This window comes from Amphiura filiformis, chromosome 7 (genome assembly GCF_039555335.1).
Source record: "Amphiura filiformis chromosome 7, Afil_fr2py, whole genome shotgun sequence".
NCBI classification, from domain to species: domain Eukaryota; kingdom Metazoa; phylum Echinodermata; class Ophiuroidea; order Amphilepidida; family Amphiuridae; genus Amphiura; species Amphiura filiformis.
The window spans coordinates 57953640-58214494 of record NC_092634.1 but is presented as its reverse complement, the minus strand read 5'-3'; the positions used below and the strand labels follow the sequence as shown (position 1 = coordinate 58214494).

Here is a 260855-nt window from a genome sequence, read left to right as displayed (position 1 = left end):
TCATGCATTGAATTGTTTTGAATGAGGAATACTACGGGAACCAGCACCTTTTGTTAGAAGTCACACATGAGCATGATGAGTGAAGTGGATAACCTCTATTGTTGTGAATGAGTTAATGACCTTCAATGACACTTAAGATTTTGTTTGCACACACCTACTAATTGGTGATATTAAACCCAATAACATTGAAATTTTTGGTTGTGAAAAAAAAAGTTCACCTGGACTTAGTGCAATTTAGATTTTGTGCCATATCGGCCATCTTGGATGATTTTTGGCAAATATTCTCTAAATGCATGATTTCAATGCCTCGGTTTGAAAAAATAATTTATGCCATTGACTAGTAAAGTGCCATTTCATAAGAAACCCCTTTGATACTTTCACAATATGCTTGTTTCATGTTTGCATATATGTTAAAATAAAGAAATATATAAAGGTAAATATATGCTTATGCCAATTTTGCTCCCAATTGCTATTTTTGGACCTTGTCATTTTATTTTGTTCCAATGACCGGTCAGAATGGGAAACTTTGAAAATTCATAATTCGAAAAGTTTTTGACCGATTTTGACCATTTAACCACCAAAATACTTCTATTGATGAGGTCTATCCAGAAAACAATCTTTTGTAGCAATAGGGGCACCATGAAATTTTGATGGTTATCCCTACTACATGTCATAGTTTTGTCAGAATTTCGGTTTTGATTGCACCATTCCGACTACCAATTTTGTCAAAATCAACTCGCGAATGTACCCATGGATGGATGGATGGATGATTTTACAAGCCAGAATAGAAATATCGATTATTTCTGCTGGTTATATTAGAAATGAAGCACTGGTTGGACTGGTGACTCAAAAATTTCGCACGCATTCTTTAAATTATTATCAAAATGTGTACACAATCTTTAGTTACATGCAAAATTTTTGGACGCTCTGCACGTTCTTTATACTTTCTGTATGCTCACAATCAAGTTTTTGTGGGCTCCGCGCCTTAGTTCCAGCAATGAATAATGTGTCTTGAGTCTGTGTAGGTATGGTGCTGCTCAAATTCCTATTCCGAGTAATGGGCTAATTGGTTTCCTGCTTTACACAGGATTGAATAAGGATTATCATAGTTCAACTGTCAATTATTGATTAAATAAACCTGTTTTTAAGTACCTTCAAGAATTTGAAAGTCCACATAGTCTGAAGGTCACATACCATGAAATTAAGAATTCCAAAATTTGATTTTTTTTTATGGGAATGTCATCTTTTAAGGCCTATAACTCAAAAACATGCCTGGCGGCTTGTTCCGGGTTTTGTTGCAGCTGGTCACATATAGGTACCATGTCATTGCCATAGGCGGAGATCCAGAGGGGGGGGGATAAATCCCCCAATATTTTGCCAGGGGGATGGTCCATACAATCATCCCCAATGTTGACGCCTGAATATGGGTTTCTGACCAAGTTAACCTCATACTTGGCTATTTTAGCCCCAAAAGTGCGAATTTTCGCGTGCATTTATTCCACTTTTGTACCATATTTCATCAATTTAGCTTCAAAAACTTATTCTGTTGCCAAAAGGTGCTGGATTCACTATACTTCAACAATTTTTTCCCAACCCCATCCCCCCAAAGTCTTGTTCCAGGTTTTGTTGCAGCTGGTCACATATAGGTACCATGTCATTGCCATAGGCGGAGATCCGGGGAATCCCCCCAATATTTTGCCAGGGGGGATGGTCCATACAATCATCCCCAATGTTGACGCCTGAATATGGGTTTCTGACCAAGTTAACCTCATATTTGGCCATTTTAGCCCCAAAAGTGCACATTTTCGCGCGCATTTATTCCACTTTTGTACCATATTTCATCAATTTAGCTTCAAAAACTTATTATGTTGCCAAAAGGTGCTGGATTCACTATACTTCAACAATTTTTTCCCAACCCCATCCCCCCAATGTCAAAAAGAAATCTACGCCACTGGTCACTGCGTTCAGTCAGTGGTTCAATATGCATAAAAAAAGAATGTTTTAAAAGTTGCATCTGAGCCCATAGCAGTCAACTCTCAAAACCATACAGAAGGCCAGGTCTATTCATGTGTTTGTTAAGAAAACCTGACTGCTATATGGACTCAAAAGCAACTTTTAAAATGGCCTCTTTTTTTTTACATAATGAACCATTGTGACTGAAGGCAATGACGTTTGATGCTATAAATTGGTACACATGTGTAAAACAAATTATACCTTTTTACATTTCCTAAAATATTTTTGATTTATTTTAAAAAGTATTATATAAGTTGTGGACCCTATAAAATAAAACACAATTTCAGGATATCATTGTAGTACATAAAATACAACAAAGGGAGGTGGCAATTCATCAATTTATTCAAACGCTTTTTAATTAATATATGGTTAGTCAAAGAAAACAAATTACACATTGTTCCATTAGTCTTGAACATAATATATCATCTCTTCTAATTTATTTGCATTAGTATATCACATAAAAACACTAGTCTAAAAAAAGTTACAGGAACAAACCAAAAGATAGCCCTACAAACATAACTAGCCCATCCCTTCCTGTACATGAAAGTGGTTATCAGTTTATGAAAAACATAATTAGTCCCCTGAGCACTACCTGCCGATCTAACATTGCCTCTAATTGGTCAATTACATGATATCTTCACTTTAATCACCAATCAGAATGGAGCTTTGCAAATAATTTACCCCAATTTTTTTGGCGTGGTGAAATTATTCTAACAATGTTGCTGATTGGGCCAATTGACAATGAAAACTTTTTTTTGGCCAATCGGCAGGTAGTTCTCATGGGGTTAATGATGTAGGGATTAATCCATCTTTTGGTTTGTTCCCTAATAGAAACTCATTTTCTAATTCATAATTTCCCTTATATTTGTAAAAAATAAGCACTAACTTTAAATGTTATTCTTTCTTTTTTTACATCATGAACTAATTTAAGTTTTCTTACATGTTTACAATCTTACAATCTGAAAATACAATTACACACTTTTATTAAAACTATGGTACACTAAAAAGATATAACAACACATAATTAGGATTCAATTGCACATTTTTCTTTTTTAATTATACATAAATAATGTAAAATAAACATGAAACATCTACTTGGCATTTCAAAGTGATAATATAGAAGTTTGCAGCTGTTAGCCAGTGGTGTATCCAGGGGGCAAAGGGGCAGCCCCATGAGAAGTCTTGCACCCCCCCCCCACTCTAAAAAGGTTCTGGCTACACCACTGATAGCTCCACATGAGGAGAGGAAGAGGCAGGGTGCCAATGTACTTCTCATATATCCGGCAAGACATATAGACCATTTGATATCATTGCAAAGGACTGGTCTATCGATATGCTTGAACGAAGCGCTACACTGTTCAATGGCTTTTTTGTACTATATAAAAAGGGTGGGCGATTTAAAATGCACATACCCTGAGCAAACTACAATGCGTATGCACACTGCAGGGCAAAGAATGGAAATTGCCATAATTCGCACGCACACTGCCGGGCAATGACGTCACATGTCAAGTGGTTTATAGAGTGACCCCTTTTCCTGTAATGAGCTATTCCAGTTGAAATCCATACACCCCTTATGGAAGACATGACCTTAATCTTTCACACAGGGAATGTGCATTTCAAATGGGGTTACTTGAATGGGTGACGTAACTCAATTTGAAATCTACACCCTCTGTGGGAGATGGATTTCAATTGGACTAGCCCAATACAACTCCTGGCAAGTCTGCTTTCATGTTCAACACAGGAACAAACCAAACGTTCTAATGACATCCTATGAACCAAGTCCTTTCATTGGGAGTCGAGAAGTCTTTTGACATCAGTCAAAGTTGATCTTTCTGGTTAGAATTTTAACATTTGTGATGTGATCAAGCAAAAAAAGTCGGACATTTTCAAGTTTCTAAGTTATAGGATTGTAAACATTTGCAAAGCTGCATTTTGCAGAAAACCCCATTGAATTTGGACAACCACTTCAGCTGGTCGAGTTTCCAAAACAATAGGAAACAAAAGGAAATGCTTCCTTTGTTTGGCTATATCTCAAAATCAATATTTCTGACTGAATGTATTGGAGTTGAGAATTGTGCCCTGATAGATGAGCATGTTGTGGATCCAAGTGATACTTTTCCTTCAATGATACCAAATGCATTTTACTCAGGCAATCAACACAGACTGATGGCTCACTTTTAATCACTTAAGAATCCCATTTGGTGACCATGCAAATCCAATAAATTATTGTCACAGGCAGTCTTTCCCAAAGGAAGGTCTCACTACGATAAAACAGATTGCATGTTTCATAATATTATAACTATTCTTATCAGGTACCAGTGCCCTATTACAGCAACATGCTTTATTCCAGAGAGAAGGGCAGGAAAAAGGGTTTAAGCAGAAAACACAGCGACTAAGGTAGAGAAAAAGGGTTTAAAGTAGAAAACACTTTCTCATAATGGGAACACACAGCCTGCAATTAAAGTAAATGTATTGATACACTCATTTAATATCAAGGACTTATTTAGAACCAGGAGGTCCAGGACTGAACTGGATATATGCCCCGGTATATGCCTTTTAAAAATTGTTGGTCATAACCAGTTCTTGGCCAACTTCACAAAGACTTGTGATCTTACGATTGACTTAATAGGGGCTTATGTGTGGTAAATCAATCGTAAAGCTTTGTGAAATGGGGCCCTGGTCCCCGAGGGAGGGGGCACTGACATGAAAAGGTAGTAACGGTACGGATATGTGCAGTGGTCAAGGGTCCCATTTTCAGGTTCCCTGGCAATTCCAAAGAAGCTCCATAGCCCTATTTGTGTAAGACTTCATAAATTGCAGCTCTTTAGCCAAAATTTGTGAAAATTTGGGATATTCATAGCTCCACAATCTACATTTTGGCCCAATTTGAGTTCATTAGACCCCAATATATGTTGAAGTAACTGAGACTTCAGCTCTTATTTTGTCAGAAAATCTGTTCTCGGTTCCTAAAATTCCACACCATACATCCGTACCAAAATGAAAGCCAAGTGCCCCTTCTCCCAGGGGGTCTGGTTCTATACCCACAAAATGATGATGGTGCCATGGCGATAGGCATTGATACAATGTGACATGGTTTACATTTAGTTATTGCATAGGTGGCATTGCTATGAGTTGACAACTATGTACTCTATATAATTGTCACCATCTAAAGCTGCAAGTGCAGCACTGGGCTATTTCTGTTGAAATCCATACAAACGTTATGGAAAGACACAAGGAGTGTAGATTTGCACTATATATATATATACAGATATAGAATGTCAACTGGAGTCACTCGTTCAGATAAACCCATTTGAAATTCACACCCCCTGTGTGGAAGATTAAGGCTGTGTCTGTCATAGGGGTGTATGCATTTCAACTGGAACAGCCCATTTGGATTCAATCCATCCCAAATCACACAAAGCACCTTTACAAATCGGACTGAATTAAAAATACTAGTTTGATCTTACGTCACCGTCAATCAAACACAGAAACAATTTGTTGCGATGATTAAAATTTCTGAATGCAGTGGTAAAAACAGAGTGCCCTACGGATAACTTTGCACCTTCAAACAAATATAAAAAGATAAGTATTAGTAATTGGAAACATCCTTCCTCGACGGCACCATATGTCAACAATACCTAGAAAAGTTGCTTTTTGCCTTGTAAAAGTATGGTACCGCCACAGATGAGAGAGATACAGACCGCTTGCAATCAGTCAAAAGTCTCAGCATCACCTGATAATGAGGGCCGATTGTTCCATGAAATGCGACAGGTGAGACTGCTACGCAATTACGGACCGCGTATTTTCATGGTCTATCGCGTAATCATTCTATCATGTATACATGAAGGCACGCAGCGCTGGCATGATTGTTAGACACAGCACGATCAAACAATCGGCCCTCATGAATATGCGAGAACTCACATCATACAATACACAGGGACTTTGACTGGTTGTACGCAGTCTGTATCTCTCTCGTCTGTGGGTACCGCAATTTTTCGCCATTTTCTGTGATTCCTTTTTCCCGATGAAGGCACCAGATGAACAATCAATCACAGGCTGTGGAGAGTTGATCGTCAAACGCAAATTAGTCTTTTTCATTCAGTCTCTTATTATACCAATATCATTTAAAATGTGTGCAGCACTGGCTGAAACACATTTAATCTTGTGTCATGGACACACTACTTAGAAGAAGAATTTCAAACATCAATTGACTAGCCTGAATCGTAGACAAGTAACATTTGATGTGCTCGCACCAAATGACAGTCTTTTCTGTTTATGTATAAAATGGCTGTATGGAAAGTGTAACATCTGCTGCAAATTTGTTGGGTTTGTCGTAGTTCCACAAAATACTTTTAAGTTAATTAAAATTCTATTTGCCTTCATGGAATATGGCACCAGATCCTGCATCATCCTGGATATTTTCCTTAATTTTGTTTACCTTACAGGTGGCAATACAGATGTACCCTGTTGCTTTGAGAGATTCTTACTTTATGACAAAAAATTCACTGTAGGGACACATCACATTGATCAAAATGATCAGCACATTTATAAAATTCCTGTTGACAAGTTACCATAGCAACTTGAACTCTAATCAATAATGAATATGTTTTTCTTTATATCTATTTTGCTCATGCTTATTACATAAAATGAGATTTTATTGCTCATCTGCTCATCACTTCCTAAAAAAATCCCACTTCTCTAACAATATCTACATGTACAGTACCCCACAAACAATTATATCTGTAATACTTCATTATTGACTACACAATATTAAAGCCATAACGTATGATTTTATAATATGAAATTGGTAAATTTTTTTCAAAAAATTACACATGACGGGAAACCCTTACTGGCATTTAATACTAATATTATTTCAGCATCTTAAGAAAAACAAAATTAAAAATTGAAGAAAATCATACATTATGACTTAAACCGGCTGGTCCTTCATGAAATATTATTATTAGTTTACTCAAATTTGGCACAAGATTACTAAACACTTTAACTGATATGTACCATATAACTTGTAATAATTATGATAAAAACATTCCCTTCACATGAATCATGCATTTTCTTTCGGTAACTCATAGCATCAATTATTTTCTCACCCTAGTTTTCAACACTGTTTTTCAGTGGTTTGCCAATTTAGCGCAGTTTATGGTGTATACGTAAGTGGGGTTCTGATTGGCTAATTGTAACATGTCATCATCACATCGGCACCTCATTCGCTGGTCAAACTGTTTAGCATCGCGTGACTTAGTTATTTTTACGCGATAATCAGACAGAGCAGATGGACACCGCTGAAGGAATTTGCTGAATAGTATAAAATGTTCCTGCTCTGTAGTTAGAACTATGCTTGATTAACCTAGCATCATTTGCTCAACCATAACAGGACGAGGTACTACAAAATACTACTTGATATATGCGCTGTTCGCGCATGCATCCCACGTGGTGTGATGACGTAATCGCCCTAAGTGATATACATGTATAGGCATGGTTTCGCTGACCAGGGAAGCCCAATTCCGGTGGCAAAGTGTCGCCGACCCAGTCCTTGGCATGCGAGGGGTCTCGGGTTCCAATCCCACCCAGAGCAAACAATTTTTCTCTTTGTTTCCTCTCTTTCCCTTCCCTTCGCCAAAAAGCCCATAGGCGGTTAGGGTTAGAACATGAAAAGGTCTGATTTTTCACTTCTGCAATAAATTATTAGTTTATCAGTCCACATGAGTTTCATTTTCCATTTAAAATTTCAACTTGATGCGTTGCAGTCAGACACAACTTTACATAAGATTGTACATAAAGATTCTTTACATTTCTTGAGACTCATGTACACCTTTTAATTCTGTGATAGCCACAGAAATTATTAATAGAGCACAAAAATAACAGTGAGAATCAGTCAAGAAGAATAGTCACACATTAACAGTGTGTACGGTTCATTGCTATTTGTGTGCAAAATATTCACACCCATGTCATTTCAGAATTTAACATAAAATTATGTACAATTAAGATATGTAATCCACCACATTACATTTCATAGCACCGTCATTCCAAATGATCCTTAAGAGTGACTAGCTTTAAAAAAAAATCATACAACAACAAAATTTATAATTATTTTTCAGTATTACATATTTCAAGTCCGTATGATTCGGATGATAAAATATTATGAACAAAAGTAAATGGTAAAGTATGTGCAAACTTACAAACTTTACAAACCAAACAAGATACAAAAATAAAAAATAAAATATTGATTTCAATTTGGACAGTGAAGTCAACATCCACAATACTGTCAAAATAATACTTAGTTACCATGGCTACCAGGGGTTAGCTAGCAAATCCACCAATATCTTCCATAGGGGTGTATGGACTGTATCTGGAATAGCCCCATGGGTGATGAATATTTCCCATTTCTCATCATGTTGCAAACTACATTATTTTTCATTTCTTGGATCACATCATAAATGTTATCCACAATAATCCAATATTTGAGATTTAATTGTCACGGTCAAATGTGGAGATTCCTACTCAACCCATGCCCTGTGGCTGCTTTTACTAATGTCCAATAGGGCCATCCGAAAAGCCAACATATCCTGGGCTGACTAATAAGGACTTGATCTTAAAATGTGAGTTATCGACAAGTTTTAACAATAGTTAGGGTTCATTTTCCAGTTAGGGTTGGGATCTGTCAGCATAATTATAAAATATTCTAATATTGATAAAATAATAAACAAACAATACAAACGTACCTGTAGATGTTTCCATCCACAGTGTTCTAACCAAGTGAGAACAATATGATTGTCAAATAATCACACACTCACACTGCACATTGTGTTTACTTCATATAAGTGCAGTGCTCATGGTATATGGCAGGTATTGGTCAACATAGTTCTCAATTAACATTTTGAGGGTTGAGAGCCAAAAAGCCTTAACTCACAAAGGTTTCCTTTATGAATTACGGCTTTCTGGTTCTCAATCCTCGACTTGATTTGGAAAAGGCAAGCAAAAAATCAAATAGATTCGGATCGGGTGGGATTGTTCCAAATTGATTGGGACAGGTTGGTATTATTTGGGGAATGTCAGGATTAGAGTGGAAAAATCTTGCCCTACTGCATATAGTTCCAACAATACTGCATTCTCCTACATCATTTAGTACATGCATTTTATCTACAAATTCTAATACAGGTTTTCAAACCTTACAGACAACATTTGTTTCACCTTTTGAACAACATTTTTTACATTAGTTGTAATTCATGTGGTTGCCCATAGAACAGACACCCATCTTTGTGCATCGTTGGAGGTTGCATAGCTGACCCATGGTATACAATGCTACCCAGTGTTTATAAACTTAATTCAGCCAACAATTGTGATGGAATCTAAGGAAAAATTAACTACAGTGATTGTTTCACCTACCAACTACCATTCTATACACGTCATAAAATAATATTACAGTCCTTTGAGCGTGATGCCTTGAATAGTTGTCAGTGTGTGAGTTTGCTGCACAGCGAGTTGGTGCAGTTGTTCCCTCGCCTTGCACCACTGAGTCCCAGGTTCAAGCCCCAGCCATTCCCAAGACTGTAGAAGCACTTGATTTATCCCGATCCATGCTTGCTTTTGCAGGTTTTCTGCTTTTCTCCAGGATCTCTGATTTCCCCCCGCTTTCCAAATCGGTGATTGGTTATCAAAAACTTCCTTCGCCCAATGGAATTTGGGAAGCTGCACAGATAATTGGTGAATGTTACAATATATCCAAGTACGAATAGGTCTAGGCTTCGGCTGCCACTGGCCTAGTTGGTATGATTGTATTATGATGATGCCCCAAGTGGCAGTGAAAATGCAGCTCTTTGGAAAAATGTGCTATATAAATCCATTTATAGATTCAGTGTCGGACATTGTGTCACTCCATAGTCACTCCAAACTATATAAGAAATTACTCTGCAGCATATTGTCATATACAGGGCTGGATTTACCATAGGGCCAGATGGGCCCGGGCCCAGGGCCCCCAAAATTGCCCTGTGCAATTTGCATCTTCCATTTTAACCAAAAAACGCTATGTTTTGGGCCAAAATAGCCTACACAATTTTGCACGCTTTGCGTGCACTGGCCTGTTATTTAGGCCAAAATAGTCTATAATTGAAATTTTTCGTGTGCAAATGTCCTAGTAAAATCTAAAAACTTGGCCACTTGAGAGCACATGCCTTCCTCACGGTGCGGGCCTCCACATTTTGGCCTGGCCCAGGGCCCCCAAAAAGGTAAATCCGGCCCTGGTCATATATTCAAACAAATGGAATAAATTACTTGATGCATGGCACACGTTAGCTGTCCATTGCAATACCATAGGGCACCCACAGCAAATTGCCTTGGTGTCTTCATTTAATGAAGGAATGAGCTGTGCTGCTATTTATTAAACATAGAATAAAATGTGTACAATTACAATGTACAATTTCTCATTCATTGTGGTCTGTGGGGCCAAGACTCTGCCATATTTTGTGTGCATTCTACAGATCTATATGTTAAGAAAATTAAGAATGCACAGAAACTACTATTATTGGCAACAGATTTGGGTTCCTTGTGTGATACAGGCCAAATAAAGCAAGTTCAACCTTGGTAAATTGACACTTTCGATCACACTTAAAAGGAAGCAAGGTCTGTAGATCAGCTCAATTATCCAGTTCATTGATCCGTGATGTCAGGAAAGAAAGGATCACTGACTCATGTGTACACATCCAGAGTACAATACATGTTACTATATTCAACCCAATTACAGCCCCAGGTGCTTAACCCCTGAGCACTACCTGCCGATCTATAACATTGCCTCTGATTGGTCAATTACATGATATCTTCACTTTAATTACCAATCAGAATGGAGCTTTGCAAATAATTCCCCCCAATTTTTCTGTGTGGTGAAATTATTCTAACAATGTTGCTGATTGGTCCAAATGATAATGAAAACTTCTTTTTGGCCAATCGGCAGGTCTCATGGGGTTAAGTTATTATCAGTGGGCACTTTTAAATCATGAAATGGAAATTTCAATTTAGTTGTACAGGTGAATTGAAAAAGAGACGCTCCTATAGTCTGTATGTCTACCTCAAGTCACCGGCACTAGCTTTTGAATTTCAGCGTGTTCTGCGTTTGCTTAGGGCTACTTGATTCTTGTACCCCCAAGGCGTGTACATACTTTCACACGTGCAATCAACATGCCGCATATGTACACGCAAGATACTACGCTAAGTCAAGGCAGCACACTCTTAAAGCCATAATGTACGATCTTATAATATGAAATTGGTTAATGTTTTTCAAACCTGATTTTTTGGCATATTTGTAATGTTTACACATGTCCCAACTTGCACCTAAATGGAATCGGCCAAATTTGTTGTCTTTGTAGGTCAACAGAGCAAAGTTAGACATATTATCATAATTTAAAAATTATGATATTATGTCCTCCCATAGAACTGTGTGTTAAATGTCCAAAATAACCAGTGGGGTTTCTTTCACTTTACCTTGCTATTTCAGCTCAAAATGAACAGAAACCCTTCTCGTCAGTTATAACTAATAGTTGTCACTGTAATTCTGTAAGGGGGGGGGGCACTTATTAGGTGAAGAGTGCTAATTAAGTTGCCTACATTAATTGTACGGTACATGTATGGGCCTCCTGGTCTTGCATGGCATGTGTCAGAATTAAAACAATTTATCTCACATGTCATAGCCAAGCCAGGTCGCATATTATAATGCATGTAATTAACAACATTATATATACTATGAAATGTGATACAATCAATCATCATTAAGTACAAATGCTAACCCACCCACATGCAGCAGATTATTGGCAATTTATAATGACCTGCGTGTGTGATGTGCTACTTGTATACAATTCTTTTACAGGGAAAAGTGAAAAAAAAAAGTTAAAATTTTTATTTACAAGTTAAATGGAAAAAAAAATATGGTGCAGTTTTATATATATCCAAATAAAAATGTGATGGTGATGAATGAGGTTAATGACTTTGCATTACGGTACTAATAGGTTTTTTTGGTATTGTAAAAAATCAAAACATTTTGCTTTGGAACAATGAATATCTGTGCTTTCAGGATATTCCTTGGTTCCAACTGTTTACGTTTTTTTTACTAAAAATTATAGCCGATATCCTGATTCCAGAAAATATAGAATTCATTTTTTTCGAATTAAAAAAATATCATCTTATTTTGCCATTTGAAACAGCTAAATTGCAATCCTTCAGTTAGCTCTAAAACTTAACTTTTTATATATTTGCAATTTCGAGGGATGGGGCAAAAACATGGAATTTTGCATGTTTTCTTACAGTTGTAGTCACACAAAATGTCCAAGACTTAGCACAGGTCTTAAACATTCAAAATCTTGGTTAAGAGATAACTGGATATGAAAAAGATTTAAAATGTGTTTCCAAAAACAGAATGCATAACTTGAGATTAGTCTTTAGGCTTGATTGGCACAGCATTCGAAAATACCCTAAAAACATCTGTTTTTGACCTTCATTTCTAAAAATTGACGTAACAAATTTTGACTTTAATTGCCAGTTAGAACTAATTGAAGGATTAGGATTGAACTATGTTTCATTTAGCCACACAAGATAATTTTTATAATTTCAAAAATTTTCCAGAATAGGAGTAACCTCTCATCAACCACTGGTTTCTAAAAATCACATAAAATGTTTCACAGACAGACAGTAAGCTTCTAAAATTGTCATCAGAATTCAGAAACCTTTGACATAATTCACCCATATACATGCTACCGGGATAAAATGTTCTGGATTGTCAAACTTTTTGAATTGTAAAGCAGACACTGTAAAGATTGCTTGGTTCAGGAAATTATTACAGGAGCAACAAATTTGTTAGCAAATTTATCATCAAAATTATACCTTTGATTGCTGTCATGCAAAAACAGGTGTCAGCACTAATGATTTTTGACATTAATAATGATATTGTAAGTGGATTCAGATAATACAGATCTATACTACACCAAGCCTAGAGATTTACAGAGCCAATGAGGGCTATGGACTATCCATTGCCCTCAGATTTGGCCTTGGTGCCCTTCAATATCAAAGCATTCTTCAGTACATAGGCACCTTTTGCCCTTTGCTCACCAGCCTTGAAAATGAGTGCCCTTGAAAATGTGACTGTCAAGGCCTGACTTACACATTGCAATGACAAAACTATATGGAAATGAATCAGAATAGTATAAATTACACTGTTAAGGGCTGGGGTATGAACGTTTGGACAGTATTTATTGTGGGACATTAGAGCACATCAGACATATCGAATTGCATTCTGAATACAAAGAATGTCATTCTGATATCAAATAATTTTGATTTTTTGAAATTCGCAATTTAATACACATTTTATGGCAAATCATTAAAATTGATATTTTGATATTTAACAGTACTTGAAGTAAACTTTATAAATCTGATGATTTATACTTTAAAGTGTATGTAGGTGGGATGAAAAGCCGACGATCAATTGAAAATTTTGACCTTTCAGTATTGAAGATATGGATTTTTTTCCCAAAACACCAAAAAAAATTAGGTCTTTTTTGGTTTTAAATCCATATCTTCAATATGAAAGGTCAAAATTTTCAATTGACCGTCGGCTTTTCCTCCCTGCTACATACACTTTAAGAATATGTCATTAGATTTATATAATTTACTTCGAGGACTGTTATATATCAAAAATTTGAAAAATATCAAATTTTTATAATTTGTCATAAAATTTGTATTATATTGTGATTTTCAAAAATGAAAATTATTTGATATCAGAAAGACATGCTTCAGTATTCAGAATGCAATTGATAGGTCTGAGGTGCTCCCATGTCCCACAAAAAATACTGTCGAAACGCAATAAACGCTCATTTTAGATCCCTTAAGTAAGAGTCCGACATGGATATACTGTAAGGCAGGGTTATAATAGCAGCTAGCAGGGTTTGAGTGGTGGTGGGTGACAATTTACAGAATCCGATAAATTTAACAAAATAATTATTATTTTCCCAATATTGGACAAGAACACATGTTCCCCCGAGTTTGAGTGGTGGGCTCCAGCCAGGACTGTAGCAAGCATGGTGGAACAGGGAGGCCATGGCTATCCCCACTTTTGTCATGTTTTTCTAAATAGCTATACCAATTTTGGTGTATTTGACACCACACATTTTTCAACCTAGCCACGGTCCTGGGTACTGAAATTAACCTTAAGTGGCAGGCTCCAGACTCAGAGGTGAATAGTTGTGGGCTCAACTGCCCATTACCACTGCCTGCCCACTGTAGCGACAACCCCTGCCATATGGATGAGTACATGGCTGTATTCAGCCAGTATAGCATGTGATGTCATAGTGCATCTATCCACCTCTTAATCATAAAACTAAACATGATTTTACAGTTCAACCTCTTTATGGACCTTCTTATCAGGTCACTGTTATCTGGCTATAGTAACCTCCATCTATTACCATTTTTATATCACTGGAAACCTCTGGCTCCATAATGTTTATGTACAAAAATTTTCTTGCAGATTAATTTGTTTTGCAAAAATATAGTGAAATTTGAATTACGTTCTGGACTTCTGGTACACCAGAACGAAATTACAACACATTGTGTATCATACGGAACAATGTAATGCACTTAATCATGCAAACGCAAAATTGGATTCAACTGACATTTTGGGAAGCTTTTGTTGTGGATATCTACTGAAAAATGTCATAAAAAGAGGATGCTAGGATCACAAGATAGTTTTAATCGGCCATTGCCGAGTCCCATTTATCATGGCCAGATAACAGAGGTTGGACTGTATGCATATTGTAAAAGTGGAAATTTTCGTGATACATTAATTTCCGCGCTTTTCACGCTCAATGCAGCTATCGCAAATTCCCGAAAATAAAAACATGTGAATATGTTCTTTTTATATAGGTCTATGTAAGAAAACTCAAAATCGCGAAATGTTAAAACAAGTGAAATGGTTAAAAATCGCCAAAGCGCGAAAATTTACACACACGAAAATCACAACTTTTACAGTACCTTGTCTGAACATACCTTCACTGTAAATACTATATAGCTGGAATGTACATGTACACTGTACAAATATAATTTACAACTAATTATAATTCTACTTTACACTGAACAGACTAGACTTTCAGCAACATATCCGCGTTTTTTCCTTTGGTTCTTCTAATTGTAGCGTTACTCTTGGTGTTGAAAACCCGCCTTTGATTCCGTCCCACCCCTCACGAATCTGAAGTTCACCTTCTTGTAACTTGACATAAATTTCTTTCGCCATAACAGAGAATGCCGCCTCCACGTTGACACACATCTTTGCTGAAGTTTCAATGAATCTCATATTATACGCAGCTGCAAATTTCTCTCCTTCTTCGCGGAGGACTTGCCGTTTGTCTTCCTCCAAGTCCGATTTGTGTCCAATTACCATGTATGTAGTAGCATTAGGGTATATAACGTTTTCTTGAGCTTCAAGTAGCCACTCTTGTAAGTTTTCAAAGCTTCTGCGATTGGAGATGTCATACATTAGCATCACTCCAACAGAGTTCCTATAGTATGACGTGGTGATGGACCTAGAGTAGGGAGATGAAACAAAACATAACACCATTATCAATTAGGGTTGGGATTTTGGTAATTTTGTGCCCGGTACCCGTTTATTTTTCAAGGGTACCGGTACCAAATTTAAAAAATTTTTTTTTTTTTTTTTTTTTGAATTTCGGGTATCCGGGCATGGAATTCCTGCCCGGGTACTCGGCTACCCGGGCGGGACTCGAATTCCCGGGACTCAGTCCCTACCTTATTATCAATCGTATATAGTTACATTATACATTTTATCATCAAACTGGTTCATTTAGCTATTAATCCCCCTGGGTCACTCACACACTACAGTGATAGACTATTTAAGTGACCACAAAATATTTGCATCACATAAAAATGAAGGGAACTCTTCAAATCTTAATTCTTTATACCCACACGTATGAATGCAGGGGCGGCCAAAACGAAGGGGCGGGAAAAAGAGGGGCGGCGAAAGAAGAAGGGGCGGCAAAAGGTATTAGTAAAGAAAAAAGGGCGGAAAAAATTTGAAAAAGTATAAAAATTTGTGACTATACATCAAAATTTGTTGCTTTTAGGGCGCTAGCGCCTATAATCCTTTTTTTTTTTTTTTTGCTCTTCACTTTTTCAAACCACCGAAAAAAAAAATTAGGTCAACCTTTTCGGTAAAAAGTTTTTTCAGTTTTGGAGTGTCCCAAGCGTCAATTTGAAGCTTGAACCTACCCACTGTAAGTAAGCCTTAGCATATTACTGACATCGATTTTATGCCGATGATTGTGCTCAACAAAGCTGAAAGTATGACCTCAATCATAGGCATCAAATCGATGTTGATATCAGGACTGTGATTGATGGTTTAAAAAAAATCCTGGCTGGGACTAAAATTGTGAAGCATAGCTCTTGTCCTTCACGGCCGGGAGTCCAGGGGCAGCTTAAGGGCCCCTTGTGGGGTTCAAGGGTAACTGCCCAGTGGGGGTCAATTGGGGAAAGCCCCCTGAAGCCAGAGAGCTTCTGCACATTTGGCACCACAGGAGAGGCCATTTCATGGGGTAAAACGACAGTAAAATGGAGTACAACTTTTGTAAATGTTTCTTTACTTGTGTTAAACACAATCTCAAAAATACGCTGTACATATGCAAGTACCACTGTTGATTATACCCATCCCAAAACTGATTTTTTTTTTTTAAATCATTTTTTAAATTTTTTTTTTTCGGTTTTGGAGTGTCCCTGGTCCTAGATAGCTAAATGCTAGGATCATTCATGGTTGACCTACAAAATGTACCGGTATGCAAAATGATGATTTGTGTTCATCCGATACTCTATTAATGATTTTAAAATGCATTGAATTTGTATCCATTTTGAAATCAGTAGAGTATGACATGAACACGAATTATCACTTTGCATATTAAAAACACAAACAATTTTTTTTGTAGGTCAACCAGGGAAATCACCAGTGTTCTTATTGGTTAATTAACCTCAATCTTACCGGTTAATTAACCAGTTAATTAACCGCATCTTATTTAACCAGTGGTAAAATAGGTTAATTATGAATTTTGAATAATTCTGATGCTTTTTTAAAGTTTTAACATTTTAATATCATTTCAATGTTCACTGGAAATATTAAAAGTATTCTTCTTTTTGTTCTCTAGTCCTAGAGTGTCATGCACCACATCATAGACCATATATATGCAGACTATGGTCTATGAGGTATGAGCACATACGTACAAATCCGTGGGGGTGGTTCTTTGACAAATTTGGTACGGGGAAGTCGGGGATGTGCCATGCAGAATTTTGGATGCTAACTTTCTCTATACCTACTCTTTGCTGTTATCAGTGTACCGTACCAATATTTCACAAAAAGCACCCAAATCTGCTCTAATTGGGCACTTTTAGGGGCATTGGTCTCCACTGAAACCCACCAGCCATAGATAAGCATAGGGAAAATTTGTAATTTTTGAGAGCAAAATATGCGTGCCAGTTTTCAAAATGCGTAATTTGCACTTTTGTTTCCAAAATGCATGAATTTTCTCCCCAAAGAGTTTGGATTTGCAATATTTAATTAAATTTTACTTTTTTTCTTCTTTAATTTATTGCAATTTTTTGTGACGGCCTATTTTCTATATTTTTTCAACATGGATTGTGTTGCAGATCATTATGGATTCTTTGATATTAGTATAGTGAAAACCTCCAAGTTTTTGGAAAATTAGAACTTGAAAAAAGGTTATTTAATGAAAATCTTAAAATTTGCGGTCGGATCTATAATAGTAACGTGAATAGACCTATCATATAAGGCTTGACTACAAAAGATACTCTTATAAATTCATCTACGCATAGTTTCCACCTCGATACACCCGAGCACTCAAATATTTCCAGCACAGCGAGTTTAGCCTACACGGTTATGTGCATAACATCGTAAGAGCTGTGTGAGATCTAGTGGAATTAGGATTCTGTGATTGGTTTTTGTCAAAACCTCAAGTTTTCCCTTCATCCAATCCGAATTTTTTTTTAATATCAAACGAAAGCTAACACTTTCCCTAAAAATACGTTTCCCCATTTGGTCAATAGATAATGCAATTCAATGTTATAGCAAGGCGAATGTGGTAAATCTGTTGAAAACTACCTATCCCAGCACATTTTTTGACCAAGTTTATATGGAAATAATTCTAAAATTTTAAAATTTTAAAGCTTAAGGTGGACAAGCACACTTCTGCTCATGTTAAATACTTGCACAATGTTCTTCAGTATGATGGCATATTGAATTCCGAGCTTGGATTTATATATTTTTCAACCATAATTAACCAATCTTACCGGTTAATTAACGTTAATTAACCGCCGTTTATAATTAACCAGTTAATTAAGAACACTGGAAATCACAGCCCTGACCCAAATGTCAAGGCTTGAGGTAGGTTGGTCCAAGCTTCAAATTGACACTTGCATTACACCATAATATTTTGCAGTAAACCTTTGACGAGCACATACTACCGTGATGTTGCAAAGAGTCAGAGCTAACTTGTGAACATGTACGACGCAAAGTTTATTCATAAATTTCAACTCGGCAACAGCAGATAGCTTCAGCAGCCAATCATAGACATTATACAATGTAGGTATGCTACATGTAGGTGAATTCAAATTTGCCATCAAACTGCATCATTTTATATATCAAATTAAAGCCCTTGAGTAAAGAAAGCCAAACTGAAAACCTTTTTGTCATAGCACTTTCCGTAGCAAAGTTACATCTTGTCAAAGATTGACTTTCATCAAAAAGATGCTGCTAGCAAAATTCCCCAAAACAGCATTTCGGTGGTGTTTCTAGATCTTAGTCTCATGATGATGGCAGCTTTTTTTAATGGAACTGCTATCAAAATCCCTCTAAAATTCCATGTGTGATTGTCTTATCATCATAAAAAATCATATATTTGGGTCAAGTGAAGTATAGAAAACATATTTATGTAGGTTTCCTTGACCAGCCTGTCCAATCTGTTCTTTTAAATCTCTATACTATGTATTGTGTTTGGGCCCGGTCTATGCGAATTTGGCTGACTAGCAAATGTGTTAACTAAGGTTTGCCTGGCATACCTAGACATTAGACTTGTGCATTTCAATGCAGTAAATACACTCTCTTCAGAGGTTTACTGCAAAATATTATAGTAGTACAGTGCCTCTGGATATGGCAATGCTGGGTAGACTCGCTCGCCAGTCCTACGATACATACAGTACCTAAGGACTGGCTCACGCCATTTTGTCTGTCTATGGAAAATACACACTTAACGGTTTGCGCAGGTCAGATATTCGAAAAATTTCTTCAAAATTTCATCAAAGGTATATAAAATTAATACCCAACTTATTGTGCATGCTAATTTAAGACTCGGTTGAAACAAAATTAAGGATCAAATGCATTTTAGTGTCCAAAAACTCGTACTCGTTTTGTTCTTTCAAATTAGTGTCTACTTCATTTAAAAATAAAGGCTCACACAGAATATGCTCTCTCAGCTCATGCTCTCGTAAAATGTTTACAGCAATTTACATTAAATAAAAAGTAAAACGGTTACTGGCAGAGTGCTAGCCGCCCTAGATCTGAGACTGGTGTACGTCATGTACTAGTAGGAATTCCAATTGAATAAACACAGCTTTCAACAGGGTTAGTCCATATGATATCAAGGAGGTCCCCACCTGACCCCCTCAGATTTGCTTTATATTTTAGTCATATGTTGTACCTGTAAAAATATTAAAACCTGCAAATTTGAGGTCTGTAGCTCTTCACGGATTTTCTGTGGTAGCCATTTAAAGTTGGCGTATGGGGGTCTAAATTTGGACTCAAAAGTTGCTCTTTAAATAAATGTCATCTTTGGGAGTCTGTGACTTCTTTACAAAGAGAGAGAGAGGTCTAAAACCTTGTATACACACTAACTGCATGCCCAATTTGTCAAAAAGTTTAAAAAAAAAAAAAATCGGTAATTGCGCGTTGTGTCACGGGGTCATTAAATATGCAAGAAAAAATGTAATGTTTTGTAAACTGGTAAGTTTAGCCCCCCTAAATTCACATTTTTTGTCATATTAATTATTTTATGTTGTCACTGATGCTAAATATAGGTTAAATACAATACATATCCAAAAAATAGAGGTCACAACTCATTTACATTTCGAACAGCGCCCTCACGAAGATGAAATTTATTGCAAATTCAACATTTTCAGGGGGTCCAAAGTCGATGTGGTCCACCTTCAAAATTTATAAAACATTTTTTTTATATGACTACTAGTCTTAAATTACAACTTTGCAAAGTCCCAGTAATTGTCTAGGTTGACTTCATATAAAACGACACGCCCAAAGTTGACCATTTTCTTATGATTGCATGTACTGCAAATGTGCGAATTTGGAAGGCTTAAAAGTCAAATTGGCCACAATATTGAAAATAAATGATTAGATGCGTAGTTATTGGCCCTATTTACTTTTATTTCCATTTTATTTTCAATATACAGATTTTCTGTGGCAGCCATTTAAAGTTGGGAGTAGGGGAATATAACTTTGGACCAAAAAGTTGCCCTTTGAATAAATTTCATCTTTGGGAGCCTGTACCTTCCTAATAAAAATAGAGAGAGGTCTGAAACCGTGTATACACACTAATTGCATGCCCAATTTGTCAAAAAGTAAAAAAAAAAAAAAATGTCTGTAATTTTGCGTTGTGTAACGGGTCATTAAATATGCAAAAAAAAAATGTAATGTTTTGTATACTGGCAAGTTTAGCCCCCCTAAATTTACATTTTTTGTCAGAATAATTGTTTTTTTGTTGTCACTGATGCGATATATAGGACAAATACAATGCATATATAAGACATAGAGGTGACAATTTATTTACATTTCGAACAGCGCCCTCGCAAAGATGAAATTTAAGTTGCAAATTCAACATTTTCAGGGGCCCAAAGTCAATGTGGTCAACCTTCAAAATTCATAAAACATCACTCTTATATGACTACTAGTCTTAAAGTACAACTTTGCTCAATCCCAGTAATTTTATAGGTTGACTTCATATAAAACGACAAGCCCAAAGTTGACCATTTTCTTATGATTGTATGTACTGCAAAGGTGCCGAATTCGGAAGGTTTAAAAGTCAAAATGGCCACAATATTGAAAACAAATGACTAGATGCGTAGTTATTGGCCCTATTTACTTTAATTTCCATTTTATTTTCAATGTTGGGGCCAATTTGACTTTAAGACTTCCAAATTCGCACATTTGCAGTACATGCAATCATAAGAAAATGGTCAACTTTGGGCTTTGTTTTATATGAAGTCAACCTAGACAATTACTGGGACTTTGCAAAGTTGTAATTTAAGACTAGTAGTCATATAAAAAAATGTTTTATAAATTTTGAAGGTGGACCACATCGACTTTGGACCCCCTGAAAATGTTGAATTTGCAATAAATTTCATCTTCGTGAGGGCGCTGTTCGAAATGTAAATGAGTTGTGACCTCAATTTTTGGATATGTATTGTATTTAACCTATATTTAGCATCAGTGACAACAAAAATAATTAATCTGACAAAAATGTGAATTTAGGGGCTAAACTTGCCAGTTTACAAAACATTACATTTTTTCTTGCATATTTAATGACCCCGTGACACAACACGCAATTACCAATTTTTTATTTTTTTTTATTTTTTGACAAATTAGGCATGCAGTTAGTGTGTATACAAGGTTTCAGACCTCTCTCTCTTTTTGTAAAGAAGTCACAGACTCCCAAAGATGACATTTATTTAAAGGGCAACTTTTGAGTCCAAATTTAGACCCCATACGCCAACTTTAGGGAGCGATCGTTATTTATGGCAGGGGGGAATGGGTAAATTTAGGGGGGAACCCGAAATTTTTTGTGGTCTTGAGGGGGAACCTGAAATTTTAGTTGAACCAGGAGGGGGATTGTTAAATTTTAAATGGAGAAAATTGAGAAAACAAGGGGAACGCGAAAATTTTGAGCGGACGCGAGGGGAACGCGAAATTTTTGTCGATATTTTTGCCAAAACACCCATTCCCCCCCCTGCCGTAAATAACGATCGGTCCCTTAAATGGCTACCACAGAAAATCCGAAGAGCTACAGACCTCAAATTTGCAGGTTTTAATATTTTTACAGGTACAACATATGACTAAAATATAAAGCAAATCTGAGGGGGTCAGGTGGGGACCTCCTTGATATCATATGGACTGACCCAACAGCGTATTTCAAATTACAACACGAACACACAACCTTGGATACAATGCTAACCAATTACGCTTGTTTCCTTGGCATGGTGATGATGGTTGGATTCACTTCGGTGTTACTCACGCACAGTCGCACACACTCATGACACTGGCGTATAAGCGCGTACATCGTGCAATGTGTACGCAAAAAAACCCATCACGCTATTGACAGCTGCATTCATTCAATTGGAATTCACTACTATAGTCTCAACACGAGTACTTTAGATTTAGCATGTAGAAAATATAATTTATGAATGATTGGTGATATCAACATTCATTGATAATCAACATGATGATGCCTAGACGTTCGCTTTTCGTATCTCTTTCCTTGTTGGAAAGGTATAACGTTGAGGAGATAGGAACATGTACAGAGGATCCGGGACCTACTCTGCCATGTTTGGCTGAGTAACGGTACATGAACACGGTCTTTTGTGCCTATGTAAATTAGTCATTGTGTAAAGCTGTGTTTATACCCAGACTGAATCATTGTCGCTAACTACACAAGTTATGTGTGCAATTTTAGAGAACGTTGACCGACAGAGGGTGTCAATATAGGCCTACGTGTCGCTTTTGAAAAACAGCGAATCATGCGCATGCTCACCAGGCAAATCGACGGCGATTTAGTACACTGACCATGCGTGCGATTCAGGTTTCTCCAAAAGCGATTGAGTATAAATGCATCTTTAGAAATGACCGGCGATTGTGTGTTCTCAAGTGGCTTTTGTCATGTTAATTAGTGACCTCGATCAAGCATTGAAATGCTGTCATTTTTTGTACTGGATCGTTCAAGCATCTCCAACAAATTTTTCAATGTAAGTGCCTCTGGCCCTAGTAGAAGTAAAAACGGATACTATGCCCAGAGTTCTAGCCTAATCTAGTCGGGATTATGCACTTTCAGTTTCTCGCGCGTTTGAACGGGAATTGGATTGCGTACTTTTTCGATGTCTAGTGAGCAAATTTCTTCAATATTTTGAGAAAATGATGTCAAATTTTCTATTCTATATTGTTTGGTAATAATGTCTTTTGCCAATAGTATGTTTAAAGTTGTAATTTTGTGTTTTTGATCGCAAAGATCGGATATTTTCGTCCCGATTCAATTCTGAACCCTTCGCAAGGGTGCCGATTTCGCAGAACTTTGACGATAATTTTGCCTTTTTTGGACACTAAAATGCATTCGATCCTTAATTTTGTTTCAAGCGTGTCTTAAATTAGCAAGCACAATAAGGTTGGTACCACTTTTATATACATTGATAAAATTTTAAAGATTTTTTTTCAAGTTTCTAACCGGCGCAAATCGTTAAGTGTGTATTTCCCATTGACATCCAAAATGGGAAATACGAGTCTGATGGACATAGGAACGGCGTCCATGAGACTCAGCGAGTCTAGCCTAATCTAGGGCTAATGATGCCTAGTAAAAAGCCCCATTCCATTAATTAACCATGCATGTTAATGTCTTCCATTCATATACCTGAATCGTTCCTGTCCAGCAGTATCCCATAATTGTAATTTCACTCTTCTACCAGGAGCTACTTCAATTAATCGAGCAAAAAAGTCCACACCTACAGTCGGATCAGAGATTTCCACAAATTTACCATCACAAAAACGACGCAATAATGAAGACTTTCCGACGGTTGAGTCGCCTACTAAAATTAACCTAAATTGGTACTCCCAAATTACTTCAGGAGGGAGACCCACGAGTTCCTCATTCCCTAAACTCATGTTTTTATGCTTCTGTAATTTCTATTTCATAATCATAAAAGAAATCTATAGAAAATACCAATACATAACATGTAAACACTTGTCCGTATGTGATGATCGATTGGTAGGTGCAATTATCATGGTGACTGTATACTTCCGGGTTGAATCATGACCTCGGAATCGCGTGATGAGCATACACCCGTCAACTCGACCCTTATCAACTCGACCAGTAAAAACCGGTACATATCGCAGAACCCATCTTCATAAGGAGAGGCTGACATTTTCTTCGGAAAGGAAGGGGGGTCCTAAATATACTGAGAGGGCTATACATTTTTTGAAAGAAAAATAGGGGGGGCGGGGGTGTTTGTTTATATATTTCCACTTCAATCAAATATAAACTGAGATCTGATCTTTGTATTTCAAACTCTAATTTTGAATCTTGTTTTGTAGAAATAGAAAGAGAAAATACACGAAATATGTTAGTAGGTGCTATTTATCGTGCACATACGAAAATTGAGCATTTCATCAAAGATATTGGTCCTATTTTGGATCAAATAACTAAAGAAAATAAGGAATGCTATCTAATGGGGATTTTAATATAGACTTGTTAAAGGATGACTGTCACAAACAAACTCATGAGTATCTTAATCTTGTTTATTCATATTCGTTCATGCCAACAATTTACAAACCAACTAGAATAACTGAACATAGTGCAACCATTATTGATAATATACTTACAAATAATCACAACGATGTAAACTCAGAAATAATAGTTACTGATGTCAGTGATCATCTATTAACTATAGTACTCAAAAATCGGGCAGTAAGAAAAACATCGCCTGATGAAAGAAATTATTTTATAAGAGGAATCATAATACTTGTAATATAAATAATTTGAAGCAAAAACTTTCCAATGTGAATTGGCATGCTGAACTGGATAATGAAGATGTAAATGATAGTTACAATAAGTTTATACGTATTTTCAATAATGTATATGATGAATGTGTGCCTTTGACAAAACACAAGAGTAATAATAAAAGAGAACCAAAATTTCCTTGGATAAGTAGAGGTCTTCTCAAAAGTATAAAAACTAAGAATAAGATGTATAAGAGGTATATACAAAAGCCATGTGATGAAACGCTTGAGTCATTCAAAACATATAGAAATAAGTTAAACACGTTAATACGAAAATCAAAAAGAGAGTATTATAAAAAGAAATTTGAATCTGTTAAACACAATCTACAAAAACATGGAAAACAATAAATAGTATTATTGGACGTAACAACAAAAGAAATATGCAAGCTAAATTCAAAAATGATGAAGGCGAAACGGTGTCAGATCCCCAGACAATTTCAAATGAATTTAATAAATATTTTGTTAACATCGGACCTAAATTAGCTTCCAAGATTACAACAAATGGCAAGAAGTACTATGATTATTTAAAGAGCCCATTAAGCAGTAGCATGTACATGAAATCAATTGTTGATGAAGACGTTATAAAAATAATACATAAATTTAATCAAAACAAGAGTGCTGGTCACGATACTATTGGTAATTACGTGGTAAAAAGGATTGCAAAGGAAATATCGATTCCATTAACTATTATATTCAACCTGTCTATTACTGCTGGTGTAGTACCAAATGAGTTAAAGATCGCAAAGGTAATTCCCATTTATAAGAAAGAAAATCCAGAAGTTTTCTCAAACTATCGTCCAGTTTCTGTTCTGCCATGCTTTTCAAAAATACTTGAAAGGCTTGTGTTTAACAGATGCATACATTACATTGATAAATATGAAATTCTAAATGATAAGCAATTTGGCTTTAGATCTAAACATTCTACCTATATGGCTATCTTGGAATTTATTGACAAAATTGGTAATGCTGTCGAAAACAATGAGACAACTGTTGGGATTTTCTTAGATTTGTCAAAAGCCTTTAATTGACACTATCGACCATAGTATTTTATTACATAAACTGGAACATTGTGGTTTTAGAGGAAACGTTTTAAAATGGTTTAAAGATTACTTACATAATAGAAAACAGTATGTGTATTACAATTCTTGTAAATCTGAACATAAAGATATAATATGTGGAGTACCTCAAGGCTCCATCCTAGGCCCATTATTGTTCATTTTGTATGTTAATGATATCATAAATACTTCCACCATTCTAAAATTTGTCTTGTTTGCCGATGATACTACTATAACTTATTCACATAAGGACATTGTGTCCAAATATATACGATCGTATCAACAATGAATTAAAAGAAGTAAATAATTGGTTTAAGGCTAATAAGCTATCAGTGAATGCAAGCAAGACTAATTATATGGTGCTTGGTACAAATCACAAAACATCACACGTATTGTACAATGTTACTAAAAATATTATATTAGATAATGTAATCCTGGAAAGGTTGAATAAGACCAAATTTCTTGGAGTGACAATTGATGAGAATTTAACTTGGAAATTTCATATTACCAACATCTCAAAGAATATATCTAGAGGTGTTGGTGTAATAAACCAACTGAAACATTTTGTCCCCGAGCGAGTAATGTATTCACTATATTGTACTTTAATACTTCCTTACATAAACTATGGTATCTTAGCATGGGGAAATACTTGTCAAAAATATTTGGAAAAGATTTTCAAACTTCAAAAAAAGCCCTTAGAATGATATCGAATAGTCACTTTTAAGTCACTCAGCCCTATTTTCAAGAATTACAATTTGCTTAATGTTTATGATAGTTATGATCTCGAACTAAGCACTTTTATGTACAAGTATAATACCAATCAGTTACCAAAGGCCTTCAATAGTTATTTTGTTGAGCAGAGGAATCACCTCAGGTATCACACAAGAAACGCTGAAGATTACAAGATCTGTCTTACAAAAACAGAGTTTGCTAACAAAACAATAAGAACCGCCGGGCCAAGAAAATGGCATTCGATTGACAGATGCGCCAAAACGGCTATACATCAGTAAAACTCTTTAGATCCCAAATTAAAACAAACCTTATAGAAATGTACACTTAATACCTCTTAGTTTGGATTTACTTATTTTTATTTTTCTCCTTTTAAAACAAAAAATCGATTAAAATTAACTGATCTCTTAGCATTTATACTATATTCACAAAATGTCAGCTTTCTTGTGCGATATACGTACGTGAGCAAATGTTATGAAATCCTAATTTATATTCTGCATGTTCTTTATTCATCATTTTTTTTCCTGCTTAGTTCGTTCTACATGAATGTATGAAAGAGGGTGGGGGGGTGTTTGTATGTATGTAATTGTATTTTATTAGACAAATTAAGAAACTTAGGCTAAGGTTAAGGGGTGCTTGTTCAGGCCTTTTTGGCCTTCTGAGCATCTCCTCATTCAAATGTGTTGTTTTGCTGTTATTGTATTGTTGTATTTTGAATGAAATAAAGATTGATTGATTGATTGATTGATAAAATTTGTATGACCAAAATTTAGGGAGTCAGGTAGGCCTATTTTAAAAAGACTGATTTCAATTTTTTCCTGTTTAGGGGTAAGGTTACTAAGGTGTATCGGTGGGGGGGGGGGGGTAATATAATTTCTGTTGCTAAAATAGGGGGTAGCAATTTTATTGACACCAACTTTTTTGTAAATTTGGGACCCCCCTTCCAAAGCCTATACCAGCCCCCTAATGAGCCCTGGTGGGAAGGTAAAATTGGGGGCAAAAGGGAGGAAATCAACTTTTGGTAACCCGAGAGAGGGGGGGGGGGGCACGTGATTTTTGACACATTCATAAAACACTCTAAAAAGGCTTTATAGGAAAACAGTACGGAAACGATTAAACATACAAATTTTCCTGCTCGCAACATGTATCCAGACCATTTAAGGTTTGTATATTGGGACCCAGCAAACACAAAACGTTTTCGACATCATTCGCAAAAGGTTATAAAAGGTTGTCAGAAAACGTTTAAATGTCGGGTTATATAGCCTAAAGGGTACATTAATGGTATAAAACGTTTTCATAACATTAAATAACATTTGTTGGTAATTTACTGCACAGCAAACACATTTAAATGTTGGGTTATATAAAGGGTATAAAAACGTTTTAATAACATTCCAAAAACATTTTACAAATCATTCTAAACAGAATGTTATTTTGGGGTTGAAAAAATATTTTGCAAAAAATGTTTGCCCAAAATATTTACAATAACCTTTTAAAAATGTTTTCCCGACATTTAAATGTTATTAAAACGTTTTGTAAAAAACATTTTAAGAACATTTCTGTGTTTGCTGGCAGGGTTTTCTTTAAGCATTTTGCTGAAGGGGTATTTTCAAATTTTTTTGACCCTTTCAATTGTGAATTTTTCCTCTGAAGGAGTCAAAAACATTGCCCAAGGGGTATTTTTATGATATTATTTTTGAAGACATTTTTAACAATATGTGTGTTTTTGGAGCCATAGGCGTACATGTAGATCCGGATTGGGGTGGTGGGGGGGGGGGGGATCTCCCCCAATATTTTGCCAGGCGGGAGGGTCCATACAAGCATCCCCCAATGTTGACGCATGTATGTGGGTTTTTGACCAAATTAACCTCATATTTGGCCATTTTAGCCCCAAAAGTGCACATTTTTGTGCGCTTCTAGCGAATTTATTCCACTTTTGCACCATATTTCAACAGTTAAGCTTCAAAATGGCAAAATTTGTTGTACCATAAACTTATTCTTTCTCCAAAAGGTGCTGGATTCACTATACTTCAAGACACACCCTGTTTGCTGGGTGCAAATATTTTATCATAATGTTATTTAAGTGTTGACAAAGTATTTGGCCAAAAATGTTTGCCAAAATAGTTTACAATGACATTTCGAAAACATTTTAAAAATATTGTTGTGTAGTGTGTTTCCATACAAAAACGATTTCATGACCTTTATATAACCCGACATTTTAATCTTATTAAAACGTTTTTACCTAAACCAAAACCCAAAATATAACTTATTTAAAACGTTTTGTGTTTGCTGGGGATCATTTCCACAAATTTGGCATGTGCAAAGGCGGGGGGCAAAAGAATTTTGGCAGGCCAAGACAGGGGGGGGGCGGATTTTGGCGAGCCGTTTGTGCATGTGATATGTTCGGGGTGGGGCTCATAATTATTGCACAGCCTTATTATCTTCCAGTCGGTTTTAGGGAGTCAAACCGAAGAGTCAACACGTGATATAATAGGTGCCCTATGCACAAAACGTATTTGAAAATTGTACCCCCGGCCCTAACATGTACCGTCAATACCACTATACCAATGAACTATGGGCTAGCATATCATGTGTGACCATTCTGTTCATAATTCACAAGCTTGTATTTTTTTTTGGATGGAATTGCAACCTTTTTCACCTTTTTTGTTGCTGTAAAGGAAAATAAGAATTTTATAATAATATCTACCTAGCAACCAGTTGCCCCCGGCAGTTGCCGCCCACACAGGTTGAACTTTAAAAAAAAATACACAGGCCGAACTTATTTCCAGCCGAGATAGATGTGGGTCGCCTCATCACGATACCAGACCGATAATCGATTCTGTTGATATCAGATATCGATTTATTACTAATAAAAATGGCAGCCCCCACATCCAGATTTTGCACACAGGCTATGAGCCTCAAGCATGTAAGTTAAAGGCCACAAACAGCACGAACTCGTCTTGTTTAGTGCTATATAAAATGAAAAACCATGCAAAAGTCTTTACCTGAATTGAAGTGCAATTTAACAAGAATTTTGATGCGATCACCCGCATTGAATGTAAAAATGTAAGCTTACCTAACCGGGTTGTGCAATAATTCATGAATTATGAGCACGGGGGGGGGGGGAATTTCAAACGGAAACGGGTCGCCAAAAATCGCTTGCCCCTCCCCTCTCGGTCTGCCAAAACTGCCCCCGCACATCACCATCATCCCTATCTTTGTGTCAAAAATTGCTGTGATAGTACCGTACCGCAAATCATATGGAAAAGTTTTCCTACGAAAGTCTCTTTAAATAAATTGTACTCAACTCCAGTGTGTGCAAGCTGTGTGTACAGAGGCGTTCGAGGTCAATGCACAATGCATACATTACCACACCACACACTATAAGCAGGGCTGTATGGAAGAGGGTAATATGGTTTTTCCTACGGTACGTCAGCATTTTGTACCGGGATTTTGTAACCAATTTTATCAGATTCCTTTTTAGAGAGTAGAATCTGGCAAAGTATTTCTAGGAAATCCCGTTTGAGCCAAGTCAATCAGACTGACTATTATCAAGTGAGGGCCGTCTATAGCACGCTACTTTAATGACACGGGTGCATGTCAGTGTATTTTGCCGTAAATCAAGTGAGATTTAAGGAATACCTCGCGGTGTTTAGTGCTCCTGTACGATGAGGTCTTTTATCAGATTTCCTTGAAAATCAGGGACATGAGACAATTAAGAGTGAGCCAAAAAATAATTTTGACTTTCCCTTTATAATAATTGAAGTTGAAAGTGAAAAAAGACAATTTTCTCCCATTGCTTAACTGTGGGACCCCTTTTATTTGAGCAAAAGAGACTACTTTTTCATATGCTCTCGTTTTTCAACAGCTACGCATGGCAATTTTGTTCGAGATTGAGGCCGAGCGACTCAGGCTAAGGCTAAGCATACCATTTACACCATATGACTATCATATGAGATACCACAGAGTTTCTATACATTACGATTTGCGCATGCTCTAGTACCCCATATGATGTTGATTGTTGCTATTACAAGAAAATTCGATTTGTTTTCAGGTAAAACCCAGGTTTTGTTTCCAGTACACTAACTTGAAATGCAATACACTAATTAGCGGCGACTGCTGTTTCTTGTGTATATATTTTACTGCATTTTATCCGTTAAGATTTTTAAATCGCCGTAAAAATTGTGATAAATTTAATTTTGAGAATTACAATTATAGGTTAAAAGGAACAAGTTTAGCCCATTCAGTTAAGATCCAGGTGCTTGTATAGAATATTCAATCATGTGTAAACTTTCTTTATCTGTGTCAATAATAGAATATTGATTTCAATAGAATTGAATACGCTCACCAACGAAGTATGGAGCTGTATGAAAAAAATATTTATAATACAGGGTGTTGACACTGTGCCCTGCCTCTGCCAAAAAATCTTTGCCCCCCCCCTTTCCGCTTTGCACATGTCAAATTTTTGAGATCGCAATTTGCAAACCTTTACCTTCAGAACCTTCAGAATGCTTATCCTGCACGAAAACGCCTGGTGTGGCTATCTAAACATGCAGCGTTGTCATGCATGCAGCTGACTAATTAAAGTGAGCCTTCCTAGAGAGTTCTTGAGGTCAATATTGTCAAATTGAGATCTGAAATACTTCAGGTTTTCTGTTGTATTCACGTCAGCGGGTAAGAGGTTCCATTCCGGAATGGTGTATGGGTAGAGTGCATGTTTATAACAGTCTTTGTTGACATTGATTCTCTTGAGATTATTTGGGTGATTATTTCTGGTTGATCTGCCAATTTGGTCTTTAGGTGTGAACTTGCAGTTGGTAATATTTGATGGTGCCAATGAGTTGAATTCTTTGAAGATGATGGTGAGACGAGCTTTTTGGCGTCTTGTAGCCAGGTTTTCCCATTCTAGTTCACGGAGGAGATGAGTAACCGGGACCTTTAATGGTCTATAATGAAAGACAAAGATAAAGACAATTTATCGCGTCTGATGTCAATCAAACTCGAACACGGTTTGTTTACAAGTGTCGTGATGATGACTTGCTGAACGCAGATTTATAAGCGGGCACCGTATTGTTAATTTTGCACCTTCCAACATGCAAACCATCTCAAAAGTTAGGTCTTTATAGTAGGAAACTTTCTTAACCGAAGGCACCATGTCCACAATGCCTAGAAAAGCTGCTTTTTGCCTTGTAAAAGTAACGTAATTTTTCGCCATTTGCTGCTATTCCTTTTCTCCGATCAGCACCAGATAGATCGGTCTTCCTTTCTGCGCTGATTAACCTCTGTAAACCAATCAAGGATCGTAATTGACAGTGACATCAGACGTGATAAATTGTTTTTATCTCTGTCTTTAAAGGAGTATTTCGTGATCCTAGCATCCTCTTTTTATGACATTTTTCAGTACATATCCACGAAAAAAGCCTATTCCCAAAATTTCAGTTGATTCCGATTTTGCGTTTGCAAGTTATGCATGATTATGTGTATTACACTGCTCCATAGACAATGCGTTGTAATTTCGTTCTGGTGCACCAGAACGAAATTCAAATTTCACGATATCTTTGCAAAACGAATTAATCTGCAAGAAATATTTTGTACATAAACATTATGTAGCCAGAGGTTTCCAGTGATATAAAAATCTCAACTATTTTTGAGAAAAGTGGGGGGATGAGGCTGTGGATCACGAAATGCCCGTTTAATTATAGATATATGTAGCAAGTGCAGCGAGCAAAATTTCCGTACTGTTTTCTGCTTAGAAGCCTTTTTAGAGCGTTTTATTTAAAGTTCCGTAACCGGATCGACAGCTTCATCCCCCCGATATTTGTCATTGTTGATGAGGTTTTGGTATCACATAATAGATACTATTTTTCTCATTACATATTTGTCCTTTTCTTTCCAATAGTTTCTACTTAGACAACAAGTTTTAGCTCTTTATCGTGATATCCAGAGAACTCTACGCAAAGTCCCAGATGCCAAGGACAGAGAAGAGCTTCATCGATGGGCAAGAGATGAATTCAAACGTAATAAACATCACACAGATGAGGTGAGATAAATCACCTATGATGTGCCCTTTTTTCATTGAAGAGATAAATTAGTGGGGAAGGGGTGTGGGCAGAAATTTGATTTCACCAAAAGTTCATTGGGCTAGCAGTAGCATATGAGATGCAATGAGATTAGACTTCAATAAGTATGGATTCAGAATAATGCTGGGTGTAACACTATGATATCAAATAATCCAGAAATTATATTGTCACAATTAGGACCAAAGAAGAGTAGGGGAGACCGGGGCAAGTCCACCCATGTTTCTGATCTTGTGACTGCTGGAAAAGTACAATGATGATATAATTAGCTGGCAAACGTCATAGCTTAAAGTACCCAAAAAAAACAAGACAATCCGACACATCTCGCCACAGAAATTATCATCAAAAAAACATTTCTGAGGCAAGGAAGTTTACTTTTTTAGAATTAGTAATATTGTAATAATCTCAAGACCTTGCAGAGACGGTTTTCATTCTTATATTTATTTGGAAGGTGAACGTTTTGCCCACCATATTATGCAATTAAAAGATCTCTAGGCAAGATTGAAAAAAATAGGGCGGACACGCCCCGGTCTCCCCTACACCAGGCACAAAAAGAAACTTGTCAGATATAGTCATCCTTGCTGTGTTCAACAACCTGATAATTTTGGATTATTCTGAAATATGTTGTTAATAGGACTTCGTTTTCTCAATTGACACCCTGTTTGTGAAATGCGCCTCCAAACCGTCAAACCCCAAAATCAAAAGTTGCAATTTTAACAATTCAATTGTGCCTGTTACATTGTGTGCTTTATAATATTGATTGGCCTGTGGTGCTTGTGTGCAATACAATGATACACATTCCCATTGAAAATCGTTGAAATTGCAACTTTTGATTTTTGGGTTTGACGGTTTGAGGCGCATATCTTGGTCAATTCTTGTTCGATTTTCACAAACAGGGTGTCAAATGAGAAAGCAAAGTCCAATTGACAAAATGTATATTTCAGAATTTATCCAAAATTATCAGGTTGTTGAACAGCAAGGATGACTAACAACAAGTTTCATTATGTGCCTGGTGCACATCTGATAGACAGGAATTTCATGGTGCATATTTTAGATAGTGCACATTTATGTCACAAAAAGTGAACCATTTTGCCCGGCCTGGATATGTGTATAATTTATACTCAAATCAGTATACCAAATTGATTAATTCATATTATACAAAAAATCATTGATGCCAGCACTGTTGGCAGCCATTACAGGGTCTGGAAATTGAAAAGGTGACCTTGACGCTGTTGGTGGTCTTCCTGTACTGTTGAACATGTGAACCAGTAATTGTGACCATTTTTGGACCAAAATGTTGTGTGTTTCTGATTTTGCGACAATGTATTTTTATTTCCGCCTGTAGATTTTCATAACACATGCAAATTTCAGAGTCCCCTTGCACACTAAAAAAGATACCGTAAAGATTCGCCTAATGGCGTACTTGGGCGTCTTTGCCTTAGGGTAAATTTCATGTGCAACTAGAGAGCTCCCTCCTCTGAAATCCCAACAAGAATTAAGGTTCAGTGCCCTTATTTGCTGGTGGGAATTTTACAGGAGGGCATTTTTCAAGGGAAATGGGTAAAGGTTTGGAAGCTTGAGCCGCACATCCCTGTCGAAAAAATAATCCAAGTACCCCAACCCCCCAGGGTCATCTGGCGTCGACGAACCTTTACGGTATATAGGTAAGTTTTATGAAAGAATTAAACAAAATGGCATATTCTTATGTGTGTGTATGGTCCATCACTGTCATCTGCTGGTCTTCTATAGTGTGTCTCGTCTCAAGTTGAGAGTAACGCCATGTTGGATTTCGCAGTGAAAGATTCAAATTGCGCATGATAACCTGATTCCGCGGGGTATATTCGTCTCAGATGTACACACACGTACACGCGATTTGTCTGTACGCCGGCGATGCAACCACGTAAACACACTGATTCAAATCTGCCCCAAGCACACTGCGAAATCCAACATGGCGTTATTCTCAACTAAAACCTGCCTGATGGCGGCGCCTATGGCCAAATTTTGATGACTTCAATTTACTGCCTCTAATTGATATATGATAATCCACTGTTGAAGTCAATTGCGATTACTTTTATAGATGTAGTGTATACAGGGTCTAAGTTACATACATTGTTGTTAACTTTTGCAGATGGCAATCAAGATGATGCTGACACAAGGCAAACAAACTCTAAGAAAACTAGAGGGTACTCTCCAGTTAGCCAGCTGATATGTACGTAGCACTACCATCTGACAGCAAAGAGCTTGGAGGACAAAGCTAACACAAGGAGAACAGTATTCTGTGGGTCAGTGCCACGTCATGTCCAGTTGATGATGGGACTAACGGTCGAGTGAAAAAAAGTCCACGATTCGATTTGTTGTTGATGATTGCTGTCATTGGTGTTGTGTACATTTCGATTGCAAATAGTCAGTGGAATCAAACAAGTTTCTAAGTCTGCAGAGTGGAAGTTACTTACTTGATTTACCGTTAAGTTATACTGACAAACTTAAAATTAAATTCAATGGCAGAGTGTTGGATTTTCCAGAATTGAATTTCACTCCCAATTTGGAGTGAACAACATCGCAATGTAGCCTCCTTCACAGCCAGTTTCTGTATTTCATAACAAACCGTGAGCCACATTCAGTTTGGGCCCGAGACTAGAAATAGCCTGGATGTCAGACCGACAGAATGAGCCACACATTTCACAGTTCGTTGACCTCCATCAACAACCATAGCTCCAAAGGTGACCACATGAGTTTTTGTACCCAAGACATTCGAAGGTCATTCATGAATGTACAAACATGTTGAGATGACAGAACTGTGTCCTGATAGATGAGGTTGTTTTGGATCCTGGTGCTAGTTATCTAGTAAAGTTCATAGATTGGACTATGAGTGTGTTTCTACTGACATCAAAATATGCTGCCACAAAAAATGACATGAAACTTATGTATTCAGCCTATTTTCTATAATGTCACTTTGTTAAGTACAACTATAATACATACGTGTTGAGCACGAGGAACATTAAATAAGAATCTTTGATATGCGACAGTGTTTTGACCATATATCCCCCAAACAATCTTCTGTGGTTTGCAAAAGGAACTTTTTGGGTTGTTAATATCTGGTGATTTGATTTTACAAAAGAAAAGAAAATGTTTTCCAAATAATGCTGGTTTTGCCCCTCCCACTCTGGTATTTGCATGGTTTTAACAACTCAATTTCACTCAGTATGATTTCTCTAGTTTTTATTTTATTTTCAGTGTAATTCAGTTTTATTCATCAAAAGCATAAGAACATGGGAATATTACAATGAATGTATGAAATACAGTGGAACCTTGTTAACACAAAAATTGTAAGAGCCTCGGCTCTTAGTTTTTGTTAACAGGATCTTGTGTTATCAGATCTTTTTTTATGTATAAAATAATAATATTATATGCTTGGGACTTGAAAAGCATTTTGTGTTATCAGGAATTTTGTGTGGACAGATTTTGTGTTTCCACAGTAGGAATAATTACAATGAAATTTATTTATCAAAATGTAATACAAAATTTCATTCTCACACAATTGAGGCTGTCAAATATGGAAACCAAAATTATGAACAAGACCAGTCCACACTGGGTATAGCCATTAACCATAACGTTATAAGTGGTTTTTAGCTATCAGAAAGGAAAGAAGGAACGAAAAAGAGAGAAATTTATTTGGCGCTCTTGAAGGGAACACAAAGCTCTGCGTATGTCGCTCATTAACAGGGTGCTCACGTCAATCTGAGCAAGGGACTGCTGTTCTTCTCTGAAATACAGTGTGGGGTTAACATTTAAAAAAATGTGTTATTTGTAATGTTTTCCATCGTCAGTGGAATTTTTTTCAGTCGGGCAATGGGGGGCAAAGTGATTTTTTTGGGGGGAAAATCAACAAATTTTGCGCATAATTGCCACAAAAAGTGGAAATTTACGTAATTTTGGTTTTTTCCCCCTCGAAAGTGGGTGGGGGGCAATAAAAATATTTGTTTGTTGATCATTTGGTATAGCAGTTAGGCTATTCCAGTTAAAATGCATACACCTCTATGGAAGACATGGCCTTTGTGAATTTCAAATGGGATTACCTGAATGGGTGATTCCATTTGAAATCTACACACCCTGCATGGAAGATTAAGATCATATCTTCCATCAACTGGAATATACCATTCAACCCCTTTCCACCTACCCTTCATTTTCTACCCACATGATTTGTCTTTATCAGATTGCTTTCACATATGCCATAATGCCATTGCAAGGTTTACTAGAATGACAATCTGTATTTTGATTGAATTTTAAGGTGATCTGTTTATCCCTTTATATGGGAAATAACCCACTTCAGAATGGTCTTCATAATTTCAAAACTTGATCAACATGCCACGGTCTAGTGCCATGGAGAGCCTGCATGTCAAGGGATAACAACTAATATCGGCAGAGGTGTACACTGTACAATAACCATGCAAAAATTATAACAATGTGATATAGATAATATTTTACGAGTGCTGTATTCTACCGACTTAACACCCTCCCTATTAAATAAGGGAGGGTGAAATAAAAGTTGCGGGTCCAGAAATTTCACACCATTTATTTGAAAGTTGTAGTGTTATACTGTTAACTGTTCTTTATTAGTTTGTTTGTATTTCAATATATTGTAAGTGTCCGTGGCTTTGTTCAGCTCTCACTGAGTTTAAAATTCTGCCAAAAATGAGAAGTCATTGGTTCAGAGATGCCACTCAGTTTCACTCAAAAAACCTGAAACTGGTGAGAAAAACATGAAAAAGCTCCAAAACTGGCTAAAAATAAATAAAAACACAAAAAACCTGAATTCAGGTTCAAACCTGAAAGTAGCATCTCTGTTGGTTCCCATAGTTTGGATAGAACTTTTCGTTATGAATTCATGTTACACATGGATTATTTTTGAATTGGAGAACACGGGATCAACGTGTTACATAATATAGGGCAGCATATCGATTTTTTAACGGAGATCAGTTGATAACAGCATTTATAAGTAATCAAAAGAGGGCGACATACAGGGTTAGCTAACGGTGCATCGCAGTATGGTCTACAATGATAACCATTAAAAAAATGATATGCTGCCCTCTATAGGTAAAGCATTGATCCCGTGTTCTGTAATTCAAAATAATGCATGCGTAATATGAATTTACCAAAATCTGAATCCGGATTCGGCTGTCTGCTGAATTCATAACGGTTTGTATACTCCCAGTCATACAATGTCCCCATGTTTTGTGCCTGATAAGCAGATCAGCTGACTTCATTTACATTGGACTATTACAGATGATCCATACACCTAGATAGAAGACATGATCTTAATCTCCCACACAGGTGGTGTAGATTTCAAATGGACTCATCCATTCAGGTAAACCCATTTGAAATTCATACTCTCCCTGTATGGAAGATTAACCCTAACCCTCCTGAATACTACAAAATACTACTTGATATATGAGCTGTTCGTGCATGCATCCCACGTGGTGTGATGACGCAATCGCCCTAAGTGATATATAGGCACGGTTTCGCTGGCCAGCGAAGCCCAAGACCCGTGGCAAAGTGTCGCCGACCGAGTGCTTGGCATGCGAGGGGTCTCGGGTTCGAATCCGACCCAGAGCAAACAACTTCTTTCCTTCTTTTCTCTCTTTATTCTTTCCTTTCCTTCCCGTCGCTAAAAAGCCCTTAGGCGGTTAGGGTTAGAGTTACCACTATCGAAACTCAGTATAGGCTTCCTTAACCCTAACCCTCCTGAAAAAAAAAAGGCTGAATACTACAAAATACTACTTGATATATGAGCTGTTCGTGCATGCATCCCACGTGGCGTGATGGCGCAATCGCCCTAAGTGATATATAGGCGCGGTTTCAGCTGGCCAGCGAAGCCCAAGACCGTGGCAAAGTGTCGCCGACCCAGTGCCTGGCATGCGAGAGGTCTCGGGTTCGAATCCGACCCAGAGCAAACAACTTCTTTCCTTCTTTTCTCTCTTTATTCTTTCCTTTCCCTTCCCGTCGCCAAAAAGCCCTTAGGCGGTTAGGGTTAGGTTACCACTATCGAAACTCAGTATAGGCTTCCTTAACCCTAACCCTCCTGAATACTACAAAATACTACTTGATATATGAGCTGTTCGTGCATGCATCCCACGTGGTGTGATGACGCAATCGCCCTAAGCGAGATATAGGCACGGTTTCGCTGGCCAGAGGCCCAAGACCTGTGGCAAAGTGTTGCCGACCCAGTGCTTGGCATGCACAGTGTCTCGGGTTCGAATCCCACCCAGAGCAAACAACTTATTTCCTTCTTTTCTCTCTTTATTCTTTCCCTTCACGTCGCCAAAAAGCCCTTAGGCGGTTAGGGTTAAGGTAATGTCTTCCAAAAGGGGTGGATGGATTTCAACTGGAATAGCGCAATTGAGATAAAGGGAGGAAATAGGGATATATATATATATAAATTGGTAAGAGTCAACTTTGTAACCATGCAAGCTAAGAATGCTAGAGAATAGATGCAAGGCATTCAGCAGAAATGCATTATTTTTCATGCCGATTCCAAATATGTGACACAATCAAGGGGAATGAGACACATGTCGGCAATGTTTTACATCATTTTCTGACAGTTTACAAATGCTACATTTTGATGCAAACCCCACCAAAATCGGACATCTGGTTACCAAGTTATGAGCAATTTACCAATGGCTGAAAACAATATAAAACAAAAGAATTTGAATACTGTTTTTGCCAATATCTCAAAAACAATATTAGCAACATCCGACTCATTCCCCTTGATCATGTCACATATGGTCTTGGAAATGTACAATTCTGACATTTTTATGTCATCTGCAGTCGACACCCACGTGGAGAGAGTTAAAGCAGACAGTAACTACCAAAAATATTTGCTGCAACAATGAAAATAATGTTCTTTAATTCTTGTGATTTTCAGTGCAAAGTTACATAGTGTGTACATCATTTTTGTGACCATTGTTCTCCCGGGGACGACCATTGGCGGGTATCATCTGTGAACCAAAATTTACCTAAAAAGGGTTATTTTCAAGATCAAAGTGTAAATAGGGAATAAACATGAATAGGGTATCTAAAATAGTGCTGCAGAATGGTGAAACCATTGTTAAAGTTTGGTGAAATGTGTGAAATTTGGCTGAGATGTAGTATTCAGTCTGGTGAACAATTCTAGGGGGAGGGCCAAAAATATTTTGTCCAATATGGCTGCCATAGAGGTCATCGAACTTTATACAGGAAAAAATTCAAAGTTGTTCAAATTGAGTTATAAACCATGCCAACATGTTCCCCTGGTCACAAGGATCCAGAAAAAGTATAGTTTGACCTATCTGTGATGTACACAAAAAGGTCAAGGTTTGACCTCTACAGGGGTCAAATTTGAAAACTTGCTCCAATTGTTGTCAAAATGGTCTCAAATTCTTCCGCTCATCATAATAATTCATAATAAGCTAGGTTTCACATATATAGGAAGTTTGCTTCCCAAGGTTACACACAAAAATTGGTCAGTCAATAGGTCTATGTAACATTTGATATGGAGCTTTATTGTCTGGACCTATTTGCCTGTGCAACCTTGGGAAGCAAACTTCCTACATAATTATGTAAAACCTATCCTATTATGGAATAGTATGCTGAGAGGAACAATTTGAGACCGTTTTGATAACAATTGGAGCAATTTTTCAAAATGTCAATGTCAAGTCCCTCCCCCCATTGTTATGTACATGGCAATTATTAACCAACATTTTCAAAGCAAGACACATTTCAGACTTATTTTGAACTTGAATGGTTCCCAATTATTGGGAAAGTATTTATTCTCATTAACACAATTGCGACAAATACTAAAGGAGTCATTTCATTATGGATGAAATCAAAACTCGACCGGCAGTTCCGTCCGATTCCGTCCGGTTGGCATTGTTTAGAACAATAGCAACCGGACGGAACCGGCAGTCAACCGCCGGTCTAGTTCTGATTTCACCCCTTAGTCATAAATCGTATGGGAATATATTGAACATGCACAAAAAAATATTACTTCTTTAACTCCTTATATTTTTAATATTTGGTAACTGATGTAGAAGTACACAGCAAAATATACAAGCATGTTTTCTTTTCTCTCACTCTGATCTTGAATAAACACATCACAAAAAAGGTCACCACTTATTTGAGCTCCTAGGAGTTATACATCACCCATGTAAAAGTAAAAAGAAGTCTTTTTTTCATGGCTGGGCACAATTCGTGAGTATCTCGCTTGAGGTATCAAAAGCAGCAAAGATGGGGAAAAGGTGGTACCTTGATCGCACAGATATTACTCGAAAAGGGTAGCTAAACTCAGCACCAAGATGCAGACAAAAATCAGATGAAATGAAGGAAAAATTCTGGGTGAAATTGTACTTAAAAACTTCACAAAATGTGTGCTTCTTTGTAGGAAGTTCTTCAAGCCTCTTAATTTGTTGCTACCAACGGTTTTAGGTGTGTTTATCAGGACATTTAACAGTAAAAATTCTGCTTAGAGAAGGTATGTGGGTGATTTACAACTTGAAATACAAGCACCCCCCCCCCGTGTTGAGCACCAGCCACAATTTTTGGCCTTGAAACAACCTGCGTTGTGTGCAGTGGCGGCGCAAGGGGGAGCATGCGCAAGGGGCATTTCCCCTCCCTCCCCCCAAATATTTATACTTATGAGCCAAACCCCCAAATTACGTACATTTCCACTTTTTGCGGCAATTTTACCCCCTGAGATTCACGGAGGTAAAGCAAAATCATTAACCCACTCTGCAGCTTCAATTTTACAATAAACTTGGTAGGGTGATAGGGTATGGTGGCCTGATGTGCTGTATCAAAATACAGCTAACAAAATTCTAATTTTATAGTGCTTTTAATTATGACCACTCATAATTAGGACCACTCAAGTTAAGTGGGGACTTTATGTTTGTGATGTATTAATTTGAATTTACATATACCCTGCAGTAATTATTGCAAAGAATCCATAAGATAAATAATAATTCTATTATTGCTTATGTACACAAATTAAAAATTCACAAATATCTACATAGATAGTATTATTCAAATGGACGGAATTGTAAGATATGATGGACGTAATTGTGTTTTGGACGGAATGGTAAAAATAATACAATGGACGGTATTGTAATATGATGGACGGAATTGTGTTTTGGACAGAATGGTAAAAATAATACAATGGACGGTATTGTAATATGATGGACGGAATTGTGTTTTGGACGGAATGGTAAAAAATACAAGCAAGGAGGGACCCCTCACCTTGTGGGGTGCTACTCACATATTACAATGTACATATACATCATTATTAATATTATCTTTTTTTTCCCCAAAATACTCCTCATCAATTTGCTGTTGAGCTAGTATTGCAATACTTCATGTCTGCTTGGCTGGTAGCAATTTTGCTACAACTCCACTATGATGAGCAGGATGATTGGCTACCCGCTACTAGCCCGGGGGGTACAAATGACCTTACAGGGACGTGTCGGGAAAATAGTTTTGCCTCACTGTAGCCAACATTCTGGAAAGGTGTAAACTAAGATAATTTGTGTTAAATTTGGCTGAAAATTTTGACTTCTGGTATATTGATGGGTCCAATTTCTTGAATTATTATGTTTTGAGAATCTTGCATCCTATACTTTTTTACAAAACTTAGCTGTCCAATTAATTCACCACTCGGACAGTACCCACATTTGCATATGAAGGCTATTAATTCTGAAAACATAATAATGATAAAATTGGATGGATTTTTCTCATGATATATAAATCGATCGGTCTTGCAATATCACGCTCGATTTCGTCTCACATGATATTTGATAACCCTAGCTTCACCGATAAATTCAATTTCATATCAAAATTGATATATTGACAGCCCACTTTCATTTTCTTAGCGGCACAAAGCTACCGTAACCCAACTTGAGTACCCCCCAGCCCAGGGGCTACTAGTACACCCCTGATTTCACCTCTCAGTAAGGACGTATTGTGGCTGCTAGTCCACGTAAAGCAAACTTAGTAGCTGATACATTGTCGTGTTTCACGTCCATCATAAATATTGGTTCCTGTGCGTTAACCCTGGTTGGGTACACGGGACACATGAAGAGTTCCGCCTGTCTCTGACCTTCTACAAATGGATACTTCTCGCTGTACGGCATGCAGATAACATGCACGATGGGGAGGGGTGTAGGGCCGTGTCGCGGAGGAATATCTTGGAGTTCACCAGTAGTTTTCTCCCATGTACATCCCCAGATGTAGATGCCATAGATGAACATGCCTTCTTGAGGTGGGTCACGTACCTGTACATGTCATAATGGAAAGAATACGATACTTTATTATTAAACATTCAGGACACAAATCTGCACTATAGACATTTTGAAAAGTAAGAAAAGACTGCTAAATACAGGATTTTTGAACAGTCAAGGGAATCGAGACTCATCTCCCCCAAAAATTTCTTGCAGATTAATTTGTTTAGCAAAAATATCGTCAAATTTGAATTTCGTTCTGGTGCACCAGAACGAAATTACAACAGTAGCCTATGGAGCAGTGTAATACACATAATCATGCATAACTAGCAAACGCAAAATAGGAATCAACTCAATTTTTGGGAAAAAGCTTTTTTGTGGATATCTACTGAAAAATGTTATAAAAAGAGGATGCTAGGATCACAAAATCCTCCTTTAAATGTCAGGTAATATAAGGGTATAAAACATTTTCAAAACATTTAAAAACGTTTCTTGAAAACTTACTGCAAAATATTTTACAAAAATTTTTAAAATGCTGTTATCGTGTGTATCATACAAAACATTTAAAACATGTTTTCATGACCTGTATAGAACCCAACATTTAATGTTATTTAAGGGGGTACTACACCCCTGGTCAATTTTGTGCAAATTTTTGCATTTTTCTCAAAAAATATGCGCACTGGTGACAGGTAAGGTATGTATATTATAGGGGCAAAGACTACAACTACTGCACTGAAAATTCAGCAACTCAAGGCAAGAAGTTATTGATTTATTGATCAAATATTGGTTTTCCCTCATTTTTGACTGTAACTCCACAACTGTTGTCTGTGCTGAAATAAAATTTCCAGTGCAGTAGTTGTAGTCCATGCCCCTATAATATACATATCTTACTTGTCACCAATGCACTATAATTTTTGAGAAAAATGCCAAAATAGGCACAAAATTGGGCAGAGGTGTAGTACCCCTTAAACGTTTTTACCAAACCCAAAATATAACTATGTTGATATCTGCAATGTCCACAGTTCAGACAACCTTAGTTATTCCATCTACTAGCAGCCTTTCGTGGTTCGTTAATGAATGCAATTATTTGCAAATACATCACCACCCGCCAAGATTTTATTGCAAACAATTTTGCTAAGATTGAAATAAATGAGGTGAATAATTAAAGCAATGTAACTTTGGTGTATTATTAGCATGGCAAGAATGCAATTTGCGAAAGCATTACTACCCTTTCGAGTTTTTATCACAAAAAGTTTTCCAACTCCGCAATTTATTCGCTGTCGTAGTGCACGTTAGTAACCATTGGTTACTGCTCCAAGCCTGCGCTCATACACCTGTTCCGAATTTTGATATGCCATAGGCTTTGTGTTGTGATCATTTCGATCAGTGGTGAAAGCGTGATCCAGTTGAACTAGCAACGGTCATATTCTAATGTGCACTATGACAGCGAATTGTAGTTGATAACACTTACATGGTCCTTATCCCTGGCTGTAATCTCTGTCTGGAAGGTCATGGGTTCGACTTGATTACTGCTTTGTCCATGAGCTCTAATCATGTCTTGTCTCAGCAGGGCAAGTAAGCTTCGTGGATGGAAGAATGCACCTAACCAGTAGGCTGGGAAGCGATCTTTACCCTACAATCAACAATTCATACAAAAAGGTAGTGAGCTCATAATAAGTTAATATTAATACACAAGCTAGCTAGTAAACAACTTACTGCTATTGTTCAGTGGTATCAAACTAGGGGCGCTGATCCTGGCTGTGTTGGTACAATAACCTGTAGTATGTCTAGAGTGTGTGTGCTTAGGGGCTGTGCAATAATTATGAGCCACAGTGGGATAAAATTTCCAAACATTGTGCCAATAATTGCTTCCCCCCTCCTGGCTTGCCAAACAATCTTTGCCTCCTCCCCCCTTTGCACATGCCAAATGTTTTGGGTTTCCCAATTTCCAAACATTTAAGGTGGCTGTGTACTCTCAGACATGCATGTAGTAAAAGTGCAATAACTTTGTAATTATTCAGCATAAAACATATACAAGTATACATTTTATATGAAGGCAAGACATCAATAAATCTTAATATAAATACAGATTTGGGGTAAAAACAACAATTATGAAGAAAATCACAAAAAAGTGAGTTTTTGGCAATATTTGTTAGGTACATCATAACAAAAAAACACTCTTTCTAAAATATTTTATTTTGTTTTTAGCTCAATCTTAAGGCTCCATTCCAAAAGCGGTTTTTTATTTTTTGATATTGGCCTTATTTTTGAGATATTGACCATATAAGGCATCAAAATGAACTTTTAAAAATTCAAAACGCCTATTTGCACAAAATGATGCCCAAAATCGGAAATAGACCAACATATAAAAAATGAGAAAACCGTTTCTTGAGTCGATCATGCTTTTTACGATGATCATATTTGCTTACCTATAGATGCTGTATTTATTGAGTTTATCGTGTACCTAAATCGTCATTTTACCGAGAAAATGAACATTGAAATAATGGCCGTTGAAGTTTAAAGTGGTCACATTTTGCACTTTCATCGAATCTCACAGGAGAATGCGACAGTTTTCGCTTTTTGTAACTTATATTACGTGAACATTGGGTAAATCCACAGCCCCTTGAGAAGTTTGAGCGAAATCCATTCATAACTTGATATTTAAATCGGGGAAAGAACTTGAAAAACCCACATTTTATCAGCTAAAACGGAGCCATTTGACCGCTAGGTTTTTGTGAAATCCGTGCTTCCGTGCTGTTTCCATAAGATGCGCCGCGCATGCAGATAAGCGTCGCGTATTTGTGCGTTAACAAATTGCGCGATACGCAACGCGATGAGTTGTTGCGCGCTTGTGTACCTTGCTGGTACAACAAAGATTTTCTTTCCTTTTCAATTTCAAACACGAGTGGAATAGTGAAATAAAATCCTTAAAATATTGCAGTTGGAGTTTACAAATCTGGATTTTCATTCCTTGTATTTATAAAAAACATAACAAGGTACAAACATATCATAAAAACTCAATTTTGAGAAAGAAACAATGGCTAGAGTACACAGCCGCGTTAAATTATCTACATAAATCATGCGAGCAGGAAATTTTGCATATTTGACCGTTTCTGTACTGTTTTCCTAGGCCATTTTAGAGTGTAATTGAAAAGGAAAACAATTGCAGATAGAATTTTAATTTGCAGAGATGAATTTGAAGCAAACAAGCTTATTAACTATCTAATATACTAAACAGACTGTCAAATGTTTTATTTGCTGCCAAAGTTACAAAACATTTACATGTTAAACCCACCAACACTATCAGAAGCATGCTGGTAGCTCCGAAGGACAAACCCAAGAAATGCGACTGTTCTTGTGTAATCTACGGCATCTTTTGTAACAACTGTTCCTCCCAGTATGTGGGTGAAACCGAAAGACCCTTGCGAAAGCGACTCACAGAACACAAAAGGCCATCTTCCCCTGTGGGGGCACACTTGAACTCAGAGGGGCATGAATTCAGTTCGGATAATGTCAAAGTTTTGGACTCAGACTCGCGATGGCTTCAAAGAGGCATCAAGGAAGCCTACTATATAGCCCCCTTGGACCCCGATCTCAACCAGGACAAAGGGAGACATGTGCTACCCAGCGCCTACAAGCCGATCATCACGTCATGTGACCCCGGGTTACCCCGTGGGTCACATGTGTTTACCGCTCCTACTCACTTCTGATGAAATCCCACGGATGTGGGATGAAATATCAAGTAAGTCACAATATTTGTTGAGAGAACTGTTTAAAATCTCTGTTTATCAAAACATTTACCTGTATGATGATTCTCTCAAGATGTTGACACCGTAATGACAAATCAGTGAGCCATTGACCAAGTTGCCAGTTGATTGGTGGTGCCGAGTCTCCTGCAAGCTCACACCAGTATTCTGGGATACGATGATGGTACAAGTCATCAGCCACTGATATCAACTTTTCTGACATTTGGTCACCAAAGACTTCTGTGGGTTTCTCTGTCAGTGACTTGAGTTTCTGCAAATGAAGCATGTAACATGAAGGAATGGGAGGATGAGGATATCATATCACCTAAAACTTACAAAGCAGCCATATTGACTGACCCTTCATGTAATTCTACAAAGAGTTAGCCAAGTGTCAAAACTTCACCGAGATATTATTCTACTCATATATAAAGCTGTATAATAACCATTCAATGAATGTCTTGAAAATAATAGGTCTGACATACTTGGTTCTAAAGTTATGAAGTTTTGTGATGTCTATTTTCTTGTATTTTCTTGTTTTTTACCTATATTTTTGCCTTTATTTCAATTTTAAATTTGCCACCTTTGCCCCCACCATGGATCAGATCATGTCACATTTGGAATCAGCATGAAAAATACATTAAAATTAAAATGAGTACAAACAAGCCCAGTATTGGTTCAGTGGTTCTTGAGATAGCTCTTGCTATTTAGAGAAAATATCTTAAAACTTTGGACTTATCATGTTGAAGATACATGGCAAGCACAGAGTGTTATAGTTATACAATTATTATAGTTACCTGCAGAGCATGTCTGATTTCAGCTAAGAGTTTCAGCATGCAGTCTATCTCTCTCAGGATGAACCGATTAAAGGGAGTGTCACCCCCTGTCTTCTTCACTCGGTCTGCTACATACTCCTGATAAGGAAAGAAAACAAACATTATCAGATTAAAGCAGTGATTATTTCAACAAACTGCCATTTTGTATGTGTAAACTTGAAGTACACCAGTTTATCGAGGACCTCCACTCCTTTTGTCCTCGGAAGTAACATATTACTATGTTACACTATATGGACTTTATACATACATATACACACCCTGTATTATTCTTCCAATGACTACATTATAACGTATTCCAGGGACATGTTTAATAACAAAAATGACCAATCTAAGGACAAAAATGTCGAGTTTGGTGTCATCGGAAAGGCGGTGGGACATGTGAGTGTGTCTTTTTTTGGGGGAAGTCTGTCCTTAAAGTAGGCTAGGTTATTACACTCAGTTTCAGAGAAGAACAGCAGTCCTTTATTCAGATTGACGAGGGTGCCCTGTTTATGAGCGACATACGCAGAGCTTTGTTTGTGCCGACCAACGTTTTGATCGTAATTGTCTGTTGTTATGATTGTCAGATGATTGAATCAGCCAATCAGAACTTCTGTGTTTACGCTGTGCACGCTTTCAAAATGTAAAAAAGTGCTGTTCTTCTTTGGCAGAAACTGTAGTACTAGTAGGCTTAATATAACTGAGAAAGTATGTTACTTTACTTTAGCTAATTTAGCTTAAAGAAGAGATTGACCTGATATAAATAAGACTCACCCTATTCCACCCTTTAGGTACTTTGCCTGTACACTGATGACATATTTCCCAGATCTCTGTGTCCTTGCGACTCTTGACAATAGATAAGCTGGCGCTGGCATACACTCCCATAGCTGCAATGTTAGGATACATGGCTGTACCAGTAACGCTAGCTACTGAAGGGCCTGTTGAAGGAAACAGAAAAACAAAACCCTCAAAGCATGTTTTAATAATATGGACCAACACAATATTAATAGCTCTTTTTTTCCCTAAGAACAAAGATTGGTTTCATATACAAAGTGGACCAGTGGCGTAGCCAGTGGGCCGGTGCCCCCTCGCTCATGATGGCTGTCGGTTCATGTAAGGCCGGTAGACGGAAGGCTTTGGTGAAAAACAAATTGGGTGAACAAATTGACTATTTTTTACAGTGCTTAAAAGAAAAAAAGGCCAACATTGTAAAAAAAAAAGTTAAATTGTTCATTGGCTTTAGGTTCATAGTGCTTATAATTTTTTTATTTTATTTTTTTTTTTGCTCTTCACTTTTTCAAACTATCGAAAAAAAATTTGGGTCTACAATTCTAAACATCCGTTGGTAAAAAATATTTCCGTCGGTACATTTACAAGTTGTGCCCTTCCGGTTCCGAAATCCTGGCTACGCCGCTGAAGTGGACTCTTTCAACTTGAGACTGGACTTTTCTGGCTATGTTTAGAACCCTATGTGATTTTGTCTGAATAGGCTATTCACATTAAAAATCCACACTACACCTATGGAATATTTTGGAAATATCCCTTTGACAGGGGGAGTATGAGTTTCAAATGGAACGAGCACATTAAGCAGCTCCATTTGAATTCCATACATCCTCTAAGAAATGTTCAACCTGAATCTTCCACTCAGGGAGGGTTAGTTTCAAATGAAGCTGCTAATGTATTCATTCCATTTGAAATTCATACTCCCCCTGTGGAAAATATTTCCTAAAGGGGTAGTGTGGATTTAAATGGAACAGCCCAATGTTTGTCGTTTCTGGGCATATTTTAGCATTCTCCACAAGAGAGCGGCTACAGGCCTGGATTCCCAAAGAGTTAATAATCAAAGCCTGCAAAGTTACAGTGCTTTCCCACAAACCTGTGAATGGTGTAGCAGGTCTAGGCTGCAGCACATGGCTTAGTGTTGCAGAGGTAGGCATAGTATCCAATAGCAGATTGAGTCTGGTATATACATACTGGTCATCTCCTAGATTAGTCTGCAACATAAACAAATAAACAAACATATTATCAGAAAAAGTGAGTCCTGGTAGGTTTAAAGTAAGCCCTGGTTCCGGTGAACCAGTTCTCTCTTTCTCGAGTCATGGTAAAAAAGCTGTTAATTTCACCCTTTTCAACAACAAGTTTGGAATCTACACTCCCTCATTTCAAATATATAGTTTTGGTTTCTCTATTGTTCAGAAACCAAAAATCAAGGGATTAAAATGTGGAGATGAACTGGTATGCAATCATAACACTATTGTGCTGGGAGGACACAAGAGGGTATATATAATCAAAAGTATAATGGCCTATAACCATACGTATATAATAGCCTATTGTGCTCACATTTTCATTATCGATATCTATCAACGCTGGCGACTTTTTGCCGTAGATGGCACACTTCCATGACACCATAAAATTACACCCGAGTTCGAGATTCGTTTGATAAGTTATGCATAGACATCGTTGGATATATACGAGACCTAGGCCTACATGTAGAAATCATGTGCATATATTGAGGGGTGGGGGGTGTTTTGTTTATTTGTCTGAAATATATACGATGCATGATGATGTAGATGATTTGATTATGAATTAGATTATTCCCGGAAAGCACAACCCATACCTCTTACCTATGTTCCCTCCGCCACCTATATATAACCTCCTCCCTCACCCTCCCCACACTCCATATCGACTCTTCCCTATTATTCCACTCCACTCTTGAGCCCCCCTCTCCCCCTCCTTTCCTTCCCACTTCCAATGCTCTCTCCCCTCTGTTTCTCTTTCTCCCTTACCCTTTCCCCCTCCCCCCCTCACACACACACATACCCTCTTTCCCTGGCGATCTCTTCTATCTCTCTCTCTCTCTCTATTCTCCAATAAATAAATTGAATAAAAGTTAGTTTAAACCAGCTTTCTATGATATTGATCTTCCGTCATGCGACATGCACATAAATAGAGTTGTGTATAATAGTGTTGATATCAATGAAGTCATAATCTGTCAAGTGGCTATTGTAATGTCTGTGGAAATATTTCGATGGTCTATATATTTTCACAGTGAAATCAGCTTAGGCTAATTAAGTAGTCTCAAGTCAATGCTTTCAAACTAAATCAATGCTTTCAAATGTAGACTGCTTTGTTCGACTTCTCTGCTCGTGAATATTGCACTGCGAAATTTAAACATTTCTTTTGTATACTTAGAGTAGGTAACTTCAAATCAAATAATTTTACGATCCACACCACTTATAAGAAACTGAAACCAAAACCGAAACTGACTGACACAAATGTTCGGTTTTAAACAAAAGGTAGAAACAATGAGTTCGATATCTTATGATTCAAGTGGTTAGGCAGGACAATAGGAAACCACATGACCAAAACCAAAACCAAAACTAAAACTATATATTTGAAATGAGGCAATGTTCATGATCTGAAGAAAACACAAAATACTGGTACACAGTTAGTGGCATTTAATCACTAATGACAAATGTACTACAAGTCACAAATCTTAAGCATATGTTAAACAGCTAATGTATATTACCATCATAATATGGGTTATTCCTTCATGTAATTATACACAAGTTTAGGATTAGGGTTAGGATTAGGATTATGGTTAGGGTTAGGATTAGCTTATACAAAAAAATTACATGAAGGATCGACCATAATATGTAAACAGATTGTGATCAAGTGATTATTAACAATTATCAATTAGTCACCACACTTTGGTATAATGTCAATCAACATTGAACCATGTGCTGAAGAATTACATAATTACCCATTGAAGACCGAGACCTATCATTGTTTTCTTAATTTTGAAGTAAAATATGTGTGCATCCTTAGAATAGAAGAGAATCACATCTGCATATCAAATTTCTGTGTTAGTGGTCTACTTTGTTATATATGTGCAGTAAAAAGAATCAATTGTATTATATTCTGTGCATTAGATATGTTTTGTGCTATTGAGCAGAAAGATTGTGCAAACAAACATTTGGAACATGCGTATTATTTAAGCAATCACCTGTTAAACATACTACAAATATACACTTTATATAATCAAGAAATACCGTGGAAAATCTATTAATTTGTTTGTGATATACCTCTGTGCAATAAATTAATTTGCTTTCAGAACAGGGATTACTTTGACTTTCAACAAATTCAGAATGCTCTATAAATTTGACCTTCAAATATTAACCAAGCTTCAGCAGCTAAGTAGTCAAAATATGTGTTACTTTGACCTTATGAATTGAATCCACTCCCAAGTTTAATAAAAAACTTTATAAACATATAATTATAATTTTGTATGGGTGTGTGAGTGGTTGGCCAAGGCTATAAAAATATTTTACAGCAGTCAGCATATTTTATTTTTGGTAGCTATTTTAAAGCATTTGTATTTTTATTTGAAGAATCTTTTCGTTCTCATACATTTTGTTTACAAGCAATATGAAATCAATAAATTCTGTGAAAATCTTTTCATAATATAACCATATCTAATTTTCATGTTACTACAAATCCTGACTCTCAAAATTAAAATACAAAACAAAAATAAAAATATTATATAATAAAGCAGCATTTCACACGTAGGGTTTTTAGGCCACCTACTGGAAACACCCTAAGACACTGGTGTGGAATTAAAGGATACCTGTTTAGCCTAAGACACTGAGTTGGAATTAAAGGATATTTTTTCTCATAAATGTACTAAAAGCAATATCACAGTTACAAAACTACACAAAAATCTATAATCAGAGACTGAATTAAGCAGACTAGTTTGCATCTGACTATCAACTCCCCACAACCTGTAGTAATAGTTAGAGAATAAAGGTATTGTTTTTAGCCGCTGGAGTGCATCTATCATCTCATATAACACGGGCGACATCATTATTTTAAGTAGCCGAGTTGTTTTACGCCAAAAATAATGTGTCGACTGTGTTATATGAGACGATAGATGCACGACAGCGGCTAAAAACAATACCTTTATTCTCATTCTTAAACACTTCAATTCAAGTAAAAATATGATAAGTATTACAAATTTTAATCAAAGTAAATCCTACATTTTGCAAGGAATTATACCTAGGGCTTAAAATCGATCAGTCCCGTTGTTGCTATGCGCCCGATTGGTTCAAATTATGAGTACGTGATCGGCGTCGATGCACACGCGCTGACCCGTGTGATATCGTGTCATATCACCCGGGTAAGAACCAATAAAATTGCAGAAACATTCTCAAGTGTTTAAGAATAGTGCATAAAAACTTAAAAAAGGAAGGTTGATTTGTCTGGTGCCTTCTTCAGAAAAAAGGAATCACAGAAAATGGTGAAAAATGACAGTACTTTTATAAGGCATAAAGCAACATTTCTATAGGCATTGTTGACATGAAAGAAGGTTTCCTAAAACTAAGACCTAACTTTTGAAACGGTTTGTTTTCAGTTTTCAGTTTATCACTGTGTACAGGACTGTCAATTATATCACAACAACTCATAAACAAATACTTCTGAGTTTGATTGACAGGTGACATCAGACGCAAACTAGTCTTTTTAATCCAGTCTTCAGTTACAGATTCTACTGTTGGAAGAGGGTTGTCACATGTTTACACCACACATAATATCAAATATTTTCTTACCATAAATCTACCATCATCCTTTAAATACAGAAGCATGAAATTAGAAGGAAAATGAACAAATGAAAGAAATGAAATTGTGTGGTAAACATGGGAAGATAGAGATACCCAACCTATGTGTAATGTGTACAAAACACATCTTTACACTTGAAGAAATTAATGCTCAATTAATATTACTTATTGTCAGCCTGATACTGCCCCCAAATCACCCCACCAACAAAAAGAGCTGTCTGACTTCTTCTTAACCAGCACTTTTCAGAAAAGCCATTTTATAAAATGAAATAAAAAACAGCAACTTATATATATAATACCTTTTAAAGTCTACTAAAATAGTGATATATTTGTATAAACATGTTAAAATTTGTATCTGACAATGGATTTGAAACATAGACAACCATTCTCTAAATTTATATTCAATCAGTGAGAAGAAATGTATCACTAGAGACCATTTTGGCAGGGGTGGACTGGCTTGTTAAAGCTGCCCAGGCAAATTATTTTGAAGTGACCAGTCCATATTTTGGCCCAGTTTGTGGCTTGCACCACTTCAAAAAATGGTGGACCCATAAATTTTCAAGCTTGTGAAAAACAATATTTTCCTTTCTCTTAACTCAAAGCGGACAGTAAAATTGTTCACATGATATTTTCTTTCCATAAAGATAAGCAAACCTAAAGAGGCTTCTTAGTCTGGTCCCATCAGCACCCAATCGGTTCTCAGCACAAAGCAACCGTTTAAACAAATATGCGTGAATCACTAACCTCAGTGGATGTATGCAAACTGCACATCTCTGGGACATCTAGTGAGTGTACAGGAATGGATTCCAATGACTGCAGCAGAGAATTCATCCTCACATAATTACTGAAGAATGAATTGGGTAAACGGTATTTAACTGTAGTGAGAAAAAAAAATAGATTTGGTTAATATTTATATTTGGAAACATGCATTTATATCAATTAAAAATAGTGGAGTTAACCTATGACTTACATTAATCAGCAACCAAACATAAACATATGTCAAAGAGTTCAGAGGCAAAAACAAATAAATGCCATTTGCAAACTTTTTGAGTTAAGGCCACAAACATCTGCCTTTTAATGTGGGCTTTAACTAACACCACAGAATTAAAACCAGAGAACCAGGACTCGACCGCCATCGTGATACAGGCATGGAGCAAAAATTGGGAGTATTCGGTTTCCCTCTGAATGCGCTCGAGGCATTCGTTGTCATGCAAGCGCGACATGGATGACGGGCGCATTTGAGAGACGCACTAGATGCGACCTGCACGTGAGTAAGTACCAAGACGCTTCAGATGAGATGCAGAATTGTTTTCGTTCGGCTCCGCGCACCGTCGGCAAGGACCCGAAAACCCTCAATTTTCTCCCCATAGCTGACGGCGTGATTGTACGTGGCGGTATAGGGAGTCCCGGTTCTCCTTCTCTAATTCTGTGACTGACACCCAACTTTAAGAGTTCCAGGGCAAATTTTTGAAGATATGATTAAAAGTTGGGTAAAGTGCTTTTTGGACCATCCTGTAGAATGGGGAGCATGCAGTAGGCAGCAGCACCTATGCTAAGTGTCCTTTGCGAAATTTACATGAGCTTAAGTTGGGACTATGTTGACGTGTGAAGTAACATAAACTGAATAATGTTTGCCATATACAAGGAAAGCAGTAATCAACAACTCATGACTGGTTGCTAGCATTGGTAATACATGCATAGCTGCCATATAGCATTTAATACACTTACTTTTTGTAGCTTCAAACTCTCTCTTGACACCATTAGGACCAATCCAGTAGTCAACAACCGATGACAGATTAATCTGGTCACTAGCATTGGTAATATGGCTGCCATATATGATTTCTGTGAGCATGTGACGAAGACCAATCCAAGAGATTCCTTTGAGACCGTCGCTATCACTTGTTGGTGTGTCACGGAATACAACACTTGCAATCTTGATAGCTTCCTGTAAACGGTTCAGACATCCAATAATACTCATCAGGGCTGTATAATATGAACCTTTTCTTTGTTACTAGCCTGTTGGGCCGCTAATTCTAAATTGATTGCAGATTACAAACTTAGCGGTAGATTGATTACTATCAATGATTCAAATTGTTTCCCCCAGATGCCTGGATAATTCTCATTACGTTTTGTTAAATGGAGAGATTTGATCATGTCTCACCTCCTTTTTCAACCAAATCGACAGTAATAATTCTCGTAGTGAAGGATCAACATTTAACCACAAATTGCCTCAGGCAAAATTCACTTCCTGGAAACTAAATACCACACAAGGTCATTTTTATGTAACTCATTGACCCATTTGTGTTATATACTGCCTTTAGCTATAATGACATCCTTGTGATCTGGTCAACTCATTGACAGATACGAATCTCAGGAGGGAATTCAATTGTTGATCAAATCTCACCAGGTAGTGAAACATAATGTGAAATTTTACCTGCTTCATATCTACAATCTCAGAAAAAATTGTTCGAACATTTTAAAGGCCTAATTGGAAAGGGTCCCTCTTCTATCCCAATGTTGGCATGCCCAATATCATATCTTCTTCGAGTGATTGGTGGGGAAATTAAGGGAGGAGCATACAGAAGATGAATATTAATTAATAAGGCAACACTATGACGGTGTTACACAATGGGGGTCTAAAATCAATAACAATTACAATGCATTTAATTACAGTCATTTATCCCATATCTAACACATAAATCTAATGGCAGAGTGACTATCCAAAGTTTAATAAAAATTCAAATAAAACAAAATAAAACAAAACCATTGCTTCAATACATCTGGTTATACCAAGACATCATAGAGATCTCCAGGATAGTGATCACACTCACAACTGATATTGCAAATTCTTACTTCAAACTCATTGTAGCTGAAGTCCATGGTGAGAGGATCATTCCACCCAACTCTAGCAAAGCGCCCTCTTAGGCGAATGACAGCATGTAGCATAGCAAGGTTGTGAAGCACAGGAGGCCACTCAGGGCGAGAGCTCTGCTTTAGTGTTTCTGTATCCAGCATGGAGAGTGATCGGATCAAGCTGTCTTTCATTACCTATGAGGAAACAACAAATGTCACATGAAATCATTTTTATTTATTATATCAATGTAAACTCTGGGAATGTACTAATGTATCAGTTACTTTGTATAATTAGCTCAATTTGGTCATGAAATTCTCAAAAGCACTCATAAAACAGGACAGTATCATCTTTTTTGCAAACGATAATATTATATTTTAGCATGTTTGTTTGTATACCATTTCATTGTGCTTCATTTCCAAATATCACTGGCTTGTCTAAACTATAATTTAAAAAAAATACTGGAGCATGAATTTGCTTCTTACCTTGTATTTTCAACATAAAATTGTTGTTTGTTGTTTTTCCCAGTGAATTTACAGAATTAATAATGTACACCTAGCAAAAAATAACTACTCAGTTTTATAAGCCATCATTATATTGAGGTCATGTCTTCCATTGGGGGTTGAGAATTTCAACTAGAAGAGCCCTTTATGAAGTGACAAATTCATGTCTAATTTAAGAAAATAACATTTGCATAGTATTTTTGTGGGGGACTGAGAGTACACCAGACATATCGAATTGCATTCTGAATATGAGGACTTTCCTTCTGATATTTTTTAAAATTTTAAGACAAATTATTAAAATTTGATATTTTTAAAATTTTTGATATTTTTACAGTCCTCGTAGTTAACTTTATAAATCTAATGATATGTTCTTAAAGTGTACTGTATGTAGCTGGGATGAAAAGCCAACAATCAATTTGAAAATTTTGACCTTTCATATTGAAGAAATACATTTTTTCCCCAAAAGACCTAATTTTGTTTTTGTTTTTGGGGAAAAAATCCATACTTTCAAAATGAAAGGTCAAAATTTTCAATTCATCGTTGGTTTTTCATCCCCGCTAATTAGATTTATAAAGTTTACTTTGAGGACTGTTAAATATCAAATCAAAAATATAATTTTTTAATCATTTGCCATAAAATGTGTATTATATCGCAAAAAAAAAAAAAAAAAATCAAAATTATTTGATATCAGAAGGACATTCTACGTATTCAGAATGCAATTCAATATGTCTGATGTGCTCTCATGTCCCACCAAAAATACTGTCCAAATGTTGCTACCACAGCCCTTAAAGTGAAAGCCCCACTTTTGGTTCAAGATCCCTGGGGAATTAGTCAAGGTTAAAATTTATCCATGTAAATTCTGTTCTGTCTGTCATCAAAGTAACAGGTGTATTGTCAGTTCTTCTGTGGAGAAATGGCCTAAGCGGGCTTCCTGTTTAAGGCATATTTTTAAAATCATCAAATTTTAATCTCTTACCCTTGGTGAATCTACCACTGCTCTAACTGTATATTGTAGCAGCCTAGTGGGTATGGTATCCCTCATTTCTGCTGAGATCCACAACCTGAAGTTAGATTCTGCCAGCTGTTTGGAATCACCATCATGAATTAATGACTCTAAGGCATTCAGCAGATGGGGTGCATTGTGCCCACTCTTCAGTAACACCCATTGACCCTGAAATATACAATATAACACTATCACATTTGAGTTCATCAACAAAGAAAATACTTATTACTACGTTTCAGAATCTACTCCCCATTTCAGAAAAATACAGCACTAATTTTTTGAATTAAAAAAATATTATCAAGTTCTGCCAAATGAAACATAGCTCAATCCTAATCATTCATGTAGTCCTAACTGGAGAATGGAGATAAAAGAAAAAGTTCACTATTTTACTAATTTTTCGGGAAAAAAAGCCAAAAACATGCATTTTCGGCATGTTTTCTGACAATTGAGTCACAAAAATCACAGACTTGGAACAAGTCTAAGCATTCGAAATCCTGAGTATATGCCGATATTTTGCTCTAATTTTCACTTTTTTGTATAATTAAATGGTTGGTTATAAGAATGAAACATGTCTTTTCCCAAATTTAGAATGCATAAACGGAAATTAGACTTTGTACAAGTCTTTGGGCTTGATTGTTACTACATACGAAAAACACCCTAAAAACGCATGTTTTTTGCTCTTATTTCCAAAAATTGGCTAAATATTAGAATTTGACTTTTATTGCTAGTTAGGACTAACTAAAGGATTAGGATTTAGCTATGTTTCATTTGGCAAAACAGGATAATATTTTTTTTTTTCTTATAAATTAGTTCTGTATTTTTCTGGAATAGGGAGTAACACACATCAATAGATGTTGAAATCAATTACCAAACACACACACAACGAGGTGTTAGTTAGAGACCTGTCCACTCGTCTTTTGGACAGCCAGATAGACAGGTGCAAAAATCCTCAACCCATCTTACGGAGGGACAGAAAATCCCCAATGACTATGAGATAAATGTATCACAAAAGTACAAACCTCTATACATGTATATTATGATTTTAACTCATTGCACTATGTGCAATATCCTCCCAAACCCTTGCAAAAAAACTCATACAAATGATATGCAAATATCCGATTTTCCATGATGCGTTGTGATATATAATAGTTATCTCATTACAAATATTGCATCAGTATATTAATGAGTGAAGTCATCATCATGCATAATAATCAACTGAAGAAGGGTAGGCTATGTTGTTTCGCTGAAGACAGGTATGGCCCCAGGGATTGACATGACATGTTTCATGACAAAAACAAAACTTGTCTGCCAAAAAGGAACAATTATGCATTAAAATATTTATTATTCAGTAAAATATGGGTTTTCACATAAACTTTGCATTGTTCACCTTAATGGAGAGAAAAACATCAGACTTCTGCATGGAATAGATACATCCATGATATAGGTGCCGAATTAGGCATACTTGATTTCCTTCAAATCATGCTTGTGATCAATTGATATTGGACCCAAAAATTGGACGGTCAGTTTTTGGATAACACCTTGACACACACACACTGCCCACCACCTTACTTACCTCTTGCATAGCAGTTTGCATAGTCTTGCGTGCCCTTCGTTCCTCATTAGGCCCAGCATTACTCAACTGTACCACCACTGTCTGTGCCTGTTTCTTATTATCACCCTCACACACACACACACACATTGCCCACCACCTTACTTACCTCTTGCATAGCAGTTTGCATAGTCTTGCGTGCCCTTCGTTCCTCATTAGGCCCAGCATTACTCAACTGTACCACCACTGTCTGTGCCTGTTTCTTATTATCACCCTCACACACACACACTGCCCACCACCTTACTTACCTCTTGCATAGCAGTTTGCATAGTCTTGCGTGCCCTTCGTTCCTCATTAGGCCCAGCATTACTCAACTGTACCACCACTGTCTGTGCCTGTTTCTTATTATCACTCCCTCACACACACACACTGCCCACCACCTTACTTACCTCTTGCATAGCAGTTTGCATAGTCTTGCGTGTGTGCCTTCTGTTCCTCATTAGGCCCAGCATTACTCAACTGTACCACCACTGTCTGTGCCTGTTTCTTATTATCACCCTCACACACACACACTGCCCACCACCTTACTTACCTCTTGCATAGCAGTTTGCATAGTCTTGCGTGTCCTTCGTTCCTCATTAGGCCCAGCATTACTCAACTGTACCACCACTGTCTGTGCCTGTTTCTTATTATCACCCTCACCCCCACACACTGCCCACCACCTTACTCACCTCTTGCATAGCAGTTTGCATAGTCTTGCGTGCCCTTCGTTCCTCATTAGGCCCAGCATTACTCAACTGTACCACCACTGTCTGTGCCTGTTTCTTATTATCACCCTCACACACACTGCCCACCACCTTACTGACCTCTTGCATAGCAGTTTGCATAGTCTTGCGTGCCCTTCGTTCCTCATTAGGCCCAGCATTACTCAACTGTACCACCACTGTCTGTGCCTGTTTCTTATTATCACCCTCACACACACACACACTGCCCACCACCTTACTTACCTCTTGCATAGCAGTTTGCATAGTCTTGCGTGCCCTTCGTTCCTCATTAGGCCCAGCATTACTCAACTGTACCACCACTGTCTGTGCCTGTTTCTTATTATCACCCTCACACACACACACTGCCCACCACCTTACTCACCTCTTGCATAGCAGTTTGCATAGTCTTGTGTGCCCTTCGTTCCTCATTAGGCCCAGCATTACTCAACTGTACCACCACTGTCTGTGCCTGTTTCTTATTATCACCCTCACACACTGCCCACCACCTTACTTACCTCTTGCATAGCAGTTTGCATAGTCTTGCGTGCCCTTCGTTCCTCATTAGGCCCAGCATTACTCAACTGTACCACCACTGTCTGTGCCTGTTTCTTATTATCACCCTCACACACACACACTGCCCACCACCTTACTTACCTCTTGCATAGCAGTTTGCATAGTCTTGCGTGCCCTTCGTTCCTCATTAGGCCCAGCATTACTCAACTGTACCACCACTGTCTGTGCCTGTTTCTTATTATCACCCTCACACACACTGCCCATCACCTTACTTACCTCTTGCATAGCAGTTTGCATAGTCTTGTGTGCCCTTCGTTCCTCATTAGGCCCAGCATTACTCAACTGTACCACCACTGTCTGTGCCTGTTTCTTATTATCACCCTCACACACACTGCCCATCACCTTACTTACCTCTTGCATAGCAGTTTGCATAGCAGTTTGCATAGTCTTGCGTGCCCTTCGTTCCTCATTAGGCCCAGCATTACTCAACTGTACCACCACTGTCTGTGCCTGTTTCTTATTATCACCCTCACACACACTGCCCACCACCTTACTTACCTCTTGCATAGCAGTTTGCATAGTCTTGCGTGCCCTTCGTTCCTCATTAGGCCCAGCATTACTCAACTGTACCACCACTGTCTGTGCCTGTTTCTTATTATCACCCTCACACACACTGCCCACCACCTTACTTACCTCTTGCATAGCAGTTTGCATAGTCTTGCGTGCCCTTCGTTCCTCATTAGGCCCAGCATTACTCAACTGTACCACCACTGTCTGTGCCTGTTTCTTATTATCACCCTCACACACACACACTGCCCATCACCTTACTTACCTCTTGCATAGCAGTTTGCATAGTCTTGCGTGCCCTTCGTTCCTCATTAGGCCCAGCATTACTCAACTGTACCACCACTGTCTGTGCCTGTTTCTTATTATCACCCTCACACACACTGCCCACCACCTTACTCACCTCTTGCATAGCAGTTTGCATAGTCTTGCGTGCCCTTCGTTCCTCATTAGGCCCAGCATTACTCAACTGTACCACCACTGTCTGTGCCTGTTTCTTATTAGCAAACTCATTGAACATCTTCTCAGCCATATTGCCTTCTGATGTATACATGAGAAGTATGGGTGTGAAGGGGTCACTCTGTCTCAATACTCCTGGCAAATCAAGGGCTGTTTCACCGATGTACCTGGAGGGAAAAAAATCAAAATTACTCTTGTAAAATTTGTCTAAACCTTTTTTTGTAATTTTTCTTTCACTAACATGAAAAGCCTGCTAGGAAAAAATATTTTACGAAATGTAAAATGGTACCATTGTAACCAAACGCAATGAGTGACGCTATAAATTGGTCCAGATGTGTAAAACAAATAAGGCTATCACATACCATTTCACATTTTTAGATTTCATAAAAAAAGGCATTTCCATTTATTTCAAAAAGCATTATGGAAAGTTGTAGATTCTATATTTGGCAATATGCTTTTTCCCTGCTCAATCAAAGCTAATTTGTGACTCCAAATATTATACGTAGTTAATTTAAAAATAAGGTGATTTTTTTATTCAAGTTTACAAATCAAAATTAAAATACCTGTAAAATTCAGCTGCCTTGAGATATCTTGTCCAATGACTAATTCATGGATAACATTTTAAAGCCAATATTAAAACTACAATGTTGAGTTTAATGGCTTAAGAAAATATTACAATGATCAAAGTCAAGGTTTTAGAAGATACAAAGAAATTAAACTAGGATTAGTAAGATCACAATTTTGCCATATATTTGGATATGAATTTCTTGGCAGAAGCATAAAATCAAATGATAATAAGCATATTAAAGCATGGGCAATTACACAGGTTTGTCATGCAGCACTTCTTGCTCATTATTACCACAATGTATTATATTATGTTTGCCCATAGAAATATAATAGTTACACTATTTTCCAACAAATCTACACCATTTTTCACTTGCTGATGCAGCTTGAGGCAGCTGTTTCGTTCATGTATTTATGTGGCATGTTTAATTGTGTGTGTGTACACCAATGCTTTGAGCGAACGCTAGCCATTTGAGGCTGTGCCCAATAAAATGTGCACTGATGTCACTGTCACATCAAGGTGAACTAGAAACGTCGCGGTTTTCGACGCAAGGCGTCGAATGGGATGCCTCCACCATGGGGCGATTTAAATGTATACAAATCCATTTTTAGTAATTTGACCTCAGATGACCCCTGGGTGACCCCAGATGACTCCAAAATGACATGCCAAAATTTTGGCTCTAAATGTTGACTGTACCCACCAAGTTTCATGCCCATACGACCAATTTTATTAATTTGACCTTAGATGACCCCTGGGTGACCCCAAAATGACCTTCCAAAATTTGGCTCTAAATGTTGACTGTACCTACCAAGTTTCATACCCATATGACCAATTTTATTAATTTGACCTTAGATGACCCCGGATGACCCCAAAATGACCTTCCAAAAAATTGACTCTAAATGTTGATTGTACCCACCAAGTTTCATGCCCATAGACAATATTTAGTAATTTGACCTTAGATGACCCCTGGGTGATCCCGGATGACCCCGAAATGACCTTCCAAAAATTTGGCTCTAAATGTTGACTGTACCCGCCAAGTTTCATGCCCATACGACAGTTTTTAGTAATTTGACCTCAAATGACCTTTGATCTCAGTATATGACCTTGAATCCCACCCAAAAAAAAGGAGCCAGAGTTTTTGACCATGACCCACCTATCCTGAAAATTTGAAGTCAATCCGCCCATCCATGCCCGAGATACAGCATCCGGACGGACGAACGGAAGCTCGGACATTGCAAAATTTGACCTCAAATGACCTTTGACCTCAGTATATGACCTTGAACCCACCCCCAAAAAAAGTAGCCAGAGTTTTTGACCATGACCCATGACGGAAGCTCGGACATTGCAAAAACAGTATGCCTCACGGTGGAGGCATAAAAATGGCACAGTCTACCTCCTGTCTAAGGGAGTGTTCAGAAATTCTTTGGTGGGGGGGGCTGGAAAATATTTTTTTTCATGTCGAAAATTTTTTTAACCCCCCTCTTCGTGAACCCAAAACTTTTTTGACCTCCCCTCTTAATGGACCTAAAACTTTTTTGCCCCCCCCCTCATATAGGTTCAAAACTATTTTGACCCCCCCCCCATCATAATGTACCAATCTATTAATTCAATTCTACTACCATTCAAATGGCATTAATGATACTAAAATTTGTATTCAAGTGCAATGAAATTGTACGCATGTCATTGATATAAAATATGTGGAATTGTGGAAATGTTTTAAAGTAGCACACTAAATTTTTTTTCCATTTGGAAGCTAAACGAATGAAATTTGATGTAAAAGTGGATTACATGCGCGCGAAGCGTGCCAAAATTTGTACTTTGGGGGCTAAAATGGCCAAATATGAGCTTAATTTGGTGAGAAACACACATACATCAGGCGTCAACATAGGGGGATTGATTGAATGTGCCATCCCCCGGGATCTACGCCTATGTTTACTGGGACTTTTTGTTGCGGCGAAGCGCACAAAAACAAGACTATTTTAGCCCAAAATACAGGGGCGTAGCCAATTTCTTGGTCGGGGGTGAATAAAATTTCGGGGGCACAGACGAGAAAATAAATTGCAGTTGCAAATACATAATTATACCGGTTTTGTTTTTTAGAGAGACTGTACATGTATTTGAGCTTCAAAAAAGGCTTTATTGGGACAAAACCCGTGCAAAGATTGTGTATTTTGCCCATGATAGGATGAAAATGCCTTTATTGTGACAATGTGCGCACACAGCGTGCAAACATTTTGTATTTTACACTATTTTGGCCCATGATCAGGTTGAATTTATATGGAAAAGGGTCTTCTTGCTCCTTTTCTTTGCCCTCCAGATTTTCTCTTTCATTTTTTGTCAGAGGGGCACTTTTCTCTTTCATTTTTTGTCGTCCCATCCCCCCTGTCTACACTACTGCCGAAATGGTGTGTTTTGCTAAAATTGATGGGCCAGTTTATGTGATCGCTGAAGCTAAAATTTTGCAATTTTACCCTATTTGGGCCCAAAACATGGTGCTTTTCGATGTGCTACAAAAAGTTGCACATGGCAATTATTGCTTTATTTTTTCTTCTTTAAGGATTTTTAGGGGATGTCCACCATGGAAAAAATTAGGGGGGAGGACGTGTACCCCGGTTCTCCAAGCTTCCTCCGCCTATAATTGTAATGCAACATGATTTAGTTGTATATATCAGTGATAATAAATGAATAATCTGTACTACATGAAACATTATTGTAAAAATTGTCAAAAGTAAAGAAGAGCAAAGATATTGCAGCTTTTAGTGATCTAAAGAGCTGACCAGAAGGAACTGACACAAACCTCAAAATTAATGTACTTTTGTTCTGGTTTAACATGGGAACATTTGCCCGCGCAGCGCGCAATTTTTTTTTACACCCCCCCACGTGTCAAAAAACTTTTTAACCCCCCTGTTCATACACCCAAAACTTTTTTAACCCCCCCCCCTATTCAGAACTCCTAAAATTTTTGACCCCCCTACATATTTTCCAGTCCCCCCCACCAGAGTATTTCTGAACACTCCCTAATGGGCTATTCCAGTTGAAATCCATACAACCCCTATGGAAGACATGACCTGAATCTCCCACACAGGGACTGTGGGTAAATTCAAATGGGTTACCTGAATGGGTAATTCCATTTGAAATCTACACACCCTGTGTGAGAGATTAAGGTTATATCTTCCATAAGGATTTCAACTGGAATAGTCCAATGTAAGGTAATACTTACTTTTTACCCAAGACTGAAGCCACAAAAACACTACCAGCCTGCGTTATCCTATCTGGCCTAAATGCACGCACCACCATCAACCTCTGTATGGGTGTACACGTCTCATGCATCTTCTCTGGCAAGGGGGCGCTTTCTGGGGCGTCATGTTCCATACTTGTACGCCATTGGGTCTCTCTGCCATCCTTCGGCATTCGTTCAAACATGTCCTGGAACCATTCGTAGTGAATGGCTAATGTCTGTAAGAAAGCATGCAAACAATAAGTAGATTAGTAATTATGTGATGTGTAAAATATGAACTCACCGTAGTTTCAGAGTTAACCTCTAAATGACCTTTGACCTCATACACACATACATACCTACAAGCAGACAGACGGTGCTCATTTCATAGTCCCCCATCTCAAACTCCTTCCACAGGGACACAAAAATTGAATCTCAAGAAAAAAATAAAATGTCTGCCTTTACTCTTCTGTTATATGGATCTCCAATTCAGTAATATGCTCACATGATTGAGAGCCAATGACACAACAATGGTTCAAGACACTTTAATTTTTTCCCCACTAGAATAAACTTTGATTTGCTTGATTCGTCCAAAATGCTAAGCACTGAATACAAATAACACAAAGCACAATTATTTAAGAACCAACACTATGGCTCAGCTGGATTGAGGGCTCGCATTATTACCGTACCTGTAAGTTATGAAACTGTTCATCTAGCATCCAATCAAATGGCTTCTTAAGTTGAGTGACCCTGTGGTCTGATCCTACATTGAGCCCAAGTGCTGCCATGATGTTGCAACCAAGTTGTGGTGAGATGACAAACTCTCGTTCTCCAGGACCCACGTTGCCAATGGAGTCTTCAATCTACCAAATAAAAGCAAAATACATTATGATAGGATTAGGATATCAACCCTTGTGCTGGGAACACATCTGGCTCAAATAGGCAAATCTGTCATGCTTTTGGTATAAATATGGGGGCTCTAAAACTCCAAAGCCACCCTTGGGCATGCATCTGATACTCCTGAGAATTAAGGGCACACTTTAGATAAACAGGTTAGGGTAGTGTTAGGATTATAGTTGCAGTAGTCACCACTGTAAAGCTGCTTCCTCAAATTTGTGTCAACTCAAATGCTAGTAAAGATGCATTAACAGCTATTCATACACTCTAAAATAGCAAGAAGCAATCAGAGCAAATGTTAGAAAAATGCGAACCATTCATTAATGCATGGGCGTGTACTACCCGCAGTATTTTTAGACATTTATTTTTCTTGCAGGATGATGCATTTATATATATATTATTTGCTTATAGTTTCCAACATTTTTAGTGACAATTTTGTTATAAAAATGGAAAAAATATCATGAGAATTTTTCTGATGTATGAAATAGTTTTTATTAATTTGACCTTAGATGACCCCGGATGACCCCAAAATGACCTTCCAAAAAATTGACTCTAAATAATGCACTTGTACTCAGATGTTCACAGTAAGTTGGAACTTCTCATGTCTATGCAATGGTCATGTACCACTTGATCTCCAAAAATTTTTACAATGCCATGCAAATCCTTACCTCCATGGCTAATAGTATGGCATATATGGGTCTGTCTCTCTCTAGCAGAGATCTGACAGTAGCCTGGAACGCTGTGTACGTCAGTCTGTCAACAACAGCTTTCACGGCAGACCTACAATGAAAACACAATCACATATTTAAGATCTTGATCAATCTCCCTCCCTCCCTCTTTGTCAAAAGGTTTCCATAAAATTATTTTATCAGATTTGAACTATGATAATAAATTGGAACATCAGAACACTTGTCATTTGCGCTGTATGTACATGCATGAAAACAACTTAAAATTATTTGGTCAAAAATAGTCATATTTTTGCTATATATAATGCATATGTTTTTGCAGTATAAAAAAATGTTGCTGCCTTATCCTTTACATCCAAAGAATGTTGTAAAAAATGATTCAGCTGCGCCTCACCCATAATTTACATTTTTACTAGCTCAGACACATTATTTGGGTGTAAGGGGATATGGCATTATCCTTTATTTCTTAACCCCATGAGAACTACCTGCCGATTGGCCAAAAAGAAGTTTTCATTATCAATTGGCCCAATCAGCAACATTGTTAGAATAATTTCACCACGCCAAAAAATTGGGGTGAATTATTTGCAAAGCTCCATTCTGATTGGTGATTAAAGTGAAAAAAAAATTGGCCAATCAGAGGCAATGTTAGATCCGCAGGTAGTGCTCAGGGGTTTAAATATAATATTAGAATGGAAGTCAAAGTTGTACGTCTTATTTGGCGTTGAGATGATAAGTTTATAAAATATTGCAGTAGAATTAATTGTTCTCAGTTACTAACTGATATTGACTATTCATATGGACTATAATTATAAGTAATACGTACTGATGTTGTAATAATAATAATAATAATAATAATAATAATAATAAAATGGCATTTATCCACGCTTTCTGAATACTCAGATTACTCAGATGTTGTAGTATGTGATGTAGCAGTAGAATCTTAATCTAGATACACATCAAGAAAGTTTCCTTTTTCAACTGGAATATGTGTAGAACTACCAATGAGAAGGTGAAAGCATGCAGTGTCATAATGAGGAAGTGAAAGCATGCAGTCACTAGGATCAACAACATGTTCATCTATCAGGGCACAGTTCTTTAACCCCAATACATTTGTACATTCATTGAATGACCTTAGAAAATTTGGATACAAAAACTCATACTCTGCAACTTGAGGTCAAATTTTGCACTATGAGTGTATATTGAGGTTATTGAACTATGCCATTGGGATGAGGCCATTGTAGTCCATAGTGAGTGGTCATATCTACCTAATGAAAAATGAAAGCATGCAGTGGTCATATGCAAATTATAGGAAGAATACACACTTTATATGATGATAAGATGTGGGGATATGAGTTATATGTGCCATACTTGTTTCCTTTTGTTTTGTTTCTTTAGGGCACTTTGTCAAAAACTTGTAGAAAGCTGCGTAAAGTGCAAGTTATCCTCTTTGAAAATCAAGAAATTCATTTTTGTGTGTGTTTTATTTTAAACAAAAAGGTGAAAATAAAACTCAAAATTCCTACTTGATTTCAAGTTTCTGTTTTTTTGTGTGCAAATCTTGGATACTAACAATGTCATCGTTTGCTGGTCTAAGTAGATGTGTGTGTGGAGGGAGGGTGTATGTGTGTGTGTCTAAAGATGTGCATTTGTGCCACAAAATAACAACAACAAAACCCAGTACAATATATGTGGATGTGAGCAAATTTGTACAAATGTGAAGCAACACTCAATGGAACACTTAAAATACTGTGGGTACATCAAACATAGGCAAGTCAGTCCATCTCTATCTGGCATGCTGTCTAAAATGTATTCCACCATATATATTGAAATATTGATGATGAATTCAAATTTGATAGATTAACATAAGAGAAAAGACTTACGATAAGAAAATTCATTAAAAAATTCAATGTAAAATTTTATAAACATAAAATAAGATTTCAATGGATTTGAATACAACCTTTGTGTTTTGTATGCAAAATCTCCTCCAAGAGTAACACATTTCAGCGGACAAGTAATACTACAGTCAGTCTACTCTGAAGTACAAAGTACCGACGCGGACATACACATTGTGCCGACTTTGAAGGCACGCATACCTGCAGCAGAGACGCAGCACTGCGCACTGTTAACGCGCTGTATACGCGCGCGTTGTCACTTTGTACTTTAGAGTGGACAAACTGTATCAATATTAGACAAAGTTAGTCAGATTACATGAATATGATAACTACATACATTAGTGTCTACTGTGAGTGCTAGATACAAGTTTAAAATGAAGGGGGAAACATGTAATCATTTTCATAGTAGATCATTATCATGCAGCAAAAAAAACCTTTGGACAAAGTAGTTTTAAGTCACGGGCATTCAACTCTACCACTCAAAAGTAAATACACTCATTTAGTTTTTGTTTTTTAATCAAGTTTCTGAATGCCTGATAATCAAAACATACTTTATTCAAAGTTATACAAATTAGGTTCTCAAACATTTCCAATTGAAGCTTTTCAATATAATGTGACACAATCTGCTCTGAGGGGGGGGAACAAAGGAGGCATTTTTGACAATTGCGTTACTATTTTTAACATAAGCAATTATTTAAACAATATAAAAAATAAGTACCCACCCAAAATGACTTTGTTAAGTGCCCTGGGTGTTATATGGAATGAATACGGTACAGCATTATTAGAATGGCTTCAGTTTGAAACATATTTGATTTCCCATGTTAAGAGTGCACACCTGTAAATAGGAATCTCCTGATAAAAATCAATGTTTCAAAATCGGGAAAAGTGACATGTTACTATAAACAATTAGGCTTTGATTAATGTTGAATCTTCATTAAGGTAGAAACATCGGCTACGGTGTCATGCACAGATTTGGTTTAAAATGATACAGGATGTGTAGTTGGGTGAGAAAAACTTGCCTGCCAAGTTTTAATTTTTGCCAACAAAGCGTTTTTGAGTTATGCCATTTTTTATCATTAGAAAGCCCCATTGACTTTGCACATAAAGTGGTTTTGACACTAAGCCTCGTTCACTAAAATTGGTAAAAGTTTGAAAATGGATACTATGTTTAAATATTATTTTTTCTCCTTTCTATCCCATTTATAGAACTGCTTTTTGGATCTTTTTATTACAAAAATGTTACCAAATAATATTAGTGACTTTTTTCCAATAGATTGGTCAGTAATATAGGGGATATTTGAAGGTAATGTTAGTACTTGCTCAAATTTTCTTGATTTGATCTAGAAACACTGAATGACCCAATTTCATAATTATTGTCTGAGCTAACCATAGGGCCAATTTGAACAAACAAGGTGTCATATGAAAGGTTATTAAATTTAGAAACTTTTCTCGCCAGCTTTTTTTAATAAAGTGTTTCTATTTTAAGTTATGGGTGTTTCTAGATTTCCTAATTTAAAAATAGAAAAAATGATTTTTCTCAAAAAATAAACACTTTATCCAAAAAATCTGGCGAGAGAATTTATATATTAGGCTTATTAACCACCCCACAAACTATGGAGACCATATCACATTCCCTCTAGTCTAGCAATAATTATTAGTAGAAAAAATTAGGGAATTTTCAAAAAATAAAGAAAAACATAAGAATTGTTTAAATTTTCATGAAACATTAAAAATCAGTGGAGTAAAGACTTATCTTCAATTGGTTATATATTTGAAATGGATACATAATTCTGATTTGAAATAGTGGCTATTTTCCTGCATGGGTCTATTATCCGATGCTCCTACCTTAAGGCCTTGGTATTAGATTGTCTATCAAACATGTGCAGGATGACTTTTAATAATATATGTTGTATTTCAGAAACACCAAGCTATAGCATGAGCTGTATGTCATAAGGTGATCAAGATGGCAATATTCCACAAAAATCTCACTGGACTCCATATGTTACTAGCTGTCCTCATTTGACCTTCGACTTGCACAAAGGGTAAGTTTTGAAGTGATAAGAAACTCTTCAAGACAAGAAAATGATGTTTGAAAAGAAGCCTTGTAGAGTAAATCAATGAGGTAGCATTTACAGGTGTGCGCCTGTTAGTACTAGTCTTCGGGCAGAAAAAATCTTATGTGTCTTTGGCCCTGAACATGTCTAAAGCAAAACTGCCAACAGGTTACATAGGAGGTTTGCTTTAAACATGTTCAGGGGCCAAAGACACATAGGAGGTTTATCCTGCACAACGATGACATGTTTTAATATGTAATATTAAACAACTAGGTACATCAACTCACGTTCTGTTTCAGGATAAAACACAGCACACAAAAAAGGAGCAGCAAGCATGTTGGTAATCAAAAACAAACACAAAAACAACTTGGTTTCAACACAACAGCGACAAAAACAAAAAATTAGCAGGATAGACTAACAAAATTAAAAACCATTACACTATCTGTAACCCACACTATAGGCATGAGAGTTCTACCAACGTTTTTTGAAACAAATACAAATTTTAGACAAATTTGGCGAGATATTATTGCATGATACACTGAAATGTAATTGTAAATTTAGATGTTTCAATGTTTAAAGCAGCATTGTTATAATAGAGCCGAAAGTTAAAATATCTTTATACACTTGAAACAGGGGTTCCCAACTAATTCCAGGAAATCTAGCAATTGTTTTCTCTCAAGTTGGAACTAAAGAATTTCTACAGGGTCCCAAGAATACAATACTAAAACTCCTAAGAAATCCTTGCAGTGAAAAAGATGCCTAATTTGCATAAACCAAAATGGTTTAAAATAAAGCCCAAAATTTCTGCTTTATAAATGTCAAATTCTGCTTTCTTCTGTTTTGTAAATTTTGCACTATCCAACATTTTTACTTTTTTAGAAAAAAGCTTAAATTTTGCCTGATGTAGGGTCCACATTTTATGGTAAAACATTCTTCAATTTGTTACATTTTGAAGTTTATTTAAATATTTATATCATTTTATTGAAAAGATTGTTCATTGTTTTCATTTTTGTGGTTTTTTATTCTCTTTTTATGAAAACTGCTTTTTTTGCTTTTCATCAGAATTATGCTTTTTTCACGGAAAATCTGAAACACAGAAAACTTGAGGCTTTAGTTTAAAACCATACCAGAGCATGCATTCCTGTCATCATACGGATTTATAGACAGTATAGTTTGACCTATCTTCAATGTTAAAGGTCAAATATCAAATTGTTCATTGGGCAAAAATGAATCAAAATATGTCATATGTCAGGTGTTTTGCTGGGTTGCCAAAAGATTTCAGTCTGAATCGCAGGTCAAATAATCGAAAAGTCGCCCAATTTTTCCAATCTTTACCATTGGTTTCTATGGGACATGAAACTATCAGAAGTCGCGGGAGCCAATGTTGAAAAGTCGCCCAAATTGTTTCTTAACCACTGGTTTCTATGGGACAGGAAATTGTCAAAAGTCGCAGGGAAAATCTTCAAAAGTCGCCCAATTGGGCTACCAAATCACAGGTTTAGTAACCCTGGTTGAGATCCACTGGATGAGAACCCCTGACTAATTAGCAATATGCTATTCCAGTTAAAATCCCTCCTGGAAGTCATGACCTTAATCTCCCACACAGGGAGTGTTACTTTCAAAATGGTGTTACCTGAATGGGTGACTCCATTTGAAATTCACACTCCCTGTGTGGTAGATTAATGTCATGTCTTACAGAGGGTGTGTGTGGATTTTAACTGGAATAGCCCAATACACCAATTATACTGCTGGTACTAAATAATAAGTGTGGTAACTTACAGTGCAATACTAATCTCATGGCTTGGAAAAAAATATTTAAAACATCAGTAAACAGTTAAGAATATTAAATCATGACAACATAATCACAATATTATGGCTTTGGTAAAATATCACAACTTTGCAAATGAGATACTGTCGGCCATTGATTCCATCTGGTTTGGTGTACATTACGATGGCCACCATTTGATTTCATCTGGTTTTGTGTTCATCACGGTGAAGAGCCATTGATTTCATCTGGTTTGTGTACATCGTGGCCAATTTATTTAGGCATCTCATTTGTATCTTGTGACATTTGACAAAACCCCAGGGCAAAAGCAGGTAGTCAATCAATCAATCAATCAATTTATCAATTAGTCAGTCAGTTAACCAATGAGTCATTCAATAAACCAATTAGTAAAATAAAACATTAATCAGTTAAATCAATCGGAAAACCAATCATTTGGTTCATGCATCAATTAACATAATATCACATGATATAAATGATCACATTTAGACCTAACCAGTAGATGTTACTGTAAGGCAAAAAAAAAACATGTTTGTTTCCTGTACCAGGTCAAAAAAGTCAAATGGGAAATGCGTTTTTTTTGGTTTTATTAAAATCCATGTCTTCAAATGATAAAAATACCTTTTCTGCTGCAAATTGGAATGGGAATTTACAGTCGGTCTCTCTGACACACACAAAAAAATCATATTCAAGAATATTTATGATCCCCTTTCAACCTGCAGATTAAAAAAGGTATTTAAAAAAATGTAGTTTTTCACTATGCTTGTTTGTTGTGTAATGTGTAAATGTTTACTCCAGTAGTGTTTTATATAATTGTTTGCGATTTTTTTCCATTTTTTTTGTTTTTTTCTCTGAAAATTCTAATGCGCAAAATAAGCCGTCAAAAACGTGATGCAAGCGCTACAGGAAACAAACTTTTTTTGGCCTTTATCAGAGACAATTGATCAATTGATGGTCACACATTGGGTCTTGGAATTAAAGGGGGTCCATAAGTTTGGTAATAGGATCAGATGAATGGAGGGCAAAACAAAGTGGTGTACTTGCGGTCAGCTATGGTCTCTGGGTGCTTTATTTCAAGGTTGGTTTGTTCAATTGGAAAACACCAGGGAGGGGTACAGGAAATCGAAACAGCCAAGTATTTTGGAGAGGGTACTGGGCTATTCCATTTAAAATCAACACTACCCTGTGGAAGATGTTAGAAATATCTTCCACAGGGGAGAGTATGAATTTCAGATGGAATGAACATATTAGGTAGCTCCATTTATATCTCATACACCCTCGGAGAAAGATTCAACCTGAATCTTCCACAGAGGGAGGGTGGGTTCGAAATAGAGTTGGTTAATGTGCTAATTCCATATAAAATTCATACTTCCCCTGTGGAAGATATTTTCAAAATTTCCCACAGGAGTAGTGTGGATTTTAAATGGATTAGCCTATTACAGGTTAACTACAATAATAGCATAATACAAATAATTTCTGAAGCGGTTATGAAAAATCACAAGGTTCATTTGCATGATGATTGGGCTATTCCAGATGAAATCCACACTACCCCTGTGGAAGATTTTGGAAATATCTTCCACAGGGGGAGTATGTTTTTCATTATGTAATTGGTCAAGATTAATCATTTTGAAACTCATACGCCCCCTGTATTATGGCTTTACCTATATCATCCACACCTGGAGTGAGTATTTCAAATGGAAGTTACCCAATTGTCTATTCTATTCGAAACTCATACTCCTTCTGTTGAAGACTTCAGCCAAATCTTCCACAGGGGTCTTGTGGATTTTAAATGGAATAGCCCATTTGATGGAAAAATTTAAGTAACAAGTTTTACAAAAGTCTGCATCCTTCCGTTTTCCATCAAAAACAAAACAAAAAGATCAAAAAAATGTACAGCAAAAATACTCATCATACTTAATGATGCTACAAATCCTATGACCTACCTTTCCGAGTGCTTAATGGAGGAATCATAGACCTCAAGGAATTGTTGCCAGGAGGTTTGGTAAAGCAAGTTGATTTCCGTCATACAGCGACCTACGTCAAAACAAACAGCACCACGCTTGGCCACTGAGCGGTAGCCTTCACGGGCGTTGTTGATGGCGTTTTCTGACATTTGGACTCTTTCTTGGCTAAAAAGGGGAAAACAGAAAAACAAAAGAAAAAGGAAGAATAGGGGAAAAAGAAAGAAGGAACAAAATTTATTCTCTCCAAAATTCTCTCAAATACACTCTGAAAAAGTATGCATTCTAATCAAGAGTAAAAGTATTTGTAAAGGTGGGAGGACAGATTTTTTTCAAATTTCAAAATTAATTTGCTATAGTTTGATCAGCTCGTAATCGGCGGGCCTTATAACATCGCGGATTAATTTCAATATATTCTATTTGGTAAATTGTCTTGACATCTCGCCAGAAGTATTATAAATTATTAATGAAAGTTATGTACTTTGTCTACTTTCTTTAACCACACAAAATATATAATCCAGGTAGATCAACCATATCGTTGTTTACGTGGACCTACTTTTTGGCGCAGTGATAAAAGCTTAATAATTCCCGCCGATTACGAGCTGATCAAAGTATAATAAACATTGAGGCCCACCATTAAAACAATGTTTCCAAATTTGAGTTTAATAATGTTCCGCTAGTTTTCATGAAAAGCAAAAATGTGTCTAACAATGCCATATATAGCTAGTACAAACTTCAGGTGGTGAAAGTATGTACTATGACTTTCTACCATGTGTTTGGTCACAACATTTACATGAAACATGTCTCTGGTGTTAAATTTTAAATTGAAATTTTAAATTTTATTTTAAATATGAGCTTTCTTCTGATACCAAAATCTCAAGTTTTATATGGCTGTCAATCTAATCACATGCCTTTGATTAATTTTTTATTGTTTTGCCCTGTAGAAGTTTTTAAACTTAAAAAAAGTTCTTTCTAACCAAAGTTGCCACTTTTAAAATTGCCCGAGAGACAAAAACAACAAACCGACAAAAAACACAAGCTTATTATGTGTATAACAGTTGCAACATCAGAGCTCAAATTTCCCACTGGCTCACTAGCATAAGATTTGTAGACCTTTGAAGCAAGTTGTAACATGACTTTTGTTTGCAACAGGTGTTTACATTATTTGAACCTTGTAAATAGAATTTCACCAAAGGCACTAACATTAAACAAAACTTGAAGACTTATACTTTCCATTAAAGCCATATTATAACATTTATTGAGGAGGACGCCCTCAATATTTTTCAAAATTCTTTTTTTACACAATTATATTGTACTTTATTAAACCAACATACCCTGAAAAAATCAAGACTCTAGGTGCTGTAGTTTTGTCAAAATCTGAGATTTTGAATAAAATGCAGGAACCGTCGTTTTATTATTACAATGGAATTATTAGTCAAACGAAAATGTTATAATATAGCTTTAAGTCGAATTGCTTGCATTCATATTGTGCTATTCCAGTTGAAATCCATACACCCCCTATGGCAGACATGTCCTTAATCTTTCACACAGGGTGTGTGAATGATATGGGAGATTAAGGTCATGTCTTCCATGTGTATGGATTCAACTGGAATAGCCCATGGTTCACGAAGCCCAATGAGCTTGATGAAATGTGATCAAAAAGAAAAGTGTGAGCCCTGATCACATGTTTCCACACAATGCACTTCCAAGCCAAATTAGAATAGCCCCGCAGGGCATGACAGCAAGTGTAACAGGCTGTCTCTAACTTGCCATACCTTTCTAGTGTTTCATCGTAATGTTTCTTGAGATCTGCTAGTTTCCTGGTGGTTGCCAAGTCATTAAGAAGCCTTGTATCTGATGCCAAACAAACCAGCATCTGCTCCTCAAGATCATTTAACTGACGCATATTGTTGATTTTCTCCTGTTTTTAAAATCAAAAGATAATTGGGACAGATTACTGACAGCTGGGTTTGAATCCCATAACTTTATGATATGAACCTTATAGGAGTACCATAATAGGACCAAAACTTCAAAATTAGAATAAAATAGAATAACTACATTCACCTAGCATGACATCTACTCAAGCAATGGAGGTTAAAATAATGCACCTACATTTTCCACTAATTATAAAGTATTCCAAATGCAATTTGATTTGTGATGTATATGATATTGGCAATGTTAATTTTATTGTTCAATTTATGCCTCAAAAGAAAATAGACTTTCGTTCCTATTAAATCCTATTGCCGAGATGATTTGCTTAATTACTTTCTAGTTCCAAATGAAAATCTGGGGTATTCATGTTTTGCCTATTTGGAAATAATCCCTGCTTTCACTCAAAACTTGCCGACAACCTGCGCAAATTGAAATACTAATTGCATCAAAGGTGCACCACAAGCACTTAGAATTAGTCAGCAAGGATAAAAAACATAAAACTTTGCCTCCAATATGTGACCTGCTACCACGAAGTGAGCGTAAAGTTGCTCGTTGGTAATTTTGAGACATCCTGGCTGCTGAGTTGATGTTCTTTGGTTACCGCGCACGCACCCCTACAAACCAGCAGTATGTCCTGAATGGTACATTGTGCTCCCATTCATAAAGGACATACAGACATACTATAAGGCTTGAACAGGTGCGTGTGAAACAAAGAACATCAACGCAGCAGCCAGGACATCTCAAAACTACCAACTTCGTGCTCAATTCAGGTCACATATACAGGGTGATATAGGGGAGTCGGACTAGGTACCTTGGCAGCAGCTGCTCTATCCTCATCCAATCTAGCTTTCTCTCTTGCCATGAATCTGTACAACAACTCCTCCTCACAGTCATCTCGAGTCTGATAGAAGTACAGAACACTGCTGTATGCAGCCAGCGAGTGCGGAATGCAGTGAGGGCGCTCTGTGGTGTGGAAAAACACACGGAAGTTGGGGTGGCACTCCACTTCATGATCTGCGACCTGTATACAAGATAAGATATAAAGATTTACTTATTGACAAACAAGTGGGTATGGTCAAACAAGGTATACAAAGAATATTTCGCAGAACGACTATCTTCATATAATGAAGCAGCATAATGAAAAACACATCAGTACACATACATTATTTACATCTTATTTGAGTACATGTGCTTACATTAAGCACCAAACACACTGAAGAGTGTTTCTTAAAGGTAGCTCACAGCTTGAACATAACATGCTGAAGAGAACTTCTTAAAATGATGAGATGCCAAAAAATGAGTTGAAATTCTAGTAGAGTTAGCAGTCACTTACCATCATTTTGAATGGTGATTTTGCCTTCATAAATTTCATCCTCTCCCTGAGCAGACAATGGAATCTGGGATCTGTAGCCATGGCTTTCACATCGGTGTCCATTATAGCTAGTGGTGTACCTTCTGTTAAACAGGTTTCAAGTTGAGATCTCAACTCCTATTGTTAAAAGACAAATGGGTGATTCCATGTGATATCCACACTCCACCTGTGGAATATTTAGCTAAAGTCTTCAAAAGAGGGTGTATGAGTTTCAAATAGAACAGACAATTTGGTAACTTCCATTTGAATTACTCATTACAGGGGGAGTATGGGTATCAAAATAAACCACCCTAGCCAATTCCATTTGAAAAACATACTCCCTCTGTGGAAGACTTTTCTTAAATCTTCTAGAGGGGTATGGTAGATCTCAAGTAGAATATCCCAATCAGTTAGTATAGATAGATGATCAAAGTGAGCACCTTGAGTATTACTGTCTTGAACATTTCAACTCAATTCAGCTGTGTCTAGAAATCTAGAGGTCCCCAGCTCAATTCATGGTCAAAGGAATATGACACCAGTGGCGAAGGAATAGTGTGTGATCAATGCAACATTCCTGAGACAATGAACCAATAACTATAGACCATAGATAGGATTCAAAATCCACACTCCCCCTGTGGAAGATTTTGGAATACCTGCCACAGGGGAGTATGAATTTCAAATAGAATGAGCACATTAGTACTATAGACTTGTGATTTAATATTCTATAGCCAGAGAAGTGCTGTACAGCACGCGGGTCTGAGCTGAATGGGCGATGCATGTTCTTTTGAAATTTTTATATTCTGAAACAGTTGAATATATCATATCATTATCGGTCAATTTAAAAACATATCGATGAAAATGCAGTTAAATATATGTTGAAAGATAACGGCAACCGCAGCAGAGTGTATTGAACTTCCAGTTAGTGTATTGAAAACAAAACTTGAGTTTTATCTGACAGCAAATCAAATTTTCTTGTAATGGGAATGCCATATGGGGTACTGAACATGCGCAGATCGTAAAAACATGTATGAATGGAAACGCTGCGGTATCTCATATCGTTCAAGTGCTATGCTTAGCCTGAGTCGCTCGGCCTAACAAAATGCACCAAGAACGAGTGGATTCGCCGTACTATAACGGATATTTTTGACACAAAGATATAGGGATGATGACGCTGTGTGATGTATATCTACAGAGCTATAGTTAAGACACTTACATGGTATTTGACTAAGACCAAGTTACCCCTGAGATAACACTGAAGCCAGTCTAACACACGGCTTGTTGGATCAGAGAGTAAAGTCCAGGCAGTACAGCTCAACTCTTGTAGAATGAAGCATGCATTATCTTGAGCATGTGGTGTGCAAGGAAGGTTGATAAGCTTAAGAGATTCAATATCCACCTACAGAGAGTAAACATGTTAAAAAAAATTTAAATCACAATTTTTACTCGAATGCTTTGGAGAATGAGCAAGGTTTTAAATTATGAATAAATGTACACATCTTACATTTTTTTAAAGCAAATTTGCAACATTTTACAAATTTAGCTTCATTTTTTTTATGTATATAGTGATCATTAGGTTTCCCTGCCTGAACAAAATTGATCATGTCTCACCTCATTTTTCAACCAAATCGACGGTAATAACTCTTATAGTGAGGGATCAACATTTAACCATAAATTGCCTCAGGCAAAACTTACTTACCAAATACCACACAAGGTCATTTTTATGTAACTCATTGACCCATGTGTGATGTGTGTCATGTACTGCCTCTAGATATAATGACATCTGGTGATCTGGTCATTTCATTGACAGATACTAACCTCAGGAGGATATTCAATTTTTGATCATTTCTTTTCAGGTAGTGAAACGTAATGTACATTTTGATCACAAGTGCTGTAAAGTCCAATCAAGTACACTTTGGCTCATATAAAACATTAATTATTTTCATAGAAATTCTGCAATTCAAAGGTTTTCGAGTGAAAAAGTCTCGACTGTTTGTGTCGTCGTAACAATAACATGATGCATTGGTTGAACCTAGGATATAGGGTGTCCCAAAAAAGAGAACCCTCAATGCGCCCTCTTTTTCTCCTATTTTTGAAAAGTTGATCAAATATATGTTGGTATGTAAAGAAACCTTTAATCATTAGCTTTAATAAACTAAAACAATTATTTCAATCGGCTCACAACTTTTAAAGATATGCCCTTTTAAAGAAAAGTGCCAGTTTTACGAATTTGATGTTTTAATGTTTAAAAACATTAAAACATGGCTTCTTCAATTCGCTCACCTCAGTATACAAGAAATTCATGAGTGCTATATCCTTAAACAGTTGCTTCTTGGGTACTGGTAGCCCATGATGACCGCACATGTGATTGAAGAATTGCGCTAGTCTCTTACGACAATCTGATGCCATTCCACCACAGTAAATAAGGAAGGCTGCGGCGGAGACGCAATTGCTAAGAAGCCATTCGTTATCCGAGTTGTCATCCACATACATCTGCCATCTCTCGTGTTCCTGTTGGAGGCTGCATGAAGATTTAGAACAAATGAAAAATGTCAGATTTATTATTCTTTTGATCTGTTTTTATAAGTAAGGAACTTCACAGAACAGGTACGTTGGCGCAAATAGTGATTGACCTGTGTACACTGCATACCAATCATGTACCAGGCCTTGCCGTCTAGATTTTAAAGGTGAGTGGTCAATCGCTCACTAGCATGATGCTAGGCAAGTGGTCCAATCACTCTCTTGTAGTATGTAGTGGTTGAATCACTCTCTATGTCTGAAAGATCATTCATACCAATATGATATACTTACAGACTGTTGAATTCCATCTCTTTTGTGTTTAGGAATTATTATACAATATATCGAATGAATACACCGAAAGTGCTGTACTTGAATATATTTTGGGTGATAATGGTGATATCAAGTGTCTATGGCGAGTGGATCGCTCTCTAGAAATTGACTTTGGGCGAGCGGCAAGGTCTGATGTACACACTGGTTTGATCAACCTGGTGCATCGAAGACAAAACCTGGTTTTTAAAATTCCATCTTTGAGATAATAATTTTACTAAGTACTTGTGCCATATTTACTTTTGTAACATAATATTATTTATAACTGTTTTACAAGTTAAAAACCATGTGCTATCCCAATCTCCCACACAGGGGGTGCAGATTTCAAATGGAGTCAGGTCTTCCATAAAGGGTGTATGGATTTCAACTGAAGAGCACATGTATTGAGATATTTACACTAGATCTGGGCTGAATTCCCCTGCCTGTCAGTCAGTATAATCTTACCCATCACTTATAGCTGCCGTGTGCAACTTTACATAAAAATTCATGTACATTATAGCTACCTTCTTATCATATTAGTAGCTGCCTTTAATCTCTCATTGCTTGCCACAAGTTCCATTTCTAGTGAGTGTTTAGTCACCACAGATGCATCAAATTTCGCCTGGAGTTCATTGACCTCTTCCTTTAACTTAGGAATGTCAGCCTCGGTGTATTCAGGCTCTGGCTCCATCTCGGCTTTTTGGGCTCTCTCTTCTGCTTCTTTAGCTTCCTATGGGTGACAAATTGATGGGAATCAAATTTACAAACATTACACTACATATTGTTGTCTGCAAAACATTGTGCAGCTTAAACCTTTAACGCGGCTGTGTACTCTAGCCATTGTTTCTTTCTCAAAATTGAGTTTTTATGATATGTTTGTACCTTGTTATGTTTTTTATAAATACAAGGAATGAAAATCCAGATTTGTAAACTCCAACTGCAATATTTTAAGGATTTTATTTCACTATTCCACTCGTGTTTGAAATTGAAAAGGAAAGAAAATCTTTGTTGTACCAGCAAGGTACACGCGCGCAAGAACAACTCATCGCTATGCGATCGCGCAATTTGTTAACGCACAAATACGCGACGCAAACGCCGACGCTTATCTGCATGCGGCGCATCTTATGGAAACACCACGGAAGCACTGATTTCACAAAAACCTAGTGGTCAAATGGCTCCGCTTTTAGCTGATAAAATGTGGGGTTTTTCAAGTTCTTTCCCCCGATTTAAATATCAAGTTATGAATGGATTTCGCTCAAAATTCTCAAGGGGCTGTGGATTTACCCGATGTTCACGTAATATAAGTTACAAAAACGAAAACTGTCGATTCTCCTGTGAGATTCGATGAAAGTGCAAAATGTGACCACTTTAAACTTCAACGGCCATTATTTCAATGTTCATTTTCTCGGTAAAATGACGATTTAGGTACACGATAACTCAATAAATACAGCATCTATAGGTAAGCAAATATGATCATCGTAAAAAGCATGATCGACTCAAGAAACGGTTTTCTCATTTTTTTATATTTTGGTCTATTTCCGATTTTGGGCATCATTTTGTGCAAATAGGCGTTTTGAATTTTAAAAGTTCATTTTGATGCCTTATATGGTCAATATCTCAAAAATAAGGCCAATATCAAAAAAATAAAAAAACGTTTTTGGAATGGAGCCTCAAGATTGAGCTAAAAACAAAATAAAATATTTTGGAAAGAGTGTTTTTTGTTATGATGTACCTAACAAATATTGCCAAAAACTCACTTTTTTGTGATTTTCTTCAAAATTGTTGTTTTTACCCCAAATCTGTATTTATATTAAGATTTATTGATGTCTTGCCTTCATAAAAATGTATACTTTTATATGTTTTATGAATAATTACAAAGTTATTGCACTTTTACTACACGCATGTCTGAGAGTACACAGCCACCTTAACCCCCAAGCACTATCTGCCGATCTAACATTGCTCTGATTGATCAATTACATGATATCTTCACTTTAATCACCAATCAGAATGGAGCTTTGCAAATAATTCACCCCAATTTTTTTGTGTGGTGATATTATTCTAACAATGTTGCTGATTGGTCCAATTGATAATGAAAACTTCTTTTTGGCCAATCAGCAGGTAGATCTCATGGGTTTAAAGGGATTGTGATTGATTGATATTGTAATCTATATTGTAAAAATGTTCTTTTCAAAATCAAATATGAAGCAGGTCTAAATGATGCAAAAATACCTGAGATCAAAGGGACAAACCAAAATAATTCTTTCAGTGTCAAACTGAAACTGAAGAATAAAATTCACTCAATTTAGTGACACAAAAGGTTCATCTAAATAAGAAATATGTTCATCAATAATTATGAAATTCAAATAAAAAAGCACATAGATTTTCATACATTTACAAGTCCTTGTTGGATGTAAATTTTGTGCTTTCATGTAACGATTGTACCAAAGTGAAGTTTGTATAATTCCAGGGTTAAGAACAAATTTAAGGTCAAGGAGTTTATTTGGATTAGCTTTTATGTTGAGAATCAGAGTGAAGATTTGGGTTAGAATTAGTTTAGCTGCACTTGACTTTGCACAAGCTGGTTAAGATATTTGAAATGCTACAACATATAACAAACCACCACATGTACATACAATTATACTCACAAAAAATAACATTTCTATTATCTATCTGCAGCTAATGAGGCCAAAAGGAATTTTATGTTGGAAGGAAAAATGATGATTAGAAGGGGAGCATTCTCACCATTAGTAAACGCAATCTTTCCAGCTCTCGCTCCTTTTAGTGGTTAGTAGTAGGATTGAAAGAGTAGGCATGAAATGTGTAAAATTAGGATGAAATTGATCAAACAAATTTCCTTATGCTTCAGAGTTTCAGGTGCCTTGATGGTGATCATCGAGCGCGTAGAAGAGTTGAAGTCTACGCCCTTCCTACGAGCTCGATGACAACGGGTCAACCATCTTGTTGGCATGATTGCTGATCAGCCAATCAACATTGTTTATCACTAAGCGTTCATGCTCATATACGCTTGATGCACAGCACATATAAGTGAACAATTAGGAAATTTAGTTCATCAGTATTAGTAACCATAGAAATCAATAGAGTAGATGTGGATGGAAAAGAAAATGTTTGAAATGAGTTTGAACATGAACAATGTGATTTTGAAATGCAATGCCAAGTCATGTCAAGTAAATTGAGTTAACCCCCTGAGCACTACCTGCCCATCTAACATTGCCTCTGATTGGTCAATTACATGATATCTTCACTTTAATCACCAATCAGAATGGAGCTTTGCAAATAATTCACCCCAATTTTTTTGCGTGGTGAAATTATTCTAACAGTGTTGCTGATTGGTCCAATTCTTTTTGGCCAATCGGCAGGTAGTTCTCATGGGGTTAAAATACTGTAGAATACAATCCATCTACAAGCATATTATGCCTCTAAATGAGGGTTTTTTGATGAAAGAGACGGAAGGCAGACACCCACCATAAAAGCATTTGGAGTTTGAGCAACTATGTTACTGATACAGGCATCTGTACAAACATGTATTATTGTAAGACCAATCTATGTAATGTTTTTGTGGTGGATGTCTGCCTTTCATCAAAAAAGCCCTCATTTACATGTATATATTATGCTTTTTCTATGGTGGACATAAATTCATAATTACAACTTTATGTCAAAATTGCCCTGTTAAGCTACAACACAACAAATTTGGCAGATTCCATTTAGGTGTATGGGACATGTGTAAACATTACAAATATGCCAAAAAATCAGGTTTGAAAAAAATTAACAATTTCATATCATAAGATTGTACATTATGACTTTAACAGAAAAGTTCTTCAAAGAGTTTCATTTGTAGGATTGTTTCATCTGTTTCATTGGTAGCACAATTTTACTGGATTTGCCTACCAAAAATCACCAAAAGTTCTTATATCCTGAAATCCAACCCAGGAGCTACAGTTTTCAAACTTGACTAACCTTCTCTTCTTGTTCCTTCTGCAGTCTTTCCGTCTCAATCTTCTCCTTTTCCAGTTCAGCAAGCTTATTCAATGCCTCTCTCAATGGCCCACATAGATGTGAGTACTCCACCAGGGCACAGATGTAAGCCACTACATTACCAGCATCCTCTGAGCTATACCGGGTTGCTGCTATGGTGATGCCTTGGCTCTCGATGGCTGTGGGACTGCGACGAGATGAAGCTGGCAGTTTGGAACCTGAAATGGATCCAATATAATACTTACTTTTTCATCAAGAGAATACAAGAAATGTCAATGATCTTGAATTCTCTCAACCATGTGAAATGTAGCAATTGATATGAGCACTTTATGTGACCCCTCTTTTGAAGTTTAAACAGAAACCCATCTTTGTAACGTCCTGGCAAAATATCATTCCTCTGAATTTTTGGCAGGATCAAACCAATACTTGACTGAGAATGATTCATACAATCCTAGATAGTGAGAACCAATCAGAGCACACATTAGTAAATTACTAGCCGTGCATAAATATTTTATAATTGCACGGGCGTGCACTCCACGTAGTATGCACAGTGCTTTTGGACGCGTTCATTTTTCTTGCAGGTTGATGCATTTATATTTGCTTGCATTTTCCAACATTTTTAGTGACAATTTTGTTATAAAGATAGCAAAAATCACAAGATTTTTTTCTTGTGTATGAAATAGGTTAATAAATGCATATGTTGCTCGAGAAATTGAAAACGAAAATTCAAATCATTTATTTTCTAAATATTCGACACCTGAAAAAGAATATACTTCACAATCATTTATGACCACTTTAATCTAGCTATAAGTTTCAAAATATTTGACTTGACTATGTCTCATCCAGTATTTTAAAACTCATAGCTCGACAAATACATATGGACTCAATCGATCCAATTTAGTATAAAAGTCACGCAATCTATGGACAACAATATTATTAAACTTGGTAACAGCATATTCTCCTAAATCAAATTCTTCGGACAAGCAGAGAGAAATAAATCACTCTACATTGCCTAAACCTATCCTGAATAACTTACCAGGTACATCAAGAAGTGAGCCTTCCCCTGTCACCCCTTCACCACCTTCTTTCTGTTTAGGTAAGTAATACTCTACATTAGCCAGTATGTTTGGATCCAAACCATTCTCCCAGTCTAATTCATGAAGTAAGTCTACAAATTTGGCAGAATCCATCAAGATGTTCTGCATCTGTTTCCACTTCTGTTTATCGTTCCCTTGTTCCTTGGACTCTGTTACAAGAATAAAAGTATATACAAGTATTATAATAGTTCTGAGTCACACCATAATTTGGTTTATCATCATATCACAATTTTTCAAATATGATATAATTAATGAACGATAGTAGCAGTATGTGTATTACAATTCTTGTAAATCTGAACATAAAGATATAATATGTGGAGTACCTCAAGGCTCCATCCTAGGCCCATTATTGTTCATTTTGTATGTTAATGATATCATAAATACTTCCACCATTCTAAAATTTGTCTTGTTTGCCGATGATACTACTATAACTTATTCACATAAGGACATTGTGTCCAAATACGATCTTATCAACAATGAATTAAAAGAAGTAAATAATTGGTTTAAGGCTAATAAGTTATCAGTGAATGCAAGCAAGACTAATTATATGGTGCTTGGTACAAATCACAAAACATCACACGTATTGTACAATGTTACTAAAAATATTATATTAGATAATGTAATCCTGGAAAGGTTGAATAAGACCAAATTTCTTGGAGTGACAATTGATGAGAATTTAACTTGACAATTTCATATTACCAACATCTCAAAGAATATATCTAGAGGTGTTGGTGTAATAAACCAACTGAAACATTTTGTCCCCGAGTTTAATAATGTATTCACTATATTGTACTTTAATACTTCCTTACATAAACTATGGTATCTTAGCATGGGGAAATACTTGTCAAAAATATTTGGAAAAGATTTTCAAACTTCAAAAAAAAGCCCTTAGAATGATATCGAATAGTCACTTTTTAAGTCACTCAGCCCCTATTTTCAAGAATTACAATTTGCTTAATGTTTATGATAGTTATGATCTCGAACTAAGCACTTTTATGTACAAGTATAATACCAATCAGTTACCAAAGGCCTTCAATAGTTATTTTGTTGAGCAGAGGAATCACCTCAGGTATCACACAAGAAACGCTGAAGATTACAAGATCTGTCTTACAAAAACAGAGTTTGCTAACAAAACAATAAGAACCGGCTGGCCAAGAAAATGGCATTCGATTGACAGATGCGCCAAAACGGCTACATCAGTAAAACTCTTTAGATCCCAAATTAAAACAAACCTTATAGAAATGTACACTTAATACCTCTTAGTTTGGATTTACTTATTTATATTTTTCACTATTTTAAAACAAAAAATCGATTAAAATTAACTGATCTCTTAGCATTTATACTATATTCACAAAATGTCAGCTTTCTTATGCGATATGCCTATACGTACATGAGCAAAAGTTATGAAATACTAATTTATATTCTGCATGTTCTTTATTCATCATTTTTTCCTGCTTAGTTCGTTCTACATGAATGTATGAAAGAGGGTGGGGGGTGTTTGTATGTATGAAATTGTATTTTATTAGACAAATTAAGAAACTTAGGCTAAGGTTAAGGGGTGCTTGTTCAGGCCTTTTTGGCCTTCTGAGCATCTCCTCATTCAAATGTGTTGTTTTGCTGTTATTGTATTGTTGTATTTTGAATGAAATAAAGATTGATTGATTGATTGATTGATTTGGTAAATGGCATCATAATGCAGTTATCATTTTGACTGAGCTGAGGTAACATCACTGTTCATTAAAAAATATATGACACATATCAAACACAACCACATAAAGAAAATATGTAATGATGAAAAAAGAAGATAAAGAATTTATTCTATATTTGTCACATGAAATCAAAAATCAATAATTTACATCCAACATCATTGTGTTAATGTCATTTTAAAGAAAAAGCAGATCTCTTAACTTGTTCCTTTTTTTTTAAATTGTGGGATAGGCTTTTACGACAGGAATTTTTTAATATTTTTATGACATGGCATAACTAGGCATTAACAGCAGAGACAAATAAAATCATTTAGAAGCTGCAGACAAGGAAGCATCCAAAAAGCAATTAACCTCTCTGCTGAAGCTGGCCCTTGATCTGATGGCTGCAATTTGGATAGCGATGATTTTACATTTCAGATTTTGTGGGACCTGAGAATACATCAGACACGCCAAATTGCATTTTGAATACAAGGAATGCCCTTCTGATATTAAATAATTCTGATTTTTTTACAATTGCGATATAATACAAATTTGATAAGAAATCATTAAGAATTGAAATTTTTGACATTTAACAACCCTCTAAATAAATAGTATAAATCTAATGATATGTAGCTGGGAGGAAAAGCCATCCATTATTTGAAAATTTAGACCTTTTGTATTGAAGATATACATTTTTTTCCCAAAGCACCTAAAAATTGTAGGTCTTTTGGGAACAATATGTGTATCTTCAATACGAAAGATCAAAATTTTCAAATGATGGTCTGCTTTTCATCCCAGCTACAGACACCTTAAGTACATATCATTAGGTCAATGCCCTTTGAAATTTTCCAAACCACCCAAGATCGTTTTTTAATCTATTGAGCTGTGCCAGTTGAAATCCATACACCCACTATGTTAGACATGACCTTAATCTTCCACATAGGGAGTGTGAATTTTAAACAGAGTTACCTGAATGGGTGATTCCATTTGAAATCAACTCCCCATGTGTGGGAGATTAATGTGGGGGTGAATGGATTTCAACAGGAATGCCATTAGGCCTATTGAAACATACACACACATAAACACCAAGCATGTAATACTTACTGGTTTTATTACCCTGTGCATCCTCTGTATTGATAAATAGGGTGAGTAGGTAGGTAGGTTGGTTCATAGGTAGGTTGGTAGAAAGGCATGTAGGTTGGTATGTAGATAGGTAGGTTGGTAGGGAATGGTAGGTAGAATTGCATGGTGTGTGATGAAACAGTACAGTGCAGTGATGCAAACAGAGCGATGAGACAGAAAGACAGACAGACAAACAAACAAACAAAAGGGTGATGTGAAAGGGATGTATAAATTGTTAGTTATGACAGTGCATCATTAAAGCATTTCCCTAAATCTACCATCAATATTTCTTATAAGTGATTAAGAATATTTAGGGTCACCCTCAGCTCTCTATATTTGTTACAGCTTTTGTTCGAAAATGCAAAAAACTAAGAAGTACAAATTTCTGGAAATTAATACATGAATTTAGCAGAAAACTTATGTTCGGCAGGCTGTATACCTCTTGAGTAAAGATACATACGCAAATCAATTTTTTACCACATCATAAGATAATGCAACTGTAAATGGATGCAATATTTGATATCTTGCAACTGTTGCAACAAGGAAACTTTTGTTGTCAAATGGATTATACCAGACAAGCAATGTACAATTAGCAACATTGAATTTTATACTTTAAATTCTACTACATTTTTAAGCATGCACATACTCTCTATTGACATTTAACAAATAAAAACAACTTAATACTTAATTCACATACTCTATATTTCAGGCACGAGAGTGGCTTTGCTTGAAAAAAGCCGCAGTAGAACAAAAAAAGCTGAAAAACAGTGTGAAATTGGCAAAAAAGACCCCAAACTGGGCTGAAAATAAATAAAAATGCGTAAATTTGAATAAAAAAAAGCTGAATTCAGCTGATCAGCTGTAAAATCTCATGCCTGATATTTGCATTCTAGAAATTGAAAACAAATCTGACACACTTACTCGATTTCCAGCTGGATTTTGTTGGACTGCGAACACTAGGTGTAGAATTAGTAGATTGACGTCCTGATATGAAAGATGCATCCTCTGTTGGGATTCTCTCCCTGTCAGTCTGGTTGCCAAGAGGTTTATTCTTCCCTAGCAACGCCATCACCATCTCCATAAGTTGTAGCACGATTGGCGGAGGATTTTGAAACGATCTGATCTTCTCAATGCAGGTGCGATCTACTTTCTCACGCCAATGTTGAACCTAATGAGAATGTATCAGTAAAAAACCAAATAAAGATTATGATTACAGCGCGCATGATTTATGCTTGTCTCTGCAAGCAAAATCTACATACCACATGAATGCTGTACCTAACAAGGGGTTTCTCGATCTCGCTTGCTTTTACACTTTCTTTTGGTAGCAGAGGTAACAAAATAGGAACAGCGGTTGTCCCAAGATAAGAAAGTTCAGACAGTGCAGCTATGGCCCAAATTTGCTTGCAATTGGATTTTACCTGCTCATATGATACCATATTTTTCAGGAAAAAACCCTCTTTCCCACTGCAAAAACATGTTAAGACTAGGGGTCTGTTACCGTCAAGCAAAATTTTAAATATGTGGACAAACTCAAAAAATAGAAATCCTTGATTCTTTTAGCATGGAAAGGGTATAGGGGGGACATTTTAAAAATGACATTTAAAAAGTTGCATTTGGCCTGTTGGCATGGTAACGGACGAAACAAATTTGAGTCAAAAATGACCAAAATTTTCAATTTTCATTTTTGAAAAAGGGCAAAGTTTGGTCGAATGCCACAAATAAATAAGATGTGATATCATTTTTTATTTTATTGCTTCAGATAGCGGCATGCTTTGGTAGTCCTTGCAAATGAAGAAAGAGCTTGTCACTCTTTTAAAAGATCCTTTAATTTTAAGTAGAAAAAACACATTTTTGGGCAAAAATTGTAAGTGTCATTTTACCCCAACATTGAAGGGGTGTAACTGTAAAGAAGAAGTTGATATTTTGTAATTGTATGGTGGCATAGCTAGAGTGAACCCTTGCTGACAGATATATAGTTTCAAAAATTGGGGTCTCAACTTCTAAAGAAGTTCTGGCTTTTTAAAAGTACCAAGTTTTTGAAAAAAATTGTATTTTTTAAGGGGAATTTATGGCAAAAAATACCAATTTCGCTTAACAGGATTGTGTTTAAATAACCGTAATGAAATAATTATTGAATATATTTCTATTGATGAAAAGATTAAGTGACTTCTTAAATTTTAGTCTCAGTTTTAAATGGTACAAACAAGCTATATTATACATACAGGCCTTTTAAGCATGTTAAGCAGATTAGGCAGATCGCAGTGCTATTCAAATACAGATAGAGGGCAGCGCTTTTAACATCAGACAGCTATCTACCCGGTACAAACAACGGAGTTCACCAACTTTACGAGACCACCAATCAGGGGCTGTGCAATAATGATAAGCCCTGTAGGAAGGGTAAATATGGGGGGTGGGGTGGGAGGGTGTCCAAGAATTTTTGGCAACCCCCCAAAAAGGGGGGGAGCAATTTTTGGCAGGTCAAAGGGGTGAGGGTTCTAGTACATGAACCTATACCATGGTTCCTAGCCGTCGCAGAGGAGCTCATACTCATAGGGCAGTGTCAATATACCGGTAAACGACATATCTGATTTGCCCAGGTTTTAGTAAGTTTGCCACTGCTTTTAGCATCAGACAGCTAGATACCCGGTACAAACAATAGAGTTCACCAACTCTACGAGAACACCAATCAGGGGCTGTGCAATAATGATAAGCCCTGTAGGAAGGGTAAATATGGGGGGTGGGGTGGGAGTGTGTCCAAGAATTTTTGGCAACCCCCCAAAAAAGGGGGAGCAATTTTGGCAGGTCAAAGGGGTGAGCGGTCTAGTACATGACCCTATACCATGGTTCCTAGCCGTCGCAAACATTGGCAAAGGAGCTCATAGGGTACTGTCAATATACCGGTAAACGACACATCTGATTTGCCCAGGTTTTTGTTTGCCACTGCAAGCTAGGTGGTGGCAATGGACATTGGAGCACATTTACGGGCAGACTATACTACAGACACGCTCTGATATGGGCTTAGAAAAACAGTGCAGAAATGTTCAAATATGCAAAATTCTTTGCTCACTACGCTTGCATTATACATGTACATCTAGACCATTATTATAAGGTTTGCAAATTGGGAACTCAAACATATGTCATGTGCGGGGGAGCAAAGATTAGTTGGCAGGCCGGAAGGAGTAAGCAATTCTTTTTGGCACGCCGTTTGGAAGTTTTAAGCCTAGCCCTCAACATCAGGAAGCATGTAAAGTTTCAGCTCCAGCAGATGGATCTTCAGGGAATTCAACATCAGAAAATGTTAACCAAGAAACATTTGAAAATCATCAACATCATGAACTATGTGCTGCTTTTAACATCAGGCAGCTATAGTACTAGTACTAACCCGGTACAAGCTACAGTGTTCACCAATTCTACGAGAACACCAATCAGTAATAGGAAGTATGTGAAGCTTTATCTTCAGTAGATGAATCTACTAGCTACGGTGGATTCAAGAGGTATTGCAAACGCTATTCAGTTATCCAAGGAAACATGTACATCGACATACATAAAGCATTGAAGCATTGCCGCTAGTAGCTCACATTCAGTCAGGAAAATATGACAAAATTACAAACATCAAAATAAAAAAGCCTTCTAGCCAAGATATGAGGAAATACAAACGGACAGCAATGCATTCTTTCTGAATCAGAGATATGATTAGGTCATGAATTGGCCCTAAAGGTTATATACCACTTATAGGCCTGGGCGGTATGGAAATACGACGAGTAACTATTTGTTTGCATGGCATCTGAAAGGACTGCTTTAAAATCGCTGAAATTGACCAAGTAATATAGCCAAAAAAGTACTTTTTAGGGTTTGATGCTTCAAAATGGTATATTTTCTCTCATTATATGACATTTTTGTTGTAATAACACCAAAATTCATACGCACGGCTACGGTTTTAGTAAATATTCGTCCTACCATATTGTAACGTTCAGCTTCGAGTGCGCACTGCCATTTTAAGGTGTTTACGGTTCAGTGCGTTAAAACAAGAAAAGTCTCAGGTCAACCTATGTTGAGTTTTTTATCATTTGGCATCTAAATCATATAGTTACACCTAATATTAGTGGCATTTAACTGTGAGAGCTCTGAATATGAGAAACGTCCACCCGAAATTAGCCATTTTGCCATTGAAACCCGTGTAATACATAATTATTGGTATTTAACCTATAGTCAGCAAGAAACAAACAAACCCAATTTCCAAGAAGCAGAAAGAATTTATTATTGATGGGTATGAGCATGGAGAGGTCACTGGGAATCCGGGCTGGGAATAGAGAGACCCTTCTGCTGTTGCTAAGCAAATGCGTTTTTTGGCGGATGTAAAATAACAGCAAGAGGGCATTTAGCTACATCTGAGACGAGTATCTGACCCCACAACACACAAGTAGTTTTTTTTCCGAGAGATCAATGAGGAACTTGCAGATCCTGCAGATACAATGGTATATCAAGATTGCCTAAAGCAAGCGGTGCAGAAACCAGAACTTTATCATCCCATTACTCCTATTACTTTGGGGACAAATAGATTATTTAGAGTACAAGATGACAAACTTAGCAGTGTCAGCATCAAAACTCTCACAGACATCTGTCAGGCACTGTTCATGATCTCATTAGAAAATCCCACACATGAGCGACTCCGTTTATAATTCTAACAATCTACACAAAGTAAAGACTTGAGCATCACTTTATGATGGATTGGCAATGGCTTCACCATGTCCACATTTAACTTTCAAAAAAAAAAAAAAAAAAAAAAACTGTGACATTGCATTTTAAAAACAATAATTCAAGTGCATTATCCAGTCCCCCATGTTTTTATAAACATTTTTCTATTGTTTTGTACAATGTTTGATCTTTCTTACATTTGAGATTTGTTTTCAGTATCATGCAGTCTTAGAACTAAACTTAATTTATTTAGGCCTAATGATTATTATACATGGAAACCCCTAGCCTACTCCAGAGTAGTGACCAACTGAAATATAATGTGTTTTATTTGGTTTCAATAGTTATAATCGATGTATCCATTGTTTAGGAAGAGTAGAAATTGTAAAAGACAGATAACCACCACCAAGAAATTAATGCCCATGGTAACCATTTTGCGCCCAACTTTGCATATTTTTCATGCATTAAACCATATGGCTGGAGCAGGGGTCACTGGCAGTTTACTAAGTGAAAATTACTTAAATAAATGATAACCAATGGTTATGATGGGTCAATGAACTATTCTGGGTATGTTACTTGCAAATCACAAGCCAATAAAGGATTTTTTATACTGTGAAAGTGCTATGTAATTAGCTCATTTTTATCGAAAATAGCGAACTTTCTTCAAAGTAAAACTTCGTTATGGGGTAAAGACCCCAATTTTTTTATTGGTTGGTTGATCATCCCCATTCATAGTCATTCTCATCCAACCCCTGACTTTAATCAGCAAACTTCTTCTTGAGAGTTATTGAATTTTAAAGTTATACCACTTTTACTAATGAAAAAAATTGCAAAAAAGAGGGATTTTGCATTGCATATTACACAATATTCTAGGTGGGTGAGAAAACTGGCAATACTATTTTTGTAACGTCTAATACATAGGTATTTATCAGCAGCAATTTAAATTGTTCCATACTTCTAGAAATTTCATTAGTGCTAGCTAGAAAAATGTGTCATTTTTGAACTGTAAAATTGAAAAAATGGACTTTCCCTGTGGCAATCTTCAAAGAACCGTTACCATGGCAACAAGGGATTTTCGAATTTTTGATCAAGTTACAAAATCATTAGACCCAAATACCTTTCCTATCACAAGATTTAGGCAAATTCCATGAACCTTTATTTTTGGCTTTGTCCGCACATTGCTGAATTGATCCAGACCCCCAGTCTTAAGTCATGGAAATATAAACATCTCTTGACAATGGTATGGACAAAATAAGCCCTTCTGCAAAAATATATAAACTTTTTCAAAGCATACAAGAGGATCTGCCCATGATAGTACCTACCTGTTCATGGCTTTTCTGTAAGCTAGCTCTACAAGTTTCTACTTTCTTCTGAGAAGTACCAAGTTCTTCTTCAATCATCTTTCGCCTTGATAACAAGGTTTCCTCCTCTGTCTCTCCCCCACTCTGCCCCCCGGCTATGCTACTGTCCCTACCTGTTCATGGCTTTTCTGTAAGCTAGCTCTACAAGTTTCTACTTTCTTCTGAGAAGTACCAAGCTCTTCTTCAATCATCTTTCGCCTTGATAACAAGGTTTCCTCCTCTGTCTCTCCCCCACTCTGCCCCCCTGGCTATGCTACTGTCCCTACCTGTTCATGGCTTTTCTGTAAGCTAGCTCTACAAGTTTCTACTTTCTTCTGAGAAGTACCAAGTTCTTCTTCAATCATCTTACGCCTTGATAACAAGGTTTCCTCCCTCTGTCTCTCCCCACTCTGCCCCCCGGCTATGCTACTGTCCCTACCTGTTCATGGCTTTTCTGTAAGCTAGCTCTACAAGTTTCTACTTTCTTCTGAGAAGTACCAAGTTCTTCTTCAATCATCTTAGCCTTGATAACAAGGTTTCCCCCCTCTGTCTCTCCCCCACTGGCTATGCTACTGTCCCTACCTGTTCATGGCTTTTCTGTAAGCTAGCTCTACAAGTTTCTACTTTCTTCTGAGAAGTACCAAGTTCTTCTTCAATCATCTTACGCCTTGATAACAAGGTTTCCTCCTCTGTCTCTCCCCCACTCTGCCCCCCGGCTATGCTACTGTCCCTACCTGTTCATGGCTTTTCTGTAAGCTAGCTCTGCAAGTTTCTACTTTCTTCTGAGAAGTACCAAGTTCTTCTTCAATCATCTTACGCCTTGATAACAAGGTTTCCTCCCTCTGTCTCTCCCCCACTCTGCCCCCCTGGCTATGCTACTGTCCCTACCTGTTCATGGCTTTTCTGTAAGCTAGCTCTGCAAGTTTCTACTTTCTTCTGAGAAGTACCAAGTTCTTCTTCAATCATCTTACGCCTTGATAACAAGGTTTCCTCCTCTGTCTCTCCCCCACTCTGCCCCCCTGGCTATGCTACTGTCCCTACCTGTTCATGGCTTTTCTGTAAGCTAGCTCTACAAGTTTCTACTTTCTTCTGAGAAGTACCAAGTTCTTCTTCAATCATCTTACCCCTTGATAACAAGGTTCCCTCCCTCCGTCTCTCCCCCACTCTGCCCCCCTGGCTATGCTACTGTCCCTACCTGTTCATGGCTTTTCTGTAAGCTAGCTCTACAAGTTTCTACTTTCTTCTGAGAAGTACCAAGTTCTTCTTCAATCATCTTTCGCCTTGATAACAAGGTTTCCTCCCTCTGTCTCTCAAAAGCTTGGTCATATTCATCTCTTTCATCTGAAAGCAAATCAAGAAATCCAAAAGTTTATTTATTTATTTCAGCAACTGAGCTAGGGAGGCAGAGGGCGCTCATTCCCTCACTCTGGTAAAATACCAGCCCGCACCTGGGAGCACCCAATGGGAAATCCAACACCAGAAACAGCATGTTAAACACTGATTCTTTGCAACCAGTTGCAGGTGTTGCAACCCTGGTTAATCTTTCTTTAACCAGGGTAGCCCTTTAGTATCTAATACTAATCTCCAAGGAGAAGGGGGGACTGAATAAACAAATGTACAAACTTAACTTACTGAAGTATATTTGCACAAATAATAAATAATTACATTCATAATATATGTGAATGAACTAATATTTTTAACATTCATCAACAATAATTCATTCATTCTTGATTCTTTCTTTTTTTCTTCTTACATTCTCAAGAAAAGCAGTATGTAAAGCTCTCTATCACTCACTATCTATCAGCAGTTCAACTCTAAATTAACCCCCCTGAGCACTACCTGCCTATCTAACATTGCCTCTGATTGGTCAATTACATGATATCTTCACTTTAATCACCAATCAGAATGGAGCTTTGCAAATAATTCACCCCATATTTTTGCATGGTGAAACTATTCTAACAATGTTGCTGATTGGTTCAATTGATAATGAAAACTTCTTTTTGGCCAATCGGCAGGTAGTTCTCATCGGGTTAACATACTTAACTTTGGTTCACCTCCAAGTTCATTAGTAACATAGGTGCACATTTTGCTGGTCACAATACTAAATCACATAAAGTTAAGTGCCAATTAAACACACACATACAAGAATGGTTTGTCAGCACGCTTGCGGCGCAACCGTAAAAAACTGATTGACATCACTACTGCACTTGAGGTGAACCGAAGCATAGCCTAATCAGAATTAACCTGAGTACACAAAGTCCTCTCTCTCACCATCCATAAGCAGTTCATCTTCAACCTCTTCTTCACTCTCCACTTCATTCATCTGCAGGAAAGCACTGAGACTATTACTAGCCTCCGTATACAATGCCTTGGTTTTCTCCAACACAGTAGCTCTAGCTGATAGTTGCTCCAATAAGTCTGCTGTATTTTGACTGGCTTCTTTGTACAGGGTTTCTAACTTCTTGATTTCCAGTTTCTTAGCTTTAGTATCCTGGTAAGTTTTGGACAAACAATCTAAAGCTTTCCTGCAACAATAATATGTTAATGGGAACATTATAAGTGACTCCAAACAATCTAAAGCTTTCCTGCAACAATGTGTTAATGGGAACATTATCAGCAAGGGTGTGGGTGATCTCTATTGAAAAAAGATGAACTTTGTTCAAAAAAGAGGAAACAAGAGGAAAAGCACTGAAATATGCTCAAAATGGGCTGAAAATGAAAGAAAAAGCTAAAATTTTGCCTCAAAGAAATTGCCAAAAAAGAGGAATTCAGCTTAAAAGAGGAGATTTCACACCCCTTTATCAGTGACTACAATGTGTTAATTGGAACATATCATCAGCTTTACATTTTGACATTTTAATTGATAAAGTGGGATGTTGACTGTGGTGTCATTTTTTGTTGTTGATGGGGGTTTGAACTTTACAATTAGACAAGCAATTATGCAGTGCGGGAATATATGTCCCGCTAATTTTTCTAGGCACATAGTAAAATCCATTTCACTAACATGACTTATGATGGGATTTACTACAGGGACCCTTTGTAAAGTTATGTCTAGTAAAAGGGTATTTGCAACTTGCAAACGGTCACTTGAATGACATACAAAGGATTAAAAGTTTAGTGAAATAGGCCCCGGATCACATAACCAGAACTCATCAAATTATTATAAAAAAAACAAAAAAACTGTGATTCTTCCACAATGCCATTGCCATCCATGTTATTGGTTTTTTTTAATTTTCAAATTTCAGCAAAAACGATGGGTTTTCTAAAAGCCCAAAAGACACTTACCTGAGTCTTCCAACCTTTGCAGTGTTTAATCTACTCTTGGTGCTGTACAGGTATCGGAAGCAATCCAAGAAGCGTCGAAAAGTTCTAGGGCCGATGAAGATCTCGTGTCTCCCTGGGTTCTTGGGGTCTCTGTGTCGAAGCTATTAATTGCAAAAAAATTATTTAGTATAAAATTGAAGTAAATTTAAGTGATTGTTGGAGAATAATAATAATTTTTATTTTTGTGTCTACATGTATACTGTGTCACAAAGGAAAGGGCATAAGCAAGTCCAATGTTTTAGTAGAATACTAGATGCCAGTATATATTGGTAAACATCACCCACAATGAAGCTACCACAATTATACAAATACATGTCATACCATGCTACAAGAAGTACATAAATCCCAGCATATTTTAAAGGCCTATTCAGCAATTTGCTCATTTGTAAGTGAGGATAAGTCATTTAAATTGTCATTGCATATTTTTAAGTGAAAAATGTTGAAAAATTTAAATGACAATTTGGCTGGGATCACTGAATGGGCCTTTAAATCAAATTTCAAAGTTTATTTTTTATTTCTTCTGTGGTCTGGGCTGTGCATATTGCGTACAAGGGTAAACACACAGCTGATAAACAATCAGGCTGCTTGTCTGATCAACAGTCTTGACAACAAGCCGACTTACCCAAAATGGGAGGAGAGGAGACCTTGCCACTTTTACGCGATCGCCGATCACCAGCGCGTACCTTGACCACAGAAGAAATAAAAATTACCTTTATCTCTTACAACTGACCTGTATACGTTCCTTCATTAACAGCTTTGTATACGGCAAGTTTGGTACCTCTTGTGTCTGCACTTTGACAGTGTCTTTCTTGCCATGCAACTTGAGTGTTGTTATGGCAACCGTGTCTTCCGTACTTCCTGCCCAAGGAACTTGATTGCAATCATGGAGGACAAAGCTATGGATGTTGGCTAGGCAAGACACCAGGCTTTCTCTATAGTCATTTAAACAAGAAAACAGACATGTAAAACAAATTGTTTTGTCAGTTTATTTTGCACTAAAAAAAGCCTTCACATTGGGCTATCCATTTCAAATCTGCACACCTCCTATGGAAGACATGAGTTAACCTCCAAAACAGGGGGGGGGGTGTATATTTCAAATGGAGTAACACATTCAGGTAACCCCATTTGAAATTCACACTCCCTGTGTGGATGATTATGGTCATGTCTTCCATAAGGGGTACATGGATATCAAATGGATTAGCCAAGCAGTGTGAAAAGTAACATGTGGCTCTTCCTGTAATGGTTCGTTCATGTTACGCCGCAATTGCTTTGCGGTGCATTGTCGATGTATCCATTACTTTTTGCTGCAACTCAATGCAACTTGTCGCATTGCCAAGTTAAAATGTATTTAACTTTATTGCGATACTGCAAAGCAGTATTTTGCAGTACGATGTAGTGCGGCAACACACCACACCACAAAGCAATTGCGGCGTAGTATGAACAGACCTTTAGGCCTCTTAAGAAATTCAAATCAAGGACTTTATAGAACTTGCAATCCTTGAGATATCTGTCAAAACATGAATAACAACTAAGCTGTCTAATTTGTTTGCCTTTATGCATTACACACAGTTTTAGAGAAGAACGGCAGTCCCTTGCTCAGGCGAGCGCCCTGTTTGTTAATGAGCGATATACGCGGAACTTTGTGTTATCTTCATGAGCGCTGCTCTGCGCCGACCAACGTTTTGACGAATTATCGCCCAATCACATTATCGGTCTGCTGTTATGATTGTCAGATGATTGAATCAGCCAATCAGAACCCCACTTCCTTGTTTAAGCTGTGCATGCTCTCAAAATGTAAACAACTGCTATTCTTCTCTGCTGGAAACTCGGCACGTTGCTCAGCGGCATGATAGTATGAAACCAGCATTACCAGGCACCATAAAACCAGTTTACCATATCAAACATACTCTTTACTCATCTTATGTCTTAAAGAGGAAGCCCCACCAGAGCAGTTCTTCTGGGGTGAACTAAACCTGCCCAGTTATCAAATTAATCAGTGACAAGGCTATCTCTGCATTGACAGGCACTAATTGATGTTTTAATGTTATTGCATCAATTAGCACCTATCAAATTCAGAGATAACCTTGTCACTTATTAATTTGGTAACCAGGCAGGTTTGGCTTACCCCAGAAGAACTGCTCTGGTGGGGCTTCTTCTTTGACCAATTTCTATCACCAAAAGAATATGCTCACAGTAAGTGTGCATTGCTTAACCCCATGAGAGCTACCTGCCTCTTAGTCAAAAAGAAGTTTTCATTATCAATTGGACCAATCAGCAACATTGTTACAATAATTTCACCACACAAAAAAATTTGGGGTGAATTATTTGCAAAGCTCCATTCTGATTGGTGATTAAAATGAAGATATCATGTAATTCACTAATCAGAGACAATGTTAGATCGGCAGGTAGTGCTCAGGGGGTTAAAACAGTACCACAAGACAAGGCTATATAATATAATGGTTCCATCGCTCAAGAAATAAGTTTTCCAATTTTACTTGTAATTCTTACCTAGTTTCTAGGCTGCTCTCTTTGGCCAATGCATGTTTATGTACAAAGTAATTAGCTTCACCAAGCAGAGCACTTTGGGACCAATCACAATTCCAGTTGATCTGCATGCCACTAAGTAGGCCTGGATATTGGCTGTGTAGTAAAGGGCAAAATATAAAGCATTATATATACACTATAGAATACAATGCTAATTCTTACTGACGACTTGTGCAGCTACAGACAGAGAAATGTATATGATAGATTACAAAGAGCTTAACTGTTCATCGACTGATGTGGTGTACAACAAAAATGAATTGCCAAGACTGAACTGCATGAGATCTCACGGTCCGAGTTCGAACTTCCGAGCATATCTCTAATGCTTTATGCGCCATGGGAGGATGGAATGTTCTCTCGGAAGTCAAATTTGTGACAAGGATTACCCCCTATGCTGTCACTGACATTGGACTATTCCATTTGAAATCTACAATACCCATGTGAAAAATGTTTAAAAATGCCTTCCACAGAGGGAGTATGTTTTTCAAATGGAATTTGGTCGGTCAGTTATTTTGAAACCCATACCCCCCCTGTATATGACTACATCCATACCTTCCATGACTGGAGTGAGTATTTCGTATAGAAACTACCCAATTATTTATTCTATTTGAAACCCATACTCCCTTTGTAGAAGATTTCAGCTAAATCTTCTACAGCGGGGTATGGTTTTCAGATAGAATATCCCCAAATACCCACCTGCTTGCGATTCTCAACAAAGAATGCGTCGGAGGCATGCACAGTATAATGTGAAGATTAGTCTTGACCCTAGACACAAAGAATTTAGTTGGATCTATCAACAGATGAGGGAAGTTCCTCTTCATGGCTGGTCCAAGAGCTTGCAGCAGTCCATCTAGTTCATCATTGGAGAAGAGTGGTGGGTATTCACCACATATTAGGAGGCTGTTGATCGCATCCAAGTACACATCTTCTTTCAGATCAGCAGCCTGGAAAAGAATATTTCAAAAATATACTGTCACTTACATTATGTATTCAAATCAATATGAGGGCAAAACCCCAAGTATGCCTGGCTTGAGCGTGAGAGCATGGTCTAATGGTTAGGGTTCAACTCCTGGCGGTGGCTTGGGAAAAAAATGTCTGAAATTAATTGGCAACATCTGTAGATTAAATTCAGACTTCCGCTCTCCCAATGCTTCATTTAGAATTGGGTCAAATGAATCATGAAAGTACTCTGTCCTTCGGAGGGGACATTAAGCCATTGGGCCTGTGTACAGAGAGAGAGAGCCATACCTGTACATGTAACTCGCAGCCAGTTTCGAAAAAGAGTAGGGTGTTAACACCTGACTGTTCCCAACCCGTCCCGGTGTTCAAATGGACCCCAATAGGGGCTTTCTTGGGTTATCCAGGGTTGTCAAAAGCTGAACAAATCAAATCAAATCTTGTGTGCTTGTTTTGTTTTGTCAGAGAATGCAAAAAACACACCCCAAATGTTAAAATAACAGACTGTGCCTCACCCATTTCTTTTAAAATTTTGCAACATCATAAGCATGATACATCTTCAAAGTATACTGCATCACATTTTCAATATAGAATTACTTTGCACACTATCCAATAAACTCACCGTAAAGACTAGTGTGAGCATCTTGCCTTCTGTGCCAGCTAATCTCACCGCTGAACGCAGGCCATCAAAGAAGTTGTTAGGTCTTGATGTATCTATAGGATGTATTGGCATATCTGCTACGTGAAGAGCTAGATTTACTAGTATAGTCAGATGGCTGCCTATAGCTCCAACCATCAGAATGTTACCACTGTATTAAGAAACCACAATGAATAGTATATAAGGCCAAGTAAAATAAATAACATGTATATCATCCCCGCCCTCACCGATTTTTGGAGATTTAAAAATATTTTTATCATTTTTCTTACTTCCTTACTTTGTTTCTAAAATTGTTGTGATGAAAAGACATGCTTTCTTCAAGTTAGTGGTAGGGCTTTGGGGAAATAAGAAAAATAGAAGGGGGCCCCCCCAATTTTATGATGTGTTGACAAACTATTTGCAATTGCAATTTTACACAGAAATGAATGGTAAAAAAAACCCATAATAACAAATAATAAGGACCTCCCTCACCGAATTTTGAATAACTCCGGACGATACACATGTTATTTTTTATTTGGCCTAATCAACATTGAAATGGGCTATTTCAGTTGGGCCAAATATACGGCCATGCGCTTGTGTGCAGCATCGGACATTTATGGGAGCTTGTCTGGGGAATAGGCTATAGGGGTATCACCCCCCCCCCCCTTAAGAATGTTTTTGCTCTTTATATGACTAAATATCATCATCAAATTCTGGTTTGTTTGTTTTTAATTTCCAGATTTGGGGGGGGGGCAAATTTCTGGGAAACTTGCGTCCCTGTAGTGAATCTAGAGACTATGAAGAGACTTACCTGCTGTGGAAACTGAGGACTCTGTGCAACCTTATGACATGATATATGACATCATCAGACAACATGATATTGATAGTGACATTGCCAAACTCTTCATTGTAGCGGGTCAGGTGCAGGTGAACACACTTGTGTACTTGTTCTAGACTTTCAACTGGCTGTAATGCAACCTACAGATGTTACAAAAAGCAAATTGTTTCAAATGTTTGAAAACAAAAAAATGCAAGAAATTTGGGATAGTTGTGGCATAATCATTGTGGCAAAAACAACATTATTTAGATTTGTTATATGTGCCAAAGGACCAACTAACTTAAAAAAATAAAAACCAGTTTAATTTTTACATGTCTGTCACCAAATGAAATAGTTGAGCTGTGTTACTTAATATTCTATGTATGACATAAAAGTTGTTGCAAGTCGTCTGCCGTAAGGGTGCGGTACATATTGCTTCATCCCTGTGTCTGTGTGATTACGCACATACTATGTATGACCACATGTTCATAAAAGTTGTTGCATGTCGTCTGCTATATGGTCGTAAGGGTGCAATAGTTTTTGATACATCCCTTTGTCTGCATGATTATGTGCACGCAGGGATGTAGTCAAAATGCAGCGCAGGAACGCTGACGCAATTGACCAATGAGATATCGGGATTACCTAATAAATATTTATGAGGTATAGTAATAATTACTACCAAATACCGTTTCTCTGTTTTGCATGCTATATGCAGCACCTATAACATGTTACTAATCTGTGACTGGTCAAAACATGGGATCGCTGTCAACATTGCTCCACCCATAGACAGTACATGCATACAATGATGCAGAAATCAATATTATAATGGTGGAATATAATTGCTCATTTGTTTCTACTCACCCTGATAGACTTTTGAGACAGAGAAGTAACAGGCCTCTGGTAACTCCTGGCTTCTATTGGGAATGTTACAAAGTGATCATAACATCCTTCTCCTTCAAGATTCTGTGGAAAATGCTGAAACATTTACACAAAAATATTACATTATAATTATGAGTATATTCTGAAATTTGAAATCTGAAGTTACTTTTTTAAAGCTGGCAACTATTGATGTCTGTGACCACCTGAGACAGTAAATTGAACACGCTCTATAGATAAGCTTATCGTCGTTATAATGCAAGCCTTTTGATTTATATACAGCTTTGCAAGATCATCATGTCATACATTTCTAATCCTTACACACAGGACATTCATAAGAAGTAAACTATACTCATCAAACTGGATCATCTTCATCAAGCATTTGGATCCAGAATCAATCACTTCCCAATTTTCATCATAGGCACTCTTATAGTTACCTCTTTAAGAATTTCAGTCAAGTTCTCACTGAACCAGTTGACGTCTGCTGTACGACATAGTCTGTCTTGCATGATGCGTGTCACCTCATGTTTCCATAGCGATACAACCATATTAGCTTCCCCTCGTGCTTCCTCTGACAATCTGCGCAAACACTGTGAAATAGACAAAAAGGAGAAAAGAAATAGGAAATGAGAAGAGTGATTGCTACTGTAACATATCATGTTGTCTATCTTTTTTTTTGTTCTTCTCTTTCAATCATCATCCCTCCTTTAAAAGTGTCTTTGTATTGGATAATTGTTGTTTGATGTCTCCTGGTTACCACATCTAGCAACTGCTACTATCCTGAGCAACAAGTAGGGATGCAGATGTAGCAAATATCCATTTATTAATTCTAAGTGGAGCTCTAACAGAGACGGGTGATGAATTACCTGACATTGCATTCCTTTCATATGATCACATGGCGTTGCATTCATATCACATGATAATCACATGGCATTGCAAAATCATAATGCTATAATATTTTGCAGTAAACCTTTGATGAGAGCGTATTTTAAGCACACATAGTGTACTTACTGCGTTGAAACACACTTGTCTCTGATTGGCTGCTGAGGCGATCTGCTGTTGCCAAGTGGAAATTTATGAATGAATTTTGCGCCGTATGCGTTGTAAGCTCTGACTTTCCTACATCACGATAGTACGCGCTTGTCAAAGGGTTACTGCAAAATATTATAATCAGATTCTCATACAAAGAGTGACCTTTGTGGCAACACATACCTGGAATGCTTTGGTCAGGTCTCTCAGTGTAAACATATAGTGATGCTTTCCAGGGACAGGGGATGGTCTCAGCACTTTCTTGACAGATGTCAGCAGTTGGCAGGATGCATTGACAATGGCCTCATGAAGCTCCTGAGCCAGACTTTGTGCATTGTTTTTGGTCATGTTTCCATCCAATATGGCATCCATGATACTCTGTAGGGCTGAGTTTTGTGGTTCTGGTACACTTATCACAACAAAGTGTCTCTGTAAGAGAAATGATAGGAATGTTCAATAAATGACAGGTATAATGTGTTATTACATAATCATAAGGCAACGGAAAAAAATATGTTCTACGGGCGGGCGGACCTTTCAAGTATGGTTGGTAGGTCAGGCTTTTTTATTTTTGGAAATGACCCAAAAAAAATCACACAAATCTGTAAAAATTTGCAATTTGGGAAAATACAAAAACAAAAATTTTGTTTGTGAAATTGTCAAAATTTGGGCAGTATTCGTTGTACTGAAAAATCTGGGTCGGTCGGGCCCGTAGAACAGGGTTTTCTTTTTTTGTCCCTTAACTCTCTCCACGCGGGTGTCGACTGCAGACGACAAGTTTCAAACTTTTTAAAAAAAAATCAGCATGAAAAATGCATCAAAATGAGTACAAACAAGCCTAGTATTGGTTCGGTGGTTCTTGACATAGCTCTTGATATTTTGAGAAAATATCTCAAAACTTGAACTTTTTATGTTGAAGCCTATGCCTAGCACGCAGAGCATTAATATTGCACTACTTATTGTGGACAGCATTGATATGCTTTGTGAACCTAAGCCGAAGTTTTCCAAACACAGCTGCCATTTGTTTATGGATGACCCATGGTATAATTCCGGGTCACCAACGCTTACACAAACGCAACTATTTAGCCTGAACACAAATCTGCATGAAAGACACAATCAAGCGTTGGATATGTCTTGTGTAAGAGATTGATGTTAACATTGCCAAAAATTGATTATTCCAAATCTTTCCATTACAGTCATATTGTGAAGTGCCAAATAGTGTCGGTGTTAGTTTGATATGTTAGGAAAAAAGTTTACCTGATGACCCCATGTTGTCATAGGCTAAATAAGCTGTATTTTGGCTCAAAAGGGTACTGTGATTCATGACATTTCTTGTCTGCTACTTTGACCCCCTAGCTTACTGAATAAATACCGCTCACTGCACCTGGTTTTCCTAACTTTTCCAATCTTAATTTGAAATGGCAGTTGTCTTATTGAATATCAAATCAATCAATCAGTCACAGACAATTCTTAGTCAGTGGGAGTGGTCTAGTTTGTAGACACATAATCTGATTGGACAATCGCATGATTTCGGGTGCCATCTATCAGGCCGTAGACGATAATAACGCGTAACACGCTTGTAGAGGTGCGCGTATGTGTCGCGTTGTATGCGTAGACTAGTGCGGGATACGCGACACGCTAGCAGTACTCGCAACAGAATACGTGTGAAGTTGTAAACAAGTTTTGTTCATTTTATAATAGGGGGAGTTTTTATGACGGTAACTTTGCTTTGGCTTAACAAAGTAATTTACAGTTAATAAAATAATATTTAACTGACTAAGAACGAGAATAAACAATAGGAATTGTTGTCTTTACTATCCTCTACCTAGTGCACCGGCATCCACTACTCAAAATATTGGACCTGCCTGTCGTCTATCACACGGTAGAGGATAGTAAAACAAGAATTCTATCGCTTATTCTCTATTCCCCACCCCTCTTTCACTCACTCATAACAGTGCAGAATGTTGGTTGGGATGAGGCCCTATTTCAGGAAATTCTTGTTCTGAAATTGGAACAAGAATTTCCTGGAAAAATGCCTCATCCAAACCAACATTAACCTACCACCCACTTGTCACTTACCAAAAGTCTATCAGGTAGTGTCCTATTATTAGCACTTGGGTACACATTACTCGTAAATGAGGACAATATCATCAAATCCTGTATAGTCCTCCATTCAAATGGTTTCTGCAGCGTAACAAGAACCTTATCATCCATCAGTTGGCGTAGTAACTCGTTGCATCGCTGTATACCATGCTCATCAGATGGGGGAAGATTCAGATCATCAATAAATAGCTGGAAACGCTTGTTATCTCTGGCACCGTACACAAAGCCTCTTCTATGGTGGATGTTATTTTCAATGAACTGCTGCAGTTGTGAGGCGGTTGAGGCACCAGAGAACACCAGTCTTTTGGTTACTTGGTATGATGGGTCTGTGGGGAGATAAAGGTAAATTGATTATGGTGGATGTTATTTTCAATGAACTGCTGCAGTTGTGAGGCGGTTGAGGCACCAGAGAACACCAGTCTTTTGGTTACTTGGTATGATGGGTCTGTGGGGAGATAAAGGTAAATTGATTATAGTGGATGTTATTTTCAATGAACTGCTGTAGTTGTGAGGCAGTTGAGGCACCAGAGAACACCAGTCTTTTGGTATGATGGGTCTATGGGGAGATAAAGGTAATTTGATGAAGGAGCAAAAACATGGCAAAACAGTTGAATAACTTCTGATAATCCTAATCTAACCAATCCTAATCCAGTAAATCCTAATCCAAATTTTAATCCTAATTGTAATTCAACTATGATAATACTTCATCTCTTTCCCCATTGAGCAAATATTAAAGGTGGAACAGAAAAAGTAATTCTGTTTTTCCTGTTCCTCCATTGCTTGATGGCAAAACTGATCAAATACCTTGCTTATTCATGTTAAAAAAATCCACCATTTTTCTTGTCAATCTAACCCTAGAACCTAATATCCATAGGTGAATAAACAGATTGGAATTTTCCATGCCTGTGCCCCCTAGGCGTATTAGAATTCAGCTGACGCCGGTACAGCGTACAGACCTGGTGACATCGCTTATCTTACACGCGCGAAGTTTCTTTTGTGTACGCTCTTTTGAGTTTGCTCACGCGGTACCTGACTTAGCGTCGATCCCCACGGGCAACATGTCATGTTTCCCATCTATCCCATTCCAAACTTAAACCTTAAAACAAGGTAAAAATAACAGTAATGCAAAGATGCTTCATGTCAAATGTACACTTATTTGCTATCAGTGAAATAAAAGTTAATATGTCACTTACCAAGTGAATTGATGAAATCATTCATCATTGCAGTCTTGCCGGACCCTGGTGGGCCAACTAGCAGTACATGCATGTTGGATAGATTAGCAAACTCCAACAGGACTCGGGTGCGAATCTAGGTAAGGAACAAAATGAGAGGCATAGATAAGATGAATCAAGTGAGTCAATTATAAGCTGATGGTATGCATGCTGGATAGATTAGCACACTCCAGGACTCATTGCGAATCTTGGTAATTTTATGGACTGAGAGATCGATGACTGATTTGCCGCACTTTGTGCTTATGAAGAATAGGCAACACTGACTATGATCGAGCTGGGATCAAATGAGGTTTCATTTGTTCATCTTTTCTCTTTATTCATTCCTTCTTTTCTTTTCATTTGCCATGAAGCACAGGGGAGTTAGGGTTAATCAATTCCATAGTGCTGGTTCAGATATTTGTAGTTTGACCAATGTTTTAATCTCAAGGCAATTTTACAAATTTAAATAAAAAACAAAGAGATAGACTGTGAGATGAATTTGTGTCAACAGTATCTACAAATACATATAAATCTCTCCTATTGAGGGCGCACTACCAAATCATTCCATGTTTTATGTACTTGCGAAATGTGGTTAAAAGAGTCAGCAACTTATTTGAGCTTGTTGCTGCTTTTTGTTCTAAACTTGTCTCAAATTTTGCATGTTTTTAGCTCATTTGGTTCTGACATGTGTCTACATGAAGAAGTGTGTGAAAAAATCACAAATTTTTATTTGAAAGATGAAGTTTTGGAGTGAATTTGAACAACTTCCAGTTTCCAAAATTGAGTGAGTTTTAAGGGTTTTAAATCTGCATATTTTTTGCGGCAAAAGAGTGAAAAAGTCAATGGTCTACTCCAGATGCAGATAAAAAAATAATATTTAAAACAATTTCAGCTTTAAATTGATACCAAGTTTCATATCCCAAGTCAAGTATTGTTCACCAGGCTTAAAATGAGGCCTAAAGATAACTTCTTTACTATGTATTTCAATGGGGTGTTCAGCCAGTGGTGCACCCTCTAATTTGTCTTGCATATAATTAGGCTAAAATCAGCTCTTTGTACCCTGAAATCACATTCACTACAGACAGACAGGCACACACCCAGACACACAGACAGAAACAAACTTACAGTGTCAACTGTATCCACATATATCTCTCCTAGTAGGTCATGTGTATCATTATAGGCTACTTCTGGGACCCTTGACATCCATGGATCCCATTCACCAGACTCATCAACATAGTAGTCATACACAGATATGTCGTGATCATAGTCAGGCAACCTGCCAGAAACAAAAAGGAAATATTTGAAGTCAATTGCCGCCTACAATACCTTCATAAAATATCAAATTAACAATATGAGTTACAAAATAATGTCATAAAACTATCATGCCTTACAGTTCAACCCATCCAATGTGTTATAATGAAACCTTACAACAATCAAAATCAACTCACGCTGAGGTCAGTGTCCTGAGTAGATCACTAAAATTCTTGCGGTCATTGTCTTCCAAGAGTCCACCAAATGACCAGATGAGACAGAAGAGAAACAGTCGTTCAATGTGAAGCTCTCCACCAATCTGTAGGTGTTCACTCAGCATGGCTGTCAGTAGGCCAAGACAGGTATTGAACAACCCTACTTCACACACTTTCACTTGGGGTCTGTATGGTATGGAAGAAAAGTATATGAAAGTATAAACACTACATAGAGCAATAATTTTGAACAAGCCTACTTCACACACTCAGTGGCGTAGCGTGGGTTATCACATTGGGGGGCACCAACCATGATTGGGGGCACCGGATCTGATTGAGGGGGCACAAGCCATTTTCCGGCAATTTTTCTATGGGATTTAAAAAAAATTTCAGATAGATTGGGGTGGGGGGCACATTGTGCTTACACTCTCACTGACTAGATATAAAGCGTAAATATGCACTCACTGACTAGACACAAAAATATATCCGGTAAGCAGTGTTCTTTGATGTTTTTCTTAGTGGTATGATAATAATGCCCCTTTTATAGTGGGCACTTGTTTTTGGTGTGTTCAGTACTCACTTTGTTTCAAACATGACAAAATTCACAACAGCATCCATCACCTTATTGAAGGCTTTCTGCATACACTGTAATCAAAGACAGATGCCATCATTTAATACATTGCTATTTAAGGTACAAGCTACAGATATAAATATGCACATGCAGCAAAATAGCCACAATATCAAATCAAAATCATGTATCTATACCATATATACAGTAAGCCAAAAAATTATGGTACCAGTTATGTTCACCTCCTGTATATCCTAAACAAAGTCATATATGTCATAATTGGAACCAGCAGCCAATAGCTGCATCTTGTAGCTCGAATTTAAGACCTCATTTGTTGAAATTGTTTAAGAAATAAAGACACAGCGATCCCAAAAACCAAGGAAGATACCAATGTAAAAGTTGCAGTTTGCTGCATTGCATGCCCTATTGATTTGTACACAAAGGTTTGTGAACTAGAAAACTAGCGCCACGCACCCATTGATTAGCACGTTAAAACTAGCGTCGTGCTTTCATTGATTAGAGCACAAAAGTGCAACTTTTGATTTTGTTTCTTCATTAAGTTTTAGATCACTGTTTCTTTAATTCTCGACCAATTTCAACAAATGAGGTCTTAAATCAGAGCTAAAGAGTAAAGGTATTGACTGTTTGTTTTAATTTTGACACAGTTGTCTTTATTTAGGATATACAGGGGTGAACACAACTGGTAGTTGGTACCTTAATTCTAGCTTACTGTATAACCAAAATGTGTACATCCATATCAAGGGTCTCATTTCACATAACAGCTAGGAATAAATACCAGACTCATCTCAAGTGGAGGTCACTTCAATTCATCCCCAAGTCACATGGTTAAGGAATGTTCTCTGTATTTCCAAACCATGTAACTTGGGGATGATTATAAGTGACCTCCACTTGTGATGAGTCTGATATTTATTCCTATATATTATGTAAGAGAGACACATGTAGCAGCCGGCATGTGCATCGTTTTGATATGGATGTACTAAATTCTAAAAAAAAAGCATGGTGATTTATAGTGCGCTATGCACAGGCACAACGCCAAGACGTTGATCCACAAGCCTCAGCTTTACAGGTTGTCGCTGACCACTATGGCCCCACATCATTCCATAAACCATTTAAGGCCAGAGTAATGGAAGACTCATTCGTTCACGCCCGAATTTGAGATTTCTTGATATTTATCAACACTAAGATGTACTCTTTCACTTGAAACTGATAAAATACAACTTGCTAATATTTACTCGTATTTTTGCTTGATTTGTTTCACTCTTTTCAACTCTAAAAAGTCACATGGCTCAAGACAGCTTAGTAAATTGGCGGAAATAATGAGTCAGCAATGCTTGCTGAATGCGAAATATCTTGATTACGCGCGCGATTCGCTAAGCGTGACGCGGCGCAACTCTGCGCGTATGTCCAACGCAGTCTAGGCGCATTCGGTTTGTTGTTCACGCCAACAAATGTGGTGTAAACAAAACAAAAATTTGCAGTCAAAATGCCACTTAGATTTTTTAATTATTTTGAATTTTGGCGCACTGAAAGCAGACATTATAAATTTATTGGTGCAAAAAGATGCATATTTAGACCATGTACCAGATACAGCTTTTACAAGCGTGAAAGTCTTACCGTTTTAAAATATAGGGACGTTTTGTGCATAATTTTGACATTTTTTTACTAAAACGTCGATTTCTCAGAGTTCACTTTTGACAATATTGCACGATTTTTGTGACAAGATAACTCGAAAAATATGCAAGCAAAAGGTAAACTTTTTGCACTATCGTTTAGAGTACATCAAAGCCTAGGGAAGGTTTTCTCATTTTTTCAAAATATTTGTTTTAAACAAAAATATACACCATTCTGTGCAATTTTTAGCTTAATAGAGTGACAAAATTGCTTTTTTCACATGTTTTTTTTCAATATTTCGAAAAAAGAGACGAATTTAAAAAAAATAAAAAAACCTTCCCTAAGTTCATGTCTCTTCTTTATAAAAAGCTAACTGAATTTTTTTTACTCCGAACGGATTTTTTTCTAAGTTGTCACAAAAAATTGGGGTAAAAAGTGAATTTTTGCGATTTTTCAAAAACTCGAGATTTTTGAACAAATCTGACGTCACCATGGGATTCCTTGACTCATTTCCTTTCCAAAAATGTATAGTTTTATATACTTTTGACATACAATTCAGAAATAATGATGCTCGAAAAGGTCCATGTTCTCTCCCATTACACTGGCCTTAACAACAAATCAGGGATTTGCTGTTACAAGAGCACACACCCTAGACATTCCACAAATAACCATCGCAACCAGGATCAGCTCCCCGAGTTTCGTACAGGTTACAATGAGACAATTAGCAGTAAGTTCCTTGTCCAGGGGAATTTCAAGCTAACTCAATTTTCCATGAGAGCGTTCTAGGCACCGCCAGGGTTCTAACCCGCAACCTCTCGCACCATAGTCAAACGCCTTATCGATTGAGCTACTAGTGGTATTATCTGCATGCTTCAAATTATATGTTTAGAAAGTCTGCCCCAACCAAGATGTGTTCATTCAGTTACACTTGATCTACAGAGAACATAGGAGCTCATTTCTCCATGGCACTGTGTCTCTCTGCTTAGTGATTTTATCCAAAAATGCTACAACTGGGAAAACTACTCACATGAATTTCTTGCTGGTTGCGGCTTTCTAGCCAAGCCTGGGCTATTGGACGCCATCCTAACACATCTGGTCCCAAGTATACTATGCCCTGCCAAATAAAGAGTTGCATTCAGGTTAATTTTCTGCAGTGAAACGGGAACATCAGAGAGAAAGATATGAAGGAAAGAGGGAATAAGAAAGACTGATAGACAGACAGCCAGACAGAGGCAATGAGATGGAAAGATTGATGGATAAAGAATATGTGAGTGACATAGACGGACAAAACAGTGCAGTAGGTTAGCCAGGACTTTATCTGAGGGGGGTGGGGGCAAAAGAGGGAAGGGGGGGGGGGGCAAGGGTATATTCATGGGGGATAATTTTGACGAAAATGGTCAAAATGGGCTAAAAGGTTAAAAAAAAGCAGCAAAAAGAGGGAAGGGGGGGCAAGGGTATATTCAAGGGGGGATAATTTTGACGAAAATTGTCAAAATGGGCTAAAAAGTATAAAAAAGCATAAGAATCTTAAATATCCGGGCAGCCAGCATCCCACAGGTGGAGGGGGAGCATGAGGAAGCAAGGCTTTTCACAAGGGGAAGCTATGCATCAGTGGGAGATAAGGAGAAAGGTAGAGAAAGGAAGTGAAAGATTGTGAGATAGACAGACATCAAACATATTTCATACAGATATGAATTATTGTGTAATGTGTTTAAATTAAAATATAAGCAACAGAAGCAATACAAGTCTTGTATGCCTATCACACATGTGCACACACACACACACACACAAATATGCACACACTTCAACTCTGGGTTGGTAGGTTTTTGCAGCAGGTGGTTTTAACCACTAATTTTCTGAGCGTAATTGTCATTTTAAGTAACATATTAAGAAGTTAAAGGCATGCGTTTTCATTGCTCACTAGTGCATTTAACCGAAATGTGGCATAGCAAATTCACAATTTTTCATTTTAAGGACTTCATGAGACAAAAGATATGTTGAATGAAACATTACAATTGTGTATAACATTTAAACAACAAGAACTTTCAGGACTAAACACTTTTCTGAATACCATATGTATACATGTCAAGTTTATGACTTACAGCTTTAGCAAGTGTAGTCGGTGATGCAGAATGTAAGTCAGGTGTTTCAAAGATAATTTTCATTTTGGTCACAGTGGAACCATACTGGCAACAATGTATGCAACACAGAAAAATATAGTACAGTGCAGGTATTAGTAGCCATGGCAACGGTACAAAACAATACAATTATGTGATAGACATGTAATTAATGGATACCATGATTAATTGTTGATCAATTTGAAATTCTGAATATTATTATACTTAGTTCTCTGGGGTTATAGGATGAACAAATTTTAATCTTTCCCCAGAGTAGGCCAGTGCACATAAACGTTGAAAAAAAACCAGTGCATCCGGCCGGATTCGAACCGGCGTCCTTCGTAATACCAGGACGACCCTCTAATCAACTGAGCTAAAGTGGCAAGTTGGAGAAGAGCGGAAGATATAAATCTATAGATGTTAGGTTCAAATTTGATATTCTGTTTAGGTGTTAGGTTCGAATTTAATATGTTTCCATAACAGTTGGAATTGTTAATATTAAATAAATGAATTAACAAAAACATTAGTTGGAATTTAAAAACAAGCGCACCAATGGTACTGTACCATCACCTGAATTGAGCATTCCTGATTGCGAAAGGGCGACATTCATATTTACCACATAGTTTCAATCAAATTGGAGCAATTTACAATTTGACCTCCAGTTGACCTTTGTCATTGGATGACCTCTGGTTGTTTTTAAACACACATCCCAAACATTCAAATTTATTTCTAGCAAGTTTTTCCCAATCAAGAAATTTTGTAAAAAATATTTGTAAAAAGTATATAATGCCTGGGTGACCTTTGACCTTGACACTCTACTTGACCCTTTCCATAAGAAGTAATTTGACTCTCCTTGGTATTGGTCTATTACTTCCAGGAGAAAAATAAGATTATTAGTATTTGTGCATATTGACCTCAGCAATCGTTCCCCATTGTGTTTACTTGTTCTTGTGCAGGATGCGTAGCCCCATTACCTACTTTACTTGTATTATACTGGGGAAACGATTAAGCATCAGTAATGATCCCCTTCACTTGTGTACTTGCATAATATTTGTTTGTGTGTATTGTATACATCGACTGCTAACATTAGATCCAGTTTTAACCACCATTTATCAATGGGAGCTGGTAGCCTAAATAATGGATAGAGCATCCGTCTAGAGATCGGAAGGTAGTGATTTCAATTCCCATGCCGGCACATTCCCTTGCTTTTTTTCTTCAAGTTGGGTTGTGTGTTATTGGTAAACTGTTCTTTCTTATTAATTATATTCGGTTTCCTCTTGTAGCAAGTAATCGTTCCCCATTGTGTTTATTTGTTCTTGTGCAGGATGCGTAGCCCCATTACCTACTTTACATATTGATCTCATTCAACCCAACATAATCCTTGACCTCAACATCTTTAAGGTCACCATAGGCCATCCCCCACCCAATGATTATTGCTACCAAGTTCGATTTCACTAGTAATGACACTTTTGGAGTGGCATCTGTTTTACGAAACTTAGCATATACAGACAATGATTCCATAGTCTCTTTCTGAACAAGTTCAGGTGAGACAAAATGGATGAAAGAAGTTTGGGCTGCAATCATGCAGCTTGTATCATGGTATCCACATATTAACAATGATGAGAGAGAGTTGACAATTAGTGTGTGTTAGTAGATGACTGATAGCAAGTGCAATGAGACAGTATACAGGTATAGCCTGCTCATTTAGATGGTGAGAACTGTTTCCCCTTGGTGATCCTGAGACCATGGTGTACTATTTCCCCGAGACAATCAGGTTGAGGGGAAATAGTAGACCCATGGTCTCAAGATCACCAAGGGGAAACAGTTCTCACCATCTCCTTAATAAAGAGCGGTCTATATTTGTTTTGTACACCTCATATGTATTTTTTTGGCATCTGATTGGTTAAAAGCATTTATGTGATCGGCCTAATAAGATTGTGAAGTATTGGTGTAGGCCAATTAAACCCACAATTACAAAGGCCATAGGCTAGGCCTAGTCAGGGTGATAGTAGCTTAAGGAAGGGTACTGTGATAGTTCATTTTGGTTTGTTTTCGCCTGAAAGCAGGAAATGGTAGAAATAGCAAATGTCATGTGACCACCATTTTAACCAATCAGATGACAGAAATATATGTATGAGGTGTATAATAAGGCATAAAATAAGGACTGGTGTTAACCTAAAGGCAATGCTCTTACTTCAATCAAATAAGAGTTTAATCCTTATTTACACAATTCTCCAAATAGAACAAAAATTACGTTTTCATTGACACGTAACAAGTTTTAGATAATTGATCATTATGAAAAGAAATCGTAAAATAAGTAGAAATCTAAGGCATATCCATAAAGTCAATGACTAACAAAAATCAGACAAACAAACACAAATTTAATAAACATGTGATGAAAATCAAACAAAACAATGACAAAATGACAAATAACAACAAAAACGAACACACAAACAAACAAACACACAGTGCTTCATTCAAATCTTACAGCTCTGGCCACTGTTGAAGGTGAGGCGGACCCGGTGTCACCAGTCTCAAACACAAGCTTCACGTTGTCACTCAGGAATAGCCTATCTCCATTGTGTAGATGCAAGACTTTTTCATTATCCAATACGCTGTTGAAATTGTCAGCCCAGCTTGGGGTGAGAGGACCATCCAAGCATAGCCAAGTGGTGCTCACATTCTGTAAGATGTCAAAAGTCATATTATTAGTTGAATTTTTTCTACAGGGGCTTACTCCTCCCCCCACTATGTGTAAAGTATTCAAATTACAGTCCTACATCTGTTATCCAGACCTCTTTATCTCTCTGTTATCCGGATATGTGATCTTCATAAAAAAAAACATGTTCTTAATGCTTTGAGAGCTTTATTTCATGCACTTTAAGCATTTAGAAGGACATTACAATGCAGACATTCAATGCAGACCTGCCAACCTACCGAAGTCAGAACGAGGGGCATTGAGACCAAAACCTTGTACTGGTACACAAACCAAATACCGACAAATTTAAAGACTTGAGGTGCGCAATACTTTCAGAATTCAGAAGGTTTTGCAAGTCTGAATTTATCACAATAGACTCAGTAAAGAGAATGCTATTGCAAAATTTAAAGTGAAATTTGCATTATTTTCTGCTGTTCTTACATTTAAATTTGCCATCACTGAAATTTTCAGAAAACAGGACTGTCCTTCTTTTTCACTTTGGTAACCCCAAAATGAGGGACAGTCCCTCAAAATGAGGGACAGTTGGCAGTTCTGTCAATGCAGAATTACGTTTAATTCACATAAATTTGGATTTTTCACTTATCCAGCCAATCTACATGTTTCTACTGGGGAACGGTTGACGGGTAATTCGGTTTAGTTACTGGTTAATGTGCCCAGTGGAAACAGATTGGAGGTAGACCATGTGGTGTTTCAGGTCTGAAGACATGACCTTATGGGGTAACCTGAATGAGTGACTCCATTTGAAATCTACACTCCCAGTGTGGGAGATTGAGGTCATGTCTTCCATAGAGGGTATATGGCTTTTAATAGGAACAGCCCATAATCATGATTTTGTTTTATCGCTAACACTATGACTTACCCTGTTTGCTTTACGCCACACATTTGTGAATACTCCATCCACCCAGTCATGATTCTGATTGAGATAGCCAAACATGAGGCTCAGATCATCCACCACCAACGGACTGATACGTTGCAGCTTGTGACTGATGGCTGTTATGCTGGCCACGCTGCTACGTGATTGGCGGGAATGAGCGGGTGCGATGGCGGAGAGCGCTTCCACTAACACCTGGATACAGCTGGATTTACCTGTGCCTGGAGCACCTGCCAAGATTATGGCTGCAAGAAAAAAAAATGTGTCAAATTATTTATTTATTTTTCTTGCAAGACATTTGACCAATGCTTAATTGAGTAAGAGTCCAAGTTGACAAGAGGCATGTCAGAGTCTGGACTGTACTAAATCTACCCTGGAATTTGATCAATGCTCAATTGAGTCACTTGCGGCATGGATAGGTGTACATGCTTTACCTTGATGTAATTGTAAACAACTTCACAAATATTTGGGCTAAACTTTAACAGATATATTTTCTCTGTAAATCTCCCTATTGTAGCTGTAAATTAATAGAAACAAAGGTTGCTGCCTTATCCTTTACAACCAAATAATGTTTCTTTGGTCTCACCCATTATTTATGGTTTTACTGCTTCAAACACATTATTTGGGTGTAAAGGGTGCAGTACTACATTTTATTTCTTAACCCCATGAGAACTACTTGCTGATTGGCCAAAAAGAAGTTTTCATTATCAATTGGACCAATCAGCAACATTGTTAGAATAATTTCACCATAAAAAAATTGGGGTGAATTATTCGCAAAGCTCCATTCTGATTGGTGATTAAAGTGAAGATATCATGTAATTGACCAATCAGAGGCAATGTTAGATTGGCAGGTAGTGCTCAGGGGGTTAAATACAAAGTGCTTGCAACCTCATCACTGAGATTCCAATATGTATGTTTTGGGATGAACAGAGACAATGTTGCATTGCGCTAATCCAGTTGAAATCCATTACACCCTTTGGAGGACATGACCTTAGTCTTCCATACAGGAAGTGTGAATTTCAAATGGGGTTACCTGAATGGGTGACTCCATTTGACCCTGTGTGGGAGATTAAAGCCATGTCTTCCATAGGGGTGTAAGAATGTCAACTGGAATAGCCCATTTCAGAGGATGTTTAAATACATTCCCATAACCCAATGGGGTTTCAGACCTTGGTATGTCTGCCTTTTGTACACATGTGGCACAGTTGACCATACCTTGCATTGGGATTGTATGCAAATATCTGGTGTTTTCATCCTTTTATTTAACATTCAAAACATTGAGACTTATGAATAAAATTAATGCAGCGGGACAATATGAATGTTTTCTATAAGAAAATAAAATTGATTTTATAAGTCTCGACTATAACCTTGTTAGCTGCAATTTTAAAATTACCATTTTGTGTGTGTGTGTGTGGTAATGGGGACTTTGCCTTTAAAATTAGGTTATATTGAAGGACACAAGAACTTTTGGGTGATTCTAAGACTTACACTCCGCTGAAACGAGACCCTACTTCCTCGTACAGTTAGTGTATTGCAATCCTTGAGAGACAGTGGTACTATTAATGTACCCACATACCGTAGACTGTATCCAACTTCGTCTGATGTACCAACATTTTACGGATTGCCCTAGATCCACAAGTGCCCCTTTGCCCAATTGTTGCCAGCTGTGATTCTATTACATACCACTCTGCTAAATATGTTGCGGACCTTCTCGCTCCTCTTGTAGGAAAAACTGACAGGCACTTGAAGAACAGTGCTGATCTTTATTTATTTATTTTATTTATTTATTGGAACATACACTTTTATATCAGTGGCACACGCCTAACCAGCGGTGCGTTCAGAAACAATATACATATAAAAACGAATTTTAAACACAACTGAATATACATGCAAAATTATAAGATATATAATAACAAAAGAAAGAAATTGCCTGTCTCAACCCAAGTTGACTTGAAATGGGTTGTAAGCATGAAAATAAAACAAAATATAAAAATATTCAATTATACAGTTTAGCTAGCAACGCAGAATTCATCACATATAAATAAATACATTAAATATCAGTAGCGTTCAAACTCAATTCGGATCTTGCCTTCCATGCTCTTTTCACGAAGGATTTGCAGAATTTATCAAATGTGTGATAGAAATCTTCTGCCTTACTTAAATTATCAAACAATTTTACACTTCCAAGGGTCATATTATACTTTACGTCTAAGTTACCAGAGATGAATAATTCCCAAATATCTATACCATTTAAATTGATTAGCTCTTTCTCGAGTTTACTGTATTCATCAGCCCTGATTGTGTTAAGTGAGTGACATGTGAAAAGGAAGTGTTTTACATCCTCGCGATCAATATTACATAATTTACAAATACCATCATTGTCTGGTGTCCATTTACAAATTTTGCTGTCTAACGGGAGAGTGTTAGAGCGAATTTTGAATTTCAACGAGGCGCCGTGAAAGTCAGTTGCATCTAAAAGATATGTCTCCATATATGGAGCGTCTTTAATTGCTAAGTAATCAACGAGTGAAGATTTAGTTTGAGCGTCCTCTTCCCATTTGTTATTAGAGATGTTATAAATACTATCTTTAATCGAATTCACCCAATGTGGATTACGAGGAGGTTTTCCGACCTTTTGCGCAGGCGATGAGCGTCATCTAAATCACATTCGTTTAAGATATTTTGGACACTATTTAAGAATTTGTAACGCAGCTTGTTAGGCTCGATGTTTAAGCTCATCATCGTGTTCAAAAGCAATTTTGGCCAGCGATGGGATTCCAAATCAATAACACGAGCAAAATATTTTACTCTGAAAGAATTCTGAATCGTGGAAATAGGGACCCATCCCAAATCGCCATAGAGCGCTGCACGTGGTGTATTGCGGGGGGCTTTGAGAATGTGACGCGCCATCTGAAGCTGAAGATTTTCAAGCTTATCAATATCGGATTGACTACTGGGAATCCACACTGCACTAGCATAATTAATTGATGGGAGCGATATTGTTCTCCATAATATATCACCATAATAAACACGATTAAAATTGTCGAAATTACCTATTACAGACTTGATATATGCAATAATTCTATTACCTTTTTTTGTTACCTCTTGAACGTGACCATGATCTGAGAGATTACGAGATATGGTAACACCTAGATACTTATAAGAGTCTACTTCTGATATGAATTTATCGCCTAATTTCCACAACTTATTTGCATTAGTACGTTGGCCTATTATTAATACATTAGATTTGTCATAATTAAAGCTTAGTTTCCATTCATCAGCAAATGCTGCTGCTAAACTTAACATTCTGTTCAACTCGTGTTCATTGTCGGCTAATAACACTACATCGTCGGCCAAAAAAGGCTACCGACACATACGTTATAAATCCTTACACCAATTTCATGTTTTTAAGCAATTTAGTAAATTCATGTATGAAAATACAGAATAATACAGGTGACAATACACAGCCTTGTTTAACACCTTCAGAGACTTGAAAAAATCAGTTTTAATATTACCAAATTTAACTTGAGCTTGAACATTGTCATAAAGCGCATCAATTAATCTCCACATTCGTCCCCTTAACCCCGACTTCCAGGCTGCCAAAAGAAGACCCTCCTCCACACCGTATCAAATGCTTTACGGAAATCTAAGAATGCCATGAATGTTTTCTTCCCTCCGCCGAACGACATGCGGCAATGCTTTTAAGTGCGAATATGTGATCATCACATCTATGGTCAGGCGAATCCTCCTTGAACTTCCGAAAGCGTATTTGAATTCTCTAAAAATTTAGAAATGCTCATCGCAATAATTCTGTTGACAAACATTCCAACATTATTGTCGGTGATGATGAGTGTCTGCTATCGTCGACGTTACTGCCTTTTTACTAGTGTGCCCGTCGATTTAAAGCCTACGATTATTCACGATCTGTTAACGAATGATACCTCATTGCCTGAAGGCACTAATCTGATGCCTCAACAGATTTTGGACTTGTTAGGTGTGTGCCTCAAGACCACATATTTCATTCATAATGGCGCATTGTTCGCGCAATGTGAGGGCGCTGCGATGGGGTCTCCGGTTAGCCCCATCATCGCTAACCCTTTTATGGAACATTTTGAAGATCTTGCGCTTTCATCATTCCCCATGCCACCCGTGTTCTATGGTCGCTATGTTGATGATACTATGGTAATACTCAAGAGATCGGTTGTTGACAGCTTCACTGATCACTTGAATTCGATTCACCCAGCGATCAAATTCACAGTTGAATATGAACAAGACTCTCGCATTGCTATGTTGGACACCTTGATTTACAAGAACGAGAATGGGAGTTTATCCTTTAGTGTATATCGCAAGAGTACTCATACTGACCAGTATCTCCATTTTGACAGCAACCAACCACTTCAACACAAGCTGGGAGTCATTCGTACTTTGAAACATCACGCTCACACCATCTCTTCTGACAATGAAACTCTTGATAAGGAACTAGATCACATCCCAAAGTCACTCTCAATTTGTGGGTACACTAAGCAGCAGGTCTGGGACTCGCTTGCGAGTAATAAGATCACTCCCAAACCCAGAAGGCCGGATTACACTGCCCCGGTAGGCAGTATCACCCTCCCCTACATACAGGGTGTCACGGAAGGACTTAGCCGTACCATACGCAAAGCTGGCGTACAAGTTCATGTCAAGCCTACCAACACCATCAGAAGTATGCTGGTGGCTCCTAGAAGCATGACCGGTCGTGTGTGATATATGGGATCTCTTGTAACAACTGCGTGAGTCCCAGTATGTAGACGAAACTGAAAGACCTCTTTGCAAGCGCCTCACAGAACACAAAAGACCTTCTTCCCCTGTAGTGACTCACCTCAATTATGAAGGACACAAATTTAACACGGACAATGTCAAAGTTCTCAACTCCGACTCCGGCTTCAGAGGGGCATCAAGGAAGCATATTACATAGCGGCCTTGGACCCCGACCTCAACCAAGACAAAGGGAGATATATGCTATCTGGCATCTACACACCGATCGTCAAGTCATGTGACCGTGGGTTACCCATTGGGTCACATGACTAGGTGTTTACCACTCTACCTCACATGAAATCCCATGGATGTGGGATGAAATATCAAGTCAAATATTTGTTGAGAGAACTGTTTAAAATCGTTGTTTATCATAGGTTATATTGATCAAATTTTCCAATCATAGTGCATTGTGGGAATGTATTTAAGCTTCCTCTGAGCCCATTTGTAGCAGCATTTGTGCAATTTGTTTTCCCTTACCATGGTTGACTTGTGACACAGAGTAAAGCTGCATGACCTTATTGACCCATGACCCATGAGCAACAAATCCTAGTTCCTGGGCCTTGTCTACCACCATGTGTTCCACACTTAGATATCCTCTGCGTGCTCGGCTGGATTGCGGCGTGGGAGGATCGCCTACTCCTGTGAACACGTCCTTCACTACACTGTTGAAGATATACAGACTCTGTGTTTAAGAGAAGAAACAGTTGTTATATTAATACACTCATACCGTGCCACAAGCATATCTGCTCTCAATACGTGGTTTAGCACACCTTATGCTGGTTTCACACTTTCCTGGCGTTTTGCCGCTCTGAAGAGGTCGATGAGAGATGAAGAGAGAGAGACAAGCATACAAACAAACATATACAGGCAAACAAAGAGAGCAAAAGACAAAAATATGCCGTAAAAACTCGATAGCTAAGCATATGTGCTTATTATCAAGCGCTTTTAAAACATGCAAACATGAAGAGCCCCATCCACAAAAGTGTAAAGGGTTTTGAACAAATCATCGATACACATAATTATATACGAACACGTAAACCTGTAAATTTGTATCTCAACCCCATTAGTTCACTTAGTAAAGCACCGGAGTTTGGTACAATTTCATGTTTTCAAAAGCGCTCGATAGTAAGCACATATGCTAACTATCAAGTTTTTACGATAGTGAGAAACAGACTGGGAGAGAAGGGCAGAGAAAAGATAAGGGGAAAGACACATGGTGAGAAAATATACTGAAGGAGAGGAAGACAGGGAGGGGGAGCAAGAAAGATGGACGGAACAAATAGGCTGACAGACAGACAAAAAAACAGACAAATATGGTGATGTCATTACACAGGAACTAGGGAAAGCAAAAATATGCATATTCGCTCCTTGCATGGTCATCAAATTTTGGGTATAGCCTCGAACTGGCTACATACATGAATGGGAATCAAATCAGTTATACAACAGTTATGTAACTTACAGTAACGTTGCATAATTCTTCCTTTCATGTCTGTTGCTAGTTTAAGGCTCTACCAAACATGACGGAATCATGCAAGGGGTGAATACTGGGTTAAAGTGATATACTCACATCTGGTTTGAGTCTTGGGCCTATGATATCCTGTAGTGCCTGTGCCACTATAGCATGTTCAGCTTTGGCTGCTGGTGTCATTGGATTAGCAGCGCCACCTTTGCGTGGGGCTTTCTCTACAGTCTTCAGCATAGCTGTTGAGGCTACAATCAGACAAATTAGCAAGATTAACAACTTTAATGTGGTTGATTAAATGAACATGTAATTTTGTTTCATACTACGGTTAGCAACTATTTTAAACTGTTGCGATTTGGTAGTTCAGAGCATCTTGCGAATGGAAGTGAGCTTTGGCAATTTGCATTGATCATTTCATAGCGAGTGTGTAGAAGAATTCAAATATCACAGATAAACTTTTGTAGGTCCTGTGGTTCTTGAGGCATGTAGTAAAAGAAGGCTGAAACAAAAACACTTCAATTGCCATACTGATTTTGATTTTTAATAAGGACATTTACAGCCAAAATTTAGGAGATAATGCTGACGAAACTTCTGCCAGGTAAAAGTGACCCGGTGAAGGGTGCCACAGTAGACAGCTGTTTGGGGCATATTTACAGGACAGGCAAGTATAGCCAATAATTGGGCTTATTACCCTAACAAAAACCAACTGTAACAAGGTCTTTTTTTATCATGGTTCATCTGCCCCGCCTTGAATAGATGAGCCATGGGGAGATCAATGGGGAAGTTTTGAGATATTTTCTCAAAATATCAAGACCTATCTAAAGACCCACTGAACCAATACTAGGCTTGTTTGTACTCATTTTAATGCATTTGTCATGCTGATTCCAAATATGGTAATGAAAATTTACTATTCTGAAATTTTTGAAATTTTGATTTGTCGTCTGCAGCCACCCACGTGGAGAGAGTCAAGTTATATCCCTAATGGACCTTTTACTGGTACCAATCAACTTAGTATAATTTGCTACTCACGCATAGCAGTGCCTGGCTGTACAAGTGACCCCTGGCTACTAGCTCTAGACATCTCAAACCTTTCTTCTTTGGTTAGTTTTCTACCCATTTGAGCATATTGCACTGAAGTAGCTAGGGCACCAATGTTGAACAACTGATGGTATTCTTTTGACCTGCAGGGGAAAAAATAGACACAAAAAAAGTTACATCATCCTTTGCATGCACAGTGATATGGAGAAAGGGCTGTTCCAGTTGAAATCCATACACCCCCTATGGAAGACATGATCTTACACTGGAGGTGTAGATTTCAAATGGAGTCATCATCAAAAAACCTCATTTGAAATCCACACTCTTTGTTCATCATAATTATTTCTCAAAAATCGACTATACCTTGTTGCAATAGTGTGTCTCATCTTAAGCTGAGAGTATCGCCATGTTGGATTTCACAGTGGCAGGGTTCAAATTAAAGTGGCACCCTAACCTAATCCCCGGAGCATATACATGTGCATAAAAGGGTGATTTGTCCATATGGTGGAGCAGCCCTCGAATTAAGGATCTGAAGGGGCACAGCAACTTTTTTAGGGCAAGTTGGAAATTGCCTTGGATTTTCACTGAAAACACAAGGCAGCACGGCAGTTTGTAATATTTCAAGAGGGCATCATGGCAACTGTTGAAAATTTGAGAAGGGCACCAAGGCAATTTCTCAAAAGTGAAGAAAACACACACAAACATAGATAGATGATTTTATAAATGAAGGGGCAGGGCTGGGGCACCGACGGCAACTTCATTTGAGGGCACGGCAAAGTGACTGCCTTGGGTAAAGGACATATTTTGAGGGCATTACGGCAGTGGGGATGGGCACCCACGGTAAAATGCCCTGGGTGCCATGGGTTAATTCGTTCGCATGGTGGAGACACAACCAAATAAACACACTGATTCAAGTATGTCATTGCAAATTCCAACATGGCGTTACTCTCAACTTGAGACGAGGCACAATGTGATACTAAAATTAGATAAAGCACACTCTCACAGAAATGCTACACACTATAAAAGTGAGCTTTTTTTTGTAGTGACATAGATTTACAGAATGATAAATAGAAAGATGGGATATATTAATAACTATAGGTGCATGTAGGAACTGATTATGAAGTAAACGATAACAAAATGGTAAAATACATCAGTTAATTTGTTCACGGAGGAAAATGAGAGATAAAAAAATGAGAAAATTCATAATTGGAATTAAATTAATGAAATCAACAAAATGAGATGTGTTGTTAGTAAGCTTGAAAGAGAGAAAGGCACTTTAAAGGGACACTTGAGACGTTAATTAGGGATGTAAATAGGAATGATTATCAAAGAGAAAATATTCAAATATCTTGACTCTTTGTGAGTGAAATGGTGCAATAAGCTTTTCCTGTTGAAATCCATATACCCCCTATGGAAGACATGACCTTGATCTTCCACGCAGGGATTGTAGATTTCAAATGGAGTCACCCTTTCATGTAACCCCATTTGAAATTCACACTCCCTGTGTGGCACATTAAGGTCATGTCTTCCATGGGGTATATGGTTGTCAACTGGAATTTCCTCATTCCCAACAAACTGTTATGTCACACGTGTCGGCAAGTGCCAAATGTTCCAAGAGTAGGTATCAACAGTCAATAGAGAATCCCCGGGTGAGAATCCCTGCTGTAAAATGGCTATTCCAGTTGAAATCCATACTACCCCTGTGGAAGATTTTGGAAATACCTTCCACAGTGGGAGTATGTTTTTCAAATGTAATTGGTCAGGGTTAATCATTTTGAAACCCATACTCCCCCTGTATTATGGCTTTACCTGTATCTTCCACAACTGGAGTGAGTATTTCAAATGGAATCTGTCTATTTCATTTGAAACTCATATTCCCTCTGTGGAAGACTTTAGTTAAATCTTTCACAGGGGTAGAGTGGATATTAAATGGAATAGCATAATTTCACAAGTTAATGCAATATTTTTGAAAAGGTTATGAGAGAAAGTGAGATTAGGCAGGAGGAAAGGGAGGAAGATGATGTCACTGCACTAAAAGAATGGGAATTACCCTTCGACATCTCGCCACATGACAACAGCATGTAGCAGGGATGATGATAAAGATTTCAGGTTAAAGAGTCGGTGATCCACTTGGGTCCTGGATGGGTTCATTGGTTGGTTCAATGGTTGGTTGGTTGGTTGGTTGGATAAAGCATGCAATAACAAAACAATAGAGTTTCCTTATAAGAAGCTCTATAACCTTTATTAAGTTGTTAAAATTATAAACAAAGTCTGCATCCTTTCTAAAATTGTGTACAAATTTCAGCACCAAATATATTAATGTTCCTAAAACATCAATGATCTGACGTATTTGCGAAATGCGCATTTCAAGAAAAGCAGCTTTGAACTTGTTGCAAAATATGTTGTTTCTGTACTCTTCTAAACACCTCAAAAGAAATAAGTCCCCCTCTGAACATGTCGACATAACATCGTAAGGTTTCATTTTGTACCAACAAAACTAACTTTGAAATAATTATATGACTGTTTACTAAGTGCTGTGTGAAAATGAGAGATTTCCATGACTTCAGGGCGGAATGAGCCTAAATTGAAGACAAAAAGTGCCCTTTCCAAAAGTCACAAAGTAGGCCTATGCTTGTTAACTGCAAGGCGTATTGGGACAAGGAATGGAACTGACCATCTTACAACTCACTGTGCTGAACTCTGCACCAAGGGGATTTGCATGGCTGAATGATCAAGAATGGATACACATTACAGTAAATGTTCACTTGGTGAGGATTTTAAACTGCACTCAAACACATGGGGTTTTCCATTAGTAACAAGCCATGAATCAACTTTTGTGACAAGCATAGGCCTACTTTGTGACTTTTGAAAAGGGCAGTTTTGCCTTCAATTTAGGCTCATTCAGCCCTGAAGTCATGGAAATCTCTCATTTTCACACAGCAGTTAGTAAACAGTCATATAATTATTTCAAAGTTAGTTTTGTTGGTACAAAATGAAACCTTACGATGTTATGACGACATGTTCAGAGGGGGACTTATTTCTTTTGAGGTGTTTAGTTGAAAATAAACCATTCCAATCTACAGAAGACACTCATAAAGTTAATATAAATGCTATTTTAGTCACAAACATTTCACTTTTATTTGAGCATTCATTAAAGAAACAAACACATTGTCAGGGGCGTAGCAAGAGCCACAGGAGCCCATGGACAAAGAAAGAGCAGTGCAATGTGCATGGCCCTTTTAACATCTCCTTTATAAATCAGCCCTATTTCACTTTTGCTTAGGGCCCCTGAACTTGGTCCACCCCGTCCACCCGCTTGCTACACCCATGCACATTGTTATGAGATATGACACAAATAACATGTGTATTTCAATGCAACAAAATACGTCACTATAATAAACAACAATTTTTACGAAAAATGCAAATAAAACTGCAAATGCGTCATTATGTGAAACAGCGATTATTACAAATGGCAAGATATGACATTATAAAAAAATGTGTAAATGAATGGCTCTCGAGTAAATACATTGTTATGTGAAACGCTTAATTTAACAAAAAGAACATACAACCATATTTGGTAATTGTAGCAAATGAGGTGTTAATTTTAAAGCTTACAAAATGCTTTCAAAGCAAAAAAACTGAAATCAAAATGGACTTCACCTACAAACAAAGTCTACATTTTGATGTGCTCCATCACAAATAAATCAGAGAATTATATTTTATAACTAGAATTATCCAACTGCTCTAGTAAACATTATTAAAGACAAATTTATCTCATATCTATTACCAATATCAAAAATTCCATGACTTTTGTAATTTTCTAAAATTCCAAGACTTTTCAAATTTGGGTATAATCAAGTAGAGCTTTTGTCTCAAAATGGTATTTATGTTGAAATGCGCTTGAAGCGCGCTAACATTTTTGACTTTCTACGCTTGGTGGGGGCACAGAATCGATTAAATGTTGAAATGGCTGATTTGATGGCTGATTTTGGGAGATTTGCAGCGAGTGACATTTAGTGTCTATGGCGACTGGAAAATCGCTCGCTAGAAATCTCGCTCTCGCTCGCCTCAAACGGCAAGGCCTGATGCAGGTTGACCTGTGATGTGTAAAGGTTGATATGTAACATGTACAAGGTATGATTAACAAAATGAATACTATAAGAATTGACTGTAAAAATTATGAAGGATTACATACTTCTGATGATTAGTAACTGATTTTCTATGATTAGTATGATTTTCTGGATAAATAATCTCCCGGTACACTGTAAATCTATCCTTTTATGCACAATTTGCCTACTTATTTTCTATGTGTTTGTGAGTATCGGCTGGTGGGTGTGTGTATACGTGGACTTATGCCTATATGTCAAAGAAAAATAGAAAATACCACATATCTGCCTATGAGGAAAAGTTTATCATAACTTGTACACTTTGCTGGTTAAAACATTTAATTTTCACTTTAAAATGTTTTTTTTTCACGCAAAATAGGACCCCGCCCCTGTCATTTTCCCCCAAGCATCTATGTGTGCAATTTGCTGCTCATGCAATCCCATGATTTTGTATTTTCATGTAATTTTGCAAATCCCTAGCATATGACTGGGCCGTATTTATTAGTAAGGTTTAAGATTATGTAGCCATTTTTCCATGAGTTGAAGTACAATGACTATTAAAATTTGTTGTCTGCATCACATACTGTTGTATCTCAAAAGGCTGCCTTGTGTGATTTTTATTATCATCATACATTTTATATTGTTATTTGATATTTGAGCATTCTTCTCTCTTTCATGAATGAAAATGAGGGTGTAATTTTGTTATAATATCTCAAAATTAATATATGAAGTTAATTATACAGTGTATCTAATCTCAATTTGATGACAATAATTTATAAATTCACAAAAAGCAGCCTTTTGAGATATGACATGAGAATCAGACGACGATTGAACAATTAACACTTACAGTTGTTCTCTACATTGCTTAGCAACCATCTGGAGTCTGTCAGCTAGGACTTTAGGGGACCGGAATCCGTATGCGGCACATCGTGCCTTGAGGATCATGGATGCATCTGGCATCACCAAGGAAACAGTACGGAAGAGAAGCTTGGCATCATTGGGGATGGCTCCATGCGGGAGGGACTCGTTGTTTATGGTGACAAACAAAGCTATGTTCTTATCAAGTACAATCTGGAATAAAAGGAAGAACAATTTATGTATTAGTAATTTGTGTGTTTCAATGAAGACATTTGACATGTCAGGCTGCATTCCATGAATCATTTAAATATCTGTGTTTGAGGTGTGGGTCCAGAGGCAGGACTTGAATCCATCTTTTTTCCTCTGGACTTGACTCAAGATCAATTGATTGAGACCTCAAATAGGATCTTAGAATCAGGTTCCAATGAACTCAAAGACTTGGCTCAAGATTGATTGAGACTTCTAATAGAATCTCAGACTCAGGTTCCAATGAACTCTCAGATTTGGCTCAGGACTGATTGATAACGAGACTTCTAATGGGCTATTCCATTTAAAATCCACACTACCCCTGTGGAAGATTTTGGAAATATCTTCCAAAGGGGGAGTATGTTTTTCAAATGTAATTGGTCAGGGTTAATCACTTTGAACCCCATAATACCCTGGTATTATGGCTTTATCTATATCTTTCACAACTGGAGTGAGTATTTCAAATGGAAGTTACCCAAATGCCTATTCTATTTGAAACTCTTACTCCCTCTGTGGAAGACTTTGGCTAAATCTTCCACAGGGGTAGTGTGAATTTTAAATGGAATAGCCCAATAGAATCTCACAGTTCTGATGCGCTCCGATTTGATCTGACCCCCATCTTGTCTGGACTTGACTCACACCTACCACAAATACCATGACTTCCTTCGCATATCAGCCCACACAGAATACATATCAAACCTGCATACCACCTGTACATTATTGGGCTATTCTGGTTGAAATCCACACACCCCCTATGGAATACATGATCTTAACAGGGCTTTAAATAATAGCAGTGCTTTTACACTGAAGGAGCTACCCTGTGTAAAGAAAGTTGAAATTAATTAATCTCCCACGGAGTGTAAATATCAGATGGGGTTACCTGAATGAGTGGCTCCATTTGAAATCTACACCCCCTATGTGGGATATTAAGGTCATGTCTTCAATAGGGGTGTGTGGATATCAATAGCCCATTGCCCCATTTCTTCATTACCTGTTCTCCATCTCCCAGCATGCAGTGCTGTAATTTAGCCCTGAGAGCTGCCATGATAGCCTGTGCATGGTCAAGTACCATGGCCATAGCTTCTGTAGATAACATCTGCAACTCGTCAAAGCAGCCCCAGCTTCCATCCTGTTTAAATAATATAATCATATAAGATCCATTGAATAAACAATTAATTAAATAAGTGGTATTATGCCCCTGTCAGACTTTCTTGTCAATGACAAGCCTCGATTTTGCCGGGGTGTCTGCAATGCGCATGCGTCACGCCACTCAGCGGCATGACAGTATTAAAGCAGCATTAGGGCACCATCAGTGGTCCTTCTTGAATGGGTGAAACCATAATTTTTTTCTTTCAATTAAAAAAATTAGGCAGATTCCTGCATACTAGTATGAGAGTTAAATTTGTTGAGGTCATATCCACTAAAATCATGATCAGGGTTAGCGCTAAAAGCAAAAACTATGGGGTCCACTGGACCTCATAATTTTCAATTCAAACTTCATGGGGTCCAAACTCCAAAATGGTCGAAAAATACTGCCCTCTCTCAGTGCCAGGTAACATCAATTTTGTGATCAAACATGGCTCTGTTTGTTAAAAGTCCACTCCACAAATCAGTATTACTATGCACTACATTAATTATTGAAAGCCATAATTAAGCATTTTAGGGGTTCAGTTGCTTCAAAAATGATGTGCATAATGCAATTTGGGGAAATTTGGGGAAACTTTTTAGCCGGAGGAGTTTTCAGTTTTATAAAACCTGTTTATGCATGCACATACAGGTTTGAACTTTTCCATATTATTGGACCCAAAATTATTGGGTCTAGTCAGGCGCAACAATGTTACATGTTGTACATTAAATGCGTCCAGGTAAAAAAATTGTGTCTATTGCGCAGAGACGCACTTAAGCGCCAACCCTGATCATGATATGAATTTAATGTACGTGGTCCATAACATGTTTAAAGCATGCATCTAAATTACTGTCCAGCCATTCCATAGTAGCATCTTATAAATGAGACTTATTCTTCAGCATGAATATTGATGTCCATACCTCTCAATATATAAATACTCATAATACTTCAGGGATGTATACATTTTAACATAAGGGCTTATCATTCCCATACCTTCATTTTCAAGACCTGTTTATATTTCAAGACACGTTTTTCATTAGTTCAAAGGGTTTTTTCTTCTACACCTTTCAAAAGTGCTTATTTTCCCCCATACTAAATATTAACGAATCATCAAGTTTATATACCCCTGTAATACTCACCAATGCCAAGCCTTGCAAAATCTTGCCAAGACCTTGAGCATCGCTCTGAGGTGAGCAGCCAAACATAGCCATATACTGTCCCAAAAGGAAAGCAAGTCCTTTGACAGTTTCTGTCTTCCCTACAGCTGTCCCACCTGTCACTGCACTGTATTTCATGTGACTCATGCACTGAGGAAGAAAAGAAAGAGATATCACTTTGTTAGGCTTTTTTTGATGTGGAGGAGCCATGCCTATGGTTAGTAGCCAGCCACACATGCCAGACACAGTATGCATATCTTGCACTTTGAGAGACTGGTTCTTCTAGTGACTCTAAATATTAAAGGAATAGAAACTGACAATCCAGGGGTCCATTTCACTCAACTTTACCAAGCTTTGTAAGTCTTGAAATCGTTTGTAACTTACGATGAGTTTTAAGTTCCATTTCACTAAACTAACTTAATCAGGGGTAGTATGATAGAGCCAGGTACTGACAGGCTTACTTACCAGAGACATGGTGAGGAATGCTCTCTCTGTGATGGGATTCAACACCAGGTTGGACTGTCCACCATAGAACTCTGTACCATACGTATGCCTGTCTTCAAGTATGTAGATCTGTGGAATTATCTTGTTACCTGAATAGAACACACAACAGACATTCATTCAACCAATATCTTTATTGTAAAAACTAAACAGTCCTATTCCAACTGACTAGCAGGGAACCAAAGGATACAAGTGTGTCACACTAACAAAGGATCAATTTAAAAACAGTACAAATATGATACAACATCCAATGGGGGTAAAAACAAATAAAAACACAAAGTTAAAAACCTGATTTATCCAAAAGACTAGTACTGGTAGACAACATAACAAAAAAAACAAGAAATCTGAATAACACAAGAAACCTGATCCAGTTTGTGTTTTTGAGCTTTCATTTATATTGTCTGCCAATACTAGTGACTTTTAATCCTTCATTTACAACTAAGGGCTGGTCTCTACATTATACATAGAGCTGGTCTCTCTCCCTTGATAAAGAAAAGTTTTGTCTTTTCCAAAGATTGGGTTTTTAACTTTTTTATTTATATGTTTTTACCCCCATTACCTCAGTTTGGTGGAAAAGTATTGGCTATTCTATTACCCTCACAACTCATTATATAAATGTTATTTCCAAAACTCCCAAAATTTGATCACATTACTCCATTTCTCATACATCATCACTGGTTGTCTAATCACCAAAGGATAAAGTTTAAGATTCTTCTTCTGGAAATCACTCAACATCTTGCACCATCTTGCACAACTCAACTTCTTATCCCTTACTTTCTGACCACGACACTCAGAACTTCAGATAATGTCTCCTTTATGCACCTATGGTGACTGACCCAGATACTATGGTGACAGAGCTTATGGAAATCACTCAATGTCTTACAAAATCTTACATAACTTCTAATCCTTTACTCTCAGACCCAGACACTCAGATCTTCAAATAAATGTCTACTTAATGCATCTAAGACTTCCTCCTATGGCAACAGAACTTTTTCTTCATGTGAATCTAAGTTATGGAGTTTGCTTCTTGTTCTATTGCTTACCCTTAGTGTGATGGTAGAAGCGTATACATCGTCTCCATTCAAAATCTCCTAGCTCTCTCAGCTTTCTGGCTCCCATATGATCTAGAGTGTCACGCAGGTGATAGGATTGCTGTAAGAGTCAACATAACACCATAAGTTTAGTTCATTCTTATTGACAGAATCTTGTTTTGGGATTAGAAGTCATCTTTGGAATTTCATAACATAGGTGAAGCTACATGCATACTTTCTTCAATGAAAAATATGGACAAATTTTACAGCTTTATAAGTTACTACTTCAAAATCTCTTGCACTTAAATGTTTGACCAAATCCTTTTAAAGCATGAGTACAGGACCTTGTGCAAATTAGGAGCTGCAGGGTAAGTAAACGCTTAATTTGTAAAGAGGATTTGGCAAAACATTTTAGATCCTTATTTTCCCATTATGAGCCAATTGGGAGTTAAAGGCTTATTAACATGTTTCAATCTTTGTGCTTTCAAAGTCTCTACCACAACCTCCACCCATTTGCTATCATACTTACAGCTATCATGCTTTCAAGTCTCAGTCTCTGCAGCGGTGTGACCTGCTCATCTACATTCTTCCATGACCCTTTGGTGAGGATGGTGGACAGTCTACCCATGATAGTGGTAAATTTCTTGGCTGTGTTTGAAATGGCCTTCCTGTCGTTGCGTATCTCTGCGATACCAAGCTCACACTCTTTGGTCCAAGCCATGAGTAGACCTAATCCACACACTTGCATAGGGTACTGACAAAAAAAATAACCATTTCTTGTATAAATTACAAATGAGTGACACAGTATTCTTGAACATGCAATAGAATTTTAATAGATGAACAATTCTGTAGTTTTGTACATTGCCGATGTAGCTGTAACATCTTTACTCCGTAACAATTACACATTGTGTTAAAACAAAAATGATAAAATCAGATGCTTTACGACCAATATTTATTGGTATCGCTATGAGTTTTAAATAAAATATTGGACTTGATTAGGCAAAAAAAAAAAAAGGTTTAGTCTCAAAGCTCAGGCTACGTTTGTAAAATCCACGATTTGACAAAAAACAAATCGAAAATTGTCTTTATTTCAACAAAAAAATGTTTTTTTAGTTTTTCCAGAAAAAATCGGTGAAAATCAGACTTTTTTCTCAAAGTACTAAAAAAAAAAATAATAATAAAAAAAAAAAAAAATCGCATTTCGCATTTGTTTTTAAATTTCTCGTGAGCTTTGAGACAAACCCTTTTTTTTTTTGGCCTTACGTCTTGTTCAATATTTTAAAACTCGTAGTGAGACCAATAAGTATAGGCTCAATTGATCCAATTTGATATCAAAAGCCTTACATAGTTTTGATACCATAAGGTCTTTTCCTTCGGACGACCTACAACCAATGCATACAAATTTGACAGCTTTACCATTACCAATATCCAAGCCAAAAGTAATCATGTGCTTCTATACTACCATTTTTACCTTGTATGCCAGCTCTTCTAATAGCAATCCATTTTCCATATCAGTTATCATCCTACACACATTGTTGTATACAGTCTTACTGATAGCTTCTTTGAGGGAATTAAGCCAGATCTCAACACTATCCTTCAGCTGAACCTGTTAATAGAAACAATAGTAGAATCCTCTTTTACAATCAGGTTTACAAACCATGAACATACCTACACACATCCTAGACACACACCACAAAATTATCCATATCATAAACATGCAAGTAACATATGCACACCCACCCCCACACACACCCAACCATGTGTAATCACCTTCAAACATGGACGCCGTTTAGGACTATTTTTTGTACTTTTGTGGGTATGAAATTTTACCTAGCAACTGCGGACATTATATTTCATGTACGATAGAGGACGTATTTTGTAAATACATTACACATGCATTTGCAGTCGTTTGACAACCTCCTTGAACCGCAGATGGTCACCCATTCCAGAATGGTCCATGGGTTAAATGTAAAAAAGAGTGTTTGTCCTCATTTGCTGGCAAACACCTACGCACCCCCCCCACACACCCTAAACATACACAAAACTGTCCATTTCCAGAACTACCTTTCTGTTTAAATCATACGCACACAAGCAAGTAAGCGAGCATGTGCACATCCCACACACACAACCCTGCACATACAAACACTGTTTCCAATATTACCTCATTATCCAAAACCAAGACTTCCCCTTCTTTAGAAGCCACAGCAACAGCCTGCAATATACAGTCTTCTCTTTCCGCCTGGATGCCAGTTTCCATACCAGTCACTGTGCGCAAATCCATAGACAACTGTGACGGAGGCATACCACCTGATTCATGCATCACACCATGATCTGGGGAGTGATGGCGGTCTTTGGCGCTGGTATTACGAGATGACTTTCCTGGTGACTGTCTGGAACTAGATGGAAGCACTGACAAGGGAATCTGTTCCAGCCGAATATCAAATACATTACTGAATATACTTCTGCAATATAAAACAAAAAACAAAAACTGCATATTTGACACAAGTTCTGACAAGGGCAGCATTATTTGACAAGGGATAAACGTTTAAAAGAAAGCCTGCATAAAAATAGTATGAATGATAGGTTACATAAAGAGGAAGATTTGCTTTTTGAACAGTTTTGAATGCAGATGATATGCAAGTTTAATACAAGTGTCAACCTGATGTTTTCATACAGTCTGTGATTTAATATATGTGACCAGCTCCAACAAAACCCGGAACAAGTCGCCATACATGTTTTTGAGTTATAGGCCTTTAAAGATGACATTCCCATTAAAAAAAAAAATCAAATTTTGGAATTCTTAATTCCAAGGTATTTGACTGTGGGACTAAGTGGACTTTCAAATCCTTGAAAGTACTTATTAAAAAGAGGTTTATTTAATCAATAAATAACAGTTGAACTATGGTAATCCCTATTAAATCCTGTGTAAGGCATGTAACTAATTGGCCCATTACTCAGAATAACAATTTGGCAAAAATATCATGGTATTTATTTACAAAATTATCCAAATCTTGAAAAGTATTGATGCTATTCATATAAATTTGGATTCATTTTAAAGCTTATTGTCCAGTGCTTACATTTATATTCAAATCACGAAATGTCAAAAATGCAACTTGTTCCTGGTTTTGTTAGAGCAGGTCACATATGCGTAACTATAGCGTCACATCTCAAGTTGAAAGTAACTGCCATATTGGATTTTGCAGGGCAGATTAAAATCAGTGCGTTTACGTGGTTGCATCACCAGTGTGCAGACAAATCGCCCTTCTACACATGACTGTGTATACGCCCTACGGGATTACCACTACAAAATCCGACATGGCATTACTCTTAACTTAATAAGATTGTTCTAAATTCTCAAAACTGTTGGTATCCTTTGACACTTTAGACTTGTGAATATTACCACAATGTCCTCAAAATATGAGAGAGAGAAATAAAATGTCTTGCTGCCATAAGCTTACCTTAGATGTGGTTTTACCGATTCCAAATCACTGGGTCTGCTGAGTATGGCTAGAAGAACTGGATCAGAGAGAAAGTAGAATCTTGGAAAAGCCTGGCGCTTCTTGTCCAGGTAACCCACAAGTGATTTGAAGCAGATTTCCAACTCTTCATAAATGTGTCTGAGAACAACACCTTTTGGCACCTCACCTCCATACGTACACTAAGTAGTCAAACAAAAAAATTAAGTTACAGCAGAATGTTCAACCTATAGTTTAATCAGTTCGTAATAGGCGGGAAATGTTACGCTTTACCACTACGCCGAAAAGTAGACCCATGTTAAGAATGCTATTAGTTGACCTGTCTAGTCTATATTTTGTGTATTAAAGGAAGTAGACAATGTATAGGACTTGAATTAGTAATTTGTGATTTTTCTGGCGAGATGTCACAAGACAATTCTCAAAATAAAATATTTTGATATTATGTGTTATAAGGCCTGCCGATTACGACCTGATCAAAGTATGGTGTGCTAGCCATCTCCTTCTCCACCTCATTTGTTTTGTCTTGATTTATTTTTTCTCATCCATTTAGTTTCTCCATTTTATGTCTGTCCCTTTTTATTTTGTGTTTGGTGTAACCCTTTAATTGAGTACATCAGGCACTATTGGGTTCTCGCCTGGTCTTTTGACCGAATTGTAATATAAATAAATAAAAAAAAAAAATAAATGATTTTATTCATCATTATATAAAAAAGGCCCTTTTTAAATCAATGTCAATTAATCATAAGACTTCAGTGATATTATGGTGAAGGCTCAAGCCCAGTCAGCTTGGACCTGTTCCCCTCTCTTATGAAGAAGTTTACACATGTGTTTAATGAATGAGCTACATTTCCCCCTTGTAATGTGTGCTCCCCCCTCACTCCTTAAGTCTAGTTAGGCCACTGGATGCCTTTAATCTATGCACAATTTAGATAAGGGACCGTTCACAAACACTTGTTAGGGGGGGCCTGATGCAAAATGGGGGCCCTTAAAAGTTTTAACCCTCCTAGTCCTAAGGGGAACCTGAAAAAATTGACCACACATTTTCCCGGGAAAATTGAGTTTATATGCTTTTCTATGGGGTTGACCCATAATTTTCATATCAAAAAGGGGGGCCCTGAAATTTTTGAGATCTGAAAAGGGGGGCGAAAAATTTTGTGATGATTTTTTTTTGCATCAGACCCCCCAACAAGTGTTTGTGAACGGTCCCTAAACACCAAAATATCATCTTTCTACATGACACTGACCTGCAACACATTGCGAGTATCATAAGCTCTTTTCATGATCTTAGTCCAGCTCTTATCTATGCGATTGAATCTCTTGGCTTCCTGAGGCAGATCCTTTGCCGTCCTACCCACGCTGAACACAGCTTCAAGATAGTGCCAGAGATCTTGAACCTCTAGCCAGGTCTCCAGTACCTCTCCGACACCTATTGTTTATATAAAGAAGAAATAGATTAGTACACTATGCAGTACTTAATATATTTCCCCACAGATTTTTGCAACCAGAGTGATGTACTTTAACTTAACAACAATCTCATCTGACCCTGAAATAACCCCAGGCTCCAAAATGCTCTTCATTACCCCCTCACCAAAGAATCTCTCTATTACAAGTGTCAAACAAAATGATCATACAATGACCTCAAATGACCCCTAGATGACCTTTGGATTCATACCTGCTGACATAACACATGTTAATGTTCCCAAGGGTTATTGTGGTCCAAGTCCAACTGAAATTATTTGACCAGTGGTGCAGTCTGGTGGTACTGGGCCCAAAGTAGCAAGTTGCAAACAATCAATGTTCCCAATACAGATTTCAAAAATGTTGTGGATCATAGACCCAATACCTTTTAGTTTCTCAGCCCATCCAGCAGCTTCCTCCCTCAGAGGACCCACATATCTTGATGTGAGCATGTTAGCCAGTAGATTCTGTGCATTCTCAAGTTGTTCTAACAGGTGTTCAGAGTTATCCTTCTCCAGATAGATAGGTCCACGATCTTTGTACTTCTGGAAGGTCAGCACCTGCTCTGTCCACTCTTCCTCTGTGATCCTCAGTTTGACCTCAAGCTCCTGTTCCTTGCTGGCACAGCGACAGATCTCTTCTATTTCTTCTTGGTGTCTGCATAATAATTAAACAGTCCAGAATAATTCTATATATTCATAACTACTACCTGTAACTATGGTATCCTCAAATAATTGACACCTATTTTTTATTTGTCTCATAAGAGGAGGTGGCGTGATGACATTACTGCCTACATGGGACCTACATAGTACATGGACAAGAAATGCAAGAGACAGAGAACAATAGAAGAATCATGAAGAGGGCTACGTCCAACAATGGTCCAACATAGCCTGGTGGTGGTGGTGGTGGTATTAGCCTTTTTCATTAAGTTCAAACTTAAAGTTTATTTTTGCAGCATTTTAATTGAGCAGCTTGCTTTAATTTTAAAAGAATTGTCAGATTTTGGAACTGTTTTCTAGAATATATTTTATAATGATAAATTTCCTAACCCTGGTAAAAATTTACTTACTTAATAAGGCCAATATCCAGTATGTGCAGCAATTTGAAGACATTTGCTTCTAGTAAGAAGGAGCTACCTGTGACTGACATCACCTGCAACCAGTGACGATTTCGGATTTCCTAAAATCAAAGTAAATATGATACAATAAGATTGTGTACTATAATAATAGAATTTAGTAAGTTATTCTGATGAATGATCGTCAAAGGAGGACATATGTCATATTTATCTTCAGAAGCATTGTGATGTGATGCTAGATGTTCTTTGTTTGTTTTCTTTTATTTTTTCTTTGTCTTTTTATAACCTTATAACCTATCATATAGGCCTATAATTTACAAATCTTGACATTTTTTACTCCTTGAATAAGTTCATCAGTACCATACTATTGGTAAATTTTGTTTTGCAAGTCCAATTGAGTAAATTATTAAACTTGTAAAACAAAATTTACCAATAGTTTTTATATAGACATAGACATTTTATAGTTGAAAATAGATATTTTGGGTTATAACAAGATACAGTGTGGCAAAACAACAAAACAACCTGCCAATATGGACAACTTTGAGGAAATACCTTACTTCAATTGGGTGACGGGCCATCCATACTGACTCCTGCATTCACGAAACAGTCCAGAAAATGACTCAAACTACATGAAAAATTGTTGATAATTTTTGAATTTTGACTATAAATGATTTAAATTGCTTCTTGGAACCTTCCTACTTTCATTTAATATATTTTCTGTGTCCATCCAATGGTGGTTGGGCAGATGTAGAGGTAAGTAAATACTATTTAAAAAAAAGAAATACTACTAGCACTATGCAGTACATCTTGTTTCACATAGCAATATGTGTGTTCTCTGAGAACAAACCTTTGGGTGCCTTATCAGACCCAGGTCCCATCATGGCTGGACATATGAGATTGAACTGTAATTAGTAGAACATAGTTTTGTTCCTGTTGGCAAACTGATTAAGTATAAGCTATAGTTATAAATCTTAAGTACTGTATGTTTACATTATTTTCTCCAAACTAATTACCTTTGAAGCCAGCTTGTGTAGGATTGGGAAGACATCCAGGTAGAATTTGATAGAATTCTTCATATCGTTGTAAGCATCCCAGTCCTTGAGTTTGTCTGGTAGATTCTCACACTCATCCCAGTAAGTTTCAACCTAATTAGGAAAATATTCAAAATTAATAATCACTTGTTACACTTGCAAAGAAGGGGCAAAAAATTATACTGTGCAAAGTGATTCCACACAGCAAATCTCCACCAGCTCTGGACCAGACAAAAAGGCCATGCATTATAATATCCAGTATACTGGCCCAGTGCTGGACCAGGGATGGGCCAGATAAAGTGAGTGCTAGCACTGGACTAGACAAAGTTGGCCACAACTGGTTCAATATGGTGTGGCACTTATGGACTTCATATTGCAGCCAAAGCTGGCTCAGTCTTCTGGCTGTAACCCAATGCTGGCACTCACTTATCTGTAAGTGGCTTGATGTGGCTCATTGCAAAGCACCTACTCATAGGGACTACTTAAAGTGTCACTTTGGCTGAACCATGCAATATTAAGTGCCACCATATGTTGCCCAACACTGACTGGCAAAGTACTGCGTTTAATTTTCAAATTTGTAGAGATCACATTCACACGTCCTAGTAAACATGATTTTCATCACTAATATTGTACCGATTTTGCACAATTTTTATGCAAAGTTGGCACTATAGGCGTAATTTAGTGGTATGAACACATTTAGTGGTATGAACACATTTACACATACATACACAAACCCCTACAGACAGAATGGGCATAAGGTTGTTGGTTGGACTGTCTTTCTTCAAACTTCAATTCTCATTTCTGGATGGGCTTACCTCTTTGTTAGCTTTAGGCAGGTCAGCATCAGCCCAGAGTCTGTCTCGGAATTGGCCATCAAATGCAATAAACTTTTGGAACAGTCCATACAGGAGACCCAATAAGTCTAATTCCTGAAGGAAAAGAACATATATTGTACATCATCAAAAATGTAACCAGATTTCATTCTAAGGGACCGTTCATTATTAACCAGTGGGAACCAGTGGGAGTTCATTATTAACCAGTGAATAATGAAATTATTCATTTTTGTGCAGAAGAATTTCCAAACTAATGACACTGCCAGCTTGAATTCATACCCTTTACAGCTATGTTTTATAGTATTTTGCAGTAAACCTTTGACGAGCGTGACTACCGTGATGTTGCAAATTCGGAGCTAACAACGCGTACAGCGCAGTTTATTCATACATTTCCACTCAGCCACAGCAGATCGCCTCAGCAGCCAATCAGAGACAAGGGGGGTCCAACACAGTAAATATGCTTAAAATACGCGCTTGTCAAAGGTTTACCGCAAATGATTATAGACTATATGCATATGTTTTTAAATTTAATGCTGAATGTAGTGTTATTTCCCCAGGGCTATAGAAAGAAAACCCTATTGTGAGCTATTTTACAAGACCCCATCATTAAACTAGCATTTATAATAGCATAGTGGGCCAAAGTATCCCAATGTTAGGGTAACTTTGTCCACCCAAAAGATTTTTTTGGAAGTTAACTAGTTTGGGAAGTCAACTATTATCACATAGATAACCCACTAAAAGTACTTTGATTTAAAAAAAAAAATTTTATATGAAAGACAAAGTTAACTATTATAATACAGAAAACCCACAAAGAATCACCTTCCCTATCATGGGAATGGTTTTTAAAGCAGTTATTCTCTCAATTTGAGCTAAGAGATTTAGCATCTGATCAAATTTTGAACTCAATACAACCCTCAAATTGTATCAACTTATTGCAAGATGACCTACCTCACCAGTTTTGTCCAACTCTGGGAATGGCTTACACACAATCCCAAAGAGTCTTGATACTGAATCCAGAGTGCGTCTCTTGGAGTCATAAAGCTTGAAGATCTCCTGGAATTCATGCAGTCTAGACACAGCCTCTGCTGGCTGCACTCCTGGTACCGCTGGACCTTGAGAGTCAAAGCTGTTACGGAATTGAATCACCTCTACCACAAACAGCTGTAGATAAATGGTGTGCGAAATATCGGTTGTAATTAACATTGACATTAACTTGGATTAAAGTATAATGGCGGTATTATTTGGGTGACCAATTATCCTTTCATATCCAAACCCCAACAACATAGAGGTGGTTTGGTGGAATCTGCCCAACCCTACCCCACTACAAGGGAGGCGCCCCAAGTTTGAACGTTCATGAAATTCAGCTTACTTATAATATAAATATAAATAAATAGCCACATTATCAAAAATAATAAAGTACTAAATACTATAAGTTACTACATAATAAAAAACATTAACTTGGATTAAAGTATAATGGCGGTATTATTTGGGTGACCAATTATCCTTTCATATCCAAACCCCAACAACATAGAGGTGGTTTGGTGGAATCTGCCCAACCCTACCCCACTACAAGGGAGGCGCCCCAAGTTTGAACGTTCATGAAATTCAGCTTACTTATAATATAAATATAAATAAATAACCACATTATCAAAAATAATAAAGTACCGTATTTAGTCAAATAGTCGCCCCTCTCAAATAAACGCCCCACCACTTTTTTCAACCAAGATGTTTAAAAATGCCGATATTTCCATGCTATCTTGTGTAGTAAGCTTACCAAGTCGCCCACATGGTCGATAATAGCGTCAATAATTGGCGAAAATCTGGATTGGAAACCCGGAAGTGAACCAGAAGTCCGTGTTTCGAGTTCATAGTTCGTCAATTTAGCGTGAGGTTTAGTTTACCTAATGATTTTAACAGGAATTATTGTTCTAAAATTGACCTTGAATAAACACCCCCCCCCCATTGGGAAAATGTAACGCCCCCGGGGGCGTTTATTTGACGAAATACGGTATAAGATCTAACTCATTGCTAATTAAAGTACAGATATCATAACTCATTTCACGAAGTAGTACCCTTGATCCAACCCTTTCTGCATAGACGGTCAATATAAACACTTTCAACATTTTCAAAATCCACTAACAAATTGCTCTTTTAAACTTTGTTCGGCTTATATAAGGCGGAAATTATTAGGCTTTTGTTACTACGCATGTCAATAAAGTCTCAACTCACGCTCGCGTAAAAGCTTGCGGTAGTCACGCACAACTAGCGTAAGCATTGCGCCCAACTACGTGCATGCCATTCTATATCAATACACAGTGTATTGAGTCTTACAATCCACTATTATTATTGAACTGATATTCAAGCAAAACAATACATTTGATGAGTCTGGAAACCAAAAAAATATGGAAAGGCTCATTCATTTGAAATCCACACTCCCCCTGTGGAAGATTTTTGAAATATCTTCTACACAGGGAGTATGAATTTCAAATGGAATTAGCACATTAAACAACTCTATTTGAAACTCACCCTCCATCTGTGGAAGATTCAGGTTGAATCCTCTCAGAGGGTGCATAGGAGGGAGATGTCTAATGTGTTCATTCCATTAAAAATCCATACTCCCCCACAGAAGGTATTTCCAAAATCTTCTACAGGGGGAGTGTGGATTTTAAATGAAATAAATTATTTTGACATACCTTGACCTGTTTATCTAATTCCTGTTCAAAAGCGCCTCTTCTTTCCTTCAGCAATTTGACACGGCATATCTCTGCAAGGTCAACGACCTCCTGCCAATTATCACGCAGCTTTTCTACTTCTTCCACCTCTGTTCTTGGAAGGCGTAGTTTGTAGCTCCTGAGATTAACAAGATCAAAGTTTGAACAAGAACTTTGATATCTTTTATTAAACAAAAGTCTGTAAGCTACAACTAGGGAAAATGAACATCACAAAGAACTACTTTCACATTGATATTGTGGCGGGACGGCCGATTGCCGAGATGAGAAAAGCACGTGAAATGTCTCAATGTGGTTATTTAAATGAAAACCTGGTTAGCTGTAATTTGAATATGAACGTCAGGTGGCCGGGATGACACCAGTCCCTTAATAGGAACACGAAAAGTTTTGCATGAGACTAGGGTAAGTCGTGGGGGCAGAACCCCACCTTCGATATTTTTCACAAGCAGAAGTACATCTAAATAATCATCACGTAGTATTCTCTCGATTCCTCCACAATATTTTATTTGCATAACTCCAGACTACAGCATACAAGACTTAGTCACACCCATAACCTATACTTTAACTTCCTACTCCTACACTACCTCTGCAGTACTACACAGCTACCACCCACTGCAGCAAAAGATGAGAATGAATAGAAAAAAATGTGTTAATACAATTTAACATGAAAGGCCTACAAAAGTCTTAAGTTATTTTGGTACTAAATGAAAAATTGGGCATAGTAGCCCCGCTCAGCGCATTCTAATAGTAATGACACTTACGAACACATGCAAGCATGTATTGGTAAAGTATCATCATAATATCTCATATACACATAATAAAACAATATGATTCCAACAGCATGTGCACTAATACGTACATAATAAAAATAAACATGACTCACCAAATAAAATCCTCTCTTGTTTATAAAATATATAACTCACCAAAATAACCTCCTCCCAAATACCACAGTATTCCTCAGACTTAGTTGATGTAACTCTAAGGAACACTACTCTATATAGTTAATACTCCACTCAGGATTAACCCGAACTTCTCACAGGGTCGGCGTTAATCCCTACTTCTCCATGTTGATAATCCACTCAGGATTAACCCGAACTTCTCGCAGGGTCGGGCGTTAATCCCTACTTCTCCATAGTAGTTGATAATCCACTCAGGATTAACCCCGAACTTCTCGCAGGGTCGGCGTTAATCCCTACTTCTCCATATAGTTGATAATCCACTCAGGATTAACCCGAACTTCTCGCAGGGTCGGCGTTAATCCCTACTTCTCCATATTTGTTGATAATCCACTCAGGATTAACCCCGAACTTCTCGCAGGGTCGGCGTTAATCCCTACTTCTCCATATTAGTTGATATCCACTCAGGATTAACCCGAACTTCTCGCAGGGTCGGCGTTAATCCCTACTTCTCCATATAAGTTGATAATCCACTCAGGATTAACCCCGAACTTCTCGCAGGGTCGGCGTTAATCCCTACTTCTCCATATAGTTGATAATCCACTCAGGATTAACCCCGAACTTCTCGCAGGGTCGGCGTTAATCCCTACTTCTCCATATTAGATGATAATCCACTCAGGATTAACCCGAACTTCTCGCAGGGTCGGCGTTAATCCCTACTTCTCCATATTAGTTGATAATCCACTCAGGATTAACCCCGAACTTCTCGCAGGGTCGGCGTTAATCCCTACTTCTCCATATAGTCGATACCTCCTTAGGCATAGAAGTCCTCCTGATGCACTGAAAAAACAACATCACGTGCACGGGACCATAACACATGTCGGTTGGAATCAATAATAAAATAAATAATAAATACTACCCATCACTTACCACATCTTTCCGTGAACGCTAAACATTCACATAAAAAGATATATGCATATTTAAATATACTTTTCACACAACACATAGGCCTAAATAAGATTATAGGCCCTGAACATGACAATCTCCTAATAAAAACCTAATTATCTTGAAGTAGCATTTGGGTGTGACTTGTACATAAATACTATAATCTAAATGTTAAAGCCTCTATGATTTGAAACAAATTGTAATTTCAAGTTACAAGACTACTTTTGGTTGAGGCCTATGTCTGTATATTAGATAATAAGCATGAATAATGTCAAAGGTCAGGCAACATTGCAACACATAATATTTGGTGAAATGTGAGAAAGAGAGTGTGAGTATTATTTTCCTAACGAAAATAATACAACGCGACAATATAATGATCCCTATTTAATTATGCACAACATGCCACGTCTAAAATAATTAAATAAATCTAAGATCCGAAAATATAAAACGGGGAGCCCCCGTATTGATGCAATTAGCACATGTACATTGTATATGCACTCCAGTAATGCACCTGTACTGTACACGCACCTTTGACCTCGAAGATAAGGCCAGCCATCACCTTCGCACGTAAGCACCCACACAATTATGGAACCCATATTTAATTACAAATATAAAATAATTCACAACACCTAACTAATTCAGCTCTTTCTCACTTTCCACTTTACCTAGAAAGCTGAAATGCACACCATAGTAAGGGCAAAGGTATGCTGTCTGGTTTAGGACCTACGATTATAAAATACTAAAATGAGAAATCCTGAATTTGGAGGTGCATTTGAAACCATGAGCGACAAGAAATTTGGATGCAGCGCTATGCACACCGCTTACATGCGTGCGAAACAACATAGCCAAATCACCCAACTTACGTATGAAGAAAATCGTCCAAAACACATTTAAAAATTGATTTCACGATCTCAAAACCACCTCCACGCGTTCTATACCGATCCCCTAACTTAATTTGGAACAATTTACTTCCGAAACAATTTTAATACTCTAAAAATAATGAAATTAAAAATACGACAAAGAAAAGCTGTATATATTCACCTGCAGCAAAAGATGAGAATGACACGAGGTCGCCCAGCCGTGCGTGGCGCTGGTTGGCTGAGGAGATAATTGATTGGATACGTCACGGCGCGCTAATTGGCTGAACGGTTAATTGATTGGATACGTGACGCTAATTGGCTGACAGAGATAATTGATTGACTGAAAATTACAAGAAATCCAATTTAAAGGGATACACGCGATTTGGGGATAGGAAAATGAAATGGGAATTACCTAAAAATAATATTATGTGTTGGCTTGATTTACCAATACCGTTTCAATATAAAACTGAAAGTGAGAACCATTGGTGCTTTCATATGTGAGAGAGAGACTTATGCAGAGAGAAACACAAGAAGGTGAGAGGGGGGGGGGAAGTGACAGAGAAACAGAGAGGGGGAGAGACAGGGGGATTTGAGAAATCAGAGAGGGGTGGGGAAACAGAGCCAGAATTAGGAGACATAGAATAACCTTTATAAACCTGTATCAACATAGTATAAACATCCAAAGCATGGGTTCGTAATTATGTTTGCTCGCAGGGAGAGTTGTAAAGAGTCGAGTCACTTCATGGTTGAATTAAGTCATTTCTAGCAATAGCTCGAGTCAATTTGAGTCAAATGACTCGAGTCACTGTACAATTTCTATGGGGAAATTTTAAGATCTTTAAGTAAATAGCATCTACTTTATAGCCTGTGGGCCACCTACTAAGAGCCCCTAATCCAAAGCAAAAAAGAAATGTGTTGACCAACCAACCAACTTACCTAAGATCAGAATACATGGTTTCAATAGGCAAGTAAATAGCATCAACTTTATTCTCCATATCTCGTACTTCTTCGAGTAGATTCAGTGTGCCATTTAGCTGGTCTAATGATGTCACTTCTGCTTGTAGCCGTGTCTTCATGCTGTTACGATACAGGATGGCCTGGTCTAATTTCCTCTGCAGAAACGTAAAAAAATGTAATGAAATATATTTGTTATTAGGAATATGGAATCAAGAATTTGCACAACAAAGTTTAAGGTAATCTGTTGACATACTAGCAATGATATTTACACCGCACAAACAATTTAGTTCTCGTCCCCACCCGCATGGTTTGATGTTCCTTTTGTAGAAATTGTCAGACCTCACCCTTTATAAATTATTTCAAACTCGCCCTTTTCATAATGCTGCCCTTTTTAGTGAAAAATTGAAACCCCAATCTTTTTCCAATTTTCAGAATTTCAAAGGGGTACCCTTTCTAAAGCACGGGCTGCACACTATGATATTCCTACCCTAGTCTGACATAATAACCACCATAACACCAAGAACATATGCAAATTACCTTGGCTTCTTCATGAAGTACTTGCGCATACTGTGTTTTCCACTGTACAGCAAATCCATAGAGGGCGTCTGTTATCGGTCTTGTTTCCAAGCATATCGGGCCCACAGGTAGAACTCGTGGCACAGACTGAATCTTTTCCTCAATGTGCAGAAGTCGTTCTACTTCACGTTTAATGGCAAACGTACCAGGATCATTATCAATGAAGTCGTAGTATGCTGCGTACATGTCATCTTTCCACAGGAAGTCGTAGAATTTGAAGTGGAATAGGTGCTTGTCGATGGTGCGTTGTAGATCTGAAAGTGTGAAGGGTTAAGATCAACACATTGAACAGCATGGGAAGCAAAACTACTTTCTCTTTCTCTGGTATCAGAGAGGTGTGAAGGAATCTATTTACATAGCCACCAACAACCCAGACCTCAACCAAGACAGAGGCCGCCACCACCTTCCCAAGACCTACGGAAGGCTTCTGGAGTCACATAGATCGATATCACAAGATCGATCATGCGACTCCAGTACCGCTAACATCAACCAGCAGTCACAACAGCTGAAGAAGTGAACTCGGATGAGTCACAAAAATTTCTGAGTGAGTTTTCATTTTGCTTGTGTGAATTAGTTTAAAAGTTTCAAATAATTATTTCTCTGTTGACCTTTTCCAAAAAGAGGCAGGACCAATTTAATCTGAGGCTTGTCTGAGAGTTATATTGCTAAGGAAAAAATACATCTGTGAGGAAAGACTCCCCAATGCTATTCCCTGATCTCAACCACACAAACTCATCCCACATGACAACTTACCATCTACCACACCATCAAGTTGTCTCATAGTACTCTGTACAGCAGGTTCACTAGCAATATCAGTGAGGAAAGACTTCCCAATGCTATCCCCTGACCTCAACCACACCCAAACCCATCCCACATGACAACTTACCATCAACCACACCATCAAGTTGTCTCATAGTACTCTGTACAGCAGGTTCACTAGCAATATCAGTGAGGAAAGACTCCCCAATGCTATCCCCTGACCTCAACCACACCCAAACCCATCCCACATGACAACTTACCATCTACCACACCATCAAGTTGTCTCATAGTACTCTGTACAGCAGGCTCACTAGCAATATCAGTAAGGAAAGACTCCCCAATGCTATCCCCTGCCCAATAGGATATCTTGTCGGCCACGTTGAGGATGACCTCAGCAATACGAGCCAGGGACGTCTTCACAGCATCCAAGGTGGGTTGGATGATGATGTTTGGGATGGCAAATCGGACAGACACTTCAAACCTGCCAACAAAAATTAAAAGCGTTATCGATATTTGAGCTACCAGTTTGAGCCAGGAGTATTTTTAGCATGATAGCTCAAAATAAATACTTTACAAATAACACAGTGAAAAATATCTGTTAATTTAAAAAAGTACACGGGAGAGGCTACTTTAAGTAGAATCTGTTCAAAATAGCACATGTAAACCAAGAAGCATTTTGAGCCTGTTATCTTACCTTAAATAAGTGACCTCATGAGTCCTTTCAGAAGACCAGGACATGTTAGATAGAAAGGACAAAGACGACATGGGTCGACTCTGGCTAGTTGCAGTGCTATACCCTGTACTACTTGTGCGACCACTTCGCCGTGATGCTGTGCTAGCACGACTCTGGCCTTCCCTTGGAGTAGGTGATCCACTGTACAGGCCATCTCTGGGTGTCATCTCATCGTATGTTTCAGTTGGGCTATCAGTGCGACCTGCAATGTCTGATGCAATGGTCTCCATCACTCGTTCACAACCCGCTGCTTCAGCTAGAGTGATCATGGTGCGGCAGATGGAGTTGAGAACTGCCTGGTATGACAGCTCTGAATAGTAGCCTGCCAAAGACATCAAATTAAAATAGACATTTATAATTAGATTCAGCTAGTGTGATCATGGAGTTGAGTACTGCCTGGTATGACAGCTCTGAATAGTAGCCTGCCAAAGACATCATATTAAAATAGACACTGATAATTAGATTTCCATTATTTATTGTGCTACTGACTTCCTAAAAATATTTAGGAAGTCAGTGGCCCAATTCATTTTTAAATGTACTAGCGGTATGCCCAAGGTCCACGCGAATTGTGTGGATGCAGAGGACACGCGTGGTTGGATTTGTATAGCAACTTTGTTGACCACATTTTCACTGTTTTTGAAGCCAATTCTTGACCGATTTCAATCCAATATAGATTATGTTACTCCCAGTAATCTAAGCTTTCTTCTTGTGTATGTTTTATAATATTTAGATACAAATAGGAAAGGCCTTTTGATGAACACACACATAAACAAAATTTTGCTAATTATAGTATGTATTTATATGCATCTGAGTGGATGGAACCCCCGGGGGCATCTGTCACGCCATGTTCATTAATTTGAAATTTTCACTGTAATCAACTCACACAACAGATCCCCAATCAGCATATCATCTCCAGTGTCACCACTAGACAATTCAGTGGCAGGCGTATCTATTGGTCTCTCATTGCCCTCGGTAGACTTGGACCAGCGCCCTCCAGTTCTATTGTTCTTATCACTGGAGCGTCCTTGGCCTCCTTGTTTGGCAGATCGCTTGGAACCGGCAGACAAAGTTGGCGATTTGGTAAGACTTTTAGGCTGTGAAACAAAGAAGAAACACATGGTTGAGTAATTATATTGTAAATTGGTTTCACAAATATTTAAGGTTGGTTTGCAAATTTCATTGTAAACTTTACAGGTATGATGCTATGTATAATTGCACCAATTGTCCAAAAGCAACATATATCTAATGGGTTGTTTTGAGAAGCAACTTGTTTGGGCTATTCCATTTAAAATCCACACTACCCCTGTGGGAGATTTTGGAAATATCTGCCACAGGGGGAGTTTGAATTTCAAATGGAACGAGTGCATTAAACAGCTCCATTTGAATTTCAGACACCCTCTGAGAAAGATTCAACCTGAATCTTCCCCTGAGGGAGGGTGAGTTTCAAATGGAGCTGCGAATGTGATAATTCCATTTGAAATTCATACTCCCTCTGTGGAAGATAATTCCAAATTCTTCCACATGGGTAGTGTAGATTTTAAATGGAATAGCCCATTCTATGGGTTGATTTGAGTTTTCTGAATTTCACCATGCTCTATTTCAAGATTGCCAACAATTTACAGCCCATTTCCAGGACATATCGCTTGGGTGTTGCTCTACCCACATTTTAAAAAAACAATATTTTAGAGGGTAATTTGAGTCAAAAAAAATTTTTTGCAGAGGAAGGGTTTATCTTCAGTAGATAGCAGGGTTTATCTTCAGTAGATAGCAGGGTTTATCTTCAGTAGATAGCAGGGTTTATCTTCAGTAGATAGCAGGGTTTATCTTCAGTAGATAGCAGGGTTCATCTTCAGTAGATAGCGGGTTTATCTTCAGTAGATAGCAGGGTTTATCTTCAGTAGATAGCAGACCACTGGTTTATCCTCAGTAGATAGCGGGTTTATCTTCAGTAGATAGCGGGGTTATCTTCAGTAGATAGCAGGGTTTATCTTCAGTAGATAGCAGGGTTCATCTCAGTAGATAGCAGGGTTTATCTTCAGTAGATAGCAGGGTTTATCTTAAAAATCTTATCAAAACATATTTCAATACAACAGACAATTGGGATGTTCAAGAACGATAATAGACTGAATGAGGTTAGCTTACAGGGAACATGAAACGACAGTATTACATGATCTGTACAGTTATAAGGTTCACAAACCAATCCATGATACCAGCCAGCAGGGGTAAATTTGGTACAACACCAATTTGGACTGCTCAGAGGCAAGAAAGTTATAAAAATTAGATCAATTCTGAAGTAAAGCACAGTATCACCTGTTAACATAGAATGTTATCATTGGTTGGTTGATATAGTGAACATATTTGACTGGGTAGTAAAACAGTGAAAAGTACATATTAGAGACCTTGCGGAATGAAGTTACTTTAACTGGAACGGCAACTTCAGAAATATCGATTGGATTTCTTGCTCAAATTTACTCCAACGCGAACGTATGGTTGGTTACTGCAACAACAGCGCCTTGTCGCTAAACTCGGGACATGTGTATCATGTGTGCGTTCAAAAGAAGGGCATGTGTAAGAGCTTGTAACCGACTACATCCAAATGTCTCTCTTTTGTTTAGTCAAGTGGTTATTAGTCCCACTTCAAGACAAAAGACTCTACCTTAAGGGCAGAGTAATGGGAGAGAACATGGACCTTTTCGAGCTTCATTATTTCTGAATTGTATGTCCAAAGTATATAAAACTATACATTTTTGGAAAGGAAATGAGTCAAGGAATCCCATGGTGACGTCAGATTTGTTCAAAAATCTCAAGTTTTTGAAAAATCACAAAAATTCACTTTTTACCCCAATTTTTTGTGACAACTTAGAAAAAAATCCGTTCGAGTAAAAAAAAATTCAGTTAGCTTTTCATGAAGAAGAGACATGAACTTAGGGAAGGTTTTTTTATTTTTTTGAAATTCGTCTCTTTTTTTTTCGAAATATTGAAAAAAACATGTGAAAAAAGCCATTTTGTCATTCTATTAAGCTAAAAATTGCATATAATGGTGTATATTTTTGTTTAAAACAAATATTTTGAAAAAATGAAAAAACCTTCCCTAGACTTTGATGTACTCTAAAGGATAGTGCAAAAAGTTTACCCTTTGCTTGCATATTTTTCGAGTTATCTTGTCACAAAAATCGCAATAATATTGTCAAAAGTGAACTCTGAGAAATCGACGTTTTAGTAAAAAATGTCAAAATTATGCACAAAACGTCCTTAAATTTTAAAACGGTAAGACTTTCACACTTGTAAAAGCTGTATCTGGTGCATGGTCTAAATATGCATCTTTTGCACCAATGAATCTATAATCTCTGCTTTCAGTGCGCCAAAATTCAAAATAATTAAAAAATCTTAAGTAGTATTTTGACTGCAAATTTTTGTTTTGTTTACACCACATTTCCTGGCGTTAACAACATACCGAATGCGCCTTGAATCGTTGGACATACGCATGCAGAGTTGCGCCGCGTCACACTTGACGCGAATCGTGGCTGTAATCACAATATTTCGTGATTCGCGCATTTCTGACTCATTATTTCCGCCAATTTACTAAGCTGTCTTGAGCCATGTGACTTTTTAGAGTTGAAAAGAGTGAAATAAATCAAGCAAAAATACGAATAAATATTAGCAAGTTGTATTTTATCAGTTTCAAGTGAAAGAATACATCTTAGTGTTGATAAATATCAAAAAATCTCAAATTCGGTCATGGACGAATGTGTCTTCCATTACTCTGGCCTTAAGAGCTTCGTTTGAGTAAACATGAATGAACTCGCGATAACATGGATTATGTCGGGACCCAGCGTTAATCTCCTTATCATATTATTTTGAAACTAGCTAGGCCCTATACGTTTCAATTAATATTCTTACGATAGTTATAGGCCTATATATATAATTTATTATTTAATAAAGGCTCGTCAGCTTTGTCAATTTCATATTCCAATTTACTTCGCAAAGCCTAATGAAATACATATTCTTTATTTCTTTTCCCTCCTTCAGAATCTCTCTCCCCCTTCCCCTCCTGTTTCCCCTTCCCTACATTCTCCTTATTTTCCCCCTCCTTCTCCCCTCTATCTGTACTCGCTCTCTCAAACTTGACCCTCCTATAATTACCCACTCGCACTCCTGTTTCCCCCTCCCCAGTGATTTTATCAGGGTTTTTCTGTTAGGAGGGCATGGGCCGATTCTCAAAGGGAAACGTTGTTACAAAAATGGGCTTAAAATGGCAGAAAAAGGACTAAAAGCATAAAATATCACGGCGGCCAGCATCCAAAAGGGGAGGGCCAAGAAGGAAGACAAGATGTCCCACGAGGGAGCCCCCTCCCCCCTTGGCTACCAGCAAAGCACCTCCCTGTCCACTTCCAATGCCCTCCCTCTCCTCCTCCCTACCCCCTCTCTTACCAGGCACAACCTATGACATGTTATATATAAAAATGTTATGCACCTGCTTTACTCTTCCAGAGGTATCGTACACTGCTGGCTCAAGTAAAACCAGACCATTTTACGGAACTTAATCCCCTTGGCGTTGAAGTCAAGCTAAAAACTTGGTTCCATAAACTGATTTGGTGTACGCCATGAGCACACACAAAACTATATATCAAGTGTGATGTTTGGAACAAAAATTATTTTGATCTAATTCAATCAATAATTTTCATCAACATGTAGCATGTTTTTTACCCAACCAAATTAGATTTCCAATAATTGGTCTATTAACTGGATAATACATAAGTGGTAATTATGTAGGCTATGAGGAAATAGGCAAACTATTGTTCTAAATTATGACGTATTTTATCATAATTTACGGCACACTATAGATTCTCGCGTTAACTTTAACTTAAGCGGCTTTAATGGCAGAGTGGTTTTGAATACATAATCCTCTATAATCCTCTAGACGTTAAAGTTTGTGGTTTCTAACTCCATTTCGCAAGGTCTCTACTTTAATAAGCCAAACAACTTGCGGTACAGCAATATTTGGTTCAATGTGAGCTAGGTAGCACCTGGTAACATTAAAGGTAAATTGTGAGTGTTTGGTTTTACACAGAAATATGTGTAATACAATGGTGTGTGTGTGTGGGAAAATACCGCCAAACAAGGACACGCACATGATATTTCACATTTAAACCGTAGACCTCTCTACAATGAGGCGACTGTCCTCAGTTAAATGTCTGCAAACGTCCACAAGTGCATAATAATGCATTTGCGATATACATCCTCCATCAAACAGGCAGTAAACCATCCGCAGTTGCTATGTAAAATTTCATATTTATACACATACACACAAAAATGGTGGGAAACATCCTTGATTATGTCGACAGAGTACAGATTAAGACATCCACATTTGCTTAGTCCTAAACTGCATTCATGTTCAGAGATGAATACATGTGGGGAGTGCGTGGGTGGGTGAAGTGAGGGAAACCACTTTCACTTGTCTAAGGTGTGAGCACAAATAGTAAGTCTATGGGCTCATCGTAAAGCCTGTGGGGTTGTGGGGATGAAAGATCAAGCCTCCGGGATGTGTGGAATAGATCAATTTAAGGGAAAGGGATGTGACTAGGGTAAATATCATATCAATTTGGGTCACAACTGGGGTCACAACCGGGGTCATAACCAGGTCACAACAGGGTCAATAATAAAATGAATTGTCAATATTTACATAAACAAGTTCCTGCCATTTGATAGCACCCTTAGGTGGTTTGGTTGACTTTGACAAATGTGAAAGTAAAAAAATACAGATTAAGAACAATGATATGATGATAAAGATACATGTTTAGTGTTCAGGCACATCAAAAAGGGCCACTTAATAGACAGTTGTCACATAAACATTTGGTTGGGAAGGGCACTAATTAGGTTGAATGTACTTATACTACTATTTTCTGGCTTACTGTACCGAGTCTAATATGAAACCATCTAACATGAGCAAAAATTTGCAATCAATATCTTAGGTTTTGATAGCCTATAATACACTACTATAAAAATGACTCATGAGAGTAAGAGACATGAGCATCAAACTACACTGATCATATCTTAAGCGATAAAAAAACCAATCCTGTTCTATGAACAGATGGACTTGCCAAGAAGGGTCAGTCGATCAGGATTTTTTTGTCGCCTCATAACCTGTGTTTTAAAAGATCATTTCCACCAAATTAACATGAACATCTCTTATCTGAGTGTACTGAAGAAATTATGATGATATTTATATTTTACATTATACTTCTCTTACAAATAGGCTATATAACAAATCACTTAGGCGACGAAAAAAGAAAACCCCGTTCTACTGGCCAGACCGACCCCGATTTTGAACAAATTGGGAAAGAAATTTGCCTGTACAAATAAATGCCGACCCAAATTTCTGAAATTTCAGGAACAATTTTTTTTGTATTTTCTCAAATTGCAAATTATTTACAGATTTTAGAGATTTTTTGATTCAAAAAAAAAAAAAGAAAAGAAAAAGAAAAGGCCGACTGACCGATCCTACCTGAAAGGTCCGTCCGCCTGTAGAACAGGGTTTCTTTTTTTCGTCGCCTTATAGAGAAAAAGTATCATTTCACATCTAAGACATCTAGAAGACATGATAGAAGTCACCAAAACAAAAAAGAACTGGGGCAAAATATACGAGCAGGGAAATTGAGCCCAAAGGTTACAACTTCAAATACTATGGATTTAAAAGCAAAGGGAAGGAAGAGAAATAAACTGTTTCCATTATGAAATGGCAAAAATATCACTTTATCAAGTTGATGGCAAAAAACAAATAATGCACAATAAGTAAGTTAAGAACTCAAAAGTACATATAGTTGGGGTGTAAGAGGGCCTAGATACAGACCTGCCAACCTTTGGGATCACAAAACTGTATTCTGAAACTCCATATATAAATTGTATTTTTCATTAAACAAAAATGTATTTTTCAACAATATGCGTAGACGAGCTTACGAACAAAGTTTTAACACCAAGAATTTTTAAACCAGTAATCAAAAATACTTGTACTGTGTTTGGACTGGTATGTTAACAATGTAATGTTAGGTAATGTGACTGCAATGTATATAATATTTATATCCATTTAAAGTGTATCCAACATATATTGGGCTATTGTAGTTGAAATACATACACCCCCTATGGAATATGTGATATTAATCTTCGACACAGGGAGTGTGAATTCAAATGGGGTTACCTAAATGGGTGATTCCATTTGATAGGGGTGTGTGGAACTGGAATAACCCATTAGCGTAACAATTGAATTGAAATCAATATAATTGCATGCACAAAATATAAAAAACAGACTGTAAATTAATAGCACTTTGGAATCAACATACCAACAAATCACTGCTTACAAAACCAAAGTTACCTAAAAATAATTAAGGAATTATGTACTTGCTAACATAAAAAATGCACACCTGAACATCATTTGTATAAAATCACTCTATTACCAAGCACTGCTTTTATGACAGAAGCCTAACTGTGTACACATACATGTATTACAAAAGAAACAGTAGTAGTAATGGTAGTAATTTACATTTTGTTTAAGAATGCCTTTGAGTTGTTGCACCACTGTTGCTGGTGCTGGGTTTGGACCTGCGGGTCTGTGTATTAATGGCCTGTTTATCTTCAATGAGATATGATGATAGGAAAAGAAAACAGATAGTTAGAAAAGATTATGTCATTGAAAAGTGATGCGGAGAGACATGGAATTTAACATTAAAATTTCATTGCAACCTTGCTGAAACTTTAAAACATCACTTCACTCTTGCCATTTGATTAAAGTAAGTATTTTAAAGAGCCAGCATGCTTATCCCATGTAAAGATAATTTGGTATGCGACACACCTAGCTAAAGCAAATTATCTTCAAACATGCTTTCTGATAACAGAATTACAAAATTCAAAAATATCTACTTCTGGCATGCAGTAAATCACTCCATGCAACACACATATTTTATGACAGAATAAGTATTTAGTAATTGTGTAGGTAAGATCCATGCAAGTTTAGAACATAACGGTTACCATGATGTGATGGTTTGTCCTTTTCTGATTAAATATAAGTCTATGAGTCTGGAACACAAAAGGTAAAATTAGATCACTTGGCAAGAGAAATATACTGTAAACAAGGGGACATTTTCAAGAGGTTTCAGAACCAGAAATATTTTTTGACCCTTGTGTGGCTGTTAGAATCCATACAAGAAGAATTATACTGTCTTACAAAACTATTCAGAACACCTAAAAAGTACCAAAAAGAAAAACTTTCGGTCTGCACAGGAAGGAATATCTATGATCTCCTTGTTGGGCCAAATATACTTCATTATGTAAATATTATTTATTACATTTTCAACAACTCTTTCTACACCTTTGTACAGGAGCCAACCATTGTTACTCTGTGATGATAATAGCTGGGAAGAAAAGCAGACCATCATAGGAAAATTTTGACCTTCGTATTGAAGATATACATTAAGTGTCCCAAAAGACCTACTTTTAGGTCTTTTATGAAACTTCATGCATATACATAATACTTTAATTTAAGTACATATCAAGGACTGACATTAAATGTGAAAAATGTCAATTTGTAATAACTTCCATAAAATTTGTATATTGCAAATTAAAAAAATGACATCAGTAGGACATTCCTCATATTCAGAATGCAATTTGGTGTCTGATGGTGCTCTCAGGTTCCACAAAAAATATTCGCTGTTGTAGTGCACGTTAGTAACCATTGGTTACTGGTTCAAGCCTGGCTCATACACCTGTTCCGAATTTTGATATGCCATAGGCTTTGTGTTGTGATCATTTTGATCAGTGGTTCATAACAAACAAAGTGTGAGCCAGTTGACCTAGCAACGGTCATATTCTAACATGCACTACGACATCGAATTGTGCAAAGGTAGGTGACCGAACCCTTAGTTTACCTAGATCAAAATCAAAACCCATTTGGGATTTCAACGTTTTCTACATGTTTGTAATAACAGTAACCTATATTTACATGTTATGTGAATCAGTAAATGAAAATATATGTATAAAGTATAAACAACAGTTTCTATTATTGTTGATGAGATGCTTTTGGGTTATCTTTTCTCAACTTCTCATAGAAACTGATTAGACCTTCCAATCAAAGTTAATTAATTTTAACATTCAAATAAAAGTGACCTACCTGGCCAAGAAGGATGGTAATCAGATCATTAGCAGCCTCCTCTATATCAGCAACATAGTCATGGAGTAACTGACTTCTCTCATTCACTGTGTCCAAGATTATGCCTGTAAACTCATCAGGTGGCTGCACAGATAAACAATAATAACAATTTCACCAATATCAGAAACATAATTGAGGAGCAAAAGGTTTCAATCATTCACTACAGTCTCTGGCAGAGAAGAATTAGGGGTTCATTCATATATTTTCATGACTAAACAATGTTCAGTCATGAAAATATCTGAATGAACCCCGTTTATACATATGCAACATTCTACATGCTATTCCTCCACAGCTAAAAATATCATCATTTTTCAAATTGTGAGAAAACATTTACTTGCTCAGTCCATCTTGTTTGGACGCCCGTGAACATCACATACCGGTACATCACTCACGCTTTGTGTAAATAGCTCGCAAGCATACGCGAGTATATCCTACTCGCGAGCATCCAACGGTTCTAGCACTGCTTGTTTACAACCGTAAAGCCAGGCATAAACGTGTTTATGCCCGCCTATCGACCAATCACGCATGCTGTTATATAGCGCATATGTATTAACAGCATTTATTTACATTTTGAGAGTGTGCACAGCGTAAACACGGAAGTTGTGTTCTGATTGGCCGGTTCAATCATCTGACAATCATAACAACGAACTGATAATCTGATTGGCCGAATACGCATAAAAGCATTGGTCGGCGCAGAGCGATACTCTTAAATGGAACACAAAGTTCCGTGTATGTCGCTCATTAACAGGGCGCTCTTTTACTAGCTATGAGATACGAATCAATATTAGGGACAAACAACTGATTTAGCTGGATCAAATACTTTCCACCATTTGATACATACCCAAGACTTGTCAAATGCAGTGTTGATGTCAAAAAGGAAATGTTCACTAATTGTCTTCAGTTTGGCATCAATCTTGTTGTCTATCACATTGTTGACATTATCCACTGTTGTTTTCAACTTTGCATTAGCTGCAAAAATATAAACGAAACAAAATGAAATACGGAGACATTGGAATGACTGCATCAAAGCGAATTGTCATTATTTTTGTCAAAATTGTTACTCAAGAATGCAAAGTTTAGTTGAAAATTCTAGAAGTATTATGAAAGAAAGCTAATTAATCACTTGTTGTAGACAGGCACCATTTTAGTTCTCTACAAATATTTGTAGAGTGTACAGGATTTGCCCTGCATTTCTTGTAACATCAACTCACCTGAATGCACTTGGTGCAAGAATGCATCAATATTCATGGAATTCCAAGCTAATGTGGTCAGCCCATGCTGTAATGCCTGCATCACATTGTTGATATGAGTCTGACTCACCTGAATGCACTTGGTGCAAGAATGCATCAATATTCATGGAATTCCAAGCTAATGTGGTCAGTCCAGGCTGTAATGCTTGCATCACATTGTTGATATGAGTCTGACTCACCTGAATGCACTTGGTGCAAGAATGCATCAATATTCATGGAATTCCAAGCTAATGTAGTCAGTCCAGGCTGTAATGCTTGCATCACATTGTTGATATGAGTCTGACTCACCTGAATGCACTTGGTGTAAGAATGCATCAATATTCATGGAATTCCAAGCTAATGTAGTCAGTCCAGGCTGTAATGCCTGCATCACATTGTTGATATGAGTCTGACTCACCTGAATGCACTTGGTGTAAGAATGCATCAATATTCATGGAATTCCAAGCTAATGTGGTCAGTCCAGGCTGTAATGCTTGCATCACATTGTTGATATGAGTCTGACTCACCTGAATGCACTTGGTGCAAGAATGCATCAATATTCATGGAATTCCAAGCTAATGTAGTCAGTCCAGGCTGTAATGCCTGCATCACATTGTTGATATGAGTCTGACTCACCTGAATGTACCTGGTGTAAGAATGCATCAATATTCATGGAATTCCAAGCTAATGTAGTCAGTCCAGGCTGTAATGCCTGCATCACATTGTTGATATGAGTCTGACTCACCTGAATGCACTTGGTGCAAGAATGCATCAATATTCATGGAATTCCAAGCTAATGTAGTCAGTCCATGCTGTAATGCCTGCATCACATTGTTGATATGAGTCTGACTCACCTGAATGCACTTGGTGCAAGAATGCATCAATATTCATGGAATTCCAAGCTAATGTAGTCAGTCCAGGCTGTAATGCTTGCATCACATTGTTGATATGAGTCTGACTCACCTGAATGCACTTGGTGCAAGAATGCATCAATATTCATGGAATTCCAAGCTAATGTAGTCAGTCCAGGCTGTAATGCCTGCATCACATTGTTGATATGAGTCTGACTCACCTGAATGCACTTGGTGTAAGAATGCATCAATATTCATGGAATTCCAAGCTAATGTGGTCAGTCCATGCTGTAATGCCTGCATCACATTGTTGATATGAGTCTGACTCACCTGAATGCACCTGGTGTAAGAATGCATCAATATTCATGGAATTCCAAGCTAATGTGGTCAGTCCAGGCTGTAATGCTTGCATCACATTGTTGATATGAGTCTTGAATAGAGGGCGCACTGGATCACGAATAGCGCCAACTATGTCACCGATTTCACGCAGGCATAGCTCCAAGTGATTGTGGTAGCTCTTGAATCGCTGCTCCTGTACAAAATCAGAAGTAGTCAAAAAAATGCCAGATAAAATTGTTTCTGTTTCTGTCAGTTCCTGTAATGGCAATTTATTTGTTTCTTTATCATTGTTTATCATAAATATGTAGGAAGGAGGAAAAGATCAAAGGTATCGCTCCCTAAGTCTAACTTGTTTTGTGCATATGGACCTTTGGGTTTCTCATAGCAGTGATAATGAGTGTTAACATGTATTGCAGGTCCTTGATCAGATTGACAGCCTCTCCCTACTTACTTCATCATTGGTATTGTATGATTGATCAAATTTTCTAATTAGCATCCCATCTGACATTCCACAAGTGGTTAGCTTTGTAATTAATCTTGTTACGCCTATTATATAGCCCTTCATCCAATTTTTTGTATGTTTTCTTAATAGAGATGTAGTTGCAAATGGTATCATATATTATAAAAATATTGCATGTTTTCCAGTACTTCTTCAACTTACTTGTTTCACCACAACTTGTGCTCCTTCTGGGATTTCAATTCCAAGACGACTGAGCCAACGACACTCTTGAATTAGCTGTAAAACCCTGAAACAGGTATCAAATAAAATGAGACACACTTAATCAATCAACAGACACAATTGAATAAAACTATCAGTTACTTTTTTATCTATCTATAATTGAGTTGGCAGGGTTGATAAAACCCTCATGCCAACTACAGCAGATTAGTGCTCTTGTGTGCATGATATGCACAGGGCCTTTAAATGCTTTTCATGTATACTTGATGGCTGCTACCCAGGCACAAGGCACAAGGTTTATGTAAGTGGCGTCCACACTCTCCTAGTTTATGCACCCACCTGTCGTCTGCATTGACAACAACTTCTCCTGTATCCGGATGTAGCACCAGCAAAGTTGCTCTCAACCCTGCCTTAGCATGCTCTATCTGTGACTTCCACTGCGCCAACCACAACCCTTCAAATGTCACCAGCGCCGTAGCGATGCGATTGTACAGCTTCACAAGACGACTGAAATCACGGTGATGAGCCACTGCCCTACTATCGCGGAAGACTTTCATTGGTTCCTCGATGCGCTGTAGCAGCTGGCGAGACCAGTGAATAGCCCCTGCAACAGGTGGGGCATTTCTCATCATTGGTGGTTCATCCTGTCAGCAAATAAATGACATATTATAAGATGTTAATAGACCATAATCACATAATGCATTCAGACGGTTAGGAAATTTACCCTCCTGTTAAAAACACAGTACCGTACCATATTTAAACTCATTTGCACCCCTCCCCTAATAAGCATCCCTGCATAATTTTTGTGTGGCAACTTTCTAAGCGTCACCTTTTCAATGCACCTATGTTTGAATAAATTCAATAAATTTACCTTCTAAAAACAAGATAATGCTAAGAAAAACGAATGCGTGCGGGCGCTTTGAGACATGGAAATTTTTTTTAGCATTACTTGACCACTTTCTAATAAATAACTGAACTCTCCTAGATCAGCTTCATACAAAGAGGTTACACTGGGAGAATGTAGATACCGCCATGTTTTTGTGTCACTCATGGATGGACAAATAGTGTACCTTCTGATTATTTGACATTGCATCTGGCAAACTTTGAGTGTGGTTTTTATGTAATATGTTGAGCCAGTTATTCCTGCTTACAATACATGCACAAACTTTTCATGCTAATGCTTTAGATTGATTTTGAAAATTATGGCCTGGTGTGGCTGCTACCCGGCTTGATCTGCAATAACATTTTTTAAGGACGTGCACAGTCTTGACGGTGTTAGCATTATCAAGCCCAGGTTATACTTCATCCTGTTATCAGTTCACTCAGTCTATGGCAACTTGGAACGGGCGGTAGTTGGTTGAGTGCTTTTGTCCCGGGAACCCTCCCTCTCAAGCTGCAGATACTGCCATGACATCAAAAGGATTTTTCTGATTCTCTATCTAGAAAGGATTACTTCAAATACATAGGTTGAATACCTCAGAAAATGTATCAGGCACAGGCCAGCCAAAAGAATATAGATTATATAGATTCAAACTGTGAGAGATACACTGTTTTTGTCCCCCATGCATGACAATCCAGTAAGCTGGGTTTACTATATTGGTACTGATGGGACTATTTGGGTTCACAGTATTTGACTTACCTTGTGCCTCTCATAAATCTCTTTGACTTCCTCCAGATCAGTTTCATACCAAGTGAAGATGTCCACATACTTGTCTGATACAGATCTCTTCATGCCTTGCCTCTGCATTATTGGAGTAAACCTGCATAAACAAACAAAGTAGAAGACACAATATTAGAATAAGGGTGAAATGGAAAGCGAAAAATTTACATGTTAGGAAAAATTGGGTGGTCACTTCTCAGTGCCTCCCAGAATGCTCATCTCTCTTTCAGTAGTCTGGTGTTGTAATATTATTGTGAGTGTACATAGGCAGCTAGTCTTGCACACAACAAATATTTCCCTTCCCAGCATTCACCAATAGTGCTCCTATCAAGGATAAGTGCCTTATTCAAGGATACAACCCAGGCTCTTATGATTAGAAGTCATTTACGCTATACCACATAATATACCCTCTTTCACACATGTCCTCTTCAGAGTGTATGTTACTAGTAACCCAGGATCTTATTATTATAAATCATATGCTACACCACATAATATACCCTCTTCCACACATGTTCTCTTCTGTGTAACTACCCTACCTTGTAATGATGTCCAGAGCTTCATGAGTTTTCATTTTACGCAGGAATATTGCTTGCAAGTAGGCACAAAGATAAGTCTCTATTTGTACGACAGTTCCCAAGAATTCCTCATAAGCTTCACCAAACTTTTCTTTGACCTGAGAAAAGGAACAATATGTCTCTGTTATTTGTAAAACTAATACTTTTACACACACTTAATGTTTAGATTCTAAGCATCCAAAAACACATGGTGCGCAGGGTAAACCAGACTTGTACCTAAAACACATGGTGCGCAGGGTAAACCAGACTTGTACCTAAAACACATGGTGCGCAGGGTAAACCAGACTTGTACCTAAAACACATGGTGCGCAGGGTAAACCAGACTTGTACCTAAAACACATGGTGCGCAGGGTAAACCAGACTTGTACCTAAAACACAGGGTGCGCAGGGTAAACCAGACTTGTACCTAAAACACATGGTGCGCAGGGTAAACCAGACTTGTACCTAAAACACATGGTGCGTGAGGGTAAACCAGACTTGTACCTAAAACACATGGTGCGCAGGGTAAACCAGACTTGTACCTAAAACACATGGTGAAAGAGGGTAAACCAGACTTGTACCTAAAACACATGGTGCGCAGGGTAAACCAGACTTGTTCCTAAAACACATGGTGCGCAGGGTAAACCAGACTTGTACCTAAAACACATGGTGCGCAGGGTAAACCAGACTTGTACCTAAAACACATGGTGCGCAGGGTAAACCAGTGCGCAGGGTAAACCAGACTTGTACCTAAAACACATGGTGCGCAGGGTAAACCAGACTTGTACCTAAAACACAGGGTGCACAGGGTAAACCAGAATTATACCTAAGTTCTAAGTTATATTGATGATTTCAGGTTGACTGCAGACATATAACAGGCTGCTCTGTGAACGTTTAATGCAAACAAATTGTCTTTTAGTTCACCTCAAGTTCAGTGGACATGTAGGTGTGAATTTCGCTGGTCACAGTAGGCACAACCACTAAAAATACATTTATGTCATTCCCGAACTTGAGGTGAACTTGACCTGCACTAAAACCAAACCAACCATTACTGCATGGATATATTAAGATATATACGAGGGGGTATCAAAAAGTTTTAGAAATCGCCCAGAAGTGAAAGAGCTATATCAATGAAATTTTGTCAGTGCAATCACTGGTCCTTATGTACACTATGATGCAAAAATGGTCTCATAAGTATGTTTACTTTTTTTTACAGGCGCTAGATGTCAGTACCTGCCTATGTAACCGCATAACCAGCAAAATTGAGAAAATTGAGGCATGTACCATGATTAAGTTCCATTTTAAGGGTTACAGTGCCCAACAAATCTGTGATGAAATAAAAATTCATTTTCCAAAAAGCAACAGTGATAATATCACAATTACCACCGAAGATAACTTTCATTTCATCATCGATTTTCTAGGCACTGCAACCCTTCAAATGCAGGATCTTAATAACGCTGCTTGCCTCAATTTTCTCAATCTTGCAGTTTATGCGCAGTAACTGGGGCAGCAGGTTATTAGCATTTAGCGTCACCTGTAAAAAAAGTAAACATACTTATGAGACCATTTTTTGCACCATAGTGTACATAAGGACCAGTGATTGCACTGACAAAATTTCATTGATATAGCTCTTTCACTTCTGGGCGATTTCTAAAACGTTTTGATACCCCATCGTACATGTACATAAATTTGAAATGGTGCTTGTATTGTTCATTGACAAATATCAATGCATCAAACTTGCTTATCGAGTATCAGCTGCTATTGTTAAATTTGGGTGAATGTAAGGAGATGACAGGTGTTCTGATTTGCAAGTAATGAGGTAGCATTCCACAAACGGGGTTCCCTGTCTGCCATACCTTTCCTTCCACATCTAGCATGATCTCTGTGGTAATATGCCCTGAGAGTAATTTCTTCATAGTGTCAATATGATCCTTGATAACACATGAGATGCTGGGGCCATCCATCGTGTCGTTCTCAATCTTGTATAGTTTTCCTACAGAAAAAGAGACAAATAACAAAAAAATCAACTTAAGGGAGTAACATGTTATGGTCGGATGTGGCTGCTTCCTAGCTTGATTGGCACCAATGTTTATTAAGACCTGCACAGTTTTGGATTTGAAGCTAAATGTTATATCTAGTCAAGCACATCAGGAAAACATCATTTTTGTTTTGTCAAATCTGCCAACTTGGGATGGGCAATGGTGGGTAAACTTTAATTCATTTTATCTACCACTACATATGAATATCCACTCGTACATTTTAAAGTTGTATTGGCCCTATAATTGATACTGCAAAATGATCAATATTCTGTTTCATTTCCATTGTGTTTAGATGTATAATGTTTTCTAAGAGTTTTTGTATTTTCATTTATAAAACATGCACAAGTTTGTATGAGAGCCTACTTGGAAAGCAGTGCTTGTCACAGAATGCAGTTTTACCCTCAATAAAGATATATTAAATAAAACAAGCAATAATTATTGTATTAGGCTGTTCCAATTGAAATCCATACACCCCCTATGGAAGATATGTCATTAATATTTCACAGAGGGAATGCAAATTTCAAATGGGGTTACCCTAATAGGTGACTCCGTTTCAAATATACCTGTGTGGAAGACTAAGGTCATGTTTTCCATAGGGGGTGTATGGAATTCAACTGTAATAGCTCATTAATTCTTTGGTACTTACTCAACAGAGTAGCATTTTGTGCACTTAAACCATTTATTCCATTGATCAAATCATGCACTTCATCTGCGTTAGATGGCCCTCCATCGCTAGTGCTCTGAGCTTCACTCTCATTCCTAGTAATCACCTCACGATCATCGTCAAGTTGACCTTCTTCCTCCTCTACAACTGGTAAGATGCCCGGGGTATGAGGATATATGGATTTAGTTGGACTTGAAGCTTTCATGGGGGATTCCATGATTGGTGTTCCTGTGGAGAGATTGGAAACTTTTATTCTTGATTGAAAATTATTTAAAAAAAGACACAAGAGTTATACAACAATGCATTAATATCACAAAACATGGATAATAATTATTATAATTGTTTAGGCTGTGTATGTGTACTTTTAATCTTTTTGATTAAGGGAAGGGGTATGAACGTTTGGACAGTATTTATTGTGGGACATTAGAGCACATCAGACATATCGAATTGCATTCTGAATACGAAGAATGGCCTTCTGATATCAAATAATTTAGATTTTTTTTAAATTCGCAATGTAATACACATTTTATGGCAAATCATTAAAAATTGACATTTTTGATATTTAACAGTACTCGAAGTAAACTTTATAAATCTGATGATTTCTACCTAAAGTGTATGTAGGTGGGATGAAAAGCCGACGATCAATTGAAAATTTTGACCTTTTCGTATTGAAGATATAGATTTTTTCCCAAAACACCAAAAAAAAATTAGGTCTTTTTGGGAAAAAATCCATATCTTCAATATGAAAGGTCAAAATTTTCAATTGATCGTCGGCTTTTCCTCCCAGCTACATACACTTTAAGACTATATCATTAAATTTATAAAATTTACTTCGAGGACTGTTATATCTCCAAAATGTGAAAAATATCAAATTTTAATAATTTGTCATAAAATTTGTATTATATCGTGAATTTCATAAAATGAAAATTATTTGATATCAGAAAGACATTCTTCGTATTCAGAATGCAATTCGATAGGTCTGATGTGCTCTCATGTCCCACAAAAAAATGCTGTCGAAACGCTCAAAACGCTCATTCCAGTTCCCTTAAGTCTCTGAAAGTGAATTATTATAAGTGATCTATAAGTGTCCTAACAAGTGTCCTATTGTGGGCTTTAGATAGTGTGCCTGTCTGGCAGTCCGAAAATCAGAAAAAGGATGGGAAGATTAAAGTTTGTCTGTACAAAGTGTGGGTTGATAACAGGTCCGTCACAATCAGAGCGGCCATGGCGACCAAGGGAAAAATTATTAGGGGCGATTTTGACCACATTATTTGCCTAATTTTCAAACCCTGAGGGGGAACCACTTTTGGGCTCCATGAAAGGCAATAGTTTAACATGCCCTACGGGATACCCTCAGCCCTATTTGTATTTTCATAAGCCGACCTCCCTTTCAAAGATCTGGATTTGGGCCTGGATAATACCTAATGTCTTTCAAGTTTGAAAAAGGGTGTAAGTTACATAAAACTTGCTATTTATTAAGAAATTTCACATATCACATGATCATAAATCCTTATTTAGATTCCCATGTCCTTGTTTGGCATGATACATATCACATGATCATAAATCCTTATTTAGATTCCCATGTCCTTGTTTGGCATGATACATATCACATGATCATAAATCCTTATTTAGATTCCCATGTCCTTGTTTGGCATGATACAATCATTTCTATAATCTGTGTGTATTTTGGTGGTCATATTTGCAGGTATTTCTAACAAAGCTTTATCATATATGAAGTGTACAAATGAAAGTCTCTTTTTATTGGGTTATTCAAGTTGAAATCCATACACCCCCTATGGAAGACATGATCGTAATCTCCCACACAGGGAGTGTGAATTTTAAATGGGGTTACCTACATGGGCGACTCCAATTGAAATCTACACCCCTAGCAAAGGTGATTAAAGTCTTGTATTCCATAGGGGGAGTGTGGCTTTAATCTGGAATAGCCCATTACCTGTTCCTTCAGTGGTAGCATCAATATTATCCAAACCAGCTTCTTCCACAGAGTCATCCTCTACCATCAGATCCTCAATTCTAGGCCTAGGTAACCCCTCAGTGCTAGTTGCAAGCTTGCTGTATTGCACTAGTGTGTACACAGCTTCAATCACTTGACGGATGCGCCCACAGAACAAGTCCAGATGACCAAAGATGGATTCTTCATCTGAGAATGGTACTCCATGACTGTGCTCAGATTCTATTATACAGAAACAAAATTATTATTATTACATTGCAATTTATGAGGCTGCTGACCTTTATGGAAAAAGACAAGAATTCATTACACATACAGGTCAGTCATTACAACATGACATATTTGCCTAGGGTCCATGTTGTCCAGCCTTCGGCTTAAAAAATTGTTGTCTCAAAGCCCATGGCAGTTTCAAAAACAAATGCCGAATGAGGTTTTTTTTAAGATTTGTATTTTTTTAAAGATTTTTTAATTAAATTTGGAATTAAGATGTCCGCGCGATCGCGCAAAAAGCGCAAAAAATCACGATTTTGGGGGTCCATCGCGATTTTGGTGGTCCATCGTGAATTTTCAGAATTTTGCCAAACACACTACTTTTCAATGTAAATTCACCAATAATAACCTTTTTACAACATAACAGGCTTAAATTTCTATTCTTTTATATTTTTAAGATAATAAAAGCCCCAAAATTTTGACCCACCTGCTTAGAATTGAAGTAAATTCTGCAATATTTGTAAATGCAACGTCAGGAAATCGTGCACTTTTTGCATGCTTTCCGAACGATCGCTGGCTTGGGGAAGTCCCGATTGATTTGTTGTCCAGCCTTCGGCTTAAAAAATTGTTGTCTCAAAGCCCATGGCAGTTTCAAAAACAAATGCCGAATGAGGTTTTTTTAAAGATTTGTATTTTTTTAAAAGATTTTTTAATTAAATTTTGAATTAAGATGTCCGCGCGATCGCGCAAAAAATCACGATTTTGGGGGTCCATCGCGATTTTGGTGGTCCATCGTGAATTTTGAGAATTTTGCCAATACACACTACTTTTCAATGTAAATTCACCAATAATAACCTTTTTACAACATAACAGGCTTAAATTTCCATTCTTTTATATTTTTAAGATAATAAAAGCCCCAAAATTTTGACCCACCTGCTGAGAATTGAAGTAAATTCTGCAATATTTGTAAATGCAACATCAGGAAATCGTGCACTTTTTGCATGCTTTCCGAACGATCGCTGGCTTGGGGAAGTCCCGATTGATTTGTTTACAACCAAGCATATGCCGCTAACGTGCGGTTAATGTTTATTTAATTATTTATCACAACCTGGCAATATTCAATTTTTAATATTTTAAGTTTATTTTCTCATAAATAATCTAGGTTTCCTTTATTAGTATTATTGTTACGATGAATAAAAGCAATTTTAAAGACAAAATCCAAATGATAACCCCTTTTTCGTATTATTTGTGGTAGCGTGTGTCTTAGTTTTTGTAGCATCAACAACACGTTAATTTAAAAAAAGAAATGCGGAAGTGAAAGTACAAACGAAAATTGCTCAAGATTGACAGACTTTGCTCATGTTTTTGCACCTGTTTTTGACCACGTTTCGGACCAAACTGATACAGAAATGAGAAAAATTATCATAGCGAACAGAGATGGAATATCACAGCGAAAATGCACTTTTATTTTTTTTTAACAATCAACATTTGATGAGGTGTAGACCCGGGGTACGTATGTATCGTGATAATCGTGAATTTCAGATGGACGCACAAAAATCTGTCGCGCTTTTTAACTTGAATTTTCGCGCTTTATAAAAAAACGGCCGCGCATTTTGCAGTTTTAAATCGCGCGAAACTCCGGTGCCTAATTTTTGAGTGTTAAAAAGTACACAGGATAAAATTGTGGTTGATTTACACATTTGAAGTACAAATCTCAATTGTTTTATACCTAAACAATGCGAGTGTCGAATCAAGTAACTTTTCTTCCAAATTTGTCTCAGCATTTCATGATTTTACGGCAAAAACTAAAAAAAAAAAAGGAAATAAAAATGAATTTGCCATTTCGCTGACATGGGCACGCTTAAAAATAAAAACCGCGTATGGGCTTTGAGACATAACATATTTTTAGCCTTATTAGTATGAACATTAACAAAAATAAGGAATATATTTATGGGTGTTGTTTTTGAGCCCAGCATGGATCTTCATAGATTTTCTCTTAGGGTATGAAGTATGTGGCACATTTTTTCAGAAGGGGGTACTTCTTTGTGAACTAGTTATGATATGAGCTGAGATATTACCCGGGGGAATGACCATATATCAATATAACAGGGATGTGGTGCTCTAGTTTGTGTACACCTACCCTTCCAGTGAACATATGTCTAATCCTACCCAGGCAACATGCATGAGGTATACGTCACTAGAGTTGGAACAGATAATAGTAAGGGGTCTTGTTAAGGGTTATTTTCTAACATAATACATATCCTTGCTACTAAGTTCCTACTATGATATACATATACAAGTGCCTCCCACCTCCCAAGCATAATAATAACTGATCATATCTGCTTTAGATTGTGAAATGTTTAAGGAGCAGACTATTTAATTGTTCAAAGCAGGAAATCAAAACACCTGCAGAATGGATCAACACAGTATTGGGCTATTCCAATTGAATTCCATACAACCCATATTGAAGACATGACCTTAATCTCCCACACAGGGGATGCAGTTTTTAAAAGGAGTCACTCATTCAGGTAACCTCATTTGAAATTCACAGTCCCTGTGTGGGAGTTTAAGGTTGTGGCTTCCATGGGGTGTATGGGTTTCAACTGGAATAGTCCATATCAACTGCATTGATTTTATTAAGCAAGCCAAAACATTACCAGTCTGTCCCATCTTTAAAATGATACTTAAAGGATCGAGCCACATCACTTTGCCAGTTCTCCACAGAGGAACTGACTTACACCTGTTATTTGATGACAGACAGAACAGAATTTACATGGATACATTTCACCTTCAACTAATTCCCTCAAAGAATTTGAACCAACACTTTAAATTTTGGTAGTGTTTACGGTCAATTTTTCTCCTCAAAATTAACAATAGCAATTGTGTTTGTTAAGGTTTGAAGAAATTAAAAACTTTAAAAAAATCAAGTCAAGTCTTGTGATTTCTTAACATGTATCTAAAATTGAAAGTATGTTTTAACACTTTCTAAGCATACAGGCTGTATCAAAATGTTTGGTACCCATCAGTTTTTGGTATTTATTGGCAAGCCTGTTCTTCAATATGCAACAGTGGATCCTCTGTAAATGCCCATGATTTACAGTTTTATAACCTTTCATAACTTTCGTCTATAAATAAGGTTGCTCCTATGTTGCTTTTTGTTGTGTTAGTCTTGTCCATAATCACTAGAAACTGATGGGTACCAATCATTTCGATACACCCCGTATCTCAAGCCTGTCTATAAGAGACCTGAATTCAAACCCATCCCATACTTACCTCCAGCAATTGATGGTGTCTTGGATGTTTTACCAGTCAGCGCTCCTCTTGAGATCGCTCTCTGCCTGCTGCCTCCTCCCAATGAACTGATAGATGGGAAGTGGGTCAGAGTATGAGCGCCACCTAGATTGTCTCGTAGCGTGCGCACCATGTCCTTGTATACATTCTGCATGTGAGAAAAAGACAGTAACAATCAACAAGGTTTCAATGAGTGTGACGTTAGATTGAAAACATTGTTGAGCTTTCGTCACATGCCTACGTTCTTACAGAAACTCTTTGAAACAGAAGTGTTTACTCAGTGACTAATGTTTCTTGTATCTGATCCAATTATGCACTTACTTGTGAACGTTTCAGCAACCACTGTTGCCTTTGTCAAGACCTGATGAATTTGTTCAATCAAGTGAAGGCTTTCCTTGATTAGTTCCAAACTAAAATGGAAAGCGACCTCCTTTTTATAAATTATACACTAAGTTGCAGAATTGAAGATTTGCCGGCTTGAATTACCCCTCGGTATGACAATGCTGCTGCAAGATGCCGATTAGATGCAGTTCACATAAAAAAGTACTATTGACTGGTCAATAGTATACAAATATTGACTGCTAGGAGGGCATGGTTAAGATTATAGGCCCAAGGTGATCTCAAAATCATGCTATGACCCGAGGCGCATGGTTTTGAGATCACCGCGGGCCTATAATCTTAACCATGTCCCGAATAAAGCAGTCAATATTTGTTTTATATACCGAATGGATATGTGGATGTTGCGATTGCGCAGTTTGATCCGGACGCACGTGATCGGTCCGTAGTTCATTTCCATGGACCGGTCCATAGTTCATTTTGAGGTCATAGTTAATTCAATGACTGCACATTCAAGCAATCAGATGAGAGGAATCTATATATAAGGTATATAATACTTTTTAATGGAACTTTTTCCCTGCCGTGAAATATCATGGAAATACATGAAGTATAGATATTTATTGTCAGATGATGTAGTATCCACCAATCAAACATTTTATGTGTTATATAATGCCTAATAGTACTTTACATACTCAATGGATTCGGCTCATTCAACTCAAAGTGAGCCATAAGAAAGAACCCTCAGCCATTTATGCCAATACCTCAAAATCATCATTGCAACATATCCAACTGTTTTTCTTTTTAATACCATGTCCATATTTTCATTTGCTCAAATTATCATGACATAATATTCAGAGATGCCAGTCAGTGTTGCCAAAAAATCCTGAAATGGCAAACAAAATTCCTAAAAAGTGTAGTTTGCCTATATATTTGTACAGGATCATCCAAGTAAAATTTCCTGAAGACTGGCAACACTGAATATTAAAACAGAGTACTACTTACATAAAGATGAAGACATGCCTTGAGTCTACCAAATAAAGACTCATCCTCTGGCTCTTTACCATCTTTGCCCTTGCCCCTCCTCTGTCCAACCCTAGTTCTCCCCATATCGTCAGTGGTAGCGACCCGAGTATCAATTTCTTTGTAGAATTTGGACCATAACAAGTCTTCTTGTTGGGGGCCATAGGTTTCTGACAGGATGTATTCTTTACAAGCGTTCACCAACTGGTTGGTCACCTGCAAAATAAATGTATAAAAACTGTTACCGTAACTCATAGTTTTGAATTCCAATGATGAACACTGTATAAACCATTTAACAGCAAGGGACTTTGCAGTTTGGAGCACACATTCTAGACATTCAACACTGACCTTTGCAGCCAGGATCATCTCCCCAAGTTTCGTACATGTATGTTACAAGTAGACAATTAGCAGTAACTTCCTTATTTATGAGAATTTCTAGCTAACTCAATTTTTTTACATGAGAGCGTATAAGCCAGTGTCAGGGTTCAAATCAGCAACCTCTCGCACCATAGTCGAACACCTTATCAACTGAGCCAACTTGACTGAATTCCAACCATGAACTGATGAACATTCCAATTTGCTAGTTCTAGACACTCCATTGAGAAATGCTGCACTTCTTTATTAAAAAACAAATTACACCAAATAGTAAATTTTGCTTTAAGCCCCAGGCTCTAATCAGTACTTTAGTACTGAGGACCTAATTTGCTCAGAAATTAGTTCTCTTAGTCTTAAGCCATACTCAAGTAATGTCATTTCAACACAACTCCTTAATAAAATCATCTTTTTTTCAATAGCCTACATTAGTGTAGAGTCCGAAGTTTTCCATTTTACGGAAAAAGGTACAACACGGAAAATGACTTTTTTGTATGATGTGACAAAAATTGTTAAAAGATAAGAGAAATAAATGTTAAAAACAAGCATGAGTTGTGTATGTCAATTTTTATGATAAAAATACTGTTTAATAATACCGAAATAAATGTATTTTACCAAGGCATGAACCCCCTATATCCCTACAAACATCATAATAGTCGACCTATTATCGTGAGAATATTCCAATCAGAGCATATTGATCGCGATATTGAACACTTTATTGTGACAGTAATATCATTGTTTATATATTTTAAGATGACACAGATTTACAAATTTTACAACACGGATTACAACACGGAAAATGGATTTTAGAAAACGGTAAACTTCGGACTCTACATTAGTGCCATACACTCCTTCCATATGAAAATGTACTGCACCCAAGTACTTGTATTCTAAGGTAGTAGTTTATACATACAGTGGGCTATTCCATTTAAAATCCACACTATCCCTGTGGAAGATTTAGGACATATCTTCCATGTGGGGAGTATGATTTTCAAATGGAATTAGCACATTAACCAACTCTATTTGGAACTCGCCCTCCCTCAGTGGAAGAAGATTCAGACTGAATCTTTATGAAATTCAAATGGGACTGCTAAATGTGTCCATTCCATTTGAAATTCATATTCCCCTTCTAGATATTTCGTCCTATGAGTTTGTGGCCCCCGAACATGTTTAAAACAAAACTGTCAACTGGTTTAAACATGTTCAGGGACCAATGACACATAGGAGGTTTTTCGTGCCTAACAATAATTTCCAAAATCTTCAACAGGGGGAGTGTGGACTTTAAAAAGATTAGCTCAATTAGCCCTCACCTTGGTAAACAGTAAACCCAGATAACCAGCTCTAGCATAGAACCTAGAAATAGAGTCCATCTGCTTGACACTGTTCATGAGTCCTGGTAGGGCATTGTTGACTATGATTGATGGAGTAGCACCATAGTAGAGCTGCTCAAAATGTCGTCTCAGTGCCTCCAGATACTTGACTCTGTCTTTAGTCTCGTTAGCTGCATCAGTTATGCTGGCAATTGGATAAGATATGCATTCTAATTATTACATGCAAGATTAATCTGCTAGATGGCTTACTCAACTCAAATATTGTTTTAATGAAGATGGCTGCAATGTAAAATACTCTTGGCTAGTTGCTTTTCAGATAGAACAACAGGATGTAGATGCAAAATATTTGCCCAAATATGCTACGCTCAATTGAGGTTTGACAATGAAAAGTTTTTTATTTTCTTGCTTGGTCTGTGCTGTGCACCAAGCGTACATGACAGTGGGGGATTTCAGGGGGCAAAGTTAACAAATTTTGTGCTAAATTGCTGCAAACAGTGGAATTTTTGGCTTTTACTGGGGAAAGAATTCTGACTTGGGAGCATTTTCCCCCTGCATCACCGCTCCATGCTCCCGTGGTACCAGTGGTGTAAAACACAAGAAGTGAAATACAATCACATTGATTGGCTGATCAACGATCTTGACAACAAGCTGATTGCTGGTCATCTGTGCATAGGAGGAGGGAACCCTCATCCCTTCTAAGCGATCGCCAATCACCACCGCGTACCCGGACCACAGAGACTCACCTTGCATCAACTGCTTTCCATTTCTTTAGCATCTTAGACTTGGAAGTGATGAGAACACCAATGACTGTCTTACATTCTTTGCCCTTGAGTTGCTCCATGATGTTGGACAACATCCTCTGTCTTCTACGCCATCTGTCTAGCTCACTCATGGGACCAGAGGTCGGATCCATGAACCTTGACAAAAAATTTATAACGGCAACTGTTTAGAATTATGCCCAATATGCATAATTTAAGATTCAAAATGTAATACAAACAGAATAGGCAGGTGTCCTCACAAATTTCCCAGTTTTGTTTCAATAGAATTTTATTTTGTGTTCTGTATAAGGGCCGCTACGTACGGAGCCTCATGGGTGACATGTAACAAATATTTTTTTTGAAAATTATCCCGAGATAATCAGGTTATCTCGGGATAATTATCCCGAGATAATCATGTTATCCCAGGATAATCAGATTATCCCGAGATAATCAGGTTATCCCGGGATAATCATAATTATCCCGAGTTCTCCCGGGATAATTATCCCGAGATAATCAGGTTATCCCGGGATAATCAGGGATAATTATCCCGAGATAATCATGTTAACCCGGGATAATCAGATTATCCCGGGATCATTATCCCGGGATAACATAATTATCTCGGGATAATTATCCCGGGATAATCATGATTATCCCGGGATAATCCTGATTATCTCGGGATAATTATCCCGAGATAATCATGGGATAACATGTTTATCTCGGGATAATTGTACATACACAATCTCTTTAACACAGCAATGTTGCTCACGCAAATAGTGTCAATTTTGTAATAGATGTTCTTATCATAGGATGTACGGCGATGGAGTGTACATCTGGGCAGGAGACTGTTTATACGACATTTAACTGTGCTACTGGCTACGCATACAGTCAGGCGTAACACCATCAATTCAGCCCCATTGAAACACACGGGAAAACACGCATTTTCTTTGCGCGATTTTAGACATTTTCGCAACAAATTGACTATAAATGTAATACCAATCGATTGCAAATGTATGGGTAGTCTTATGATTAATTTTCGAGATATGGGCGTTTAAACAGCACCATGACCATTTTCGACCCTTCTATACCCTGAAAACCCGCTTTCTGGCCATATTCTGGCTATATTCAGTAGATAGCAGATCAATGTAGCTATTTTTAGTAGATATCAGATCAATATAGCTATCTTCAGTAGAAAGCAGGTTAAAATATAGCCATCTTCAGTAGATAACAGATCAATGTAGCTATCTCCAGTAGATTGCAGATGAATATAACTATCTTCAGTAGATAGCAGATCAATATAGATGTTGTCAGTAGATAGCAGGTCAATATAACTATCGTCGGTAGATAGCAGATCGATATAACTATCGTCAGTAGATAGCATATTAATATAGTTATCTTCAGTAGATAGCAGATCAATATAGCTATCTCCAGTAGATTACAGATGAATATAACTATCTTCAGTAGATAGCAGATCAATATAACTATCGTCAGTAGATTAACATAGTTATCTTCAGTAGATAGCAGATTAATATAGCTATTTTCAGTAGATAGCAGATTACTATATCGCTATCTTAGTAGAAAGCAGGTCAATATATAGCTATCTTCTGTAGATAGTAGATCAATATAGCTATCTTCAGTAGATAGTAGATCAATATAGCTATTTTCAGTAGATAGCCGATTAATATAGCTATCTTTTGTAGATAGCAGATTAATAATTCTATCTTCAGTAGAAAGTAGGGTAATATATAGCAATCTTCAGTAGATAGCAGACCAATATAGCTATCTTCAGTAGCTAGCAGATCAATATAGTTGTTGTCAGTAGATAGATCAATATAACTATCGTCGGTAGATAGCAGATCAATATAGCTATCGTCAGAAGATTACTATATAGATCTGCTATCTATCGACGATAGTTATATTGACCTGCTATCTTTTGTTTGTTTGTTTGTTTTATTTCTTCTTTAACCTGGGACACTCAATCAGTTGAAAACACAATTAATCATCTGTTCTTCCTTGAGGCCCAGGGATCAATACAACATTTACATAACATAATTGTTAAGGTTTTAAAAATACTAAATACATTCAAATACATGATAATATTGCAAATTTAGATAAATACAATGTTTACAAAATAAATCAAATTACAATGTAACTTTACAACATGTTTAAAATACTATTAATACTACATACATAGGCAAAGCATATAGAATAAAGGATCAAATAATATGGGGGACCCAATAAGCATTAAAACTACTTAAAAGATAAAACACTACAAAAATCAACCTATGAACCAGCATAGCTATAAAACATTAATATTATTCAAAACTATCGATTGCACTAAATACAAACAAAATAATTCATTTAATGTCAAATACAAATAATTCAATATGGAAATTGATTGCACAAAATAGTAGTAAGGCATAGCATGATAGTATAAATATAACTCAAACAAATCTTGTTTTGCAAAATAAACGAATGAAGCCAAAATATGAAACAAATTTAAAGGCTACTATTTAAGAATCATAAAATTGAGAGTTGTATATTGTTTTGAAAGTTGCTGTGCTAATTGGGAGAGGTGATTTCAGTTTAGGATCTAGTGAATTCCAGGCCTTAGCCCCTCTGAATAAGAATGAGCGTCTACCAGCTTCAATTCTTGGTTTGAAATTAAGTGCAATATTGCCATGAGCGCTACCACGTGTATTGTGACGATGACTGGTTTTCACAGAGGTAAAAATTGTTTGCATATACTTTGGAACAAAACCAGCAATACATTTATAAGTTAAAAGACACAGATGGTCTTGTCTAAGGTTGCTAAGAGGCTTCCATTTAAGTTTTTCCCTGATTAAAGAAGATGGTGTCCTGACTGGAACTTTAAGAATGGCCCTCCCAGCCCTGTTCTGGAGACGCTCAATCCTATTCAGAAGCGTGTTATTGCAATTTCCCCATACAGTATCACAGTAAGTCAATCTTGGAAGAATAAGAGCTTTATAAATTGTATTCATGTGGTTAGCAGATAGCCATTCCCTGATTCTGTACAACATACCAATGTATTTCGAAACTGTTAAACAAGTTTGATTAATTTGATTATCTACTGGAGATAGCTATATTAATCTGCTATCTACTGAAGATAGCTATATATTAAAATGCTATCTACTGAAGATACTAGAATTAGCTATATCTCCTTTCCACTGAAAATAGCTATATTGATCTGCTATCTACAGAAGATTACTATATCGATCTGCTATCTACCGACGATAGTTATATCGATCTGCTATCTACCGACGATAGTTATATTGATCTGCTATCTACTGAAGATATCTATATTGATCTGCTTTCTACTGAAAATTGCTATATTGATCTGCTATCTACTGAAGATAGCTATATTGATCTGTTACCTACTAAAAATAGCTATATTCATCTGCAATATACTGTAGATAGCTATATATTAAAATGATATCTACTGAAGATACTGAAAATAGCTATATCTCCTTTCCACTGAAGATAGATATATTGATCTGCTATCTACAGAAGATTACTTTATCGATCTGCTATCTACCGACAGTTATATTGAACTGCTATCTACTGACAACAGCTATATTAATCTGCTTTCTACTGAAAATAGCTATATTGATATGCTATCTACCGAAGATAGCTACATTGATCTGCTATCTACTGAAGATAGCTATATATTAACCTGATTTCTACTGAAGATAGCGATAGTAATCTGCTATCTACTGAAAATAGCTTTATTGATCTGCTATCTACTGAAGATAGCTATATTGATCTGCTATCTACTGACGATAGCTATAATTATATTGATCTGCTATCTACTGACGATAGCTATATTAATCTGCTATATACTGAAGATAGCTGTATTGATATGCTATCTACTGAAGACAGCTATTGATCTGCTATCTACTGAAGGTAGTTATATTCATCTGTAATCTATTGGAGATAGCAATATTAATCTGCTATCTACTAAAAATAGCTATATTGATCTGCTATCTACTGAAGATAGCTTTTTTCATCGGCAATCTACTGGTGATAGGTATATTGATCTGCTATCTACTCAAGGTACTAATATTCATCTACAATCTACTGGAGATAGCTACATTGATCTGCTATCTATTAAAGATAGCTATATATCAACCTACTATCAACTGAAGATAGCTCTATTAATCTGATATCTACTGAAAATAGCTATATCTGCTTTCTACTGAAGAAAGCTATATTAATCTGAAGATATGTTATCTACGGAATAGGCCTATAGCTAAATATATATTGATCCGCTATCTACTGAAGATAGCTATATTGATCTGCTATCTACTGGAGATAGTTATATTGATCTGCTAACTACTGAAGATAAGTATATATTGATCTGCTATCTACTAAAGATAGCTATATTAATCTGATATCAACTGAAGATAGCTATATTGATATGCTTTCTACTAAAGATAGCTATATTAATCTGCTATCTACTGATACTGAAGATAGATATAGGCCTATTGATCTGAAGATAGCTATACTGGAGATAGCAATATTGATCTGCTAACTACAGAAGATAGCTATATTAATCTGCTATCTACTGAATATAGCTACATTGATCTGCTATCTATAGAAGATAGCTATATATTCACCTGCTTTCTACTGAAGATAGCGATAGTAATCTGCTATTTACTAAAATAGCTATATTGATCTGCTATCTACTGAAGAGAGCTATATTTAGGCCTATCTGTAATCTACTGGAGATAGCTATATTTGTTTGTTTGTTTGTTTGTTTGTTTACCCAGGTTGGTCCGTGAGGAACACATGCTAATCCATAGAAAACCATGGACCGTTCCAAGCTCATACAAATGCACAAACCTGGATAGCCAGTGTAGGCTAATATAGGCCTATGCATGCTGGCCTAGATAGCTTTGATAAACAAAGCAAGAAATGGAAGAAATAGCTAGGAAAAGGAGAAAAGAGAGAAGGCCACTCCCAAACACAATTGTACAATTTTACTCTTAGCCCTTACTTCGTGAGAAAGGAAACTGGAATTCCAATCTCAGGCCCCGATGCAAAGGCTTGGCCCCGATGCAATGCTATCTACTGGAGATAGCTATATTGATCTGCTATATATCTATTAACCGGCTAATTACTAAAAATAGCTATAATAATCTGCTATCTACTGAAGATAGCTAGGCCTATGTCGATCTGCTATCTACTGACGATAATTATTGATCTGCTACCGGTATTTCTAGGCCTCCTGAAGATATAGGCCTAGGCCTATATTGATCTGCTATCTACAGAAGATAGCTATATTGATCTGCTATCTACTGAAGATATATTAAACTGCTTTCTACTGAAGATAGGGCCTAGTGATATTAATCTGCTATTAGGCCTAATAGGGAAGGGTTTTATTCCTTAAGCTGATAACGAGGTAAAGTGAAAAAAAAACCCACTGGCTATTTTGGCTGTTTAAATTGCTCTGGTTGGCCTACAACATGACCTACAGACACAATAAATGTGGCTGATTCCATTTATGTATTACAAATATGCCAAAAAATAACCTAATTTTATATTAGGCCTAGGCCTATAGGCCTAAGATCATACACTATGGCTGTGATCAAACTTGTGAATAGGTCTAAGCGTAGGGCCTACTTGTTAAAATCGTGTTCGAATCAATGCAGGGAATTCGGAGCCAAAATTTAGACAGGTTTTTAAGTCTTGGTGTAAAAAATGTGGTGCCTGATGCAAATGTGTAAAAAGCATAAGTCAGAAGTGTAACGGCACTCCAGTCGGCAGCCCAGCGAGGGCAACTACGGGCCGGTCCCCGCACGATGTATCATGTGTGCATGCTCGCTCGACTACTCTCGCGTTAAACTCGGGTGCTGTGATCTGAAATGACCCTGCAGTCCATTTTGCTTCAGTAACTTTACTTATAATTGTCCAGTCCTGCGTTTCAAGTTATGGTTGAAATAAAAACCCTATTATTAAAGCTGATTTTTAATTTTAAGGTTTCAAAATCAAAAATGGAGGCCACAATCGACCAGTTTGGTGGGCAATTTCACGCGAAATTTGGAGCGAAATTTTGTAATATTTTTCGGCGTGATTCGTGTGAGGAAAACTGTCGATTTTATCTTTATTTAACCCAATCAAGCCAAATCATTCGGCACATATATAATTTTGTTTTCACCTTTCATGAATATGTTATTGGTTTTATCCGACTGTACTTCTGATGAAAATAAAAGGCTGTATTTTGTGACTATTGTCATTCAATTTCGCAATGTTTACGTCCGAAATGTCATTTCCTGGATGGTTTGCGCACCACGTAGCCAGTGGCAATATAAGTTCATGTATACAATAATTGTACACAATATGTACGAAGGGGTTATACAGTCTCTTACCCAGATGTACACTCCATCGCCGTACATCCTGTACGGACGTCTATTACATAATTGACGCTATGTGCGTAACATTGCTGTGTTAAAGAGATTGTGACATGTACAATTATCCCGAGATAAACATGTTATCCCAGGATAATTGTACATGTTAAAGAGATAGCACATGTACAATTATCCCGAGATAAACATGTTATCCCGGGATAACCTGATTATCTCGGGATAATTATCCCGGGATAATATGATTATCCCGGGATAACCTGATTATCTCGGGATAATTATCTCGGGATAATATGATTATCCCGAGATAACCTGATTATCTCGGGATAATTATCCGGGATAACCTGATTATCCGGGATAACCTGATTATCTCGGGATAATTATCCCGGATAACCTGATTATCCGGGATAACCTGATTATCTCGGGATAATTATCCCGGGCTAACCTGATTATCCCGGGATAACCGGATTATCTCGGGATAATTATCCCGGGATAATCTGTTTATCCCGGGATAACCTGGTTATCTCGGGATAATTATCCCGGGATAACCTGATTATCCCGGGATAATTATCCCGAGATAACATGATTATCCCGGGAGAACATGATTATCTCGGGATAATTATCCCAAGATAACCTGATTATCTCGGGATAATTTTCAAAAAAAATATTTGTTACATGTCACCCATGAGGCTCCGTAGCTACTGACTCCGGGTATTTGACGTACAATATTTGATGTAACATATATACGTTATTTAATAGTCACATTCTATTTCCAGTAATGTTTAAGTTCTAACAAATGCTTGATGACGTAAAATCGATAATATGTTACATATAATATCTGGTAGAAATATATTATCAATTTTACATCAACAAACATTCGTTAGAACTTATACATTACTGTTACATCAAATATTTTACGTCAAATAAAAAGTCTGTAGGGTCGATCACTAATTGTTTGCAAAAATAGGTAAAGTCAGCTTAATTTTATTGAGCATAATCCCATACATCAGTTTGTATACTTGCAAGCAACAAAGTATTGCCACTAATATTCAAATAGTCACTATTGATTAGTGATATTGATTGAACCAAGGAATAATTCCCAAGTGCAAGCAAAATGTTTAGATTTTCACAATACCCAAACAATAACTGAGATAAATAAGTCCTAACTTCATTATTTATTTTTGTTATTCATCAGTATCATTATTTTCTTCTTTTAGACTTAAAAACAATCTGTATCATTATTTTCTTCCTTAAGACTTGAAAACAAAACAAAATTTTATTTTTTTAATTTTTGGTTTAATTTCCTGTAAAATAATTGAACAGCTGATAACAGCCATACCGCCAGCAACTAATTACACCAGCGCGTAATCATGCAATATGTCCAAAAAATTGTTTTGAGCGCATAACACGTCACACAACTCGGTCATTAAATTAGCATATTAATGTCCAATGCCACAGGATGTGGTCATTATACTATTTCAACATCTCGCTGCGTCCGTGGTAAACAAAGAATAAAATTGCTAAAAATGTCATACTAGGTCAAGAAACAAAAAAAACTGTCAGATTGGTTGGTTACCTTTCATCTCCTCCATCAGCCAGTGCATTATCAATAGTTGCAATCCATTCAGTAACAAGGGCTTCATATTCAATGATGATATTCTGATCATAGGATGTTGTCCTGTGTTTGCTGAATTCTTGACTCACTATATTCTCTGGTCTTCTTAGAACCTGAAAAAATTAATATTGGTCAAATATGTTTGAATAAAACTTTAAGATATACAGAAGATTAATGTATATTGCAGTAATTGTAAATGCCTACAAAAAAGTAATTACCCCCCCCCTTTTTTTTTACAAGTCAAAACTCAAAATCTATGCATCAAATTTAAAAAGTGACATAGCAAAAACAAATCCAGGTAAGTCAATTATTCAGCAAATTTTGATTCCTCATAGCTCAAAATTTGTAGCCATGGTGACGCCTTCAATGAAAAAGATGAATTTTTAAAAATTGCACTAAAAAGCTACCTAAGTCAGTGTAACATTACATTCTCTACAAGACCTACATTTGTACATGCATATATAGCTACTCATGAGTCATGACTACAAGAGATGTAACATATTCATTCCAATAAGCGCCCACACCCCAATAAGCACCCACCCAGGGTATTTTCAATTTGCTAAAGCTACATTAATGTTGAAGTGACTGATGCAGTGAAATAGCTTGAGGATTTGAAGTAAACTTGCAATACATTTTACTGCATCAGAAAACTGAGAAAAGTAATAGAATATCTCGGGGCCCTATTATAACATAGGTAAATTCGTCTTTAATAAACGGCCCTTACGAAAAAATTAGGTAAACCAGGTAAAAAATAAGTGCCCACCCAAAATGACTTTGTAAAGCACCCTGGGCGCTTATTGGAATGAATACGGTAGTTGCTTTATGGGTTTCTACTAGGTTTAAACACATACTGCGCAAGGCAACTGCTTATAGTTGCTGTTGTACACATTTACATGATATCTTCACTTTATTCACCAATCAAAATGGCGCTTTGCAAATAATTCACCCCAATTTTTTTGTTTGGTGAAATTATTCTGACAATGTTGCTGATTGGTCCAATTGATAATGAAAACTTCTGTTTGGCCAATCAGCAGGTCGTTCTCATGGGGATAACTTTCACTTTATAAGATGAAATGTGCTTACAAGCCTGGAAATGTTAGTGAAATTACATTGTAATTCTACATGTACCGTAGTATTAGTGTGTCTTGTCTCAAGTGAGAGTAACCCAATGTTGGATTTCCCGTAGCAGTTTTGAAGCAGTGCGTTTACGCAATTGTGTTGCCAACATACGGACAGTCACCGTTCTAATGCGTGGGGGATTATTGCGTGTGTATACACCCCGCAGGATTAGGTTAGCGCACATGACCAAATCTGCCCCTGTGAAATCCAACATGGCATTTTTCTCAACTTAAGACAATCATAGTTTGAATGTCAAGATCAGTTCAGCTGAATTTACACTCAATCGTTTTAAAATGATTGATTTAGTGACCAATTGATGACGCTTTCTGTTACCTCGGGAAAAGCCTTCTAAGAGCCTGTGAACACTGGTTTAAAAAATCGTTTTTAGTCAGGGCAAATCCCCATTGTTTATTCTCTAAAAATTTCATTGGTACCGGTAATAATGGTCATCGGCAGTTGAGTGTAAATTCAGCTTTACTGGTACCCATTTATCAGGTATCTGGTTATTTCTATGTATTACATTGACTGACAACATCTGTCGAAAACCAGTTAGGCCCTACTGGTACCTATTAAGGGAGCGCACCACCATTAACGCGCCCATTGAAATACACGGTAAAAGGCCTACATTTGGATCTCGTTTTGGCACTTGAATTACGTATTTCAACTATAAAGCTTGGTATCAGATTAAAGCTGATCATGTGTAGAATATTATTCTTTTAACGGAATATATTGCTAACCACCGATTTTTTCTGTTATTTTGCATAAAGAAAAATTGTGCAAATTTAACCCTAAAAAATCACTCAATTTTGGAAACCGGACGTTGTCCAAATTCGCGCCAGAACTTCAACTCTGAAATAAAAAATTGGGACTTTTTCTCCGAATTCTTCATGTATATACTTGTCGGAAGCAAATGAGCTGAAAACGGGCAAAATTTGACTATACGTTTAGAAAATAAAGCAGAAACAAGCTCAAATAAGCGGTGGACTATTTTAACCGAATTTCACTGTTACATAAATCGTGGAGTGATTTGGTGGTGCGCCCTCTTATAAACGTCAATAGTTATCAAAATCCAAATTTTTACTTTTTAAAGTAAACTAGAGATAGTTTCTAGTCATTTTGCAAAATTTCATCCCTCTGCGACATTCCGTTCGGAAGAAATGATGTTTTAAAACTCAGCTCGGAATCACCAAAAAACCCAAATTTCATCATGTTCATCAACATGCAGAGTTTTGCAGAGGTTGGACAGAAAATTGAATGATTGATGCAAAAGGACACTTTCTAATTTAAAAATTTTAGTTGAGAAAAGTACAAAATGTGTGTATTCATGTTTTGAATATCTTTAATATAGGCCTATTTACTTAATTATGTCAAAGTACCCCCCCCCCCCTTCTTCTTCTCTGTCTTCAAAACAAGGCCTACTGATATTGGCAATTTAAGCAAAAATAAAAGTTTTATGCGTTATTCTGATCTGGTATAAATTTACAGCAAAAGCGCTCACGAAAGCGATTTTTCATGCTTTTCTTGACGTCAGAGACCTGTATTTTTGGGTAACTTTTTTAGCAAGTGTTCCTAAAATTAATCAGAAAAGTTATTTAAAGCATTTGTGACTGAAATAAACTGATTTTTAAGACTTCCGCCCTTATTCGATGTCTTTTTTTTTGTACAGAAGCTTGAACATAGTAACACATCTTGAAAGCCTCTTATAAGGGAGCGCACCACCATTAAACGCGCCCATTGAAATACACGGTAAAAGGCCTACATTTGGATCTCGTTTTGGCACTTGAATTACGTATTTCAACTATAAAGCTTGGTATCAGATTAAAGCTGATCATGTGTAGAATATTATTCTTTTAACGGAATATATTGCTAACCACCGACTTTTTCTGTTATTTTGCCGCAAAGAAAAATTGTGCAAATTTAACCCTAAAAATCACTCAATTTTGGAAACCGGACGTTGTCCAAATTCGCGCCAGAACTTCAACTCTGAAATAAAAATTGGGACTTTTTCTCCGAATTCTTCATGTATATACTTGTCGGAAGCAAATGAGCTGAAAACGGGCAAAATTTGACTATACGTTTAGAAAATAAAGCGAAACAAGCTCAAATAAGCGGTGGACTATTTTAACCGAATTTCACTGTTACATAAATCGTGGAGTGATTTGGTGGTGCGCCCTCTTATAAACGTCAATAGTTATCAAAATCCAAATTTTTACTTTTTAAAGTAAACTAGAGATAGTTTCTAGTCATTTTGCAAAATTTCATCCCTCTCGACATTCCGTTCGGAAGAAATGATGTTTTAAAACTCAGCTCGAATCACCAAAAACCCAAATTTCATCATGTTCATCAACATGCAGAGTTTTGCAGAGGTTGGACAGAAAATTGAATGATTGATGCAAAAGGACACTTTCTAATTTAAAAATTTTAGTTGAGAAAAGTACAAAATGTGTGTATTCATGTTTTGAATATCTTTAATATAGGCCTATTTACTTAATTATGTCAAAGTACCCCCCCCCCTTCTTCTTCTCTGTCTTCAAAACAAGGCCTACTGATATTGGCAATTTAAGCAAAAATAAAAGTTTTATGCGTTATTCTGATCTGGTATAAATTTACAGCAAAAGCGCTCACGAAAGCGATTTTTCATGCTTTTCTTGACGTCAGAGACCTGTATTTTTGGGTAAATTTTTAACAAATGTTCCTAAAATTAATCACAAAAGTTATTTAAAGCATTTGTGACTGAAATAAACTGATTTTTTTTTTTTTCCGCCCTTATTCGATGTCTTTTTGTATAGAATAGCGAACATAGTAACACATCTTGAAAGCCTCTTATAAGGAGCGCACCACCATTAAACGCGCCCATTGAAATACACGGTAAAAGGCCTACATTTGGATCTCGCTTTGGCACTTGAATTACGATTTCAACTATAAAGCTTGGTATCAGATTAAAGCTGATCATGTGTAGAATATTATTCTTTTAACGGAATATATTGCTAACCACCGACTTTTTCTGTTATTTTGCCGCAAAGAAAAATTGTGCAAATTTAACCCTAAAAAATCACTCAATTTTGGAAACCGGACGTTGTCCAAATTCGCGCCAGAACTTCAACTCTGAAATAAAAAATTGGGACTTTTTCTCCGAATTCTTCATGTATATACTTGTCGGAAGCAAATGAGCTGAAAACGGGCAAAATTTGACTATACGTTTAGAAAATAAAGCCGAAACAAGCTCAAATAAGCGGTGGACTATTTTAACCGAATTTCACTGTTACATAAATCGTGGAGTGATTTGGTGGTGCGCCCTCTTAATGTTAATATTTAAGATTCAATAGCTACCAGTATTGAAAACTGATAATTAGATGTTGCAAGCAACTGAAGCTATCTACAAAATGATCATGCAAATGTGAATATAATTGTCATCATGCACAAAGATTGTATGTATCATCTCACCACAAACCAAGCTTTGTTACGTTGCATCCATGCTCTCTGTTAGAAACAACACATCATCATTAGAATAATCAAGATGGCTTCCTTAAAAGGGGCCAACACATTCAACCGAGATGAGGGCAACCACTTCCTACCCCACATTTACGACCAATTACTCCACTCCAAAACACCAACGTCGAGTTCCAACAGGAAACAGACGAGGAGTGTGAGAGTTGAACAGTCAATTTGAGAAAGTACTAAGATGTAGTACCAAACGTCATTGAGTATGTTTAACATCTTTAATATTATACCGAAATATTTTTGGATTTGTAAACCAGAACTTTTGCAAATATTTTAATGTATTATGGACAATCCTGATTAATTTATTTACAGATGGATGGTCCTTGTATCCCTTTTTGAAAAATAAGATCCTTTAGCTTTACGCCAGTACTAGGGGTGTGATTTTCGGGTAATTTTGTGCCCGGGCACCCGCCGCATTTTTCAGGCGGGTAACCGGTACCGAATTGCAAACATTTTTTTTCAAAGTTTTTTTGGTTTTGTAGTGTCTCTGGACCTAGAGCTAAATGCTAGGATCATTCATGGTTGACCTAAAAAAAAAAAAAAAATTAATTTTGCACATTGTTTTGTGTTTTTAATATGAAAATTGATACATAGTTTTCATGTCATACTCTATTAATGATATCAAAATGCATTCAAATTCAATGCATTTTGATATCATTAATAGAGTATGTTTATGACAACTACATTGTATGTATCAATTTTCATATTAAAAACACAAAACAATGTGCAAAATTCAATTTTTTTATAGCTCAACGCTGATACTAGCATTTAGGTCTAGGTCCACAGACACTACAAAGCCAAAAAAAAAACTTAGAAAAAAAAAAATTAAAATTTTTTTTTTTTTAATTTCGGGTACCCGGGCAGGAAATTCCCTGCCCGGTAATAGGATTATCGGGCGGAACTCGATAATCCTATTACCCGGGCAGGAGGATTATCGGGCGGAACTCGAATACCCGGGACTCACTCACACCCTTAGCCAGTACACGTGAAATTAACTTTGAAATTTGAATCAAGTGTCTGACTGTGTCTCACATTTGCACCCGATTCTAAGTCTGCAGAGACACATGAATAAAGCAGCAGCAAAGCATTTGTCTGTGCATTTGCCTCACAAAACATATGGGGTGTGCGTGTTTCAGCCTTCGGGTAATGGGTGTGCGATATCAGGCAAGGTGACAATATCAAGAGAAAATATTAATTATTGTGATGCGATAATTCTCACTGCTTCATCGATAAACCCACAATAAATAAACTCCCAAATATTCCAAGTATAAGCACTTGCAATGTACCCAATTCCTTCCATGATTGGAAATGACATAATAATAATTGAAACATTGTTTAAGATATTACGGTACTGTATACCATACATGCCATATACAAATTGTTTGACTTGGAGTCCTAAAATTTATCGCGATATGATGGATATCGCGATAAATTATATCATGACATGGAAACCCCTGGTGATGCCCACCCTGGCCTTGGACATTGCAAAAAAAGCCTTGCGTGCCGATGCGGCGATGAGTGTAAATTTTGCCTCACATATCAAACAACCATGTCCATGACCACCAGAAAAGTTTTTTCATCGGGGTTAGCATTCATTTGGGGTGAAATTTCATTTAATAAACCCAGACAAAACTGATGATTGCAGACATTTTACATGCAAGCTTTCCCTACTGCCTACATGTACTATTTGAAGAAGCTGGATTTATTACCTGTTGTCTTGCAGAAGCAGGAATGCTGACAGTCTCTGCAAGTGCTGCTGCATATTTCTCTAAACTGTGCAAACACTGGTGCACATTTTCCTCACTGCATTGACCCCAATCTTTCTGCGCTTTCAGCAGTGGTAAATAGATATCGGACAACAGAGTATTGAGATTGTCGAGCACACTATGCCGCAACTCGCCACAGAAGATGTCTTTCTCCATATGCACTGGGTCAACTTCACGAGACACATCATGACGGAGGAAGTACAGGCAGGTCGTCTCTTCAATGTTGACATCTTTGAGAGTAGCAAGTGAACTCACAACGTGCAATTGTCTCGTACTTTGCAGCCCGCTTGGATGAAGCGCGGTCGTCTGTGGTCGATCCGAATAAAAGAATAGCTTGTTTGGTCCACCAGCAGCTAGGAATTTGTTTGTAAGGTCAAGAGTCGTTTCTTCGACTAAGAAATCTTCCAGTAGTGTAGGGTTGTCGTGAAACCCACCGATATGAAACGACTCCTGGATTTTGGTCGCAATCCACCAATGCCTCTCATCCATTTTTGGTAAATAACAGCTATTTACAAATACGGTGACATAAGGCTACTGTACAACGAAGTTGTCGGTGACTAAAATACTCTAAATTAAGCTATTTTGTTGTAAAAATGAGCAACCGTTCGGGACGGAAATCTACTACGATTTGTTTACTGCGGGCCGCCATTTTGAAATTGGTCGTCAGGTGAATCACTAGTGTAAATCTTCATACGCCGTCAAAAAAAAGTAGTACTAATTGTTTATAGAATCGCACTTAAAATTCAATTTATAAAGTTTAAAAATAAGTTTAAAATTATTTGTTGATTTTTAAATATTTTGCGATTGACGTCATTAAACGCTATTAAATTATACCCTGCTTGATGCAAGTTGGGAAGTTCAACATTTGGGCACTGAGTATTAATTTTGAGGGCGTTTTTCTGTAAATCGGCAGTAGTGTTTCAAGAAGCAGCCGACACCTGTTGCACAGAAAAGTTTTGAATGTAGGCTACTGAGGCCTACTCTTGATTCTAGAAACATAGGGCAACACTGATTTTTATTATTATTATTTTATTGTTATTATTAAAATATATTTCCTGCTTTACCAAATGAAACATGTCTATATCCTAGTCCTTAGGGAGCGATCGTTATTTATGGCAGGGGGGAATGGGTAAAGTTCGGGGGGAACACGGAATTTGTGTGTGGTCTTGAGGGGGGAACCTGAAATTTTTAGTTGAACCAAGAGGGGGGATTGTTAAATTTTAAATGGAGAAAATTGGGAAAACAAGGGGGAACGCGAAAATTTTGAGCGGACGCGAGGGGGAACGCGAAATTTTTGTCGATATTTTTGCCAAAACACCCATTCCCCCCTGCCGTAAATAACGATCGGTCCCTTACCTGTCCTTTAGTTGTTCCGAAGCCCGGGTCGTGCCAGTGGGACTGAATCTCCCCGGTGGAATCTCCGGGGGCCGGGACTTGCAAGCTAGATCCGGGGTTTCTGGAGGTAACTGGGATTAGTAAGTAAAAATATACCCCTATATCGGGACCTGAAAAAGTCAAAGTCACAGCTTACATCTCGCTTGTGTGACCGAGTATGCTGCAGGAGCCTGGTGCATGCAGTCTGCCGCGGAACCGGAACATAATGTCCTTAATTGGAAAGAAGGCAGTCTGCTCGCTCCAGTAAAAAGGAATATTCAAGAAAAAGGACAGTCACAAAACTTCTTTCTGACCTGGATTGGGAAACACTAGAAGCCAGGAGATTATTATTAATGCACATATTGTCTTTATTACATAAGATCATACATTTATAGGGTGGTACTAATGGTACTAATGGCTGCATGATGCGCACTTCCAACCTTTGCTTTGCTCTCCTTACCTAACCCCTCTTTCTCCCTGCATGCCCTTGCCTTTCTCCCGCATGCTGCTTACCCTTTGTTTTACTTTGATTTGCTATTCTTACTATAGGCCTACTTAAGGTTGTAGACGCAGGAGGCAATTCCATCAGCGCTCCTGTTCCTAATCGCCTCTCTGTAGTTAGGCCTACCAACCAACCCCCACGTTCTCGAAGATTGCATGTCAATCGCGGACCCCTGTTACGGCTTTGCCTTGCGGCATAGTTAACAGACGGGGCTCTGGGGGAAATAGCCTATGGCTTGAAAGGCTGCTGGAGCAGTCTGGAAGGCTATAGAATATTGCTTACGGGAAGGAAAACCGAACAAACCCATAGCCCAGTATGTAAAGCAGGTCAACACTCTTAACGAGTAATCTCCTATCATGAAAGTCGACCCCCCCCGTTAAGGCCCCGAGTCCCGGTGGCTGCTCGTCGGCAACAGAGTGGCAGGGGTGCTAAGAATCCGCCGGATGATTGGTTGCCATCTCCACAGGTACAACCAGAGGAAGAAACAAGGAAGACAACCAGGATCAGCGTAAGTAGCCGGAAGTCGACAAAATGCCAAAATGTGACAAAAGCCACAGCTGAGCAGGCCTCAAATACAAGGAGCCGCACTGTGACAAATAAACCAATAGTGAAACAGCCAACTCTAACAAAGACTGCTGTAGAGGAACCTACAAAGAAAAGGAGCTCCAGTGGTATTAATAGGAACCTGGAATGTCAGGACGCTTAGGACGGAAGGTCACTGGGCCATGGGAAATCCTCCTTGATGAGGTTAGAAGATTTGGTCTTGACATCCTTGGACTCTGCGAAACACATCTGACAGAATCCGAGACACTCATCAACAAAGATGAATACACCATCCTTCTAGTAGGTAGGAAAGATGGCATTGGAAGAGAAGGTGTTGGGCTTCTAATATCACAGCCACTTCTTGAATGCCTTGTCAGCTATGAATCCGTCTCTTCTAGAATCCTAACAGCAAAGTTCAAAATGAAGGATGGAATACTCAACATCATTAATGTTTACGCCCCACCACTACGCACAGTGATGAAGAGAGTGATAAATTTTATGATGGGCTACAACATCACCTTCAGAAAGTCAATAAGAAGGAGAAACTCATCCGGATGGGGGATTTCAATGCCAAAATAGGCTCTGACAGTAAAGCTTGGACCCCCGCAATGGGCAAGTATGGTATTGGTAAGATCAATAGCAGAGGGGAGAAACTGTTGGAATTCTGCATGCTCCACAAGTTGACAGTTTGTAACACCCACTTCCAGCATAAAGCCTGTAGAAAGGTAACATGGACTTCACCTTGTGGGAAATACAAAAATATGATTGACTTTGTCATAACTCAACAGGAGAACCTATAAGTACCATCCAGAATTGCCGATCATACTGCTCAGCTGATGTGGGCTCAGATCACATTCTAGTGATCGCTAAAGTGGTGTCAGCACCAGTCAGAACCAAACGCCTGAAAACGACTCCAAAAAGCTATGACGTCAGTAGACTTACCAACCACCTGATTGCAGAAGAGTTCAGAGCCAAGATTGGTGGTACTTTTGAACCCCTGCTTCAACTGGAGGATACTGATGTAGAAGACCTGTGGGCTAAGTTCAGAGACACCACAAACAAAATTACTGAAGAATCAGTTGGTATTAGGAGGGCTCGCCAAGTGAAGGGATTACCTGAAGAAGTCAGGAAAATGTGCCATTTGAGAAGAAAAGCCAGAGTCTTGATGTTAAACAACCCCTCAGCTCCAAACAAGAACTGCTATCGGAAGCTGAACAAAGGGGGTCAAATATCAAGTGAAGCAGTGGAAAAGAAAACTTCTTGAAAGAGACGTTCAACAAATGGAAGAAGCCAATGCAAAGAACATAAGCCATGATCTCTTCAAGAAAGTCACAACACTAGTAGGTGATAAAACCAAAGTTCAAACTGCATGCAGCCAAAGACAAACATGGTTCACTGAAAACAGTCCCAGAGGAAGTAATGAAGTGCTGGGAGGAATACTTCAGTAAACATTTGAATACAGAATTCCCCAGAGACTGTAATATAAACTCCATCCCGGAGAGCCTGTCAACCCCACTATACAGCAAGTTTGCCCTTTTCAATAGATGAAGTTGAAGAGGCCATCAAGAAGCTTAAAAACAACAAAGTGTGTGGTTGGGATAAGATCTCAGCAGAAGTGTTGAAAGCAGGAGGACCCATGTTGAAACAAATGTTGTTGAAGATCATCAACACTGCCTGGGCTGAAGGAAAAATCCCTGAAGACTGGAGTAAAGGTCTAATAACCCCTGTGTGTATCTGTTGCCCCTCATGTTACCCAAATTTCTTGTCCCTAGTCTCAAAACGTTCCATTGGTCAAAATATTACTCCATACCAAATTTAAAATTATTCCGAAGTCGTTTAGGGGGGCCTCCGTGACGTTGAAATTGTTGGTCAATTGCCATACCATATGCATAAGGCAGCTATTTTGTTTAGATGGTTAACATTAGAAATTACTGCTGCCTTATGTATTTTGTCCATGTAGTTAGGACTATTATGAATCAAGATGTAAAAAAAGCCCATGTCCCAAAATTAAACATAAGGGAGCTATCTACAAGGACCAATTTTATGTAAACATAAATGGCTGCCCTTTGCTGTCTTTACTGTGTAATTGTGAAATTACTTAAATATTCATAACTTTCCTGTTTCCATGCCAACTTTGAACCGTTAGGCTGATAGTTACTACTACAGACTATAATGATCACACACTTGCATCTAGACCTTGCTGAATTTGATGAGACAACACACACAGGACTGAGGTTCTTCAAATCTTGATATTGGATATCTCCGACTGGTACTGGCATGACCATTTTACCTTATTCGGCTTTATACATTGTCTTTGTTGTTGCCGTTTAAGCCAGTGCTTCTCCTGTGTTGGTACTTTGTCAATTGTCACTGCAGAGTGCAAAATTCTGCAAAGTGTACCATTTTGTTTGGTTTTACATTGCAACTTTCTTTTATGTACTATGATTTAACTGGCATTGAAATTATATGATTCACATACTTTAAGTAACCTTTGTAGGCCTATGAATTTTTCCATGAGAGGTACATGTAGTTCTTCTTGGATTGGAACCTCAATTCAAGTAAGCAGATCTTTATAGGGAACAAAAGTTTTGCCATGCGTCTGGGCTAGCATCTACACTGCTCTGGAATCTTAAACTTAACTTCAGAGTTTGCTCACCACTACCTACAATAATGCAATTCACAACTTCGCGAAATCATCTCTGCTGGAACTCTGATCTGAAGATTTGAAGAACCTCAGCCTTCCATTCTTTTTAACGTATAACATGATGCTGTCTCATCAAATTGAGCAAGGTCTATAAATGTGCAAGTGTGCGATCACTCTTCTGTAGTAATATCAGCCTAACAGGTCAAAGTTAGCACGAAAACAGGAAAGATATGTATATCTAAGCAAATTCACAATTACACAGTAAAGACAGCAAAGGGCAGCCATTTATGTTTACATAAACTTGACCTCTGTAGATAGCTCCCTTATGTTTTATTTTTTTGAGTTAGACTATTTTTACATCTTGATTCATTAATAGTCCTAACTACATGAACAAAATACATAGGGCAGCAGTCATTTCTAATGTTAACCATGCAAAACAAAATAGCTGCCTTATGCATATGGTATGGCCATTGACCAACAATTTCAACGTCACGGAGGCCCCCCTAAACGACTTCGGAATAATTTAAAATTGGGTATGGGGTAATATTTTAACCAATGGCACATTTTGAGACTAGGGACAAGAAATTTGGGTAACATGAGGGGCAAGAGATGCACCCTAAATTATTGTGTACAAAACATACTGCAGTTACTGTCCGTTTTCCTATACACAATACACAGTGCTCTCACCATTGACGCGTGACCCCTACAAATGATGTATGTTGGGAGAATGGACACTTGCCTAGTTAACATCACTGTGTGAAAAATAACCAGCCAATATTTTATTTATTCTCCAAAACTTCTAGCAAATATATTTCTCTAACATGACCTAAAATTACAGCTAGGTTAGATGTTCAGAAATGGTCGTACTTTTGTAAAATATGAGTGAGGGCAAGGCATAGCTAGCCAACTCCCCGTGTTATTTGAATGGAGATTTGACCGAAAATATTGGTATCGGACCGCTCACTTCTGAAGGATGCCACAAAAAAACCGGTAAAAGCTACATTTAAATTATTCTAAATAGGTTCTAGAAAATAAAGTTTTGTAACATGTCCTAAATTTTTAGCTAATTTAGGTGTTTGGAGAGGGTCGTACTTTTGTGTTTTAGGAAGGACATGTAAACGACAGATAACACCAAAAATATGAAGAAATTATTTCTAAACCGTGTTAAGTCAAAAATCATTATGTTGCTCATTTTCAAGAATGCTGGTTTACAAAAAGCACGACATTGTCTGATTTCGTGAACAAAGCCACACATAACATTGTTTCCTTTCGTTTCCTTTATAATCGGTTACCCAACTGAAGCTATGAATACCAGTTTTATTGCGATATCGCACATGAAAACAGTCACTTGTGCACAACCAGAGAAGATCCGATTTAATCAGTTGAGCTGTTTCAATGAGTGTTATCTTGGTTTAATAGCTTTTAATGGGGTTAAGTCCTGCAAAGGTCGAGATGAATTCTACTGTAGACATGACTGCATCATGAAGGGCGACAAACTGGACCCAGCCAACTACAGAGCTATTACCCTCCTGTCAATCCCGGGGAAAGTATTCTGTAGGATGGTTCTCAACCGAATTCAACAGACTGTAGATAACCATCTGAGAGAGGAACAGTGTGGGTTCAGGAGTTCCAGAGGCACCTCAGATGCGGTATTTACAGTACGCCAAATCTTCGAAAAGGTTAAAGAAAGACGCATTCCAATACACTGGAACTTTGTAGACTTCAAAGCAGCATTTGACACCATATGGAGGGAGGCCCTTTGGAAATATCTGCGATCAGTAGGAGTAGACGCCAAACTGGTGAGCCTCATTGCAAAAATGTATGAGCAAACCAAATGCTCAGTCGTGGTAAATGGAAAGATCACCGATTGGTTTGAAGTCCTAGTTGGTGTTAGACAGGGATGTCTTCTCTCACCATGCCTCTTCAATCTATATCTGGAGTTTGTCATGAAGGACATCCAAAATCTAGGCTCAGGTGTGCAGATGGGTGACATGTGCATTAACAACATCCGATATGCAGATGACACCACACTCATGGATATGGACTTTGAGAACCTGCAAATCTCCACTAATGGAGGGCGAGTTAGCGCAGCGGTAAGTTCCCTCGCTTTGCACCACTGAGGTCCCGGGTTCAAGCCCCGGCGCGGCCCAAGGACTCATGTGCACTTGGTTTATCCCGATCCATGCTCGCTCTCGCAGGTTTTCTCCGGGATCTCCGGTTTCCTCCTGCTTTCAAAATCGGTGATTAGTTGTTTCGTTATCAAAAACTTCCTTCACCCAATGGAATTTGGGGAGCTGCAGAAAATGGGTGGATGTTACAATCTAAGTGCGGATTGGTTTGCGGCCAGGTTCGACTGCAACTAGCCTAGTTGATGCGATCTGATTGTGATGATTCACCACGCAGCGAAATTCCCAGCAAACACAAAACGTTTTCGACATCATTCGCAAAAGGTTGTCAGAAAACGTTTAAATGTCGGGTTATATAAAGGGTATATTAAGAGTATAAAACGTTTTCATAACCTTAAAAAACATTTTTGATAATCTACTGCCCAGCAAACAAAAATGTTTTACAGAAAACGTTTAAATGTCGGGTTATATAAAGGGTATAAAAACGTTTTAATAACATTCCAAAAACATTCTTGAAAACTTGATACAAAACATTCTAAACATAATGTTATTTTGGGGTTGATAAAATATTTTGCGAAAAATGTTTGCCCAAAATATTTGCAATAACGTTTTAAAAACGTTTTTATGACCTTTATATAACCCGACATTTAAATGTTATTAAAATGTTTTGAAAAAACATTTTAAGAACATTTCTGTGTTTGCTTGGTTCAAATATTTTAACATAATGTTATTTAAGTATTGACACAATATTTGGCAAATATGTTTGCAAAAATAGTTTACAATAACATTTTTTGAAAACATTTAAAAATATTGTTGTAGTGTGTTTTCATACAAAACGTTTTATAACGTTATCATGACCTTTATATAACCCGACATTTTAATGTTATTAAAACGTTTTTACCTAAACCAAAAGCCAAAATATAACTTATTTAAAACGTTTTTAAAACGTTTTTGTGTTTGTTGGGTTACAGCGCTTTGAATCCTCTGGAAAAAGCGCTATATAAATTCCGAAATTATTTATTTATTTATTTATTTATTTTTTTAATTTAATTTTATTTTTTTATTTTTTTTTATTTTATTTTTTTTTTTTTTATTTTATTTTATTTTATTTTATTTTATTTTATTTTATTTTATTTTATTTTATTTTATTTTATTTTATTTTATTTTATTTTATTTTATTTTATTTTATTTTATTTTATTTTATTTTATTTTATTTTATTTTATTTTATTTTATTTATTTATTATTTAATGAATTGGAAAAAGCATGCAGCAGCTGGGGAATGAAAATTAACCCCACAAAATGCAAGATCATGTCTGACGATCCAAGAGATATCATGCTGAGCCAAATGCCCATTGACAAAGTAAATAACTTTGTCTTTCTGGGTAGTGCCCTCAGTAGAAGAGGATATTAAACGTCGCACAAAGTTGGCAGCCTGGACATTTGGTAGATTGAAAAATACCATCTGGTCTAACCATGACATCACCAGATCGCTGAAAGTGAGGATCTACCAGTCGCTCCTATTGCCACCTATGGGTCAGAATCCTGGGCGTTACGTGAATCCGATCGACACAGACTGGATGTTTTTGAAATGCGATGCCTTAGGGCAATGCTTGGAGTTTCACTACTTGACAAAATCCGCAACAATTCCATCACTCGCTCCATCAATGATGTTATCTGCCGGAGACGTTTGAAATGGGCTGGGCATATCTTCAGGATGCCTCTACATCGGCTTCCCTACCAAGCCTACATTAATGACTTCAGCAAGAAAAGACCACCAGGTCGTCCACCAACCAGATGGAAGGACCAAATTCAGAGGGACTTGGGAATGACCCAAAATGAAGCAAAGACACAATACAAGCAATAGACAGAACTGGATGGAGGAGGCTTACTCGGCTTACCCGATCTGATGTGTGAGCTATCTTCAGAAGATAGCAACATATAAGACGATCTGAAGTGTGAGCCATCTTCAGAAGATAGCAACATATAAGACGATATGATGTGTGAGCTATCTTCAGAAGATAGCAACATATAAGACGATCTGATGTGTGAGCTATCTCAGAAATTAGCAACATATAAGACGATCTGATGTGTGAGCTATCTTCAGAAGATAGTAACATATAAGACGATCTGATGTGTGAGCTATTTTCAGAAGATAGCAACATATAATTATAAGACGATCTGATGTGTGAGCTATCTTCAGAAGATAGCATTATATAAGACAATCTGATGTGTGAGCTATCTTCAGAAGATAGCAACATATAAGACAATCTGATGTGTGAGCTATCTTCAGAAGATAGCAACATACCGTATAAGACAATCTGATGTGTGAGCTATCTTCAGAAGATAGCAACACATAAGACAATCTGATGTGTCTTTAGATAGCAACATTGGGTTCTAACTACTTGTCATCATTATGTTTGGCATGCAGCGCCAAAAAGTATCCTTACACTTGGAACCTGTACAATGTGACACCACGTTGAATCCAATGTGACGTTACAAGCTGGTAATAGGCGAAGGTCCAGTTTTAAAAGTGACAAACTGGCCTATACAAGACGCCATAACACAGTTTCTTCAATGAAGCTGTATTTAAAGCAGTTTTTATATCAGTTTATACTTCTCTGTACTTTTCAAAACTTTTATTTTATTTGTCAGTTCTTTTGTATCAGTTTTCTTTTGTTCCTTTTGTTTTAAGTTAAAGGCATGCATAAATTAGCCATTCACCACTCTCAAACCAGATGTCTTGTCCGTGGATTTTTGAATAGGACAGTTTGTCACTTTTAAAACTGGACCTTTGTCTAATCAAATGCATGCCTGTAACCTTGCTTCACGGTCACATTGGATTCAATGGGGTGTCATAATGTGCCTGATTAGATTGTGCATCTTTTAATTAAACAAATAAATTTACCAAAATAGGCCAAGTGTAAGGGATACTTTTTTGGCGCAGTATAAATACGTGGACACCCCCCGTCTTAACGAGGGCTAACCATCAAACAAACCAATGTTTTTTAATGGCTTAAATATCGCGAAATTAAATTTCCCGCACATAGCGTTCATATTTCGACAGTCAGTAGCCAGAGAAAGCCCGTAGGCAATTGAAAATTCCCTGTTATATTTTTGGGCGAGAAACGCTTATTGCGATGGGGTTTGGCCTACTTATTTCCTCACAGCGTTGCAGAATAAAAATAATCGTGCTGTCTATGTAATCAGGAAACTACAGAGGCGATAGTGTAGGCCTACATTTAAATTTGTCATTACTACTTCATGTTGATATTCAAACAGTGCTATGAAGTTGTCTTACCAAGGAATGTGTTTGTATTAAAAGAAATAATTGTTTTACAACTTGGATGAACTAGAATTACTTTTATGCAAATCCGAAAATTGCAACAGATATTTTTCATTTCTTTAAGATTTAGCGGTATTGCCAGATTGTACGTACAATTGGGCTACATTAATAGCCTCATTATAGTTTTATTGATACTGGCAAAATACTTGCCTGCATGTGCTTGTTGTTCTGCTATAGCGTATAGAATCTGTTAATGATACTATAACCACACAGTCAATTAATTTATGTCAAATCCTTTTCACGAGGCTGTGTTTATATTTACTGAATTCATTTATACAAACACAACCTTGAGTATATTAAAGAGAGTACTTAAGGGACCTGGAATGAGCGTTTCGATAGTATTTTTTGTGGGACATGAGAGCACATCAGACATATCGAATTGCATTCCTAATACGAAGAATGTCTTTCTGATATCAAAATAATTTTCATTTTTTGAAAATCACGATGTAATACAAATTTTATGACAAATTATTAACATTTGATATTTTTCATATTTTTGATATATCAGTCCTCGAAGTAAATTTTATAAATCCAATGACATATTCTTAAAGTGTATGTAGCTGGGAGGAAAAACCGATCAATTGAAAAATTTTGACCTTTCATATTGAAGATGGATTTTTTGTGTGTTTTGGGAAAAAGATCCATATCTTCAATACGAAAGGTCAAAATTTTCAATTGATCGTCGGCTTTTTCATCCCACCTACATACACTTTAAGTAAAAATCATCATTTGCGAATTTCAAAAATCAAAATTATTTTATATCAAAAGGACATTCTTCGTATTCAGAATGCAATTCAACATGTCTGATGTGCTCTAATGTCCCACAATAAATACTGTCCAAACGTTCATACCCCACCCCTTAAATGGGGAAACTTCGGCAGGCGATAAGAGAAAATATATTTACTGTAGCACTTATGGATCCTGCCGATTGAGAATTAATGTCTGTTAAGTGATGGGTGTTGTTGACATTAAAACATGTTAACATATTATAAATATTTGAACAGTAACTCGTTATGGGATTAGCTAATAATACTATTTTGATAGGTTTCAGGTGGTGGTCGCAGTGCATTCTCTAAATTCAGTAAATTTCCATCGTCAACCGTGTAATTAAATGGGATTATTTTGGAATTTTAAAACGCTTGCTCTAATGTCGCACAATAAATACTGTCCAAACGTTCATACCCCACCCCTTAAATGGGGAAACTTCGGCAGGCGATAAGAGAAAATATATTTACTTTAGCACTTATGGATCCTGCCGATTGAGAATTAATGTCTGTTAATTGAGGGGTGTTGTTGACATTAAAACATGTTAACATATTTTTATTTTTTTTTTTTTTTTTTTTTTTTTTTTTTTGTTTTTTTTTTTTGAAGTTTTTTATTCCCTGTTCTTGGAACTGGTGGAGGGAGAAAAAACATACAAAATGGGCCACCAGTTCCCAACGATCATGAATTAAAATATAATATTATAGTCAAAATTACTTTACTTGGTTACACCCATCTTGATCCTGCCATAATCAGTTTGAAAATAATTGAAGAAAAGGACAACAATTTAAGATGCTTCAAGATCAATGGTCCATTTTTTTGAAATGGAGCCGCAGTTTACCTTTACTTTCAGCAATTTTATACTCAATTTTCTGCTTCAATTTGACCATATTCAGAAAGGCATTGAAACTAAGGTTAGTCTGTTTAAATCTGCACTTATGAATGTAAAATTTAAGGCACAGAAAAAGGAAATTAATACAAAGGTCATGTTCTGAGGAATCCCTGATACCAAACATTTTATCAAATTTGGAAAATGTAAAAGAATCCCCAGTGACACTGTTGATATAAAAACATAGTTCATCCCACATGGGAGACACATTCTTGCATTCACAAAATAAATGCAAAATTGTTTCGGGCAATTCATTACAAAAGTAACAATTGGGTGAATCCACCCTACCAATTCTGTGAAGAAAATTATTTGTACAAATTAACATATTTATTATTATTCATTAGGCATTTCAACAAAAATATACAGCAAAAATTAGACCAGCAAGCAAGGGCTGCCAGGGCAGGGCCCAACAAAAGTGGCAAATAAAGCACTGACATCTAATTATAAATATTTGAACAGTAACTCGTTATGGGATTAGCTAATAATACTATTTTGATAGGTTTCAGGTGGTGGTCGCAGTGCATTATCTAAATTCAGTAAATTTTCATCGTCAACCGTGTAATTGAATGGGATTATTTTGAAATTTTAAAACGCTTGAAATATCACAAACAAATAGGCCTATGTTAATAAATAATATAAATACAAGTTAAAACCGTTGGGGTTCGATAATGAACCCCACAAAATTAACCGAGTATATTGGAAAATGCCATACGGCCGGGCGGTGTCACAAGTTGCCAGCTCTATCATGCCACTCGCCGCCTGATAGGTTTCTACCTCTTACAAATGTTATTCGGGTCAAATTTATTGTCAGAACACGGAGATAAAATAGCATTGAAATAGAAATAGATGTATCAAGGACGTTTATGAACATTAATAAAATAGATGTATCGAGGATGTTACGTTTATGAGCAATTAAGACATAGATGTATCAAATTGTTATACGTTTATGAACATTAATAAATAGATGTATAGAGGATGTTTATGAACATGATTTTCAACATTGTTAACAATATTGCTAATATGTCAACAAATGAAAGTGCTGTAATTTGTTGAAATTCTTCAATACTAAATTATTTTGAATGTCATCAAATTGTAAATCTCTAGTCACATTTTCGATGTATTAACAACTAGCTATGTAGCAAAGACGTTAACTTCATGTACAAAACATTATCGCTCTTATTTTGTAAACATTGTATATATACCCATAGCTACTTTAATCAACAATAAATGTTCTGTAATTGTTCATTATCCTTCATTTCCAGTGGCGTACCGTGGCCGCTCCTTCCCCGGGGGGCTGAAGAAAATTTAATTTTGCTGCCCCTTCCTTTTTTTTTTTTTCGGTGGTTTGAAAAAGTGAAGAGCAAAAAAAAAAAAAAAAAAAAAAGGATTTCAGGCGCTAGCACCCTAAAACCTATTCACAATTTTTTATGCTTTTTAAAAATTTCCGCCCTTTTTACTTTACTAATTGTTTTTGCCGCCCCTTCTTCTTCCGCCGCCCTTCTTTTTGCCGCCCCTTCTTCTTCCGCCGCCACTTCTTTTTTGCTGGCGCCCCCAAAGCCCCCCAAAATACGCGCATGATTTCTATTAGACTTTCAGTGTATTAGCAAAATAGCAAGTAGATGTATATATGTATAACAGATGTTTGTAAACACTTTTTTTCATAAACATAGGATACGCAAAGCTCCTTATTATGCTAACAATGAACGTTCATTGACTGTTAGGCTAAGTAAACGTTACAGGATAATATGTATTCAAATTCTGCATCAAGGTTCCTGCTTAAATTGTGTTCAAGAATCAACTAAGATTTATTTGGCCCCACCTTTTGCCAGTAAATAGGTCTTATCACTTGGTACACAATAGCTCACCAATCTGAAAGCCTGTTTTAATCGCAATGGTCAGAATTAAATAGTCAAAATGATTAGACAAAAGGCTACACTGTCCATACACTGACTCACTGAGTACAGTCTCATTGCAAGATCATGGGCTAAATACCGTAGTCCTTGTCATTTGAGGTACGTAAAACATACTATGATCGATGCGAATTATAAAAACAGTTCAAACAATAAAATAACTACACCTTTATCTTGACACTTCCTCATTTGCTCGCCCTGTTCCTTTTTAAAGGAATTTTTATTAGCACATGGACTAAGTGCGCAAATCGGCTTTCAATGTCAACACGGAAGTAGGCCTAAAATGATTCATGAGAAGTTTGGAGGAAAATGTTAGATTTTAGGATTTCATTGTGCAGTTTTATAACCAAACAAACGTTCATAAATTGTATAATACAGTGTGGACAAAAATGGCTTCACAAGGTGATTTTAACAGAATCAAAAGAAGTGATTTGAAGCTTGTAAACAAACAACCACTGGGAGAAGGCGGATTCGGGTCCGTGTATCATATGAATCTATCGAAAGGTTTTTTGCGGGGTTCTGTGGATGTAGCTGCTAAAAAGTTATTGAGACGCGATGTAGGATTGCATGAGTTAGAAATGTTGTCAGGACTTGATCATCCCAATATAGTGAAGCTTATTGGAGTAGTAGACGAGGACATTGAATTCATGTTGATTTTGGAGCTCTGTGAAGGTGGGTCATTGCGGTCTTATCTTGATAAAGGAAGACGTCTCACTCTGAAACAGTTTTATGACTGGTTATTGCAATCAGCATTGCCGCTAGAATTCCTGAAGCAAAAGAAACTTCTTCACAAAGATGTGAAATCGCCCAACTACTTGATAACAGCTGATAAAACTCTGAAATTGGGTGATTTTGGATTGGCCAGGAACATTGAAAGAACAATAAGCAATGCATCTGAAACGGGATCGCATCCTTGGATGGCTCCAGAGCTTTTGACGGATGGAAAACTGTCACCAAAGTATGATATCTTTGCATTAGGTGTAGTGATATGGGAGTTGTGGACAGGGCAATATCCTCACAAGGGTTTAGAATGGCAAGTGATAGTCATGAAGGTTTGCAATAGAGGTGAGAGGTTACCGATTCCTGATGACTGTCCTGAACCAATCAAGCAACTGATAGACAGGTGCTGGAAGACTAATTGGAAAGACAGGCCGAGTATTGAAGAGGTGATATCAGCGGTAAGCAAATAGCAAAGCAGAGATGAAAAGAAAACATTATCCCCGAATGGTAGGCCTAGTACTCACATGGTATGAATGCATGTGGAGAAGTGCTGCTCCCATGCGGCGCGGCACCACAGGGGAGGGGGGCACCCCATAGAAATCTTGAACCCAGTCCACCCAAACACAAAATCCGCTGGGCGGAATGGCGATTGGCGAACACCAGGACCGGGCACCGGGGGAAAGCCAGCTTTCTTTGTCGGGGCCGGGGGTATGGTTTTGCGACATGCTGCAAATTTGGGTCTTATCTTCAGGCTTCTGGTATGACAACGAAGGTGGACAATGACCCTCTTTTCTGGGCCAATTTTGGTATAGAGCCTATATAATCATGATAATGTGTCAACAATTTTCGAAAAAAAAATAGGCCTACTAAAAAAACAACACTAAAATTCATTACGTTTTGCCAAAAATATGGGCCTCATGCATGTATAATCAGTATAAAAATGGGTTTAATGTGTTCTTCGAAAATCACGATAGGCATTTCTTTTGACATGGATTTTGTGCTGAGACATCCTAATATAGAAATCATGATGAGTCTGCATTTTTAGAAAATGCAAAATGGTGAAAAGTGCATGTTATAAATGACAAGGTGTCAGAAGTTGAGTCTCCTTTCTGTGACATGCTGTTTTCATAGTATATTCATATCAATTTTCAGATAAATGGCTAAATCTTTTTATGTACAAATTACAGACATTATATGTGATACGATCTGCTCCATGGGAGCCAAAAGAGGAATTTTTGAAACTTGGGCTATATAATACTAATAAAAATTCCTTTAAAAAGGAAATGGGCGTACCAAAGAAAGTGCGCATGATGGTATTGTAAATGTTTGACATAAGTATTGGAATTAATAGCAGGAATGAGTGAACTGGGATAAACAAGCAAGCACGTGTAGAACTTAACGATTTGAAAAGGTTAAGTGTGAAAAAAAGCGCATTTTTTGTATATTGCAAACACACCCCTGTTTCTAAGGCACACAAGGACCTCATTTTGCATAGGCCTATTATATGAAAATGGGGATACAAACTAATAAAGATACCTTGAATCACGGTAGACCTATCTCGCCAACACACAACAACATGCTATGCAATTGTGATTTGTATTGAACCCCTTCAACGTGGAGTTGTAGGTTATTTGCGCTGTATTTGTTTAAGCGTGGTTGTCCACGGTTGCAGGTGTGTCCACATTTGCATAGGCGTAGGAACGAGGAAGGGACTTGTGGGGGGCTTAGCCCCTCAATAATTTTGGTATAGGGGCTCAACCGGGGGGGGGGGCACTTCAATATGAAATGGATATAGGTGTAGGGCTGGCACTTTCGCACTAAGGGGCATTCGGTGAGAGCAAAATGTAAAAAATATGGGGTCATTGGGTGAGAGCATGATTTTTGGCATTCGGTGAGAGCAAAATGTAAAAAATATGGGGTCATTGGGTGAGAGCATGATTTTGGCATTCGGTGAGAGCAAAATGTAAAAAATGTGGGGTCATTGGGTGAGAACATGACTTTTTTTTTAATGGAATCTTTGGGCATGGAAGTATTACTTCCATGCTTTGGGTGAGAGCCAAAACAGCGCCAAAAAACCCTCGAAAATCGAATTTCTAGTTCTAAATGGCTTCAAATTTCATTGTTTTTTTTTCAAAATAAGTAACAAAATCAGTGAAAATGAAAGTTGCTGTTCAAATTGAACTTGTAAGGGTCTTTGGGTGACAGATCAAATGGAAAAATAGGGGTCTTCGGGTGACAGAGCATGTGTTCGTAAAAAATATGGGGTCTTTGGGTGACAGCGATGCTGAAAAAGGGGTCTTAACAGCCCTACATACGCGTCACCTCCAAAGTTGGCCTACATTTATGCCTATATACTACAGATAATATTAGTTTTAATATATGCATGTAATTATGACAATTATTGCATTTACTTACTGTACAACACATATTGTATAAGACAACATTATTCCAATGATGTGCACATAATATTTGACGGGTTTTTCGAATGTCTGTGTACGGTCCACACCGACACCGCCTGGCTAATAATTATTTGGTGCAGAAGGGACACTAAAATGAATACACGGGATCGATACACGTGAATTGCTATGCACGATTTTGATATCAGACGAAAATCTTCTGATACCGGGTTAGAAAATGATGAATATCTCCCGTCATGATTTTTTTCTCAAGAAACCAGATTTGGTCTCATAAACTTGGAAATACGTGTTGAACAGATATGATAGTCGCTAGAATGCGCTTTGAAAATTGGCCGTGCGCTTTGAACTCAAAATTTGACCATTTTATATTGCGTTGGTCCTGTTATGGACTACAGCGTGCAGCGTGTAGTACAGCTGCACTCACTGTAGGCAGTATAAAAGTCGATGACCATTGACCTCAATGGGGTATACAAGCTTAATCACGCACAACCAAGATCGATTACCCGGCTATTGTGAGTAGCCTTAGTTATGTCCCTCGACTAATTATTAGTTTAAAAGAGCTTTAAAGGTTTGAACCAAATGGCTAATCGTGGCTGTGGATTTAACCTACCATGGCGATTCCTGCCATGAAGATATAGGGTCGAAGACACTGTGCGGTCCTTATCTGAGAGGCTGGGACAAAATTAGTGTCTGATACTGCTGTATCGCGTAACCTATCTGCCGCCCTCAAACATTTTGGCCATGTATACCATACATTTAGAATCACGATAAATAACGAAGTTCCAATACACTTTAATTGGGAGAAAACCTTGACACAAATCTGGCAATTGTACTGTGCAAATATTTATGGCTGCTTCCAACCATAATATTTTTTTGCAACATCCGGTATAGGTCAAAAGTGATTCTATAGTATTTCCAATAATTATTACTTATACCAGAAGATCACCGTGATGTACGGTGTCTAGCTTGTATGTAATGGATCGTTAATAGTGAGTAATTAGTATAAAATACTCCATCGGAACTGCATCGCACAATATCACTTGCGTCGTTTCAGACTACAAAAATTGTGACTGACGAAAGTTTCATCTCATACTAAACGCCATTAAAGGATAATGGTGCGTACTCGCTGGAGCGAGTACGCCCAAAAACATCAAAGGTCTATAGCATACTTGGTTCTAAAGTTATGAGGCGCTGTGATTAGACGAGTCAATTTAAAAGGGCATTTCGTGATTCACAGCCTCATCCCCCCCCCACTTTTTTCTAAAAAAAGTTGAGATTTTTATACCACTGGAAACATCTGGCTATATAATATTTATATACAAAAAAATTCTTGCAGATTAATTCGTTTAGCTAAAATATCGTCAAATTTAAACGAAATTACAACACTGGCCTATGGAGCAGTGTAATACGTATAATCATGCATAACTCGCCTATTGATCAACAAAATTTATATTTAACACATTATAGACGAGTTGACCTCAATATTTATCAACAAAGGCATGGGACTGGTATATCGATATGCTTGAGTGAACCCCATGTAACCACTACACTGTTCAGTAGCCTTATTGTGATGTGGCGGGAGTTTTAAAAACACGAGCCCTGAACAAAATGATGCGCGCGCATACTGCCAGGCAAAACACAATGGAAATTGTAATGATGCGTACGCATGCTGCCAGAAGTCAACTCATCTATATAACTCTATATAACTCTTGTCAGTGATAAATCTACGAAATTCAGCTGGAATATGCATATTAATTTAAGCTATTCAATTATTTCTGCTTGTTTTGTACAATAGATCACTACAGCATACCCAGCAACACAGCATCAAATCATGTCTGGTCCTTGGAAGCTTGAGAGAGAGTTTGGTGACCAAGATGGACCTCAGGCTGGGGATCTGTATGCTGCCAAATCCATTGCAGTCAATCCTAGTAATGGGGATGTTGCAATTGCAGGCCGGAGACGGTGGGGAACAAGCAGGGTAAACGTGTACAGTGATCATGGAGAATTCAAATTTAGTATCAACACTGAAAAAAGACCAGAACTAGTGAAAACATTCCACCCACGGCAAGTTGCTATCAGTTCATGCCATGATTATATGGTAACAGATGGGTCTGGTCATATGAAAATCTATGATATTAATGGAAAGTTCAAAGATCAATGGGAATCATCATGTTCACAGGAATCTCGTCAGTTGTTCATACGCCTATGGGGCTTGGCAATAGATTCTGATGGACATGTTCTTGTCGGTGACATCAGTAATAATCATATCAATACACATAGACAAGATGGTACATATCTGGACAGCATCAAGGTAGGTATCAAGCCAAGGTTTATTGCAGTGACATCACAAGATACAATTGTTATAGCTGACTGGAATAAACCTCCACAGATAGTGAGCAAGACAGGACAGATCATGCACACTCTCAAGTATCCTGACAATGTATCTCTGTGGGATCCATGGGGAGTGTATTGTCATGGAGACATGATCTTAATTGGTAACCAACGCAGATGTTATAAGCCTATCTTGTGCTACTCAAGGTCAGGTGGATATCTGGGTCATATTCCAATATCAGATGTATCATTCCCCCTTGCAATGACACCAGATGGCAAGAAATTAATGGTGTGTGAAGGTTTCAAAGTAAAAGTGTTTTCACTGTGAACATCATTGTGAATAAGACAATCTGTTGTGTGAGCTAGTCACTTTATATTTGGTGTCAAGGACACTTATCTCATCCCCGCAAATAGCCCATAGTAGCTAGGGCCGTAAATGCGAGAACAAAATTGCCATCCTCCCTGTGAGGAAATGTAACACGGAAATTAGTGGGCCCATTCTCCGATAAAGTGTTCAAGTTTGGTCTCAGGAATGACAAAATGCCAACCACGAAGAATTCATGAAAATCATTCAGAATCGTAAACTGTAATAGTTTCAGAACACAAAACAATGCATGGGTGATTTTTCAACAATACTTCATTTTTGAGCAATATTACTTGTACGTATTGGGGGTAACGTATCAGTGGTAACATATCTGTGAAGCCCTTTCATACCTTTGTCTTAATCGTGCAAGTGTAAAAACTTCCCCGACTTAATACCCATACTTGATCAGTCATCACACAATGTACTAAAGTCTGGTATGGTATTTGGCTTCATTTATCACAGCGTCTTTTCCGAGAGGAGTAGAATTTAGGTAACGTATCTGTGATGATATGAACGTAACGTCAGGACTTTTTGCCATTAATAGACCTGATTTTTTTTTACTTTGAAACCATTGTGTTATGTATCACATATATAATATAACTATGGAGCCTGCTTGATCCATCACATAATTATGAGAACATTCATCTAGCCAATTATTTTCACAGATTGTTGTCCATCAGAAATATGGTAACGTATTTGTGAATAATATTGGCGACATAGTCTCAAAGACCTGTTGGAAAAATTGAATAACCTGTGTTGTGATGTTTTATACTTTATAATTAGGGCATGATACCAGCTATAATCCATTATATGCGCGCATGTTTAGCCAGCAGGGACACATTATACGGAACGCACCTTGGCTGGCGACATGGAGAAAAACAATGGATATGCATAATCAGCTTTATTGTTTTATACTTTCTAGGCATGTTACAACCTCTAGCCCCACACATTTTAGAAAGCAACTCCTAAGTATAAGTTATATTAATAAAAGTTATTTCTTTCTGACGAAACAAGTCTGAATATGACTTGAAACTATGGGCGACATATATTTGGCATTTTGAACACTTTATCGGAGAATGTGCCAGTGGCATGATCGACGGGAATTATATAAATAAACATCATTTTTACCAGGTTCGCCGTCACAAATAATAAAGGAGACAAGCAGAAAAAGTGATCCCTCCTGGGAATCAAGTGACCGCTTATAGGTTCGAATTTCAACCAGCCTAATCATGAAGCTCCCGTGGCCAAGTGGTTAAGGCACAGGTCTCGTAAACCTGAGGTCCTGGGTTCGATTCCCAGACGGGATCACTTTTTCTGCTTGTCTCCTTTATTTTTTGCGACGGCATGGTAAAAATCATGTTTAATTATATAATTCCCGTCGATCATGCCACTAATTTCCGTGTTATGATAAGACGATCTGAAGTGTGAGTTATCTTCAGAAGATAACAACATAAGACAATCTGTTGTGTGAGTCATCTTCAGAAGATAGAAACATATAAGACGATCTGATGTGAGATATATTCAGAAGATAGTAACATATAAGACGATATGATGTGTGCTATCTTCAGAAGATAGCAACATATAAGACGATCTGATATGTGAGCCATCTTCAGAAGATAGCACCATATAAGACGATATGATGTGTGCTATCTTCAGAAGATAGCAACATATAAGACGATCTGATGTGTGAGATATCTTCAGAAGATAGCAATATATAAGACAATCGGTTGTGTGAGCTATCTTCAGAAGATAAGAACATATAAGACGATATGTTGTGTGAGCTATCTTCAGAAGTTAGCAACATATAAGACGATCTGATGTGTGAGCTATCTTCAGAAGATAGCAACATATAAGATAATCTGATGTAATCAACATATTATAAGACAATCTGAGATATGACCTATTTTTAGAAGATAGCAACATATAAGACGATCTAATACATGAGCTATCTTAATCAGAAGATAGCAACATAATGAGAAGATCTGTTGTATGAGCCATCTTCAGAAGATAGCAACTTTTTAGGGAAGGTTTCAACCAAAAACACTTTTTTTTTAAAACAGAGGAAGAGGCTTACGCATCATACACTGGAACATGGAAACGTTCAAATATTACAACCATGACAACTAGCGCACGATCTTAATCGTTATTCTTAATATATCAATATACAGGGAAAGAATAATTGCGCATCGCACACTAGCACATTTAAACATGACTTTACAAATGGTAACATAACATGCATATGCAGATATACCAGAGAAAAAACTCCGGACATACCTGCCTGTGCGGGGACTTGAACCCCAGACCTCTCGCTTGTCTTTTTATTAAACTTATATTTGGTGTCAAGGACACTTATCTCCTCCCCGCAAATAGCTAGGGCCTCCCCATAGTAGCTAGGGCCGTAAATGCGAGAAATAAATTGCGATACTCCCTGTGAGGAAATATAACACGGAAATTAGTGGCATGATCGACGGGAATTATATAAATAAACATGATTTTTACCAGGTTCGCCGCCGCAAATAATAAAGGAGACAAGCAGAAAAAGTGATCCCGCCTAGGAATCAAAGTTTAAGTGACCGCTTATAGGTTCGAATTTCAACCAGCCTAATCATGAAGCTCCCGTGGCCAAGTGGTTAAGGCACAGGTCTCGTAAACCTGAGGTCCTGGGTTCGATTCCCAGACGGGATCACTTTCTTTTCTGCTTGTCTCCTTTAAGTGTGAGCTATCTTCAGAAGATAACAAATATGTAAGACGATCTGATGTGTGAGCTATCTTCAGAAGATAGCAACATATAAAACGATATGATGTGTGAGCTATCTTCAGGAGATAGCAACATATAAGACGATCTGATGTGTGAGCTATCTTCAGAAGATAGCAATATATAAGACGATCTGATGTGTGAGCTATCTTCAGAAGATAGCAATATATAAGACGATCTGATGTGTCAGCTATATTCAGAAGATAGCAACATAAAAGACGATCTGATGTATGAGATATCTTCAAAAGATAGCAGCATATAAAGTGATCTGAAGTGTGAGCTATTTTCAGAAGATACCAACACGAAAGACGATATGTTGTGGGTGCCATCTTCAGAAGATAGCAACATATAAGATAATCTGATGTGTGGGCTATCTTCAGAAGATAGCAACATATAAGACGGTCTGATGTGTGAGCTATCTTCAGAAGATAGCAACATATAAAACGATCTGAAGTGTGAGCTATTTTCAGAAGATACCAACATGAAAGACGATATGTTGTGTGAGCTATCTTCAGAAGATAGACGAGATAGCTATCTTCAGAAGATAGCAATATATAAGACGATCTGATGTGTGAGCTATCTTCAGAAGATAGCAACATATAAAACGATCTGATGTGTGAGCTATCTTCAGAAGATAGCAATATATAAGACGATCTGATGTGTGAGCTATCTTCAGAAGATAGCAATATATACGACGATCTGATGTGTGAGCTATCTTCAGAAGATAGCAACATATAAGACGGTCTGATGTAGGACCTATAAAATATTTTGTAAAAACATTTTGTAGTGTTTTTTCATATTAAACGTGTTAAAAATATTTTAATGTTTTTATACAATTGTAGTAACAGAATTCAAAGACTTAGCACAAGTCTAAACATTCTAAAAAGTATAGATCTCTTAATCTTTCAGTTAAAGTTTTAATAATTGGTTAATATAATTATAATTATCTTTTGTTTAAATGTAGTGTTGTATTATTTCGGAATCGGGGGATCAATAATTAACAAACCATGACAACAGCTTGGTTTTATTTGAAAATGAAAATACTTTCTTTATTTCCACATTTTGCACAATTATAATGGTACATAATAGTCTTATCCATTGAAATGTAAATTTATGTAAAAAACAGTAGAAACATGGTTTAATACAAAACATTTCATTGCCAATACAACAAGTAACAAACTTTTAAAGCACATGTCACACGGCCAAAATTTTGCGTTTATTTTCAGGGTCGTTTTGAAGTTAGGAGTTAAGATGTTTCTTTCTTCTCTTTCTCGGCCTCTTCCTTCATTTCTTTCCTAAAATTTTAAAGTTAGACGTCCAAAAAGGGATGTGAAAATCGTACCGTATGACATGAACTTTACAATAATATGCGAACAAGGGGCTACAAATCACCAGACGCATATATCATTGGTCATTCGAGTCACAAGGGTAGTGCCGGCTTTTGGCAAACTGAATGTTTGAAATAATTTCAAGGAGCAGCTCACCGAAATTAATTTCACGAACCAAAATGGACAATGATATTGATCTTCATAACACAACTCTATGATAAGTCTTATTGTTATGTTAATCTCTCTTGACCTCGAAAATAAAATAATTTTACATCACTGATATTGCTCAATTATAGAGGGCGCTCGTCCGTATCCATTCTGTGAAAAAGACCACAAAAGCGCTGACTGAGTAAAATATTTGATTCAAATGTTATTATACTGATAAAGCAATATTACCAAGAATTTAATTTGGGGAAAAACGTAAGTCGATTTATAAAAGATTTCTCGGATACACTAATGGAACTTTCTGACTGACTAATTTGACTTAAAAGTTCTGATAATTAATAAATTATACTAATCTAACATCTAAAAAATATCACACACGAGGCACACCAAATATATACAAAATAATCATAAATCACTATAAATAATAATTAGAATTGAGTTGTTGAAAGAACATTGGGTGTATATTTATAGAATATACACAGAGTTGGCCACAACATTGGAATGTTTTGATAAAATAATAAATATATCATAATTTGTGTCGATGACGTCATACATATTAATACATAATCGATAATTTATATAAGTTATACTGATCAATCAATACATTTTCAAACCACCCTGAGGGGTTTTACTACAAGTTACTGGCAAGCATAATTATTATGAACATGATCATCGTCATAATTTTAAATAGCAATTTCAGTTAACAATAATTGTCCAAACAATACAAATCAATTTATCACTTTGAATTTACTTTGGTTCACTCAGCATAACAGGACTTGAGCACTCAAAAAAAGGCTACTAGTACTAAAAACTTATTTTAACAGTATTGGTGTTAAAATATTGATATCTGTGTGACCTATTGCTTTAGGTCATGTTTATGTTTACATAAATACATAAGGTTACCAAAGCCTTTTTATTTACAATATAATATAATTATTCACTTTACTTCAATTTTCCCCGGTGAAATAATTGGAAACGGGTTTCATTTGTCTGTCTTTTTGTTTGTTTGTTTGTTTGTTTGTGTGTCTGTACCCGGTTGATCTTGCCTGTACTTGAGTCCATGGAAATCCACAGTGTAGGCTATATAGGCCCGTAAAAAATGCTTAAATGTAGCAACTTGAAAATATAGTGCAGGAAAGAAAATGAATAAGTAACTTGAATTGAAATCAAAAGCACCCATACTTCAAACTATAGACAAACGGTTGTTAATTGAACCCTAAATTAGTTCCCGTTTTAGCAGAGGAGCATACATCGTCCTGAATGTTTTCTGATCAAGATGAGGGACTTTCAGAGATCCGTACAGAACCAAAAATTCTGACAAATGTTCTGAAGTTGCATAAATTTGGCAAATACACATCAATTTCGTGTCAAGAGCAATGACAACAATTATTGTGTCACACTACCCGATTCACTGAGTACTAGCTAGTACTAAATGACAGATCTGATCTGATAACCTGCGTGTACAATCGCGCCTTGCTTTAGGACTATCGGGGTTTTTTTTTACTTCGTTGAATAAAATTCACTTGGTTTTGTTAAGCAAAAGTACCAATAATTATTCGTTATATTTTTCCTTGTAACTCTACGCAGCGGTTACACACAGAACAACAACGTTATTAAAAATATATAGGTAACAAATCTGTAGGTTGGTTTAAAGGGGCATTTCGTGATCCACAGCCTCATCTCCCACTTTTTTCAAAAACAAAGCTGAGATATTTGTACCACTAAACATCTGGCTGCATAAACGCTTAATTTACAAAAAATTCTTGTAGATTAATGCGTTTAGCAAAGATATTGTCAAATTTCAATTACGTTCTGGTATACCAGAACGTAATTTAACACAGTTGCCTATGGAGCAGTAAAATGCAGATAATCATGCATAACTCGCAAACGCAAAATCGGAATCAACTGACATTTTTGGGAATAACCTTTTTTAAAGAGGATGCTAGGATCACGGAATACTCGTTTAAGGTTTAGCTAAGGTTTCAGAATAGCAGGGCTGTTATATTATGCTTCTTCTTTCGATGCTTTGCTTTTAATTTTCTGGACCACATTTTCTATTTTGTTTGCTACCTGAACTCCTAAATATGTCGTGTTATTTTCTTCTGCGTCTTCCTCAGCAGAAGTAACCACCGATTCGTGTGACTTTGGTGATGTTAAGTTAGAATGAGGTGAGCACTTGCTGTTTGGTTCCGAACCGATATCTTCTGCAATCTGCAATTCTCTTGTGTCATCATCTGAAGACATTGGGTCATCGCGAAAAATTTCTCCGTTGTCGGATAACATTCCATCTGACGAATTATCCGTTTGCTCCGAAGTAAGACTGTCTTTATCACTGTTCTTTGGGTTGCATGGCTTTCTTCCATTCAAAGGTTGAAAATAAGCGAGATTACTTGGAGTTAGGCTACCATTGCTGGTGGTGGTACCGCCGTTTTGTTGGTCGTTCTCAGTTTTCGGCAGCGCTTTGTCGATGATACTCTTTTCTTCACGATGATATCGCTCATGACTACTATGTCCAAAATAATCGGCGACGTCATAATGAGCGCCGCTGAAGGTAAGTTTCTGTCGTTTAGCAGCGGTCGGTGCTTCGATCAGAAGCCTCGTCATTTCATCTTCCATTTGAAGAAAGTGGTTACTACCGTCAATCACGAGTCCTTCTGTGTGCGATTTCTTGTGTAATTTGAGGTGCACAAATTGAGTGAACTTAGCGGGACAAAGCTTGCATTGGTACGGTTTCTCGCCGCTGTGAAGGCGTAGATGAGTCTTGAGGTTACTGGTGCTACTGAAAGATTTCTGGCATACGCTGCATTTGTGTGGTTTCTCTCCGGTATGAACTAAGTGATGCTTTTGCAGATGAGCAAACTGAGTAAAACCCTTCTCGCAAACTTGGCATTGGAACGGACGCTCACCCGAATGAACACGCAAGTGCACTTTCAAATTTGACAGCTGTCCGAATTCCTTAGTGCACTCTTTGCACTGGTACACGATCTTACCGTTACGACGTGGGAGTGCGTAATCTAAAGCGCGGTGGCCGTATTTTGGATTTTGCACGCGTTTGAGACGTTTAGGAGAGCTTGTCAGTGTTTCTTCCTGATCATTGGTAGTATGTTGATTGGGACTAGTTGACGATATTGGTCTACTGGGGGATGACAGCCGGTTGATCTGTTTTGTATCAGCTTTGATGTGTACACCGATATTTCCACCTCCAGTACCCTTTTCTATGTCGGTAAGCAACGCCTGTTTATGCTGAGGTAAGGTGTTTCCAGGATGGCTTGCAGATGGAAATGAGAAATATGGTTGTGAGGGAATCATGCCGATACCTGCCGAAGTTGGTATATTGATGAAGGCTGGCGGAGGAAATGGGAGTCCAATAACAGGTTTAGGTATAACCACTCCACTGCGTGCTCGGTAGATACTCTGGGATGTTGTACTCGCCAAATGCGGCAGACCAACTGGCATGGCTGATGTGGTGAAATTTTCGTAGGGATTTGGAATGGATGCGTCTTTCTTAAAGTCTGGTGATACCTTGTAGGTGAATCCGTTTGGTGTTGCCGCGGTGGTTGCACCAGGTGACGGGATGAATGGGGGTGGGTGTGGAATGCCTTTGTGTATCTGGTCACTGACGCTGAGAAAAGTTGGACGGGTGATTGACGTGGTGTTTGGTACGGGAATGTGGTTGCCATTGTGAACGCTTAAATCGAATGCCTGGTCAGCTTTGAACGTCCCTGTCTTGTTGACGTCTTCTGTACGTGATTGAGCATCTATAAACATAAAAGAAAAATCGATATATGCATGGTAAGTACAGGAATAAAAGTCTTTATCGATATATGCGGCGACCTTAATTAGAAGTAAGGACCCATTTGATTGGTTCTTGATTGATACATCGCTTATCACTCGAGACCGAACTATATACTCAGCTGAAGCTTCGGGTTTCATTGTTGAATACTAGTACCCTAAACAATAAATGAAAAACTAGGGCTTGTACTCTGCCTTGACGACGGTTTGTGGAAGGTGTGTGTTCACGACACAGCCAAGCACTATCTACGATATTTTATAATGAGGTAGCCCATTGCGTTATTGCATCTTTGACCTGGCTGCAGAAACACAAAACGTTTTACAGAAAACGTTTATTTGCTGCAAAACATTCCGTAATTAACTTGTAAAATGTGCTCCATCACTTAGCGTTCTTGTGGCTTTGATTCTCATCTTATAAGCTTTTGGAGTTAGTTTGTGCTTCTGAGGGGTTAGTTTATAATTATACTTACGCGAATCAGATTCTCCAGAGACAGGCTGTTCTAATCTCTGTGCAAACTCCCTGCAATACCAAACCAGTAGTTCTTGTCCTTTCTGTACAGGTTTGATTGTGTAGAAGTAGATATCGGTTTTATATTGGCAAGCGACAAGGTTTTGATCACCGCTGGAGCTAGCGGGGTTGACATGACGCATCCAGTTACTTCTCTCTGCGTCAAAGCCATCTATGTAATGCACGAACTGGCTGCCGTTGTAGATCTGTGTATTGCGAGAAAAGAATCCTCATCAATTGTTGTGATTTGCGCATACGGTCGAATACAATCAATATGGACCATAAGAGCTTTATCCCAGTGGCATAGTCCAATAACCTCAATTACATAATCATAGTGCAAAATTTGATCTCAAGTTGAAGAGTATGAGTTTTTGTACCCAAATCTTCAAAGGTCATTCAATGAATGTACAAATGTATTGGGGTTTAAGAACTTTTCTCCTGATAGATGAGCATGTTGTGGATCCAGAGGATGATTTAAGGAAGCCCTATCATGCACTGCAAAAGTGTTATCACTAGAGTTGCTGTGGGGGCATCGCCACACCTCCTCCACAGTGAGTATGTTACCTTCCCAGTATTTAAGAATGCCGGTACCCATTTATACACCTGGGTGGAGAAGAATATTACTTAAGGGCACAACACGATGGCGTTATACCGGGGCTCGAACCCGCAACCTTTCGATTATGAGTCGGAGCCCGTTCCGCTTGGCCACCGTGCTCCCTTATATTATTTATAATTATGTTAGAATATTATATACAGGGTGTCCCAAAAGTCTCGATACCTTTTTAAACCATTGTATCTTTAAGAAGAAATAGTATACAGAAAATATGAAAACATATTTAGAAAGAGGACATTTGGGCATTTTTTTTTGGTACCAAACTTGCTAATATTTGCATGTTGTAGTATGAAGATACGAGCAAATGTTTATCATATTGGAAAATCGTTCTTTCAACCGGAGAAACAAAAACACTTAATTAAATGCAAACGAATTGTCAAATTAACACCCTCTTCTGCATTTGCTCACAATCCTAACAAAGTGACTTGGTAAAGTAATTTTCCTTATCTCAAGGATTTTATAATGTTTTGATTGAGTTGATACCCCTATCATTACTGAATTGTCACATTGAAACTCCCCTTTTCATGCTAAGTCAGAAGACATTATGCATGAATATAGCGCATATGCAAAAATGGTTAATGGGAACAAATCACCAAGAACATTGTCAAATTGAAACACTATTCCCAACAACTTCACATTATTTTTATTTTGTTCTTCCGTAGTTTGGACTTTTTTTGTTTTGCAAGTAGTCTATTCGGAATATGTTCAAGATGTCCATCATATAAATTCGCACACTCGCGTACTCTGACGGTGAAGTACTGAATGACGCTTCTGCAAGTGTCTCATTCAAGTTTTCTTATCTCACTCTCTATGTTTTCCTTCAAGTCGGGTATGCTGCGAGGTTTTGTGCTATACACTCGGTCTTTGAGATAACCCCACAGGAAAAAATCAGGTTGACTTAAATCCGGAGAATGAGGTGGCCATGTTTGATCAGTTTTGAGGAACATGATCTTCTCATGGAAACGATTTTCAAGCCATTGGAGAGTCACTTTGGCTGTGTGTGGAGTCGCACCGTCCTGTTGAAACCATTGTGTTTTGCTCTGCTACCCCCCCCCCCTTCCATTCAAGCGCATTCAAGCGGTTTGTTTTTGCACAGTGCTGACATTTTGTATGCACGAATAAGTGATAAATGGCGTTGTATCAACATAACTTACAATATTCAACAACAAATTCACATTCTTTGGTTTTATGCCGAAACGAAATCGGTCAAACTTACTCAAAAGAAGTTCAACGAACATTATCAACTCATTGGGCATGCTCGAGCACCATCAAAATGCTGCTTAAAAACATTGTCAACAAATTCTCTAAGACAGGATCAGTGCGTGATTCAGTGCGCTATGGACGTAGGAAGACAAGGCGATACACGAAACATTGATAAAGTAAGACGTGCTGTATCAGCAAGCCCAAGAAGATCTGTGAATGTTCAAAAAAGGAATGACTGCTGTATGGTACTACGCGTTATGTGCCTATACATTCATCTAACATTATTTTTAAGTAGGAGGCACAAAAGGGGGCAAGTTTGGTACAAAAAAATTGCCCAAGTGTCTTCTTTCCAAATATGTTTTCAAATTTTTTTAAACCATTTCTTCTTAAAGATACAAAGGTTTAAAAAGGTATCGAGACTTTTGGGACACCCTGTATAATTCTGTTAGAATAGAATATTGTCAAAGGTGTTACTTACCCTCCAAAAGTATTTTCTGTTTGCTTCTTTAGGTACTTCTTCACGGCGATAAATCTGTCCAACCAATGGGCCGAATCGAGTGCCTCGCGGGATGAACTCCATTGCGCTTACTCCTATGATCTGCGATGATAATAATAATAAGAGGAAAATAATAAGACGAAAAAATAAAACATTCTGAAACAGACAATTGTATGAAGTCAATGGAAAGACTCGTTACCACTTTGACTTTTTGCATTGGTACGGGTTCCCGCCGATTCTGTATAGGCGTAGATGGGTCCTGAGATAACTGATTTTTGGCATATACGATACATTTGTGTATCGTACGAACTGGGATCCATGGGGCCAGATGAAATAATTTACCATGTTTGAAAGTGTTATTGAAATAAAATTAATTTTTGCCCCCTGTACGATCCTGTGGTGCCATTGCGTGGGACTTTTTCTCGGTCTAAAAATACTGCTTGGTATAGTAGACAAAAGATTCGAATTCAGCATACTCAATTTAAGAAAAATTTAAGCAAACTTACCAATTGGAACGCGTTTTTGCAAAATAGAACCAGTCTATAAAACCATTTCTAATAAGTTTCATTTGGATTTTATTTTATCGAACCATTTTTCTCAATATAATCTGAATGAATACAAAATACTTTCGATCCTCTATAGCAGCTCAAACATAGATTACCCCACAGTGAGATGTAAACTCGGCAATACAATGCATTAGATGCCTTATAGGGGAAATTCCCTAAAACGCGCTCAGGTCTATCAATAATATTATGCAGAATCAAATCATACGGCATTTGAGTTCCCATATATGGCACGACGCGGTTCACCGGAGTAAAGTTGGCTGCTTGTTCATGTGGTTGGTGCAAGGTCCCCGGAAAGCTCGGTTAATTCAACCATAATAACAATATTGACAAGTATTTATTTACTAATATTTTTGAGTTCAAGTTCAATCGTCCAAACAGTTCGTCGTCTATAAAGCTCTCTTGGAGCGTTTGTCCTAAAAACGCGTACACTTTCGATGGCATTGTTCGCACCCCATGCATGTTGGTTTGGAGGCCTGGTTTTATTAACCCGTGATCTAAAGACAATAGGTTATTATCATTGATGGTCGTGGATAGCGAAAGTAAACTTTTTTTTTTGTATTTTCCATGTACAAGTGACCAGATTAAATTTTGCCTTTCAGTTTTTTACCGTTTTTTTTAAGCATTCTCTGGTTTTGTTTTCAGATATTTAACGATGATATCATTTGGAGCGCTCTGTTTTATTTACTATTTTGTTTCTGCTTTATCATTCTGTTTGCTTCGGTTTTTTATGCTGTTCTTTATTTCACTGTCTTTCCCCCTCATTCATCTTCGAATATTTATCCAAGCTTTTAAACCCTCGTTTGTATTATTGTTATAGTTATAACCCGAATAAAAGCGCTACGCGTTTTTTGTTTTGTTTGCTTGTTCTTTTCATTATATTTTTCTGATGAAAAAACCCCACTAAAAATGCAATAAAATGTGTAGTTTACGAGCTGTATGATCAGTACATCTTACAAGTGTCGCAACAGGCCTATAAATATATTGATGGAGCTCTTACGATAAAAAAGAGTGCTTATCAAAAAGTACAATATTCTCTCTTTCCCTCCTCTTTGGTTTTTCTCTCTCCCTCCCTCCCTCTCCCCCTCCTCCTCCACTCTCCGTCCTTCGCCCCCCCTCTCGATCTCTCTCCCCTCCCTCTCTTCTTCATCTCATTTTGATATGGCTGATGGAAAACGGCAAATCAGTATGAATAATTAAACACCGCACTTTAAAATGGTCAATAGTGAAATAACCATTATGTTCCATCGAAAGTGTATTTTTTGATATCATGAATTGTGTTTTTTTAATGACACTTTATTTTCTCTCTCAGATATATAGTCTGTGCCGCAGCCTGAGTCTTTCTGAATAGTCATCCCTTCACGGAATCGCGGAACTAATGCCATGCCGTAGAGTATTTGACGAAGTCTATTTTTGCACCTGCGGTTCCAAAAGAGCCGAGCAACAGGTTGTTTGGTAAAGTTTTACAAAGTGCTAATTATTCCAAGGCGTTTCACTTTCGGATGGATTTTAATCTATACTTGTATAAAGAATAATCGAAACGCGTATAGTTTGATCATATTAGGAGTTATCTAAACCAGACAAATAGTTTTCACTTCCTTATTAATGGTTATAAACAGTTAAACAGGTGTAATTTGTAGGCTATATTGTCGATATTATTCAAATATTAAAAATATTATTACCCTCAAAATATTAAAATATATTTTATAATCCTGTACTGTTTGAACTTGGAAGTATTTATTAACGAAGAAATATTAAACTAATATCAACATACGTGCTTTGCTTTGATTTAACCATTCACACTACGCTCGGCTTATATACATTTATTTAATTGATAATGTAAAATTTTACAATACCTGGCCAAATGGCAGCATTTTAAAAGTTGAGATATTAAACATACGAAGTAGCGTCAGAATTAAAATATATGCATGGGAATCGCATTAACTGGTGTTTTTTTTTAATCTAAATGTTATTATTTAATACAATTATGTTGTACTTCGTAACAAAGTTGCTTTTCTAAATCTTATTATTAACAAAATACTTATACTGTCAAAACATGTATTTGAACTTTGAAATCGAAATGTCTGTAACATTGCATAATATAGACCGGCTCTATTTAACTATCTCTCACGTCCCCAATATCCCCCTCTTCCTCTCCCGGGCTCCCCCCTCTCTTTCTCTCTCCCTCCCCCTCCTCTATCTCTCCCTCCTTCCCCTCTCTCTTTCCCTTTCTTCGCAAACTATAGTTGCTATGGATAATCTCGTATAGCCCCTCTATTCTGTACGCTTTCATACAAAAATGATTAGTTGCATTATGAACATTGACACAGACCAGCATTATTTCACCTACCTGTTCGTCGCCTTCTTCAGCACGTTTAAACGTCAGATTTCCGGGGAGTGACAGCACTGATTTACTGTCGCTACCTTCGTCTCCATTCACTGGTTTGTCGTTGACAACGTAGATGCAGTTGTCTTGGTACCGGACTTCTTCCAAGTCACTCCAGTCTTGTTCTTCTTCTGCCGGTGTAGAACAGCCCATGTTGGCAACACAGCCTTCCAATGGTGATCTCTGTGTAAGAGAAGAAAGATTGCACAGAAACACATAACATTAGCCATCATTTAATATCTCAAATGATCTCTGAAAATGAAAATTCCAAAACGGCTGCATTCCAAAACGGCTGCATAAAAGATTATACTTGTGGACGGACGCATTGTCGAACATTATCCACTACTGGTATAATACGGTATTGCTCTGTATTGCTCGGGACACAACATACTACATACTTTTTCACACAATAAAAATCGGGATGGAAAATTGAAAAACTAAAATTTCCAGTCCCTTTTGGATGATCTTTGTCCTTCATCATGTCTATCCCAGCCAACACAAAACGTTTTATACAAAAAACGTTTAATAAGGGATCACTCAATTTTAGATTTAAAATTAATCTCATGGATCTGAATTTTAAATCTTAAAGATTTAATTTTAAATCTCTAAGATTTAATTTTAAATCTCTAAGATTTAATTTTAAATCTAATGCTTGATTGGTCCATAATCACAATCAATTTGGATTTTTCTTAAATCCTTGAAATTTAGACTTTAGAGTATGATTAAAACCAACCGACACAGACAGGCAAAATACATCCGTAATTTCCAATACACTTTCTAAACTCCGTGAACTCAACATCATACATATGATACAGAACGTTTCAATCAATAATCCTTTCAATTAAAAATACAGAAGATAAACAAAATAGACAAACGAACATATCCTTATTAAAGAAAAATTCACCTGGAAGTTTCAGTAAAAATATTCATTTAACAGTATTTCAGTTCATTATAAGCTATGTTCATATTTTATCTAAAAATACATTTTATCTGAAAAGACGAGAAGAATTGTGATGGAGAGCCAGAGAAAGCGCGCCAAATGCAATAGGAAAATGTTGGCTATAACAGCTGGAACAAACCCGGATTTGAGTATTCAGTATAAAAACCAAATGAAAAGAAATTAACCACTGTATCTTTTTATTATTAACTCATACTGAGCTCCTTGTGCGACAGTTTCTATTACTTTGTAAATAATATGAAACCATTTTGAGAATAGACTAAAAATTATTGGAGACAAATAGAGACAATTGAATAGTGTTTCGATTGCTAACTATCTAGTTTCAATTAGGCGGGATGTGGTGTGTAATGTGTTTGATTGAAAAGCATATACCTTTAGTGGTGTGTTTAAGTTACACTGCAAAACTGGGGACAGATTGGTGTTTAGAAAGTTCAATATTTAGCATTTAAACATTTTAATGTTTAGATCATAAACATATTTCATTATTCAAATATTTTTAATTTTCTAAACTCTAATCTGTCCCCGATTTTTAAACAGTTACACTGTTCTTGCAGTGTACTCTTAAAGGAGTGTTTCGTGATCCTAGCATCCTCTTTTTATGACATTTTTCAGTAGATATCCACGAAAAAAGCTTATTCCCAAAATTTAAGTTGATTCCGATTTTGCGTTTGCGAGTTATGCATGATTATATGTAGGGCCTATTACACTGCTCCATAGACAATGCGTGTTGTAATTTCGTTCTGGTGCACCAGAACGAAATTCAAATTTCACGATATCTTTGCAAAACGAATTAATCTGCAAGAAATATTTTGTACATAAACATTATGTAGCCAGAGGTTTCCAGTGATATAAAAATCTCAACTTTTTTTGAGAAAAGTGGGGGATGAGGCTGTGGATCACGAAATGCCCCTTTAATACTTTTGTTTTTACTTTTTCATAATTACAGTGATTAGTTCCTACGTGTATACATGAAAAACATTTTAAGACGAGTCGGATGGCAGGAGCTATAGCCATATCTCAGTTTTAGCCATATAACTGATGTACTGCAATGTACTTCTTAATATACATGTACAATATACTAGGAAATGAGTCAAGGAAGCCAATAATCGCATTTAGGCATATATTTCCATATAGGTATTACGGTTTCATAACGAAGTTTTGGGCGTTTTACCCCTCCCAAGAAAAATCATGCATGCACATGGGACCTTGTATCTCCTTTATAGAACCCATACCATTCCTCATATGTGTCAGCTTTATTCGTCATTAACATGTGTAAACAAATTCCAATCTTTAGTCATGTTAGTGGTAAAAATATTATATAAAATTCAATACTTTTAAGGTTTGTTCCATATGCGCAAAAATAAACAACAACATTATCTATTGAATTTTCTACAAATCAGAATCTTTTGTGAAATCTGCGAAATTAAAAATTTTTGCGAAAGGTTGTTTTTACTACGAAAAGGGCACATAATATTTAGCCATAGTGACTTCACCCGAACTTGAACTTGGCTTCCTACAAATTACAAAAGGTCAAAAATGCACAGAATGCCATCATTTTTGGGGAAGCCACATATTCCACCATAAACAAGCAATCATGCATACAAATTAGCAACACTATGACGTATCATTGATTGACACAAAACATTATCCCTGGGGACCTCAATCTTTTGTAAGAAATACTTCAAAATTATGGAAAAAGTTTAGACATTCCAACATTTTTCAAATTTTAGGATATTTCTAGATCTTTACAGTTGACAAAAAAAACTAATCCAAGCAAACTATATTGTTTCAACAAACTAGTTAAAGTACACAACCATATTCTTATGGCAAATTATTGGGTGGCCCAAAGCAGAATTACTTCAGGGCTACATCAAGCTGCAGTATAACTTCATGGCTACTTTAGTACTCCATATAGCTATGCACGCACTATGATGTGTAGCTCATGGTGGAGTAGGTTACTGCAGGACTACTCCAGCTTGGAGTAGCCCTGCAGTAACTCTGCTATAGGCCACCCAATAACTGACCATAAGAATATGGTTGTAATGTTCTGCTCTGAATTTACCCACAATTACATAATAATGTGCATTTTTCCAGTTATTTTTAGCATTGCATGCCGGACGAAGTGTGATTTATAAGAAAAATCACATTTCTGGTTTCTGAAGCAATAATGTTAATTTCAAGGAAGAAATGACAAAGGAAGACACTTTTATACTGCAAGAAATATTGAAACCAGCTTGTCTGCTCACGGACGTGTCTCTTATTTCCATGGACTGCTGAAACCATCATGTGAGCATGTCCAGTCTGTGGGTTTTTAGCGGGTTGGCCGTCGGACAAGTTTAGAACTGTCAAGCTTTCGTCAGGAGTATAATAGCTCTGACTTCTTCAGGACAAAGTACCTAAGAATGAGACACATCGATTTTTATTATCTAAATCAATATATTATTGAAAAATAATACGTTGATGTTTTGCAAAAGTTCATTCTTCAAATCATATACTTTGAAAACTTGCTTGATTTATTGTTGTGAATGCGTTATGTACGTTATACAAAAGTGATGTGGTTTCAGCCCTCTTTACAAGACCCACAGAACCTATCAAAGTATATGTGATATTTGAATTCTTCTACACACTCGCTATGAATTGATCAATGCAATTTTTCTAAAGCTCACTACCATTCGCAAGATGCTGTGAACTACCAAATCGCAAAAATTTAAAATAGTTGCTAACCTTAAATCCTGCAACATGTTGTCATGATCAAACTTTTTCGCGTAATAACCAAACTGCAAAATACAATGCTAATGTAATTTTACCGGTCGCAGGAACGTCGTTTGAACAGAATGGTGTTTGATGGAATGGTGCTAGCAACAGATTTTGACATATCTTTGTATGGTTGTAAAAATAGAAGCAGCTTAGAAAAATGAATGCTCTTTTTAAAGGAGTATTTTGTGATCCTAGCATCCTCTTTTTATGACATTTTTCAGTAGATATCCACGAAAAAAGTTTATTCCCAAAATTTCAGTTGTTTCCGATTTTGCGTTTGCGTCAAATTTCACGATATCTTTGCTAAACGAAATAATCTGCAAGAACTTTTTTGTATATAAACATTATGTAGCCATAGGTTTCCAGTGATATAAAAATCTCAACTTTTTTTGAGAAAAGTGGGGGGATGAGGCTGTGATCACGAAATGCCCTTTTAATATTTACAACAATTTGTATTAGCTTCGAGTGTCATGGAGTGAACTATAATGGCAAATCCTAGCTTGAAGAAAGTGTCTGCAATGTAATTATAAATGATAACCAAGAACTTCTTAACATGTCTTTCATCGTGTTTAGAAACAAAGGGAGCAAATAACAAATTATTTGAAAATCTCCCAAAATCGGTGAGGGTGGGAACATGTTATTTATTTTACGATTTCCTGATTGAATATGATAGTGATATTTGTTTGAAGGGTAAAACAAACGACTGGTTCCTTTTGCATGAAAGTGAACAAATTGGGGGCCTACTTATACTATACACCTGATTCGCGATATCCGTGAACTTTGTCTTTTTTTAAAGACAATTCTTGTTTGAGGTTAATTACAACTTAACACGCGACTTAACTTTTTTTTTTTTGCGACTCAAGTTAATTCAAGATTCGCGCGCAATATCCAAACCTGCACATATGCTAGGCACATGAACGATGTTACAACAAAATGAAGAAAGTTACTTTTATACTTTATAATTAGGTGATTCGATGAAATTTTGCTTGAAACATAGTAGTCACTAATTAAGTCACTTGTTATTCATCGCAATTTTGCTTATTCGCATAAATTCCCATGAAGTTCTAGGATTTCACAATTTATTCGTAATCAAAATTTCAAGATAAATAGTGCGCAACAACCAAACTGCAAAATATATGCTAAGGCAATCTTACCGGTCGCAGGAACGATGTTTCAGGGTGGAATGGATGGTTGCAATCAATGGGAGCTGATGAAATATTTCTTTCACCTGCATCAGACATGGCAGATGGTATCTCGGTCAACGAAGCAGGTAAAGAAAATGCTCTTTTGTACAGCGGCATATATCCCGCTCCTCCAAAATGAGGCAACTCATCCTCCATCTCAGCTGGTCTCTTACCACTCGGGATCTCAAAGTCTGGTTCCAAACCCATGGTTTGTACCAATTAGAGGCTTGCTTACAACAATTATCTGCTAAATCCAAAACCACTTTTGCTTCCCGAACTGATGTTACCACGGCGGTCTCTTATTGCACAATGTTATCATCTCCCGTTCCTCGGTTTGTTTTGACCAAAGTTTCATGTGCAATATGATATATATATAGTACCCTGGATATAGTATATTGAGTAGTAAATATACATATAGGGATTTTTACACAGTAACTTCCGCTTTTGTTAAGCATTTTAAGTTAGCGCGCTAGCTACAAAATGACACGAAGCCTCGTTTTAGTCACGAATCATTCCTGCCATAAAAGGTGCTGAAATTCGCCCCACTGCACAATTCTATACTTTCACATTAGCATGACAAAAGGCGTGCTTCGAGAGTGGATTCCCCGGCATATGACTGAGTAATTGTTTAACTGTGCCCAGTGATTTATTGACATCAATAATTGTCACATATCCAGGGGTTTCAAATTCAATTTCAAAGTAATTTTGATGAAATATATTCCATTTTTGTTTTTACTTTTTTATGCATACGATCATTTACGCATTTTGGGTCCGTGCGTCAATGTGTTATAATGACGCATGCAATTCTAGTATTTGATAAAAAAAATTATAGAAGCTTGTGAATATCAATCATCATTTTGGAGCAATTTAGATCGCAAACTTTAAGTTGATACCTCACTTCAAACATCGTGTCTTCACTGGCTTGCATTTAATATAAAACTTTTTCGTGGTGCTCGGGTTGCGCAGTTTTCAAATTATACTGCTAGGCCCTATATGATTATTTTAGCAGCTAGTCTTAAAATGGCGTCACAAAATTAATATTTGTCTTTTTTTCTTTCTTTCTTTCTTTCTTTCTTTCTTTCTTTCTTTCTTTCTTTCTTTCTTTCTTTCTTTCTTTCTTTCTTTCTTTCTTTCTTTCTTTCTTTCTTTCTTTCTTTCTTTCTTTCTTTCTTTCTTTCTTTCTTTCTTTCTTTCTTTCTTTCTTTCTTTCCTCGTTTTTTTGCTTTTTTTTTCTTAAAAAATACATATTATTAAAGCATTTTACTGAATGCATCCTTTAATTTTTTTTACAATGATCACTGAATGCGTGAAGGTGTACAGTAAGTTCAGGTGAAATACAGTACACGGAATGGCATATATAGTCTGCTGTTGGCGTTTCATATCGATACATCGATTTTATACTTGCAAATAGAAATGCTTTGATTTATAACAACATTTATTATACCAAATTCAAAAAGGATATGCTTTTGGTATCAAAAACACGCTTCCACACGCACCCCAAAAGGATGATGATGATAATAATATGTGCAAAATTTGTATCCAGTGAAGCCATTTCAGTAGCCGTGAGATACCACCAAACCCTATTACCGTATCACTACCCCATTGCTTAGAACAGCAGTGTGATAAAATGCAAGGTACTTGAATATCTCTATGTGCTAAACATCTGGCTACACCAAATACCACCAGGATTGATGAAAAACAAGGGTTGTCTCATAGAGCCCGCCAAGCCGCTGTAGGCCTATATGATTATCAAGTTGAATTTTTTTCGCATTCATACCTTTTGGGTCAAATATTTATTTCGGAGAAAACTATTTTGGCCTAAAATTATATAGCAGTCCATCATATAATAATCAATATGTATTGCAACCAAATTTGATTAAGGGGTACTACACCCCTGTGGTAAATTTGTGAATATTTTTGCATTTTTCTCAAAAAATAATAACACAATGGTAACAAAATTTATGTATATTATTGGGGCAAGGAATCCAATTACTATACTGAAATTTCAGTGACCCAAGACAAGCGGTTCAGTATATATGATAGGAAATAAGGTACATCCTAACGGTACCATATTTCTTATCATAAATAACGAACCGCTTGTCTTGGGTCACTGGAATTCCAGTGTAGTAATTGGATACCCTGCCCCAATAATATACATAACTTTTGATACCACTGTGTTATTAGTTTTAAGAAAAATGCAAAATAGACACAAATTTATCGAGGGGGGGTAAGTACCCTTAAGTTAAAGATTCATGTGATTATTAATTTAATATTTTTACAGTTGTGTTGGACAATGTGCATATTTGGAGATTTCAAGCCAATTATTAACCTGTCAGCTTTTGAAGTTAGTGTTTAGGCCCTACTTGCCAACCTGCCGCAAGTTATTTTAATTAAAACTTTGAGTTATTCTATAACATTGTGCTCTCTGCTACTATTTAATATCATAATGTTCTGCATGCTAGCCGGGCTTCACCATGAATGAGTCCAAGTTGTGAGATATTTTCTCAAAATATCGAAAGCTACCTTAAGAATCTAAAACTAAACTAATACTATTTACTAGGCCTGTTTGTACTCGTTTTTCAGCATTTTTCATGCTGATTCCAAATATGGTTTTGAAAATTTACATTTCTGAAATTTTTGAATTTTTAAAACAAAATTTGAAACTTGTCGTCTGCAGTGATCTTTACTATTTAATATTAACTGAAGTAGGAAATAATACCAATACCTTAAAAGTAATTAAGAAACTGCATAAACTTAAGTAAATTTGTGTTCTGATAATGAGAACTCTAATCTGTCATTAATGTTTAATTCTTCATAATAATTTCTCTCGTATAAATAAAGTACTTCCTTCCACGTTCAGCTACCGAACTCTTGATTTTGTGCAGCCCTGGGAAAAACAAATTCATTATTTTGGCGTCAAATTTGTTTGCAAATTTGTAATAACTCATGTATTTGAACCATTTCTGAAAGAAAACTTTAAGTGGTCTATTACTTTACAAAAATCCATTTTGCATATTTTATTCCGAGACTTCAAGTTGCTTTTTTCAAAATTCGAAAACTTCGACCAAAAAAAACACAAAAATTACCAGTTTTAAAATTATGTTGATACTGACATCAATACCGTCACGATTGAATGACCACAGTTATACACGGCATGCATCCACTGCGCATGAGCAGACTAGCAATTGTTCAGGTGCTACCATATATGGCATAAAGGGAACATACCTGTGAAAATAAGCGACCTTTCGCAAGATGTAAATAAACAATCCCTGTTTTCATTGTTTAATTGTTGTAAAGCGAACTCGGTCTTGATTCTAAGAATTATACTGAATATTTGACGTCAATCTCAGAAAAGCGAGAGGACTTAAAAAAGGGATGTGAGAAAGTAAAAGTTGTAGAACAATAAAAGGAATTTTGGTTAATCATTTGTAAGCAAAATGACGTTTTACAGGTAGCTGCATGCAGGTTTAGGTATAAAAAAAACCTGGTACAACTTTGGGTATGAGGTCTAATGATATAGGGCCTAATATAAACTTTGCGAATGACGTTATCTCACAATTGGTTTGTGATTAGGTTCTAAGAACTCGTTACGCCTATCCTGTAGAAACTATACCCGATTTAAAAGGGCATTTGTGATCCACAGCCTCATCCCCCCACTTTTATCCACACAAAAAAGAGATTTTTATACCACTGGATACCTCTGGCTACATAATGTTTATGTACCGGTACAGTATTTCTTGCAGATTAATTCGTTTAGCAAAAATATCGCCAAATTTGAATTTCGTTCTGGTATACAATGTACCAGAACGAAATTACAACAGTGGCTTATAAGTTATATGGAGCAGTGTAAAACACATTATCATGCATAACTCACAAACGCAAAATCGGAATCAACTGAAATTTTGGGAATAAGCTTTTTTCGTGGATATCTACTGAAAAATATCACATACAGACGATGCTAGGATCACGAAATCCTCCTTTAACATGTTTAAAGGCATATTCAGTTATTTGCTAATCAGAAAGTCAGAAAAGTATAGATGTGCTATTAAGTATTAGTATATTAGCCTGCAAGTGGTTCGAAAGCCGTGTATCAAAGGTCCATTCAGTGATTTGCTCATCTGCACGATCGTAAAACTAAAAATCATCAAAATTCATAAAAGTGTCAACACTGTTTTTGCCAATATCTCAAAAACAATATTTAATAGCGACATCCGACTCATTCCCCTGTCTCAAATGACCATACGGGTATGTTCCTCCGGAAAAAAACCCTTTTGGATTTCGCAGCTCCGAAAGACCCTTATATTTGACAAAAATGAGCTCCGAAAGACCCTTGAATTGGATAATTTCAGCTCTAAAAGACCCCAAAATTGCCCATTCCTCATATTTCTGGGTTTTTTTTCCCCAGGCGATTTTCAACTAGAAAGTCAAGAAAGACCCTTGATTTTACTTGTTCGCAGCTCCGAAATACCCCCCCTTTAGCGGTACGCCGTCAGCTCCCAAAGATCCACCACCTCAAAATTCCGGGGGAACATACCCGGGGGGAGGGGGGCTATTCCTCCGGCGGAAACCAAACAAGAAATGTCTTTAAAAAGACAACACCATGGATGAAATTCATGTTTCATAATTTTACATTGACAAGTACTTGGAATGCTAGTAATTTTGTGTGTGTAGCACATGCACAACTAACCGGGTTGGAAATGTTGTTACCACGAATACCACCAAAGACATACTATAAGCTAAATTGAAAAATGTGTGTTAAAAAACTTAAATAGGTCTACATTTAATTTATACTTAATTTATACTTGTACAAACAAAGGGATCAATGGAAATCACATCCACCGAGTTTCGCATCAATCCAACAATCTATATTCAGACGACTTTGTGATTACATATTTTACGTTTTATGACATGACTTTGAACATTCTGACAATCCAACAATATATACTTATTCCACCTCAGGCTCAGATGACCTTTAACAATTATAATCAAAAATCAATCAATCCCAGGGGTTCCCTGGCTCAATTCAATCTTTATTTTCTGAATGTGTTGATTATAATTGTTACTACTAACTGCCCAGTTGCTCTACCAAAATGTATAAAACCAAAGCAACTATCTACCCCAATTACTGGTATTTAACCCCCCCCCCACTAGTGTCACTCCCAACATCAATTAGTGATGGTATAAACTAACCCTAGTTAACAGTGCAAGTGCCTGGGCACCTTATAGGCCTACCCAGCTTGGTTCCTGTCTGGTCAGATAATTGCTCATTATAATTGTTGAATTAGTGGTCACTTGTTGACAGCTTATCAGTAGCCTGGATCAGCAGGGGTGCATTTATATCATTTTTCATAGAGCAATTGTTCAAAATATTTAATGTCAAATGGTTCCTAAAAACCTTATTTGTGAATGGATTTTTATCGTTGACAAAACAAAATGTATGTTTAATATATCAATTATTCCATTAACAGCAATTTCCTAAGTTTCCATCCATAAATAATCACAGAGTATCATCTGTTTACAAAATAAGTGTTTATTTTCAGATTTCCAATTAACCATTTATCAGTATAGCTGGTAGGGTTCCAAATCCAGACCTTGCTAATAGTTATAGTCAGAAACAGGTATTTTGTCCTGCAGTCCCTGGCAACCCAGTCTGCTTGTGGCTCACTCGCAAACATACACGACAGAAACCGGTTGTGAAGGAGCCTAATGCACGTAAACAACTTCCTTATAACATGTATAATAAAATCCGATTTTGAGTATAATAAAGAAAGTCATGCATATGCTAGACCCTCCCTCGGGTCCGTGGAGAACGACTGGTAATGTAGATTACATAGCATTAAAAATCAACCCAATACACGGACCCTCCCAGTCTGTAGGCAATTTGACTTCCAGCTCCCACAAACTGCTGGAAGTTCACTTGTTCGGATTTGGAGTCACGCAATCTTTCTATATACCACGTCCATGTTTTCACTACATTAACGTTTGTGTAAGCGACTAAACAACGATATTGTATCCGACCAATCAACGCAGCTTGGCAGCGCGGGGATATTTGAAAAGGCTTCCCTAGCTAAATAATGTGCAAACATTTGCAAACCGCACGCGATAATGTACGCAATATGGACAATAGGCCTAAGTCCGAGTCGAGTGGTTGCCTTTTATTATTGCGCGTACCATGGGTCTATCAGACGCGTGCCACTTGAGCTCAATACCTCTCAGTTGTTGACAAGTGTCCCATCCGATCTTGCGTCACATCCCGCGGCATAGCTTTGTGCTACCATATTTGAATTGAAACTGGGGCGGGACTTTCGTAATTGACATCGGAATCACCGTGCTTCGTTGAACGAATATTTGGAAGTGAGATCTCTAACAGATTGGACCAGTCGAGGAATCAGCGCTCAATGGACTTTCGCGTTCACTTATAATACGAGTATATTTCTATATTGCTGCATGGTTGACTGTGGTGGGTGTAATTAGTGGCGTCGATTTGTGGATGAAGAGGAATGGGTTTTTGGCATTGAAGAAAATAAGGGGGGGAGTTGGCATTTTTTTTTCATAGGGCATTACGTAATTATTTATTGTTACATTATCCAGAGATGGAACCGAACCGAGACTGGGGAGGAATCAGCGCTCAATGGACTTTCGCGTTCACTTATAATACGAGTATATTTCTATATTGCTGCATGGTTGACTGTGGTGGGTGTAATTAGTGGCGTCGATTTGTGGATGAAGAGGAATGGGTTTTGGCATTGAAGAAAATAAGGGGGGGAGTTGGCATTTTTTTCATAGGGCATTACGTAATTATTTATTGTTACATTATCCAGAGATGGAACCGAACCGAGACTGGGGGCCAGTCTATGCATATGCAAAATGAAGCAATTACATATTGCTAACTTGGTAAAATGCATACTCGTAGCCCAATCTTGTACATCATAGCACCCAGTTTTGGTTTGTGGGTTTGAAATGTTGCAATTAAACATTAGTTCTTTCAAATATGAAACGCTAAAACCCAAATCTAGAACAAACAATCATATAACTAGAAAGATATAGCAAACTTTCCATGATAGAGATTGGACCCAAGACAAAGTACACCCAAATTAAGTGTCAATTCAGAATTATCCCACCATGGTGGAAAAAAAAAAGATCAACATCTTATAATCCACGGTGAAGTTTTACGAGTGGCCGGTCGAATTAGATGACTCTCTAGTTATGCATAGGTTTAAGTGCTTCTAAAATCAAACAGTCATTTTATGGGTCTATTTAGACACGGGCGATTAGATTGTTTTAAATGTTTGCGTTCACTTTCGGAAAGTATAAAACTTCATTCAGATATTGACTTTTTGTATAAAATAAATTGCGGTAGCTTTGATTCAAAAGTCATGCCGACTTGATAGGGAACTTACTTGCAAGTTGGTGTAACAATTTTTGTGTGTGTGTTCCCTAAATCACTTCTTCGGAGTTCAAGTCTTCCCTTTGCAGACCGGGTTGCTATCCGATCCCTTAACCAGAATCTGATATAAATTTGTCGACATTTTTGCTAAACGAATTTATCTGCAAGAATTTTTTTTGTGCATAAACATTATGTAGCCAGAGCTGCAGAGGTTTCTAGTTGTATATAAATCTCAACTTTTTTGAGAAAAGTAGTGGATGAGGCTGTGGACCACGAAATGCCCCTTTAATCCCAACCCTAAAACAGTTACCCCTATTCTTATTTCTTGTGGTGGCGGCAGTTATAATAATAGGTTTTACCAAACCTATGAAAATCACGAAATCAGTTAAAGCTAAGAATATGTTTCAATATAGCTAACTGATGTTCTCTTTCCAAAGTTTGTTACCGATGAACGTGGCACAGATTTCTGGGCAACAATAATATTTAATATAGTAAAAGAGATATTCATTATGCATTTTTTGCTTTAAAATATCTAAAACGCACCGGCAAAGGGACAAACCATATACAATAAGTGTTGATAAATCACGAGACAGTTGAAATAAGACTAAAAAAATATTTAATTAAATAACAACTACAAAATATAAATAATAATAAAATGTATCAGAGATATTTCTTATTCAATCATAATCATATTAATATGTAATAAATATTAAGTTCTTTTTATTAATGTATATAAATATATGTTAAAACAAGGCAAAAGCAACAAAACAATTTTGTTCGGATAAAGTGTATCAATTACGTTTTGTTAAACTACGTTGAAAGAAAAATACCCTAATTATTTTCGTCACTTCGAATTTGAAAACGTAAAATCATGACAATTGACATGAAAGTAAAGCAGGGGGAAGCGGAGCAAAAGTAGCGTCATTTGCTCACATAATAACTTTTTTGGAACGAATTTACCATTTTCAAGCCAAAATGGGGAAGATGCTATTAAATTGGAGAAATGCAAGCGAAGCGCGTGAAAATGTGCAGTTTTTCATGCTAAAATGGATCCCGGGAATTAGTAATCATGAATTGAAATCAGGTCAGAAACATGTATTTTGCTTTAACATGTTAACATTGGATGGATGGATGATTATTATCGTCGAATGTTGGGGGGGTATTTAGCCACACATCTCTCTGGATAACTGTATGGACTTGGAAAAGAAAACCACAGGTCTTCTTATAAAAATTCGTAATTTCCACCTGTATTTTGAATTGCATGAAACCAGTTATTTACGATTACGTCCTTACGTAAAAGGTTTGGATACACAATCAAACAAGTAAAAACAAGAAATAAAATGATAAACATCACGTGAATAATATTATATGCCAATAGTTACCATAAAACGTCTGAGATGCGGCAACGATCCTCTTCTTCTATTCGAAGATGGTAGCAACCGGGGGTAGCAAATCACAACTTTCAATTCGCTCTATAAAGTTTCGATGGTGGAATTCTTTCCCAAATCACGAGAATGATCAAGAGAGAGCAGATCAGGGGTGTTATCTATTTGGTATCCCTGGGCCGAGTGAAATCACGGCTGATAAGAGGTCTCTAGATAACCTCAAAGAGATATTACTCTCCTAATAGCATATAGTCTATATCGCAGATCCTTTTGTTTGTCCAAATTTTGTTGTGTGTACTAATTACTTTGATCACTTTAGTCGGTGTTGCCAATTTTAGTGTTTATCCGCCTATTTGGGCTGCTTTTTAATTGGTAAACATGCACCATCTGATGTAATATTTCGAACTTAAGTGGCGTTTATTCCGAATTGAGCAAGGGCAAGAGGGGCGTTATTCCGATTTTTTCGCAAAACCCTAAGCATAATCCTAACACTAACCCTAACCCGTGCATGCCATAGTATCCTAATCCAAAATTCCGAAGATAACCATCCGACGAAACCAGAAAGAATGCGCGGCGCAGCCTGCGCAGCGTGAAAAAAAAATCTTTGCGATTTTAACCTACCATAAACTTAATTCTGACATTGTAGTGGAATCACAAAATATGCTTATTTAGTTTTAGTTGAGTTTGTCCCGATTGCTTGAGCCAAGAGCAGCCATCAAGGAGGAGGAGAGTGTTGCTTTACCTTTATTTATTTTCCACACCGGGCGCGGTACGCCTGTTGATTGGGCGTATCGTTCAGCATCAAATATCACATTTCGGCAATAAAAAGTTGCAGCAACACCGATTTACTTGCACTACAGGTAAAAGACTTGCTATCAGTCTCACATAGAACCTCTAGTGGAGTCCAATGTTTTGTTGACATAACAGTTAAACATCAACTTTATACTTTTACAAAACAATGACGATCTATTCACCTGATAAAAAAGAAACTTGTCACCTTGTCTCATCTTCATACCTGTCCGTTATACGGCCATAAATTGAGCAACAAGGGTCATAAAACAAGGTTTCACCAGCTATTTATGTACCTAGTGCAAGTATAACTTTCAATCCAAATTTTATTGCGAATTGCATTCTATTATGTGTGAAAGAGGTTAATGTCTTTTATAAGTTGCCGAAAGTTATGTTGACTTTCTCAACTTTTTTTATATTGTTGAACTATCATGACTATTATAGTTGTTGCTGACCGACTGAACCCTTAAAAATCATGACAAATAATGTGTTTGTTTCATTTAAACAGATTTAGGCTTACGATATACATTGTATTAAAATCCCTGATCATGACGTCGACACATACGAGGGTCATTCAAAAAGTTCTCCCGGAAAGTTCTACCTCCACCCTCATATCTCAGCTACTACAAGTAGCAGCACATTCATATTTTCCATGATGATAACCTTATCTATAGATGATGAGAACATTTTGTTCTAATATCTTTTCCCGTTTGTTGTAAGCGAAGTAAAAAATGAAACCAGGATTCAGGACCGCGGAAACGGAGAAAATCTGTACATATCCACAAAGAACACATAAACCAAATCGAAGTTACCTTAAAATACGATTTAGTCCCTTCAGATGGCTTAAATTGAAGCTGACATAAGGACAAATATCAGTTAAAAATTATGTAAAATGACAAAAATAAATAAATAAATAAATAAAAAATCTGCACCGCTCCAACAAAGAGCAGATAAGAACTGCAATTAAATTTAATGTTTTTCTTAAAAAAGCCAAAAAGACATTTGTGCAGAAATTGTCTGTATTGCAAAAAAGGGATATGGAAGAATATTAAACCTGCTATGAAAATGGCACCTTGGTAATTAATTAAACACCGAGGAAATTATAATTTGAAAATAGCAAGTGACAAAAAGACAAAAAGTGGTTGGGTGTCTTTATTTTTTAACTTTCAGCTCTGCAGATGTCCCTGAGCAGATTCTCATGCTCTGAAAGACCATTAATTTGTAAATAGTATAAATTGGATGTTGGGATATGTTTTTAAAGATAAAATGTATTTTTATAACTGGTTTCGTGTAAAAGATGGGCGATTTTAAACAATGGGATATTTTGAAGTGGTATTTTAATTCACAAAATTGAAGGAAATATCATATTATTTATTACTAATGTCAATGTGTAAAATTTTTTTTTTTTTAAGTTTTTGTTCTGAGATCTTTGACGATGAGAGTTCATTTTACACTTGATATGCGCGAATATGTAAGGTTAGCAACTATTTTAAACTGTTGCGATTTGGTAGTTCACAGCATCTTTCGAATGGTAGTGAGCTTTGGCAAAAATTGCATTGATCATTTCATAGCGAGTGTTTGTAGAAAAATTCACAGATATACTTTATAAGTCCTGTGGTTCTTGAGTTATGTTGCAAAGAGGGCTGAAACAACAACACTTTTGTAAAACCTACATAACTCATTAACAACAATGAATCAAGCAAATTTTCCAAGTATATGATTTGTAGAATGAACTTTTGCACAACATCAAAGTGTTATTTTTCTATAATATATTGATTTAGATAATGATGAAAACCTCGTCTAATGTCAATTAACATATTTGGCCCAACACGTTTTCTGGACGATTTAGTAAGTTGGGCATATAGCGTTTGAGAAAAGAAACCAAGTAAAGTTTTTCTGTTAGAAAAGGTATTAGTTACGAGCGTGCAGATTCCACTACATATTATATTGTTGACCAGACCCCTTTTATTTATTTTTTCTGAAAAGCAAAATTGCAATTGTTACAGTCTGTAGAAGTGGACTGATTTCCAAACTGATTTATCTTCATGCGGGTCCAAAGTTGAGATCCGCCATTTCTATTTGGAAAGTTTGTGTGTTTTGGCGAAGGTTGAGCTTGCAAGCCTTGTATTCACACGGAAAATCAGTTTGTTCTCTGATTTAGTAGTAATCAGACATTTTTAAACAAGCTCAAAAGATAACGTTTTCTCTTTGTGGGTTTAATTTTGCGATAGCTACCCAAGGTTAATAAATAACAATTATTTTACCTTTAGAATAAAGGAACTGTTGGCATTTGCAGAAGCTGAGATGCAGAAATGGTGCCAAATTTTGACACACAAATTATTAAACACAACATTTTTTTTTTTTCAATTATGATTTGTTTATAACCAAGCATTTCAATATTAACGATGAAATGAAAATGATTTGGGTTTATAGGTCAATGTTTTTATTGACGGTATTAGAATCTACATTGATTTAATATCCCCCATCCCCAGGATCTACTGCCATATAAAAGATCTAAAACATTGTAAGCTGAAGTATTTTTTTAGAATATAAAACGTTTTAAAAAACGTCCTCATAACCTATCCCGACATATAAGTAAGGGTCTTTTGGAGCTATGCGATAAGTCAAAATCAAGGGTTTTTCTTGGTTTCTGGTTGAAAATCGCCTGGAAAAAAATCGTATAATGTGCTGTGACGCAGCAGCCATAGGCTTACGCATGGACAAACTCAATTTTGACCCTTTGACTTAAAACTGCCGCCACATTTGTAATTTTAATTCTTTTAAATTAATTTTTTCGCCAAATATTCTTAGAAAGATGGTCGTTAAAAATTGCAACAACAATTTGAAATAGACTTTTCAATTTTGAGATATGAAACTTTGAAATTGGGTAAAGTTGTTTTTGGACCACCCTGTATTACCATACCTATCCCACAAGATTCAGACCACTGACGCGTGCGGTGTCATTTTTTCAATTAACAATTTTAAGGTGCTTTATTCCGAAGTTCGCCATTATTCCGAATTTACAATATAAGGGTCGTTTATCAGAAGAGTCATTACGCCGAAGGAACGTTATTCCGAAAGATTGTTATTCCGAAGGTTCGTCATTTCGAAGGATCATTACTCCAAAATGTATAAATGATCCTTCGGAGTAAAGAGCCGCAAAATCGGAATAATGACCCTTTGGAATAATGCCCGGGGAATAATGAGCCTCCGGAATAACAACCCTTCAGAATAACGGTCCTTCGAAATAACGACCTGTCCCATATCACGGCATATTTAAACTTATCAACATGATCATGTTAAAAAAAAGTATGATAACCCGATAACCTCAACTTTTCATATCTATTGACGTATCGGGAGGATCCCTAAATGGTCCCTGTTTATTTATAAGCCTTATACTTTCCTAACAGCTCTTATCAAATAAACTATTTATCTGGTTGATATCTAGCGAGGTCAAATGTCACCAGGTAAAAGTCCGATTTTACTTTTCAAACTTATCATTTCAATTATTATACTATAGACATCATCAGGTAGATAACACAAAAATGATTGTATCATTGTTATAATACGTATAGTCTTGATTGACGAAACCGCGGAATGTCCACTCCATGCATTGAACAAAAAAAACCTTTTTTTTTTACTTTTCATGTGATGATTTCATCTCTCTGAAAGTTTCAAATAAAAGTACACAAGCTTTTAATTAATAGTTAACTTCATAAAACTACGATTGGAAAAAGTGGGCGCGTTTGCATTCTTTCAAGCTTAAATCACACATTTTACACATCGCTGATATATACATCAAAGGAATTATGAAAATACATTTCATAAACATCAGATAACGAACTCTAATATTTGCACCAATTAATTAATTGAAACAATATATCAACTCAAGTGCCGTTCCTTCAATCAAGCCCGCCAAGAGTATCGTGCAAACCAAGTTTACATAGTGATCAAATTTGAACGAGTCCTTAGTAAATCTTGTATGTACAGTGTGTTCTAAAACAAAATCCTCATGGAACTATATATCGTCTCATAACACGGGCGACATCATTATTTTGCTTTTAACCATTAAACATTTCTTTGTCTGAAATAATTATTTGATTTGCAGCTTCAGCTTTTTCGATATTACTCTATAGTATTACATGTTGGCTAGGTGTATGATTTGGGATCAGTAGGTCATGACAGACAAGCATAGTTTAATTTCCCGTTTATTAGGACGCAATGATTGCATTTTTTCTGGGACACTTTGTAAGACCACAAGATAGCAGATGAAAGCGACGAATAGTGAAGTTTGTCGTGATTTACAAAAGCAAATGTGTTTGTCACCCAGTGCAAACACTATAGGAATTATAGAGATAATCATTAAACTTTTTGTTTTGAAAACATATCACGGAGATCAAAGATCAATGTTCCTTAATATAATTATAATATATTATGATTATCACATATGAAAAATGAAAATAAGAATGATGAATCTAACAATTTATAAGTATATTAATTTCAATGATGAATCTGGCTCTAATCCGTCTTTTCACCTTGATTCTATAAATAATTTTATTCATGATCTACTATCCCGGGGCACTTAACACAAATGACCATGCTCCCCTTGAAACGTGCGAGTATATTGGGGGGCTTTCGATCGAGAGCACCCCCACCACCATCCCCGCCAAGGTAAAAGTAGTGATGGGCGACAAAAAGGCTATAAGGGCGGCAGAAGAAGAAGGGTGGCAAAAAGAATTTATTAAAGAAAAAAGGGCGAAAAATTGTGAAAACAACAAATTTCAAATCATTAGTCATGTTAGTCTGACTCTGAACAAGACAAATTAGCTAATAATTTCTATTATATCACCCCAAAATAACGCGATAGCAACCTTCTCCCAACATGTCTTTTCAATATTTTATTTCATGATGAATCCTATATCATAATGTGGGTGAGCAAATAATAAATGTAGTACAAAATAAGGCCATGCCATGCATGGTGATATTTATGTAAACTGATATGGATAAAACTATCCGGGAGACTATATCCATTGCATCGATGGGTATCAGAAAAAATCCCAGAAAAAATTACCGAGTGAATAAAATTGAACGTATAAGTCGAGAAATAGATATCAGAATCAAACAAATTAAATTGTAGCGCATTGCCTATTTAATTGTGCATCACATACGAAAATTATATTTGATTCGGTTGACTGGTTGCGAAGATTACATAATGCGGGCATTAATGAAGTTCATTCCAAGTTTGATCAACAGGTGCTTTTTCATAGTCATTCACCACTTCCTAAAGTTTGTGTATCTCATTGAATTTAGTCCACATTATCTATTTTATAATCCGACGGCGTTATGTTTTCATGCTTTCACTGAAGATAAATAACAGTTTGTACGAGAAAACTTTGATTTCTGCAATTGGAAGCTTTCCGACTTTAATTCTTTAGGTTGTACAAATATGCTATATTTTAACTTTCCAAAGAACATTTGAGCCAAGAATGACAATGATCAGGTGCTTACAGTTTTACGTGTGATATTTGATACCATGCAACATTAATGTTTTGCATTACAATTTCTTGGAAATATTCCAAAAACATTGATGTATTTGAGAAATTTTTAAGCCAGCTGGAATTCTTTATACAATAATTCTTTATGAAACATTTATATCAACATTAACGAAAAAAAGATATTTACAAGTACCGAGCATCATCTTACATAATGTACATGCAAAGGTTTCATTTTCAATATCGTGCAGGTTTTCAAATTTGAACAAAACCTAATTAGATGTTTTGAAAGAAACAGCCTGTTTAAAAAGAACGAAGGATTTCACCGAACAAAATATGAAGCCCATTGACAGTGTTAACCAGGTGCGCATTGTGTTGAATGATCTATCTTTCAAACTTGGAATGAAGTGAATTGAGGCATGCGTTATGTAATCGCTCATTTCTTCGCAATCAGTCAACCGATTCCAGTAAAATTAGCGTATAAGATGCAGAATAAGATGGGCTACACGCTGATTTACGCCCTAATTCATTCGCCCGGTATTCTGGGACACCCTGTATGCACTTTAACTGTGCAGAGAGTTAAATATCATGCAATATGTATACGGTTTATCCCCGGGTTTATCGCAGCTGTTTATCTGCTGTGTTAATGCAGGGGGGGGGGGGGTACTTTGACCAAAATAGAGCTCCGAAAGACCCTTGATTTTGATCATTTTTGCTTTAAAACTGGCGCCACATTTGTAATTTACATTCCTTTTCAGTCAATTGTTCACCAAATACTTTTAGAAAGATGTTTTTTCCTGATATGCAACAAAACTTGAAATACATTTTTTAACTCTGAGAAATCAACCTTTGAAATTGGGTAAAGTTATTTTTGGACCACTCTGTACATGCAGGCTGTGGCTCTGGCTGTGGCCATACAAACCATGGGCATGACCCAGAGAAAAACTTTCTGAACACACTTCATGTATATTAAAATAACCTTCACCATAACATTAAAATTGTTTAAGATGCAAGTCTTTTGTTCTGATAAAACAAAAGGACAATTTTGAATATGAGTGTTGATCATCTTGGGGCCCTAAGGGGACGAAAGTTTGTGGCTACTTGAGATGAATAAGAAGGAAACTGTGAAGGTTAGCTATTCTAACCATCTGTAGCAGGCAATGTGGAGGAGAACCATGGCAACAACTTACTCATTAAGAAGGGCGGAGGACTGATACATTCATCAATATTGAGACAAATACAGCTGACACACAAGAGGAATGGTATGAGAAAGGAGATCATGGCTTGATATAAGGGGTGTCATTTTCGCCCCATGTGCATGATTTTTCTCGGGCATGTAGGGGGGGGGGAACCCAAAAAATCTCAGTTTTCATTATTATTTATTATTATTATTATATTATTGGGGATTGGGTTATCATTGGATAAAGAATACCCGGAATTATACTTTCAGTCTTTTAATAGGATTAGGGTGCTAGGCTGAGTAAAGTTTAACCCACCTCCTCAATTTTAAGGCAAAATCCCCAAAATTACAAAAGTGTCCACTTTTTGCGGCAATTTTGTGCAAAATTGGTTGATTTTTCCCCACCCCCTGAAATTCACTTTGCCCCGCCCCCATGCCTCCCCCCCCCCAAAAAAAATCCTGGTACCGCCACTGTGTACTGATTATCTCACACTATATACGAAAGTTGGCAATAATCTTCCAGCCATTTGTCCACATGAATTTCAAGAACAACATAACAAATTCTAGTCGGCATGTTAGTCAATATTTGAATAAAATTATCATATCGTAATCCTAATATTTTTAATCGGTTAAATAGAATATTTTGTAAAAAGAAAAATGCTCGCGGACTTAATCGTCATGCACCCGTCACCGATCGTTATAAGGGGTCGAATCCACTGGACCATGGCATTTTAACGCTGTTCAAAAACAATGGATGTTAACAATTAGATGTTTTGCTTAGCAACAAAGACATCGAGGGAGGAGGAAAAAGAGCGCCTGGAATAACAGAAATGAAAAAGTTTTAGATGAAAAGTTTAAGAAAACAAGGAAGTCCGTTTAAGGTGTAAAAACATGAATGACATTGAGATGTTTTATAAAAGCACGTGAGTGTGGCTGTGCGGAGGTTCAGAAAACATCATCTTTTGTTTTACAAGTTTTGATTTAATTATCATCAATAAGTTAATTAAACAAGGCAAGATCCGTATACTAACATGCTAGAGGAATTACCAGTGGTGAAATTTCTTGTAAATGGTTAGAATGAGAGAAAGAAAAGTAAAAAGAACTGTTTTCGTGTATACGTGTGAAATATATGTTATATTTATTATTGTTTGTTAAGAATAGCCTACTATAGTGTAATTTTTTACCTTTTCTGCCCCTGAACTTAAACGTGTTTATCATAGATATGCCTACGGATAACAGTTAACTAGAGTTAATAACCCAGAAAAAAATCACTTACTTTTTAAAGCTGATGTTGAAGCTGATGTTGGGTGGTTTTTTTTGGTTAATCTTAGGTTAAAAAGGAATTTTTTGTGGTCAATCTATGTTCTAGATCAGTGTTGTTACCAATATGAGCTATAAAGGGTTTTTAAAGGTATTTGAGATGTCATGTATGTGGAACCTTAAATGGTTCTACAAGGAACCAAAACGGGTTGTGGAAAGGCCAAAAAGAACCATTTTAGATCTAGGTATAGCTAGGAAGAACCATATGGGGATTCATTTTATTCTCTTGCGGGCATACAGGACAACCGAGAACCGAGAACCCTTTTTCTAAAAGATACTCTTGTGGCAATTCTTCACTGTAGGCCTACAGTTGTTTCTTTGTTAACCGGTCGGTCTGGGTACCGGGTGGACACATGCACGCTTGGGTCCTGATGGGACCAGGCTCAAGCAAAATGCTTAAGTTATCGCATGCTGGCAAATACAGGTATTGAAGAGAACAAAAAACAGGATTGAGAAAAAAGAACAAGGAAAGGAAAGGCCACTCCCAACAAATCAATTGTACAATTCTGCTCTCAGTCCTTGGGTCGAGAAATAAGAAATTGGGACTTCTTATTATATGCCCCGTAAGCTTATAGCATTGTCTTGCATCATGCATTGGTAGAATTTTCAAGTTATAGTCCCTCAATAAGTCATATCTAAAATAAAAAAAACTATACTGCGGACATGTCTCAAAACTGGATGGCTTCATTTGAACAGTTTTACATTAGACGTGTCTTGGTTGGACATGCAGGACCTTGTCTTTAATTTGGAGATGTTATACATAGAGACGTCGTTTTGTGGAAAGTGGTAGAGTCTCAAACCGGCTTCACAAGACTTATATACATTAGGGACCGTTTACAAACACTTGTTAGGGGGCTGATGCAAAAAAGGGGGGCCTTAATTTTTTTGACCCTCTTAAGGGGGGGGCTGAAAAAATGACCACAAATTGAGTTTATATGCTTTTCTATGGGGTTGACCCATAATTTTCATGTCTAAATGGGGGCCCTGAAATTTTTGAGATGTCGAAAAGTTGGGCCCCGACAAATTTTCGCGATGACTTTTTTTTTGCATCAAGTGTTTGTGAACGGTCCCTTAGATTGTGCTTTCCTCTCTTTAGTTCTTCCTGTTTTTCTTGACATCTTGTTTTAGCAAAACATTAGCAAAACCGCTTTGACCAAACTATATAAAGGACGCTTTAAACAGGTAAAAAAGTTCAGTGCTGTACTGAGTAGTGAAAACAAACATGTTTCTTTCATGACATTTCATATAACAGTAAAATCAGTTCTCAATAAAATAATTTAAAACATGCATAAGTCAATTGAACGCATAATACTAGCAGTTTTACACGATACAAACATTGAAATACAGTATCATGAAGTATTGTCAATATTTATAATTCTTCGGTAAATGCTAAAGTTGCAACTTTCCATTTAGTTTCTGTTTTATAATATGGAGGGCGTACGTTTGTGAAAATGCTGGTAATGCATCTGTCCCGATATGCAGTCGGGGGTAGCTATAATAAAGCTGACAAATCTTTTGTTGATTCTACATGCAATACTTTGAAAAGAGGGCGATTTACCATACCTGTTTCGTTGGTCAGTCAGGCAGTCACGGTTTAACTTTCTCAGGATTTTTCAGTTGTTCGCAATATAATTATGACAAATTGATAATTTTATAACAAGTCTCATGCATTTTACAAATGAACATGATGCAGTCATGTCTACAGTAGAATTCAATTCGACCTTTGCAGGACTTAAACCCCATTAAAAGCTATTAAACCAAGATAACACTCATTGAAAACAGCTCAACTGATGATCATATCTTCTCTGGTTAAATCCACACAACATATGTTTCTGCTTTACTGTGCAATGCTTCCTAAAACACAAAAGTACGACTATTTCCAAAAACCTAAATTAGCTAAAAATTTAGGACATGTTACAAAACTATATTTTCTAGAATTTCAGAAGAGTACTTTTAATATTGGCCGGTTATTTTTCACACCGGCGACGTTAACTAGGCAATGTACTATTACCTATAACATACACTAAAACACCAAAGTACGAATATTTCCAAACATCTAAATTAGCTAAAAATTTAGGACATGTTACAAAACTATATTTTCTAGAATTTTAGAAGAGTACTTTTAGTTATTTTTCACACAGCGACGTTAACTAGGCACTTACCCGGGACTTACCCATACTTCTAACATACGCTATTTGTAGAGGTATATACGCGTCAATGGTAAGAGCACATGAGCACTGTGTATTGTGTATAGGAAAACGGACAGTAACTGCAGTATGAAAAGTATAGTCTACCGTATACTCTCAAAAGAGTGAATATTGCCTAAAGATAGTGGTTTTTTTTTAAATTTTAGAGTGTTTTCCACTCAAAAACGGGTTGTCCTTCATTCAACTCCTTGAAAGAGTGGAATTCACTCTTTTATATTTAGGTAGGTTTTAAAATAATGAAGAATATGCGAGAGCTGGGACAATCCCGTGCGTGATTGTAAAATTAGGCAGATAAGGCAGATAATGGTTTTCGTTGATGTGGATGTAATGTCAAAATATATAGGCATACAATGTATTATAAAAAATGACTGAAGACCCAAATGCACATAGGCTATGTATCATATCAAGACGACGTATAACCCGAGCACCAAGAATAAGTTACCCTTTATGACATCACCGGGGGCCGAAAGCACCTCACACCACAAAACAAACACATACATAAAAGGTAAATCAACAAATCTATCGCTACATTTTGATATCAACATTTATATTAAAAGATGACACGACCTTCACCTGAGGTTTGCGGGTATGAGGTGACAGTGGTTAGGACAAAGCCACCCCCACCTCAACCTCACCTTTAGTAACATGTTTGGTTAAGTTAGCTTTTGCGCGCTATTGAAGAAAGTAAATTTAATTGAGCGTTCCGCAGTTACACTTTCATTGTTTGAGTGAATTCAGACCACTTTCATTTAAACCTTGATTGGTCTTTATAGTTATGGGTCTTTATTATTAGAATTAATATCTAATTGTATGTTGTAACTGGTGCATGATGGTAGATATAGGTTGAATTCAAGTTTGATCATTTTCAGTGAACTTCTCAATTTGTTTCACACATGTTTCAACAGGACAATGTTTGACATGATAAATCAAGGTTTAGTTTCATCTTGCGATATTCGTTTAAGAACTTACGTATACAAAGTTCAAATGTGTTTATTTTTTCTTGGTACATTTACCGATGTACCGCTATGAATGGTAAAACTAAAATGATCTTTTTGATAAGTTATATATTTACGAAAGAGAGAAAGAAAGAAAGAAAGAAAGAAAGAAAGAAAAAAAAAGAAAGAAAGAAAGAAAGAAAGAAAGAAAGAAAGAAAGAAAGAAAGAAAGAAAAAAAGAAAAAGAAAAAAAAGAAAGAAAGAAAGAAAGAAAGAAAGAAAGAAATAAAGAAAGAAAGAAAGAAAGAAAGAAAGAAAGAAAGAAAGAAAGAGTGATAATTAATATTTACTTCCGCTTCAAATTGAATCAAAAGATGTAAAAAGATAATATTAGATATAGTTGATAATTCGGTATACGAGACCGTTACCACCAATTATAATAACCTTCAATCGCGTGATAGAAGAAATAATTACGGCAGATATCACAAAATATGACTTTCTTGAAAACTGAAAAATTAATTGTATTCAATGACCTTTCTTGTGAAATTGTCAGATTCATTTTAACCACACGTCACGTGTGACTTTTAATATCGTAAGATATGATTGTCATCAATATAATTTCGCATTAATAATGAAAGTATGACGATTATTTTAATTTATTGTAATTAACAGTAATTATACGAGCAATCACATAAGAGGTTTTCAAGAAGTCGGATCATAAAGCCTTGTTTCTTTTGTATATGAGCGTTGTTCTATACCGTGTGAAGCACAACGTCAAAGTAAAGAGAAAAGCTTTAGGTGATACGAGAACAAAGCTAAGAAAAAACATATAAAATATGATGGACAAAATCAGTCAGTCCGAACCACCGCAAGTCCGAATTTTTAGGATTAGGTTTAGGATTAGGTTTAGGTTTGGGGTGGGGGTTAGCGTTAGGTAAGCTTAAAATTCGGACAAGCGGTGGTTCGGACTGACGGGGTACCCGGGTACAATGACCTGAAGAAACCCATCATGGTCGATATCAGAAGTCGACCTCTTATAACGATCAAATTCCTCTAAAACAAAAGACATTTACATTGTTAACATCTGTCACACTTTTCATGATTCTAGTTTTCTTTTCACCATAACAATTTGTATATGCATGGAGTGTGTGTTAATGCATAAAGATTAAACATGATGCTGGTGGCACGCTTCACAATTGGTATTTTGAACAAGTCAATCAAAAGTGCACCAAGTAAATAGCAAGTTGCATGACCGTAAAAGTGAATTTCATTGAAGCTAAGATTGCTCCCATACCTATTATATTTCTGTTCTTGAGTTCACTTTGAATTAATTTGGAATAATGTTTTGAATTCAGTCTTTTATTTATCCATAAAATATTAAATTATAAAAAGAAAAGATTTACTTCCACATGTTCAAAACATGTTACAGGACAACGGTTAACACATATCTTACTTATAGTGGCCCGATCGTTATTCTTATAGCCTTGTATGCACTTATTTACCTCAATGATTACTTTTGGTTTAAGATACGGTACACTCCTGCCGGGGTAAAATCGTGAAAGTAAATACCGTATAGGCCGAGTTTTAAGCATATCGTTTAAGACAGTGAATAGTCTCGTTCCCGGGCTCGTTCCCAGCTATGCATCTTCGTCACTGTGACGAAGGAGCGCAAGCTGGCTGGGATGGTGGTACCGACTACCGATACTCTGTGTGCACGGTACATTCCCGACATGATTAGTGTTTTATAGGGAGTTCCGGGGCAATTTCTGACCGGACAGATTTTCCTCCTGATTTTCATACGCCAAAGTACCACCGGCTCTCATAATAAACACGTCAATGATCATATGCCTATCTCGGAATATGATTTTAAAATATGGGTGTATGCATGGTCCAATATAAGCTTCCACTCTTCAATGCACTTTCTTATACTATTCGCTACTTGCACGGTTCCGCCATTATGCACTATGTGCGGGGAGAGCCTCGAACTGGCAGCATACATGAAAGGAAGAATTATGTAACCTTACACAGAACGTTATGACTAGTTCAATTCCCATTCATGTATGCTGCCAGTTCGAGGCTCTCCCGCACATAGTGCATAATGGCGGAACCGTGCAAGTAGCGAATAGATATGCATCCACGTACACTCAACATCCGCCACAACCTCAGATAATCTTCTAAATGCCTATAATCTATTAACTTTTGGACAGTTTGCATATGTTGGCACCAAAAGCTAAGGTGCGTGCCCTTATATTCTGTTTCTAGACCTATTGCAAGAATATTGAAAATGATCAAACTTCCCGTGAAAGTTGTACGTATTCCATTTTTGATGAATTACATGATGTCAATACGTACACGGTAGGCTTATAGGCATATTATGTGTAGGACTAGATCCTATCTTTTAGATCATTTCCTTGATAATTTTCCTGTCAACTTTCACTCGAATTTAGGTTTTATAATGGCCGGCCGAGCATAGTTTTCTCCGAATCCAAAAGACGCAAGTATATATCCAGTTAAAACAAAAAACAAACAAAAACAGACACGATATAAGTTTTGAGAAAACCTCCAAATGTTAAATAATAATGACTTTATAAGGTATGGCACTTTAATCTGAACTGTAGGCTTACTTTCTCTCCCAGGTGTTGGGAGTGGGGGAAGTTTTTGGTGTTCGGCAATGCTTTTTAATAATTTGTTATCACGATTATATAGCGACTATACCTATAATAAGCCTCCTATATAGCTGGTGGGCTTTATTTTTTAAAACGATATGATACATTGTGTTAGGTCTTCAACTTGACAAACACATTGGGTTATTCCACAAAATAGATGCACATGCAGAGGAGTTCGGACTTCTGGACTTTTTGTCCAAACATGATTGTTGGAAATCCAAACGTTTAAAGTGTCCAGAGGCCAAAAAATCCAGCAGAAAACTAGTTCAAAATCGGAAATCCTCAGTTTGAGAGGCTCATTTGGACAATTCCGTGATTTTTCATTCATTAAATTGCATTTTCAAGCTTTTTTCCAGTGACATTATATGGGAACTGGAATTCCAGTCGTTTTCATAAAGCAAACTTGGGAATACAGACATTTCTTTTATTAAAAAGTTACTCCTCTGTATAGAGGTGTGCACTTATTTTCTGGAACAGCCCATTTGATTACGTTCATCCGATTCCAGAAAAATACAGCAAAAAGTTTCACATGAAATCTCAACTTTTAAAACTAATGGTTCCACTTTTGAGATGTGCCTGAAATACATTTTTAAAAAGACAAAAATATAGAGTAGACCCACAATTTCGTAATTTATCCATGCAACAGTCGAAAAAAGTAAAACCCTAGAGCTGTGGTCAAGTATTTTACCACGTTCTTCGTACTATTAAACGGTCTAGTTGAATTTGAGTTGATTCCTAGGAAACTAAGATCTCACTATTGACCTGAAGTCAAATTTGCTGAAATGAATTATTTAACATGTTTGAGTGTTTGTGTATACACTGCAAATTATTTTTCACTCAACACTGAGTAAAAAGGTCACAGCTCAACAGTTGAGGAAAACATTACTCAACATTGAGTAATTCTTTACTCATTTGTTGAGTTGTAACCTATATGAGCTCAATGTTCACGATATAATTCACGATATAATACAAATTTTATGACAAATTATTAAAATTTGATATTTTTCAAATTTTTGATATATAACAGTCCTCGAAATAAATTTTATAAATCTAATAATATATTCTTTAAGTGTATGTAGCTGGGAGGAAAAGCCGACGATCAATTGATAATTTTGACAATTTATATTGAAGATATGAATTTTTTCCCAAAAAGACTTATTTTTTTGTGTGTTTTGGGAAAAAATCCATATCTTCAATACGAAAGGTCAAAATTTTCAATTGATCGTCGGCTTTTCATCCCACCTACATACACTTTAAGTATAAATCATCAGATTTATAAAGTTTACTTCAAGTACTGTTAAATATCAAAAATATCAATTTTAATGATTTGCCATAAAATGTGTATTACATTGCGAATTTCAAAAAATCAAAATTATTTGATATCAGAAGGACATTCTTCGTATTCAGAATGCAATTCGATATGTCTGATGTGCTCTAATGTCCCACAATAAATACTGTCAAACGTTCATACCCCTTCCCTTAAGTGTTGAGTAAACTATTTTGCAGTGTATATAGGTACACTGCAAAAACGATGTTTAAAACTTCTAAACAACCAGGGTTGTTTAGGTACCCTGCTTAAACAACAAAACAAGTTTTAAGCCTGTGTTGTTTAAGCATGGAATTTTAAGCAACTTTTTAAAAAGCTTCACGCGTGTTTGATTGAAAGATGATGATTCCTTGATCAATTTGATTACACACTTTGCACATTTGTTTGAAGGACATAACATGAAAACATAATGCACTGATTCTAAAAACAAAAAACAACAAAAAACCCAGATATAAACAAACAAATATTGGCAAATTTGAGCTAATTTGGTCTAAGTGATACACGCAACACATGATGAGAAGATAATGTTGATGAATGAAATTTCTTACCCTCCGACAATGAAGTCCTTCCAATCTCACATCTTCAGGCTCAGACTGATGTCCCTTACTTTCTCTCTCATATTCCGTCTTTGTCACCGTTTTCCTCCAAAGTGCCTTTCTCCTCTCTTTAGTCCTGATCATCAACGGCGGACTGCAATCTCCTTTCACCATCCCGTTAACTTCACCCGGTAATCGACCACTATCAGTTAAATCTTGGTTTGAATCTTCATGGATCTTTCGATGGTAGGGTATCTGCACTGTGCACACATCAGCGGATCTCATAACTGATGATCTTTTATCAACGATACAAACGACTGGTCCTTCATTTAAGTTTGCCACTTTCAAGCCGTGCAATTGTTCTAGTATTCCATAAGTCAACATCTTGATTTAAAGTAACTACTCACTGGTGTAGATCAGCTTCTTTTATGCCCACTAATTCGTCTTTAAAATGTATCAGGTTCAAATTTGTAACCTTAACACCGCTAACACCTTCTTTTATTAAAGCATCGGCGTCAAAACAGCTCTTGGCAACCGCTGTACTTTAGAAGCTCTTTGGGCGTGACATTGCTATCGGCATGGCCGACCATTTTTGGCTTGACACATCCACTTAGAGTGAATTTGGCAATGAATTTCTTTCTCTCTTAACTTCACCTCTTATGTTGTGTAAATGCTTTGCATTAATTGTTCCGTTTCCAGGCATCTATAGATCGTATCAACCAGTTACCGCGAAAGAGGAAAAGTTGTTCACTGCTAGACTAAACCTACCACAGCCAAGTTCAATATGACGTCATATTTTCATGACGATTTTTTTAGAGGTGGCGTCGTGTGACCCCAAGTTACCCTCTGACGGGTAAACCACTTGACTTTCAAATAGGGACACCGCAACCCCACAATGGTTCCTATTTTATTTATTTTGAGGAAAATACATGACTAATAAGTTTTCAAACTATAAAGTTGGTCAAAATATTTGTAAATTTTTCATATTTTTAGCGGATTACCAAAATATAAAAACAAGCAGAGATCTGGTCATTAAAAAAATCAATTGTTGTAGTTCAGTTTGGTGTATGTTATATTAGGTTTATACTTATTTCATTAAATATACTTACTTAGTATACTTTATAATTATTAACTTACTAGTAGTTAAATTGTTATTTATTTATTTATTTATTTATTTATTTATTTATTTATTTATTTATTTATTTATTTATTTATTTATTTATTTATTTATTTATTTATTTATTTATTTATTTATTTATTTATTTATTTATTTATTTATTTATTTGATTAGCATAGTTAGTTAGTTAAAACATGCCCCTCACACACCTACCCCACATAAATATAGACGCACCCCACACCCGCCCCATACACCCACCCAGTTAAGTAAAGGGGGAGGAAATTTTGACGACAATGGAAAATTGGCAAAATGCCTCAAAATCTAATATCGCAGTGGGGATCAAGACCTTGAAATCCCTCACTTGCGGGGACTTTTATTTTTGTTTTTATAAAGTAATCGAGGATATAAGTATGCCACTGATATCACCTATAGGCCTTTGCCTAGTACCTATACCTAAAATGTATAGCTCTAACCTGGGACCCTGGAGGGACCTCATTTTGTCGACAATGCTCAGAAGCGGCGGAAGTGGGATGGGGGGGAGAACACGTCCCCTAAATTTTTGGCAATGGGGAGAGACCCTCTAAAAATCATAATAGAAGAAAAAAATCAGCAATTGCCCTGCGCATCTTACTTTTTAGCACGAAAAACACTGTTTTGGGCCCAAAGAGAGTACAATAATATTGCAAAATATCGCGCGTTGGCCCATCAAATAGTAGAAAACACCTTAAGGGGTATAGTCCATACAAGATCCCGTCCAACAATTTTTCTTAAACTTCAATTTCATCGATATTCTTCGAATGTCTAAAATAAAAAAGAGGGGTCACCGAGCTAGTTTTTGAGAAATAACTGTTTTAAAAAGACTGTTTTTGGGAAAAAATAGTACAGGCGTCTATATGGGAAAATGGAAATTTTAGACATATTTTCGATTTTAACAAAAAATCTACTCCAACAATTTTGCTGATTTTTTGATATAATATGCGCACTGATAGGATGTTTCATTAAAGATAATAAAATGGGGGTCACCGAGTTATACTTTTTCACAATTTGAGTAGAAATGGCTTGTTTTTAAGTTTGATATAAAATTGGATCGATTGAGCCCAAATTTATTTGTCGAGCTATGAGTTTTAAAATATTGGACGAGACGTAGTCGAGTCCGATATTTCAAAACTCATAGCGAGACCAATAAATATTGGGGCGTAAAACATCCAATTTTATCATTATTAGGCCTATGTTTTGGATCCAATATTTTCGCACACTTGGACTCATCAAAACATAATGTGTAAGATTGGTTAGACATTTTGTCACCACTTGCGCGAAAACAACAACAATAACAACAAAAACCCCACATGCACAGCATGTCCCCAGTTGCCATCATACATCATGCATCCCGTGATTCTGTACCCCTCCAAGTGGTGAAAGTCAAACCTTCCGCGCGCTTCACGCGCTTTCCACATACATTTTCTTGTGCCCTGCGAGAAATTGCCGGATGGGGGAGGGAAGGGGGGAATTATGTATCCTTGCCTCCGGTTGCCACAACCCCAACTAAGCTGCGCCACTGCCCCCATCCACTCTTAGAAAAAAAGGGTTCTTAACTGTCCTGTATGTAGAACCTTCTAGAGTGAAAAGGGTTCTTGGACATTAACGAATCAAAAATGGTTCTTTCTGGCCTTACCAGAAGCCTTTTCAGGTCTAAAATGATTCTGTCTGAGCTTTCCAGTACCCTTTACAGGTCTGAAATGGTTCTTTCTCTTCTTTGTATATAGCCATTTTTAAAGGTTCCACGTAATACAGGACAGCTCAAGTACCATTTTAGGTTCTACTTAGAACCGTTTTTTTTCTAAGAGTGTACCCCCAAAACATAAACATGGGACTCCCGGAACCCCACACCCCATGCATCCCCCTCACACACCCACAGCAAACACGTCTCGTCTTAGCATGGAACCATGGTATAAGACCCCTCGAACCACAAATTCCGAGCCCACACACACCCAGTAGACCGACATCCCCCGGGCACACACCCCACCCCTATACACACCCCACCCTTGGCAAATCGTTAAGTTTTAACATCAGTGACAGTTCATTGACCGGCAAACCTGGGTGAAAAGTAAGAGCTAAGAAAATCTAGTTGCTGGCGTCATTTAATACCATCAGACACGCGTAAAAACAAAAACAGTGTACAACTAAAACCACGAGTAGCATGATGGTCAGTCTTTAATGTCCAAAATCTCCGGACATTAAACTGACCAACACGTGCCACATAAGCTGGACATTGATGTCGGTGGGCTCTCTTTATTTTCTCCCTTTTGGACCAGATTCAGTCATTTTTCCTCTTGGTTATTACTCCCCTTCTGTGCTGAAGTCAAGCTCAGTTGTCAGGTTAAAAACACACTTCAGGATGGACAGGCGTACAGGGTCGTTAAGGTTATTAGCAATATTTTAAACATGTTAAACTGTTACGATTTCGTAGTTCACAGCATCTTACGAATGGTAGTGAGCTTTGGCAAAAATTGCATTGATCATTTCATAACGAGTGTGTAGAAGAATTCAAATATCACAGATTCTTGAGTTATGTTTTAAAAATAGCTGAAACAACAAAACCTTTGTAAAACAACAATAAATCAAGTTTTCAAAGTATAAACCTGTAATGGCGTGTCTAGATTACAAAAATGGTCTAACTTGGGACTTGTCGTTCTTCTAAAGTGTGTTCCAAAAGAAATTGTTTGTGATTTTCTCCAAAATTGCTGTTTTACATTAAATCTGTGTTTTATTTAATTTAAATTTCGTGACATTTTTTCTCTCTAAAAATGTATACTTTTATATAGCTTGCATGAATAATGAAGAAGTTACAGCGCTGTTAATTAATGCTTTTCAGAGAGTGCACAACCCCCCTACATTATGAAGAATGCAGAGCTCTCCAAGTCGATTTTTGTTCCCTTTGTTTGATTGCTGAAACATATCTTTTGTTTTGAACCACTGATTGAAGTGAAATAAAGTTAATAAAGTTTATATTACAAAATGCCTCAGATTTAGCAATTCCAAATATGAAATAAAAATTAAACAAAGATAAATCAAGGCGAATTCCATTGATATAAAGTCAAACTGGTAAAAGATCTACCATATATACCAAAATTCTAATCAAAAATGGCGTAAGTAGAGGGATGATGTTGCTTATCGGGTCATCTTCCTTTAATGTCGTCAAGCCAAGCGATAGATGATGTTGCTGATCGGGTCACCTACCTTTAATGTCGTCAAGCCACGCGACGAAAAGCCGTGATTTAAAGGCATTAATTTAATTAAACCTAGCTGAACCTATTACACGCAATTAGCAATGGCTTTTCTCTTTGTTTTAAGGCTCATAAATTCGCGTGGTTAACGCGTGTATTGGGTGGTTAAGTTACAAAGTAATGAATAAATGTATCATTTAATGAGGGTATTGGTCAAATATTCAAACCAGAAAAGTCAACAGTATGAGTCGCTGAAGTGGAAGTATATTGTTCAATCCTAAAGGCATTTTATGAATTTCTTTTTTTGCTTTTACTTTGTGCGTGCTTTTAAGGGGTTGTTTGGAATGACAGGTGAGTCAGGGGTCAAAAACAAAATTTTTACCTTTTTGACCTCAGCACATGTGTATGTATGATCTGCCATACAAAAATTAAAAAAACAATACCTCAAAGTATCATTTTTTAATGTTTTTTGTCATAATCACGCTTTTATACAAATTTCATCTGTTTGTACCGGGGGCGTGTCTGTTGCCAGGTAGGCCTACATGACAGCATAGACACACGTTACAACCTTGAATAATAATACAGAATTGTGACGTTATATTCTTCTTAACCTATCTTAGAACTGCCTATTATTTCAATTGTTATACTGTTCTGATTGGTTTATTGCATATACTGTATAGAAATTATGCAATATGACGTCGAGCATGACAGAGTCATCTTCATTCAAATAAAATTCAGGTACCCGTAAGGTACCACGGAGCAATTCGCACGATAATGCAATAAAACAGATGAAAGGTATGAATGGTTGTGGAATCGAATTGCAGACCTGTCCCTCTGTCACCTTAGAACTGCATCTCGTAGGCAATGGTAGGTAATAAACCAACCGGAACGGTATAACAATTGAAATAACAGCATGTCTTGGTCTCAATTCAAGATGTGCAATTTGGACACACCTACTCGTTGGCTGATTTCTCCTTCAACAGTTCCTCAAAGCTATATCAGAAAAGCCACTATCTCATTGTTCATTGGCCCGCAGTATGCGCTCGCCCCGGGGGCACTCAACTTTAGAATTGATGGGTATATGTGCCTACAAGCGTCGCGAAGTAGGCGCATATCAGTACAAAACGTTGGGGTTTTTTTATAAAAAAAAAAGGGTCATTATGTACAATGAAAATGAAAAAGGGGTCATTGGGTATAATATTTTGAAAACTGAAGGTGCCTGGTCATCGGGTATAGTCGGCTTCAAAAGAGGGGCATATATTGACAGGCACATACCGTCACCTCTAAAGTTGATGCCCCCCCCGGGTGCTCGCATTATATTTTGTTCATGGCTCGGCTTTTAAAACTCCCACACGTCACAATAAGGCTATTGAAAAGTGTATAGAATAGCTAATGATAGACCGGTCCCTGCGATTAGTCGCGGACCCGAGCGACAATATAGTAAACACATCGAGTTTATAACACAAGTGACAGAAGTTGTGAATTATGGAGGGTTTCATTGAACTTCTACCAGCAAAATATGGAATAATACTAACACAAGACACCAATCGAGATGATGATACCAGCCATAATGGAAGGCTTGTATTTGACCTTCTTATGAATCCAATTTCGTGGCGAGAAGTTAAAAAGGTAATGTATATTTCAAGAAATTTGGGTTCAAAAATTCCGTATCAGCTCGTATCATCAATTCCGTAAATATGGCGTATAGAGGCACAACGTGACAATAAACTGAACTATTTAAACGTAAAGGACGCACTGGATACACATAAATTTGTGTTTCCTTGCTGGCGGAATAGTTG

The 260855-nt window shown here is 37.1% G+C and overlaps 6 protein-coding genes across 9 annotated transcripts; 2 read left to right on the top strand and 4 right to left on the bottom strand.

Annotated features, from left to right (window-relative positions):
- Positions 1-13825: 13825 nt before the first annotated feature.
- On the bottom strand, positions 13826-24103 carry LOC140157397 (ras-related protein Rab-39B-like). Its single transcript, XM_072180578.1, has 2 exons — positions 23757-24103; positions 13826-15581 (listed from the first exon to the last, which is right to left on the bottom strand). Exons 1-2 carry the CDS (start codon positions 24005-24007, stop codon positions 15149-15151), a joined length of 684 nt encoding a protein of 227 aa, XP_072036679.1. The 5' UTR covers positions 24008-24103; the 3' UTR covers positions 13826-15148.
- Positions 24104-29529: 5426 nt separating this feature from the next.
- Positions 29530-37325, top strand: LOC140157396 (LYR motif-containing protein 2-like). Its single transcript, XM_072180577.1, has 3 exons — positions 29530-29608; positions 32582-32722; positions 34888-37325. Exons 1-3 carry the CDS (start codon positions 29558-29560, stop codon positions 34963-34965), a joined length of 270 nt encoding a protein of 89 aa, XP_072036678.1. The 5' UTR covers positions 29530-29557; the 3' UTR covers positions 34966-37325.
- Positions 37326-40335: 3010 nt separating this feature from the next.
- LOC140157398 (dynein axonemal heavy chain 5-like) lies at positions 40336-160484 on the bottom strand. Its single transcript, XM_072180580.1, has 73 exons — positions 160389-160484; positions 160019-160146; positions 159139-159261; positions 150862-151072; positions 149940-150300; positions 149506-149726; positions 148448-148740; positions 147890-148065; positions 144217-144373; positions 142472-142684; positions 141506-141619; positions 140673-140804; positions 139654-139763; positions 138970-139241; positions 138371-138552; positions 137109-137308; positions 135812-136112; positions 135122-135256; positions 134180-134404; positions 133663-133771; positions 132584-132711; positions 132101-132268; positions 130827-130964; positions 129579-129802; positions 126676-126762; positions 124620-124771; positions 123696-123838; positions 122606-122810; positions 117320-117576; positions 116230-116424; positions 112652-112738; positions 110005-110069; positions 109410-109613; positions 109087-109237; positions 107944-108058; positions 106727-107076; positions 104834-105079; positions 104059-104211; positions 103607-103720; positions 102740-102906; positions 101914-102100; positions 101031-101278; positions 100302-100433; positions 98524-98725; positions 97755-97894; positions 96741-96994; positions 95665-95810; positions 89359-89605; positions 88420-88443; positions 85570-85779; positions 84516-84751; positions 81065-81270; positions 79998-80235; positions 78931-79113; positions 77700-77855; positions 77178-77387; positions 76210-76355; positions 74417-74602; positions 66727-66838; positions 65851-66024; positions 65165-65400; positions 61324-61546; positions 57504-57698; positions 56027-56221; positions 54902-55118; positions 53918-54048; positions 53165-53182; positions 49438-49555; positions 48336-48499; positions 47544-47660; positions 46805-47020; positions 44475-44636; positions 40336-43057 (listed from the first exon to the last, which is right to left on the bottom strand). The coding sequence occupies exons 1-73, from the start codon at positions 160468-160470 to the stop codon at positions 42731-42733; spliced, it is 13050 nt and encodes a 4349-aa protein (XP_072036681.1). The 5' UTR covers positions 160471-160484; the 3' UTR covers positions 40336-42730.
- Positions 160485-161504: 1020 nt separating this feature from the next.
- LOC140157972 (uncharacterized) lies at positions 161505-191507 on the bottom strand. The gene is made up of 14 exons (XM_072181221.1): positions 190801-191507; positions 184433-184584; positions 176462-176635; positions 175698-175902; positions 173998-174231; positions 172642-172807; positions 169144-169383; positions 167172-167417; positions 166343-166479; positions 164469-164605; positions 163912-164032; positions 162612-162916; positions 162258-162342; positions 161505-161789 (listed from the first exon to the last, which is right to left on the bottom strand). The coding sequence occupies exons 1-14, from the start codon at positions 191344-191346 to the stop codon at positions 161505-161507; spliced, it is 3033 nt and encodes a 1010-aa protein (XP_072037322.1). The 5' UTR covers positions 191347-191507.
- A 13729-nt stretch (positions 191508-205236) lies between these two features.
- Positions 205237-214054, top strand: LOC140157394 (uncharacterized). 2 transcript variants are annotated; one of them, XR_011859674.1, is made up of 3 exons: positions 205237-206129; positions 209884-210857; positions 213339-214054. XR_011859674.1 is itself a non-coding variant. In XM_072180576.1 (2 exons), the coding sequence occupies exons 1-2, from the start codon at positions 205341-205343 to the stop codon at positions 210745-210747; spliced, it is 1653 nt and encodes a 550-aa protein (XP_072036677.1). In that variant the 5' UTR covers positions 205237-205340; the 3' UTR covers positions 210748-211968. The 2 variants fall into 2 exon arrangements, 1 of the variants encoding a protein (XP_072036677.1); XM_072180576.1 differs by lacking the exon at positions 213339-214054 and having other exon boundaries at positions 209884-211968.
- A 587-nt stretch (positions 214055-214641) lies between these two features.
- On the bottom strand, positions 214642-255394 carry LOC140157393 (PR domain zinc finger protein 1-like). 3 transcript variants are annotated; one of them, XM_072180573.1, is made up of 5 exons: positions 254728-255394; positions 224557-224775; positions 221626-221745; positions 219294-219537; positions 214642-218789 (listed from the first exon to the last, which is right to left on the bottom strand). In XM_072180573.1, exons 1-5 carry the CDS (start codon positions 255097-255099, stop codon positions 217036-217038), a joined length of 2709 nt encoding a protein of 902 aa, XP_072036674.1. In that variant the 5' UTR covers positions 255100-255394; the 3' UTR covers positions 214642-217035. The 3 variants fall into 3 exon arrangements, with proteins under 3 accessions (XP_072036674.1, XP_072036676.1, XP_072036675.1); XM_072180575.1 differs by lacking the exon at positions 254728-255394 and adding an exon at positions 238261-238462; XM_072180574.1 differs by lacking the exon at positions 254728-255394 and adding an exon at positions 229462-229869.
- Between the last annotated feature and the right edge of the window lie 5461 nt (positions 255395-260855).

What these genes read in the sequence shown, in the direction of transcription:
- LOC140157397 (XM_072180578.1), bottom strand. Translation starts at nt 24,007, where the DNA reads ATGAGTTTAGGGAATGAGGAACTCGTGGGTCTCCCTCCTGAAGTAATT. An exon ending in GCTGGACAGGAACGATTCAG is followed by an intron (nt 15,582 to 23,756) that starts GTATATGAATGG and finishes TCCCTACTCTAG; the next exon opens with GTCCATCACCACGTCATACT.
- LOC140157396 (XM_072180577.1), top strand. Translation starts at nt 29,558, where the DNA reads ATGGCAGCCCCCACATCCAGATTTTGCACACAGGCTATGAGCCTCAAG. An exon ending in AGGCTATGAGCCTCAAGCAT is followed by an intron (nt 29,609 to 32,581) that starts GTAAGTTAAAGG and finishes TCTTTCCAATAG; the next exon opens with TTTCTACTTAGACAACAAGT. An exon ending in ATAAACATCACACAGATGAG is followed by an intron (nt 32,723 to 34,887) that starts GTGAGATAAATC and finishes TAACTTTTGCAG; the next exon opens with ATGGCAATCAAGATGATGCT.
- LOC140157398 (XM_072180580.1), bottom strand. Translation starts at nt 160,470, where the DNA reads ATGCAGGCATTACAGCATGGGCTGACCACATTAGCTTGGAATTCCATG. An exon ending in TGTGGCGTAAAGCAAACAGG is followed by an intron (nt 116,425 to 117,319) that starts GTAAGTCATAGT and finishes GACATCTTACAG; the next exon opens with AATGTGAGCACCACTTGGCT. An exon ending in TCAGCTACAATGAGTTTGAA is followed by an intron (nt 55,119 to 56,026) that starts GTAAGAATTTGC and finishes AACCGTTTACAG; the next exon opens with GAAGCTATCAAGATTGCAAG.
- LOC140157972 (XM_072181221.1), bottom strand. Translation starts at nt 191,346, where the DNA reads ATGGATGAGAGGCATTGGTGGATTGCGACCAAAATCCAGGAGTCGTTT. An exon ending in CTGCTTCTGCAAGACAACAG is followed by an intron (nt 184,585 to 190,800) that starts GTAATAAATCCA and finishes TAATTTTTTCAG; the next exon opens with GTTCTAAGAAGACCAGAGAA. An exon ending in TGGAAAGCAGTTGATGCAAG is followed by an intron (nt 175,903 to 176,461) that starts GTGAGTCTCTGT and finishes TCCAATTGCCAG; the next exon opens with CATAACTGATGCAGCTAACG.
- LOC140157394 (XM_072180576.1), top strand. Translation starts at nt 205,341, where the DNA reads ATGGCTTCACAAGGTGATTTTAACAGAATCAAAAGAAGTGATTTGAAG. An exon ending in TTGAAGAGGTGATATCAGCG is followed by an intron (nt 206,130 to 209,883) that starts GTAAGCAAATAG and finishes TTTGTACAATAG; the next exon opens with ATCACTACAGCATACCCAGC.
- LOC140157393 (XM_072180573.1), bottom strand. Translation starts at nt 255,099, where the DNA reads ATGTTGACTTATGGAATACTAGAACAATTGCACGGCTTGAAAGTGGCA. An exon ending in AAGGACTTCATTGTCGGAGG is followed by an intron (nt 224,776 to 254,727) that starts GTAAGAAATTTC and finishes TCTCTTACACAG; the next exon opens with AGATCACCATTGGAAGGCTG. An exon ending in ACAGAAAATACTTTTGGAGG is followed by an intron (nt 219,538 to 221,625) that starts GTAAGTAACACC and finishes CGCAATACACAG; the next exon opens with ATCTACAACGGCAGCCAGTT.